Source organism: Gorilla gorilla, chromosome 10 (assembly GCF_029281585.2).
Source record: "Gorilla gorilla gorilla isolate KB3781 chromosome 10, NHGRI_mGorGor1-v2.1_pri, whole genome shotgun sequence".
Taxonomy (NCBI): Eukaryota; Metazoa; Chordata; class Mammalia; order Primates; family Hominidae; genus Gorilla; species Gorilla gorilla.
The window spans coordinates 16,080,299-16,314,613 of NC_073234.2; the positions used below are offsets into that span (position 1 = coordinate 16,080,299).

Below are 234,315 nucleotides of genomic sequence, written 5' to 3' on the forward strand. Positions count from 1 at the left end.
ATGTCCTGGCCTCTTTTCTCTTCGACTCCTGGCACCTCTCACCGTAAGCTGGAAAAGTAATGATCTGCTCAAGTTATAAAAACAAAGTAGAAATAAGAGGAGGACAAAAAATCAAGAGGTACAGGGTGATCTCCTTCCTCTTCTGAATTTCTTTGGGATTCATGTTTGGACCATAAATTTGGCCTTTAAACTGTCAGATTTCTTTTCCTGTGGACTATCTTTTTTCCTCAACTAAACAGCATGCTTCTTGTTTTAGATCTCTCCCAGTTCCTACATAATAGATGCTTCAAGCATTTGGTTGACCAAAGTGATTGCATGAGCTTTCTCAGTCTTGGGGAGAGAATTGTGGCAAGGCTGCCACCTGTTTCCATGACAAAGTGTTAAAAGTGACTCAACCTAAAATCCAGTTGGGTTGCCCTTAATAAGAGAGGGACTCTATTTACAGGGCCCGGTCACTTCCCACTTGACTCAGCCGAGCTTGCACAGGCTGTGCACACACTGGCTGCTCCTATCTTGGACTTGTGGAAAGAAAGAATAACATGAGAAGTACAGGAATCTGTGGCTTTGGAACTTCACAGAGACCTTTCCCAGGGGCTGCAATTAGAGAACTGTCCTTTGGATTCACCCTTTGCTAAAGAACTACAGTGAAAGTTCTGGAAGATGTTTGCTCAAAGTGCTACCCCCATCCTCAAACCTTCCTAAGTGCTAAGTGGACATTGTACCACCCACTGGAAATGCAGCTCCCATTTTTGAAGCCTTACAGTGAGGTTGGGAAAACAAGACTCACACACTCCAAGTAAGTTCCAACATATCAGATGGTGAGACAGATGGCAAGTTCTACTAAAGCTCCAAAAAGGAAGGAGTTGCTTAGGACTTGGCTGGTCCAAGAAAGCTTTATAGAATCTGAAATGGACCTTGGATAAAGGGTACAAGTTGACCAACTAGAAAAGAAAATGTGTTGGAGGGTAGTGAATAAACGCGTTTTAGCTGGAGCAGGTTTCACATGGTCACATAAAGTTGGAAAAGGTTCTGGAAGGCCCTGAATTCTGGATTTACAGTGTGCATCTTAATCAATAAGCATTGGAAGCCATTAAATATTTTTGAGCAGGTGTGTGAGTACATACGGGATTTTTTTTTTTTTTTTTTTGAGACAAGGTCTTGCTCTGTCACCCAGGCTGGAGTGCAGTGGCATGATTGTGGCTCACTACAACCTTACACTCCTCCCACCTCAGCCTCCCGAGTAAGTTAGGACTCCAGGTGCCTGTCATCATGCCTGGCTTTTTATGAAGACCATCTGGTGGTAGTGGACAGGATGCGATGGGAAGCTTGGAGTTGGGGAGGCTAATTAGGAAAAGTCCTGTAGAAACTATTGAATATCCAACTGAGGTGAGAACAGAGAGAAGGGAAACATAGTTCTCAATTCTGTGAGAACCTCTGTCTTGGAACAGTACTTGTGTGATATTCATTTGATTTTAAAATGTCCAGGAACACTTTGATCCTTCACTTTTCCCATAATCTCCTGACCATTTTTCCCAGGAGAGATAATGGAAAAGAAAACTGCAGTATAACTTGCTGAATGACCTGGGGCAGTTATTCTGCCCCTTGATAATTTATCTAATTTAAATCAGATAATAATGCTTTACCTGCCTGAAGGCAGAGGACTGGAATACTGATTTTTTTTTTTTTGAGACAGGGTCTTGCTGTGTTGCCCAGGCTGGAGTGCACTGACGCAATCACGGCTCACTGCAGCCTTGACCTCCAGAGATCAAGAGATCCTCTCGCCTCAGCCTCTCAGAGTGCTGGGACTACAGCCGTGAGCCACTGTGCCTGGCTTATCTTGCTGATCTTTTCAACTCTAAGAGTGAATACCTTTCTTTTCTTTTTAAAATTCTTTTTCGGAACCCTCAAACACCTACTCTCTTCAAACAGCCATTCCAGCCCAGTCTGGGGAAAACTGCTTGCTGGGGTTCACCGTGGGGGCTGTATGACTTCCCCAGCGCCTCTCGGAGATGTGGTTCAGGCTGGGAAGAAAGGTCTTCAAATCTCAACTGGAAAACGAAGCTATGTCTGAGCTAAGCGTCCAGTGGCTCCCGTGATATTTCACGCCTACTGGTTTCGTCAAGCAGGGAGTCGGGTCGCTGCTGTTGGCGACCAAAGGCTCTGAGGCTAAAGCCTTGGGCGTCGCCCAAACCAGCCTCTACTTCGCTTCTGCTCAAAACCACACCGTTAGGCGCCTGGGTGGTGACTCGGTTTCCCTCGGTCACCCAGAGTCCGGATCATCAGTCGCCCCCTCCTCATCCCACCCGTTCCCAGTCGGGGGAGGCACCAGGCACCAGTTCTCTGGCCCCACCTCTCGCTCCCCTAGGGAAGCCAGAATGGCCTCTTCGTGTCCCTGGCTTCTCGGGGGCGGAGCCCACCTGTGCCCGGGGCGGGGCCGGGGCCGGGCGGGGGCGGGCCAGGTGCCGCGAGCAGGAGAGCCCAGAGCCGGGAGCCCGGTCCGGGGCTGGCGGAGGCGCGGGCGGAGGCAGGCGGGCGGGCGCCGGGGAAGCCTCCTTCTGGGCAGCGAGTGAGGGCGGGCGCGCAGGGAGGGAGGGCGGCAGCGAGCCTGCGACGGGAGAGGCGCGGGGAGGAGAGCCCGGCGCGGAACACACGCGCGGAGGAGGAGCCGGGCTCGGCTCCCGGAGAGACCTGCTGGGCGCCCGCGCAGCCCGGAGACCCCTCGCGCCCGGAGCATGAGCCCGAGCCCCGCCGGAGAGCGGCCGGGGGAGACGGCCTCGGCGCAGCCCTGAGACGCTGGGCCGGGACGCGGGGCGCCCTGGGCGCGGGGCCCGGCCAGGGGGCGGCGGCTCGGGGGGTTGGAGCCCGCGCTGGCGGCGGCCGCCTCGGCGCAGCGCCATGGGAAGCCCCCGGGCCGCGCGGCTCCCGCTGCTCCTGCGCCCGGTGAAGCTGCTGCGGAGGCGCTTCCGGCTGCTGCTGGCGCTCGCCGTGGTGTCTGTGGGGCTCTGGACTCTGTATCTGGAACTGGTGGCGTCGGCCCAGGTCGGCGGGAACCCCTTGAACCGGAGTAAGTAGCACCCAGGGGAGGCGAAGGGCGCGGAGGTGGGCGGCGGCGGCTCCTGCGTTGGGGGGACCCGCCTCTCATCCCATCCTCAGACCGGATTTCCCACCCATTTCTCCCTCAGGTGCCCGGCGTCGCCCCGCGCGTACTCGGGGAGAGCTGCGGGCGGGGGAAGCCGCGGGGCCGAGCGCAGAATTCCCGAGCCCGGGCCTGCCCGCCGGCCATGTGGGTCCGGGGCATCCTCGGGGCTCCTCGCGTCTCCCCTCGGAGAGCGACCCGGAGAGAGGCTCCCCGCCCGCCCCGCCGAGACGCTGGCGGAGACCGGGCCCCTCCAGCCGCTCCGGGCTCGCGGTTCCCGGGGAGGAGGTCCGTGGGGTCCACGCGCGAGCTAGGGATTCGGGTGCGGGATGCCCTCGGCCGTCCACACCCGGGCGCGCGCTCCAGTCCGCGCAGCCCAAACTTTGCCCACCGCCTTCTGTTTGGCTCACTCCGTTTCCTCTCCTGCTGCATCTTCTAGGGGGGTTCTTTTTTACCATACCTCGGAGAGTCCCCTCTCTTCCCCGCTTCCCATACGTCGCTCCTCTCCCAGCCTCCGTCCTCGGTTCTTTGAATCTCCCACCTCCTCGCTGCGCCCTCTCTCCCCTGTTCGGGCCGCCCCTTCTGCCACTTTTCTGAACCCTGAGCAATCTACCAAACTCCCCAGTTTAAGGAGATGATGGACAGCACAGTGGACCGGGCAGCAGGTAGATTCCTACTTCTGTTTTTAACTTAGCCAAAGCCACTTAATATTTCCGTGCCTCAGTTTCCTCCTAGGAAAACAGGAGAGCATGGTCTCTTTGCCTTTTTACATCAATAGGTATGGCTGTCGAGGTGGTTTTCAACGTACTGTGGATGGGCCTAACAAAGTAGAACTGACAGTGACAGGGGCCGTAAAAGATCCTGTAATAGTTGGGAAAAGAAATGGAGAAACTCCCGTTACTAGCAGGTGCCCAACCCAAGCCCGGGGAGCCGAGGTTCAAAGTTCTGGCACGGGGCCTCCCATGCCTTCACTTTCCTCCCGCTTTGGGGAGACTCGGACAGAGTGGCTGAGCAAGTTGCTGAGAAGATACTCTGACTCTGACCTATCGTCGTGTCAGCTTCTCTACCCAGAGTCGGGTGTGGTGCTGTGCCTTCTCTTGTGGCCAAAGAGAGAGAATTACTAGGGACAGTCGCTGAGCTGGTTCAGGTTGGAAATGTGTATTTATGGCCTAACCTTTCTGTGGTGATGGAAATCATTCCGGCTGTGAGTTAGAGGAGACTGGCTCTGCCACTAACTAGCGGGGGAATCAAGGGAAAAACGACAGCTTCTCGGGTGAAAATGAGGACTTTGGTCTAAATGATCTCCAAGGTGTCTTTCAGTCTGGATACGAAGACTGATCTGCACGCAAGCGTTTCCAGGGCCAGAGAGCTCAGCACATCACCAAGAAGCCGTAGCTTCCACCCCGGGGCCACGGCTCCATGCAGCAGAGCCCTTTCCTCTGATGACCAAAATCTGCCGCCCATAGTGAATTCTTCCCTCCTCTGGGCCTTGTTCTTCCTTCTGAAAGACAGAGAGTGAATCTGTTCTCCCCCGCCATGGCCACTCAGGCCCAAATGGATGAGCTCCTTTGGAGTGTGTGTGGGTGGGGGCCTGGGAGGCCACACCGCTTCCCAGTGTAGCCATCATTTTGTTTAACCAGTGGGATCTCGCGCACAAATTAAAAACAGAGAGAAAGGCAGTTGCTTTGTGACCTTGGAATCAGTAACCTCCCTTTCTCCCTCTCCTCACTTTTCTTTTACCTCCGGTGTGTTTTCTCCTCAAACCTGGATCTAGTTTGCCACAGTCATAATCTGACACTCTGGCCCTCGACCTCTTCCTGTGTCTCCCATGGGCCGCCTCATTCCGACCCATCAATTCTTGAGTCTGTTGGGTTCCCCCCCCAGATGAATCTTAACTCTCTGACTGGGTTTCCTTATTTTTTATTTTCTTTTCCAAACCAATTATCCAGAAAACTCTTCCCAGCCTCTATTCCAGAATTGACTTTGTTTCCTTACTCATGGTTTTTAACAGGAGGCTAAGCTCACACACTGATGCACCTTGTTTCCTCTCTCCTCTTAGAACCCTGAAATTCATCTATTATGCAGGGTGTCTTTGTGTCCTGGGCTGTCCCGTTATATTCTACTCTCGATTTCCCTGTGGAATGAGATTTAGACAGGAGCTGTGGTTTCTGCCTCCTTGTCTCCCATCCTTTTTTGTTGTTAAGAAGCCCAGACATCTTGTATCAAAGTTCCCTCTTTTCCTATAGGTTTCATTCTCAGCTCAGAGCTATTCCTCTGGAGGGAGAGCCAGGGAGGAGGCATTAGGAAAGGAGAGGTGGGAAGGGGGTTGCTAGCATTCCCACCTCCACACTCTTGGATACCAACAGGAACCAGGGTAGTAAAACTGCACCTCCCAGGCCTGTACCTCTGGCCTCAACCACAGCAACCAGAACCAGCTTGTTGGCTCTGCTTTCCAGCAAGCCACCCTGCCTCCCCTCTCTAGCAGTCCCTGCCAACTCACTCCACCACCCACCAGCTCCCTGTCATCTGGAAGGCCAGCCCCCATTACCAGGAACCTTTCATTTGCCTGTCCCTGTGTTGGATCTGGTGCTGGAAGAAGAGTATGGAGAGATGGCAGTCACAAACTCCAGGGTTACCAGTAATGACAGGGGAGCATATTTCCTTCTTTATCTTCGTGAAATAACCCAGTAGTTTAAAATGTGGATGATGTGCAATTTGGTTCCATATGCAGAAGGAGATACAACCACAACTGGAGTGGCTTCAGAGAAAAACAACCAAAATCCTTAACAAATAGAAAATGGACAAAAGAATTAGGACTGTTCACGCATTCATTTACACAAATATTTACTTAGCACATACCTCGAGCCAGGCATCATGCCAGGCCATGTAGGTGTGATGACCAGGATGTGGTTTCTAGCATCTACAGCTTTATTTAGGAGGAAAGCTAAGGTGCCTATATGAAAATAGTTGTAATATGAAGCAGTCATTAAGTTTTGCAAACATACGACCCATATGTTTCTGTGACGCCTCTCGAAATGGGGGCACAGCTCTCCCAACTAATATTTCATGGAAATGGTGACATTTTGGGACATTTTGAAGAGTTGGTAAGATTTTGGTGGATACAGAAAGGCTATTCGAGACAGAAAGAGTTACGTCAACAAAGACCAAGAGTCGGGGAAAGTTTATGTTTGGGAATACTGAGCAGCTGAGTTTGGTGAAACAGAGGGTATAAGAAGAATAGAGAATGATGCTGTATGTGGAAGGCTGAATAAAGACCTTAAAGAGTGGCATTTATTCAGTAGCTAGCAGAAAGCAGTTGAAAGTTTTAGAATACGGCAGCATTATAGAATGGGACGGGTAAGGGTAACAATACTTTTGGTGTGGCATGGTGGTTCTGGAACAGGGTCCTGACGAGTCCCCTTGTTGAGCCCAACATTAACTCTTTAGCTGCTGGGTTGTGAAGCTGTCCTGGGGAGGGGTCCGGGTGGCAGTGGGACACTCAGAGGGCCTGGGGCAGCCACTGTACTAACACATGCATAAGGATTTCAGTGTTTTAATAAGTGGTACGGCTATCCTGGTGTGTACTGGCTGAAAAGCAGCCCTGGGAACAAATTGTTATTGGAAGTTAAAGATTCTCCAATTAGGCAGGTTTTCACAAGTTATATACCCATTTGTTCATATTGGATCAGCAAAGATTCTATCTGAAGGCAGAGTTCTGGACTAGAGGCCGGGGGTGGTGGCTCACACCTGTAATCCCAGCACTTTGGGAGGCCGAGGTGGGCGGATCATTTGAGGTCAGGAGTTCGAGACCAGCCTGGCCAACATGGCAAAACCCCATCTCTACTAAAAAAGATAAAAAAAATACCCAGGCATGGTGGCGCACACCTGTAATCCCAGCTACTGGGGGGGCTGAGGCAGGAGAATTGCTTAACCCAGGAGGCAGAGGTTGCAGTGAGCTGAGATTGCACCACTGCACTCCAGCCTGAGTGACAGAGCGAGGCTCTACTTAAAAAAAAAAAAAAATGGTTTCTAGAGATGAAATATCTCAGAGCCAAGGGATGACATTTGGGCGCAAATCCAAGACGGAAGGATGGCATGCGCTGCCTCCTTTTAGATCTCCCGTTTAAGTGCCAGGATTACTTGCTGGATCCCAAAGTATTCTGAAGCTCAGGAAGCCGTTGGCTTTCGCTGCCTTACCTCTATCTGTACCACATCTCTCTGGTTGGCCTTTGTGACTTCTGGCTGACTCGAGTGGGCTGAGGGAGGCACACCCGCGGTGTGAGGCAGTGACTGCAGCTCCGGCCACCACAGCCATTCTGATTTGGAAACGATACAAACCCTCCAGTGACAGAGGTAATGCAGGGCACAGCAGTAATCTGAGACGCAGGCAGGGAGAGAGGGAGAAGCAAATGAGACAGATGTGTGGGCAGAGGAGGAATAGTGTGGCATGGAGTTGAAACCCAGTGAAGCAGCAAGCACAACCGCCTCGTGTGCTCCTGTGGGCAGGGACTGTGTCTCATGCAGCTCTGGCGGGTGTGCCTCTCTGTCCCAGGGAACCTCCTTTTCACATGTCCGGTTTACCTCTCGTGTAGCTCCTTTTCACGTGTCCAGTTTACCGCTCTTTATGCTGATATTCCAGTCACCAGGCTACTATGTGTGTCTTCTAATCAACATTCAATTCTGGGCACATACTAGGCGCTCAGATAAGTACCTTCTGGTTATGAATGTGTCAGCTCTGAATTTCCAAGCACCTGATATTTTCCACTGGCAGATACTGTGTTTATCAGGGACTGATCCAAGAATAGAACTTAGGAATTTTTGTTCCCTGTACCATAATACATATACACAACAATAGCCTTTGAATACAAATACAGAAGATAAGCGATAAGACATCAATGGTTTGTTTTTTTTTTTTTATCATAAGCGTATTTTCTTTGGGCATTGCCTATACGAGGAATGCAGTTTTTGACAATAGGTGACCTTACCCATATTTAGAGTCTCTCCTTTCCCTGGTCTCTCAGTCCCTGTGCTGATGTGGCCGGCAGAACCTCAGCAACGCATCTGCCATCTTTACCCTGACTGCTACCCAGGGACCCTCAAGTTGAGGTCCCATTCCCCTGCTTGATGGTGCTGGGGCTGCCTGCCACTCCCTGTCCTGGGAGTTGAGGTCCCATTCCCCTGCTTGATGGTGCTGGGGCTGCCTGCCACTCCCTGTCCTGGGAGTTGTTCAGACACTGTGCATGGTTATAACTGCTTTGTAGCACAAGGTCTTCTGAAAGTGCTTCCGTGCTGGCTTCTGGAGAGGCTGGTACGTACGCTGCAGTAATTTTCCAGGCCATGGAGCCTGGGCTTGCCCTCTAGTGCTAAGCTTTGTGGAGCAGAGCAGCCGACATAGCAGAGTTTGCTTTGGAAGGGGTCCTAGAGGCTGTTCTTGGAGTTGGCCGCTCGCTGTCTAGTTCTCCTCTGCAGCGTTCCACCAGTCTCAAAAACTACACTTTTATTTTCCACAAGCACTTTTCGTTATATGTAAAGATTATGTGGTGTTAACTAGGCCAACCAGACATTTGGAGTTTTCAGACAATTCTTTGACCTTGTGATTCACATAATTAATAGATTTATATGTTAACCACTATACAAAAATGCGAGTGGAAGAGGTGAGAATAGTCGGATAGTGGCTCTAAAGGGCACTGGGCTGCATGTGTTGTATATTCTGAGCAAAGTGTGACAGATCTTTAAATTTTTGCAGACTCAAGTTAACAAGTGCTACTTTGAATTTAGAAGTATCCATTGGATAAGCAAAAATGAATATTCTTTGTATTCTTGTAATATTTTAGTATATAATTTATTTTTATGTTCAATATGTTCTTTATTTCATAACTACAAAAGGCCTGATACTGACCAACTTTTAAGAAAATAAACATGCAAATCGTCCCTGTGGTTCCTCTTTTTTTTCAAGTATATGTACGGAAAGCTTGATGAGCAGTTTTCACAAACTGAAAATACCTGTGTTGTGAGCACCACGATGAAGACACAGAGTATTACCAGTACGCCAGTACCCCGGGGGGGCGGTGCTAGGAATCACTACCATCAGCATAGATTAGTTTAGCATATTTTAATATTTTATATAAATGGAATAATACAGATTGTGGTGCTTTTTTATTAGCAATTTTTTAAATTAAATGAATGAAAGTATTTTTTGAGACTGAGTCTTACTCTGTCTCTCAAGCCAGAGTGCAGTGGTGTGATCTTAGCTTATGCAGCCTTGAACTCCTGGGCTCAGTGACAGGAGTGAGCCACTGTGCTCGGCCTCATTTTAAAATGATATTCTTTATGATTATAAAAATAATGCAGCCAGGCGTGGTGGCTCACACCTGTAATCCCAGCACTTTGGGAGGCCAAGGTGGGCAGATCACTTGAGGTCAGGAGTTCGAGACCAGCCCGGCCAACATGATGAAAGCCCATCTCTACTACAACTACAAAAATTGGCTGGGTGTGGTGGTGCGTGCCTGTAGTCCCAGCTACTCGGGAGGCTGAGGCACAAGAATCGCTTGAACCTGGGAAGCAGAGGCTGCAGTGAGCCAAGATGGCGCCACTGCACTCCAGCCTGGGTGACAGCAAGACTGTGTCTTAAATAAATAAATAAACAAAATAAAATAGGGATAAAAATAATCCATGCTTATTATACTAGACAACAGCTGTGTATCTGGACCACATTAACCCTGCGAAAGCACTTTTTTGCCTTTAGGCACCATAGCATCACTAATAAAATAACCTAAGGCCAAGGAAGACCAGGGGCCTCAAGACTACAGGATACATAGTAGCCTCTGAAATTCCCCAGTAGCACTCTGCCAGGGTGGAATTGAGAACTTTTGCTCATTCATGTATGAGAACCCTCTAAACATGTTTCTTCTGGTCTTGATCTTAGAAATAGCTGTGCTTCTCTTGAGCGGTTTGTTTTAATTTCTGTTGGTCATGTAAGTTGCATAATCACTCTGATTTCTCCCGTCGTGTTGGTTACTAGGAAGCTTTAGGATTCAGTTTTTTCTTCACCTGGAGAAAAGTGTAAAGGATTTTATGATCTGTATTTTTCTACTAATTTTATGACTGTACCTTTATCTCCCCACTCCCACAACTAACTACTTCCAGTTTATGTCATCTTATATTATATGGTCATTGTAAACTACTTTAGTTTTTCCTGGACCAAATCAAGGCATAAAATAAATCAACAAAAGAGCTATGGTATACATACAAATATGAAGAAGAAATGAACAATCACCTGAAATGTCACCACTCTGACCTAGACATTGTTGAAAAAATGAAGTGTAATAAGCAGTGATAAGCAGATGTTGGATTCCAGGATGCCTTAGACAAAAAGTCTGGATTTAAAAACTTAAAAAGCCAAAAAAGTATTGCCCTGACCTTTTTGGGGGTCTTTATTTGGGTACTGAAAAGTTGAATCACATCCACAAATAAATTATTACGTCTTTCCATATAAGAAGACTACCAAAAGCTTAGAATTTACTGACAGATATTGGGGACTGAGCCACTTTTGTTGAAAACAGTGACACCATACAAGGCAAATTCAATAAAATTGGAGGCATCCTTGACACTACCGAGAGAACAGCTAAGAGACTGGCCAGGAAGTCCAGAAACCTGGTGTGTCATGTGGGCACCCATCCCTGCAAAGGTCTCACACCAGCTCCTCACACCAGCAAGGACACCTCAACGTGAAGATCTATGGCTGCTGCCAGCCTGTGGCTTTTGGATGCATAAAGTCACAAACTCATTTAGAGACCTAGCCCCTGTATTTAGCAGCTGAGAATCCCTGCCCAGGGAATAGACTTTGTGTGTCTCTTCCACCCATTTCTTCTTTGAAATTGTGTTCTCGTGGTGCCTTGCAGAGGCTATGTGTGTGTCTCACTCTGCACAGCTCACATTCTGCTTTGTGGCCACACGACCCAGGAAGAGGGCCCACAATGGACGAGAATAGAGCGAGGTGGGAGTGGAAATAGAGAAATCACATTCCAGGCCGACCAAAGACTTTATGTATAAATGCTCGGGAAATTGAACGTTGTGTATTCTGCAATTTTTATTTATTTTGCAAACCGTGGGTGGCTGCAGAAGTGATTTATTCTAAACTTAAAGCAGAATGTTTATGGAGCATTTACTTTTTGTGGCAGACTCTGAGTGGACTGAAAAGCATTGATAATTCCTGGAAAAACTGTGGAGTCTGAAGGCAGGGCAAGGTTCAAGTTCAAGCGCCATGACTCACCGATCGTGAGACCTTGTAGAAGGTACTTATTCCTTTGTAAGTCTCGGGAGCCTTGTCTGGGTAGTGGAGCTATAATGCTGTTCCCGTAGAGCTTTCCTTATGACTAAATGAGATTTAGTGAGCCTAGCACATATTAGGAGCTCAATGAATATTGGTTCCCATCTCTTCCCTCTCAGTCTGATAGGAATTAGAGAATGGCTGTGCAGGAGGGGCAAATAGACACATTCCTCAACTGGCCCTTTTTCCAGTGCTTCTTAAACTTCTCAGCCCATGACACAGCTGTGTCCAGTACCCCAGCATTACTATGCCATCCATATCCAGCACTTGCCACCAAATACACATTCTTCAATCACTTTTTTCCTCCGTGATGTTCAGCAATGCCTGCATCTTTCCGTCCCAGGCAAAGATTTATATTAGGGGTGGGGGCCAGGTTAGGAGTCAAGGATTTTGCTGAGAATGAGAGCTGTCTGGGGGGCTGTACCAGGACACAGAAGCACAGCAACTGGGAAGCGATAGCCTCTCACTCTGCTGCATACCCCTGTGTGCACACTGGGATTTCTGGGGCTAAAAGGCAGGGACACCTGGCAGTTATCTCATTATTTATTTATTTACAAAAATTTTGTTTTTAGAGATGGGGTCTCACTATGTTGCTCAGGCTGGTCCTGAACTCTTAGGCTCAAGGGATCCTCCCACCTCAGTCTTCCAAAGTGCTGAGATTACAGGCATGAGCCACCGCATGTGGCCAGTTAATGTACACCGTGCATGGCCAGTGTACATCCTAGCTTTGTAACTAATTTGCCTGGTTTCCTGTCTACAGGAAATCAGTTTACCTGTAACTAATTTCCTGTCCTTTTGAGGGCTTCAGTTCCATAATCTTTGGAGAGAGATGCTTCCTTGCAGGAGTAGCTTTGGAAGTTGCCCACGTCACTAAGGGGTGAAAGGGACAGTCAGAAGGGAATATCTTTGACATTCTGGCCCTGGTCTTTCAAGGCTCAGTCGCCTGAACCAAGAGGTGGCAGCTCTCCCAATATTTCTGACTGCTTTCGCCTCCAAGGTCATCTCTGACAACATGGTCTCCGTACAAGCAGTTGCCTAAAAGATTAAAGGCCTCCCTGCTGAGATCTTCTTACAAATCCTCTGATCCACTGCTTTCCACCCTGCCTGCCAAGCCCAGGTTCAAACGAATGTGTGCAGCGTGTGCTCACGCACACCTCCCTCACCAGCCAGCTGGTCCCGACTGCTCACCAGCACCTCTTAGCAAAGGTGGGCAGGAGGATGAGGACGTGGAAGATTCCCTCATGGACCAGGCACACACCGCAATATGTACTCTCTGTCCCGGGTCTCCTTTCTTTCCATTTCAGCTGAGTAGGGGGCCTGGGAAAGGGCAGTGGAGATGGGCAGCACGTCCCAGGTGAATGACTTCCGGTAGCAGAAGGCAGGGGACGTTGCACAGGCACAGAAAATGGGTAGAGAAATGAGGGAACGAAATGGAGGGAGAGACCTCTACCCCATTTTTTCATTTTAGTGACTGTTTTGTTTTGTTTTGAGATGGAGTCTCGCTCTGTCACCCAGGCTGAAGTGCAGTGGCACGATCTCGGCTCACTCTAACCTACGTCCCCCAGGTTCAAGACATTCTCCTGCCTCAATCTCCCGAGTAGCCGGGATTACAGGCATGTGTCACCACGCCCAGCTAATTTTTGTATTTTTAGGTTTCGCCATGTTGGTCAGGCTGGTCTCGAACTCCTGACCTCAGGTGATGTGCCCGCCTCAGCCTCCCAAAGTGCTGGGATTACAGGCGTGAGCCACCGTGCCCAGTGTAGTGACTGTATTTTTCATATCTGTAAGTTTTATTTTGTTCTATTTCAAATTTGTTGGGTTTTTAAACACTACATTGTGGCTGGGCATGGTGGGTCACACCTGTAATCACAGCACTTTGGGAGGCCGAGGCAGGCAGAGTTCGAGGTCAGGAGTTTGAGATCAGCCTGGCCAACATGGCAAAACCCTGTCTACTAAAAATACAAAAATTAGCTGGACGTGGTGGCGCATGCCTGTAATCCAAGCTACTCGGGAGGCTGAGGCTGGAGAATGGCTTGAACCCAGGAGGCGGAGGTTTCAGTGAGCTGATTTTGTGCCACTGCACTCCAACACGGGTGACAGAGTGAGACTCTGTCTCAATAAATAAATAAATAAATAGGCTGGGCGTGGTGGCTCATGCCTGAAATCCTGGCACTTTGGGAGGCCGAGGCGGGTGGATCACCTGAGGTCATGAGTTCAAGACCAGCCTGGCCAACATGGTGAAACCCCGTCTCTACTAAAAATACAAAAATTAGCTGGGCATGAGATTACATGCCTGTAGTCTCAGCTACTTGGGAGGCTGAGGCAGGAGAATTGCTTGAACCTGGGAGGCAGAGGTTGCAGTGAGCCAAGATTATGCCATTGCACTACTGCCTGGGCAACAGAGCAAGACTCTGTCTCAAAATAATAATAATAAATAAATAAATAAATAAAAATAAAGAAACTACATCATTCTTCTGCATTTAAAAATTTAAAACAAATGTATTTAATTATCTAAAATTGTTGGTTGCAAGAGGCTGCCAATATGTTAGCATCTGCTTACTGCTCTGATTTTTACATCTTCAAATTTGGCTGCTGGAGATTCTCTTACCTTGTGGAGGGCTTTACTATGTAAATAAAATGGCAGTTTGTCATACTTCATCTAGCATTTTTAATATTTTGCTGCGGGCATTTTCCAAAAGGAAGTCCTCTGGCTTGAATTTCTAATACCTCCTCCAGAGACAGCAGGCTGTTGTTATTCGGGCATGTGTGTCTAAGCAAAGGTGAATATTTCCATTTGAGGAATATAGCATAAGCTGAGTGGAAAGTCTGGGGAGTACAAACTTTTGTAGGGAACACAAGTTCTGTAGTGCAGAGGCTTGAAGGAGATGAAGATGAAATGGTAGTTGCAACCTCATTGTGGACTCTCCTGAGGGCCAGGTTGCTGAGTTTGGACTTGGTAGGGAGCAACATACATTTATTTTATTGATTAACTGATGTTTTTTATTTTTAGAGACAGTGTCTCAGTCTGTTGCCCAGCCTGGAGTTTGGTGGCATGATCGTGGCTCACTGCAGTCTCAAACTCTTGAACTCAAACAATCACCCCACCTCAGCCTCCCAAGTAGGCAAGACTGCAGGTGCATGCCACCATGCCTGCTTATTTTATTTTATTTTATTTTTTGAGACGGAGTCTTGCTCTTTCCCCCAGGCTGGTGCATCTTGGCTCACTGCAAGCTCCGCCTCCCGGGTTCACGCCATTCTCCTGCCTCAGCCTCCCGAGTAGCTGGAACTACAGGCACCTGCCACCATGCCTGGCTAATTTTTTGTATTTTTAGTAGAGGCGGGGTTTCACAGTGTTAGCCAGGATGGTCTTGATCTCCTGACCTCATGATTCGCTGGCCTCGGCCTCCCAAAGTGCTGGGATTACAGGCTTGAGCCGCCGCGCCCGACCTATGCCTGCTAATTTTAAAATTTTCTTTGTAGAGATAGAGTCTCACTATGTTGCCTAGGCTGGTTCAAGCTCCTGGACTCAAGCAATATTTTTGCGTCTATCTCCAAAACTGCTGGGATTACAGGCACAAGCCACTGTTACTGTGTCTAGCCAACATAAATTGTTTAAAGCAGGAGTTTGATATGGAGGGAGTGTTTTCTTTTTTTCATCCACTGATTTGTACTTTAATTGTTCAAACACTTTTTTTTTTTTTTGGATACAGGATCTTGCCTTTTCACCCAGGCTGGAGTCTAGTGGTTCACTGCAGCCTCGACTTCTTCAGCTGAAGCAATCCTCCTGCCTTGGCCTCCCTAGTAGCTAGGACCACAGGCATACACCACCATGCCTAGCTAATTTTTAAACTTTTTGTAAAGATGGGCCTCAGTATGTTGCCCAGACTGGTCTTGAACACCCGGGCTCAAGCAATCCTCTTTCCTCAGCCTCCCAAAGTGCTGAGATTACAGGCGTGAGCCACCCCACTGCCTTTAAATACTTACCAACCCTTTCTACATCCCAGGAACTTGTGACTGTGGGTTGATTAGGCTGTTGGAAGCTTGCAGGATGGCTAGGACGTAGTGAGGTGGTTACTGCAGTGACCGAGAGGGTGGGTGGTGAGTGCCTAGCCGGAAGGAGTGGCAGATGAAAGCTGAGACGTGTCAAGGCAGGAAGTGACAGAGTTTGGCAGTAGGGTTAATGGAGAAAGTGATGGAATGCCAGAGTTGTGGGTTTCATACGTGGGTCTCTGGCTGTACTCTGCCACAGTCGTTTAAATAAGGGTTGTCTTGTGCATCCAGCATCTCAGAAATGGTCTCCTGAGAAAAAAATGCCTTCATTTGTCCTTGTACTTTCCTCTCTGGAGCTTGAGTACCATGGTGGTCCTACAGAAGAATGCAAAGGGTGGGGAGGCAGACATTCATTCAGCAGGTGTTTACTGAGCACTTGTTATATGCCAGGCTATGCTCTGGGTGTTAGGGAGATCATGGGGAATAAGAAGTTGGAAGAGTTTGCCATCACAGAGCATACATTTATGGTGAGGAAGAGACAGAGGATAATTGCGTAAACAAACAGATCGGGATTTGAGATGGTGATGCTATTTGGGAAGAAAAAGAAGCAATAATCGCACAAAGGGACTAGCTTGGAGGGTGAGGGGGCTCTCCCAGAAGTGACAGTCCTAAGACAGATAACTCAGGGCTGGAGGACATGACACCAAAAAGGGTGTCAGGATTACAAAGACCTCAGGAATTTGGAGAATGGGAGCTGGGTAGAAGAGGAAAAAAATGTAGAACAGAGTCATTGCTGGTTTTCAGGATAAGCGTCTCCTTCCTAATCCATTGTCCTGAAAACAACGTCCTCCTTCACCTCACTGGCAGGAATAGAGTCAGCCTCAGACTTGGAGTTTTCTACCAGGAGTGCTTGAGAAAGAGGTACTGGCTAAAGACTGTCTGGGATGGGCAGAAATGATCGTGGCTGTTTCTTCTTCATCACAAACCCAGATCCCAAAACTAGTATGGGGGGATGGGGGATGTCCTATTGAAAGCCAGACTGGAACTAACCCCGTCACCTCCCTCACAACACTTTTTCCGCACGTCCATTAGTGCACTTATCAACCTTAGCATTGGATCAGAGTTATTTTTGTCTGTTTGTCTTCCCCCATGAGATTGTGAATTTCTAGATACTGGACCTGGGCATTTCCCCCTCTTCGTGGAGAGATTTTTAACCTTTTGTGGATCACATACATCCGTAAGAATCTGATGAAGAGGCCAGGCACGGTGGCTCACGCCTGTAATCCAGCACTTTGGGAGACTAAGGTAGGAGGATGGCTTGAGCCCAGGAGTTTGAGACCAGCATGGGCAACATAGCGAGACCCTGTCTCTACATAAAATTTAAAAATTAGCCCAGGCCAAGCATGGTGGCACACACCTGTAATCCTAGCATTTTGGGAGGCTGAGATGGGTGGATCACTTGAGTCCAGGAGTGCAAGATCAGCTTGGGCAACATCATGAAACCCTGTCTACAAAAAATACAAGAATTAGCTGGAAGTGGTGGCACTACTATAGTCCCAGCTACTCTGGAGGCTCAAGATCACTTGAGCCTGGGAGGCAGAGGTTGCAGTGAGCCAAGATTGCACCACTGCACTCCAGCCTGGGTGACAGAGGGAGACCTTGTCTCAAAAAAAAAAAAAAAAAAAGCCAAGTGTGGTGGTGCATGCCTGTGGTCCCAGCTACTCAGGAGGCTGAGGTGGGAGGATCACTTGAGCCCAGGAGTTTAAGGCTGCAATGAGCTATGATCTCACCGCTGTACTCCAGCCTGGGTGACAGAGTGAGATCCTATCTAAAAAGAAAGAAAAGAAGAGAAGAGAGAAAAGAAAAAAGGAATCTGATGAAGAAATAGTTACACTTTCCCCAGAAGTTTGCCCATCTCCTGTATATTTTGCATACTATTTTGGGAGGAGGTACACAGTCCCCTGACCCCTATCCATGGATCCCTAGTTAAGAACTCTGCCTGAAGCTTTACCCAGTGCCTGGTATGTTCTTGGAGTCTGATGACTTGGGAATATTCTCCTTATTAAATCTCCTTGCTCTAGTTGCAGGGGACAGATGTTAAGTGGGAGAAAGAGAGCCAGGAAGAGCCCTGCTGCTGGGAGATGCAGAAGAGTGTTTAAATCATCCATCTGGAAGCAGCCATCCAGAGAGCAGTAGCTTCACCCTCACTTGCTGTCCTGGGAGAACCGGAGGTCTCCTCCCTGGGCTTGGTCTTCCCTTGAGTTCTGCCGTGCCTCCTCTTCACCCTGTGCCTGCTGTTTTCCAGTCTCATGACATCCCTCTGCTTGCCTTTCAAAACTCCGCTTATCCTTCTCTCTCATCTCTTCCTTGAAGCCTTCCTCAATTATTTTAGAACCAGCTGACTTCGTTCTTTCTGGAACTTCTGTTGCACCTAAGTTTTCTGAAACTTACAATTGAGCACTGACTTTCTTTCATTCCTGCTTCATCTGGGTTGGTCTTGCGTGTCCCAGCTAGGTTGCTAGAGAAGCCAGAGATGGCTCCAGAGTATCTGGTTAGGACAGTTTGCTTCACTCTCCCCACAGCATTGATGGAATGCTTGGAAGAGGCAGGCAGTTCACTTAGAATCGGGTCGGCGCAGGCTTCACTGTGCCCATGTTTCCTCCGTAGGGACATGGCCATCCTTGCTGCCTTAACTTCTGGCATTGCTGTTGTGCCCTCCAGGCCATCTGCTGCTGTCTTTGGTCCTCCATTTCTTCCTTCCTTTACCATGGCATAGTGGTGAGAAGCTTTGAAGTCAGACTACCTGACTTTGATCCCCGGCTCCTGTCCTTAGTAAGCTGCGCCTCAGTGAGCATATTATTGAGCCTCAATATGCCCCAGTTTCTTCTCTGTAAAATGGGACTATTAATGGTACCTGTCTCATTGTGTTTTTCTTGTGACAATTAAGTGAAATAATACAGATAAAGTACTTAGAACAGTTTCTAATACATAGTGTTTGATAAATGTCAGCTGATGGCTGGACACAGTGGCTCACATCTGTAATCGCAGTGCTTTTAGAGGCTGAGGTAAGAGAATCCCTTGAGGCCGGAAGTTTAAGACCAGCCTGGGCAACATAGCAAGACCCCCATCTCTACCAAACAATAAAATAAAATAGAGAAAAATTAGCTGGGCATGGTGGTGTGCACCTGTAATGCTAGTTATTAATACTTGGGAGGCTGAGGCAGGTGGATCGCTTGAGCATAGGAGTTGGAGGCTGTAGTGAGCTGTGATCACGCCACTGCACCCCAGCCTGGGTGACAGAGCAAGGCCCTGCCTCATAAATAAATAAATGCTTATCTGAGCGCCTAGTATGTGCCCAGAATTGAATGTTGATTTGAAGATACATGCAGTAGATGTCAGGCGCTATTGTTTATTATAACTTAATCAGCTTTTCAATACCCTCTGTCCCTGTTTTGATTGGTTTTAGCATGCTGACTTTCACATATCAAAGAATCCTAGGACGGGGTGGACCCCAGGGGTGCAGACATGGAAGAAAACCAAAAGCAAAGTAGAAGTCCAGAGATTTTAAATTCTGAAATGGATTATACCTGCATTTCTTCCTCTAGGCCCATGGCAGACATCTCCAATAGAACATGAAATTCTTTTACCGAGCTCAGATGCAGTCTCAGAATTTTCTCAACATTTCTCACCAGGCAGTCACTACAAATTGACTTGAGCTGCCCCTTAAAAAGGTTATCTATTTACCCAGCCTCCTGATTTTACCAGTGAAGAATTTAAAGCCTGGAGAGCTTTAATCAGCCTGCCCATATAGCAGTTTATAGGACTCCTGGTGCCTAGACTATTGTTTACAACACACCATGCCACTCACCCTCTGCCTTCGCTCATTCCCTTTTGGTTTGCTGAGGATGCCTGCTTTTAACATCTGAGTTTCACGAGGTCAGGGAAGGTCCTTTCTTTTTCTAATTGCCCTAGCAGTCTGGTAGTATATTGTGCCTGCATATAGACCAACCTCAAGTCTATTGATCTATTTTTTTCTTACCAGTGAACTAGCTGAAGTTCTTGCCACTCAGTTGGGGGTGGATCATGCGTGTTCCCAACTCAGCTGCCTTTAGGGGTGATCCATGCACTGACACCCTGCATTGACATTGATATTGGAGAGTAACCTGCAAAGAAGTTATTGTTGAGGTTGAATTGAATTTTCGCATTGCAAGAGAAAGGCCAGGGCTCGACATTCTTCATCCAACAGGCTCGTTTGTTGCACACTCCCGTCCTGAGAAACGGAACCCATTCCAGTGTACAGCTTCTTAAATAAAAGGCAAATGGAGTCATGATTTCCTCTCTCACCTTCTTGAACTGAGAAGGGATGGGAAATAATGAATAGATGAAGTTGATTTTAAATCAAAAGAATCCTGGAACACATGAATGATGAAGCCCTTTGGTAGACAGATTCATGATGTATTTAAAACATTGCTGTCTTATCCATTATTCTTCTCTCTGTGTAGAAATATACAAGTTGATAAGGGCAGATATTTTCATAGTCCTAGTTCTGCTTAGCAGATGGAAGTCCATTACTGGCAGTGTGAGGGTAAAAAGTGAAATGGGTGACAGATTAAAGAAAAGTGGCAGAGAGGTAGCAACAAATAGGTTCAGAACATGTTTGGAAGATTATAGAGGGGGCACAGTGGTTCAGAACGCCTGCAATCCCGGCACTTTCAGAGGCTGCTGCGGGCATATTGCTTGCACCTAGGAGTTTTAGAGCAGCCTGGGCAACATGGCAAGACCCCATCTCTACAAAAAATGTAAAAGTTAGCCAGGCATGGTGGCCCAACCCTGTAGTCCCAGCTACTTGGGAGGCTGAGGTGGGAGGATCGCATGAGCCCAGGAGATCAAGGCTGCAGTGAGCTGTGTTCGCACCACTGCACTCCAGCCTGGGTGGCAGAGTGACACTCTGTCTTTAAAAAAAAAAAAAAAAAAAAATTAGAGGAGGTAAAAAAAAATATCCAAGCCTGATTTAGCTTTGTTGAATGAGAATTCAATTTTGCTTTGATGCATGAAAATTGAAAAAATATTTGCATAGAGAAAATTCTGCAGTAGTAAAGCTTTAATTAGGTTGCTCAGGAAATACCACCTGTCTGTTTTAGGGAAGTATTTATTGATTGAAGCAAGAGCTATCAAATTGGAAGTCAACATTTACCATTTTGAGAAAAAGAAATGGGCAAAAACTACCCAAGGTACTTGTTAATACAAAAAAGAATAGGGAAGTTCAGTTTCTGGGATATAGAAATTTGTTGTGATATTTTCAGTGATGATTCTTCTAGCAGCTTTTTCAACAGGAAAAAAAATCCTTAAGAAAGGGTTTTTCTATCTTTTTCTGATCCTTTGTATCTCTAAGAAGGTTGGGAAAGTTCCAGGGTGGTGAACACTTTCTCCAGCCGGCAGGGTTTTCACGAACCAATCTTGGGAAGGAAGGGGTGGAAGGGCAGGCAAACAACAGTACCCTGTTTTTACATAGAACCTTTCTCCTGGGAAGTCACAGCTGTGGTTACCTTCAGGATCAGAGGTTGCTACTGCTGTTCTCCCTGAAGGAAGTTTGGTCCTTTTCCACCCATCTGGGAAGGTGTCCTTATGGACAATGGAAGTGGAAAATGACACCCACCTAGCGTGATGAATCCTGGAGTTCGCTGGGAAGACAGAGGTTACAGCCTCCTTTATAGAGAGGGGAAACTAAGGCCAGAGGAAGCTGGCACAGACAAACCTATTAAGTCCTGAAGGAATCAAGGCTTCTGACTCAGCTCCAGGTAGGGGATGTAGCAGAGTTCAGAAGCTCAGCAGGCCACAGGAGACAGCCTAGAGTCTCTCTGCAGTGACCTGACTCTTGGTGAAGGTATTTTGTTTCATGGCTGTGGCTTTTTTTTTTATTATTTAAATGAAGCAGGGTCTCGCCATGTTGCCCAGGTTGGTGTCAAACTCCTGGGCTCAAGCCATCATCCGACCTCAGCCGCCAGAGTAGCTGGGTTACAAGCACGTGCCACCGTGTTCAGTGATGGCTGTGGCTTTGATGGTGTCACTGTCCCACTCTGCCCAGATCCCTTCCCTGAGCTGTTGTTCTTGGACTGCCAAACTGGGTAGGGGCAGTGGGACTTTGAATCTGGTCATCAGCAGTAAAAGGGGATATACTTAGGGGACCTTTGGTCACCTAACAGCCAAGAAGAGAAACAAAGTGAAGTCAGGGAAATATGGGGGACAGGATCTTACTTCTAACGACTCTTGATAAGGGGGAAGTTGAGCAACTGTGTCAGGTACAGATAAAAAGTCCAGAAGAATGATACCTGGGAAGAAACCAGCACGTTTGGCCAAGGAACAGGGAGAGTTACTGGTGAATTGTGTTCACTGAGACCTGCCGCAGCAGGAGGACGGCAGAGGCCACGTTGTAGAATCATAGAGTATTTAGGCTGGAGGGGAACACCGTGTCCAACTGAGGCCTTTTGTGGTCGGGTGATTTGTCTCTCGTTTTTGCTCATGTGAGTGCAGTGGATCCTGGAGTTTGTCACCAGGATGGGGAGTTCTATTCAGAACTGACCAATTAAAAAAAAAAACCAGGATGGGGAGTTCTTTTTTTTCTTTTTTCTTTTTTTTTTTTTTGAGATGGAGTCTTGCTCTGTCGCCCAGGCTAGAGTGCAGTGGCGCCATCTCGGCTCACTGCAAGCTCCACCTCCCGGGTTCACGCCATTCTCCTGCCTCAGCCTCCGGAGTAGCTGGGACTACAGGCGCCTGCCACCATCCCCTGGATAATTTTTTTGTATTTTTAGTAGAGACGGGGTTTCACTGCGTTAGCCAGGATGGTCTCAATCTCCTGACCTCATGATCCACCCGCCTCGGCCTCCCAAAGTGCTGAGATTACAGGCGTGAGCCACCGCGCCCGGCCCAGGATGGGGAGTTCTATTCAGAACTGACCAATTAAAAAGGAAAAAACATAAGTCCTTTTTCTCTTAAGCATATGGTTAGGGTAAGAATACTCTTGTGGGATTCAGGCTGTGTGGGGTCCAGTCTTGGTTCTGTGGGAACTGGCTCTGTGACTTTGAGCAGGTCAGCTCTGCCCCCGGACGTCAGTTTCCTTTTCCGTAAACACGGAAGGCTTGACGGCGTGGTTCCTGAGGTCCCCCTGACTGACATTATTCCCAAAGAAAATGCATTGGCCTCAGCACTGGGGATTCTGAGTTGGCTGTGGCTGGAGAAAGACTATGATAAGGAGCCCTGGGGAGATGCCTGGGTTCCTATTGGTGACCTCGCCTTTTCGTTCAAGCAGGACGGGGAGTGGGACCCAGGCCCAGCCTTATCTCCGGGACCGCGGCTGTCCTCACCCCTCCTCCTCTCACCTGAGAATAAAAGGGTAGCCTCCATAGGTGGGGCTGTGAGGAGGGGTGCAGTTGCGTGGGTTGTGGACGATGGTCCTTTGACCGCGGCTGTCCTCAGCCCTCCTCTCACCTGAGAATAAAAGGGTGGGCTCCTAGGCGGGGGCTGTGAGGAGGGGTGCAATTGCATGGGTCATGGACGATGGTCCTTGGACATCTCTGGGGAGCCTTTGGCGGGAGAGGCGCAGGGACTTGGGGGCACTTCCCCAGGCCCTGGTGACCGTGGTCATCTTTGTCACAGCCTCCTCCTCTGCCCTTCCAGGCCAAGGACTGGACCAGTCCCTCTCAGCCTTGCCTCTATCTCTCCCTGCCTGCTCGGCAGCCAACACAGAAACACTGCTGTGTGCTTAGCCCAGGGGTGGGAGGGATTTCTGCCCAGGGATTGGCCATGGAATTGGCTGCTTATTTTGGCAGCTCCCACCACAAAGACCATCAGACGCTGAGGGAAGGCGAGGTGGGAGTTAGTGAGTCATGGCCATGCCTCAGGGAGGGAGGGAGCTTTCACTAGAGGTGCCCCTCGAGGAAGCAGACTTCCCCTCCAAAGAAGAGGGGTGGGACTCTGGATGCTTCCTCCCAGGGCCACTGGCTTAGGTCAACTAAGGGGACGAGCATCCCCGTGGCGTTCTGTGTAATGGGAATCATGGCCCTGACCTCACAGTGCCATGGCAGCAAGTTGGAAAGCTAGCACATCAAGCTCTCAGTGAAGGGTTGCTTTCCTTTCCTTGGTGTGCCTTAGGATATGACGGGGTAGACACCATGGGTGCAGACATGGAGGAAAACCAGAAGCAAATCAGGAGTCCGGCTGCCCACACCCAGTCACTCTTGCTTCTCGTGGTTTCTCCAGTGCCCAGCTGAGGCTGGCCACGGTGGGAAAGTGGGACTTTGCTCTGTGCTGCCTTCTCCTAACCCTGTGTTGTCCTGAGGCCAGGCAGACAGGCCCCAGTCATTACCTCACCGCAGGGCCCCTGTCTGCCAGAGTGCATGGTGGAGCTGCTGGGTGGAGAGCAGAGCTAATTTTAGACCTGGACACTCTTTGCCAACAGCTGTGGCTGGGCCCAGGCAGCTGGGCTGGATGGCTGGGGGGAGTCTAGCCGCCCTGCAGGGAGCCCTGGACACAGCGCTCCAGGTCTGCTCTTGGGGGCATATTCCTGCCTCAGCCTCAGCTGTGGGGAAGCCTGGATGAGGGTTCCTCTGCACAGAGGGTGCTTTCTTCCTCCCTCTTGCATCAGGATATTTCTGTCCTCCATCTCCTCTTTCTAGGTGGCTTTGTAGACCAGAAAACGTTGATACGGCATCTTAGATGGTAGGTCAGTGGGCCTCTGAAATGGGGCAGGTAGGGGCAACAGGAAGAAAAGGGTGTCCCCAAATCCTTCTGGGTTTATAGGCTAAATCCAGCCTCCCACTCAACCCCGAGCCAATAATCTAATTGAGTGCTTCTCAACCTCCTTCCTGTTAGTACACAGAGAAAATGACAGGAAAAGATACTTGTAACACACATAGGGGTATAAAGAGGTTTGTGGTTGGATGTTGCCAGCCCTCAGATTCTGCTGCTCCAAGCACTGAGGGCTGATACTTGGGACACATTACCATTTGGAGCCTACCAGCAGCCACAGCACACCAGTGGGGAAGCTCTGATATCGTCCGTCAGTGGCTTGCTACAGTCCATGTATGCCAAGTCCAAGCTTCAGGAAACATCTCCTTGGCTAATCATAGACCTGTGCTGGAAGGGAACCCAGAGAGCATTGAATCTGTGCTCTCTTTTTACAGATGAGGAAACTGAGGCTGAAAGAGGCTTGTCCAAGGTTAAAAAGCTAGTAAGTCAAAACCCCAGTTTTAAGTTCTGTTAGGACAGTCATCCCTTCATTTATCCAACATTTATTGAGTTCCAATAAAGATCAATATTTGGAGGATACAATGATGAAAAAAGTTGTGGGGATTCGTCTGTATTTGGTAAAGAGAAAACCAAGGAAGCCATTCAGGAAGGTAGTTATTTCCGGTGGGAGAGATGGGGATGTGATTGGAGAGAGGCACAGAGGGCTTCAAAACGTGTCTGTTTCTTAAGCATATGCAGCCAGGCACCGTGGCACACACCTATAGTTCCAGCTACTCAGGAGGCTAAGGCGAGAGGTGGTTCACTTGAGCCCAGGGGTTTGAGGCTGAAGTGATGTATGATAGAGCCTGTGAACTGCAACCACATTCCAGCCTGGGCAACATAGTGAGACCCCATTTCAGAAGGAAAGAAAGTGTACACAGGTGTTATTCTTCTTTTCCCTCTTTTTTTCTGGAGACAGGATCTCACTCTGTCATCCAGGCTGGAGTGCAGTGGCATGATCATGGCTCACTGCAGCCTTAACCCCCTGGGTTCAAGTGATTCTTCCACTTCAGCTTCCTGAGTAGCTGGCACTACAGGTGGATGTCACCTCATCCAGCTAATTTTTTTTTCCCCTTTGGAGAGACAGGGTCTTACCGTGTTGCCCAGGCTGGTCTTGAACTCCTGGGTTCAAGCACTCCTACCACCTCAGTCTCCCAAAGTGCTGGGATTATTTACATAAACCAGGATGCACGGTTGTAGGTGTTATTCTTTAAACCATCCTATATATTCCTTTAGATGCATATTTCTTTTAAATAGCAATTGATAAATATAGAAAGAAAAGTGAGACAGCTAGAGAAAAGTGGCCTGTGGAGTTAGGTAAGGAGAAAGACAAGTAGCTTTGCTGTTACAAGGCAGGGTGATAAGAACCATGGCAAAACTATTATAGTAACAGCCCAGCTTGGCTGGACACAGTGGCTCATACCTGTAATCCCATAACTTTGGGAGGCCGAGGCAGATGAATCATTTGAGCTCAGGAGTTTGACACCAGCCTGAGCAACATGGTGAAACCCCCTCTGTACCAAAAATACAAAAAATTCACTGGGTGTAGTGGTGTGTGCCTGTGGTCCCAGCTACTCAGGAGGCTGAGGTAGGAGGATCGTTTGAGCCTGGGAGGCAGAGGTTGCAGAGAGCTGAGATCATGCCACTGCACTCCAGCCTGGGCAACATAGTGAGACCCTGTCCCCCACAATAAATAGTAGCCCAGTTATGTGCACTTGGCACATGTGATCTCATTTAATCCTCACAACGGACACTTTCTATTGTTTCCATTTTACAGGTGAGAAAATTAAAGTTCAGAGGTACTTACCTTGTTCAGAGTTTCATGGTGAATCTTCTTTGCAGTCAGATTCAAGTGCTCACATCTTAGCCATGACACTGCAATGGTGGAGGGGCGAGTTGACTTGCACAGTGAGCTGGCCTTGGGGTGGGATAGGGGAGAAAAAGGCAGGAAAGTTACTAAATCTCTCTAATTTGTTTCCCAGTTCATAAAGTGGAACTAACTTTACTTGCTGCTCCTTCTTGTCCAAATAATTTGACTATGAAAGCACTATATCAGCATAAAAGCTGACATTTATGAGGAACTAATCCTGTACCAGCTACTTTTCAGGTGTCACCTTCTCTAATCGTTCCTTGACCCCATCAGGAGCACATGATCCCTGTTTCACAGGCAGACTGCCTCCCTGCTCTTAGCATCCTCTAGTTACACATCTCTTTCCGCCCTGCCTTCCCCGAGGTGCTGGCTTTCACTTGTCAGTGACGGTCATTCTGAGGCTGAGATGTAAGAGATACGAAGTACCTGTCCTTACCCCACCCCTAATGCAAGCAATGCCATCCTGTTGGCACGTGCCACGGTTATCTCTGGGGCCATCACCCTTTGCTGAGAAGGCTGAGGCTTTGAAATCCTTGAGCTTTCACAGTGGTTCTCGGCCTGGCTGCACACTGGAGTACCCGAGGAGCTTTAAGGACTCTAGCTTTAAGAACTATTCATGTTAGACCTCACCCCAAGTCAATCAGTTAGATTTGAGAGGAGGAGTAGCCCAGCATCATTCTCCAGGTGACTCTGAAGGGCAGTCAAGGTAGAGAGCCTCAGGTGTACACTTTCTCTCCAGATGAGCTGAGCTGAGAAATAAAGGGTCATGAAGAGATGAGAGAACACAGCTAAGCAATGACCTGGATGCCCCCTGGCCCCAGGCTGGCCCGAGGATTGGGCAGGACAAGTCAGGAAATGAGAAAAGAAACAGAGAAGGAAGGAGACAATGAAGTTGACAGGAAAGAGGAGAAAAATTTTAAAAAAAAAAAAACACTCGTTTTGGTTTGGAGGATGCTCAATTCCTCCCAATAATGGTCCCAGGCCTTTCCAGTGGTATGTATGGTGTGAATTCCGGTGTGTTCTGAACTCAGGTCCATCCTGTGGTGTATGAGGGCTTCAGGAGATACAAAGAAGTGTGAACGCTGTCCAACTGGTATTCCAAGAGCTATGGTGTCCTCGCATAGACAAAATATACACGTCACACATAACACATCCCTTTGGCATGTTCTCCCCAGCACCCAGAAGCCCCCTCATGAGAAGTGAATTCTGGCCTAGAGGAGGAAGACGTGGTGTTGGAGATGGGATTTGAACTGGGGTGTATGATGCAGAGAACTTAGATGATGAGGCAGGATGAAGACAGAGGAAACAAGCACGGATGTGCCAGGGACAGGACAAGCCTGGCCTGATGTGAGAGGAGGCTGCTGCATCCCCAGCAAGCATGGGCACTGAGAAGAAAGATGTACTTACAGTCCAAGGGCAGCAAAGTTGAGAGAAAAGGAGGGAGAAACCAGCTATGGGAAATGGGTCAGGCTCAATAGAGATGTGAATGATAGATTAATCACTTGACCACACAAATACATTTTCTATCCCTACTTGGAGTCTGATTCTATGACATTAGGAACCAGCAAACTGGGACCCCCATGGTGGGGTGGTGTTTACAGGTGTTCCACTAGGAACAAGAGATGTGAAGAAACCAAGACCCAGAAATATGTGAATGACCTCAGGGTCGATAGACCCAAGGCTTCGGCTGGCGACTGAGAATGACAGCAATGATTCTCAACCTCGGCTACGAATGGGATTGCCTAGGAAGCTTAAAAAATAACTGAGGCAATACAAGCATATGATTTATTGATACCTAGCCAGACCATATTCAAACTAAGGAAAATCAAAGATTTAAAAAAAATCTTGCCGTGTGTGGTAGCTTACACCTGTAATCTTAGCACTTTGGGAGGCTGAGGCGAGTAGATCACTTGAGGCCAGGAGTTTGAGACCAGCCTGGCCAATATGGTGAAACCTGGTTTCTACTAAAAATACAAAAACTAGCCCGGTGTAGTGGCGCATGCCTGTAGTCCCAGCTACTTGGGAGGCTGAGGCAGGAGAATCACTTGAACCTAGGAGGCAGAGGTTGCAGTAAGCCAAGATCGTGCCACCACACTCCAGCCTGGGCAACAGAGCGAGACTCTATCTTGGAAAAAAAAAAAAGAAAGAAAAGAAGAAGACCAAGAAGAACAGCCTGGGAAACATAGTAAAACCTTGTCTCTACCAAAAAAAAATTTTAAAATTAGCCAGGCATGGTGGCATACGCCCAGCTACTTTGGGAGGCTGAGGTGGGAGGATCACTAGAGCCCAGGAGGCTGAGGCTGCAATGAGCTGTGGTTACACCATTGCACTCCAGCTTGGGCGACAGAGCAAGGCCCTGTCTCCAAAACAAACAAACAAAAAACCCAAAACTTGTAAGTAGCCAGATAGGGGGAAAACACCTATCAAGAAGCAAAGATAAGAATTAACATCTGCAGCTCCCCGCCCGGCCAGCCGCCCTGTCCGGGAGGGAGGTGGGGGGTCAGCCCCCCGCCCGGCCAGCCACCACGTCCGGGAGGTGAGGGGCGCCTCTGCCCGGCCGCCCCTACTGGGAAGTGAGGAGCCCCTCTGCCCGGCCACCACCCCGTCTGGGAGGTGCACCCAACAGCTCATTGAGAACGGGCCATGATGACAATGGCGGTTTTGTGGAATAGAAAAGGGGGAAAGGTGGGAAAAAGATTGAGAAATCGGATGGTTGCTGTGTCTGTGTAGAAAGAAGTAGACATGGGAGACTTTTCATTTTGTTCTGTACTAAGAAAAATTCTTCTGCCTTGGGATCCTGTTGATCTATGACCTTACCCCCAACCCTGTGCTCTCTGAAACATGTGCTGTGTCCACTCAGGGTTAAATGGATTAAGGGCGGTGCAAGATGTGCTTTGTTAAACTGATGCTTGAAGGCAACATGCTCGTTAACAGTCATCACCACTCCCTAATCTCAAGTACCCAGGGACACAAACACTGCGGAAGGCCGCAGGGTCCTCTGCCTAGGAAAACCAGAGACCTTTGTTCACTTGTTTATCTGCTGACCTTCCCTCCGCTATTGTCCTATGACCCTGCCAAATCCCCCTCTGCGAGAAACACCCAAGAATGATCAATAAAAAAATAAAAAATAAAAAAATAAAAAAATTAACATCTGACTTCTCAGAAACCGGGTATGGGCCAGTATGGTGACTCACATATGTAATCCTAGCACTTTGAGATGCAAACAACAAGTGAGTCGAGTGAAATATTTAAACAGCTGAGAAGAAAAAAACAAACAAAACCCCATCAACCTAGAATTCTGAACCCTGTGAAATGATTCTTCAAAAGTGAAGCAGAAATACTTTCTCAGACAAACAAAAATTGAGGGAATTTGTTGCCAGTAGACCTGCCTTGCAAGAAATGTTAAAAGTAGTTGTTTAAAGAGAAAGAAAATGATAGGTCAGAAACTTGGATCTACATAAAGAAAAGAAGAATGTTGGAGAATGAATAACTGAAGGTAAAATAAAAATTGTAATTCTGCATTGATCTAACAGATAGGTTTATTCAAAATTATAAAAATGTATTCAATTATGTATGCTCATATATACTGATGTATGCTTATATATAAGTGAAATGAATTGCAGCATTAATGCAAGAGATGAATAGGCAGAATTAGGAATATTCTGTTATTGTAAAGTACTTGCACTACCTGTGGAGTGGTATAGTGTTGTTTGAAAGTGGATGTCCCAGCCTGGGCAACATAGCAAGACCCCATCTCTACAAAAAAATTTAAAAATTAAATTTTTAAAAATTTTTAAATAATGGCACATGCATGTAACTCCAGCTACCTGGGAGGCAGAGGTGGGAGGACTACTTGAGCCCAGGAGCCCAAGGTTGCAGTGAGCTATGATTGCACCTCTTCACTCCTGCCTAGGGAACAGAGTGAAACCCTGTGAAAAAGAAAAGAAAAGAAAAAAGAAAAAAGGAAGCAGATGTGGATTACTTGTATGTTGTAAACTCTAGGGCTCCACTGGAAAAAAAAAAAGTATAACTGATATGCTAACAAAGGAGAGAAATAATGGAATCATTAAAATGCTTGCTTAAAACCACAGAAGACTGCAGCTGTAAAAAAGAATGAGTTCATGTCCTTTGCAGGGACATGGATGTAGCTGGAAACGGTCATTTTCAGCAAACTAACACACGAACAGAAAACCAAATACCACATGTTCTCACTCATAAGTGGGAGTTGAACAATGAGAACACATGGACACAGGGAGGGGAACATCATACACTGGGGCCTGTCAGGGGTTGGTGCGGGAGGGCAAGGAGAGGGAGAGCATAAGGACAAATACCTAATGTATGCAGGGCTTAAAATCTAGATGATGTGTTGATAAGGGAAGCAAACCACCATGGCACATGTATACCTGTGGAACAAATCTGCATGTTCTGCACATGTATCCCAGAACTTAAAAAAAAAAACCCACAAAATACAGAAAAAGAAAGGAAGACAAAAATAGAAAGAGAGCATAAGGGCAATACATAGACAATAGTAATAAATATGATAGATATTATTAACCCAGGTATTTTAATAATCATTTTAACTGTGAATGGTCGAAATAAACCAATTAAAAGATGGAGATTGTCAGAGTGCATCTAAAAACAAAACCCAACTGTATATTTTCCACAAGATAACCACTTTAAATAGAAAGACTCACATAGATTAAATGTAAAGGAATGGAGGAAAATATACCATGCTAACACTAATAAAAAGAAAGCGGAAGAATAGATGAATCCACTGTTAGAGTTGAAGACTTCAACATCTCTCTGGAAATTGACAGATGCAGCAGCCAGAAAATTGGTAAAGACATAATTGAACTTAACAGCACCATCCGTCAACTGGATATAATTGACATCTATGAACTGCTTCATCCGGCAATAGCAGACTACTAATTCTTGTCAAGCTCACATGGAACATTTACCAAGATTGACCATATTCGGGGTGGTAAAACACACCTTAACAAATACAAAAGAATAGAGTTATACAATGTCTGATCTCAGACCACAATGGAATTAAACTAAAAATCAATAACAGAAAGGTAACTGGAAAGTCCTCAAATATATGGATATTTAAAAATGTGCTTTCGAATAACACTTATGTCAAAAAAGAAATCTCAAGAGAAATGTAAAAATCTTGAACTAAATGAAAATATTACCTAAAATTTGTGGGATGCAGTGATAGCAGTGCTTAGAGGGAAATTTATAACACTGAATGCTTATATTAGAAGAGAAGAAAGATCTAACATCAATGACCTAAGCTTCTACCTTAGAAAACTAGGAAAAAAGAGCGAATTAAATTTCAAAAACAGAAGAAAACAAATAATGAAAATTGGAACAGAAATAAATGAAATTGAAAATAGGAAATCAATACAGAAAGTTAATAAGACCAAAAGCTGTTTCTTTAAAAAGATCAATAAAATTGATAAGCCTCTAAGCCATGCTAACTAAGAAAAAAAACATTACTAATGTCACAAGTGAAAGAGGAGACATCACTACAGATCTCATGGACATTAAAAGTATAATAAAAGAAAATTATGGGCTGGGTATGGTGACTCACGTATGTAATCCTAGCACTTTGGGAGGCAGAAGTGGGCAGATCACTTTAAGCTCAGTAGTTCAAGACCAGCCTGGGCAAAACCCCATCTCTGCAAAAAATACAAAAATTATCTGGGCATAGTGGCTTGTGCCTATAGTCCCAGCTACTCAGGAGGCTGAAGCTGGAGGATCATTTGAGCTGGGAAGCAGTGGTTGCAGTGAGCTGAGATCATGCCCTGCACTCCAGCCTGGGCGACAGAGCGAGACACTGTCTCAAAAAAAAAAAAAAAATTACAGACAACTCTACACCCCAAAATTTGACAACCTAGATGAAATGGACCAATTCTTTGAAAGACACAATCTGCCAAAACTCACACAAGAAGAAATAAACCATCTGAATAGTCATATCTACTAAGGAATTTGAAGAAGTAATTAATAACCTTTCAAAACAGAAAGCCCCAGGCCCAGATGGGTCTGCAGATGATTTCTACTAAACATGTAAGGAGGAAATTATGCCATTTCTCTACAATCTCTTCTAGAAGATAGAAGCAGAGGGAATACTACCTAACTAATTCTATGAGGCCAGCATTACCCAACCAGACCCAGACAAAGACATTACAAGAAAGAAAATTACAGATTAATATCTCTTATGAACATAGATGCAAAAATCCTCAACAAAATATTGGCAAATTGAATCCAACATGTGTAAAAAGATTATACATCATGGCCATTTTTTCTAGGTATGCAAGGGTGGTTCAACACTTAAAAATCAATTAATGTAATTAATCACATAGGCAAAAGAAGAAAAATTACATGATCATATCAATAGATGCAGAAAAGATATTTCACAAAACCTGACACCTATTCATGATACAAATTCTTTTTTTTTTTTTTTTTTTAAGACAGTCTTGCTTTGTTGCCCAGGCTGGAGTGCAGTGGTGTAATCTTGGCTCACTGCAGCCTCGACCTTCTGGGCTCAAACAATCCTTGCTCTTTAGCCTTCTGAGTAGCTGAGATTACAGGCATGCACCACCATGCCCAGCTAATTTTTGTATTTTTGTAGAGATGGGGTTTTGCCATGTTGCCCAGGCTAGTCTTGAACTTCTGAGCTCAAGCAATCTGCCTGCCTCGGCCTCCTAAAGTGCTGGGATTATAGGCATGAACCACCACACCCAGCCTGATTCGTGATACAAATTCTTAATAAACTAGGAATAGAGGGGAACTTCCTCAACTTGATAAGCAATATCTACAACCTACAACTAACATTATACTTAATAGTAAGAAACTCAAACTTTCCCATTGAAATCAGGAACAAGGCAATAGGCCGGGCACGGTGGCTCACGCCTATAATCCCAGCACTTTGGGAGGACGAGGTGGGCAGATCACGAGGTCAGGAGTTCAAGACCAGTCTGGCCAACATAGTGAAATCTCATCTCTACTAAAAATACAAAAAAAATTAGCCAGGTGTGGTGGTGGGTGCTTGTAGTTCCAGCTACTCGGGAGGCTGAGGCAGGAAAATTGTGTGAACCCGGGAGGCGGAGGTTGCAGTGAACGGAGATCATGGCACTGCACTCCAGTTTGGGCACCAGAACGAGACTGTCTCAAAAAAAAAAAAAAAAAGGAACAAGGCAAGAAAGCCATCTCTCACCACTCCTTTTCAACATTATACTGGAAGTCCTATCTAATGCAATAAGACAAGAAAAGGAAAAAAAGGTATACAGGTTGAGAAGGAAGAAATAAAACTGTTCACAGATGTCATGATATTCTATATAAAAAATCTGAAAGAACTGACAAGAAAACTGGAACTAATAAGCAAGTATAGAAAGGTTGCAGGATACAGGGATACAGATGCCAATTGCTTTCTGATATACCAGCAATGAACAAGTGGAATTTGAAATTAAAAACTCATTAATATTCACATTAGCATCCCCCCAAAATGGAATATTTAGGTATAAGTCTAACAAAATATTTACAAGATCTAGATGAGGAAAACTACAAAACTCTCATGAAAGAAATCAAAGAACTAATTAAGTAAAGAGATATTCTATGTTCATGAACAGGAAGAATCGATATTGTCAAAACATTTGTTCTTCCCAACTTGATCTACAGACTCAATGCAATCCCAGTCAAAACTCCAGCAAGTTATTTTGTGAATATTGGCAAACTGATTCTAAAATTTATATGGAGAGGCAAAAGACCCAGAAAGTCAAGTCAGTGTTGGAGGTAAAGAACAAAGTCGGAAGACTGACACTATCTGAATTCAAGAGAGTATAGAGCTACAGTAATGAAGACACTGTTATACTGGCAAAAGAATGGATAAGTAGATCAATGGAATGGAATTGAGAGTCCAGAAATAGACCCATATAAATTATATTCAACTGGTCTTTGATAGAAAAGCAAAGACATGCAATGTGGTAAAGATAGTCTTGTCAACAAGTGGTGCACACATGCAAAAAAAAAATATCTAGACATAGTTCTCACACCCTTTACAAAAATCAACTCAAAGACCTATATGTAAAATTTGAAACTGTAAAACTTCTAGACAACCACATAGGAGAAAACCTAGGTGATCTTGGGTATGCCAGTGACTTTAGATTTTTAGACAACACCAAAGTCAGAATCCATGAGAAACAATTGATAAGCTAGACTTCCTTAAATGTAAAATCTGTTCTGCAAAAGACAATGTCAAAAAGAACAAGAAGACAGTCTACACAATGGGAGAAAACATTTGCAAAAGACATATTTGATAAAGGATTGTAATCCAAAACATACAAAGACAATAAGAAAACAACCCCATTAATGGGCAAAACACCTGAACAGACAATACCAAAGAAGATATAAACATGGCAAGTAAACACATGGAAAGCTGTTTAAGATCATATGTCATTAGGGAAATGAAAATTAAAACAACAATAAGATATCACTACACACCTATTAGAATGGCCAAAAATCCAAAATATTGACAACCTCAAATGTTGACAAGGACATGGAGCAACAGGAACTCTCATTCATTGCTGGTGGGAATGCAAAATGGTACAGCCACTTTGGAATTCAGTTTGGCAGTTTCTTTCAAAACTCAACATACTCTTACCTATTCCTTATTGTAAGGAACTAAGACCTTCTGTACAGTGTTGAAATATAATGGTTTTTTTTTTTTTTGGTTTTTCACAAGAAGGATATAATTCACCATTCTATCTAGCAAGATTTTGAAAACAATGAGAGCATCTCATCTCAGCCACTTTCCTTAGCAGTTCCTGCTTTTATTCATTTGCTTTTTATGTTGCCTCAGACACAGTTTTTATTTCATTAAAACATGAATTGTGCAGATTTGGAGGCAGTTTAAAAAAAATGAAAAGTAACAATAGATAGAGGTGGGGGGTGAGTTTTATTAATATCCTGGAAATTGATCACCCAATCAGCAGTAGAGTCCGTGTTGGAAAGGCGGTCCACGCTTCTCCATAGTTCACTCAGCATGAGGTTCCCTCAATGAAGTTCTCATTTTTAATGACATAGGTCGTCATTAGAAAAAGGCCTGTTTGGCCAGGCACAGTGGCTCATGCTTGTAATCCTAGCACTTTGGGAGGTCGAGGCAGGAGGATCCCTTGAGCCCAGGAGTTTGAGACCAGCCTGGGCAACATGGTGAAACCCCATCTCTACAAAAAATACAAAAATTAGCTGGGTGTGGTGGTGTGCGCCTGTTGTCCCAGCTACTCGGGAGGCTGAGGTGGGGAGGTAGGAGGATTGCTTGAGCCCGGAAGGTCAAGGCTGCCGTGAGCCATGATCGTGCTACTGTACTCCAGCCTGGGCAACAGACAGAGTGAGACCTTGTATAATACCTTGAAAGAAAAAGAAAAAAAAAAAAAGCAAGAAACAAAGGAAAAGGTCTCATTGTCCGTTCTTAAATGTAAAGACTCTTAGCTTCATCAGTCAGCGTTCACATTGCATCTGGGGTCCCAAACAGCCAACCCCTTACATTAAACTGAATTCTGCTTAACCAGCCCTCACACTGAACTTAGAAGCCAAGAGTTCAGGAGTATGAGCGCTGGAGTCTCCCTCCCTCTTCCTCCATTTTCTACCATCCCATAGTAGTCATGCAGGATTGGGTGGGACCATAGCTTAAGGTGTTGAGGCCAGCACCCAGGTATAACTTGTATAGCTTCGGAGAATTTCCTGAGCATATGGTTTTCCCCATCTCAGAGACCCGTGTAGTACTGGACGCTGGGACATTGGAACAGGAGTGTAGGAGAAGACCCACAGATTGTCCCCTTGTCACAAGCCCTATCAGTCAATGCACACCAAAAACTGGAGCACCAGGCTCCTGAGGCAGTGATGGGGGAGTAAACTGGAAAGGCTGACTGGGGCCTAATGTGTGCAGGGGGGAGTCTTTATTCTTATGTATTCTTTGATAACAGAATCATTAATGAGAGCATTGTCCGGATTTAGTCTCAGGTTTCACTCGTTAAGTTGAAAATGTGAAAAGCCTCTACCCCTTTAGCTACAAGTGAGGAAACCTGGGTATAAAAAGGAGGCCTGGAGTTCTTGTTCTGGCTCTGCATAGCATAAGCACAGTGCCGGCATTTTACTACTAAATAATAAGAATGTGTGGACCACTTTCTGTGTTCCTGGCACAATGGATGCACTTTGTATGTGGCAGCTCATTTCAATCTTCAGAGCTTCCTTCTCTTTTACAGATTAAATAAACAGAAGCTCAGAAAGGTTAAATAACTTGTCTCAAGTTACACAGTCACACTGTAACAGCCAGGATTTGAAACCAGGTCTATCTGACTTCAAAACCCACGCTCCTAGTCACCTCAGGTCTGCCCCCTAAAAGGGTTTGCTTTAGGGGTTCAGTTTCCTGGGGAGGGCTTTCCAGTTGCTCTCTCTGAGGTTTCTCATTTCCTCCTGAATTCTTGGGTCCTTCTTTTTCCTCTTAGTCCCCCTAACTTTGTTTGTAAACCTTAGTTCAGCTGATCAATGTACCCTCCGCCAAACGTACCGTAAGAAACAAAAGGGTCATCTAGACCTCAGGCATGCAATAGGTGAGGTAAAATTACCTCTAAGGTTGCCTCCTATTTTCAGCACTTGGAAGCACCTGCTGTGTTTCTAGGCCTATGCTTGGGGCTGTTGTGTACAGCTACACAGGTTGTTCACTGCAAAGATGCTCCCTTCTTAGGGGGTGAATGCGGACCAGAATCTAGCATGAGCTTCACTTGCCAAACTGCGTGCCTGAGGGGAAGGCACAAAGACACTGGATGGGTTAATGGTAGCCCTGACTCTGCTGGGCTCAGGGGTAAGTCTGGCCCTTGGGTAGCTTTCTTATCTTTATTTAGAAAAGTATCCCCATGAAATAATGGAAGCTGGGTCTGCAGCTCTGCTGTGTTGCAGGTAGTGTGAGGAGTGCAGCAGGTGCTCAGCTACCAAGAATTACAAGAAGATCAATGTTCATGAATGATAGACATTTGAAAAGTTTACATTTATTAAACTTTATTGACAGTATATATTTGTGTTTATATATGCACATCTATAAATATAAAAGCAGATTCACATCATTCTCCTCCCTTGTATTCCAATACACTTTCTTGAGGGGTACATAAAAGGTTGGAATTTGTTAGCTCCTTGAGAGTTGCAGAGAACCCTAAATATGCCCATATATGTGTCATGCCATGTCCCCTGTCCAGGATCATGGCAGAAAAAAGATCCAGAGCTGTGGAATTCGCGAACAAATGGTAGCAATGTAGTCCCTTGTCCATCTCTAGCTCTCGCTTTTCTCTTCTGGTATCCAGCAGCCTTGGTCCCTGGGCTCCCTGGATGTCTTCATTTACTCTTAAAAAAAAAAATTGAGCTGGATTTCATGTAACGTTAACTTTTAAAGGGTACAATTCAGCGGTGGCTCATGCATGTAGTCCCAGCACTTTGGGAGGCCGAGGCGGGCAGATCGCTTGAGGTCAGGAGTTCAAGACCAGCCTGGCCAACATAGTGAAACACTGTATCTACTAAAAATACAAAAATTGTCCAGGCATGGTGGCACACACCTGTGATCCCAGCTACCTGGCAGGCTGAGGCAGGAGAATTGCTTGAACCTGGGAGGCGGAGGTTGCAGTGAGCCAATATTGTACTCTGCACTCCAGCCTGGGTAACAGAACAAGACTCCATCTCAAAAAAAATAAAAAAATAAAGTGTACAATTCAGCGGCATTTAGTACATATACAATGTTGTACCACCGTCACCTCTGTCTAGTTCCCAAATATTTCCGTCACCCCCAAAGGAGACTCTGCCCATGCGCGTTAAGCAGTCACTCCTTCCCCCTTCCTCAGACCCTGGCAGCCTCTATTCTGCCTTCTGTGTCTGTGGATTTACCCAGTCTTGTGTGTGGCTTCTTTCACTTAGCATGACGTTTTCAAAATTCATGCATGTGTAGCATGTTAGTACTTCATTCGTTTATTCATTCTATTTATTTAGAGACAGGGTCTTGCTCTGCCGCCCAGGCTGGAGTGCAGTACAGATCACGGCTCACTGCAGCCTCCAATTCCTGGGCTCAAGGGATCCTCCCAACTCAGCCTCCCTCACTTTAAATTTTTTGTACAGATGAGTTCTTGCTGTGTTTCTCAGGCTGGTCTCAAACGCCTGGCCTCAAGTGATCCTTCCACCTCAGCCACTGAGAGTACTGGGATTACAGGCGTGGGCCACCACTCCTGGCTTTCATTTATTATTATTATTTTTTAAATTTTTTTTTTTGAGATGGAGTTTCACTCTTGTTGCCCAGGCTGGAGTGCAATGCCGCGATCTCGGCTCACTGCAACCTCCGCCTCCCAGGTTCAAGCGATTCTCCTGCCTCAGCCTCCTGAGTAGCTGGGATTACAGGCATGCGCCACCATGCCTGGTTAATTTTGTATTTTTAGTAGAGACAGGGTTTCTCCATGTTGGTCAGGCTGTTCTCACTCAGGTGAACCGCCCGCCTCGGCCTCCCAAAGTGCTGGGATCACAGGCGTGAGCCACCGCGCCTGGCCCCTTCATTTATTTTTAAGGCTGAATCATATTCCATTGTATGGATATACCACGTTTTGTTCATCCATTCATCTGTCAGTGGACATTTGGGTTGCTTTCACCTTTGGCAATTGTGAATAATGCTGCTATAAACACTGGTGTACAAATATTTGTTTGAATGTCTGTTTTCATTTCTTTTGGGTATAGACCCAGGAGCGGAATTCCTGGGTCCCGTGGTAACTCTGTTTAACTTTCTGGAGAACCAGCTTTGTTCATTGTTGTTGAGCACCGAGCCAGGTGGTCACTTCTCCTCATGCTTGGCCTCCCGCTCTTTGTGTCTAAGGCAGGAGGTAGTCATTTTGTTTGTCTTGTTTTCAGCACCAGCATTCCCAGGCCCTGCGTCCCTGGGCTGTTTCTGTTGCTCTCCTGTTCAGTAGCACAGCCACTCTAGAAAGTGTTTTGATTCTTTACCCTAACCACTTCCTAGCCTGTTTACAGCCACTGGATTCCTAAAGTCTCCTCCTGGGTGTGACACACACTGGATTTCTCAGTCTCTTCTGATGCCTCCCCACCCGCAACTTCCAAACCCACCCGATTTCCCATTCAGTGACTAAACAATAAACAAACCTTCCTCTACTCCTCCAGTTTTATACACACACACCCCTTCACTGCCCTGTGGGTTGCGAAGTTCTTCATGCTGTCTCCTGGGCTTACTAGTACCTTGGCAGTGCCCCACAGTTGCCCCTAAAGAGAGATTGTTTTTCTGTCTTTCCATTTGATGCTGTTTCTGATTGCGTATCATGAAGCCAGCCTTGTCACTGGCTCTTCCTGCCACTGAGAGGTGATTTTGAATGAGATGCTATCCCTCCCCAGCTACCTCTCCACGATGTCCACCCAAGTCCAGTTGTCACCCAGAGCCCAGACACTTCAGAAGCAGCTCACTGAGAGGCCACTGTGTGCTGGCTTTGGATGCTCCAGACCCTCTACCATGCACTAGAATGATGCCCTCTGGACCACGGTTAATTTAAATAACTCCATCTGTGGCCCCATCTCTAGTTGACGTCCTGCTTTTATTTTGTTCTGATTCCTGTGTGTTTGTCCACACCCACATTGCTAGTTTTTTATTAGCTTTAGGAGACAAGAATCCCTGTGTGTATAAGATAATTGTCTTGGGGCAGGAGGAACAGGCACCATAGAAGGAAGAAAAGTTCCAGACTGGAATGACAAGCTGAGAAAAAGCAGTATGTGGGGCGACGCTAGCTGGTGGAAGACCTGGAAGATGAAGGTGGAGGAATTTACCTTGATAAAGCAGCGTTTATAACTTTGTCTTTTTGGATGTTCCCGCGTCTGTCTTTAAGAGGTTCCTTCCAGCACACTGGACAGCCAGGGGTTTTCACCGTGGGTCAGAGAGCACCATTCTCGTGCATGGTACAGGGCTGGGAGCGTCCAAAGCCAGCAGACTGTGGCCTCACAGTTTCCATTGCCCTACCCTGGAAAGAATCTCCATGATGGTGTCAGCTGGACAGTAGAATTGGGAAATCCAATGATGAATGGCAAGTTGGTGGATCTGGGGACAGGATAGTGGAGCTTTGGCTTACAGAGAGGACACAAAATCTGGTGGGGTATTCTAGAGCAGGGCCCAGAGCCCTTCATAATTTGAGATGAGAGTTTTGGGGGAGGATAGAGGGGCGTTTAGGGATTGGTGCTGTCCCTTCAGGAAGTTTGAGCTGATGAGCAGGTGGAATCATGGAAATTGCCTACCTGGCTGTGGTCACTCTTACCTTTGTGTATTTAATTTAGGGCAGTCAAAAACTTAAGATCCATGCAGGTAGCTTCAGTCAAAGAAGCAGATATAAGTGTGAACACATACTCTGTGTGAGGTATGAGGACTGTGGTGCAAGGGGAGAGCCCGTGCTCTCACTATCTAGAACAGTCCTAGCCCGTGGTGCCCGTGCTCTCACTATCTAGAACAGTCCTAGCCCGTGGAGCCCGTGCTCTCACTATCTAGAACAGTCCTAGCCCGTGGAGCCCGTGCTCTCACTATCTACTAGGCCGTGGAGCCCGTGCTCTCACTATCTAGAACAGTCCTAACCCGTGGAGCCTGTGCTCTCACTATCTAGAACAGTCCTAGCCCGTGGTGCCTGTGCTCTCACTATCTACTAGGCCGTGGAGCCTGTGCTCTCACTATCTAGAACAGTCCTAACCCATGGAGCCCGTGCTCTCACTATCTAGAACAGTCGTAGCCCGTGGAGCCCGTGCTCTCACTATCTAGAACAGTCCTAGCCCGTGGTGCCCGTGCTCTCACTATCTAGAACAGTCCTAGCCCGTGGAGCCCGTGCTCTCACTATCTAGAACAGTCCTAGCCCGTGGAGCCCGTGCTCTCACTATCTAGAGCAGTCCGAGCCCGTGCTCTCACTATCTAGAGCAGTCCTAGCCCGTGGAGCCCGTGCTCTCACTATCTAGAGCAGTCCTAGCCCGTGGAGCCCGTGCTCTCACTATCTACTAGGCCATGGAGCAACAGTCCTAGCCCGTGGAGCCCGTGCTCTCACTATCTACTAGGCCGTGGAGCCCGTGCTCTCACTATCTAGAACAGTCCTAGCCTGTGGAGCCCGTGCTCTCACTATCTACTAGGCCGTGGAGCCCGTGCTCTCGCTATCTAGAACAGTCCTAGCCTGTGGAGCCCGTGCTCTCACTATCTACTAGGCCGTGGAGCCCGTGCTCTCACTATCTAGAACAGTACTAGCCCGTGGTAGGCACTCAAAAAAAATAATATTTGTTAAGTGAATGAATAAAGGAGTGGTCACTTTATTGGCTCCAGCCCTTACTTTCCATTTGGTTGTAGGCCCTGTTTTGCCCATTTGCCCTACTTTTCAAGAGAAACAAGAAATTGAGAGTTTTATGTGAAATTTCCCAAGTTTTAAATGTTGGCTCAAATTTTTCTAAAATACAGTGAGCTAAAGTCAGGAGGCAGCTGTTTTATTTTTCTTGTTTTCAGCACCAGCATTTCCCAGCCCTGCCTCCCTGGGCTGCTCTTGCCGAGGCTTGCTGGCCATTCTCTTGTTGCTCTCTTGTTCGATAGCACAGCATCCTCTAACGTTGGGATTTTGCAGCCTCTAACTTAAGGCTTTCATCTCCAGCAGATGCACAGACTTTTAGGAGAAGCAGCTTTTATTTTTTTATGTTTAATTTTTTTAAGAGTTGGGGTCTTGCTCTGTCACCCAGGCTGGAGTACAGTGGAGCAATCATAGCTCACTGCAGCCTCAAACTCCTGGGCTCAAGCGATCCTCCCGCCTTGGCCTCCCAAAGTGTTGAGATTACAGGCGTGAGCCACACCCAGCCAGAAGCAACGCTTTAAAATGTTATCTTTCACTTATCAACCTGGATAAAGGTTCTGAAAGCAAGTTTCAATAGGAGGTTCATGGGAGGATCAAATCTAAGGTTCTGATGCCTTAAATTGTGGTTGTGGCTTGGTTTCTCTAATGGCTTTCTGCTGAATCTAGTCCTGCATGTAACAAGGCTCCAGTGGCAGGTGGTGGGAGCCAGGATAACTGAGCTGGGCAGAAGGATGTAGTGGGCAGAACCTTGGCTTTCTAGTATGGACATTTGGCTGGCACACACCTTCCGGTCATTCCACTTGTGCTGAAATATTGAAATATTTCTGTATTGGGAGGTAAATAGCTACTGCCCTGAATCCCGTGGGTGCCCCAACCCGGGACTCACCAGGCCTTCATACTATCCAGCAATGAATGGGGCCATGCCTGGCTATAGTGTGTCTCTAGGACCGTGCTTGAAGGCCAGGGCTGGCATCCATTCTCAGTGGTCAATGCCCATATTATGGTGCTGTAAGCATTTTGAACTCACCCCTGGATAAATCTGAATTTGAATCCTGGCTCCACTGCTTTTTTTTTTTTTTTTTTTTTGACACAGCGTCTCGCTTTGTCACCCAGGCTGGAGTGCAGTGGCAAGATCTTGGCTCACTACAACCTCCACCTCCCAGGTTCAAGCGATTCTCCTGCCTCAGCCTCCTGCGTAGCTAGGATTACAGGCTCACCCAGCCACTCCTGGCTAATTTTTGTACTTTTGGTAGAGATAGCGTTTCACCATATAGGCCAGGCTGGTCTTGAACTCCTGACCTCAGGTGATCCACCCCCCTCAGCCTCCCAAAGTGCTGGGATTATAGGTGTGAGCCACTGCGCTGGCCCCACTTTTTACTTGGCTAAGTATTTACTGACAAATTACTTAATCAATGTCTCTCAGCTTATTTCCTTCTTCCATAAAAGAGGGTCTTTCCTCCATAAAAAGGAATACTACTACTAAAACTAATCTATTTGCAGGGTTGTTGTGAAATGTAAGTGTGTAACTGAGATAAGGCTACTGTTATTATTCTACGCTCTAAACAGGAAAACAGCATCCTTTGTACCTTATCTTTATACAAAGGCTTGGAGAAATAGGGATCAGATTAGCCAGGCGTGGTGGCACACACCTGTTGTCCCAGCTACTCGGGAGGCTGAGGAGGGAAGATCACTTGAGCCCAGGAGTTCGAGGCTGCAGTGAACTATGTTTGCGCCACTGCACTCCAGCCTGGGCAATAGAGTGAGACTGTCTCAAAATAAGAAAAAGGAAAAAGAAATAGGGGTCAGAGAACTAGAGGCTGAGGATTGCACAGTGACGTGACCCACTGGGTCCCAAAAGTCGGTGGTGCCCAGTTGGCCACTCAACTAGGGAGGTTGTTAAATACAGATGCCTCTACATTTAGAATGAGAAATTCTAATTCGGGAGGTCTGGGTAGAGTCCAGGAATCATTGTTTTTACCAAGTGCCCTGCGATGATCCTGATTAAGAGCTGAATCTGGGAACCATGCTGTTCTCTTGTCGGTCATCTCTGCCTGTGTTTCTTCACACAGAACCGGTGCAGGCGGTACTGTACTTACGGCAGGTGCTCAGTCCACCGGGGTGACTTGATGGATTCACGTGAATCCATGAGTGGGCCTGGGCCATCTGAGGCAGGGCCTTCCCCTCGCCCTTTATTGCTGCCTCTGTCACAGACCTCATTCTGTCTCCTAGGTGGGATCTAGGCCTCTCCTAAGGCTGAGAGCACAGGACAGGGGAGAACAAGCCTGAGCCTCTTGCTGGGCTTCAGGATAAACCAGACACACAGAATGAGGATTGGGTTGCCTTCCCAGGAGGTGGAGATCTGAGCTAGGCAGATTAACTTGTTTATGAGGGTGTTCTCCATTGCATCCCCCCAGGGCATGGACCCAGTTGGCTGACCTTGTGTGGACCACCTGTTGACAGGGCTTCCTGTGTCCCAGCGTCCTGCAGCCCTCGGTATCAGGTGCTCTGACTTGGAGCAACTGTCGTAGTTAAGCGCCTCTTCTGCCTGGCAGCTGCGCTCATTGCCTCCTAATTATACGCTCTGGGGCCTCCCTTGAAGGTAAAATATTATATCACAGCCTTAGGGGTCTGCTTCCAGTGTTGCATTGGTTCCAAATGATGAGGACAGGCAAGAGGTGTAGGGACACAGGGCTGAGAGACATGTTAAGAGACGGATACAAAGGGATTGGAAAGAGAAAGGAGAAATAGGCAGGGGTGAAAGATGAAATGTTAAGAGAAAGACTGAGGAAGAGGGAGGCCAAGAAAGACATGAAGCAAGGGAAGTTAAAATCTGGAAGGCAGTGAGTGGTGTTCTTAGCACAGATTTGCAGAGGGTAGTGACCCTTGCTATTATTTCAGGAGGAGTGACACACGTGAGCACTTTTTCCTTTTTGTTTAAACAAGTTCTTTTATTTTATTTTGTCTTTTTGAGAGGGTGTCTTGCTCTGCCACCCAAGCTGGAGTGCAGTAGTGTGATCATAGCTCACTGCAGCCTTAATTCCTGGGCTCGAGCAATCCTACCACCTCAGCCTCCAGAGTAGCTGGGACTACAGGCGTGAGCCACTACCCTGGCTAATTTTTTTATTTTTATTTTTTGTAGAGATAGGTTCTTGTTGTGTTGTCCAGGCTGGTCTCGAACTCCAAGGCTTAAACTATTCTCCTGTCTTGGCTTCCCGAAGTGCTGGAATTACAGGTGTGAGCCACCGTGCCCTCCTAAACAAGTTCTTGAGTAGGAACTAGCAGCTAGACAAGATGCAGTGACTCAACAGAGGCAATAATAGGAAGTTTTGGGTTTGCAGCTGCTGGCTGATGTTTTCTACCCTGTTTCCCAGCAAGGAAATCCTGGGGACTGTGAGCGTGTGTGCAGTGACTCACATGACCACAGCCTCCCTGGTTTACAGTCCCAGCCCTGCATACCTGTTCTCTCACCGACACACCTATCCGCTCAGTGACCACACCTCACGATCTCAACTCTGCCCCAGCCACCAAGCCATGGCTGCCACTCACACAGCCTCTTTTTCACTCTGTTGACAGCCACCTCCCTCCTCAAAGCCCATGTTTCCTGGGAGCTGTGACTTCTCTGCCATCAGCTGTCAAATCCTCCGCAGGCTCTTGCATAAAGCATTTTTCCTGTCTGCATCTCAGATTTCTGACCTGTAAAATGAACCTCAGGCTCACTGCTCACGCCTCCCTGCTGTGTGGAGCAGTGAATTAATGTCTTTAAGGAACTTGTTGCTTGTTGGATGAAAGATGCCAAAGTCAGCTTTGCTCCTCCACCCCCACCTGCACTCCTAACAGCCAAGCCCTCCTTTCTTACTGTTTACCATACAGATAAGCTCGTGATGACCAGAGCAAGTCATTTAAGGTCTGGGAACCTGGGTGGACCTCAGTTCCCCAATCCACTGATCTCTGAACTGCTGCCTCCCATTCACCTGGCAGCATTTGACACTGTTGACCACCTACTGCCTTCTTCTTAAAAGTGTAAAAGTGGCCGGGCATGGTGGCTCACGCCTGTAATCCCAGCATTTTGGGTGGCTGAGGTGGGTGGATTACCTGAGGTCAGGAGTTCGAGACCAGCCTGACCAACATGGTGAAACCCCGTCTCTACCAAAAATACAAGAATTAGCCGGGTGTGGTGGCACGCGCCTGCAGTCCCAGCTACTTGGGAAGCTGAGGCAGGAGAATCACTTGAACCTCGGAGACAGAGGTTACAGTGAGCCGAGATCATGCCAAGGCACTCCAGCCTGGGAGACAGAGTGAGACTCTGTCTCAATTAAAAAAAAAAAAAAAGTGTAAAAGTAACACATGCTCATTGCTTAAAAAGAAAGAAAAGTGAAGGCTGAGGCAGGAGGATCACTTCAGCCTGGGAAGTCGAGGCTGCAGTGAGCTGAGATTGCATTACTGCACTCCAGCCTGGGCAACAGCGAGACCCTGTCTATAAAAAAAAAACAAAAACAAAAACACAATTTTTCAAAAAAAAAAAAAAAAAAAGAAAATGAAATCCAATACTATACACCAGAATTTAAGTAAAATATAAAGACCACTAGTCCTCTCACCTCTATACAATCATGAAATGCGTCTCAAATCCAGCCTCCTCTCTCCACCCCACAGCCGCACCCCGCCCCCGAACTCTGTTTTTCTGAGATGGCATCTCACTCTGTTGCCCAGGCTGGCGTGCAGTGGCGTGATCTCAGCTCACTGCAACCTCCGCCTCCCGGGCCCAAGCCATCCTTCCGCTTCAGCCCCCAAATAGCTGGGACTGTAAGCACGGGCTACCATGGCTGGCTAATTTTTAGCCCGGGAATTTGAGTCTGCAGTGAGCTTTAAATTGCACCCCTGCGCTCCAGCCTGAGCAACAGAGTGAGATTCTGCCAAAAAAACAAACAAAAAAACCCCACATACTGTTATTAATTATCATCACCATGTTATCAAATCTTCTCTTTCTTAACCCTTCTGCCCTCCCCCACAAAAACCCTTATATGAATATGTAGTCTTAAAAAGAATTCATCACAGGTTTTTTTTTTTTGAGATGGAGTTTCGCTCTTGTTGCCCAGGGTGGAGTGCAGTGGCGCGATCTCGGCTCACTGCAACCTCCGCCTCTTGGGTTCAAGCGATCCTCCTGCCTCAGCCTCTGGAGTAGCTGGGATTACAGGTGCACGCCACCATGCCTGGCTAATGTTTTTTGTATTTTTAGTAGAGACAGGGTTTCACCATGTTGGCCAACGTGGTCTCAATCTCCTGACCTTGTGATCTGCCCGCCTTGGCCTCCCAAAGTGCTGGGAGTACAGGCGTGAGCCACCGCGCCCGACCTCACCACAGGTTTTAACAGATGTTCTATACTATGTAATGAGTGAATTAATTAGTTATTTGGTAGCTCTGTTTTGAGACAACTTGGGGCTTCACTCTCCTCCTAGAATTAACTAACAGCTGGTGAAAGAGCAGAGGGACAGTGACCACCAGGCCAACCTCGCCCAGAGAACTGACAGCAGCATCAGCGACTCTTACAGCAGCCCCCTTTCCTCTGTTCCCACTGCAGCCTCCAACCCTGGACTGCCTAAGCCCAGAGGGGAAAGGAAGGGCCGTCTGCCCAGCCATTTGAACCCTGATCCATCTTGAATTGGAGAATTGCTTTGGAGAAACCTGAAATCAAGAATTGGTGCTTGCTGAGATTTGCCTGGGGGAACATTTGCCCCATCCTTGAGTTTGGCTTTTGCATTTTCTGGCCTTTCTCATGCTTTCCTGTCCATTTTCAGAATGTTCCCACTGCATGAAGTATTGTCTCCCTGCCACACTTCATTGTCATGGGGGAGAGTGTCCTGAAGACCGTTGTTTCATGTTACTGGGGCCCAGGATTGCTGTCTGCAGAGAGATAGGGGTCTGAATAGGTCTGCCTCTCAAATTATCCTGCTTCTGGGGTTGATAGGAGTTGGGGGAGGAGACTGAGGAGCTGGAGACAAAGCTCTGTGGAACCCACCGAGGATTTTAAACCCTCTCCCATGAAGAGCCCTAGATCAGTGACAAGTGGGAGAGTTGCCATTTGCAACTCCATCCATCTATTTTTGTCTTCTTTCATTTGCATAGATCTGAGCCAGGTAAGCATCAGCTGATACTCTTCTTATAAATCAGATTGTAACCCGATTTGTCTGTCTCATTTTTTTACCCTCTAATACAGCACGGGTACAGTATGCCTATAGGTATGTCCCTGAAACATTCTATGCAGTTCAGATTTTTTTTTAGGAATTATTTTAAATTCATTAGGCAGGCTTTATTATTTCAGGCATCCATGATGGATCTGCTAGCAGTAGGAAAATCGTTCTTCATTTGTGTGTGTTTATTATCAAATCATAGAGTGTAACACTTACAATGGTCCCTAAATATCATCACTTTATAACTAAGAAAACCAAGGATCAGGAGGTCACTGGGATCACAAAGCCAGTGAAAGAACAAGGACCAAAACCTTGGTCTCCTGACTTCTAGCCCACTGCTCTTGCAATCACAGGGACAATGAAATACGGAGAAGTTTACAACTGTTATCTTCCTATATTTTCATTTCCATCTCTTGTTTCTACTTTAAAAAATTTATTTCTATTTTTTAAAATTCAAAGGTATATAATATTAAAAGGTGCTTTCACAGAAGTGAGCACCATAAAAAATTCAATATATGCCTTCGAAGTGTTTTCTGTGCCTCTGTGATGCCTATACACATACACACAGAGGCTCCTGTACTTACAAGTGCATTTTTATTTATTTTTTATTTTTATTTTTTTTTTTGAGACAGAGTCTCACTCTGTCGCCCAGGCTGGAATGCAGTGACGCGATCTCCGCTCACTGCAAGCTCCACCTCCCCGGTTCCTGCCATTCTCCTGCCGCAGCCTCCCGAGTAGCTGGGACTACAGGCGCCCACCACCACGCCTGGCTAATTTTTTTTGTATCTTTAGTAGAGACGGGGTTTCACCGTGTTAGCCAGGATGGTCTCGATCTCCTGACCTCGTGATCCGCCCACCTCGGCCTCCCCAAGTGCTGGGATTACAGGCGTGAGCCACTGTGCCCAGCCAAGTGCATTTTTAAATGAATTTTTCATTTTAGAATAGTTTTTCATTTACCCAACATTGCAAAGGTAGTCTGGAGAGCTCTCACTTAGCTCACACCCAGTTTCCTCTATTTTTAGCATCTGGCATTAAGCCCCGGTACATTTGTCATGATTAATGAACCAATATCGGATGTTATTATTAACTCAAGTTCATACTGTATCCTGAATTCCTTTCAGATATCCCTTTTCTGTTCCAGGACCTCTGTAGTCATCAGATCTCCCTAAGTTCCTACTGGCCGTGACAGTGTTAGGCGTTTTTTTGATAGCGTCACTTTTGTAATATATATGGCAACCTTTTTTCACATAACTATATGTTTTGAACACCTTTCTGGGTTCATGTGTGTGGCCTTCCACACCGTTTTAACTCACCACAGTGTTCTGTTGAATGGCTCTACCCCATCATTTTACACTGCCCTTGGCACAGAGCCCCCGTCTGGAAGTGTCACTGGGCCTGGGTGCTGTCTGGTGGATTAGACAGACGCTTCCGCTGTCTTGGAATTTGGACACTGTGAGAACAGAGAACATGGATGTAAATGACCTGACAGAGCTCAGAGAAAAGGAGCCACGTGGCCTGGGGCACTGCTGTTGTGGCGACCCTTCACCCCACGCCCTTCACCCTACATCCCTAACCCCACACCCTACACCCTGCAAGTGGCTCTGTGTTTACATACAAGAGTTTACATCTGTGGTGGAAGCACTTTCTCACAAAAGGGTAGGGCTTATTCTAGGAGGCCCTACCAAAGAAAAGCACTAGGTAGCAGCATGAATCATCCAGCTGTAGGGCCCGTGACTGTGGCATGCGGAACATTCCTGCCCCTGGAAATCCAGTAGTAGCTTGGTGGACACCTGCCCGTGGAAATCCCGTAGTAGCTTGGTGGACACCTGCCCCTGGAAATCCAGTAGTAGCTTGGTGGACACCTGTCAGGAGTGCTTGAGTAGAGCGTTGATCCTAACCTGTGAAAGAAATTTCTCTGATCATCCATTGTAACTGGAAGAGATCTGAAAAATGACTCGGCCCAAGGTCCCACAGCCAGTGGAGACAGAATGTCTTCTCTTACTGTCTTTTCCGCTGGCCCCGCCAGCCCAGACCTGTCCCTAGGGGGACATCCAATTCATATTTGTTAATGAAGAGAAAGCTTCCAGATCCTTCAAGGTGTCTCTGTTACCTCAGAAGGGCCACTGCATATTTTGAAACAACTTACTTTTGTTTTTTTTAGACAGGGTCTTGCTCCATCACCCAGGCCACCCAAGCTGGAGTTCAGTGATGCAATCATGGCTTACTGCAGCTTCGAACTCCCAGGCTTAAGCAATCTTCCCACCTCAGCCTCTTGAGTGCCTGGGACTACAGGTGTGTGCCACCATGCCTGGCTAATTTTTAAAAATTTGTTATAGAGATAGGGTCTTACTACGTTGCCCAGGCTGGTCTCAAACTCATGGTCTCAAGCAATAAAACAGCTTTTTAATGTTTAAATTACACCCGAGGTTTGGTTCTCTGCAGATGTCCCCCAGAATTGGGCACAGCCTCCGATTGGCCTTATTCCTCTCACTTAATATTTGCCACTGTTCCAAGCCCCATGTTCAACACTTCACCCGTTACCTTTTCCCTCTGACCTCTGATTTGCACAGGCCCTTCCAGCAGAGCTCCAGGCTGTTCTTGCCCAAGCAGAGATTACAAACATACTACTTTGAGGACAGACCCTCCCAGACTTAGGACTTCAGCCGAAGTAAGGGAGAACTAGACAACTCTCTTTGTCTCATGCTACAAAGTGCCCCAGGAGGCCTTTCATACACAATTATTTTTCAGTAAGGAGCCAGGGAACCAGGGTCTTTTCCTCTCATGCACCTTGTGAGATTGGCAGGACAGCGTGTGACTCATGCCTGCCTGGACAGAGGCGCATGCCTTTAACAGCCTTGCTGGGGAGGTGCCTCACTTAGGAGAGGTGGAGATGCACTCTACTGGTTTTTCCTACCCAGCAGGTGTCTAAGACAGACACACTCAGACAACACTGCTTTCCCCATCACTGCCTGTCATCCAACACTTCAAAGATGATGGACAACGTGTCTGAGGCTGATGGGGCGGAGGACCCCTGCACACCTGCACCTACTAACCTACTGCTGTACCTTTGCCCCACCCCCAGCCCCCTTTGAGAACTCAGATCCCGCCTAGGAGGGGATGGATGGGCTTGTTAACAGCTGACAAGTGTTTTGCAAAATGCAACTGCTTAATCATAAATGAACATTAGAAGGTGGCCTGGGGCCACTGTGCTTAAGGAAACTCATGCGCGTGGAGAGGACAGGAGGAAAGGAGATTTCCAGGGCAGGAGAAACTTGGGAAGCAACACTGAATGGGAAGAGAGGGAGGCTTTCTAGGGGATTTAAATGATACCGAAACCCGGATACGGAATAGGAGAAAAAATACCAACTTGCTCTCAGCGTGTCTTTACTCTCCCCAGGGCAGATTTCATTGACCTAAATCAGGTCTCTGCTCCTATTTGCCGGTACCTAGTTCAGGAGAGTCTTATAAATACACAAAGCCGGAAATGCCTGGGTAGGGGGGTGGCAAGAGGATGCGGTTCCACTCCAGGACAGGATCTGACTCAAATCACACTTCCCTCCTGGATTCCAGACTGTCAGGAGGGATGCCTCTGAGGTGGTGTTTGGAAGGAGGTGCTGAGAGCGGAGCTGGGTTATTCTAAGCGTGGCCCAGGGAAGATCTTGCCAGACTTGTTAATGTGTGACCCCACCCAGTGCCATGCTCAGCAAGGCAGAGAAGTGTGCTGTGGGTGGTGGGAGCAAGAAAGAGAAGAGGCCAGGACATCTCTATTCCACACATACCCTGTTTCATCCCTTGCTGCATTTCACTAAAATTATCCACTCGCCCCTACGAGACCTACTGTGTCCTCCTTGAGTCCTTGTTTGGCATACCTTTGTTCCCTTCCATGGCCGAGTGAGTTCAGTCCACATTCATTGAACTGAAAGCTCACAGGTCTTAGAGCCTGGAGAAATAATCGGAACCATTCCCTTTCGTCTTCAGGCAAGATGAGCGATGGACCCAGGTTGCCTAACCTGGTTAGCTGCATGACACTCCAGAGCATCCAGCTCAAAGCAGGCATTGACAGGGATGGGGCACCCAGAGAAATGGCGCTGGAGCTGCTGTAGGGGTAAGATGTAGCAGCAAGGGGCGGGCAAGAGGGCCCCAGATGATTTCCGCCATGCTGAGCTCGCTGCCTGCTGGCTTTGTAAGCTGTGGAATAAGAAGGCTATTGTGTCAACTCTGAGGGGGTGTGGCCTTCCTTGGGGTGAGAAAGCACAATGCGAAGGGCTAGCAGCTCCCCCTGATCCTCTTCCTACTGTGACCTGAGAAACACTCCGTGGGGGGGGGGTTGGACGCTGGGGGGCTGGTCAGGGGAGTTGGCTGGGCTGGGAGGGAAACAGGCCCTTTCAAGAGCAAGTCAGACTCTGGTGAGCTGTTTACCCGCCTCATGCCCAAGGGTGCAATGTGAGTCATTTGATTTAATTGGTTTAATAAGTAAACGGTCTGGGTACAAAGAGGAGGGGGTTGGGTATGAGAGGGAGGGGCGGGGCAAACCCTGCAGAGCTGCTTTGGAAAGAAACCTGTTGCCAGCCCTCTAGGGATGGTCACAATTAAACAGGGAGTGGAGATGCTTTGAGAAGTAGGGAGAAGGGAGAGCCCCAGATGTTGAAGTGGAAAGAGGAGTAGAGGCTGTAAGTCGGCCAGCCTCAGATTCTCAGTGCCCATCTGAGTATTCGATTCACTGGTGCTGGTATATCCACAGGGCTGTGCAACCATCGCCACTACCTAATTCCAGAGCATTTTCCTCACCCTAGAAAGGAACCTCAGCCATTATCAGTCACTCCCAATTCTCCCCACCTCCAGCACTGGAACCACGACTCTCCTTTTGGTCTCTATGGATTTGCCTATTCTTTCTTTTTTTTTTTTTTTTTTTTTTTTGAGACAGGGTCTTACTCTGGTGCCCAGGCTGGAGTGCAGTGGCAATTTCTGCCTGCCAAGCTCAAGGTATTCTCCCACCTCTGCCTCCTGAGCAGCGGAACTACAGGCGTGCGCCACCACACTCGGCTAATTTTTGGTTTTTTTTTTTTTTTTTGGTACCTTCCACCATCCACCTTCCACCTTCGACCTTCTTCCACCTTCGACCTTCCACCTTCCACCTTCGACCTTCTTCCACCTTCGACCTTCCACCTTCCACCTTCGACCTTCTTCCACCTTCGACCTTCGACCTTCTTCCACCTTCGACCTTCCACCTTCCACCTTCTTCCACCTTCGAGCTTCCACCTTCCGCCTTCCGCCTTCCGCCTTCCGCCTTCCGCCTTCCACCTTCCACCTTCCGCCTTCCACCTTCCGCCTTCCACCTTCCACCTTCCTTCCACCTTCCACCTTCGACCTTCCGCCTTCCGCCTTCCACCTTCTGCCTTCCACCTTCCTTCCACCTTCCGCCTTCCTTCCACCTTCCACCTTCCACCTTCGACCTTCTTCCACCTTCGACCTTCCACCTTCCACCTTCTTCCACCTTCGAGCTTCCACCTCCCACCTTCGACCTTCTTCCACCTTCGACCTTCGACCTTCTTCCACCTTCGACCTTCCACCTTCCACCTTCTTCCACCTTCGAGCTTCCACCTTCCGCCTTCCGCCTTCCGCCTTCCACCTTCCGCCTTCCACCTTCCACCTTCCGCCTTCCACCTTCCACCTTCCTTCCACCTTCCACCTTCGACCTTCCGCCTTCCGCCTTCCACCTTCTGCCTTCCACCTTCCTTCCACCTTCCGCCTTCCTTCCACCTTCCACCTTCGACCTTCTTCCACCTTCCACCTTCGACCTTCTTCCACCTTCCACCTTCCACCTTCTTCCACCTTCGACCTTCCACCTTCCACCTTCTTCCACCTTCGAGCTTCCACCTTCCGCCTTCCGCCTTCTGCCTTCCGCCTTCCACCTTCCACCTTCCACCTTCGACCTTCCACCTTCCGCCTTCCACCTTCTGCCTTCCACCTTCCTTCCACCTTCCTTCCACCTTCCACCTTCCACCTTCTCCACCTTCGACCTTCCACCTTCCACCTTCTTCCACCTTCCACCTTCCACCTTCTTCCACCTTTGACCTTCCACCTTCTGCCTTCTGCCTTCCGCCTTCCATCTTCCTTCCACCTTCCACCTTCCACCCACCTTCCACCTTCCACCTTCCGCCTTCCACCTTCTGCCTTCCACCTTCAACCTTCTTCCACCTTCAGCCTTCCACCTTCCGCCTTCCACCTTCCACCTTCCACCTTCTTCCACCTTTGACCTTCCACCTTCCACCTTCGACCTTCTTCCACCTTCGACCTTCCACCTTCCACCTTCCGCCTTCCACCTTCCACCTTCGATCTTCCTTCCATCTTCCACCTTCCACCTTCTTCCACCTTCCACCTTCCACCTTCCACCTTCCACCTTCCACCTTCTTCCACCTTTGACCTTCCACCTTCCGCCTTCCGCCTTCCGCCTTCCGCCTTCCACCTTCCGCCTTCCACCTTCTTCCACCTTCCACCTTCGACCTTCCACCTTCGACCTTCTTCCACCTTCCACCAGAGTTCTTGGATTTTGCCAACAAAGAACAAAGAATTGAGGGCAAATCTGTAGAGTAAAGTGAAAGCAAATTTATTAAAAAAGTAAAGGAGTAAAAGAATGACTATTCCACAGCAGAGCAGCCCTGAAGGCTGCTGGTTGCCCATTTTATGCTTATTTCTTGATTAGATGCTAAACGGTGTGGATTACTCGTGCCTCTCATTTTTAGGCCACATAGGGTTAACTTCCTGATGTCGCTGTGATGTTTGTAAACTGTCATGGTGCTGGCGGGAGCGTAGAAGCGAGGACAACCAGAGGTCACTTTTGTCACCATCTTGGTTTTGGTGGGTTTTAGCCGGCTTCTTTCCTGCAGTCTGTTTTATCAGCAAGGTCTTTATGACCTGTATCTTATACCTCCTATCTCATTCTGTGATTAAGAATGGCTTAACTTACTGGGAATGCAGTCCAGCAGGTCTTAGCCTAATTTTAGCCAGCCCCTATTCAAGGTGGAGTTGCTCCAGCACCTCTGACAATAGCTCACTACGGCCTTGGCCTCGAACATTTTTGTATAGACACGGTCTCCCTATGTTGCCCAGGCTGATCCCTAACTCCTGGCCTCAAGCAGTCCTCTGACCTCAGTTTCCCAAAGCATGGGGATTACAGGCATGAGCCACTGTGCCCAGCCCATTTCTTTTTATTGCTAAGTTATATTCTGTTGTGTGGATAGACCACATTTTGCTTCTCCATTCATAGTTGATGATGGACATTTGCATTGTTTCCGCTTTTTGGCTATTAGGAATAATGCTGCTCTGAGGCTTTCATTTCTGTTGGGTGTATACCTGGGAATAGAACTGCTGGGTCAAATAGTAACTCCATGTTTTGAGGGACTGTCAGATTTTTCCAAATTGGCTACACCATTTTACATTCTCACCAGCCATGTATGAGGGTTCCGATTTCTCTATGTTCTTGCCAACACTTGTTATTGTCTGGTTTTTTTGTTTGTTTTTTTGTTTTGTTTTGTTTTTTTTGAGATGGAGTCTCGCTCTGTCGCCCAGGCTGGAGTGCAGTGGCGCAATCTCGGCTCACTGCAAGCTCCACCTCCCGGGTTCACGCCATTCTCCTGCCTCAGCCTCCCAAGTAGCTGGGACTACAGGTGCCCGCCACTACGCCCGGCTAATTTTTTGTATTTTTAGTAGAGACGGGGTTTCACCGTGTTAGCCAGGATGGTCTCGATCTCCTGACCTCGTGATCTGCCTGCCTCAGCCTCCCAAAGTGCTGGGATTACAGGCATGAGCCACCGCGCCCAGCCTATTTTTTTTTAAATAAAAGACTAATAAATTCTATTAGTATGAGAGCAAGGAGGAAGGCATGGAAGGTTGTTGCACTGTCAACATTAGTTAGGGTGGGGAGGCAGAGAAGGAGAAGAGATGCTTTTTTTTCTTATTTATGTCTGATCACTGGTTGTGGTGAATACTTGGGATTTCTAGGAAACAAAAAAGGGTCCATGTATAAGAAGAGTTTAGAATTGAATCAGAATAGTGGTTAAGAACACAAATTCTGGGCTGGGCGTGGTGGCTTACACCTGTAATCCCAGCACTTTGGAAGGCCAAGGTGGGCAGATCACCTGAAGTCAGGAGCTCGAGACCAGCCTGGCCAACATGGTGAAACCTTGTCTCCACTAAAAATACAAAAATTAGCCAGGCTTGGTGGTGGGAGCCTATAATCCCAGCTACTCGAGAGGCTGAGGCAAGAGAATCGCTTGAACCTGGGAGGTGGAGTCGAGATCGCACCACTGCACTTGAGCCTGGGTGACAGAGCAAGGCTCTGTCTCAAAAAGAAAAGAAAGAAAGAACACAAATTCTGGAACCAAAGACCTTGAGTTCCTGGCTCCACAACTTACTAGCCATGTGGCAAGTTACTTAACCTCTCTGAAGTTCAATTTCCTCATCTGTGAAAGGAAGGCAATAATAGTACCTACCTCAAAGGGTTTTTTGTTGTTGTTGTCGTTGTTGTTTTTTGAGACAGTCTCACTCTGTTGCCAGGCTGGAGTGCAGTGGCGCAATCTTGGCTCACTGCAACCTCCGCCTCCCTGGGTTCAAGCGGTTCTCCTGCCTCAGCCTCCCGAGTACTGAGTAGCTGGGTCTACAGGTGGGCACCACCACACCCGGCTAATTTTTTTTTTGTATTTTAGTAGAGACAGGGTTTCACCATGTTAGCCAGGGTGGTCTCAGTCTCCTGACCTCGTGATCCGTCTGCCTCGGCCTCCCAAAGTGCTGGGATTTTAGGCGTGAGCCACCGCGCCCAGCCTCAAAGGGTTTTTATGACAATTAAAAGGGATAAATTTGTAAGATGTTTAAGACACTGCCTGGCATATTGTAAATGCTAAATGTGTTAGCTCTTATTGTTTTTATCATCTCGTATTTATCGAACATTTACCGTATGCCACTCTCATTTGATCCTCATAACCCCATTTGGGAAATACTACTAATATAGCTGTTTTACAGAGATGAAAACCAAGGCTTAGAGATTAAGCTAGATGTCTTAGCGCCTGACTCTAAAGTTCTTCCCCTACTGCCTAGAGGGATACTATTATCAGTAACATTGTTTGTTGAACAAGTACCTATGTGCTAGGCATAATGAAAAAAGTAGACAAAAATCCTGCTTTCAGCCGGGCACAGTGGCTCACGCCTATAATCCCAGCACTTTGGGAGGCTGAGACTGGTGGATCACGAGGTCAGGAGATCGAGACCATCCTGGCAAACACGGTGAAACCCCGTCTCTACTAAAAACACACGCACAAAAAAAATTAGCCAGGCGTGGTGGCGAGTGCCTGTAGTCCCAGCTACTCGGGAGGCTAAGGCAGGAGAATGGCATGAACCCGGGAGGCAGAGCTTGCAGTGAGCCGAGATAGTGCCACTGCACTCCAGCCTGGGGGACAGAGCGAGACTCCGTCTCAAAAAAAAAAAAAAAAATCCTGCTTTCATGGAACATACAGTCAAAGTATATGTGTGGGGAGAAGATAGATTTTATACACCTGCACACATAATATGTCAAGTGGTAATAAATGCTATTGAGAAAAATAATACAGAGTTAGAAAGATAGAGAGTGATAGCCTGGAGGTAGAGTGTTATTATAGATAGGATGATCAGGAAAGGCTTCTGATATTTGAGCAGAGATTTGAGTAAAAAGGGCAAGAAACCTTCTCAGGGAAGTGTGTTTTAGGTAGAGGACATGCAAAGGCCCGGGGTACAGCATGCCTGGCATATTGGAAGGACAGCAAGGAGATCAGGGTAGCTGGAATGAAATGGTGGTAAAGAGATAGGAGACAAGGTCGGAGATTTAATCTGCAAGGCCTTACTAGTTGAGCAACCATATAATTGATTGTTTAAATTGGAATATTTTTGAGAATGAAAGCAGGTACCATTAATAATTGTCAGGGTAACCAGTGTAAACTGGGTCTTTCCCCAATAAACGTTACTCATTGGCCATCAGAAGGATCTTGGATTGTATTTGAGTGATTTGGGAAGACACTGGAAGGTTCCAAGCAAGGATTGGCGTGGCCTGACTTACATTTTGGTGAAGTTCGTCTGGCTACTAAACCATAGGTGCAGGGGTGGATACAAGGCGACTGGAAGAGCGATGATGTCTAGGACTGGAGTGGTGGAGACGGAGGAGGGAGAAGTCATCAGATTTTGGATGGCTTTTGAAAGTATGGCTGATGAGACTTGCTGAGGGATTGGATATGGGGAGAGGAATCAATGAGGGATTGGATATGGGGAGAGGAATCAAGTAGTTTGAAGATTTTTGACCTGGGTGTTTGGAAGGCTGGAGTTGTCATTTACAGGACGGAGAGGTGCAGGTTTGGGAGGAAAAATCAAGAGTTAGGTTAAGTTTCAGATGCCTTTGGTATCCAAGTGAGAGAGTGAGTAAGAAAATTCACTGTATAAGCGGGGAGTTCAGGGAGTGGTCAGGCTAAGGCTAGGGAAGTCATCAATGTACAGATGGTTTCCCAAAAAACCTGCTGAGATCAGCAAGGCAGCAGTGTTGATGGCAAAGACAAATATCGGGGACTGACCCTAAGGTAAGCAATCCAGTGTTTAAAGGTTAAAGGAAAAATGAGGAGCATTTAGCAAAAGGATGAGGAGTAGCCCATGGGAGAAGATCAGAGATTACAGGGGAATCATAACCTTCTGCTTGACACACTTCTGTACTCTGTGATTTAGGGGGAGGGAGGTAAACATATGTTACCTGTATTTTAGAAACAAAGCTTCTGGGTTCCAGTCAGGCACCCAAGACAGGTGTCTTGTGGGAGGCAAGGGGGTTGGAGGTAGCCCTGTGAAATCTAGGTCTCTTTAGGGACAGTGATTTTATTTCCATTTTATTTTATTTCAGTGATTTATTTACATTCCCAGACCCAGCAATTCCACCTTCCCCAAAATGCCTATTCATGACCTACTTCACCATGATGTCCTCCCTGACCACCAGGATCCTCCTCTCTGGATTCCAGGAGACTTTGCTCAGTGCTCAGTTATGTACTTGTCATGTTATCAAACCCATCCTTCCTGCATGAAGCAGGGCTGTGCAATGGGGAAAGCATAGGAGAGGCAAGCTGGGTGTGAACTCCAGCCCTGCCATGTATTAGCGGCCGTGGCAGGACCGTCAGCCATGACGTATCAATTCCTCACCAGTGGGGCTCCACGATACTGGCTTCACAGGATTGGAATGAGTATTAACCAGGCAGTAGTGGGAAGAGTGTGGTCTTTGAAGCCAAACAGAATTAGTTTGAATCCCAGTTTAGCTACTTTTAAGATCTGGGGCAAATCATGTAAACTCTTTAAACCTCAGTTTTATCGTTAGGAAAATGGGGAGAATAGTGCCTTACAGGGCTGTTGTGCATTGGAAATTAATTCATTCTGTACCTAATTCATCTTTCCAGCTGAATTATGGGGGTAGAGGGGTGAAACAACTGGGCTTTAAGATATTAAGGAACTTGCCAAAGGTCACAAGCTAAAAAGTGGCAGGGCGGGAATTCAATTCCAGATCTTTCTGCTCCGAAAGTGGTTCTTACCCATCTTCAGTCATCCACTCAGAGCCAGACAAGGCAGCTATGCGCAGTTGTCTCTTGGTATCCACGAGGGATTGATTCCAGGATTCCCCATGGATACCAAAATCCGAGGATACTCAGGTCCCTTATATAAAATATGGTGCAGTATTTGCATATAACCGACATACATCCTTCCATATGATTTTTTTAAGACTCTGGGTGTCACTCTGTTCCCCAGGCTGGAGTGCAGTGGTGATCATAGCTCACTGCAGCCTCCAACTCAGGGACTCAAGCAATCCTCCCTCCTCAGCCTCTAGGACCACAGGCGTGTGCCACCATGCCCGGCTAATTGTTGTTGTTGTAAAGATGGGGTCTGTTATGTTGCTCAGCCTAGTCTCCAACTCCTGGGCTCTAAGCTATCCTCCCACCTCAGCCTCTCAGAGTACTAGAATTACAGGCATGAGGCACCATGCCCAGCCCCTCCCATATACTTTAAATCATCTCTAGATTACTTCTAATACTTAATACAATGCAATAGCATTTGCAGTTAATAGCATTGTAAATAGTTGTCATGCTGTGTATTTTTAACTTGTATTTTCTATTATCGTATTGTTTTTTATTTTTATTTTTCTGAATATTTTCAATCACTATTGGTTGAATCCACGGATATGAAACCTGCGGGACCTGTGTATATCAAGGACTGACGATATACATAATAGATGCTCAGAAAATCTAGCTTGTTGTCTGCCCACGTGGCTTCTTCTTTAAGGTCTCTTTTAAAGCTTCCTTCCCACTGTAAGCCATTTCGTGCAACCATCAGAATTCTAATAAACTGATCCAAGAAGCCAATTCAAAATAAATATCAGACTGTGCAGTCTTTGTGAGAAGCCTGTATCTGTTTTTACATGGTGGTGAACTCCAGGGAAACCTAGCTCAGTGCCTCAGCCCACTCAAGGGAATATTTGCATCTTACCCTACAAATTGCCTACAACAGGCTCTTTGAAAGATGGAAAACATATTCCCCTAAGACCTGGGAAGGCTAAACAGTTAATAGCTTCTCAAGGGTTTTATGTATTACTAGGATACCGGCAGCTATCACAGGTCATTAAATATCAAAGTTTATGCTCAAGAAGCCAAAAGAAAAACAATCCAGCTTCTCTGTGCCTCAGTTGTCTTCACAAATACCCCAACTAGGAGAATGTTTCAGAAACCATTTAAGCATCATGCAGGTAAAATGAGAGTCGCACAGATCTGAAGGGTTCAAATGTTCACCGCTGGCAGAACGCGGCTCAGTGGCAATAAGGCTCCCTCCCCTTTCATCCTGGAGCTTTCTCCTAGCATTGGCTCCTTCCCCAAAGCGTCTCTCTTTTCCTTTCTGCTTTTTTTTTTTTTTTTTTTTTTCGGTAAGGATCAGAGTCATCCATCCCATCCCAAGCAGTTTTTATCAGCTCATCTTCTGAGATATCCTTGATTTTCTCTTTGATTCCCACCAGACCTTGTTGATGTGTTGGTTCACTGAGGCTCTTTCAGCCGAATCAGGGACACAAATTTAGGTTGAGCGACTGCTGTTTCTTAGAAACTTAGCAACTGCAGTCTCATCAGCCAAAGGTGAGTAGAGGTGAGCTCCTCACTCAGCCCTCAACAGCGCTCACCATAATCCTCGGGTTGTTTCCACGGAAAGTACTCTCTCACTGGCCAGGTTAGTCCCTTTCATATTCTCAGCTTTCTACCCTCTCGTTGTGTCCTCTGTGTAGGGGAATTTCAACATATATTTGACCTAGCATTGGTTCTATTGCTGTCTCCACTTCATACTCCACTGTTTATGGTTCGGGCCAGCTGTCATGTCCCTCCAGCATGGAGTTAGACCTGGATCGACGCGCTGGCTCAGGGAAAAGGGAGTGGTGGGAGAAATCGCTGGGGGTTAGGGGCAAGACAGGACATGGGATAGAGGTTTTGGAGTAAACTTTTATCCTCTAAAGCTATCCATGCATCTTAGCAACATCTCTGTTGACCCAGCTATACATGGGTTAGATAGAGTTGTATAGAGCAGTTCCGTCTGGTCCTTTGACCCGTGATTTTAGCAAATGTGTGAGGCTAAGGACAATAGAGATCTTTGAAACTGATAACAGTGTCAAACAATGTAACTGGCCTGGTTTTCCAGGAGAGATGAACTATTTCAGACATTCTATTGCCATAGCCAGACCACATATCCTGATTTTGAGTTCAGAAAATATGGTCATTAACACATCAAATAACCAGTTGATTTAGTAAGGTTCTCACTTTTCTATTATTATACTTTTCCCTGTAGACATAGAGCTGTATGGGATGTAAAAACCCTGCTCAGTGGTTTAATCGGCCATCATAACGGTCGATGTCTCATTGCATTGCTGAAAGGTAAGAGTAGATCAGTAGAAATTATCTTATGGGATTGTGACTAATAGTATCTGAACTAAAGTAGGTATTCTGACAATTTTCCTGAGGCAGGAGAATCTCTTGAACCTGGGAGGCAGAGGTTGCACTGAGCCGAGATCGTGCCACTGCGCTCCAGCCTGGGTGACAGAGCGAGACTCCGTCTCAACTATATATATATATATGAATTGGAGTGTTGCTTTCAAAGGCTCTGACTGTTTTATCTCAACTTTCCAAGAAATACTTGCACATTGTCTGCCTGCATGGGAACTCACTTTTCCCTGGGAACTCACTTTTCCAGGGGATATTCTGAACAGTCAGCTCTTCCATCCTGTAAAGTTTCTTAAGTATTGTAAAACTAACTCCATATGTTTGTATCTTTGATACCTTCAGCTGCATTTTATGTGCCTTTGCATTAAAAACGTAATGACTCTCGGAGAAGTCACACCCCTGGTTTAGGAAGAACAATCAGTTATTCAGAGTTAAGCTGTTTTCACAGGGAAGATTCAGAACATTGCCCTCTCCCCACCCCGAGTCTAATGGCGTTAGAAGGATGTGCGGTCCTTCTACCAGCAGGACTCTCATCATCACCCCTCCTGATGTAGCCCACCCCTCCACCACCATGGGACACCTGGGGATTTGAATCCTGGGGTCACTTAGACCCTCTTTCCCAGGAATTTAAGTCCTAAGTCACTTAGACTGTCCTGGGAATTTGAATCCTAAGCAGAGACACACTGAGGTGTCTGGAGCCGGGTCATTGGGTGGCTGTTGAGATCTAATCACTGCCGTGGTTCCTGGCCTTTCCGGGGCCCAGTCGTGTGGTTCTGTCTTTGATTCTGTGAGCTACTCTGTGGTCTTTCCCAGAATTACTCTTGGCCTGAATTAGGAAGGAAGAGAGGGTGGGGAGGCAGGCCATGATGGTAACTGGAAGAAACTACAGTGAAGGACCGTTCTTACCCGCCTCTGTTTTTAGTTCCTGGGCTGTCACTGAGTGACATGGTCCTGCTACACAATCCCGGTATGCGGCTTGCTCGCCACGGGGTTCAAAACATCCAAAATGCCACGTTCAGTGGGATGATTCCACTGACACGTCGATGTTGCCGCAACGTCAGATTGCACTAATTCTGTTTGCTCGCTCTAAGTTCCCGTACCGGCCTCACTGAGGACAGGCAACCAACAGTTCGCAGACCTCTATCGGCACTGAGCTGGAGCTTCCATGGGAGCAGGTAACTTAGCCTCTCTCTGAAGCTGGGATGTGTTGGAACTGCTGATTTCCACACAGGCTAGTGGACTAGGACCTCCCTGTCCCTGGGGAGAGCCCTACTCCAGGCCCGCTCAGAAGTTCTTTTTTTTTTTTTTAACTTATTGGCTGGGATTGCCCCAACCTGACTCTACTCACCTGCCACCCCTCCTCTTTCCACCCAAGGCTTCCCAGACTTTCTGCTTTCTCCATCAAACATGAGCTTTGCCACCAAAGAAGAGAGCAGCCTGGCCTCCCTTGGCCTGCAGCACCTGCTCCTTGTGTGCAGTTAAAAAAAATGTGCCTTCCAAGAGCATGGCAAGCAAGGGCTCTGAGAGATGTTTGCACACTCTTGTTCACAGCAGCATTTTCTACAGTAGCAAGAGGTGGAAACAGCTCAAGTGTCTAAGACAGATGAATGGATAACCAAAATGTGGTCTGTCCATACAATGGGATATTCAGCCTTAAAAAAGGAAGGAAATTCTGACACATGCCACAACATGGGTGAACCTTGAGAACACGTGAAGTGAGAAAAGCCAGACACAAAAGGAAAAATATTGTATGATTCCACTTCTGTGAGGTCAAATTCTGTGAGTAGTCAAATTCATAGAGACAGAAAGTAGAGTGGCGGTTGCCAGGCCCTGGGGGGAAGGGAAAGTGGCAGTTCGTGGTTAATGGTGCACAGTTTCAGTTCGGCATGATGGGGAGGTTCCAGAGGTGGATGACACTTTAAAATGTTTGACATGGGCCAGGCGTGGTGGCTCACGTCTGTCATCTCAGCAGTTTGAGAGGCCACGAAGGGAGGATCACTTGAGCCTAGGAGTTCAAGACCAGCCTGAGCAACAGAGAGACTCCTGTCTGTACCAAAAAAGAAAAAAAAAAATTAGCCAGGCATGGTGGCACACGCCTGTGGTCCCAGCTACCTGGGAGCTGAGGTGGGATGATCGCTTGAACCTGGGAGGTCAAGGCTGCAGCAAGCCGAGATTGCACCACTGTACTCTGCACTCCAGCTGGGTGACAGAGGGAGACTGTTAAAAAAAAAAAAAAAGAAAAAAAAAGGTGAAAATGGTAACTTTTATGTTATAGGTATTTTACTAAATACACACTCCCCCTGAAAATTAAATTTAAAAAAGAGAGAAAGCATTCCCTAAAGAAAGCACTTCCTTCGAGGCACCTTTGGACTGTGCCTTTGACATCTGTGCCATTGTGAGTGTCCACAGGGTGCTGAGGCAGTCTTCAGCTGGTTGTTAATTTATCCATGTCAGGGCCAGCGTCTGTCACTTCATTCAGTCCCTAGCCCAGAATCGTGACCAGCAGATGCCTAATCCGTTCTAGCATGATAAATATGCCAGGCCTCTCACTAAACCCTCCTTGTCCTTCCTTCATTCATTCATTCACTCCACATGCATCAAATGCCTGATTTCTATAGTGAGAATATAAAATCAGGCCCAGGCAATTTAATCCTTTTCTGAAGCGGGGATGTGTTGAAACTACTAACTTTAACTCATTTATACAGTGAGAATCTAATAACAAACAAGACCTGGTTTCTGCCTGCATTGTGCTCATTTTCAGCCCTTTCCTAGATTAGGCTCAGCCGGTGTCCTCCCCGGAATACTCTACCTGCAGCTCACTTAACTCCAGCAGCCATGGCTAAGTACTGAGCTGTGGTGCATGAAGTCTTGGGCCGAGAATCACAGGCCTAGGCTCTAGTACGGTCCTTAGCACAGGCTTCCCTTTGACATTGAACAAATCAATTAACTTTTCTGCAGGTCTCTACGTCTCCATCGGCAAAATGGAAATGATTTTTGGCATTGGGATAAAAATAAGAATAAACTAAGAATATGAATCAGCTCCGATAGAAAACATCAGATATAGGCCGGGTGCAGTGGCTCACGCCTGTAATCCCAGCACTTTGGGAGGCTGAGACAGGCGGCTCACGAGGTCAGGAGTTCGAGACCAGCCTGGCCAAATAGTGAAACCCCGTCTCTACTAAAAACACAAAAAATTAGCTGAGTGTGGTGACAGGCGCCTGTAATCGCAGCTACTTGGGAGACTGAGGCAGGAGAATTGCTTGAATCCAGGAGGTGGAGGTTGCAGTGAGCCAAGATCATGCCATTGCACTCTAGCCCAGGCGACAGTGAGAGACTCCATCTCAAAAACAAAACAAAAACAAACACACATCGGATAGACTGATCCGTGGTGGAATGGTTGACTAAACCATACAACCCATTCCTCCACCCTGCTGTGGTCTAACCTGAAGTTCCATTAAAATGATGTTTCATGGGGAGCAGGAAAGCAGATCCCCATATTCCTTTCTTGAAGAACAAAGTTACTGTCATACATGCCTTCTCCGTCCTATTTATCACTACCAAGGACAGGTTACAACAACCTCAGTTTGACTTTGGCAAGTTATAATCATCAGACCTCGCAGATCTAGCAGCTGGCAGCCCTCCAGATCAGATAATGTACCTTATTTGTTTTCAAGCCTGATGCAGAAAGGAGAAAGGGCTTAATAAGATCCTTAAAAGAGTGTGTTTTTCCAGAAGGAGCCATCGGGTGGGGAGAGGGCAGGGTGGCCGTGGCTCCTGGCTGCTGGTCCCAAACCCAGTCCCTGTGTGGGCCTGGAAAACTTTTTTGGCCTCAGGGCCATACCTCTTTCTGCTTTCCTTGGATTCCATTGCTTTTGCATTCAACAAACAAAAGGGTCTGTGTGAGATACTTGTTAAGACATGTAAAAAAAAAAAAAGAAAAAAGAAAAGAAAACAAACGAGTTAAATCTCAGTTCTACTATCTAGATGTTGTAGTTCTTGGGCAGATATGCACTCTCCTTACCAGTCAGGACCTCAGTTTTCTCATCTGTAAAATGGGAATAATAATACCTACCGTAAGGACTGTTAGGAAGATTAAATGAGACCATTTACGTCAAGTGCTTAGCGTGGTGACTGGCCTGCGCAAACGCACATTCGTTAGCTGTTGTGTTTGTCCTCTGTTAAATGCATGTGGTGGGTTAATGTATGGAGGAGGGCTTTGTAAACAGTGTTGTTTCCCACCCAGGTCCCTTTTGACATCTTACTGTAGTCAGCCTACAAGTCTAGCCTCTTCATAAATAACACAATTTTATTTATTTATTTATTTATTATTTATTTATTTATTTATTTATTTACTTGTTGTTGTTGAGACGGAGTCTCACTCTGTCGCCCAGGCTGGAGTGCAGTGGCATGATCTCGGCTCACTGCAATCTCCACCTCCTGGGTTCAAGCAGTTCTCCTGCCTCAGCCTCCCGAGTAGCTGGGATTACAGGTATGCGCCACCACACCCCACTAATTTTTGTATTTTTAGCAGAGATGGGGTTTCACCATGTTGGTCAGGCTGGTCTCGAACTCCTGACCTCAGGTCATCCGCCCCCCTCGACCTCCCAAAGTGCTGGGATGACAGGCGTGAGCCACTGCGCTCGGCCAGTAACACAATTGTCATCGAGTATTTCCCATGTCTCTCCTCCTGTCTCCGTTGCTGGCGAGGTGATGCTCTCTTTTCTCCTTTCCAAAGCCACACTCCTGACTGTATTCTTCTCCTCTCCCAGTCTTTTTCCAATCTTCAGTTTTTTCATTCTGGTTCCTTCTCTTTGTTTCTGTAAGGCGTGTGTCCCTGAAGGCCCTCCAACTATGGAAACCGCCTCCCTCCTCAAGTCAGGGCGGAGTCACTTCCGCCAAGCTGGGAAGAGTTCCTGCTCCCTCCTTCCACCTGGAAAGGAATAGGAGGAAGAGCACAGGCTTTTGAGCAGCTATGGGGCTACTGTCCCACTGTGGCCCTAAACCGTTCAGAGCGTCCGTGGGCAATGGTAAACATTGAGGTGAGTTCTGGAGATGTTTCTGTGAAACGACTCCATTGCCATCTTACAGAGTCAGGATTTTCCTGTAGCTCTGTTGCTTTTCCTGGACTCTTTAGGACACTGAAGACCAGTTTTCCAATCCCAGTAAACGTTTGCAGAACATTCTGCCTGAGGTTCCTGCAGGCCTGAGAAATGGAAACTTATTGAGCAATGTCATGTCATTAGCATCCGGTTAGCCCTGATGTCTAATGAGTGTCTGCTCGTTTGCATAATGCAGAACTGGCTTGTGTGTGCCCTGCATGTGGGCATGAGTATGTGTGCCAGAGCGCATCCTCAAGTCCATGGACGCCCGTCCTAACTGCACTTAGGGAAGGGTGGAGCTGAATGTCTCCATTGGTGCTTTTCTATGTATCACAGCGGGTAGCAGAGGACTAAGTACAGCACACAACAGGTGCTCAGTAAATGCCTGCTGATGGTTGGTTCACTGACTCATTTGCTCATTCTTTCTCAGCCTGCCAATCGCTTACTCCTGACCACCACTAAACTTCCTCTTTGAAAGACTCCAGGGAGGAAAAGGATTGCCCCACATCTTCCCTCTGCATGCAGAAACTTACCCTGTCCCAGGCCAGAAAGGAGATAGGAAAAGACAAGCCTAGCGGGTTCAGAAAAGTCAGTACTGACCTGAGGGATCCTGGAAGCACCTCTGTGGCCCTTCGCTAGGTCCATGGGCTCCGGCCAGTCTTAGAGGTCCCGGACCCTATTACGTCTAGATTTTCCTAAATCACCCCATTGTATCAAGGGTCTTAAGTCAAAATTCCCCTTCACAGGACTGTGTTTGTCGCTGTAATTGTCACAACACTTACTACTAAATGGGCCCTTAAATGTTGTAGGTGTGTGTTTGTTTTGTAGCGATGATGATGATAATGGTGGTATCTTAGAAGGACCCCATGGCCTGGCTAAACCTTCTGTGGCCTCTGCTGATCAAATTCATGGCTTGGAAAATGGATATTTACCGAGCTGGGCTGGGTCCAGACAGACTGCACATTCCCAGAGCAGCGACAGCAGAATAGAAAGGGCGTCTGCCCCCTCTTCCTACCTCCTCTCCTTATCTGCCCCCTTGGTTTTAGACTTTGTGTTTTTGTTTTTTGTTTGTTTGTTTTTGTGATAGAGTCTCCCTCTGTCACCCAGGCTGGAGTGCAGTTGTACACTTGTGGCTCATTGCAGCCTCTACCTCCTAGGTTCAATCCTCCCGAGTAGCTGGGAACACAGGTGCGCACCACCACGCCCAGCTAGTTTTTTTTTTTTGTTTTTTTTTTTTTAAAGAAACGAGGTTTCACCATGTTGTCCAGGCTGGTCTCGAACTCTTGAACTCGAGCAATCCTTCACCCTCCACCTGCTAAAGTGCTGGGATTACCGACGTGAGCCACCACACCCGGCTGGTTTTATACTTTAATGTGGATGTTTGGGCCAAGCAGGGATGTTTGGGTGAGCAGGAAGCACTCTCAGCAGGGCAGAAATGCCCAGGCAAACACCTGGCATGGGCTCAGATGCCCTCTCTCGGGCCCCCTTAGGTGGCACCCAGTGGGGCAGTAGGTACAGTCCCTTGTGCCTGTAGCTCGCAAACCTCAGCCTGCCTGCAGCCACAGCCGTTTCAGTAGCTCAGATGCTACCTTGGCAGGAAGCTGGGGGAAAGGACAGCTGGTTGTTCTTCAGGTGCCTGCCCTGGCCGTGAGCATCAGCAGGCTCAGGGTATCGTCGGGGAAGAGACTTATCATGGCCCCACCCATATCCATCTGCTCATCTAGAGGAACGGGGAGGCCTTAGGATTCCACCTTTCTGCGGCTCCTCACTTGCTCCCCACCATGCACACCTGTGCTGGGAGGGAGCATGAGATGGGGCCAGGGGCAGTGTCTGCTTGCAGACACACAGCTGGGTGGCTTACGTTGAGAAGGAAGAGCTTGGGAGCCAGGAAGAGGGGAGCAGGCTCACACTCAAATGCTCTCATGTCCAATTCTCCAGCTGTTTGGGACCGTGGGACAATAGAGTTGGGTCTCCACACTCTCCCTTGCATTTTGGGGGCTTATATGGAGAGATGTTAGTCAAATGAGAGAGAATAAGGAAATGGTCTGGGGGTGTGTGTGTGTGTGAAGTGTGGGTGGGTGGGTGAGTAGGAGGTCATTGGAGAGGGGATAGAGGAACAGGGGTAGCTGGTGACTCAGTGGGTACCTGACACCGGGTGATAAGACGGCAATAGTGGAGGCAGACACAAAATCTCAAGCACGTTCAATGTAGAGTAGTGGAATTTGGTACACAGGTTTTTGTCCTGGGTTTAAATACTGGCTCGGTCACCTACTGCCTATGTGACTTTTGGCAAGAATTTTAACCTCTAAGCCTTCTTTTCGGGTTTATTCTATTAATTTTTAATTTTTGAATGTTTTTTAGAGACGGGGTCTCATCATATGGCCCAGGCTGGAGTTCAGTGGTAATTCACATGTGCAGTCATGACACACTACAGCCCGAACCTCTGGGCTCAAGCCATCCTCCCACCTCAGCCTCCTGAGTAGCTGAGATTACAGGTGTGAGCCACTGCACCCAGCTGGTTTATTATATTAAACACCCGATGTTTCATTTAATATACATATAACAGGCATATGTATGTGTATATAAATGCCTAACACGTAAGTGTTAACCGTTACTGTTGCATTACTAATAATTTCTCACATCATGTTCCCTGGCGCATCGTGTACTAGAAAGGATAGGTTTAGCCACACAGCCTGGCTCTGCCATTGGAGCATTGGGTTTGCCTTAGGGACTCCCTCCCAGGTGGCAGGCCCCTGGCTTCACCCCTGACTCTCTGTGCCACTTCAGGTTTCTGGCGGGGCTCAGGCCCTGCTGGCTTCTAGCCTTAGCAGCTTTGTCCTGCTGAGGACGTGTGACTGGTCCCACATGCTCTCCAAGGACAGAGCCACAGCCCCTGCTTTTCCATCCCAGGACTCAGTGCTGGTTCCTGGCATTTGCGGAACTGTGCCCTGGATGTCATGGCCTCGTGTTCATTCCCTTGACAACCTCCTGCTCTCTAGTGGGAGAAGGGCTCTGTTTCTGTTCAGCTCCTCTGGATTTCATCACCTTTTCTCATTCCAGTTTGAGTGTCTGGTGACAGTTCTGTCTACAGACCCCGGGGCTTCTTAGCCAATCATCTACGTTCACCCTGGATCCTCAGGTCCTTTGCATGTGGTGGTGTACATGGAACCAGCCCTCCCAGGCCTCTCCTCTCTTGCTTTCCTAGGGCCCTGGTAGGGCCCGTCCTTCCCCTCTTGCATACCCTTGCCCAGGGACAAGCCCTTTCTAATGGAGGCCTGCCCCAAAAGAGCTTCAGAAAGACCTTTCTACATCTCCGCCTGCAGGTGTCACCCCCACACCCACTGCTTCCCCTTCCTTCTCGGGCTTACTCTCAGCCCCACCTCTCCTGTTGGCATTCACGAGTTGCCTCCAGGCTCCCTACTGATAGAGGGAGCTTGCTTTTGGTTGGGGTTGGGGTTAACCCTTTAGCTCCCTGTCTACCCCCTTGTGATGGACTTGCGCCATCTGCTGGGTTGAGCAGTCTCCACCCAGTTACATCTGTAGGCGGGCAACGTTCGTTTCCACACGAGCAAGCAGTAAGATGTGGAGTGATGGGTGAGGTGAATCTAACTCATTTGGGGCCGATGATACTACTCCCAGCGTAGATCAGCAGATGATTGGAACAGATTCTGGAGATATATATTGGGCTCCCTTGCCATTTACCATGAAGTGATGTGTGTGCACATGGCACATTATCTGCACTTTCACTCAGTGAAATAAAACTCTTAGCATAGTGCCTTGCATATAATGAGCGCTCGGTAAAGGTGAGCTGCTATGAATATTGCCATTATTACAACTACTTACGAGCAAAAGCAATACATCCTGCCGTGTACCTTGTAAAATGCCCTGTTGGGCATTGGCAGAAGTTTGAGCATTGCTATGTCTTAGGCTGATTTAGGGAAGATTTTCCTGTCGTGAGCCATGGCTCTGGCGTGTGATGGGTCAGCTAGTTAGTCCTGGGTCTTTATTAACAGGGTTTAGGATTTATACTTACATGAGAACTTAGTCTGAATTTTTTGCCTGCTAAGTTGAAAGTGCTTTAAAGGGTTTTAGCCCTGGAGTGGAGTTGGGAGGCTCAGGCTTGCAGTCCCAGCACAGAATCTGTAACACCAATGCCAGCCTGGGTAGCGAGAGACTTCCTTTCTCTTGGGTATGAATCACACCAGGCGTCAGGAGAAATAATTGTGAGTTCCAGATCTGCAGCATCATGACTAATAATGCAAATAACAAGCTGCCATGTGTTAAGGGCTTATTATGTTCTGGGTAATAAATCCTTGACATGGATTATCCTGTTCACTGTGTGGCCTTGAGCGGATGACTTTGCCTTTCTGTTTCTGTTTCTTCATCTCTAAAATGGAGAAGACAACACCTAACAGGGAGGTTGAGAAGAGCTAATGAAATAACATATGCGAGAGTCTTAGAGAAAAGCACAAGGGAATATATACATGCCTTATTTTTACCAATGAGGAAGATGGTAATCTTCGGGCCTCTGAAGAGTCTGCATTGCACAGAGGAGGGATGTTGGCAAAGCTCCGGCTGATGGTGAATTTGATAGCCCAGCTTTATGAGGGCAGAATATGAGGCCCACGGTGGTGCTTTCTCTGTCACCTGAGATTGGGGTGTCTGTCTCCTGGCACAAATGTGACACCTGTTGTAGCAGAAACAGGCCCTGGCAGCTGGTGCTCTGGGAGAAGAGGTCTGGCTAGGAGCAGGAGGAGTTCGCTTACCAGAGGGTAAGTGACAAATGTCAGTAGTTAAATCAGCACATTTTTCAGCTCCACATTCCCCCAGGGGGGCTAAGCAATGCCTGGTTATCCACTGGCAGGATTAACACAGAGGCAAGGATACAGGCAGAGGAAATATCCCAATGCACGGCACAGCGCCTGACACCTGAGACGCACTTGGTGAATATTTATGGGGGATGCGGGAGGGTGGGGGGCAAAGAGCAACACTGTGAAACAAAGAGGGGGTGTTACCTATTGCCATGCTGCCGCTGCTGGCCCACTGCTTACTACTCTGGTCAATAACATGGAGAAGGCTGAGCACGGTGGCTCACATCTGTAATCCCAGCACTTTGGGAGGCTGAAGTGGGAGAATCACTTGATCCCAGGAGTTCAAGACCAACCTGGACAACATAGAAAGACCCCATCTCTAAAATTTTTTTTTTAGTTAACCAACTATGGTGGCATGCACCTGTAGTCCTAGCTACTCAGGAGGCTAAGGTGGGAGGATTTCTTGAGCTTAGGAGGTCAAGGCTTCAGTAAGCTATGATTGTACCACTGCATTCCAGCCTGGGGGATCCTGTCTCTTAAAAAAAGAAAAATAAGAAAAAAAGAAGCATAGAGGGGAAAGAGTCAGAGAGATACTGAGTATTTTTTAAAGGAGTTGAAACTCATATCTTCCGACTCCCAAATCCAAAACCTCAAACTTCGAAATTTTTAGGAAGAAAACATTTATTGGGTACTAAGACCCCACGCTAGGTCTGGCCCACATAATTTAATCTTCACAGCAGTCCCTGTGGGGCAGGTGTTTTTATTTCCACCATTCAGATGAAGAAACCAAGGCCAAAGAAGTTAAATTGTTCAAGCAGTCACAGTTTATAAGTGGTAGATATACAATTAGATCTTTATTTTTTATTATTTTTCTTTAAAAAAAAGGGTAGGGGGGGGGTCTTGTTATGTTGCCCATATGTTGCTAGTCTCAAACTCCTGGGCTCAAGTGATCCTGCTGCCTTGGCCTCCCCAAGTGCTGGGATTCCAGACATGAGCCACCACGCCAGGCCACAATTAGATCTTTCTGACTCAGAAGGCTTGCTTGTCTTCCTGCTCTATCATGAGGACTGCAAAGGAATTTTCCTACTCCTTAAATCCATGAGGGTTGGGCTGTTGACTAGCCCAAGTTTTAGGTATCTCACAGCCACCTAGACTCACCTGTTACCCAGGGGCAAGACCTGACTGGGTTTAACTTCACTGAATTTCCTACCTGTAATCCACTCGCCTCCCTAAATGGATTTGTCTTTTGTCACCGAGAGAGCTGCCTCTTACCTTCCGTTAAAGAGAAATAGAACTGCACACTAGTTACAGGTCGTGAAGATGGATTTTATCGAGTACTGCTGCAACACGGGAGAGAGGCTTCAGGACAGGACTGAGCTCAACTCTGAATACAGCAGCAATGACTGCTGATTTATAGCCAGGCAGCAGAGTTGAGGGGTCAGTGGTTGGAAAACGACTGAGACATCAAGAATGGAGGGATTCTTGCTGAACTGGCCTAATGGGACTCTTGCTAAAGGCGAGGGTGGGAGATGAGAAGCTTGGTCGGATGTCAGGGGGCGGGGGGTTCTGCTAAACTGACCTAGAAGAATTCTAGCTGAAAACCGGACTAGGTAGGCCCAGGACAGGGCCCAAGGATGAGGTCTCGTAAAAAAGAGTGTTCAGAGGAGCATCTAAGGTTTGGTCAAGGAGAGAGTCCTTGTCACTTCCCAGCAGATGCCAGGACAAGGGCAGCTGAAGACCCACAATGCTAGTTCATTGTGAGGGTTAGTCATCTCCCCTTGGTGTGACTCCCAACAGTCAAGGACTTTGGCTGAGCTGAAGCCCGTCTTGGAGAAGGAATGTGCACCTGAGACGCACTGTAACTCCCACTGATGGGGCAGGCAGCGTTTCGTGGGTATTTCCCCACAAGCTTCTCTTGAGTAAGAAGTTTTTAGTCATAAGAATGAAGATGACCCAGTCATTCAGATGCAGGAGCAAGGCAGGGCCCATCCTCCTCCTCCCCACAGTGTAATTCATGTGTCACCCAGGCACGCCTGAACCCACAACTGCTAGCCAGCAGATCCTCGGGGCTGGGAAGGGATGAGCTCTTGCTTTAGATCATGTGTTTGGGTTGGGATTAGCAGATGAACAAGCAGTTTTCCCCTGAGCTCATCCAGAAATGGAGGGTATAGTCTGGGAGCATTCTTTCTCTTTCTCCCTCACTCCTCATATTTTCACATCACTTCAGTGGCCCCAGCATCCTGCTTCCCCAGAACAAACCCCTGCCCTGAACTCACCAGACCTCTTCCTGCCAGCTGGGCCAGCCTGGAAGCAGGAGAGACCTTGATGGCAGAGGGATAAAGCTGCAGAAGTCCCTGCAACCATAACACGAGTGGAGGGTGAACATCTGCAGAAACCCAGAGACAGATCCCCTGCTGAGGCCTCTGCGCCGGCACTCCTCAAAGTCTATGCCAGAAAGTGACTACAGGAGAAATGTGGGCAGAATGAGAAAACCTGGGCCTGTGAGACAGGGGAGCTCTCTGTTCTAATCCTGCCTGCAGAACAACCAGCTCTGTGACTTTAGACTCGGAGCGCTCTTTCCCTATCTGTGAAATGGGGTCATGGAGCTGGCCTCTCACGAGATTCTTAGAAGGTTCGGATGAAATCACACCTGTGGGACACTCAGTAAGCATGAAAGGGCCCACACAAAGCATAATCATGTAAGAAAAGCACTCTCACCCCACACCTGCATTTCAGCGTGCAGCCCCTGATCCCACCCCCTCCCCAGGCCTGTTACAGAAACACTCGTGCATAGCGTGGGTGGCCACCTTCGGTGAAGCCCATATTCGTGGGTGGTGCTCTGTGTTCTGTGTCTGCGTGGCTGTCTGTGTCTCTGCTGGTGCTCACATAGGGGTTCCTCTGTGACACTTCTGCCTACTGTCGACTCTTGGCTCCCAGGGGTCAGGGACTGTCAGGCTAATTCCTTCTAAGCAGTGCCCAGCGCGGCATCCTGGGGACATCGTGGTGAAGCTGTTGAGGCAAAGGGGAGCTCAGTGGAAATCCATGGCACACTGGGGTCCTAGTCTTAGCCTTGCCACTACTTGCTAAGTGAGCCTTGATCAGCCATTTGACCAGTGTGGGTCCCATTTTCCTCACTTGAAGGGAGGACGAGGTGATCTCAGAAGCCTCTTTCGCTTCCAATGGTCTACAGTTCTGGTTTGTGACTAACAGTGGTTTGGTTCCACTTATCCAAAGCCCTGCAATCTCCTCTGAGATGGGAGTCCCAGCCCTCGGGAGTGTCAGCAGTGGCCGGCCGCCGGACTGATTCTCCCCGGCCCTCACCCTGGTGCAGCCCGTTGCCTCCTGACTTGTTGTGAATGTGCGTGCACCCCCCAGTTTGCTGTTCCCTCCCTCCCTCTCGCCATGGTTTGGCTTTTTGCCTTCCCAGGTGCGTGTAAGCCAACCTGGTCCAGAGCCTTCAGGGTACAGACAGCATCAGCCACACGCAGCCTCCCGATGACTCCAGTAATAGCAGGGCCTCTGATCTTGTATCTCCAGTGGTTTATACCTTTGTTTGACAGACATCACATCCCAGGCCCACTCTTTCCTGCCTCTCTCAGCTCTGGCTCTATCCAGCAACCCAGTGATCAATGGTAGGGGGTCCCCACCCGTTAGTAAGCCCCTGCTGTTCCCCGGGCTCAGGGCACAGAAACTGAGCAGGAAGGGAAGAGTGCCTGTCACGACCATCTCTCCACAGCAGCTCTCGGGATAAATTGGCCTCCAGAGGCAGCCGGGGGAGAACGAGCTGGTAGTGGGAGGCCCGTGGTCCAGGCTCACCTGGACTGGCTCCTTCTCTGGTTTCTGGAAGGCAGTGACTGCTGATGGGATGTAAGCTCATCTCCTCTCTCTGCCCTGTGGGCCTTGGCCAGTCTGCAGCTATCTCCTGCCCCCAGCCCAGCCCTCTTCCCACCCACCCTCTGAAGAGAGGTGAGAAGGGAAGACGGTTCCCTCCATTAACCTCCCAAATCTTTTAGGTGTATGAGGTTTCCAGGTTACGCTGACCTGAGGGCTCCTCTCTTCCCCTTCCACAGGGTACGGCAGCTGGAGAGAACTGGCCAAGGCTCTGGCCAGCAGGAACATTCCAGCTGTGGATCCACACCTCCAGTTCTACCATCCCCAGAGGCTGAGCCTCAAGGTAGGTGACCAGCCAGTCCATTGTCCCTGCTGATGCCTTAACAAAGGTCCGCAGGTGCTCTGCCCAGTTGCCTTAAGGGTAACCTCTGCTACTCTGGGAGGAGAGGCAGAGGATAAACAGCCCCCAGAGTCCTAGTCTGGCCTCAGGACCTCCTAGCTGACCCTTAGAGATGTCCATCCAGCCTCCTCAAAGCCAGTAAAAGGAAACTTTTACTGGGGCTGCCACTGGGCCTGGTTTTCTGGTGTCTGCCCTTGTCCCCTAGTTCAGTTTGCCCATGCCAGAACCACTCCGGGCCTGTGACCTCCATCACCCATGGCATGTGGTGCGTCTCACTAGGGTGAGGGCTGGGCTGTGCTGTGCTTGCTGCTGAGATCAGAGGTGACTAGGTGGATGGACACCCCTCCCTGCCCGTAGCTGGGAGTACAGACTTGTGGAGCATTTCCCTGTAGTGCTTCTTGAACCAGTGGTCCCTAAGGAGGCAGATTAGAGAACTGGGGACTAATTCATTCAGGAGCCCCAAGGCTGAGCCTAGAACAGACATGGATCCTAGAGCTGGACCAGCGCCAAACTGAACCTGTGGACCTGCACGCTAGGGAGGGTTTGGGGGTGTCCCTGAGGGGCTCCCACTTGTTGGAACCCAAATCTAGAGAGCTGGGGGATAAGGAGGAAGAGGGAGCCGAGGTCCTTGCCCTCAAGAGGTCCTGACCTAAAGAGGGTAAACTGCTTTCCCATATGGGGAGGACAGAAAATTCAGAAAAGTGAAGGAACCCGAGGAGTAGGCACTGATGAAACTACGGAGATGTATTCCCAGGACATGGTGTGAATGACAGACGGCAGCGTGCTCCGAGCCGACACCTCCTGGGAGCAGGCACTGTGCCTCCTGTCCTGCCCGTAGCTTCTCATCCTAATATTCCTACCAACTTCGTTCTTCATTCTTCCCCTAGGACCATGACATTGACCAAGGGGTGAGCAGTAACAGCAGCTACTTGAAGTGGAACAAGCCTGTCCCCTGGCTCTCAGAGGTGAGGGACTTTCTACTGTACCTGCCCTTTGAGAGAGCTAAAAAATAATGTTTACAGATAATTCCAGAGATCACAGAAAACTTTCTACTAGGGACTTTCTACCGTACCTGCTCTTTGAGAGAGCTAAAAAATAATGTTTACGGATAATTCCAGAGATCACAGAAAAGTTTCTACTAGTGAATTAAAAATTTTTTTAAATTATTTATTCAGTTAGTTTTTTGTTGTTGTTGTTTTTAGAGAAGGGGTCTCACTATGTCGGCCAGGCTAGTCTCAAACTTCTGGGCTCAAGCGATCCTCCAGCTTCAGCCTCCTGACTAGCTGGGATTACAGGTGGGCATTACTACACCCAGTTTAGTGATTTCATGAAAATTTTTCACTCCAAGCATTCCAGGTTGATTCAATTTCTCTCTTTAGAGAAGGAACAATCACATTTGCCAAAGGCCTCCTGTGTGGCAGGCTTTGTGGATCATGTCATCTCAGCTTTGCGACCCTGTGGAATAGTATCATTATCCTCATTTTATAGGCGGAAAAACAAGGCTCAGGAAAGCTACAAGACTTTCATGGCCATGCCAATCCCCAGTCTTAAAGATAAGCATCCCAAACTGTCTTTCTTGGGCCACTATCTTAAATCCCATAAGATATTCCAGGAAGAAAAGAGTCCATTGTTAAATAAGCTTTTAAAACTTTAATATACTACCTTGCCTTCCTGGAAATGTACATTAGCATATGAAGGAGTATGAGAAGTTCTGCAGCCATCTGTTTAACTTGGTTTAGCTCAGCATGTCTCAAACTGAATTGCTTTTTTCCATGAAATGCCTATTTACTCTCTGAAACTAGTGCTCCAGGATCCATAGAGATGCTCTAAAGAACATGCACTGGGAAACTCTGCTTTAGAAAACTTACAGGAAGCAGTTAAATGTGAATAAAAGTTATCAGAACCATCATAGTATCTTTCATTTTTACAGGCTTTGATAGATTGTGTTTCATCTTTTGGTTTTTTATTTTTTAGAGACAGGGTCTTGCTTTGTTTCCCAGGCCGGAGTGCAGTGACACAATCATAGTTCACTGCATCTTTAACTTCTGAGTAGCTAGGACTACGGGGGTGTACCACCGTTGCCTGGCTAATTTTTAAAATAAATTTTTGTAGAGACAGGGTCTCACTATATTGCCCAGGCTGACCTCAAACTCCTGGCCTCAAGCAATCCTCCTGCCTTGGCCTCCCAAAGTGCTGAGATTACAGGCGTGAACCACCATACTTGGCCCCAGATTCTTTTTCCTTTGGTGAAGAAACTGAGGCTCAAGGAAGTTAATTAACATACACAAGATTACCTTGAGTAAATAAATCGTTATGTCAAGATATCCGAGTAGCACGGTGCTTTGGGGATGAAAATTTTAAATTTGAGTTTCCTATTTTACAACTTGTTTAGAACCCAGCGTCTTTAGTCTCAAGACCCTGCGAACACAGATTACTTTTCTTGGCTGGGTAGTACTGGCTAGCTCATTGTCTTCATCCATACCTATCATAGATGGAGCTCTTCAGCCTGGGTGGTTTTATTTGCAATCCACCCACTTGCTCTGGGGCAGGAGTGAAGGAGGCAGTATTGTACTGAATGTGACGTTAGTTATCCACACTGTGAAACTACCTCCTTTTAAAGCCCTGGGAGAGGATGGATTACAATGCCGGCACACCTGCACTGGATGACATCACCAGGTAATTATGCCCCGCCCTACCTGGAGATGGTACTTTGAAAAGATCTTGCTTTACAGATCATTTGGTCTGGTGATCCAGCCTTCTCTCCTTTAAGGATAGCATGGATCCTTTTTCTTAATAAACCAATTATTTTGAAAGCTTATGGCACCATAACATTCTGCATTTATTAATAATTAATTTATCCACTTGTTTTTGCCAATCAAGGCCATATGTATAAACATATAATGAAACAAAAACAGTGAACAAATAGTAAATAGTGATCAAAATTGGGCTGGGCTTGGTGGCTCAAGCCTGGAATCCTAGAACTTCGGGAAGCCAAGGTGGGAGGATTGCTTGAGCCCAGGAGTTCCAGACCAGCCTGGGCAACATGGCGAGACCTTGTCTCTACAAATAATAAAAAAAAATAGCTAGCCGTGGTGAGGCACGCCTGTGGTCCCAGCTACTTGGGGGGCTGAGGTGGGAGGATTGCTTGAGTGTAGGCAGTTAAGGCTTCAGTGAGCCGAGATTGTGCCACTGCCCTCCAGCCTGAGTGACAGAGTTGAGAACCCCATCTCAAAAAAAAAAAAAAAGAAAAGAAATATTGGCTATTTTAGTAAGTGTGTATGGCCTTTTGGTGGTAAATGACTGATTTCCATTTTTAAATATTAAAAATAGCTTACAAAATCTTCATTACAGTCTTCATGGATGTTCAGGGGTTCACTGATCCAATCCTCTTATTTTATCAATGAGGAGAATAAGGAAGGAAGGTCCTGGAGAGGCCAAACCACACAGCAGTCACACAGCTGCATCATGGTGCCAGCTGGCTTCCAGCCCAGCCTTGCGGTCTCGCCACATTCTGGGGACTTCTGTTCCCATCCCCTTGCCTGTCCTTGGCCAGCAGGAAGTTCCCAGGTTAATAATACACGTCATTTATTGAGCATCTACTACTGTCCAGGAGCTGTCAGGTTGTTCTGTTATCCCTCTTCCAGATAATGGCTCAGAGAGGTCAGCTCAGGGTCACAGAGTTAGTGCAGGGCCCTGCTAAAGGTGAGCAAGGGCAGGAGATGAGAAAGATGACGATGGCCTCCTCTTTCACTGTTTCCCTGCCCCGGGCTTTGGCTGGCAGCCCAGGGTCTCTGAGGCCAGAAGTCACTCTGGAGACTCAGCAGCCTCAGACGTTTTACTTGGTGCACCAGAGGCTGACTGATCAGATTGGATGGCTAGGGGCCTGGGTTTCATGGAGTGACTGTTTCAAAACTTGTTCACACCAACACTGATCACAAGACACTCATTAACAAACCCCAGTGCCAATCTGTTCACGTATTGGTAAATACACTGCTCCATTCACCAAAATGCTATGTCTGCTAGCCAGGCCACTCCCCAAACCCAAAATAGTTACAAGAAAGAAATTTGGTGAGTACAAAGTCAGATCAAAGCAAGTGAGATCAGAGTTCTCGTGGGTTGTTCACACAGGCTTTGAGAAGGCAGTGTCTCTCTTTTGTGGACAGAGCTGTGACACAGACTCCTTCCTGTTCTCAGCCTTTCCTTTTTAAAAAAAATAAAAGAAAGAAACAGCTTTATTGAACTGTAATTCACACACCATACACTTCACCCATACACTTCGTTTAAAGTGTACAATTCAAGGCTGGGTGTGGTGGCTCACACCTGTAATGCTAGCACTTTGGGAGGCCAAGACGAGAGGATCACTTGAGGCCAGAAGTTTGAGACCACCCTGGACAGCACAGGGAGACCCCATTTCCACTAAATAGAAAAATGAGCCAGGTGTAGTGCCATGTACCTGTAGTTACAGCTACTTGGGCAGCTAAGGAAAAAGGATTGCTTGAGGCCAGGAGTTTGAGGCTGCAGAGAACCATGATTGTGCCACTGCACTCCAGCCTGGGCGACGGAGTGAGACCCTGACCTTAAAAATAAAATAAAATAAAATAGATCGAGTACCTCGAAACTCTGAACAGGACAGAGGAGTTCCTGGTGTGTAGGAACCGGTGACCTGATCACCCTGCTGTGTTCCTCCGGGGGAGGCCCCACTGCCGCATGAGTTAGAACTGAACCACTAGCCAGGTACCCTTGGTCTTGCGAGTTTGGTTGAGTAGCAGAGGGTACAGCGGAAGCAGAGGACCAGTCAGCACTCACGTCCTGCGATGGGCTTCCGCGTGCTCCTGGAGGAGGAGGCTGACGGTGCCTGCCTTCGTGCCCCTCTGAACCTCGTACCTCTGCCAGAGCCCCTGGCGCAGGTGACACCCTTTTGTTTACATGTCTGCCTCCTTTGAGGACCGGCCTCTCTTTCCTCTTTAAGGGGTACAGTGCAGACACTCAGTGCTTATGGAATGGAGGAAGATACTGTTCTGGGCTTAGCTCCTCCAAGCGTTTGTTCATTTAAATAATTAGGATGTGCAGGGAACACAGGGGAGGGAGCTGTTCCCTCTGCCTGGGGACGTCATAGAAGGCCTCGGAGAGAACTATTTGAGAAGAGCTTTGAAGGATGAACAGGAGTTTGCCACATAAGGAAGAAATGAGTGGGCCTTCTAATCAGGAAATCGCATTTGTGAAAGCGTGGAGAAGGGAAACAGCATGACGATTTTGGCAAAGACGGGTTTGGTGTGGGTGGAGCAAAGGTATATGGCAGGGAGTGGTGTGAGGTGAGGCTGGAAAAGGTAGGTCAGACTCCGTGTGTTGGGTGAGGCTCTGTTCTGAAGCCTTCTGGGAAGCTTCAGAGGTTTTTTTTTTTCTTTTTTTCTTTTCTTTTTTTTTGAGACAGAGTCTCGCTCTGTCGCCCAGGATGGAGTGCAGTGGTCGGATCTCGGCTCACTGCAACCTCCGCCTTCCGGGTTCACACCATTCTCCTGCCTCAGCCTCCTGAGTAGCTGGGACTACAGGCACCCACCACTGCGCCCGGCTAATTTTTTGTATTTTTAGTAGAGGCGGGGTTTCACCGTGTTAGCCAGGATGGTCTCGATCTCCTGACCTCGTGATCCACCCGCCTTGGCCTCCCAAAGTGCTGGGATTACAGGCGTGAGCCACCGCGCCCGGCAGCTTCGGAGGTTTTAAGCAGCAGAGTGACTTGGTCAGATCCGAGCTTTAGAACGAGAGTTCTGGAAGCGGTGAGGACTCCGTGTGGGGGAGAAGCTGAGATCCAGTTGGAGGCTCTGCTGCGGCCCAGTGAGGGCCCGGCAGGGCCAGTGGATATTCCTGTGTGACCCACACCCCTGCACGATGCCCTCCCCTCTCCCAAGGGTTACTTGCTGTGTGTCCTTGGGGAGTCATTTTACCTCTCTGAGCTTCAATGTCCTCACCCTTAAAATGAGAGGGTTCCAACAGATATCTTCTCCAGCACTTCTGACTTTGGAAGTTTCAAAACCACCATTGGCCAAAGACATGCTCTGGCGCTTGGAGTGACCAGTGCCCCTCCCTGGGCCTTAGTCACTGCTGGACAATGGAGCGAGTGGGCAGAGGGCAGGGCTGGTGTGCTGGAGTCCCACGTCCCTGCCAGATACAAAGTCTCCAAGACTCAGAGGGACACAAATCCTTGGGGGACGGGGTGGTTCTCATCCCAGGCCCAGGGAGGAAGAGGGTGCCCTCTGGCCCCTCAGAGACCCCCACCTACAGCCTGAGAGTGGGGGGAAGCATGGTTTGAGGGCTAGCCTAGTGCTGCATAAGGGCCTGGGCTTAGTGCAGGTAGCTCCTCTTCCCACACTCCCAGCCTCTCTGCCTGGGGCTGCCTGCATCATCTGATGATCCCTTTGCTCAGGCAAGAAAGGCCCTGAGGGTGAGGCAGGAGCGGCCAGCCAATGCCTCCCTCGCCCCTCCTCTCCCTGCCCAGTCCCCCCGTGGCCTCTGGCCTCCAGGCTGAACACAACAGGCTACTCTGGTGGCATGCCCTCCCCCACTGCCCTCCCTCCTGGGATCTGTATCTCCTAGGGAGGGGGCAGAAAGAAGCCTTTGGAGGAGACAGCTGAGTCTTATAAACTGAACTTGAGGATTTTCCCCCAAAGTGGCACAATGTCCCCATTCTTTCCTTCCTTGAAGCCTTAACCCGTCACCCACCTACCCAGCCCACATTCCCTCTCCCATCCGTTCCAGTCTCCCACTTCTGTTTCTGTGAGTAACGGCTGCTTCCCAAGGCCCACATTCCTGGCATTGACCAGGCCAGCATGCCCCATTAGCACCACACTGCTGCAGGGCAGGGAGAGACAGGTTCTCCTGTGTCTTTCTGGATCCGGCGTTGAGGCAGTGTTCCCCAGAGGCTGCGCCCACCCCACCAGCCACACCAGGGACCTCGGGCACTCCTGTTGAGGAGTTATTCCCTGCCCCCTCCTCTCCCCGCCTGCCCATCCTCCCTCCTACAGATCTCTTGCAGAACTTGTGCCACTTCTTATCTGGGTGTCCCCTCAGAGCTCCTAAGGGCAGCCCAGATTTTGCTATGTGGTGGGCATGGCGGGGAGGCCAGGGCAGGCTGCTGGTAGGGAGTCATCAGGCCCCACCTCCCACAACCTGAACAGAAGCCCTGGGGGAGGGGAGGACATGGGGTGATCCGAGGCCCACTGTCAGGATGATTGGCACAAAGTCCCCACGCTTCCCCTCTCCTTTCAAATTTCCAGCCCTGCCACCCACTCAGAGTGCTGGCTCTTGCCTTCCCCCTTTCTGGGGAAGGGAGCCCTCTGCTCGGGGCCTCCAAGCCCAGTCCTGCAGAGGAGAAAGGGGTTCCGACCCAACTGGCACTGCCCCGAGGCTGTCCCAGGAGCAGCTTGCTCAGAATGAGTCTAGGAGGCCTCAGAGAGCTGTGGGAGACCAAGACGCTGGGAAGCCCAGATGGGCCCCAGCTTACTCCTGCAGTGCCTCCCAGCTGCTTCCCAAGGGGAGCCAGAAGCATGGAGACCACTGGGTAGATAAGGTTTCACCGGCAGACAGCTGTGGCGCTTTCCTCTCCTCAGGATCAGGGACGGGGAGGGGAGGAGAGCAAGTCTTTCCTGAAACTCCAGCCGGCTCCTCCTAGTTCCCTGTCCTCTCGGCTGTTCTGTCACGACCGTTGCCCCCCTTGCCTGGGGAATGAACACCAGCCCCCTTCCTGCATGGGAGGTCCAGGGAGAGTATGTGTGTGTGTGTGCATGGCCAGAGCAGACCTTGTCCCCAAGGCCAGGCCATGGGGTGAACATCAGCACCAGGTTCCTGAAAGAAAAGAAGTGCCGGGTGCTGGGCTGGGAATGGGATAGAGTGGGCCGGACCCGCACAGTGAGAGGAGCACCGGCCCCTTTCTGCCCAGCCTCCCGGAGCTGAGGAGCTGGGACGGGCATGGGGTGCTTACGCTCCTGGAGCTGAGGAGCTGGGGCGGGCATGGGGTGCTTACGCTCCTGGAGCTGAGGAGCTGGGACGGACATGGGGTGCTCACGCTCCCGGAGCTGAGGAGCTGGGACGGGCATGGGGTGCTCACGCTCCTGGAGCTGAGGAGCTGGGGTGGGCATGGGGTGCTCACGCTCCTGGAGCTGAGGAGCTGGGGTGGGCATGGGGTGCTCACGCTCCTGGAGCTGAGGAGCTGGGGTGGGCATGGGGTGCTCACGCTCCTGGAGCTGAGCTGGGGCGGGCATGGGGTGCTCACGCTCCTGGAGCTGAGCTGGGGCGGGCATGGGGTGCTCACGCTCCTGGAGCTGAGGAGCTGGGGCGGTCATGGGGTGTTCACGCTCCTGGAGCTGAGGAGCTGGGGCGGGCATGGGGTGCTCACGCTCCTGGAGCTGAGGAGCTGGGGTGGGCATGGGGTGCTCACGCTCCTGGAGCTGAGGAGCTGGGGTGGGCATGGGGTGCTCACGCTCCTGGAGCTGAGCTGGGGTGGGCATGGGGTGCTCATGCTCCTGGAGCTGAGGATCTGGGGCGGGCATGGGGTGCTCACGCTCCTGGAGCTGAGGAGCTGGGGCGGTCATGGGGTGCTCACGCTCCTGGAGCTGAGCTGGGGCGGGCATGGGGTGCTCATGCTCCTGGAGTTGAGGATCTGGGGCGGGCATGGGGTGCTCACGCTCCTGGAGCTGAGGAGCTGGGGCGGTCATGGGGTGTTCACGCTCCTGGAGCTGAGGAGCTGGGGCGGGCATGGGGTGCTCACGCTCCTGGAGCTGAGCTGGGGCGGGCATGGGGTGCTCACGCTCCTGGAGCTGAGCTGGGGCGGGCATGGGGTGCTCATGCTCACTCACCACTGGCGTCTCCGCCCTGCAGTTCCGGGGCCGTGCCAACCTGCATGTGTTTGAAGACTGGTGTGGCAGCTCTATCCAGCAGCTCAGGAGGAACCTGCATTTCCCACTGTACCCCCATGTGAGTGCCTGAGGGCTGCCTTGCCCACCTCCCTCCACACCTGCCTTCTCTGCCCACTTCTGTCTCTCATCTTTCCTTGCATCTTTTCTGGTCCATATTTTCTCCTTTATCTCTTGAGCTCTCTTTTTGTCTGCCCATAATAGTTCCCTTGTTTCCTTCCTAGGGATTCTTTCAATTTCATCCCCTGCATCATTTCAGTTTCAGGCTCTCTGGCTCACAATATAGTGTACCCAGGGCCACCATGTACAGTTGTGCTGGTTGTGCACTGTACAAGGTCTCCTGGACAAAGAGGCAAATGGGAGCTGAAATTGAGCATGCACTCTACTCACAAAGCCACAGCCCTGGTCCCTCCTGTCATAGTCCCCTCCTGGTCTTCCCGCCAACCCTGGCGGGAAGTTTCCTTTTCCCTCTTCTGGGTAACTGTTTCCTTCCCCTTTCTTGGCATAGATTCGCACAACCCTGAGGAAGCTTGCTGTGTCCCCCAAATGGACCAACTATGGCCTCCGCATCTTTGGCTACCTGCACCCCTTTACTGATGGTGAGGCCAGCCCCAAAACCCCATCCTTCTTCCTGCTCTAGAGTTCTGCATGGGACCCAAAGAACATAAGATAAGGTTATAGGTAGACTGGACTAACTTCCTGTTAGTCCACCCTCAGGAAGAGAGGGGAAATTGAGTCACATTGCGGTCTTGTCCAACTCCCACAGGCTGCTGCTTTGCTCCCTGGTTTGCAGCCTGGAACCAGCTCATCTCTCTATATAAGTCTTTTCCATCTTCACACTGTCTCCCAGGATGTAGAAACCCCCACTTTACAGAGAGGGAAGCCACAGCATCAAGCCCTGAAGGGAATTTAATCGCTAAGACACTCACAAAAGCCTCCAGCTTTTATGCTGATGCCCTCCTTGCCCTCATCTGGAAACTCTCCCCGCTGCCCAGGGAAAATCCAGTTTGCCATTGCTGCAGATGACAACGCGGAGTTCTGGCTGAGCCTCGATGACCAGGTCTCAGGCCTCCAGCTGCTGGCCAGTGTGGGCAAGGTAGGGCCAGCTCAACCCCGGTCCCTCCCATCTGCTCCTGGAGCCTGTTCATTGAGTCCTCCAGCAGCTGCTCATTACTGTTAGCATCTCTGGTGTGACAGCGGGGAAGAAGGGGTGGAAAAGAGGTCTCCTCCCTCACCCCTACCCCTCTAAAAAGGGATAAACTGAGGATGGGGAGGAGTGAGGAGTGGGGAGGAGCGAGGTGTGGGGAGGAGCGAGGTGTGGGGAGGAGCGAGGAGTGGGGAGGAGTGAGGAGTGGGGAGGTGAGAGGAGTGGGGAGGTGAGAGGAATGGGGAGGAGCGAGGAGTGGGGAGGTGAGAGGAGTGGGGAGGTGAGAGGAGTGGGGAGGAGCGAGGAGTGGGGAGGAGCGAGGAGTGGGGAGGTGAGAGGAGTGGGGAGGTGAGAGGAGTGGGGAGGTGAGAGGAATGGGGAGGAGCGAGGAGTGGGGAGGTGAGAGGAGTGGGGAGGTGAGAGGAGTGGGGAGGAGCGAGGAGTGGGGAGGAGCGAGGAGTGGGGAGGAGCGAGGAGTGGGGAGGTGAGAGGAGTGGGGAGGTGAGAGGAGTGGGGAGGAGCGAGGAGTGGGGAGGTGAGAGGAGTGGGGAGGAGCGAGGAGTGGGGAGGAGCGAGGTGTGGGGAGGAGTGAGGAGTGGGGAGGTGAGAGGAGTGGGGAGGAGCGAGGTGTGGGGAGGAGCGAGGTGTGGGGAGGAGTGAGGAGTGGGGAGTGGGGAGGAGCAAGGAGTGGGGAGGTGAGAGGAGTGGGGAGGAGCGAGGAATGGGGAGGAGTGAGGAGTAGGGAGGAGTGAAGAGTGGGGAGGTGAGAGGAGTGGGGAGGTGAGAGGAGTGAGGAGGAGCGAGGAGTGGGGAGGAGCGAGGAGTGGGGAGGTGAGAGGAGTGGGGAGGTGAGAGGAGTGGGGAGGAGCGAGGAGTGGGGAGGAGCAAGGAGTGGGGAAGTGAGAGGAGTGGGGAAGAGCGAGGAATGGGGAGGAGTGAGGAGTAGGGAGGAGTGAGGAGTGGGGAGGTGAGAGGAGTGGGGAGGAGCGAGGAGTGGGGAGGAGCGAGGAGTGGGGAGGAGCAAGGAGTGGGGAGGTGAGAGGAGTGGGGAGGTGAGAAGTGTAGGGAGGAACGAGGAGTGGGGAGGTGAGAGGAGTGGGGAGGAGCAAGGAGTGGGGAGGTGAGAGGAGTGGGGAGGTGAGAGGAGTGGGGAGGTGAGAGGAGTGGGGAGGAGCGAGGAGTGGGGAGGAGCAAGGAGTGGGGAGGTGAGAGGAGTGGGGAGGTGAGAGGAGTGGGGAAGAGCAAGGAATGGGGAGGAGTGAGGAGTAGGGAGGAGTGAAGAGTGGGGAGGTGAGAGGAGTGGGGAGGAGTTGGGAGTTAGGGTGGGGAGTTGTGGGAACGTGGGGAGTGAGAAGGAGGGAAAAGTGGGAAGGAGTCGGGAAGAGGGAAGAGGAGCGGGGAGTGAGAAAGGGAGGAGTGAGAAGTGGGCAGGGGGTGTGGGAGGAGGGAGGAGGAGAGGGGTGTAGGGAGGAGGGGGAGTGGGGAGATGGGAGGAGTGGGGCAGAGAGTGCGGACAGGGAGGAGTGGGGAGCGAGTCTGAGGCTGGGGAGGGAGCACAGCGATTCGGCTTGGGACACGCAGCGCAGCATCCTTGGGTCCCTCTGGCCTTGGCCGGGTGCTGACTCGCACTGCAGGTCATCCGGCTGCTCCGGGCTCCTGGCAAGGCGCGCTGCCTCCTGCGTGGGCCACGCTCACTCTCCTTCACTCCCTTCTGTTTTCTCTCCCGCCTCTCTCACCTTCATTCCTCCTGTCTTCCTCCCTTTTTCTCTCACTTCTCCCCTTCGTTCTCATTCCTGGTCTCTGCACTCACCGCCTCGCGTGCTTCCTGTCTTCTCTGTTCCTGCCTCCTCTTCTCTCTTCCACACCTCTAGACTGGAAAGGAGTGGACCGCCCCGGGAGAGTTTGGGAAATTTCGGAGCCAAATTTCCAGGCCAGTGAGGTGAGTAAGGGTCAGGACAGACGCTGTGAGCCCCTCGGTGCCGAGGCCGGGTCTCCGTGGAGCCGGGCTGTGCCCCGCTGCCGACTCCAGAGCTTCCGTGTGTCCGGCACCCACACATTCCAGGCAACCGGGTCTTTGGCTCAGAAGCCGCGAGCCCATCCGTCCTCATTTCACAGATGGGGAAACTGAGGCCCAGAAGGCTGTGACTTATTGCAGGTCACGCAGCTATTTAGTGACACGCGGGACTGGAAAACAGGTCTCCTTCCTCCCAGTCCTTGCCCTCCCCCGTTTCTCCACACCCACAGCAGCCTGGACCCCGGACCCGGGCCGCAGGGAGCTCCTCGCCGAGGTCCCCCTGGGTCGTCTGGGGACACGAGTCCCTCTCCCTTGCGGGCAGGGAGCGTAGCGCGGCCTCAGAGCGCCCCCTGGCGGCCCACGCGCGCTCACGCAGGCGGGAAGGGCGGGCGCTGCTGGACGCTGCTAACGCTGGGAGGGACGGGTGTGGGGTGAGCAGAGGCGGGGTGCAGACACAGCTAGATGGAAGGGGTACGTTCTGATGCTCGACAGCACAGTAGGGTGACTACAGTAGCAACAATGGATTGTGTATTTTCAAACAACTAGAGAAAAAGATTTGGAATATTCCCAAAACATAGAATGCCAAGTGCTCCAGGTGGGTGAAGGGATCCTAAATCCCCTAGCTTGATCCTTACTCATCCTACGCATGCAACAGAAGACCGTGTGCACCCCATAAATATGCACAAGGGTTACGTATCAGTAAAAATAAATTTTAAAATTTTAAGGAGACAATCTTGCTTGCAAAGAGCACTCGCGTGCCAGCTGCCGTGGTGGGTGCTCCGTGTGCAGCTCCGCAGAGCAGCTAGTGCGTGGTCCCTGGGGCAAGACGGCCGGCGGAATCCCACCTCCACCCCTCATCGCTCTGGCAGACTACCCAAGCCTTCTGTGCCTCTGTGTTCTCCTCTACGAACAAGGATTACATGAGGTCACGTATAGAAAGCATTTAGAACTGTCTGCCACAGTCTCTGAGCTCTAACGGCTTCTGTTACTGTTCTTTGGGTTCTTCCGATCATCCTGTGCAGTAGGTACTCTGATTATGCCCATCTCACCAAGAGAAAACAGCTCACACTGTTAGCAAGTGATAGAGTGGGGGCTTGAACCTAGGCAGTTAACTCCTGGCGTTCTAAGAGCAAGGAGAAGGGATGAGGGAGTGTAAGGTGCTGGAAGGGGGTGGGACAGAGCCGCGACCCCAGGGCCCATGGAGATGGCGCTCCGCTTCCCTGCCCTCTCTCCCGCCAGCCTGTCAGCCTCCCACAGGTACTACTTCGAGGTGCTGCACAAGCAGAATGAGGAGGGCACCGACCACGTGGAAGTTGCGGTGAGTTTCCTGCTGCTCCCGCCTCTCCCAGCTCAGTTCCTGGCACTCATCTCCCCTTGTTCCTTGACCCCTGTTGGAAATCCAGCTGCCTCCCACCTTCTGCATCTACCCTCTCTCTCCTCTTCCAGTGGCGACGGAATGACCCCGGAGCCAAGTTCACCATCATTGACTCCCTCTCCCTGTCCCTCTTCACAAGTGAGTAGGCTCTGGCCCTGCCCTGGAGATGGAGGCCAGGTGGGGACAGCCTACCCCAGGGGATTTGGCAGGGGACGAGGGGAGGAAGGAAGCTCGAGATGCTTGGGACACGGGTATGAAGGGGTCCAGAACAAGAGTGGGACCTTATGACCAGGAGTCCTTAACTCCCCAGGGTCAGTGACCCCTTTGAGAACCTGCTAGAAGCTCTCTGAGCCCTTGCCTCAGAAAAATGCTCTTGTCTACCCACCCACACACAACATTTTGAATACAACTTCAAGGGAGTCCAGAGACTGTGAGCTCACACCAGATCTAAAAACTCTGAGTCTGGGTGCGGTGGCTCATACCTGTAATCCCAGCACTTTGGGAGGCCGAGGTAGGAGGATTACTTGAGCCCAGGAGTTCGAGACCAGCCCAGGCCACATAGTGACACCTCATCTCTACAAAAAATTGAAAAATTAACTGGTGTGGTGGCGCATGCCTGTAGTCACAGCTACTGGGAAGGGTCGCTTGAGCCCAGGAGTTCGAAGCTGAAGCTACAGTGAGCTGTGATTGGATCACTGTGCTCCAGCCTGGGCAACAGAGCAAGACGCTGCCTCAAAAGCAAAACAAAACAACACAAAAAAACCCTCTGAGCGAGTCCAATCCCCTATTTTCCAGATAAGGTAACCATGATTCTTGCAAAGCCATGGCCAGGGCAGAGGAAACCTGTTCACCTGCCTTTGGTGTACATGAAGTGACCTCTTTCTTCAATGGCGTTTTCCATTTCATATCATTTCCTCAGTGAGACTCCCATCCACAGGCCCCATTGAAAAACATGCCATCCATAGGCCTCCGTGGCAGGTGTAGACAGATGCATGAACCCGGGAGACAGAGAGCAAAGCAGCAGCCAGCCCCCCACCCGCCTTCTCTGTGGCTGCTTTAACCTGGATGCTGAAACTAACACCTGGCTTCAAACTCAGCTTGGCCACCCATCTGTTTGTATGATGTTGGGCAAATGACTTAGATTCTCTATGCCAAAGTTCCTCATCTGTAACCTGGGAATGATCGTAGTACAGAAGGCATGTGGTGCTTTTGGAGATTAGAAGGGTTAATATTTGGGATATTCTTAGAGCAGGGCCTGGCTTATTATTAAGTGCTCTGTAAGCGTTCAATAAATTAGGCGTACTTAATGCCAAATTTCTAGCAGTCCGCAGTAACACATTTTGAGAAAGAGGTGTCTTTTTCCAAGTACACAACACAGTCGTGTGGGTCAGCCGTGGGGCTGGCAGAGGGGGCCGAAGGCAGATGAATCGTGAAGCCACAGCTGTGGCGGGGGCCAGAGGGAGTGTGGCTGCGCACATCCTACACCGTCGCCGCTGGAGTCAGGAGCCCCTTCTGCATCTCTTCCCTCCCCTTCAAGGGCAGTGGGCTGCTGCGCTCCAGGCCACACAGCCTCCTGCTTTCTTTCCTCCCTGCGCCCAGATGAGACGTTCCTACAGATGGATGAGGTGGGCCACATCCCACAGACAGCAGCCAGCCACGTGGACTCCTCCAACACTCTTCCCAGGGATGAGCAGCCGCCCGCTGACATGCTTCGGCCTGACCCCCGGGACACCCTCTATCGAGGTAAGGCCTCGGCCAGCGCTTGGTGTCCTTTCTGGGGACACTGCACTGCCAGGTCCACTGCTGATGGTGGAGAAGGCTTGAGAGACCTGTCAAGTATCCCAAACACCGTAGAACTTTTTATCTTCCTTATAACATAGAACATGCATACAGAAAAGAGAGCATGTAAATAAGTATAGAATATTTACGTGTAATTTTACAATTCTGCATATCATTACAGAGCGAACGTTTGTGGAACCACCACCCACGACAAGAAATAGAGTTAGAACCCGGAAGTCCTCCACACATCCCTTCCCAATCTCACACGTCCCCGCCTCTTACTGCATTCCAACTGCATTCCAAGGAGAGAAATATGTTGACACCACAGTGTTAGAGTCTTAATGTGTGATTCCTCTTGGGAGTGTTTACATTTTAAAAGATGGCAAAGATGGCCAGGCATGGTGGCTCATTCCTGTCATCCTGGCACTTTGGGATGCTGAGGTGGGAGGATCGCTTGAGCCCAGGAGGTTGAGGCTGCAGTGAGCTGTGATTGAACCACTGCACTCCGGCCTGGGCGACAGAGTGAGATCCTGTCAAAAAAAAAAACAAAAACAAAAACAAAGTTTCTTTACTCCTCACCCCTCTCAAAAAAATGACAACTGACGCTAAGGGGATGTTCAGCCCATGGTAGGAAATCCAGTTATCGGTACTGCACGAGGGAGGAGACCTTCTGGCCTCTTAGAAGTTTCTAGACCTTATTGAGGCTATCCCTGCACAGTGACTCTAAGATCAAACGGTGCCTTGTACCTGGGGCTGTGTGCTGAGTCCTCTGCTGCCAGGGTGCTCCTCAAATGGCCCTGCTCCAGGTGTGTGGGGCAGCCTCCAGCTGGCAGCCTCAGCCGCAGACGTTGGCAGAACACAGCTGCCGCTTGCGAATACAGAAAGGGCCCTGCTCAGGGCAGAGGACTTCAGCCCCAGTTTCAGTGCTCACCCTCACCCTCACTCCTCCTCCACTGTCCTCAGTGCCTCTGATCCCCAAGTCGCATCTCCGCCACGTCCTGCCTGACTGTCCCTACAAACCCAGCTACCTGGTGGATGGGCTTCCTCTGCAGCGCTACCAGGGACTCCGGTTTGTAAGTCTTGGGCCTGGGTCGTGGAGAGCAGGGCTGGCAGAGGGATTGCTGCCTGTGACTGGGATGGGAGGTGGTGAGGCTGACTTTCCCATCTTCCCAACATCCCATCCCAGCAGACAGGACGGCCTCACAGGTCCCTGGGCTGGGAAGAACTTGCACTCCCAGATGGACCGCCCTGAATAGACTGTCCAGCAGAGCCTGCACGTGGGTGCTCTGCCTCAGGGCCCCCCCACACACACCAACTCAGCCCAGCCCCGTGATGATATCAGGTGGCCTGGCTGAGGCTTCTTAAGCTCCCTGCTCCAAGGGCCACACAACCCTACCCTGCCTGGTCAGTCCCGCCAGCTAGTGAGCCCCAGAGACCAGGCACTGGGGGAAAAAGAACTATGGAGGGGAAGTTAGCTTTAAAGAACCCAGAACCCATGCGGAAGCCAGACAGGCAGGGTGGCCACTCTCCTGTGCATCCAGATCTAGAGATGATTATAAGGAAGAGCTGGAGGGCAGAAGAAAGAGGTCAGGAGGCATCACCAGGTCAGAGAATGACGGGGGTGTAACTGAGAAGTTCTTTGGTGGTGGTGACCACGAGCTATGTTTGAGGGAGGCAAAGGAAGCAGTGAAGTAAATAGGAAGAGGGGTTGTTCTAGGGCTGTGGGAGGTTGCAGGTAAAGGTTCAGAGGTTTCAGGAGAGGATCAGGTGGCAGAGGGAGGAAGGAGTGGTTTTGGCTGAAGCTGAGGGACGGGAGCTGGTTCAGGAGGGGAGATGTGGACCAGGGGCTTGACTCAGGGTTGCATTTGGTCCATAGGGCCTGGGATCACTGGCATAACAAGGAGAATGAGAGCCCCATCTGCATCACCACGTTTCATTCAGCGCTCAGAGCAACCCTTCTCTCCCTGCCAAGGGCGGGTCCCTAGCAGCCCTGTGTGATCCCAGCCAGGGGCAGGCTTAACCCTGGCTGGCTGATTTCTTACCAAGATCTCACTCTCTTACTCCTGCTGCTGATTTTTCCACTTCCAGGTTCATCTGTCTTTTGTTTACCCCAATGACTATACCCGCCTGAGCCACATGGAGACCCACAATAAATGTTTCTACCAGGAAAACGCCTACTACCAAGACCGGTGAGAGACACTGAGTGGGGCAGGAAGGTGACCTTGCAGAGGGCTCTGCGGGAGCCAGGAGAGCTGCCTGGACCAGGGTGATGGTGGCACCCCAGCCCAAAGTCTTTGCTCTTGCTCTTCCTGAGTACTACACACACACACACACACACACACACACACACACACACACACACACACACACACACACACACACCCCCGCTCACCAGCCTCCTTCCTCCACTCTAGTCTGGGGCAAAACGTCAGACTCCTGCTGAGACTTCCAGCAGAGCCAGGGCTGAGCCCGCCATGCACCGGGTGCCAATGCACACCTCCCTTCCTCCTGCAGGTTCAGCTTTCAGGAGTACATCAAGATTGACCAGCCTGAGAAGCAGGGGCTGGAGCAGCCAGGTACAGAGTGACAGCTGAGGCTTCCAGGTCAGGCTGAGAGGGGCGACTATGGTCTGTTTCCAGGGGAAGTTCAGACCATGCCAGCCCCGCCCCTGAGGAGCTCAAGATCCAAATCACGTGACCTCTCCCTTCATACCCAAGGGAGTGGAGAGTATGACTCCTGCCTTTTCCATATCCAGGCACATGTGGAAAATGACACTATTTTTAGCAGAATGCTGGGGTCAGCTGGAGGAGAGTGAGAGCCCGGGGGAGGTTACTTGGACTGCTGGAGGGGCTTGCTGTCCCTGGTGCACCATCTGGGAAGTTCTGGTTTAGAGAAGCACTGTCTTCTGAGGCCTTTCTTGGGGGATTAGGGCGTGGCTGGGACCATCTGCTGGGTCCCTCAGGTGCTATGCACCTGCCGGGCATGTGATGCCATTTATCTCACTCAGTCTTCACAAACCCATGAGAGATGCAGTATTATTCCCTTTACGCAGATGAAGAAACTGGGGTTAATTGAGGTTGAGTACCTTGCCCAGGGTCACACAGTAAGCGATAGAACCTGGATTCAACCCCAGTCTGGAGCCCCATGGTGCGTCACACATATGATCATCCTCTGTCTTGTATGTCTTGTTTGGAAAGGGTTGGAAACTCCTGACATGAGGAATGGTTGTTATTAATAGCAGGTTTTGAGGAAAACCTTCTAGAAGAGTCCCAGTATGGGGAAGTGGCAGAGGAGACCCCTGCCTCCAACAACCAGAATGCCAGGATGCTTGAGGGAAGACAGACACCTGCCTCCACCCTGGAGCAAGATGCCACTGACTACCGCCTCCGAAGCCTGCGGAAACTCCTGGCTCAGCCCCGGGAGGGCCTGCTGGCCCCCTTCTCCAAGCGGAACTCCACAGCGTCCTTCCCAGGGAGGACCAGCCACATTCCAGTGCAGCAGCCAGAGAAGAGGAAGCAAAAACCCAGCCCTGAGCCCAGCCAAGATTCACCTCATTCTGACAAGTGGCCTCCTGGGCACCCTGTGAAGAACCTGCCTCAGATGAGGGGGCCCAGGCCCAGGCCCGCTGGTGACAGCCCCAGGAAGACTCAGTGGCTGAACCAGGTGGAGTCGTACATCGCAGAGCAGAGACGGGGTGACAGGATGCGGCCTCAGGCCCCCGGAAGGGGCTGGCATGGGGAGGAGGAAGTGGTGGCGGCCGCAGGCGAGGAAGGACAAGTGGAGGGAGAGGAAGAGGGGGAAGAAGAGGATGAGGAAGAGGATATGAGTGAGGTGTTTGAGTACGTACCTGTGTTTGACCCGGTAGTAAACTGGGACCAGACCTTCAGTGCCCGGGATCTCGACTTCCAAGCCCTGAGGACTGACTGGATCGATCTGAGCTGCAACACATCTGGCAACCTGCTGCTTCCAGAGCAGGAAGCTCTTGAGGTCACGCGGGTCTTCTTGAAGAAGCTCAACCAGAGGAGCCGGGGGTAAGGTAAAGGGCTCTCCTGGGGCCAGGGACTGGGGCACGTGGCAGCCAGCTGGCCTGGAAGGCAGGGGCCTAGGGGCTGGTAGCAGGTTCCCCCAGCTGCGGAAATAGCTGGAACTTTGCCCCCAACTCAGGCTCCTGGGAAGGACAAGTGCCCGGGGCCCGTGTCCCTGGAGAGGATCTTGACCAGGCAGGTGTTTGTCCCGCCATTAGGCAAGGTTCTGAAATCCCTGGGTGCCTGGCCCAGGACGTGTGTTGAGGACTGGAAGGACTCAGTAGATGAGGTCCCCTCCTCCGAGGAAAGAGCTAGTAAATAGACAAACGGGCAAAACAGAGGCTAGAAAAATACAAATTAAGACCCTGCATGTGGGCTGGAAGGGCTAGGGCGTGATGCATGACTGGAGTTCTTTGTTTTTTCATTCATTCATCCATTCATTCAACCAGTCAACATTTTTTACGATAAAATTTATATAACATTAAAATCACCATTTTAGGGTGTACCTTTCAGTGGTTTTAAAAGTATATTTACAGGCTGGGCACAGTGGCTCACACCTGTAATCTCAGCACTTTGGGAGGCCGAGGTGGGCGGATCACAAAGTCAGGAGATTGAGACCATCCTGGCTAACACGGTGAAACCCCGTCTCTACTAAAAATACAAAAAATTAGCTGGGCATAGTGGCGGGCGCCTGTAGTCCCAGCTACTCGGGAGGCTGAGGCAGGAGAATGGCGTGAACCTGGGAGGTGGAGCTTGCAGTGAGCCGAGATCGCGCCACTGCACTCCAGCCTGGGCGACAGAGCCAGACTCCGTCTCAAAAAAAAAAAAGTATATTTACAGTGTTGTGCAAGCATCACCATTGTCAAATTCCAGAACGTTTTCATCATCTTTGAAACAAATTATACTGGCCAGACGCAGTGGCTCACGCCTCTAATCCCAACACTTTGGGAGACCGGGGTAGGTGGATCACTTGAGGTCAGGAGTTTGAGACCAGCTTGACCAACACAGTGAAACCCCATCTCTACTAAAAATACAAAAATTAGCAGGGCTTGATGGCACGCACCTGTATCCCCAGCTACTTGGGAGGCTGAAACAGGAGAATCACTTGAACCCGGGAGGTGGAGGTTGTAGTGAGCAGAGGTCGCACCATTGCACTCCAGCCTGGGCGACAGAGTGAGACTCTGTCTCAAAAAAAAAGAAAAAGAAAGAAAAAAAAGAAACCATATGTGTTAGTGGTTACTTCCCATTCCTCCTCCTACCCCCAGTAGTGTCTGGCAATAACTACTTTCCTTTCTAGCTCTGTGGATTTTCCTATTCCGGACATCTTATACAAATGGAACCATGTAATGTGTGGCCTTTATATTGGGCTTTTTGCAGAATATTCACTTAGCACAAGTTTCATTTGTGTTGTAGAATCTATTAAACACTTCATTCCTCGATATTGCTGAGTAATATTCTATTGTGTGGATATACCACATTTTTCCATTCATCCGTTGAAGGACATGTGGGTTGTTTCTACTTTTTGACTATTACAAATAAAATGCTGCAATGAACATTCATGCACAAGCTTTTATGTGAACATACTTTCAGTTGTCTTGGGTATATATCTAGGAGCAGAACTTCCGGGTCATATGATAACTCTGTTTAGCATGTTGAGGAGCTGCCACTCTGCTTTTTGAATCAACTGCATCATTTCACATTCCCATCAGCAGGGTATGAAGATTCCAATTTTTCTACGTCCTTATCAACACTTGTTACTTTTCATTTCATTGTGTTTTGTTTCATTTATTTTTATTTTTGTTTTTATTTTTATTTTTTGAGACGGAGTCTCGCTCTGTCGCCCAGGCTGGAGTGCAGTGGCGCGATCCCGGCTCATGCAAGCTCTGCCTCCCGGGTTCACGCCATTCTCCTGCCTCAGCCTCCTGAGTAGCTGGAACTACAGGTGCCCACCACCACACCTGGCTAATTTTTTATATTTTTAGTAGAGACAGGGTTTCACCATATTAGCCAGGCTGGTCTTGATCTCCTGACCTTGTGATCCACCCGCCCTGGCCTCCCAAAATGCTGGGATTACAGGCGTGAGCCACTGCGCCTGGCGTTGTGTTTTGTTTTAAATAGCCATCCTGGTGAGTGTGAAATGGTATCACATTGTGGTTTTGATTTTTATTTCTCTAGTGACTAATGATTTTGAGCCAACCAGTTGACATCTATCTTATAACTCATTTTGTCTTATGGAATGTTGATTCGACCGTTTTTATTGAGGGTCAGTTTCTCAGGGAACCTCTTCAGTGTGACCCCTCTTATTCAGCTCATGTACTTAGAATCTTGGAGCTGTAAAAGACCTTCAGGATCATCACAGCTCAATAGGTACATTTTCAAAGAGGGAGGCAGCGAACCCTAGAGAGATTGCGAATCTTGCCTGAGGCCCTACAGCCAGCCAGTGGCAAAGCTAGGACAAAAACCAGGGTCTCCCAACAACTAGCCTTGCAGGCTTCTCACACACTGTGCTACCCTCCCAGTGTGGAAAGGAACTACTCAACCTCCCCACACTTTCTGCCATAGGAGGTACCAGCTACAGCGCATTGTGAACGTGGAAAAGCGTCAGGACCAGCTACGTGGGGGTCGCTACCTCCTGGAGCTTGAACTGTTGGAACAAGGCCAGCGCGTGGTGCGGCTCTCGGAGTATGTGTCTACACGAGGCTGGCAGGGCATCGATCCAGCTGGTGGGGAGGAGGCCGAGGCCCGGAACCTGCAAAGCCTGGTCTGGGACCCACACAACCGTAGGAGACAGGTCCTGAATACCCGGGCCCAAGAGCCCAAGCTGTGCTGGCCTCAGGGTTTCTCCTGGAGTCACCGAGCCGTGGTCCACTTCGTCGTGCCTGGTGAGCCTCAAGCCGAGCCTCGGCATTCTCAGGGGCAGGGTCCTAACACTGTCAGGAGCACCCACGTCTGCTTGCACTGATTTGATCCCATAAGCACTTCTGAGAAAGACCACCTTATAGTTGAGGAAACCGAGGCTCGCAAAAGGAAAGTCACTGGTTTAAGGTTATGTGGCTAGTAAATGTTGCTGCTGAAAACAAACACTGCCTCATAGGCCAGTGCTCTTTCTTTCACACTAGGTTTCAGGATTGGGTGTGATAACTGGGGTTGCTAACACTGGGGATGATCATTGGTCTGGGGAAGTAAGACAGGGAGGGTACTTAAGTGATGAGCAGGGTTTTATATGAGAAGGAGGAACACACAACAGGCAGAAGTGTAACAGCAGAGGTAGGATGATGGGGATAGGACGACGATACTAAGAGGGACAGATAACAGGGTTTCACTAGTAGAGCGTGGCAGGGCTACTGACAATGAGCCCCAGCCAAGGCCTTCTCGTGGGTCCCCTGCCTGGGAGGAGGGAACATGGGGAGCAGGATGTAGAGGCCCCCTTAACTGGTGAGCACTCCCTCTGCCTCATGTCTCTGTGCTGTACTGCTAATGGTTTTGCAGAGTTGCACTGTCCCCTCAGCCGAGGTCCGACAGGCACTCCTGACTCACATGGGAGCTGGGAGTGGAGGCGCTCATCCACTCATCTTTGCCTTGTCTGTGTTTCTTCCTCCTGCCTGACCCCCTGGGGTAGTGAAGAACCAGGCACGCTGGGTACAGCAATTCATCAAAGACATGGAAAACCTGTTCCAGGTCACCGGTGACCCACACTTCAACATCGTCATCACTGACTATAGCAGTGAGGACATGGATGTTGAGATGGCGCTGAAGAGGTCCAAGCTGCGGAGGTGAGGGGGACCACCAGCCAGGGGGTGGCATGGGCCACGTCCATCCTAAAGTCCTAGGGCTGCTGGGTCCAGGGTAGAGCCAGGAGTCCTGCCCAGCCTTCCTGATTCCTAGTCTCCAACTTTTCCCAGAGGGCTCACCTGCCCATAATCCCATCCCAGGAGCACACATCATCTCTCTTTTATGCCTGCCAACTTCCTCCAGGGGACCACCGCAGCTGAGTCCTGATACTCAGCCCTCTCTCCCCTTCCTGCAGCTACCAGTACGTGAAGCTAAGTGGAAACTTTGAACGCTCAGCTGGACTTCAGGCTGGCATAGACCTCGTGAAGGTAAAGGGCCTGGATGGGGCTTGCGAGATGGAATTCAAGGCTGGTTAAGAGGTAGAGAGACATTTGGGGTAAATGAGGTGGTAAGCCCCTCAGGGAGGACGGGAATGAGGACACAGGAGGTCCTCTCTGCTGTGCTGCAGGCCAGTGCTAGGGTGGGACCAGCAAATCACAGTGGAGCATTTGCCCAGTTGTCCAGGGTCCTTGGAGCCCATAAAGAGTGGGGAGGAGTCAGAATTCACTCTGATGGTTAAGACCTGTGCTCCAATGTTCAGCACTGTGGAACTCTGCCCAGCAGCTGGTTTTGTGGGAGTTTGTGAATCACTCCAATAGGGAAGACTCCGAGGCTTCTCCTAGACAGTGACCTGACCTCCTAGCTCTGGTCTGCAGGGTCTGCTGACCCTGCCCACATCTGTCCCCAGGACCCGCACAGCATCATCTTCCTCTGTGACCTCCACATCCACTTCCCAGCTGGAGTCATCGATACCATTCGGAAGCACTGTGTGGAGGGAAAGATGGCCTTTGCCCCCATGGTGATGAGGCTGCATTGTGGGGCCACCCCCCAATGGCCTGAGGGTGAGCCCTGCTCAGACTGGGGAGGGAGGAAAGACTTCTCTGATCTTGGCTCTTAACTCCAGAGCTGGGAACAGTCATATCTGTGATTGTCAGCATCGTCCTCCCCTGCCCCACCCTGCCCTCCTGTGGCCTTCACTCCCCTGGAAAACTCACCAGACAAGGTCCCCTTGGGCTGAGCTGACAGCCACAGCAGCAGGTGCAGCAGTGCACACCTCCTGCCCCGTGTTCTCCTTGATTCATTCCTCACACACTTACTAAGCACTGCTGTGTGCCAGATGCTCTGCCCTGTGGGGATTCAAAGATGGGAAAGGTAGCCTCCCTGCCTGTGGAAAGGGAAACGGACATGTAAACTGACACACAGCTGTGTCTTCTGTGGCTGCCGCTGTCCGATCCATTTGTAGGGTTGTCATCAGCCCGTGGGCACAGCCTGGTAGCACTGCTGAGCCCTGAACCTTAGTTAGGGGGCTTTCCTCCAAAACAGGCAAAGTACTTGTTCAGCTAAGACAGTTTTCAGCCTCCCTCACCCCCAGCCTCTGACTTTCAGAAGAGCCTCTAGGCACACAGCCTGGAAGCCTCCTTCCTTCCTCCTCCTGGCCTCTGGCTCATCTCACCCGAAGCTCCTGTCTGTCCACAGGCTACTGGGAGGTGAATGGGTTCGGGCTGCTTGGCATCTACAAGTCTGACCTGGACAGGATTGGGGGCATGAACACCAAGGAGTTCCGAGACCGCTGGGGCGGGGAAGACTGGGAGCTGCTGGACAGGTGACTGGGAAGAGGAGGGCATCCACGAGGCCTGGGAATTCCATGGCGCTCCAGGCAGGGAGCCAGGCTACAGCAGCCTAGCTGTCCCCCTCGGCCGCAGAGTCCCAAAGCACGGTAAAGAGCACTGGACTCGGAGGACGCCCTCAAATCACCGGCCTCGCTGGGACTCAGTTTCTCTATTAGAGGGGTGTGACTCGCCCTCTGTCTGTGTCACAGGGTTGGTGTGAAAATTAACATGCCTGGCACACCGTGTACCAGGTACACAAAGCTGTGTAGACATAAACCATGATGTTCTCAGCACCAAGCAGGGCACCGTGGGAGAGACTGCATCCTCCCCAGCCCAAGGGTAGTGCGCCTCCCCTCAGCTGCCGAGCAGGGAGCCCAGAGTTGTGGGAATGGATAAGTAGACCTGGCAAAGGTCGGGAAAGACTTTGGGGCCAGCAGAAGAGACAGTGTAGACCACTGAAGGGCAAGAGGACATCCAGGAGGTGCCGGGTCATGAGACACCAAGGGACCCAGGGGTTTGGAGCAGGAGGAAAGGGTCAATGAGATGAAAAGCCTCAGAGAAGAACACAGTACAAGCTGCTGCCTTGGCAGGTGGACAAGGAGAGCAAGATTGGGCAGGGACACCAGGCCGTGGGTGGTGAGGAGGCGGAGGCTGTTCCGTGTGAGGTTCGTCTTTCAAGAAATGTGCTGCCAAGAGAAGGGGCAGAGAGAGGATGGTGCCTTGAGATCTGAGCCTATGGTGAGGTAGCAAAGGAGAGGGGAGGGTACCCTTCAGAAGGGCATAAGTGCTGTAACAGCATCCACAGGAGGTGGACAGGGCAAGGTCGGGAGCACTGGGGGCGGGACCTCGACATGAAGAAACGCTCACTTCTTCCCGAGAGGCAGGACAAAATGCATCCACCAGTCACTGGGTCCCTATACATGGCCGGCCATCCACATCCATTACCTCGTTTATTTCTCCCCAGACCTCAGTGAGGTCGGCATCATGATCTCCATTTTCCAGATGAGAAGACTGAGTCTTGAAGAGAAGTTAATAACTTGCCCCAAATCTCACTCACTTAAGCGTTAGAGGCTTGAAAACTAGGTCTATTGGTGTTTTTTCCCGTTGAGGGAAGAAGGAAAAGGAAGGTGACACACTAAGAGAATTCGAGTGAAAAGGGGGAAGGTAAAGGAACTTAGATAACTGGGAGCTCATAAAAAGGGTCTGAGATCAAAGGAGCCCCCAAGGCAGCTGGAAGCCTTGATTTGGGAAGCCGGGTCCAGCAGTCACCTCCACCTTGATCTCTGTGCTGGGCTTTTGCTGCCATGCACGGCTCCTGTACAGCCCTGAACCTCCTGCCTCCTCGGAGGCTCAGGCATCCAGTTCGGCCACTCTCAGCCCTGCCAGAAGTGCAGCCTCCCTGTGAGAGGAACACCCTGCAGGCTGTGCATGCAGAAAAGGCCTGGGGAGGGCCTGGGCGCCAGGTGTCTCAGTGCAGCAGCCCTGCCTTCCTCCGTCTATGACGTGTGCCCTGGAGGCTGGGCGCCAGTTATGGGGCACTCAGAGTGTGCCAGGAGCTGTGCTGAGCCCTCAGCATCCATCCTTCTCGTCTTCCCCACCTCTGATGTGTATATAGTATGTCTACTCTAATATTAGATAGATAGAATTCTATATCACACATTATCCTCTCATTACACGTATGTGATAATCATCCTCCTAGAGATGAGCAGACAGGCTCTGAAAGAAGGCGTGACGTACCCAGTCATGCAGCTGGGATCCAAACCCAGGCTGCCTGGCTTCAAAGCCCACAGCCGTCCACTGCACCTGCCTTCCCTGCCCCGTAGGGAGCGAGCAGAGGGTCTGTGGTCCATGCGGAGGGGCCCCCAGCTGCCTTCTGTGCTTCTCCTCCAGGATACTCCAAGCGGGCCTGGAAGTGGAGCGTCTCTCCCTCAGGAATTTCTTCCATCATTTCCATTCCAAGCGAGGCATGTGGAGCCGTCGCCAGATGAAGACGCTGTAGCCAGAGGGTGTCCGCTGGGCCCAGCACTCCCCGCTCTGGACTAGCAGCGGCTCCCCAGGGCCCTGCTACTGTTCAGGGATGGGGAGTGGGGTGACGGCTGGACCCCAAGAGGCCTCGAAGCTGACGGCCCACTCCACCTGGAGCTGTCCCCTCACAGAGGCAAGTTGCGGGGCTCCTGTCTCTGCCTTCTGGGCCTTCAGAAGGGAGGACTTTGAGAGAGAGGCCAGGAGGGGCCACTTGCTCAGTTGAGAACGGGAACAGCTCCTGAGAAGGACGGGTCAGGAAGGAGAGATCTGACTGAGCGACACCATCCTCATCCATGAAGGTGCACGCCCACATCCCCCAAGCGCTCCTCACGCCAAGCGCTGACCACCAGACCCTCTTCTAGCGGACATATTTTATTGGGGGGTGGGGATTTTAAAAACAGAAAACAGAAACTGCTGTCCAGAGCGGGGGTGAGGTTGTGCACTGAGGGACTGTCCCCACGTGCAGGCCTCCCGCCCACTCCTATGTCCCTTGGGCGTTGTCCCTGGCCGCGGGGCTGGTCCCACATGGGGTAGGTCTCTGCTCCACCCCAGGCTCGTGCCTTCCAGAGACACACATCTCCCAGTAGCCACCAAACAGCTGGCCACTGATTAGGGCATTAACTTCCTCTGGATGGCTCACGTCAGACCAGAAGCACAGAACGGGCTGTTTCTGGTGCTTGGGCATTGGGAGGTGGGGAGCTGGCGGGCAGGGGGCTTGCCACTCCCTGGCACTGGACATTGAGGCCTGCAGAACAGGCAGGGTGATGAAGGCAGGGGAGAGAAGCCCTTTCCCTTCCCGGCGTGCCTGTGGGTAAGGCCTCCCGAGAGGACATGGAGAAGAGGCAAAGAGGATGTGGACATATCTGTCAATTTCCTTAGACGAGAAGCGGGTGGGGGCTGGACAGAAAGGGACGAAAAGGGAAGTGGAAGCCGTGAGCCTCACAGTCCAGCTCCGCTGCAGACCTGCCCTTCTGCAGGGAGAGCCCTGGCCACCTGGCCTTGAGTGGAAGAAGAGGAAGGTATATGGGGGCAAAACCCTGGACAGGGAGCAGGATAAGGGGCGGGACGAGAGGTTTGGGGAGGTGAGGACATTGCCCTGAGATATCCCCTGGAAGCAGGGAGAGGAGTGGGGGCAGGAGGAACTGAAGAGTGGGGCAGTTTCAGGGAAAATAGCCCTTAGCCTTTTTAGTCGACGCCACCCTTTCTGTCACCTGGTGACCTTGTACTTCTCTTGCACTAATGACCCCCGGTGCTTTTGTGGCTGGGGGTTTTTCTATTGCTGCTGCTGCCTCCGCCGCTGCTGTGAATTCACCCATGGTGCATTGGACACTGGATCTTGAACTCCAGAGTCTGTTTAGGGAGGTGAGCACAGGGCTGGGGGAGGTGCGGCGGGGCCCAGAAGACCAGGCCACTGAGCGCGCGCTCCAGGCTGTGACGGTCCAAACCACAGCACTGGAGCTGCAGGGTCTGCCTAGTGGGCTCTGCATTCCCCGAGAGCACGAGTTTGGCACATGGGAGAATGGAGCCCGTGGAGAACCTTCTGGGGGGTCGGGGAGAATCCCTGCCTCCCTTTAAGGAATCATGAAGGACAGAGACTTTTGAGATTGTGGCTTAGGAAGGCCATACCTGCTCCCTGGGCTGTGGCTTTTTCTGGTCCCTGCTGAGGCCGACTGGCCCCTGGAGAAGGATGGCGGGGCACAGGCTAGGGCTGCAGTTGGCCAGTGGGGCTGCCAGTTTCTTTCTGGGACCACTCTCGTCCTCGGGCATTGCACTGGAAGGCTGGAACCAGCCCAAACTGCCCACCTGCTTCACTTCCAGTGGCTAGGAGCCAGCCCAGCCTCGTGCCCTGCCCACACCCCTGCGCCCTGGGCCAGTGCCTTGCGTTTGATGTTACCTCCACACCATCTGCCTTAAGAGGAAGGGCCGGGCGAGGCCCCTACTCCCTAGAGAAATGTCTTGGGTAGGGGAGGGTGTGGGATGGTGGGAGGGGAAGCATTAAATACAGCAACTTCTTAGAAAAAAGGTGCCTGTCTTTTCCTGTTGCTCTTCACGGATGTAAAGGATTGGGCTGAGGGGCCCAGGTGGGCATGCCAAGGACCCTCCCACACCACCCTGCACCCTTACCACAAGTGTGATGCCTGCTGTGTGTGCGATGGCCTTCTCTGCACTGCGGTTTACTCAGGAAGAAGACAACATTGTTCCTGTCTGAGCAGCTCACCGTGTAATAGACTAGGCATTTTCTGTTCAGCAGATTAATGGAGGTTGGTGGTTTTAGCCGAGGAAAGCTATGGATACCCTGGGTGGAGAAGGCTAGATAAAGGGCCAGAATGGTTTGGTGATCAGTGGAGAGAAGCCAACGAGTGGCTGCTTCTAAACTGGCAGACCTTATAAAAATCATTTCTGTTTGAGTTGGCAATGCTTTGCTAATGCTTTACAGATTTACCTTCCTCGTTATATTTGGCCCAGGCAAAGATCAAAATGAGTTTGCAGTCCTTAAACACATGCCTAAGGGAAGCTGAGACTGAAAGCTAGAATAGCTTACAGCAGGTTCGTGGAGAAGATTGTGCATATGTGCATCCACCTGCAATGGACTAATCTACAGTTCATGGGGCAGATGACGATAAGCACAAGGCATCTGGGCCAGGAACATTGGCTCCGAGCAGAACCCACAGAGGAGGAAGTAAGTTAAAAGCCTGCCGCCCTCCAGGTCTGGGGTTTGCTCTCTTGAGCCCTCCCCAAGGCACAGATGGAGACCAGCCTGGATGCCTGAGCCTGCAGGACTAGACAAGTAAGTGGACTCAAGAGTGGATTTGAAGAAACCTTTATAGATATAGATTCCATTTTACAAGAAGGGAAAACTGAGGCCTGGAGCAGAAGGAAGCAGTGGGGTAGAGTCAGAACCAGCATCCTTAAGCTGGGCAGACTTGGCCTTAGACAGACATGCCTTACTTAGGTCCAGCAGATGCTACCGGGAAGGTATGGCTGGCAGTACCTGCGTCTGAGCTCAGGACTCCAAGATGGAAGTCCCTTAGACCAATAACAAGAAAATCACTTTTTAACTCAGGTGCTGTGGGTAGGGAGCAAGGGCAGCTATACTGCCCTTTCAGAAGCTCTCCTGGGCTGTGGAAAGTGCCCACAAGCCTGGCAGATCATGGAGGAAGGAGGCAGAAGTTCCAGGCCCAGAACCTGTTGGGGAAGCAGAGAAGAGGCAATGAGGATGGCAGGCCAGATCAATGCCCCTCAACCTTCAGCATGCCCAGGATGCACCTGGCCACGTTACTCATGCACGTGCCTGTAGCACGTGCTCGAGCAGAGCCTGAGATTTTGCATTTCCAGCAAGTTCCTGGGTGGTTTGTGGATGCTGCTGACCCATGGACCACAGTCAGTAGCAAGAGCTGCTAGACAATGGCAGGGAGAAATTCCCCATCTCCACCTTTCCTCTTGCCGGAGGGGCAGAGTCAACCACTAATGGCATCGCCTCCACCCTGTCCCAGACCGTGGGAAAACCTGAGCCTGAGAGCAGAGAGCCATTAACACAGCAGTGGGGCTTTGTGCAAGCCTCGCTGAGGCCAGGCTCTTGCAGATCCTCTCCTTGCTCTCGGAGCTACAGGCCTTCCCCCTTTGTTTGGCAACGGATCTGTTTCTTGCCCCAAAGCCCCAGAGGAGAGAGAAGGGCCACCTGGGGAGTCCCTGGAGCTGGGGTTCCTCCATCCTCCCTCACCTGGGTCCCAGGCTGCATTCAGAGAGGATTCCTTGAGGCCCTGGCAGCCAGGAACCCTGTCTTATGTGCCCCGAAGGCTGTAATGAAAACATTGATGACCACAGTGAAGAAGACCAAGATGGTGGCTGCGTTGTTGAGCTGGTTGAGTCGCCACTGCTTTTCTACCTCATTCAGGTTCAGCCGTGCTGCAGGGAAGTGGAGTGGGGGGAAAGGGTCAGAGACGGGGCCACAGCACGGAGCTGCCCCCACAACACCCACCAGAGTTTGGAGAGAGGGGCCCTTCAGAAACCCATGTGGCAGAAATCAAGGGAGGTGGTCGTCATCAGGCTGAGATGCCTCTGCCCTCGCTAACCAGTACATGGGGCACCCTAGTGTGCTTCATCCCACCAGGATTTGGGAACTTAAGCTGGGTCCTGTAAGCGTGGGGACGAGTGCTCATGGAAGAAGCGGTGAGCGAGTGAGTGAGTCAGCAGTTAGCGAGGTGCTGACGCAGTCATTCAGCAGGTACTGCGGAGGGTCTGCTCCATGGGATACCAGGAGACAGGACAGGGCGGCTGCCCTCACGGGGTGCAAGTTGGTCTTTGGGCCTCTGTTAGCGGAGGGCTGACTGCAGGTCAGCGTGTGGTTGCGAAGCTGCATACGCCAATGCAGGTGGCCCAGGGGACACGTGGGGCCTTTCTGCCAGCCACAGGTGCCGAGGCAGAAGGCCTGACTGCAGGCTGGGCTCCTCACCAATGACCACGAGCAGGACACCGATGACCACCTGCAGGAGCAGAGAGAGGCTGATGAGGGTGACCAGGGTGGTGTAGTAGTGAGAGGATGGTCCCTGCTCCAGCACTGCCTTCAGCCGCATGGCGTTGGACATGAACAGGGCCACGTCCAGCATGCTCTCCGCCACGCTCTTCTTGGTGGCGTAATGGTTCAGGTTGATGGGCTGGCTTCTCCTGGGGTCGGAGCTTCCAGGCTGTAGGGGAGAAAGCACAGACTTACCAAGGGGAGCTCTGGAAGGGAAGCAGTTGAGAGGTGGGAGAGAGGAGAGAGGTTTTAAAGCTCTTTCCAAACCAGATGGGAAGCTCAGGGCAAATGACACCCTTAGTTTCATGGCCTGATAAAATGAAGGGTTGGACGAGAAAACCCATAAGGACCTCTGCACTCTGAAATGACATTCCGTTGCAGTTGATACTTCCTGGAGAGTCACCCCTTCCCTCACACCTTCACACATCTGGCTGGAGAAAGCCGGGAGGGTTCTCTGCTGCTGGTAAAATGCACCTTCCTCACCCTATTCACTATTTTACCTGGGCCAGGCCTCAGCTTTGGGCTGTGTTCTTTTCCTCTGAGAGGAAAGCACGTGAGAAGACAATAAAAAGAGCTTGGAGGCTTGGATGAAATAGAGAAAGGCACCTCCTCTCGCATAATGCCGTGGCCCCCAAGGCAGGGTGCACAGCTCAGCAGCTGATCATCGGCTGGATTTCCAACCCTCAGGAGCACCGGAGCTGCCGCCCTGCTCAGGCACACACGCTGTCAGACACAGGCTCTCAGCATACACATGCATGCATGCATGAGTGTATACACACAGTAATGCATACTAGTTAAACACTCACGTCATTTTAATTATTACTTTTGGCTAGGATTTATTGAAGCATAATTTACTAAAGCTTCTCCAGAAGCCACTAACTCCAAAAGACAGAATCACCATACAGGGCATATGCTGTGGGCCTCTGGGTTGGGCCAAGAAATTCAGACTGGGCGCCATGACCAAGGGCAATCTGCAGTCACTCAAGAGTATTTGAAAGATTGATTTAGCAGTGGTGCTTGGAACAGATTGGGCCAGGAAGGGCTAGAAGCAGGGAGAGTTATTTAAAAGTTATAGTATTGATTTAGGATCAGGGTGAAAAGGAACTGAAGTGGAGCAAGGTGAGACAGGAAGGAATGGAGGACTCTGAAGGATGCTACGGCCTGGAGGTAGGGAAGATGACCCAACAGATCACGATGACAGGACAGATACCTGCCGAGTGGGGACAGACGGATGGATTGAAGGATGCTACGGCCTGAAGGTAGGGAAGATGACCCAGCAGATCACCACGACAGGACAGATACCTGCTGAGTGGGGACAGATGGATGGATAGATGGATACATGCCTATATATGCACAGTGATGCATACTAGTTAAACAATCTTAATTTGCTTTTAATTTTTTTGGCTAGGATTTATTGAAGCATAATTTACATTTGATTTTGTTTTGAAGTATAAAATAAAGCTTCATGGATGAAGGGATGGATGGATGGATGGAGAGATTGGTGGGTGGATGGATGGATGGATGGATGCGTGGATGATTGGATGGGCAGGTCTCAGAGGGTCTGGAATGTTCCTTGTACTTCGTGCAGCCCCAGCAAGTCACTTCACTTCTCTGTACCTCAGGGATTTACACAGAGGACAGTTGATTTACACATAGGCTAACTGATTTACCTATCTATCAGAACCTTTGGATTCTATGAGCCCTTAGGCTACCCTGAAATGAGGCTGGGTGCGGTGGCTCATGCCTGTAACTCCAGCACTTTGAGAGGCCAAGGCAGGGGGATCACTTGAGGTCAGGAGTTTGAGACTAGCCTGGCCAACATGGCAAAATCCCGTCTCTACTAAAAATACAAAAAAATCAGCTGGGTATGGTGTCACACGCCTGTAATCCCAGCTACTCGGGAGGCTGAGGCAGGAGAATCACTTGAACCAGGAGGCAGAGGTTGCAGTGAGCAGAGATCGCACCATTGCACTCCAGCCTGGGTGGCAGAGTAAGACTCTTATCTCAAAACAAAAACAAAAACAAAACTCTGAAATGCAGTGGTCTCCAGACTTTCTTGATAGTGTAATCTCAGCATTAAAAACTGTTTTGGCCATGCATCCTCAATATATGTACATTCTTCCATTATCAACTATACATATTTTTATTGGACCAATTATATATATAGTAAAATATGCAAAAGTAGAAACATTTGAAAGGATTACATAAAATTCAATATAAAATAGAAGTTTAATTTTCTTATCCTAAAATATGGTCTTGGGCACTCGTCTTTGGAGACCCAGCTGTAATCCACATGCCTGACTACAGATTGGACCAATCCTCTCCTAGGCCAACAGAAGGGAGCCTCTCTTCCCCAGTCCTTCTCCTAACGTTTGCCTTCAAAGCTCAGCCCTATGTCTCCACCCTGTTCTTCCCGCTTCCTTTCCAAGCTCCTGGCCCTTTGCTCTGTTTGCCAGGAGGGTGCGCACGCACAGACACATTCAAGAGGCACAGGGTGGTCATGGGTGCTAACAGCACCTGCTCTGATGGAATCCACCCTGGCAGACTGTGCCCCGCAGGCTGCCCCTCTCTGACTCTGTGGACCAGTCACTGGAGGATCAAACATACAGGAGTGGCTCTTTCACTCTGACCACACTCCAGGCCATCAGCTTTCTACACGGGGCAGCTCCCTGCACTTGGGTTGTTCATTATTGAGATTCTGAGTGTCCTCAACTTCTGGTCGGGGCAGGACTCACAGAGGGTAATCAGGAGTGTGCACTTTGGCCAGTGGAGCAATTTAAACACTTTCTCTGGGAGAGTAGAATGGAGACCAGCGGGTAGCATTCATTCAATAGATTGAGTGTACATGCCAGGCGGTGCTTGGGGCTGTGAGGACCCCAATGCCAAACAAGGCATAGTTGCTGTCCCTCCTTGGGATCCCGGGTAAGCACTGGGCCACAGGCTGCTCACAACAGGCCCTGGCAAACTCCTTTTGACAGCCACCAAAATCAGGCTGGGGCCCAGGGCCCACAGAAATAAGAAAAAAGGCCATAGGCACGAAAGGAATGGAGTGCTCACTATCTCTCCCGTCTTCCTTCGTGTTTGATTTTGCTGGGGCCGGGGTTTCAGCTGGTGCTGGGGGCAGCCAGTGAGGTTGGAGGAGGTAGGGACGGAGGGTGAATGAGGACCTGCATGGACTTGGGAGGCCACACACGGCGTTCAGGGCCTTTGGAAATCCAGTTCAAGCAAGGCTGGCTTGTCTAGGGCCAGCTGGCCTGGTTGGTTAGGGCCAGGGATCCCAGGGCCAACACTTCACAAAGGCCCATGGTCGCTGTCAGCCCCAAGGCTGCAACCTGTGGTCTTAGCCCATTTGGTGAAGGTTTGTCCTCGGTCTCCAAGAGCACTCATTAGGCAAGAGAGTCTCACCCCCTGCCCCCAAATTCAAAGTGTCTCTGCCCAGGCTCAACTGTGCCCCCTGGCCTCCCTGCCCCATGGCTGTGCCACCCCTCCTCTCTCTTCCCCATCCTCCAGTTTGTCCAGTAGCAGCAAGCTTTGCCCTTTCTCCTTCCTGGTCTAGCTCGGAGGCAGACAGACCCCCTTCCCCCCAAATGTATTGTTAACAGTGGACAAAACCTTAAACCCAAACCTCTAGTGGTATGTGTTGAGCACTGACCAAATAGTGGGGGAAGGGGTGGCAGGGGGTGGCAGGGGTGAGTACTCGGGCAGCACGGAGGTCTTCCCAACCTCTATGGAAGGTATTGCTATTTGTAAGTTTTAACAGAGCTGGTTGGCTTTTGTTAAATTAATCTAAGAGCCATTGCTTCACAGAGGACGTGAGGCTCGCAGTGTGCTTAGGGGGTGCGCCTCATCCTTTCCTCTCTAAATGCGGGGCCGACTCAGGCCTGCCGTTCCCTGCGGGTGCTGGGCGGGATCAGGGTGTCCCCTCCTGCTCCGCAGGCGCCGGTTCTCCAGAGTGTCCACACGGTGGCGCGCGCGGTCCAGAGAAGTGACTTGGGCACCGCGGCTGCCGGATGGTGTTTCCACCCGAGGAACCCACGCGCAGGACGGGATTAATGGGAAACCTGGACCCCTCCGAGGCCCAGGACGGGAGCCTCGCCCACAAGTCTGGATGGGCCGAACTAAAACCCACCAAACGCGTGCGTCAAGCCAAAGTTCAAGAATCCACCGAAGCTGAAATGGGGCCAGCGTGGGGTGGGGAGACCCAGAAGGGAGGGGCCTCCAGCACAACCTGCAGCCCAGGGGACGGCGGGCAGAAGGGCCGGCAGTGAGGCCCTGGGCGAAGGTGCCTGGAAAGGGGTCCTCTCATTGCAGCATCTTTAAAAGCAGGGAACGGGTTTTACTAATCCTTGTGGGCCAGTTTAGCTGCAGCCCTGCTCAGAGGCAGAGGGATGGATGGAATGACCTGAGGGCCCTCCCTTCTAGTGGGAGGTGTGGATCAGATAAAGCCCTAAATCCTGCAGGGGGTCATCCTTTTCGCCCACAGCCCAGGGACTGGGAGCAACTCCACAGGGGTCAGGATGACAGAGGAGTGGGGAGCGCAGCAGGGTGGCCCCCGCTCCTGCTCAGAGGAGCTGGCCCTTTAAGGCCAGGCCCAGGCGGGTCGGGAACAGAGACCCGGGAATGTGGGCTGGACTGAGGAGCAGAGCCACCCAGCATGAGTCATTCCTGTTTCACCGGACCCTTCACCGCTGGCTCTCGCTTGCCGCCCTCCCCTTACCCTGGCCCTGGCCCTGGCCTCTGCGCCCTCCCTGCAGAGCTGGTCCGGGTGGGCTGGCGGCCTCCACCCGCCACAAGCGCACAGGGCTCTGCCCACTCCCCGCCCCTTTTCTGCTGATCCTGGAGGAGCAGGGGACCGGTGGGCTAGGACTGATGGTTTCTGGGCCCAGCTCTGCCTCTGGGCTTGGAACTTTGGTGCTGAGTTTCCACAGCTATAAAACTGGAGGAAAATCCCATCTCTGGAGGGCAGAGGCCATGGACAGCAGAACGACACTTTGCTGCTTCACAGAAGGAAGGACAGAATCCAAGCGGTTCCCATTTTCCCAGGCTGAGATCCCTCTCTCAATGAGGCTGGCTCTCGGTATCTTCCTCAGGTCTCATTCTGCCCCACCCCACTTGCCCCTCCCCTGCCACTCAAGGGCAGCAGGACACTGACCCAAGACTCATTGCTTTCGGCTCCCAGAGTCCCTGTTCAAGGCGCGGTTGCCTGTGGGAAAGGCTGCCCATCAAAATCTGGCCAACCAATGACACCTGGACAGACGGGGAGTTTGGGGCGGCATGAAGCTGGAGCGCGGCCAGTGCAGGGAAGGTGGGAGTAGATCCAGAGTTTGATCTGGACGCCCCTGGGCATCTGGGCAACAAGAGGACGTGGGTTTGGTGATTGGCATGGGATGAGGCGGGGGGTGGGGGACACCAGAGACCCAGCGGTTTGCCCCATTCCTGGGCCTGCCTGGCAGACGTGGGTTTGGTGATTGGCATGGGATGAGGCAGGGGGGTGGGGTGGTGATTGGCATGGGATGAGGCAGGGGGGTGGGGGACACCACAGACCCAGCGGTTTGCCCCATTCCTGGGCCTGCCCGGCAGACGTGGGTTTGGTGATTGGCATGGGATGAGGCAGGGGGGTGGGGTGGTGATTGGCATGGGATGAGGCAGGGGGGTGGGGGACACCACAGACCCAGCGGTTTGCCCCATTCCTGGGCCTGCCCGGCACAGTCATTACCCTCCCTCTTCCGCGCCCTCCTCTCTCGTTCCAGCTCAGACTTCCCTGTCACCTAGGCCTCTTGCCAAGTCCCAGCTCCTAACGCTGGTGCGATTCCATCCCTTGAAGTCAAGGATTGCTTCATTGTTCTGCCAGACAGCCCTTTATCCCTTAATCCTTGTTGGCCTATATTTTTGTTTATTTACAGAACTTAGGTTGGATAGGAAAGGAATGCCTTTTTTAACAGAAAAGTAAACATGTTTTTCATTGTTTATCGACTTTATGGTCAGTGGGGACCATAAGCACTAACAGATCATTCTGCTCTTTCTTGGAAACAAGATTACAGGGCTGTTCTCCCAGAGGGCCGTGGAGGTTGGGTAAACCCCAGAGTGGTAAGTAACTGCCCTACCAAAAAGCCATGGAGCCCGCAGATCAGTGTGTTTAGGCCCTGGGGCCTGTGGCAGGCAGTGTGTGTCCCATGGGAAGTGTAGGCCTGGTGAGGGGAGTTGTAGCAGCCCGGAGGGTGTCACCAAAGGCACCTTGACCACATTCCAGCCCTGCGTTAATGAGTGAGCAAGCTGGGGCTGGGAGCACTGGACGCCTTTTCTTATCTGCGAGGTCGAAGGGACTGGAACACAGGCTTCCTTGGGTCCTTCCTAGCATGGAGTAATCTAGGGATGGGAAAGCCAGCTCTGAGCGGAGAATCCCGGGGGCTGAGGACATCGCTGAGAGGCCGCTGCAGGGCATGGGTGACCCTCCCATGAGTCGTTCCTGCCAGCCCTGAGAACACCCACGTGAGAGCTTCCTGTGTGCCAGCGCACAGTCAGGGCTACACACTAGCAGGCCCAGAGGAACAGGGGCCTGTCACCCTGCTGGTGGCCTCAAAATGACCGACTGCCCGGGAAAGCCAGGCCTCCCTTGAGAAGGGGACAGTGGCGACCTAGGCTTTTGGAAAGCTGATTTCTCACAAAGGGAAAGGGTGGGTCCCAGCCTGGGAAGAGTGATTCGTTCAAAGGAAGGGGCTTAGGTGAGCTTTTAATTTGGTGTCAGTCCCCTTGTCAGAATTCAGTTGGGAAGGGTGCCTGGGCCTGTCCCACTGTGTGCACACACAGTGGGCTCTCAGCACACTGGAACGATGGTGGTTCCCACTTACAGAGGACATACCTTGTGCCTGGCACAGGGTTAAACACAGGACATGAGTCACCTTATGTAGTCCTCACAACAGTTCTGTGAAGTAGATGAGGGCATCATCATCACAGTTGAGAAAATGGAGGCTCAGAGAGACTAAGTAACTTGCCCAAGATCACACAGCACAGAGTTTTAAATCCCGATCCTCTACGTGCCAGAGCCTGTAATTTTTTTTTTTTTTTGAGATGGAGTTTCACTTTTGTCGCCCAGGCTGGAGTGCAGTGGCACAATCTCAGCTCACTGCAACCTCCCACTCCAGGGTTCAAGCGATTCTCCTGCCTCAGCCTCCCGAGTAGCTGGGATTACAGGTGTGTGCCACCACAGCCAGCTAATTTTTTTTTTTTTTTTTTTGAGACAGAGTCTCGCTCTGTCGCCCAGGCTGGAGTGCAGTGGCGCAATCTCAGCTCACTGCAAGCTCTGCCTCCGGGGTTCATGCCATTCTCCTGCCTCAGCCTCCCGAGTAGCTGGGACTACAGGCGCCTGCCACCACGCCCAGCTAATTTTTCTTATTTTTAGTAGAGACGGGGTTTCACCATGTTGCCCAGGCTCGTCTCGAACTCATGACCTCAGGTGATTCACCTGCCTCAGCCTCCCAAAGTACTGGGATTATAGGCGTGAGCCACCACACCAGGCCCAGAGCCTATAATTTTCACCCTTACTCTACTGCCCCCAAGAAGTGGAAGACATACTCCCTACTCCAAGGAGTTTAAGATCGAAAGATAAACACATGCAGTCTGGCTGGGTGTGGTGGTGCATGCCTATTGCCATCCCAGCTATTTAGGAGGCTGAGACAGGAGAATTGCTTGAACCTCAGAGGCGGAGGTTGCAGTGGGACAAGATTGCACCACTGCACTCCAGCCTGGGCAACAGAGCAAGAGTCCGTCTAAAAGGAAAAAAACAGAAAAACAAAAAGCAAACAAACAAAAAAACAGATAAAAAACAAAAACATATGCAGCCTAAGATGAAAGAAGACTAGTCCCATAGGGTGCACATGCACACTTACTAAGAGGAGGCATAACCTCTACCTGAGTGAAAATTGTCTGAGGCTTTCCTGAATCTGCAGTGGGGCTGTGTCCCTGAGCCCCTGCACTGCTGCCTCAGAAGGGGCACTAGACCCAAAGACCCAAAGGCAAAAGGGTTCAAACTGGTAAGAAGGGACCTGGGTGACTGGAAGAATAGGGTTGAGAGAAGGAATTTTATCTGTACCTTTTGAATTTTAAAACATGTGAATGAACTATCTTAAAAAATAAATTTGGCCGGGCAAGGTGGCTCATGCCTGTAATCCCAGCAGTTTGGGAGGCGGATCATGAGGTCAAGAGTTCGAGACCAGCCTGGCCAACATGATGAAACCCCGTCTCTACTAAAAATACAAAATTAGCTGGGTGTGGTGGTGCATGCTTATAATCCCAGCAACTTGGGAAGCTGAGGCAGGAGAATCGCTTGAACCTGGGAAGGCAGAGGTTGCAGTGAGCCGAGATGGTGCCACTGCACTCCAGCCTGGGCAACAAGAGCAAAACTCTGTCTCTAAAATAAATAAATAAATAGGCCAGGCATGGAGGGAGGTTGCAGTGAGCTGATATTGTGCCACTGTACTCCAGCCTGGGTGACAGAGCAAGACTCCATCTCAAAAAAAAAAATAATAATAATGATAAATTTGTAACAAAAGCAAATATGCACTCTGCTATGGTCTGAATGTGCCCCCTAAAGTTTATGGGTTGGAAACTTAATCCCTGCTGTAACAGTGTTGAGAAGTGGGAACTTTAAGAGGCAACTGGGTCATGAGGGCTCTGCCCTCATTTATGCCATTATCATGGCAGTGGGTCAGGTTATCTCAGGATTAAAAAAAAAAAAGATGAGCTTGGCTCCCTTCCTCTCTCGTGCTTGCAAGCTCTCTGGCCCTGCCACCTTCTACCAGGAAAGGATGTGGCATGAAGGCCCTCACCAGATGCCAGTGCAATGTTCTTGGACTTGCCAGTCTCCAGAACCATGAGCCAAATACACTTCTATTGTTTATAAATCACCCAGTCTCAGTTATTCTGTTACAGCAACACAAAACAGACCAAGACATACCCCCAAAAGGCCAGTGGTTAAAATAAACATGTTAAAACAAAAGTGAATTTATGACTTCATCTCACCCAGACCCTAGCTGGTCCTCCTCTGAAGTGGGAATAATATCTGCCCTGTCTAGCACAAAGGGCTGTTAGAAAGATCAATAGGATCATGTGGGTGAATGTGCTTTGAAAACTGTGAAGTATTAAACAAATATGAGATGAGAGGGAAATCTATCCCACACAGGATTATACTCCCACGTGTGGGCCTAGAGGCATTTCAAATACTGTGTTGTGACTCAGGGCCCGTCCCAGCCCCAGTTTTGAAGTAGGCACCATTTACGGTCCTAACAACTTCCATGGTGTTTGAAATGCCTCCTGTACCCATTGGGCAGCCTCTCTCCTCGCTCCTGCTGGCTCTCGCCTTCGAGCCGCCTGCAGGAAGGGAAACACTCACACAAGCCCACCTGCATTGGGTCTCCAGGGTCATTGCTACTCAAGTGTAGTCCTCTCTCCTGGGGGCCCCACCCACCTCTCTAGCCTGGTCCCCAGCTCCTCCTCCCACCCCTGAAGAGCGAACCCTGTGCCAGGCTCTGTGATGCTCAGACGTGCGGGCCACACCAGATTACTCACTGTTCCCTGAACACACCCCACCCTTCCCAGCTGCTCCTGCTCTGCTCCAGGACTAAAGGCCTTTCTTTCTTCACCATGCTCCCCCCGGGGAAAGCCTCCCCTCCTTTCTAGACCTTGTCCCCAAGTGCTCTCCACCAAGGCCCTGTTTGAAAGAAGGTCGCCTGCTCCCTGGCCTGTGCTGGCCTTGGGCGTTGTTGAGTCCTCCTGAGACGGCTCCTTCTGCTGCCCACTTTAGCACCCGGACCCCATCTTCCACAGGCCTGAGTCTCCATGGAGCCTAGCTCAGCACCTTGCCCACATGAGGTACACAATGAATGATGATCGCATTGAATTTTTATGAGACAGCTTTTTCATAAAAGGCAAAAGTAAGGCTCTTTAAGGGTGGGGTTTCAGGCACAGTGGCTTCTGGGTGGGGGAGAGGAGTTTGGGGAGTGAATCTTTGCTCTTAAACACCCCCACTGCAGGGAGAGCCCTTTTTTCCCTAGATCCTGCCTTTGCTCAGCAGTCCTGAGGGAGCCTCAGGGAATGAATGACTGGGGCTGGAAGCTGCAGCTGGTCTTCAGGCCAAAAGCTGTAAAAGCCCAGACCCCTGAGGCCTTCTGTCTGGGGCAGGCCGCATGCAGGCTCCTGACTGCAGCCAAGAGCAGTGATCTCGCCCTTAAAAATCAACAGTCTCTAATCCACGTCGGGGTGGGGTTTCTTTTGCGTGTTATTCCAGCAATAATACGTAACTGGTCCAGAAACCTCCTCTGAGCCCTGGGCACAGTCTCACTGAGAGTTCCAGCCCTTGCCCCGAGCTGCAAACTGGGGCCTAAAGCTGCAGCACCGAGCGGCCACGTGGGGCGAGGCCTCCCCGGAGGGCCTGCGGCGCCGCCGTTGTCCACCAGGGGGCGCCAGGAAACAGCGCGGCGAGGTCCCTGCTCCACCCGCCGGCGCGGGCACACCCGGGCTTTGACCCCTTTGTGATCGAGGAGACGGACGGGTTTCTCTCCAACAAAAGGGGGCCATAAATTACAAACGGAAGCGGAGTGTGTAGGGAAGAACAGGAAAGCACGTGCGTTGAAACCGGAACTCGGGCCTGCTTGCTTGCTTATTTATTTTAGTTATCACTGTTTTCTTGGGGCAGGCCCTTGCTCTGTCGCCCAGGCTGCGGGGTGGTGGCCCCGTTAGAGCTCACTGCAGCCTCGACCTCGGGGCTCAAGCGATCCTCCTGCTTCAGTCTCCCAAAGTGCCGGGACTGCAGGCGCGAGCCGCCACCCCGGCCTCCGTGCTCGCTCTTAGGGAGCATTTTCCACCTCCCCTGCAAGAGGCCGTTTTGTCAGTGGCTTTCAGAAAAGACTGTTGTCATCTCGGGGTTCAGAGTTAATCGTGGATTTACCTACCACACAGAAATTTCCAAATAATCGATCTGCTCCCTCTCGATATCCACCCTAAACAAGAGCACTTTCCCAATCAGCACCTTGTTCTGGGGCTTCCAGTCCCATCTGGCCTTTTGCTCTTTGCTCTGTGCCCACTTTAGCTGTGAGGTTCTCAGAGACATTCCCCAAAGCCCTCCCAGCCGATCTCTGCTGACTTCAATCCTACTCATCCCTCAGGGGCTAACAAAATTGCTAAAATTTAAACAGTAATAATTAAACAATGATATTGCTGTATGTCAGGCACGACCCCACAAAGCAGGTATTAATACAGATGGTCCCCAGCTTTCGCACCATCGTAAGTGATACACTTTACAAACTGTCCTTCGAGTAGCCATACAACCACTCTCTTTTTCACTTTCAGTACATTATTCAATAAATTACACAAGATATTCAATACTCTCTTATAAAGTAGGCTTTGTGTTAGATGATGTTGCCCGGGAGTAGGCTGGTGTAAGTGGACTGAGCACGCTGAAGTTAAGCTAGGCTAAACTATGAAGTTCAGTAGGCTAAGTGTATTAAATGCATTTTGACTTACGATATTTTCAACTTACTATGGGTTTATCAGAATGTAGCTCTATCATAAGTTGAGAAGCAACACTAGTCTCATATATATATACACACATATATGTGTATATATACACACATATATATATATACACATATATGTGTGTATATACATATATATGTTGGCACGATCTTGGCTCACTGCAACCTCCACCTCCTGGATTCAAGCAATTCTCCTGCCTCAGCCTCCCAAGTAACTGGGATGTAGTCCCATTCTACAAGTGAAGAAGTTGAGGCTCAAAGAGGTCAAATGCCCAAAGTCACCGGATACTAAGGGATGGCCCCAGTGTCTAAATCCTAAGCCTGCGTTTTTCTCCGATATGCCAGTGGTTCTCCACGTGTGCTCCTTGAAGTAGCAGCAGCATCATCACCTGAAAACTCACTAGAAATGAAAAATTTTTAAATTTTTGTAGAGATGGGGTCTCACCATGTTGGCCAGGCTAGTCTCGAACTCGTGAGTTCAAGCGATTCTCCCACCTCAGCCTCCCAAAGTGTTGGGATTACAGGCGTGAGCCACTGCACCAGGCCCCGAGATCACCCTTTTATTTTTATTATTTTTTTTAAGACAGGGTCTCCCTCTGTCACCCTAAGGGAGGAGACCATCCCTCACATTGTCTTATGCCCAATTTCTGCCTCCAAAGAAAGAAGAAGTAAAAACTAAAAGGCAGAAATGAAATCCACAAGCAGACAACCCGGCCCCACACCCTGGGCCTGGTAGTTAAAGATCGACCCCTGATGTAATCAGTTATTTGTATAAGAAAAGCACTGTGAAGATCCCTGTCCTGTTCTGTTCCGTTCTAATTACCGGTGCATGCAGCCCCCAGTCACGTACCTCCTGCTTACTCAATCGATCATGACCCTCTCACGCAGACCCCCTTAAAGTTGTGAGCCCTTAAAAGGGACAGGAATTGCTCACTCGGGGAGCTCAGTTGTTGGAGACGTGAATCTTGCCGAAGCTCCTGGCCGAATAAAGCCCTTCTTTCTTTAACTCGGTGTCTGAGGGGTGTTGTCTGCGGCTTGCCCTGCTACAACCCAGGCTGGAGTGCAGTGGTGCAATCATGGCTCACTGTAGCTTCAAACTCCTGGGCTCAAGGGATCCTCTTGCCATAGCCTCCTGGGTAACTGGGACAACAAGTGCACACCACTACACTACATTTTTAAAACGTTTTTTGTAGGAATATGGTCTCGCTATGTTGCCCAGGCTGGTTTTGAACTCCTGGCCTCAAGGGATCCTCTCATCTTGCACCCTCAAAGTGCTGGGATTACAAGCATGAACCACTACACCCGGCCGAGGGCACCCATTTTTTAAGTATTAGAGCTGGCCTCTGAACCCAGCCAGGCTCTGGATTCTGTGTCCTTCACTGCTACAGCCCTGGAAGCATAGGCTGTGTAAGTCCCTCAACAATGGGGACCAGTCTAAAATATTTATAGGTAGCATATCTAGATCATTCCAGAGAGGAATGAATGGATCCAAACCGTCTTTTGAACCAGCAGCCAGAGGCCCCAGCAGCTCCCGTCTTCCCAGCCCAGTGCTGCCGGCTGCTGCTCCTCATGAGTCTGTAAGGGTCTAGTGCTTTTATTCCCAGATCCTTTTCATGTCCTCACTCAGAAGCACTTAGAGCCTCTTGTTTTTGCTGAACCTTAAATTTTGTGGTGGAGCCTAAATCCAGACAGGAAACCTAAACACGGGTAAGTGGAAAGGACTTTCAGAACAATTAATCATGAAGCAAAATGTCAACATTCCACATAAGGGTGTATATGAGTTTTGTATGTCCCCACTAGATTATACATTTCCAAAAGGTAAGAGTTATTTCCTCGGGATTTCAGGCAATTAGAATAAGAAGCAATGAGAGCTGAGCCTACAGTCTCTGGCTATCGTCCAGGTGAGACCTCATGAAGTAGATCAGATCTGACAGTGAGATGGGAAAAAGGGAAGGTGGTGAATCTCCCACCCCACCCAGCCCTGCAGACAGCCTGCCAAGATTCCTACTGAGTTCAGTGCAACAAACCTGTTTCCAGCTCCTAGCACGAGCTAGGCATCTAGGATACAACGAAGATCCCTGCGTTCCCGAAGCCCCTGCGAAAGAAAACTAGAATCTTGAGACCCCCAAATTCACCATGCCGAAGAGAAAGTTAAGCTTGGACATGGAGTCATACAAAACAAAACAAAAACAAACAAACAAAACGAAACAAAACAACTGCCTTCCTTGTGTTCCCAAACGGCAGTCATTTCACATGCTTACTTCATCTTACATAAAATGCGGATTCACTGAGCCCAGGACAAATACATAATTGATCTGCCCCCACTCCCTCCTGTCACATGTAAAATGTAGATTCATCGAGCACTATCAGAGCCTCACAAGAATGTGCCCCAAGCCTCACTGCCTACCCAACCTCCTTTTAAAAAACCTTCCCCTCTTGCTTTGCTCTTTCCCTTTAAATACTGAAATTCCCAAAATCCTCTTTGGAAAAAGCATAGGTCACAGATCCTACGGTGTTTCTTTTCTCTGAGTTCACCCTCAACCTTGGCAAAACAAATCTCTCCTCAATGGAGATCTGCCTCAGTCACGTTTCGGTTTACATCCTATTCTAATCCCCTAAAATGACAAAGCTTAGCAGAGAATAAGAGAATAAGCACTGGGCTGGGAAGACAGGAGCTGCTGGGGCCTCTGGCTGCTGGTTCAAAAGACGGTTTGGATCCATTCACTCCCCTCTGGAATGATCTAGATATGCTACCTATAAATATTTTAGACTGGTCCCCATTGTTGAGGGACTTACACAGCCTATGCTTCCAGGGCTGTAGCAGTTAAGGACACAGAATCCAGAGCCTGTATAAAGTGTATAAAGGGGGAAGCCAGGAGATAGAGAGCTTATCCATCCCTCCCCAATGGGAAAGCTTCATGGGAACAAGGGGGCGCCTTACCTGGAGTGCTGAATGAATGAAGGAGTGAATGAATGATGCATTTGTCAGCAGTGTGTGGTGGCTCATACCTGTAATCCCAGCACTTTGGGAGGCCGAGGCAGGTGGATCACTTGAGGTCAGGAGTTTGAGATGAGCCTGGGCAAAATGGTGAAACCCCATCTCTACTAAAAATACAAAAATTAGCCAGATGTGGTGGTGCACGCCTATAATTCCAGCTACTCGGGAGGCTGAGGCAGGAGAATCACTTGAACCTGGGAGGCAAAGGTTGCAGGGAGACAAGATCACGCCACTGCACTCCAGCCTGCATGACAGAGAGAGACCCTGTCTCAAAAAAAAAATATATATATATAGCCATTTGTCATTCACTGCATTCAGAAGAGACTTCAAAGGCAGGACCAGGGTGAGCTGAACTCCATGAACCTCTTCTGTGGCACCTTCTGGGGGTGCCTGCCAATGGCTATAGTATACAAACACCTCGACTGCACTGCTGACTCCCCTCCATATGCCACGGTAGACACAATGTGTTTTCTGTGTGTGTGTGTCTGTGTGTATGCATGTGTGTCTGTGTGTATGCATGTGTGTCTGTGTGTGCATGAGTGTCTGTGTGAATGTGTGTATGCATGTGTCTGTGTGTCTGTGTGTGTGTCTGTATGTTTGTGTGTGCATGCCTGTGTGTCTGTGTGTATCCATGTGTGTTTGTGTGTATGTGTGTGTCCATGTCTCTGTGCGTGTGTCTGTGTGAATGTGTGTGTTCATGTCTTGTGTATGTGTGTGTCTGTGTCTGTGTGTGCGTGTCTCTGTGCCTCTGTGTGTGTGTGCATGTGTCTCTGTGTGTGTATGTGTGTCTGTGTGTGTGTCTGTCTCTGTGTGCATGTGTGTGTCTATTGTCCCTGAGCTCAGCAGTATCCTGGGTCCTGGCCATAGACCCATAGATGAGACAGGCTACAGACAAGGCAGGGATACTGGTGCATTATCCGGAGGGAGCTCGGGGGGCCCAGGAGGTCAAGATAGAGAAGTCCCTGAGCACTGAGTCCGGGGATCAAAGCCCCTCCTGACTGGTGGGCCAGCCTGAATCTGCTGCGCCTGCCAGCTTCAGCCAATCCAAGGAGGCCTGGGCCTGGAACCAGCCTGCCTGGATTGCCCTGGCCCTAGGACTCATGCCTTTTCCCTGCCAGCAAAGCAGGTCCAGCCTGGGTCCTCATACCGGGGCTCTCCTGTCCTCCCTCAGGATTCGAAATGTGGCCAGTCACACATTCTCCCAGCCCTGACACCTGCACCTGAGCAGCAGCTCTGTGAAGGGGGCCAGGGTCTGCTCTGGGGAGAAGGTAAGCAGGGGAGGGCCGGCAAGTGGGTGCAAGGATCTGATCCCGCTGCTGACCAACTCACGCAGCTTCGGTGCTTGCCAGCTCACTCGTCTGTAGAAAGAGGAGACACCCCTTCCTCCTCATGGTGAGAAGCCAGTATCTGGTGAAATAGGTGAGCTGCTGCCAAACTCAGCAAAACCCTCAGCAAAAGTCAACGTAAGTCCCAGGCGATGTCTAACTCAGCCCCAAGGTGTCCTGAGAACCAGATTCTCCGTGGACGCTGAACACGCAAAAAGCCCAGCCCTGGAGGGATTCCAATCCACAGCCTCTCCCTGGCTCCCTGCACTGACCCCATGTGCGGCCAGGTTCCCTCTGCATCCCCCTTCACTTCTCACAGAGGCCCTGTGAGGGGAAACAGGCTCCAGAGAGGACGGAACTTACCCAAAGTCACACGGCTAGGAGATCAGAGGCAAGATTTGAACCCGGGTCTGTCCTCACCACTGTGTTCCTCCTCCCGCAGCTCTTAGGCCAGAGCCCTGGGGAATCCTTTCCTCCAGTGCCTAACACAGAATCTGGCTGGGAGCCTGTGCTCAGGAGTGAATGAATGAATGGACGCAGGCAGGCAGGCATGCTAGAGTGAATGAATGAATGGACGCAGGCAGGCAGGCATGCTAGTGTGAATGAATGAATGGACACAGGCAGGCATGCTAGTGTGAATGAATGAATGGACGCAGGCAGGCAGGCATGCTAGTGTGAATGAATGAATGGACGCAGGCAGGCAGGCATGCTAGAGTGAATGAATGAATGGACGCAGGCAGGCAGGCATGCTAGAGTGAATGAATGAATGGACGCAGGCAGGCAGGCATGCTAGTGTGAATGAATGAATGGACACAGGCAGGCATGCTAGTGTGAATGAATGAATGGACGCAGGCAGGCAGGCATGCTAGTGTGAATGAATGAATGGGCGCAGGCAGGCAGGCATGCTAGAGTGAATGAATGAATGGATGCAGGCAGGCAGGATGCTAGTCCTGCCCTTAGCGCTGGCCCAGATTCAGGCTAGAACCGCCCTTTCCACAGCTCAGGGCGATGCCCCAGGGCAGCCAGGCAAGTGTCAGGTCCCTGCTGTGCCCTCACCCTCTTTCTAAAAATACTAACGAACGAGAGACCTCCAAGGCCACCAAACAGATATCCAGTTGTTCTCTGGGGTCAGTCCTTCACAGCCTGAGGCTGCCACCTGGCACCTGCCGCCTCTGGGCCTCCCGCCTGACAGCTGACCCCTGTCATCACTGTGACTGTTCACTGTAAGGCAAAGTCCAGTTTGGCAGAGGTGGGGACTCCTGAGCAGCCAGGTCCAGCTTGGCCCAGCCTTGCCCATGCTGAATTGTGGGATACCAGGACAGCTTGGGGTCTCCAACCCTGAGCCCAATCAAAGCAAACCCTTCTTTTTTGCTGGGGCTCTATTTCCACAGCCATGAAATGGAGGCGGTCAACCCCTGCAAAGCCTCGAAGTGTGAGTGGCAGCCTGGCTTGAGGACGTGGACATTTAGAACCAGGACAGCGGAGTGGAGACCTGGCCCTGCCCCTTCATAGCTGCATGGCTTGGGAGCTCTCTCAGTCACCTACTAAAAATGGGGATCGTAAGATTACAGAACAGTGATAGCATTAACCTATTTTTAAAGATCTATATTTATATACTTAGATCAATCTGATAGGGTGCAGACTAAAATATTAAGCATCGTCTTGAGGCGATAAGATATCAGATATTATTTTCTTTTTTTGCTTTACCTGTATTTTCTAATTTTTCTTCAGTGAACATTTGGAGTAAAAAAAAACCCAAAATGTTAAAGCAACAACCAGATAATTAGTACTTAAGTATTTGTCCTGACTTACAGGACAGTTTGAGAATGATGTTTATGAAAGTGGTTTACAAACTGTAAAGTTCTTTGCAAATGTAAATGGTCCTTATCATTTTCTCCAAGGGCATTTTGGAACTACAGGGATGGGGACAGAATCGTTTCCTGGCCAGGTGCGGTGGCTCACACCTTTAATCCCAGCACTTAGGGAGGCTGAGGTGGGCAAATCACTTGAGCCCAGAAGTTCCAGCCAGCCTGGGAAACACAACGAGACCCTGCCTCCATGAAAAACTTTTTTTTGGCTGGACACGGTGGCTCACGCCTGTAATCCCAGCACTATGGGAGGCTGAGCTGGGTTGATCACCTGAGGTCAGGAGTTTGAGACCAGCCTGGCCAACATAGTGAAACCCCATCTCTACTAAAAATTAAAAAATTAGCTGAGCATGGTGGCACCCGCCTGTAATCCCAGCACTTTGGGAGGCGGAGGCAGGTGGATCATGAGATGAGGAGTTTGAGATCAGCCTGGCCAACATAGTGAAACCCCATATCTACTAAAAATACAAAATTAGCCGGGTGTGGTGGCGGGTGCCTGTAATCCCAGCTGCTCAGGAGGCTGAGGCAGGAGAATCACTTGAACCCGGGAGGCGGAGGTTGCAATGAGCCGAGATTGCACCACTGCACTTCAGACTGGGGGATGGAGTGAGACGTCTCTCAAAACAAAAACAAAAACAAAAATTTAATTAAAAATAAAAGCAGGCTAGGGGTGCGCTCACACCCGTAATCCTAGCACTTTGGGAGGTGGAGGCGGGTGGATCAGGAGTTCGAGACCAGCCTGGCCAGTATGGTGAAACCCCGTCTCTACTAAAAATAAAAGAAAATTAGCTGGGCGTGGTGGAGGGCCCCTGTAGTCCCACCTACTTGGGAGGCTGAGGCAGGAGAATCACTTGAACCTGGGAGGCGGAGGTTGAAGTGAGCTGAGATGGCGCCACTGCGCTCCAGCCTGGGAGACAGAGCGAGACTCCGTCTCAATAAACACATAAATAAAAGCAAATCCTTCTTTTCGCTAAGGCTGCATTTCCACCGCCATGAAATGGAGGCTGTCTCTGCAGTGACCTTCACCTGCCACCAGCGGTTCTCTCCTCGCCATTCACTGGGCTCTGGGGCTCTGGGCTTCCCTGCTGCAAGCTCTTAACCCTTAGCGTGAGCAGATGGTAGAACTGTCCATGCCTAGAGGGGTCCATACCAACTTCCGGAATAAACGAGGCCAAAGGGAAAGAGTAGGTTCGCCGGGGGCAATCCCACACCAGGAAGCCCCACGATTCAACAGCGCCACCCAGGATTTCAGTGTCAGTCCTATCCTCATCAGGCAGGCAACAGTTGGAGGAAGGGAATGGTTGGAGGGAAGGGAAGGGAACGGTTGGAGGGAAGGGAAGGGAACGGTTGGAGGGAAGGGAAGGGAACGGTTGGAGGGAAGGGAAGGGAATGGTTGGAGACGTGAAGCCTGGGCTGAGCACAGGCACGGCCACACTGTGTTGCACCCTGGCCTGCTCTGCGGATGAGTCAGCAGCATTGATTAAGCACCCACTGTGTGCAATGTCCTGAACTCTGTGCTGAGATGATAGCTCTGTTTGCTTTCCAGCCAATCAGCAAATATTTATTGAGCATCTGTCTATTTGGTGCAAGTCAGAGTACAGAGGGCATGGCTCAGAAAGGAATAGCTCAGACGGAGTTTGTGATTAATTATGGGAATGGGTGCCAAGTGAGAGACACAAAGGGTGGAAGAACAGGAGCGCCTCCATCTAGGGGCGTGGAGGAGGCTCTTGGATCTCAGGGCCATCTCAGCTGGCTCCAGACAGACAAGAAGACTCCTTCAGTGTTCTTCTGGTAATCACAGAAGCTCTGCGTTGGGAACCAGTACCCTAACAGAGGAGACTGGAAAAGGTTTCCAGATGAGCATTAATGTAACCCATAGTAATTTGCATGGCCCAGTAAAAAGGAACATATGGGGCCCCTCGTTCAAATTGATTAAGAGTGAGCCTCAGGAATGAAGTCTAAAACAGGAAAAAAGAAAAAAAAAGATTCAGAATTTCAAGATGGCAAAAGCAGAGAATGAGACCAAATGCAGGACCCTTCTCAGCACAGGGCCCTCCTGAGCAGGCCCTGGGAAGCTAGCCCAGCCTACCTGGAAGAGCAGCAGATAAGAACTTGGGATTTCTGGTTACCAGGAGGATCACAGGCCTTGGGAAAGCCAGTGGCTGCTTCATTATTTCCATCCCGGGTCAAGTTCGGCCTCCAGAAGGTGAGATGGCCCAGCCAGATCTGGCTCTGTCCTTAGCCCTTCCCTCTGGTGGCCTGCCACTCTCAGATGATGGTGTCAACAAGACCAGAGGCTGCTGGCTCTTTTCTCAAAAGCCTGGACCAGGGAACAGCGCAAAATGCAAAGGCCAACGCCTTCACTGGAGGAAGGGGTGGGAGCTGCTTCTCCCTGGGCAGCGCACGCCCACTCAAAGGCATCCAACCTCAAAGTGCATAAGCTCCCATCCGCCCACAGGGCATGCGTTTCGGCCCTATGTCCAACCTTCCCGTCTTACAAATCAGGACACAGAACCATCGGGGCAAGGGACCTCTCCAAGGCAACAGAACTGGGCAGTGCTGAAACTGGGACAAAGGCTTCTGTGACTCCCACCAGGGTCCTTTTCCCAACAGCCAGGTGCCTTTCTGTGCCCTCTGACTGGATCGTAGGAATCCAGGTGTGGGGATCCCTCTGCAGTGACCTTCACCTTCGGGGCCATGCTGGCATGAGAATCACTGTTGCCCATGGGGGACGCCATTCATTGGGCTCTGGTGTTGTGGAACGGAGTTGAAGTTTGGATGGAAGAGCTCACTGTCCCCTCTGCAGGCCTTTAACCCTTAGTGTGAGCAGATGGTAGAACCCCTGCCAGTGCCAAGAGGGGTTCATACCAACATCTGGGATAAACAAGGCCAAAGGGAAAGCGTAGGCTCCCCAAGCGCAGTTTCTTTTCTTGCTACTAAACACCTGTGGGAGGAGGAGGCTCAGCCCTTCCTGTGGAGAATCTCTGCCAGGGTTCAATAGTATTGGACTAGAGTCCTGATCTGGGTCAACAAAAAGACTAGGGGACCAGGAGGCAAGAGTCAGCTCACCAGGACGGGCTGCAAATGGGGAGGTCTGCATCCAGGGTGAAGCTGCCCCTCCACAGGAAGCAGGCCCAGGAACCCCTGGCAATGCAGACAGGCTGAACCCACAGCACAGCCCCCATGGCGGGAGCAACTCCCGGTCAAGCGGCGGCAGGAAGTACCCCAAAGGTGTCCACTTTTATTGTGCAGGACAGAATGTCTGCACATGCACCATCTTACAGAATTTGCACAGCTGCCTAAGGACAGAAGCTGAGGCTGCATTGTAAGGACATGCAAAGGGAGCCCCAGAGGACTGAAGTCCCTTTCTTAGGGCTCTTCAGGCTCTCTGACCAGTGAAGTTCTAGAGCTGGGAGGGGAGCTGGGCTTTCCTAGTCTTGGCCCGATGCTTGTGGTCTGGCCTCTGACCACTGTCCATCTCACCCTGCCCAGCGCTGAGCCATTCTTCCCTGCCCTGGGGCCTCTGTGCAGGTGGGGGATGGGGGTGGCCAGGGACCCCGCGCCTCACAGGCAGGTCACCAGGATTTGTAGAACAGATTGAACACCCCATCCCCCGTGTTTGAAATGCCCTCTGGGCCCTTCCTCGCCGTCCACCCAGGAAGCTCTTCCTTCCATTAAGCTGGTTATTTCCACCACAGGGCCTTGGTGACACCTCCCACCTGATCACTATCCGTTCTCTCACTGGATGGTGAACTCCTTCAGGGTAGGAGCCGTAGTATGAGGCTGGCACTTACTGACAACTAGTAGTTGTTTTATCCATGAAGGGAGGGGACGACCTACACAGGCCTACACTTTAGACATGAAACGACAGCCAACATAGTCCCCAGACCAGTGTGTCATCCTTCCACTATGTAAACACAGATAGGTTTCCCCTTGAAAAAAATTCCCACTATGTGAAAAGCCAAATCAATTTACAAGACAGAAAAATGGCGGAAGGAAGGGAAGGGAGGGAAGGGACGGAAGGGAGGGAAGGGACGGAAGGGAGGGAAGGGAGGGAAGGGAGGGAAGGGAGGGAAGGGACGGAAGGGAGGGAAGGGACGGAAGGGACGGAAGGGAGGGAAGGGAGGGAAGGGACGGAAGGGACAGAAGGGAGGGAAGGGACGGAAGGGACGGAAGGGAGGGAAGGGAGGGAAGGGAGGGAAGGGAGGGAAGGGACGGACGGAAGGGACGGAAGGGAGGGAAGGGAGGGAAGGGAGGGAAGGGAGGGAAGGGACGGAAGGGAGGGAAGGGAGGGAAGGGAGGGAAGGGACGGACGGAAGGGACGGAAGGGAGGGAAGGGAGGGAAGGGACAGAAGGGACGGAAGGGAGGGAAGGGAGGGAAGGGACAGAAGGGACGGAAGGGAGGGAAGGGAGGGAAGGGAGGGAAGGGACGGACGGAAGGGAGGGAAGGGAGGGAAGGGAGGGAAGGGAGGGAAGGGAGGGAAGGGACGGACGGAAGGGACGGAAGGGAGGGAAGGGAGGGAAGGGAGGGAAGGGACGGAAGGGACGGAAGGGAGGGAAGGGAGGGAAGGGACGGAAGGGACGGAAGGGAGGGAAGGGAGGGAAGGGAGGGAAGGGACGGAAGGGAGGGAAGGGAGGGAAGGGAGGGAAGGGACGGAAGGGAGGGAAGGGAGGGAAGGGAGGGAAGGGAGGGAAGGAAGGGAAGGAAGGGAAGGGACGGAAGGGACGGAAGGGAGGGAAGGGAGGGAAGGAAGGGAGGAGCCATCTTCCAAATGGACTCCCCACAGACTCCTTCAAATAGTCCTCTTTGTGAATCTCTTTCTAACCTTAGAATGAGGAAAACCTTTATAACTATGACATCAAATCCAGAAGCCATAAAGGATTAATACATTTGACTGCATAAAATTAAAATTATTTGAATGCAAAATAATAATAGCATATACTCTTATAGCGCTCATTTCATGTCAAACCGTGCACAGAACACTTTATATATCTGAAGTTGTGTCATTCTCATAACAATCCCTGGGATAAGTACTGTCCTTATCTAAGGGACTCTGAGGTTAAGTAACTAAACTGTGGTCATTCAGCTAGTAAGTTACAGACAAAACCAAGTAGCCTGCCCTCAGAGTGTGTGCTCCAGCCATTTCCTCGACCACCACACACCACACAAAATTAGGAGACAAAGAGAAACAGGGGGAACACTGCTGCACAGAGCACAAAGGACTGATTATCCTGAAGTCTGTGGAGGCCTTAAAAATGAGCCAACAGAAAAATTGAGTACAAACAAGCAAGCCCCTGAAGAAACATCACAAATGTGTGTAATAGATATGATAGCCTACATGATTGGTGAAGACTTAAGAGACTGATAATACTCAGTGTTGGTGAAGACATGGCTAAGCAAGCACTTTCACATCCTTGGTAGAAATGTAAATTACTACCAAACGTACCAGAATTGTTACAATCATTTTTCTGGAGGACAATCTGACAATTATCTATTAAAATTTAAAATAGTCTTACCTAGTAAGTCCACTTCTAGGAGTCTCCCACAGAATAAGTCTCCCACAGAAAATGCTCCCCAAAGCTCAAAAAGACAAGCTATTCAATGCATCATTATTGATAATGTCAAAAACTGGGAATGAGCCAAACTGTAATCAAGGGAGTGTGGGCTACATAAGCTTGCCTACAACCACACAATTAAACACTACATATGTCTTTGAAAAGAGAGAGGTGTTCTTGTTCAATCAGTAAAAAACAATGGAGAAAATTAAACAAAACAAAGAGAATGAGGTAGATCCCTATGATTAGATACAGAAGATATCTAAAATGTATTTAGTGGGGAGCAAGTCAGTAAGAACATGATATGATTCTATACTGGTAAAAATGAAACAAAGTATTCAGAGGATCTACTTTATATTTCTATGCATTAGAATAAGCATAGGAAACAGATATGGGAGGAATTTATATCACAGTAAGGACTTTCCCTTTCTTTCTAAGTTATGTATTTTCCCAATTGTAGGTTGTTTTCTCATGGGAGTTTGGTTTCAGTAAAAACCAGGAAACCTGCTAGACAAATTCTAGAAGAGCTGTAACACTTCCACTTCTAATTTTTCACACCTAAGACATCATCCTGTTATAATCAGGAAAAATATAATAAAGATGAAATTAAATATGCGATAAATAGCAAAAAACACCTTCCCTGTTTCTTTCTTTCTTCTACAAGCATGTGCTGGGTAGGCCTCCTGAGTCCTAGGCACTGATGTCTCAGGCTGGGCATGCAGAGATGAATCCATATGGCTCCTGCTCTCAAGAAACTTCTGGAAGGGGGGAAACAGATGGTACATTTAGGGGACGATTGTCTCCTGGACTCAGTTTTCCTCCGTGGGGTGAGGCAGATGGGCTGCTGTGGCAGCCGTCTCAGAGAGGGCGGGGTCTCCCTGGCAGGACCCAAGGGGTCCTAGGGTACGGGTGGAAAGCAGAGGTGGAGCAGTGTGGGGCAGCGGATCAGGGAGGGGCTGATGAGGCACTTTTAGGCTTTGTCCTGAGGGCAGCAGGGAGCGGTAAGTAGGAAGGTTATCCGCAGCTAGTGGCATCCTTAGAGCAGCATTTTATTTTTTATTTTCGTTATTTTCTGTAGAGACGGTGTCTTGCTATATTGCACAGGCTGGTCTGGAATCCTGGTCTCAAACAAGTGGTCCTCCTGCCTCAGCCTTGTGCTGTAGCAGCATTTTAGCAGGACCATGATGGAAGCGGCTCGAAGGATGGGCTGGAGCGGAGAGCCACGCTTGGGAGCCCTGCTGGAGGTCTGCAGCACAGCATTGGCAGTGGGTATAAAAATGGGACTGCCCCAAGAGAGGGTGAGGAAACAGAACTGGCAGGACTGGGTGAGCTATTGGATGCTGAGGGTGGGGAAAGGGAGGGGTGGAGGACGACACCCTGTGCCTCTGGCTGGGTGGCAACTTTGTGCCTTCATAGTCTAAAAACGCACCCTCAGCGTTGCAGCCCCAATAGGACTCAGTTGATGAACAACTTTCCAGGAACGTGGCTCTTGTGTGAAAGGGGCACCTGCGGGAACCTGCACAGACGCAGCTGCCTGGTGGGATTACAGCAGTCCGCCCAGCCACTGCCCAGGGCGCCTGGAAGCCTGTCAAGGGCATAGTCCTTTGTGGCTGATGCTTACAGCTGATCAGAACCCAGGACACTAGCAGTTACTATCAAGGTTATAGGGAGGCTGATGCTTACAGCTGATCAGAACCCAGGACACTAGCACTTACTATCAAGGTTATAGGGAGGTGGCAGAGAAAAGAAGTTCAGCGAGAGTGGTGCCTCTTTTCAAAATGGTATGACAGTCCCTAGGTTCTCTGGCTCCTGTTTCTGGATTCAGTGCTGTGAGGGCCTCTCACCGTCATGTGGTTTGTGTGAACCAACCATCAGGGCAGTTTAGGTACTGCAGGGTGTTGGGGCCCCAGTCCTTAGCAGGGTTCAAGCAGCGGGTGCCATGCCTAGATCTTACAATTCCCGGCAGCATCTCCCTTCACCTCCTGCTTGCTGAGAGCACTTAGGTGGGCAGAAATAGCCCTGTCACTCATGCCCAGCTGCACACACGTCAACAACCTGGGGCTGTGCGCTCTCCTGATGCAAGGCCCTTTCTGCTAGTCATGACTACTAAGACCTGCTGCCCAGGACTGAGTGCTGACTCACCTACTACGTTGGTCAGAGGGTTGGGGGCAACTCTGATTGCAGAAGCTCTCGGGATGGGCAGTGCTAGCGGAGTTCCACAGAGCTGGTCTTAAAAGCTGGGGCCTTTTGGCTGAGCTCCGAGTCCCTGGAGGGACAGTGTCTGCTGTGAACAGATGTCACGGAGGGAGCAGTGTGGTGTCACCAGTCTGGCTTCTCTCCCCAGGTCCCTTGGGCACGTCTTATCTTATCGTGCAGCTGGGCTGGGGGTGCTGCCAGACTTTGTGGGAGCTGGCTGCAAGGGCCAAGGGTGTTTCTTCAGAGATATTTCTCAGGTTCTGGGCCTCATTGGAACAGGAAAGCCTTCTGAAAGAGTGACGTGGCCGGCGGCAGGTATGGTGTGTGACTTAACTAGTCAATTTTGAGCAAACAGAGGCCCCCAGGCGTTTTTCCCAGGTCACCCCCTTTGCCCCTCCTGCTCTGCTCATCCTTCCAACTGTTCCTTTAGCCTGAAGGCCTGGAGCCCCAGCTGCCAGGCTGTAGCCAAACGCATATCTTGTTTGCATTCTCGGTGAACTTACCATTAATCTGTGACAGATGAAAAATAGGAACTTTGAAGCCAGAATGGGGTCAAGTCTGGCTTTACAGCCTGCTGCTAGGTGACCTTGGACAAGCTAAGTTGTCTGAGCCATAGTGTCCCCAAGGGCAAAATGGGGTAAAAGATAGTCCCTACCTCACTGGGCTGCTGCGACAACAGTAGGGCACACATAAAACAGTTCGGTGTCTGCTAGATAACATGAGGGAGTCATCGTCATTGCCGGAGGGATTCAGAGTGGACCCGTCACGGTACATTCTTGTGAATATCCAACAAAAAGGTGTTGAACAAATGGAGAAAGATATTAGACACAGATTACGAAGAAACAGAATAACTAGCTTCTCTGGCCAGGCGCGGTGGCTCACTCCTGTAATCCCAGCACTTTGGGAAGTCGAGGCTGGTGGATCACTTGAGGTTAGGAGTTCAAGACCAGCCTGGCCAACGTGGTGAAACCCCGTCTCTACTGAAAATACAAAATTAGCCGGGCAAGGTGGCGCATACCTGTAATCCCAGCTACTTGGGAGGCTGAGGCAGGAGAATTGCTTGAACCCAGGAGGTGGAGGTTGCAGTGAACCAAGATTGTGCCATTGCCCTCCAGCCTGGGCACCAAGAGCAAAACTCCATCTCAAAAAAAAAAAAAATTCAATGACAGATTATTTGGTTAGTTGTAAGAAGCAGAACATATTAAGGAATGTAGTCCAAGTCCAAGCTCTGTTCAGGGATAAATACTGTCATTATAAAAATTAGTGAAAATAAGCCAACTGAAATTCATCTCAGAAAAGTTATGAAAAGACAATGAAACACACCTTAGGAAAACAGCAAGGAAGAACAAAATTAAGATAATTACAGAAATTTGTGAGTTACAAGGATATCAGTAGATTGAGTAAATGAAACTACGGAATGGATTTTTTTAAAGAAAAATGAAATAAATCCTTTCCCTAAAAATGCAATCAAGAAAAAAACAGGGAAAAAAAATGAATAGACAAAAGTAGAGTGGATACAGATGTTATAAATATAGTAGGAAAGAAGATTTTTTAATGGAAAAAATCCAGAAATCTATGTTAAATATAGGAACCATTCTCAATTTATTAGGTTCACTGCAATACTACCTGGGTGTAATGACTACATTGTTCATTTGGTAAAGTATTAAGGCACAATTACTAAGAACTCTTAGGGGAAGAAAAGAATGAGAAGGCAAGAATTTCCCTGCAATACATCAACATTTACTACTCAGTCAACTTTGAAACAGATCTTAAAACCTAGCGAGTGTTAAAGAAGCATCACAGGCAGGGCGCAGTGGCTCATGCCTGTGATGAAGCTCCCAGCTTCATCAGAAATTTGTGAGTTACAAGGATATCAGTAGATGAAGCTCCCATCTTCATCACAGTTTCCCAGCACTGTGAGACGCTGAGGTAGGAGGATCACTTAAGCCCAGGAGGTTGAGACTAGCCTGGGCAACAGGGCAAAACCCTGTCTCTACAAAAAATAAAATTAGCCAGGCGTGGTGGTGCAGGCCTGTAGTTCCAGCTACTCAAGAGGTGGGAGGAGCGCTTGAGCCCAGGAGGTTGAGGCTGCAGTGAACCGTGAGTGTGCCACTGCCTCCAGCCTGGATGACAGAGTGAGACCCTGTCTCAAAAAGGAGGAGGAGGAGCAGAAGGAGGAGGAGGAAGAGGATGAGGAGAAGGAGGAAGAGGAGGAGGAAGTGGAAGAATAAGAGGAAGAAAGAAAAGAAGAAGAAGCAGCAGCAGCAGCAACAGCAGCAGCATCACAAACTTATCAGGGAAGGGGGCAAATTATTTATCAAATAAATTACAAATAGCTTAAATAAAAGTAAAAAAGAAATGATAGAGGGAAACTTCCTCAACTTGATAAAGAATATCTACAAAAAACCTGTGGCTAACATCACACTTAATGGTAAAAAACTAAGAGCTTTTCCACGAAGACAGGGAACAAGGCAAGACATCCCCTCTCACCACTCCCTTTCAACATCATACTGGAACTCCAGGCTAACGCAACAAGATGAGAAAAAAATGTATACAGATTGGGAAGAAAGAAACAAGATTGTCTTTGTTCACAGATGACAAGATTGTCTATGTAGAAAATTGAAAATAATAAAGAAAATCGAAAATAATAAAGAAAATCCCTGGAACTAATAAGCAATTATTACAAGGTTGCAGGATACAAGGTTAATATACAAAAGTCCATTGTTTTCCTATAGATCATCAATGAATAAGTGGAATCTGAAATGAAATACACAATGCCATTACATTAGTCCTCAAAAAATCAACTACTCATGTACTCCATAAATATGTACAGATATTATGTATCAATAAAAATGAACTACTTACGTATAAATCTAACAAAATAATTACAAGATCTATGTGAGGAAAACTACAAAACTCTGATGAAAGAAACCAAAGAACTGGGCCAGGTGCTGTGGCTCATGACTGTAATTCCAACACTTTGGGAGGCGAAGGTGGGTGAATCACTTGAGTCCGGGAGTTCACGACCACCCTGGGCAACATAGCAAGATCCCATCTCAATTTTTTTTAGAAAAATAAAAACAAAAAAAAGGAAGAAAAAGAAGAAAGAAAGCAACTGAATAAATAGAGAGCTATTCCATGTTCATGAATAGAAAAACTCAATATTGTCAAGACATCGGTTCTTCCTAACTTGATCTATAGATTCAATGCAATCCCAATCAAAATCCCAGCAAGTTATTTTGTAGATATCAACAAACCGATTCTAAAGTTTACATAGAGAGGCAAAAGATGCAGAATAGCCAACTCAATATTAAAGGAAAAAAATAAAGTCAGAGGACTGACACCACCCGACTTCAAGACTTATTTAATACAAAGCTGCAGTAATCAACACAGTGTGATATTATCAAAAGGACAGACAAGTAGATCAAGGGAACAGAATATAGAGTCCAGAAATAGACCCCCATAAATAGAGTCAACTGATCTTTGACAAAGGAGCACAGATAATACAATGTAGCAAAGATACTCTTTTCAACTAATTGTGCTGTAATAACTGGACATCCACATGCAAAAAGAAAAAAAAAAGAATCTAGACACAGACCTACACGCTTTGCAAAAGTTAACTCAAAATGGATCATAGACCTGCATGTAAAACACAAAACTATAAAACTCCTGGACAGTAGCATAGGAGAAAATCTAGATGATGTAACGTAACATAGGATAGGATGACACAGGATTTCCATCCTAGGTTATTGTTATGTCATAACAATATGACTTTTTATATACAACACTAAATGCAAAATTCATGAAAGAAATAATTGATAAACTGGACTTTATTAAATTAAACGCCTCTGCTCTGTAAAAGACAATGTGAAGAGAATCAGAAGATAAGCCACAGACTGGGAGTAAATATTTGCAAAAAATACTGGCCAGGCGTGGTGGCTCACGACTGTAATCCCAGCACTTTGGGAGGCCAAGGTGGGTGGATCACCTGAGGTTGGAAGTTCGAGACCAGTCTGGCCAACTAAAAATACAAAATTAGCCGGGCGTGTTGGTGCATGCCTGTAATCCCAGTTACTCGGGAGGCTGAGGCAGGAGAATGGCTTGAACCCGGGAGGCGGAGGTTGCGGTGAGCCAAGATCATGCCATTGCACTCCAGCCTGGGCAACAAGAGTTAAACTCCATCTTAGGGGAAAAAAAAAAAAACACTTTTGATAAAGGACAGTTATCTAAAATATGTAAATTCTTAGACTTTTAAAATTCAACAATCAGAATATGAACCTGATTTGAAAAAATAGGCCAAAGACGTCTTCACAGACACCTCATCAATGAAGACATAAAATGGCAAGTAAGTATATAAAAAGATGTCCACATGATACGTCATCAGGAAAGTGCATATTAAAACAACAATTTGATGAGAATGGCCAAAATCCAGAACACTGACAATACCAAATGCTGACAAGGATGTGGAACAACATCCTTGTTCATTGCTGGTGGGAATGCAAAATGGTACAGCCACTTTGGAACACAGTTTGGCAATTTCTTTCAAAATTCAACATACTCTTCCATACGATCCAGCAACCACGCTCCTTGGGATTTTCCCAAATGAACTGAAAACTTACGTTCACACAAAAATCTGCACATGGATGTTTACAGAAGCTTTATATATAACTGCCAAAACTTGGAAGCTACCAAAATGAAAATACTCTGTATGAGAGTATGATGGTGGAAATATGTCATTATGCATTTGTCCAAAATTGTAGAACATACAACAGTAGGAGCAAACTCTATGTAAACAATAGATGTTGCATGATAATGATGTGTCAACGCAGCTTCATTAGCTGCAACAAATGAACCCCTCTGCTGGGGGATGTTGATAATGGGGGCGGCTGTGCGTATGTAGGGACAGGAGGCATATGGGGAGTCTCTGTACCTTCCTCCCAATTTCGCTGTGAATTTCGCTGTGAATTTTACTCTAAAAAAATAAAGTTTAAAAAGAAAGAAACAAACAAACAATAAAACCAAAGACAAGATAGTGACTCAATGGAGAAGAATTTTCCAAATATAAAAAAGTGGCAAGCTGAGTGCGGTGGCTCACACCTATAATCCCAGCACTTTGGGAGGTTGAAGCAGGGGCATCCCTGGAGGCCAGGAGTTGGAGACCAGCCTGGGGAACATGGCAAAATCCCGTCTCTACCAAAAATACAAAAAATTAGCCGGGCGTAGCGGCATGTGCCTGTAGTCCCAGCTACAGGAGGCTGAGGTGGGAGGATCACTTGAGCCCAGGAAGTCGAGGTTGCAGTGAGCCATTATTGCATCATCCCACTCCAGCCTGGACGATGAGAGTGAGACCCTGTCTCAAAAAAAAAAAAAAAAAAAGGCAGAATTCACAGTGGAAAAGATTAATAAACATAAAAAAGTTAAGCTTCTGTCACATGAAAAACTTTTTAAAATTAAAAGTCACATCATAACTATTACAAATTTATACCCTAAACCAAATAACACACCTATTAAGTACAATTATGATCCGAGTTTTCTAAAATAAAACAAAATGCCTTAATCTACAAAGGGGAAAAATGGAAGGCGAAACACTACGTGGTTGGCAGTTGAAGGTTGTGGGTTTCTGGTTCCACCATCTGTGTGACCTTGTGCAAGTCAGTTCCCCCTTCTGTGCCTCAGTCTCCCCATGTGTAGCACGAAAATGATAATGGCACCTTCCTGACAGGGTTGCTATGAGCACTACATGGGTTAATGCGTGTAAAGTACTTATAAGAGTGTGCAGCACTCAATAAATCTTAGTGTTGCTATTATTATATGTTTTCTTACAGATGGGCTTTTGAGATTTCCGCTGTTTACCCAGGATACTGAGGGTTGTACTAAGAACATGGTGACACAGGAGAACATAGTCTGACATGGACAGACTTAAAGATTATAAGGAACAAACAAGTGAAAATAGGTCAGACAAATCAAAGAGTAAGGGCAGCACATATTATTCATGTTACATAAAACTAAGGAGCTGTTCCTTGTATATGATGAATTGAAGAAGTCTCGAAGACATTGCGCCTTGAGGCAAAGTAGGGCCAAGTGAAATTTCCACTTCTCTTGCCATTGGCCAAGAACATTTCATGGAGGAGATAGAATCTTAGAAGCTGAAGAAGAGGCGAATGTATTAGTGGGAGTTACCATTAACAATGAACACCAAGAAGTGTCGCAGGAGCCTGCACCCCGGCAGTGCAGCCAACTCTGCACTGAAGGTGTGGAAGGTCTGGGGCATTGTTGCTTTTGGGGAATGCTGGGCTATTACAGGCCAGAGGGCCCAGAGGCCTTTGCCTTGTTGAAGCCCTCTAGTATAATGCTGGACCCTTCTGGTTTAAAGGAACATTTATTATCACTAGTAGGATTTTTCTTTGTAGCTCTGGGCTAATTTATGTAGGTAGGAGGTCCCCTGCGGAGAAAGCCTGGTCTCTCATATATAAACACAAGCATCTGCAGATAAGTTTCCTGTAAGGAAATGAGCTTGTTAACGGGTGGGAAAGGGAAGAACTGCTCACTCACACAATCGTGTATAATGTGTGTGTATGCGTGTGTGTCTGTGTATAGATATGTACAGACAGCACTTTGCCAACACCCTGTTTCTGGTATGCGCAAGGATGTTTCCATACTTGGCTGCTTCACAGGTGTTTTCACTGACATCCCCCTGGGCACCGAGGGGTAAGTGCGGATCTACGTTTAGCAGGTAGCTGTGTCCACAGCTCCATTCCGCCTCCACCCTCCTCCTTGCCCTCCCTCCGCCCAGAGGGAGGAAACTGGCAGTGGATTCCAGGGAGGACTGGAGAGGGCTGCCCGAGCTTGCCCATCTTACCAGACAGGGCTATGTCTAAGGTGTGAGTGCTGTGGACCTGGCCACAGGCCACTTTCGAAGGAGCTCACCCGTGACTCAGCTTGGGCTGTGAGAAATGAGGAGAAAGGGGGGGAGACATTTAAAACATGGTCATCAATTCAATCTAATTAGAGTCATTTGAGGTCCACCTAATAGACACCAAACTGTTAATAGCAATTATCTTTGGCCGATAGAATTAAGGAAAATTTTAATCCTGTTTAATATTATTTTCTACAATATTTTAATTTTAACTTTTTTTTGAGACAGGATCTTTCTTTGTCACCCAGGCTGCAGTTCAGTGGCACAATCACGGCTCACTGGAGCCCCGACTTCCTGGGCTCTAGCGATCCTCCCACCTCAGCTTCCCAAGTACCTGGGACCACAGATGTGCACCACCACACCCTGCTAGTTTTCATATTTTTGGTAAAGACGGGGTTTCACCATGTTGGCCAGGATGGTCTCGAACTCCTGGGCTCAAGTGATCTGCCTGCCTCGGCCTCCCAAAGTGCTGGGATTACAGGCGTGAGTCACTGCGCCCAGCCTACAATGCTAGTATTTTTGTTACAAGGATGTATTTCTTGTACCAGCCGAAAAAGAGAGAAATATTGAAATAAATAAAGCACAAATTTAGAAAGTATTCCAGGCCGGGTGAGGTGGATCATGGCTGTAATCCCAGCACTTTGGGAGGCCGAGGCGGGTGGATCACCTGAGGTCAGGAGTTCGAGACCAGCTTGGCCAACATGGAGAAACCCCGTCTCTACTAAAAATACCAAAAAACTAGCCAGGTGTGGTGGCAGGCGCCTGTAATCCCAGCTACTTGGGGAGGCTGAGGCAGGAGAATTTCTTGAACGCGGGAGGCGGAGGTTGCAGTGAGCCGAGATTGCACCATCGCACTACAAGAGAGAGACTTCATCTCAAAAAAAGTATTCCTCCCCCCGCCCCAGTTAATTTGTCAGTGATAAGAAATGAGAACAACGAAGCTAAATCTTAGACATTTGAGGGGGTCATAGCCCCCAGGAAAAGGGTGAGTGTCCTAGCTACAGCACAAGCCATCACACGTTGAGCAGTGTGTAAGACCTCACAACATGATCTCTAAAACATCCTACAAGGGGGTATTATCCCCCCATTTACTGGTGAGAAAACAACTCAGAGAGGTTAAGAGACTTATCAGGATGCCCCGCATGTTTGTGGCTTCCTTGGGATTTGAACCCTGACTTGCCTCAGTAGAGTTGGGGGATTAGAACCACTCAGTCCCAGCAAGTCTGGAAGTGTGGAGGCCCTCCCAGCCCCACGACTGCGCTTGGCCTACTGCCTCTCCTCCTCAGCTTGGTCAAACCTGCACCCCAGCACACCCGGGGGGCTCACATTCCTCCCCAAGATGCCACCACGGATTCACCATGGTGCCAGTGTCCCACTGCCCGTCTCGGGCACAGGAGTAGCCGTGCACTCAGGATACCTCTGATGCCAAGGTTTGCGCAGCTCTGGCCCAGCCCGCCTCCTTCTGCCCAGCTGCCAGGGCCCCGATACTCAGTCCTCCCCTGCCTGGTTTCTGAGTCTGAGGAATGTGCCCAGAAGCAAATTGGCGCTGAGATTCACATTTACTCCTTTACTCCTTCCGAATGCCTGAGCCACTGGGGGGTCTTGGCTACCTCCAAGCTTCAATTCCTTGGGGCTGAATTTCTCAGTAATCTTGGGAGGTCCTTGCAGCTGAGTCCTTCTGGGAGACATGCAATGAAGGTGGTCAAGGCTATGAGGGGAAAAGGTGGTCAAGATAACGAGGGAAATGGAGCTAGAGGCTTTACAAAATGGGTGGGGGCCAGGTGCAGTGGCTTAGGCCTGTAATCCTAGCACTTTGGGAGGCCAAGGTGGGCAGAATGCCTGGGCTCAGGAGTTCGAGACCAGCCTGGGCAACATGGTGAAACCCCATCTCTACTAAAATACAAAAAAGTTAGCCGGGCATGGGTGATGCACACCTGTAGTCCCAGCTACTCAGGAGGCTGAGGCGGGAGAATCACTTGAACCCATGAGGCGGAGGTTGCAGTGAGCTGAGATCGCGCCACTGCACTCCAGCCTGGGCAACAGAGGGAGACTCCATCTCAAAAAATAAATAAATAATAAAATTAAATTAAAAAGGGTGGAGTGGAGAAACGGTTTGAAATTAGACGGATGGCAAGGCGGGTGGCAGAATTTTTTTGGGGTGTGTGTGTGCGTGTGTGTGTGTGTGTGTGTGTGTGTCTTGAGACAGTCTCCCTCTGCTGCCCAGGCTGGAGTGCATGGTGTCATCATAGCTCACAGCAACCTTGACCTCCCGAGCTCAGGCAATCCTTCCACCTCGGCCTCCAAAAGTGCTGGGATTACAAGCATGAGTCACCATGCCTGGCCCAGAATTGTTGCAAGTTTCTTTTTTTCTATTTGTTAGGGTTGTTCTAGTGTTTATGTAATTAAAAAAAATCAATCTTGAGTTTCCAAAGGGTGAAAACAAGATATGTAGAAATCTATCTGAACTCTCAATAGTTAAAACACTCCCAATTCCTTTGGTAGGGAGATCTCTGTCCTTTGAAAACAGGTCCACCTTGACCAGAAGGCTTACTATTTAGTTCTCTCCTCCCTGTGATTTGCTCTCTCCTGCATTTGCAGAACTGGCAGAGCATTGTGAATGCTCAGAATTTGTGGAATAAATGCGTGAACTGGGTTTGCATCCTCATTTAGAACGCATGTTTGCATCCTCATTTAGAACACATGTAACTAGGTAGGTGCTTTTTGTACTATTTACTATGAATTTAAAAATATATCTTTTTAAAAATTAACTTTAAAAAAATAAAACAGGCCGGGTGCAGTGGCTCACGCCTGTAATCCCAGCACTTTGGGAGGCTGAGGCGGGCGGATCACGAGGTCAGGAGATCGAGACCATCCTGGCTAACACGGTGAAACCCCGTCTCTACTAAAAATACAAAAAAAATTAGCCAGGCATGGTGGCGGGCGCCTGTAGTCCCAGCTCCGCGGGAGGCTGAGGCAGGAGAATGGCGTGAACCCAGGAGGCGGTGCTTGCAGTGAGTGGAGATCAGGCCACTGCACTCCAGCCTGGGCAACAGAGCAAGACTCCATCTCAAAAATAAATAAATAAATAAATAAAACAAATAGCCAGGTGCAGTGGCTCACACCTGTAATCCCAGCACTTTGGGAGGCCAAGGCAGGTGGTTCACCTCAGGTCAGGAGTTTGAGACCAGCCTGGCCAACATGGCAAAACCCCATCTCTACTAAAAATACAAAAAAATTATCTGGGTGTGGCAGTGGGTGCCTGTAATCCCAGCTACTCGGGAGGCTGAGGCAGGAGAATCACTTGAACCTGGGAGGCGGAGGTTGCAGTGAACCAAGATCACGCCAAGGTGGCAGTGAGCCAAGATCAGCCTGGGCAATAGAGTGCGACTCTGTGTCAAAAAAATAAATAAATAAAATGATTTCCATGGAAATAAGAGAGTAGAGTCTGACCCATTTTATTTATCTGTCTGACTTGATACACACCATTTTAAGATACTGACATCCCCAGATGAAGCCAGTAGCAATCCCTTAATTAAATAACCATTCAATTAAGAACAGCTGTGTCACTTCAGACGCAATGTCCTGTGTGGTGATGACTGAGGAACCCCATGCATAAGGTACGCTGGAGGCTTCCACACTCAATGGGGATGGCACTGGAGAACTGCAGACTGAGCCATAATCCACACACCACACAATTCACCTATTTAAAGTGTACGGTTCAGTGGCTTTTAGTATTTACAGAGTTGTGCAAACATCATCACAATCCATTCTAGAACATTTTCATCATCCCCAAAAGAAACCCAGTGCCCATCCCTTCCTTATCCCCAGCCCCAGCCTAGGCAACCACTAATCTACTTTCTATCTGTATCGATTTTGGATCATTCCTGTCAGTGGGATCACATACTCTGTGGTCCTTTGTGATGTTCATTTAGCATAATGTTTTCAAAGTTCATTCATGCTGTAGCATGTTTCAGTACTTCGTTTCTTTTTATCATTGAATAGATATTTCACTGGATATACATTTTGCTTATACATTCCTCAGCTGATAGGAATTTGAGTTGTTTCCACCTTTTCACTATTATAAATAATGCTGTTGTGCACATTGGTTCATTGTGTGAATGTATATACCTAGGAGTGGAGTTAATTGCTGGGTCATACCATACCTCTGTGATTAGCTTTTTGAGGAACTGCCAGACTGCTTTCCAAAGTGGCTGCACCATTTTGCATTCCAGCCAGTAATGTAGGAGATTCCAGTTTCTCCTCATCCTTACCAATACTTGCTATTACCTGCTTTTTGAAAATAACAGTCCCCTAATGAGTGTAAAGTGCTGTCTCATTGTGGGTTTTCTTTTGCTTTATTTTTTGAGACAGGGTCTCACTCTGTTGCCCAGGCTGGAGTGCAGTGGTGCAATCATGGCTCACTGAAGCCTGGACCTCCTGGGCTCAAGTGATCCTCCCACCTCAACCTCTTGACTAGTTAGAGCTACAGGCACATGGCCACCATGCAAGCTAATTTTTAATTTTTTTTTGTAGAGATGAGATCTCACTATGTTGCCCAGGCTGGTCTTGAACTACTGGGCTCAAGCAATCCTTCTGTTTCCACCTCCAAAAGTGCTAGGATTTCAAGCCACCACACTGGGCCTGTTTGCGGTTTTGAGTTTATATTTTCTTGCTGGCTAATGATGTTAAACATCTTTTCATGTGCTTATTGGCCATTTGTATATTTTCTTTGGAAAAATGTTTATTCAGCTCATTTGCCCTAAAATTTGATTATTTGTCTTTTTATTATAAAGTTGTAAGAGTAATTTATATATTCTGTATACAAGTCCCTTATAAGATATATGATTTGTAAATATTTCTCCCATTATCTGGATTCTCTTTTCACTTCCTTGATGGTGCCATTTGAAATGCAACATTTTTTAATATTCATGAAGCCCAATTTATTTTTCCTCTGTTACTGTGCTTTTGGTCTCATATCTAAGAAGGCTTTCCTGCATGACGGTTTACTTATATTTTGTTCTAAGAATTTTAGATTTTAGCTTTTACATTTAAGTCTATGATCCATTTTGAATTAATTTTTGCACATGGTATGAGGTAAGAGTCCAACTTTATTCTTTTCCATGTGGACATCCAGTTATCCCAGCACCATTTGTTGAAAAGACTATTCTTTTTCTTTTTTTTTTTTTTGAGATGGAGTCTCAGTCTGTCACCCAGGCTGGAGTGTAGTGGTGCGTTCTTGGCTCACTGCAACCTCTGCCTCCCAGGTTCAAGCGATCCTCCTGCCTCAACCCCCTGAGTAGCTGGGACTACAGGCACGCACCACCACACCTGGCTAATTTTTGTATTTTTAATAGAGACGGGGTTTTGCCATCTTGGCCGGTCTGGTTTCGAACTCCTGACCTCAAGTGATCTGCCTGCCTCAGCCTCCCAAAGTGCTGGGACTACAGGCATGAGTCACTGCGCCTGGCCAAAAAGACCATTCTTTCCCCCGCTGAATCGTCATAGAATTGGTGTATATGTCTGTCCTCACGCCAGCATCACACTGACTTGATTACTGTAGCTTTGTAGTAAGTTTTCCTGTTGGGACTTGTGAGTCCTCCAGCCTTCTTTTTCAAGATCATTTGAGCCATTCTGGGTTCCTTGAAATTCCGTACAGTTGTAGGATCAGCTCTGCAGTCTGCTGGGGTTTTGATGGGAACCGCGTTAAATCTGCAGACCAATTTGGGGAGTATCGCTATCTTAACAACAGTAAAGGGATTTTTTAAAGTATAAGCTGCGAGGACAAAATAGACTGGGAGAGGAAATAAGTAGAACGAGGAGTAGTAAATGAATGTCTTGGCCGAGCAATAGAGGCCACAGCCTGGCCAGGTGCGGTGGCTCACGCCTGTAATCCCAGCACTTTGGGAGGCTGAGGCGGGCAGATCACTTGAAGTCAGGAGTTCGAGACCAGCCTGGTCAACATGGTGAAACCCTGTCTCTACTAAAAATACAAAAATTAGCCGGGCGTGGTAGTGGGCACCTGTAATCCCAGCTACTGGGGAGGCTGAGGCACAAGAATCGCTTGAACCTGGGAGGCGGAGGTTGCAGTGAGCTGAGATGGCGCCATTGCTCTCCAGCCTGGGCGACAGAGCAAGACTCAGTCCCAACAACAACAACAATAGCAAAAAAAGCCACAGCCTGACGCTTGCAGGAAGGAACCAACAGGATACGAGGAATCCAGGAAGGCACTGGGTGTGGCTGGGTGTGGAGACACAGGTGCAAGGGAGGTAGGAACGAGGTACAGACCTGAGATGGAGGATGGGCTGAAAGTCTATTTACAGAGCAGTTCAACCCTCCGACTCCTTCACCACCCCCTCAAAGCCTGTTGACAGATCCTCCCCAAGGCAAGTGACCAGAGGTTTGTTATTTTCCAGAGCAGTGCTCTTGTGGTGTGGTCCAGGAACTGGTTTAGGTCCACAAACTGTTACTAGCCCCAGTAAGATAAGTACAGGAAGCAAGAATATGTGTTTAGGATTTTCACGGAAATTTGACGTTGCCTCAGCACCCAGTGTGTGATCAGTGGGTTCTCCTGGCTGAAGGACAGAGGCCAGTTTGGATGTCCGAACTCCCAGAGTGAGGCATGTGCCGTGTGAGATGCGGCCTACTCATGCCCAGCAGGACCATGTACATGTCCCTGACAGAATGGGAGTTTCAAAACTCCGCCTTCCCCACAGATAGTCTGCAAAGTGCTGCTCTAGAGGCTGGCAGGCTCGGCTGTGCGTCATGGGGAGAGGGTTGAGGCACCTGCTGAAAATCTGCATTCAGAACACTGGGACACCCAGCTGTCCTCCCACTTTCATTCCTGAAAACTGGCAGCTAGGCTTATACCCTCCCCCAACACCTATCCCCAGACAGAAGTCCAGATGATTCCTATCGGAAAAGACTACCTTGGGGCTGGGAATAGCGCATGTGCCTGTAGTCCCAGCTATTTGGGAGGCTGAGGCCGGAGGATCGCTTGAGCCCAGGAGTTCGAAGGTGCAGTGAGCTGTGATTGCACCACTGCGCTCCAGCCAGAGAGACAGAGCAAGACAAAAATAAAAAATAAAAGAGATGACATAACCTAGAGAGACGACATTAAGACACTGACATCTGGAGTCCACTCAGCAAAGAAGCTAACACCCACCCTACATTTCTGCAGTGAAGCTCCCCAGCAAACAAGCCCTACCCATGCAGATAAAGCTTCACATAACCTGGAAGATGAGGGGTTTTGGGGTTTGTTTTTTGAATGGGTTCTATATTAATATGCTTCAGAACTCAAAAGATTCAAAAGGTACAATGAAAAGGTCCACTTTGTCCTTCACAACTTAGCTCTCTTTCCAGTAAACTTTTTGGTGCCTCACTGTTTAATATACACAGAAAGCCTACATGAAAGATGGAGACCAAAATAAAGAAATAAGAGAGGAGACAGAGAGAATGTAGGGAGCAGAAGAAAAGTGCAAAAAAGGAAAAGAATAATAACATCTGCAGAGAAAAAAGAGAAGCTATTCCATCAATGTAATAAGAACTGTGTCTTATTTTAGTTTATTTATTATTTTTAAAAATTATTAATAGAGATGTTGCCCAGGCTTGTCTAGAACTCCTGGCCTCAAGCCATCTGCCTGCCTCAGCCTCCCAAAGTGCTGGGATTACAGGCATGAGCCACCTTGCCCAGCCAATATTCTATTTCAAAAAGGAATATTCGGAGACCAAAGAAAAGAGAACTCTTGGAAACTAAAAATTTGAAATTGAAAATATAAAAGTTAAAAATTCAACTTAAGATAGAGAAACGTTTATAAAATCTCATAGAAAGTAGAACAAAAAGATAGAGATAAAAAATTAGATACAAAAGACAAAACTAAAGGATCACATCAGAAGATCCAACATCCTAACACTGACAGTTCAAGATGGGCTGAACAAAGAAAAGAGAAAGGCAAAAATTATTAAATAAACAATTCAGGGTTTTTTTCTAGAGCAGAAAGCATCAATTCTGGGGTCAAAAGGCTTACCAAGTGCCCCATATAATGAATGAGGAACAACTCACCCCAAGCCACATCATTGTCAGCTTTTGGAACTGGAGGTCAGAAGGAATCTAACAACTTCCAGACATGAGCTCCAGAGGACAGAGGAGTGAAATGGCACTGGATGTCACAGCAGCCACACCAGAAGCTACAATTCTATACTCAACCCACTAGCAATTGCGGGAAGATGGTTTAGGTAAGTTAGTCCACAAAAATTGTCCTTCCTTTGCTCACTTTCTTAGGGAGTTACTGGAAGGTGTGCGCCACCAAAATCAAGGAAGAAGACAAGGAACCCACAAGACTGTGGGCCGAGTTGCTTTGGCACTAAGCAGAACAGAGGGGAAAGGAAGAAAGAGTGGAGCAAAGGAAGGGAGGGAGAGAGGACGACACTTTGAACTGGGTGCATGGAGAAAGCAGTCGGGAGACCAAGACGTTCCTCCTGGCATTTGAATCCCCGGCCCCAACTCTCCCGGAGGCCCAGCTGCAATCCTGTCCTTTGGCTTTGTGAGACACCAGATACCCTTGTAATAAATTCTACTTCTTGTTTAACTAGTTCACATTGCATTTCAGTCACTTGCAACCAAAAAATTTCTCCTGATATATTGCTACTCAAGTTATTAGAACCTGGGAGCTTGCTGGAAATGCAGAACCTCAGGCCTCCCCCAGATCTACTCAACCAGAATCTGCATTTTAGCAGGATTCCCAGGTGACTTACAGCCACATCAGAGTCTGAGAAGCACTGTCCTGATACATCCACCTTGCAAGGTAGGGTGGCGAGCATATTAGGGATAATAGGTAAAATATTTGACTACATAGTAGGTACTCTGTAAGGCATGATGATGATGATGATGATGACTGGAGTAGAAATACTTTGGAATTACAATCTCAGAAAGAGTTCCTGGGACCATGGCAAATGGTGGCTTTGCACCAAATTACAAAAGCAAGCACACAACCAAAAAGACAGAAAGCGCAATATCCCAAGAAACAGGTTCAGCTCTACTCCAGGAGCCTGTTGGGTTACTCAGCCCAGGTGTTGACATAGGAAAGCCATTAAGAAAACCCTTCTCAGGTGTGGCCATTGGCTGTGAGTGAGTGATTGACAGTCAGATCCGGTATGATGCTTGGCTGGGGGAATGCTGAGCTAATGCCACCTTTCTCAGTAGAGCAAGCATTCTGCCCCAGCACTCAGGAAGTAGGTCAGGAGGAGATATCCTGTGTGAGCAGCTCCAAATTGCTTTTTCAGGCAGAAACCTGTGGCCCACAGGACTGGGGGTGGAAGGGGAATGGGGATGAGAGGAGGCTGGGGGCCTGCTGCGGGGTGGAGATAGGAAATCACATCCTCATTCTTGGCAGGAGCAAAGTTGCCTGTCACATAGTTTTCCTGGCTCCAGTCCTTTGGCCATCAGCCACCGTCTTTGTGCTGGGGGTTCCGTTGACTTTCCAATGCAAGCCAATTTGAATGGAAGCTGGGGCTTAAAAGGAAATGTGCGCTTGTAGGAGCTGGTGTTCCATCTGGGCCCTCGGTGTGCTGTGGATGGATGGAGGATGAGTATCCAAGGTCTGGATCTTCCCTAGGAGCTAGCGGTCATTGTTTTCGAATTGTCCACCAGTTACGTGGCACTGTACTCAACCCTTAAGAGTCTTTACCAAGCACACCAGCCCTCCAAGAATTTATATGCTAGACTCCCCAGTCCTTTAGACTATCTTTAGGAATCTTATCCTATTCAGCAACAACAAACTCTACCATCATCCAACGGCCGTCCTTGTGAAGGCTGACCATAGTCGTCAACTCTGCAGCCACCACTACAGCAATAAAAGCCAAATGTTACCCTTGAATAACAGCAAACACTTAATAATGTGCTTATTACCGGCCTGGCACTTTTCTAAGTACATATTTTAATTCATCTAATTCTCACAGCAACTTCATGAGGTCAAATACAATTGCAGTCCTCATTTTACAGATGAGAAAGCTGAGACGTAAATGAGACATTAAACGAGATTACACAACTAGCAAATGGCAGAACTGGGAGTCAAACCCAGGCAATCTGGCTACAGAGCTCCTGCCCTTTAGCCACTGTACCCAAGCCGTGGCACAGGGACAGCTTGGTGGGCAAGGGTCAGCCACAGTTCTCCTGCTAGCTAATCCCATCTCAGCCCTCACTAGCTAGCTGGCTTCAGCTAAATATGAATAACTCAGCAATGTGGTGAGGTGCAAGAGCTGAGGCGTCAGAGGAAAAGATCTGGATTCTACGTCCTGATGCTGCCACCTGGAAAAGAAGGACACTGATGCTGACTGAGTGCAGAGCACGTACCAGGTCCACGTTTAATCTTCCCAGCTAGCCTGTGTGACCTGAGGCAAGTCACTGTCCCTCTCTGGGTCTCTGTTTTCTAATGTGGAAAGTGGACCAGGTGCTTTCTGGGTTGTTGTTGTTTAATTCAATCTAGGCAACACTCGCTCACAGAAGAATTAATGCACACACACGGCGCCACGCTAGGGGCTGAACGCACGCACGGCGCCACGCTAGGGGCTGAAGGGGCCGCAAAGGTGAGTAAAATGCAGAGCGGGCCTTTGCAAGGCTCACAGCCCAATTCTCTTTTCCATTTTGTAGTCCTTGTGAGCTGAGCAAGGCATTCTCATCCTTTTATTTAAAACAATAGGGGAAACACCGGGCGCGGTGGCTCACACCTGTAATCCCAGCACTTTGGGAGGCTGAGGCGGGTGGATCATCGAGACCATCCTGGTTAACATGGTGAAACCCCGTCTCTACTAAAAATACAAAAAAAATTAGCCGGGCGTGGTGGCGGGTGACTGTAGTCCCAGCTACTCAGGAGGCTGAGGCAGGAGAATGGCGTGAACCCGGGAGGCGGAACTTGCAGTGAGCCGAGATTGCACCACTGCACTCCAGCCTGGGCAACAGAGTGAGACTCTGCCTCAAAAAAAAAAAAAAAAAAAAAAAAAAAATAGGGGAAAATAAGAACAACAACAGCAATAGGGGACTTGTCCCAGCTACTGAGGAGACTCAGGCAGGAGGATTGTTTGAGCCTAGGAGGTCTAGGCTGCAGTGAGTCGTGATGGCACCACTGCACTCCAGCCTGGGCGACAGAGTGGCAAGACCCTGTCTTAAAAAAAAAAAAAAAAAAAAAAAAGACGAAGGAGAGAAATAATGTTTGACCATGGAAGGTCACACATTTTTGTTGTAGCTAGAGCATGATCCCAAGTCGACTCCGAGTCTGGGCCTCTTTCCGCTCCCAGCTGTCCTACTAGCCTACTTCATCTTGGCATCACTGGGGCCAAAAACTACAAAGTCCATTTTGAGCTCTAACTTTGCAGAGTCATTTCCACCCTTCTGCCTTCCCCATCCTGACAAGTGCACATGCACACACACATTGCCGGACACCCAGCAGACACAGAATCAATGCTTTTGCGTGAGTGAAACAGGCCCTCTGGCAGCCTTCTTCACCTGCCCAGTCCCCAGTGCCCAGCACCCAGTGCTGAGCTGGTGAAGATCCCGTGGCCAGAGGCACACTTACCATATACATCATGACTCAGATCCCATTTGCTGACTTGGAACTGAAGCCTCTTGCCCCACCAAGCAATTACTGGAGAACAGGAAGTCTCAACGGAAAATGAGGTCAGCCTGGTGGCTGAGAGGAAAAGGGTCAGCGAGCACAGCCTTCTGCCCCCGTGGGTCCCCACAGCAGCCAGCCCAGGGCCCTGCATGCAGCAGATACCCACCACAGCTTCACTGGTGGGTTAGCTGCTCTGAGCGACTCTGTTCAGCCCAGCCGCAGGAGGGGGTTACCAGGCAGGGACTTAATATGTGGCTCTAGAGTCTGAAGGAGACAACTTCAACTCAACCTTGTTTAGCAGAACTGGGCTATGACAAGGACAACCACAGCACTGGAAATCTATTCTTTTTTTTTTTTTTTTTTTTTTTGAGACGGAGTTTCACTCTTGTTGCCCAGGCTGGAGTGCAATGGTGCAATCTCGGCTCACTGCAACCTCTGCCCTCCAGGTTCCAGTGATTCTCCTGCCTCAGCCTCCCAAGTAGCTGGGATTACAGGCACCCGCCGCCATACCTGGCTAATTTTTTGTCTTTTTAGTAGAGACGGGGTTTCACCATGTTGGCCAGGCTGGTCTCAAACTCCTGACCTCAGGTGATCCACTTGCCTCAACCTCCCAAAATGCTGGGATTACAGGCATAAGCCACGGCACCTAGGCTGGACATCTGTTCTTTAAAGAACTCTGTGTTACCAAATTCAGTTCTGCAATCTGTCCCAAGAACTTCCTTTTCTGTGCCCTAAGTTACGATAGAGGAAGAGGCACATCATCCCCAGGCCTGCCTGCCTTTCTTTCTTTCCTCCTTTTCTTTCTTTTTCTTTCCCTCTTTCTTTCTTTCTCTTTCTTCCTTCCTTCCTTTCTTTTTCTCTCTCTTTCTTTCTTTCTTTTTCTTTCTTTCCTTCTTTCTTTCTTCCTTCTTTCTTTTTGTCTTGCTCTGTGACCCAGGCTGGAGTGCAGTGGCACGATCTTGGCTCATTACAACCTTCACCTCCTGGGTTTACGCAATTCTCCTGCTTCAGCCTCCTGCATAGCTCAGATTGCAAGGGCACACCACCACACCCAGCTAATTTTTGTATTTTTAGTAGAGACGGGGTTTCACCATGTTGGCCAGGCTGGTCTTGAACTCCTGACCTCAAGTGATCTGCCTGCCTCAGCCTCCCAAAGTGCTGGGATTATAGGCATGAGCCACTGTGTCCGGCTCCCAGGCCTTTCTTGAAGTGGCATAAAAGTAAGAAAGGATTTTAGAAATCATTTAGTCTAAACTCCTCCTGGTCACACCTTTGGAAGCATTTCCCTGTAGATATTCTTCCCATGCCCACCATACCTCTTTCTTGGCAATAAATAACCTGCTAGAAGTCAGAAGAGAGAAAAACTTCCATGAGTTTCCAGGAAGCGAGGCCATTATTACTTGTTGTAGGAGGTTGCCCCCCAATATCTATTTGACCTTCTTGCAGGATAGTAGAATATTTGACGGGATGCATGACCACTTAGCTAAAGTCAGCATTTCCCAATCCGTCTTGCAGCAGCAGGGCTGTATGACCAAGGTCTGGCTAATGAGAACTTAGCAAGAAGAATTGTGGCCCTAAAAGGAAGTCACCTGTCTTCTCTATCCCCTCCCTCCCTTTTTCCCAGGCTGGAATGTGGAGGTTGTGGCGAGCATCTTCAATCATGTGTTGAAGGTACATATCCCAAGAGCAGAGCAACAAGCTAGAAGGAACCTGGGTCCCAAACACCGTGGAGCTACTGTATTATCCCTGGACTGTCTGCATGCAGACTATTACACACAGGCAAGAAATAAACTTCCATTTTGGTCTAAGCTGTTATTATTTGGCGTCTTGCGTCAGTGAAACCTGCATCTTAACACAACACTCTGTGGGGTGTCTGGGCAGTCACAACCTCCCGTTCTCTGAGAAACCCCCAATTCCACACACCTAGGAGGTAGCCTGGTGACATTATATCCGGTCCAGGAATATTTGGCTCAGGCTGGGTAGAGTAGGGGCAGGAGTCCTGTCCAAGCAGGGCCAATCAGATTTTCCCTTCCATTAATCTGGAACTGAGATTCACTGTTGCTATTCAACCTCCACGGACTACATGAACCAAGATGCACCAGGAGAAGCAAAAATGAGAGCCCAGGCAGCCCCAGAGAAGCAGAGGGAAGGAGCTGTCTGGGTTGGTGGGGCTCGAGGTTCTGGCCCAGGCACTTGGATGACCTCCCTGATCTCCCTGTTGTGTGGTTCTTGGGAGAGATCCTGACACTTTATGATAAACTCCCTCTTTTGGTCTCAGATGCTTTAGGTTCCTTTCTGTCACCTGTAACCCAAAGTGCCTGAGTCTCTTCTGATCCTTGTAAAGATCTGTGTATCCTCAAAACCAGGGGACCCATGTGTCTGCAGCACACCCTTGGCACACCGGGTCCCTTCCGTCACTGCAATCATAGAAGGTCCTGAGGTGAACTAGGTGGATTGACAGATTGATCGCCTGATCGGCTGATTGGTGAATCAATCCATGGGTCTTCCAAGGGATGCTAAACAGGCCTCATGGAATCACAGAATCGGGGTGAAAGGGACAAAAGGCATCAGGCAAGGTGTGATCAGAAAGGCTTAGTGACATGTCCAAAGCGTGCAATTCAGTGGCAGAGTTTCAACTGGACCCCAGCCCAGCACTCCCAGGTTCACTCCTCCTCCCCTGCCATCCCTGGCTGGCCCAATCTGGGGGTGCTCTGACACACCAGGAATAGTTTCCCCATGCTAATGAGCAAAATCCCTGTGACAGCTATGTCAAATCAAGCATATCTGCGGCTCCTAAGAAAAATGAAAATGTATCCTTTTCTTCTTTTTCTGGGTCTTTCTCTATAATTCTAAATCTCATCATGCATTTTAAATAATAAATGGGCTGGGCGCGGTGGCTCATGCCTATAATCCCAGCAGTTTTGTAGGCTGAGGCAGGTGGATCACCTGAGGTCAGGAGTTCAAGACTAGCCTAGCCAATATGGTGAAACCCCATCTCTACTAAAAGTACAAAAAATTAGCTGGGCATGGTGGCAGGCACCTGTAATCCCAGCTACTTGGGAGGCTGAGGCAGGAGAATTGCTTGAACTTAGGAGGCAGAGGTTGCAGTGAGCCAAGATTGCGCCATTACACTCCAGCCTAGGAGACAGAACGAGACTCTGTCTCAAAAATAAATAAATAAGCCGGGCACAGTGGCCCACGCCTGTAATCCCAGCACTTTGGGAGGCTGAGGCGGGCAGATCACGAGGTCAGGAGATCGAGACCATCCTGGCTAATACGGTGAAACCCCATCTCTACTAAAAATTCAAAAAAGTAGCCGGGTGTGGTGGCGGGCGCCTGTAGTCCCAGCTACTCAGGAGGCTGAGGCAGGAGAATGGCGTGAACCCAGGAGATGGAGCTTGCAGTGAGCCGAGATCGCGCCACTGCACTCCAGCCCGGGTGACAGAGTGAGACTTTGTCTCAAAAATAATAATAATAAATTAAATAAATAAATAAATTAATTAATTAAAAATGACCTTTCTTCTCTGGAAGGAGCAATGATGGTACCTCCACCATGTGCCAGGCCCCACACTGGCATTTTCTTTCCAGGTGCTATTCATTTAAGCCCTTCCAGAAGCCACAGGCATGTGGGGTGGAGAAAGGCCAAGCAGCTTGTCCATAGCACGTGGCTAGTAAGAACGGTGTCTTACACGATGTCCTACTGCCTCCTAAAGAAGACCATCCTTAGCGATGGTTGCTGCCTTGACTTTCCAGCCTTCTCCACAGGCACCTGCTCAGCTTGGTTTGGGTCCAAGGGTATTGGGAAGTTACTAATCCCACTGTGGTTTATACCTCATGACTTCTTGCATTCTGCTGAATATTCTAGACTGCATGAGGGAGAGGACTGTGTGTAGGTCCAGGGACTTGGTCTTGGGAGAACATAAGTCTGGGTCGTTGGGTGGTGGCAGAACAAAATGTTTGGAGATGGAATCTAGATGATCATCTGTGGGTGAGCTTCATGCCCAGAGGACATGATGGGGTGGGGGTGGCGGTGTGCCTGTGTGCCCACGGGGGGCTCAGCAGATGGCACTCTTCCCTCACAGTCCTGCCGGGCCTGGCTCCCTCCCTCTGTCTTCTTCCCTTGCATTCCCTACTTGCCTCTGTACACGTCTTCCTCCTCCATGCCTACATGTTCTTTAGTACCTGTGCTCTAAGAGGATTCCTGCTTCCCTCTTATCCAGAGAAGTCACTTAGTTAGCTCATTTTTTTTTCCTCCAAAGAAGGGAACAAAGGCTTGACACCTCAGGGCTCAGCCTGCCTGTTTTTTGAGCTGTGTTTGCACCCAGAGCTGAGTGTCTGTCTAGCTCAGGTTCCCAGAGGCCTAGGGGCAGGACCATGTCTTCACAAGTCGGGCAGCGTGCATTGTCAGCGCTCTATGAAAAACAAATAGCAGTTATGCAAAGACAAGGAAGCTGCTGGCTCATGGAGGCTGTGGTCCCGAGCTCAAAAGATGCAGGCTTGAGGTCTTAACTGCTTCCATTTAGCGCACAAGCCCACGTCCCTGACACCAGCCACAGGAGGATTCTGCACTCCCGTGGTCTCTCTGAAGAGTCGGGAGAGCGGTTTGTGTGAATGTGTGAGGTAGGGGAGGACTCTCTGATTTCATTATGGATTATTATAGAAATAATAACCTACAGTCATCTTTCAGCTCTGATAAATGAGTGACTCTCAAAGGAGATACGCACGCCCCATTAGGAAGCTACATCCAAATCTCAGCAATCAGGGTGCTAAATGAGAACACCTTATATTTACCAAGAGGAGCATGATTTTTTTAAATGACCGACAGCTTTTCCAAAGGCTAGATCTGCTTCTCATTCTTTTCTCTACTAAGAAACTCTGGCTCATGCCTGTAATCCCAGCACTTTGGGAGGCCGAGGCAGGTGGATCACCTGAGGTCAGGAGTTCAAGACCAGCCTGACCAACACAGAGAAATCCCGTCTCTACCAAAAATACAAAATTAGCCGGGCGTAGTGGCGCATGCCTGTAATCCCAACTACTTGGGAGGCTGAGGCAGGAGAATTGCTTGAACCTGGGAGCCGGAGGTTGCAGTGAGCCGAGATCACACCATTGCACTCTAGCCCCGGGCGACAAGAGTGAAACTCCATCTTAAAAAAAAAGAAACTCTGCTCACCCTTCAAAGCCCAGCTCCACTGCCACAGCCCTTGGGAAGCCTTCCTCAGCTCCTATCGGCTAAATGTATCCCTCTTTCTCAGTTCTCCCAGAGCATTTGCTTCACTCCACTAGTACAGCACATACCATGGGCTATTAGAGAGCTATGTGTGGGACTGTCATCCTGTGGGCTGCATGCATCCCAAGCACAGGAAATGTGCCTCACACAACTTCACATGCCCTTTTCAGGGTCATCTGACAAGCAAGGGAAAATCCTACAATTGGCAGAGCAGTTGTGTTGATGTAGGAAGTGTCTGAGAGGAAAGGGCTGAAAGGAAAAGTGAGGCACAATCTCGGAGAGCTAGAATATCATTCCAGGGGGTTTTAGCTAGGGTGAGGGGCTGCAGAAAGCAGTACTTGTAATGGGCCAGAGGTATAGTAGTTAGAGAAAGCTGATAAGAATTTGTTGCGGTAAAGGAAGTTCTCAGGAAGATAAAGGACCGGTTCAAGGAAACTTCTGAGTATAAAAAAACCAGGACTGCATTGCCATTTCAACGGGTTGCCTGGACTAGATTTTGAAGCAAAGTCCTATAGTCAGGAAAACTCCAGGAGCTGACTTGGACTTCTCCAGGAACAGAGGCTGGAGGAGGAAAGAAGGAAGCAAAGGCCATGGTAATGACCTTACCATTGGGATAAACTGTGTCAAGCTGCACTGAGTAACCAGGTTGTGTCCTGTAAGTTACTAATCCCACCATGGTTTATACCTCATGACTTCTTGCATTCTGCTGAATATTCTAGACTGCCTGAGAGAGAGGACTGTGTGTAGGTCCAGGGGTTTGGTCTTGGGAGAACATAAGACTGGGTCATTGGGTGGTGGCAGAACAAAATGTTTGGAGATGGAATCTAGACGATCATCTGTGCGTGAGCTTCATTACAGTGAACAGTGGGACTGCTCTGGTCCCAGGGTAATGACGGTGACAGTGCTGCAGGTTGCAGGAAACCCACCCCATTCCCTCTCCAAATAGGAAAGAGTCCACGATGCCAAGAAAAGGGACTTCTTGGCTACAAAATGGGCCCAGCTACCAACTTATAAATTAGAAGCAAGACTTCTGAGTGGCGTCAGGAAACTGCTAGTGTTCTCCTCTCTTGTACCTTTAAGATTTATCCAAAATGAGACACCTTTCTACACAGTAGCATCTGATGTGACCTAAGTGTGGAGGCAAGAATCCCTAGTTGAACCAATGAAGGATCAAAAGGCCCTAAAAGGTTACCTTGGCATCTCAGGCACTTGGAAAGCTAGCATTGCCTCCAGCTATTTAAAAAAAGTGTGCTCAGCCGGGCGCAGTGGCTCGTGCCTGTAATCCCAGCACTTTGGGAGGCCAAGGTAGGCGGATCACCTGAGGTCAAGAGTTCAAGACCAGCCTGGCCAACATGGCGAAACCCCGTCTCTACTAAAAATACAAAAATTAGCCAGACGTGGTGGCACTCACCTGTAATCCCTGCTACTCGGGAGGCTGAGGCAGGAGAATCGCTTGAACGAGGGAGGCGGAGGTTGCAGTGAGCTGATCCCTCCATTGCACTCCAGCCTGGGCAACAAAGCAAGACTCCGTCTCAAAAACAAAAAAAGTGTGTTCACCCCCTGTTCTTGCCCTAGGTCCCTAATCTAAGCGAAGTTGTTGTAGTAAAGTCTGGGATGCACTAAGAGGACAACAGAGGAAAGACACTGGGGGAAGAGCCCACAGCAGTCAGAGCACGTCCTCCCCTCACGAAGCCTTCCCTAAAGCCCTGGCCGCGTGCTGAGAATCCTTCTTTCTAATCCTGCCCCTGCATATCCATGGCCCAAGCATTCCTTCTGCCTCCAGACCTGCCTCCACAACAGCTGATGAGGCAAGTGTCCTGGCCGAAGCGCAGCAGTTCACATCCCCTTTCTTCCCGGCCTCGACATTAGAGGATGCCTGTGCAGCTCTGAAGCTCCTGGGGATAAAAGGCTCAGGCTGCTGTGCTTCTTCTCACAGGTCCCTGAGCTCCCCCAGGGCTTTCCTACGCAGAAGGCCGGCTGGCTGAGCACTCCCAGCTGCAGCCCCGCTGGCGTCGTAGTGTTTTCTGTGCTCTGTGCTCACTCCCCAGGCCGTTCTGGTTTCCTCATCTCAGCTCTCTTTGTTTAGCCACAGAGATTGGGCAACTTCTGTTGGGCAGCGAGGTCGGGGCCCTGCCTCCTAAGAAGGGGCCTCTCCCTCACAGGTCAGTCTGAAGTCACTTGTTCTCCAAGCCCTTGCTCACCCCAGGGCCCTGACACTCAAGTCCATCCAACACCAGGTGCCTCTTTCTCCCAGGTAAAATTTTCAGATATTATTGCTGTTTTTAACATTATTCAGTGAATAACGTACTCTGGTGGTCTGAAAGGGATAAGGGGGGATTCTGATTTATGGATTTAATGTCAGACTGCATAAAAGCCTCCTCTCTCTCCTTCGGAAGTTTTCTAGGGTGCTAGGTGGCAGCAACCCTGTTCTGTCAATAGGACCATCTGAACCCGTAGGAGCTCCTGGCTGGACAATGGCAAGGTGCGGCTGCAGTGTGTGGTTAAAAGTCCCGTGGAGAGTTGGTAATGAGGAGGTGGGGGTGAGGAGTTGGTAATGAGGAGGTGGGGGTGAGGAGTTGGTAATGAGGTGGGGGTGAGGAGTTGGTAATGAGGTGGGGGTGAGGGGGGAGTGTTGAGAAGGCAGTATGCCACTCTGGAACCCCAGAACAGCATTTTTTAGGACTCAGGGCCCAGAGGCGTTTTAGGACTCTGGAAACTTATCACAGGAAGGGCTTTAGTAATCAGTTGTGCCTGATCTGTCTATTTTACAGAGGAAGAAACTGAGGCTCAGAGAGGCATATAACCTACCAGCAGGCTTTGGTTAGTGATCTGGGTTGACCCAGTGAAGGTCAGTCTGACAGCACTGTGGCCCGGGGCCCTCTCAGTCACAGCGCCAGAGCCTCGGGCTCCAAGGAGACTGCAGTTTTGGATCAGGAGCCGAATTGCCTCTTATCGCAGAAGTTCTGTCTCCATCTGCAGGGAAAAGGAGGCTCTTGGCCTCCCAGGGTAGCAAAAGGCAAACACACTTGGTTACCAGGAGCCCTTGAGAAGGTGGCAAGAGTGGAGAAGAGCAAACACCTGACTCCCTCCATCTCTGGCTTTGGCTCTAGACTCAGATGGTTTAGAGCCAAGGCCTCCAACGGCCTCTCAGAGCTCTCAGAGAGCCCTGTTCAGGTGCAGAAAAACTGGTCTCGTGTCTTCTCCATGGGTCCCCACAAACAACAGATTATCAGAAAGGTCAGGCTTCTTTCTGACAGGGGCAGCAAAACTAAATCCCAGAACTTCAAAAGGTCACGTGCCTTGTGGAGAAGTAGTTGGGGAGTGAGGTGCCCGCAATTTCTTTTGAGGAGAGCAGTGGCTAGAAGGAATGGTCCAGGAGGGGGGCAGTTTATTGTCAGGACCATTGGATGGAGTCCAGCAAGTATTATCAGGAGTTGATGGTGTGTCCAGCCCCAAGCTGGGCACTTGGGGTAGGGGATACAGAGTATGTTTAGGACTTGGCCCCTGCTTACAAGGTGCTTGCTGGCGATATAAGACTCTCATATGTGATTCAAAAAAGAGAAAAGACAGAAGCTATGTTAATGGCCAAAGAGAACATGCTTTAGAAGGAATGAGAAAAATCAGCGTGGGCTCATCTAGTTCTGAAGAGCTTCATGGAGTGGGGCAATCTTTATACAGCCCCACACCCTGCAGTCAGTGTGTGAACTGAGGAGAGAGGTGGGAATGAGCATAGGAACTCACCCTTTCTAACCTCCTTTGTACACAGGCTGTGAGCTAGAATTAGAATGTAAAGAACGCTGTGTCCTCCAAGGGTGGCATATTGCCTGCGGAGTCCTCCTGGGCCCTTGCAGGATGTGGCCAAGATGCTTGGTGCTGCAGATAGTCTCCCGGAAGAGAGGGGCTTACACATTCTTGGTAAGCTGTGGCTGGGTTTAGAATGATTCCTTGGGAAAAGGTGTAGCAAAGTAACTTTGTCCTAAAGAAGCCCCAAGTATCCTGAGCCCAGCAGCCTTACATAAAGTAGTATTGCATAGTGACTCCATTTCAGGGTCTGGATTTAGACTTGGCTTTGAGTCCTATCTCTGCAGCTTTTAGTAACTGTGTGACATTGTCATTGACCTCTCTAAGCTTCAGTTTCCTCATCTATAAAGTGAAGATAATATTCCTTAATGGTCAGGGTTATAGTGAGGACTAAGTGAGGGAGGGCTCAGCTGCCAGCTTGGCATCCTCAGCCCATGGCAGCCGTGTCATGGCTTTGTGCTCCAGTTTGTTGCCAGGGCCTGGTGTTTCATGGTTCACTCTCTTGTCTGACTGTTTCCCAGATCAGGCAAGCCCTGAAGCGTCCTTTCATCCCTTTGGACACCTCCTAGTGAGGGGAGAGCACAGGCAGTGTGGGAGTGGGAAACTGGATGTCATAGCTGGGTATCCATTCTATAGCTCGTGGGCATCCTGCCATGGGCATCTCTTGACATAGTCAAGAGACCTGGATGGAAATGGGCCCCAAACTACTTCACTAGGAGCTTTGCTTTCCTAGACTACAGTTTCTTCATCTATAAAACAAACAGCTTAAATTAGACCAGCGATCCCCGCTTTGCGGGAAGGGGAGAGGGTCTCAGACAGTATGGGGTCCCTGAATGCAGATGCACAGCAAACATTGCCTAGAGAACAAATAGATGATGCGCCTCACACATAAAGCCTGTGCTGTTTGTCAAATGCACAGAGGTGCTGCTATAATTTTTAAGATACATGTAAAAAGTATTATTGAATGCATGGTAGCTTTTTCTCAGCATGCAGTTCTTCATTTGTAGATACTAAAAGTACAATTATGATTACTTGGAAGGATCCAAAAGTGGTTTTGAAGTTTGTTTGTTTGTTTTTGAGACAGAGTCTTACTCTGTCACCCAGGCTGGAGTGCAGTGGCGCAATCTTGGCTCACTGCAACCTCTGCCTCCTGGGTTGGAGAAATTCTCCTGCCTCAGCCTCCGGAGTAGCTGGGATTACAGGTGTGCGCCACGATGCCTGGCTAATTTTTGTATTTTTAGTAGAGACGGGGTTTTGCCATGTTGGCCAGGCTGGTCTTAAACTCCTGACCTCAGGTGATCCACCCACCTCGGCCTCCCAGAGTGCTGGGATTACAGGCATGAACCACTGCTCCCGGCCAAGGTTTTGAAGTCTTAAAGAGGTACTCAGGCTTGAAAAGTTTGTCTACCACTGGATGAGATGAAGGACTTACTCAACCTCTCCTGGACGTGGCTCCTAATTCCAACCTAACAAACAAGCACTCCTGAGTCTCTAGCCTCACGTCCTTCTTGAAGAAATAGCAGCTACTAGAAGAGGTTCCCCTGTGGCAGTGAAGACAAACTAGAAGGAGAGACAAGTAAGAAAGAGTAGTGTACAACCAGGCATGGTGATTCACACCTGTAATCCCCACACTTTAGGAGGCTGAGGCAGGAGGATTGCTTGAGCCCAGAAGTTCAAGACCAGCCTGGGCAACATAGAGAGATGTATCTCTATAAAATATTTAAAAAAAAATTAGCCAGGCATGATGGCACACACTTGTAGTCCCAGCTACTTGGGAGGCTGAAATGGGACAATTGCTTGATCCTGGGAGTCTGAGGCTGTAGTGAGCTGTGATTGCACCACTGCACTCCACCCCAGGTGACAGGGTAAGACCCTGTCAAAAAGAAAAGAAAGAAAGAAAAGAAAAAAAGAAAACAGAAAAGAAAAGAGAGAGAGCCTGGGCACAGTGGTTCACAACTGTAATCCCAGCACTTTGGGAGGCCGAGATGGGAGATGGGAGATCAAGAGATCAAGACCATCCTGGCCAACATGGTGAAACCCCATCTCTACTAAAAAGACAAAAATTAGCTGGGCATAGTGGCGTGTGCCTGTAGTCCCAGCTACTCGGGAGGCTGAGGCAGGAGAATCACTTGAACCCGGGAGGCAGAGGTTGCAGTGAGCCAAGATTGCGCCACTGCACTCCAGCCTGGTGACAGAGTGAGACTCCGTCTCAGAAAAAAAAAAGGAAAAAAAGAGAGAGAAAGAATAGTGTGGCCAGGCACTGTGGCTCACACCTGTAATCCCAGCACTTTGGGAGGCCGAGGTGGGTGGATCACAAGGTCAGGAGTTCGTGACCAGCCTGGCCAAGATGGCGAAACACTGTCTCTACTAAAATTAGCCAGGCATGGTGGCAGGTGCCTGTAATCCCAGCTGCTCGGGAGGCTGAGGTAGAGAACTGCTTGAACCTGGGAGGCGGAGGCTGCAGTGAGCTGAGATCATGCCACTGTACTCCATCCTGGGCGACAGAGCAAGACTGTGTTGGGAAAAAAAAAAAAAAAAAGGCCAGGCACGGTGGCTCATGCCTGTAATCCCAGCACTCTGGGAGGCCGAGGCGGGTGGATCACGAGGTCAGGAGATAGAGACCACGGTGAAACCCCATCTCTACTAAAAAATACAAAAAATTAGCCGGGTGCGGTGGTGGGCACCTGTAGTCCCAGCTACTCAGGAGGCTGAAGCAGGAGAATGGCATGAACCCAGGAAGCGGAGCTTGCCGTGAGCTGAGATCAAGCCACTGCACTCCAGCCTGGGTGACAGAGTGAGACTCCCTCTCAAAAAAAAAAGGAAAGAAAGAAAGAAAGGGGCTACCTAAAGAGAGGAAGACAACTTTTATAAGAAACTCTGGGAAATGCTCAGGATTCTATTTGTTTAAAGGCCCTTTTTAAGAAATGCTTGCCACTTCCTAGTATTTGTCATTGTTTCCTACTGCACACGTTTGCAGCATATGGGAAGTGGGAGGAGTTAGAATGTCCTCCAAATTCCCCTGACACCCAGTTCCCACCTTCATCCTCTAGAAAAATGTGTTGCTTTGTTTTGTTTAACTTTTCGGGTCACAGACCCTTTCAGAATCTGATAAAGGTGATGGACCCCCTACCTCACCCTAAATGCAGTCGCACACGGATAACTTTTCTTTTTTTTTTAATTTTTATTTTTTTCATGAATAACTTTCCACATAATTTCAGCAGGTTCATCGCCTCCTGAGTTCACATGGACCCCCTTGGGAATTTATGGACACCCCCGCCCAGGTTAGGAAAACCTGCTCTTGTGTGGGTTGCTTCAAACAAGTTTAAATTTGCCTTCTCTTAGTTGTCCATAGATCTAAGCTTTTTCTAAAAGTCCCATGGAACTTGTAATGAGACCTCTAAATGTCCCATATCCCAAAATGCTGTTGTAGGCTTCTTAGATTTTGGAAGACCAGGTCAGCAAAAGACAGCATGCCCTCAGGTGGAATACTGCAAAGGTAGACATCAGCTCAAGGCTAGCTTCTCTGGGCAGCTGGTGCAAGGTGAATGGAAGCAAGATAGGGGCTCAGGAACAGAGTCCATCTGAGAGCCAGCGCTCCCTCCTGACAGTGACAGTTTTGTAAGTTTCTGTCCTAGGAGCTGTGGGCCTGCAGACCTGTGGTCCTTGGAGTGGAAAGCTGCTCCCATCTCTAGGAAGGATCTCCCAGCCTCTGTCCCCCTCCCCCACTGCTACCCGAGCAGCTCTCCCTTCACCTCAGGCCCTGTGTGAACACACCTTACCTCAGGGTTCCTGCCCCGGCAGCCCGCCCTGTCTGTTAGTGCTGTGAGTCTCTGAATGTACCAGCCAAAATCAGGGAAGGTTTCTTCCCACCCACTCAGAACTTCACTTTTCTCATCATCCATACTCCGAATCTAAAAGCCCAGTTGTTATTTACCAACTTGCATCCAAATCCACTCTTGGGCTTAGTTTCCAACCAGCATGTACCCTGGGATGAGTGAGAGGCGACAGGCTAGGAAGGGATCTGGGGTTCACTAGTGACAGGCCAGGCTGCTAGGTTTGGCTGAGGTGCCACAATTTGCACCAGGCAAGGGAGGTGAATTCAAATACCAGGATGTTGGGCAATATTTCAAAGAGTGAGGCTGGGCATGGTGGCTCATGCCTGTAATCCCAGTACTCTGGGAGGCTGAGGCAGAAGGATCGCTTGAGCCCAGGAGTTCAAGACCAGACTGGGCAACATAGTGAGACCCTGTCTCTACAAAAAATTGTAAAAGTAGCTAGGTGTGGTTGTGCACACGCCTGTAGTCCCAGCTGCTCAGAAGGCAGAGGTAGGAGGATCACTTGAGCCCAGGAGGTCAAGGCTGCAGTGAGCCGTGATCACACCACTGCACTCCAGCCTTGGTGACAGAGGGAGACTCTGTCTCAAAAACAAAAAAACAAAAAACAAAGAATGAAATTCATTGCTATTACAGCCCTTCCTCTACCCTCACCCTGAACTCTACGTCCCATCCTCTTACTCTACAACGTACTATGCAAATGACTCATTGTTCTCTACAATGTTACCCTGCTGGGTTCAATTCCATCTGAGCTTTGTAGGACTCCAAACCTATGTGTAAAGGCATGAGCACTTCAAAGGAAGATTGGCAGGGAAGGCCAATCCTTCTGCTTATGTATTTTATTCTTTGATTTTAAAAATCAATTTATCCAATAGATATTTATGGAGCTCTAACTGGGTTAGGATACTAGCGTATGGGGATACAGAAAAATACAAAGATATACCAGGATACTGGAATATGGGAAAATGTATGAATGAATGAGATCTGGATTCACTTTCAAGGAGCTTGCCGTCTAGTAGAGGAAATGACATACAAATAAGCCACAACACATGGTATAAAAAATATATATGGCCGAGCACAGTGGCTCACACTTGTAATCCCAGCACTTTGGGAGGCAGAGGCAGGTAGATGACCTGAGGTCAGCAGTTCAAGACCAGCCTGGCCAACATGGTGAAACCCTGTCTCTACTAAAAATACAATTAGCCAGGTGTGGTGGCATGTGCCTGTAATCTCAGCAACTTGGGAGGCTGAGGCAGGAGAATTGCTTGAACCCAGGAGATGGAGGTTGCAGTGAGCCGAGATTGCGCCACTGCACTCCAACCTGGGAGACAGAGCGAGACTCTGTCTCAAAAAAAAAAAAGATATATATTTGCCCTAGCTTAGTAACTATCATTAGCAAGTGATATTTAAGCTGGACACTGAAGAATGGGTAAGAGTTGGAGAGACGAAGATGAGGAAAAGGCATCTAGGTGGTAGGAATGGTATGCCAAGAGCCTTGGAAGCAGCAGGTGGACCTACATGCAGACTAGCAAATAGTTCTATTTGGCAAGAACATAGGGAGACGGAGTAGACAGAGAGAAGGTCAGAAAGCCAAGGTGAAGTCGAGACCTTGCATTTCAGGCTGAAGAGTAGTTTGGGAATTTCAGGGGAATCACTGAAGATTTTTGAGCAGAGTTCATGGTGATCATAGCTGTATCCTAGAAAAATTAATTTGGGAGTTCTCTGGAGGCTACGTTGAAGAAAAAGAAAGCATTGGGTAGGGGTATTAGAAGAGGGAACATCTACAGGAGCCTTTTCCATCAAGCTACTTCTGGTCAACTAAGCCAAAAGGGACCTTGGCCTCTGTTCTCTATGGTCCTCACTGTCTGGACCTCTCATGGACGGTACAGAAAGACAGTATAGTTGTTAGGAGCAGACTCTACTATAAAGTTCCTTCTCAGACCTTGGTTTACCATGTGGAATAATTATATCCAGATTTCTTTTAAAGATTAAATGAGATAGAGTCTATCAAAACACTTATTAGCACAGAGGGAATGGATAAGCAATTTTTAATAAATGGTTGATAGGATAATCATTATCCTATGACTCATCTTGTAGATATGTGTGCCTAAAACTGGAATCACCTCCTTTATGGGTAGGAAGCCACAGCTTCTTGTACCAAGTAGATGATCAATGAATATGAAATAAATAGATATCATAATCGGTGAGGGATTAGGCTGTAAGAGTTTCATTAAATTTAGGAGAATCATTCCCTTTGAACGAGGACTGACATTTTTCTTGCCTGAAGTGTTCCCTGTTCTCAGAAGTACAATCACTATAACTTGGCAGATAGGATGGGATGAGTTTGTCCTTGAGACAGGACATCAAGCCCCAGTTCTGGGTAATGTTTTGACCTCACTGGTCTTGGCAAGCATTAGTCTGAAGTCACTAGGCCCCTGGGCCTGTTCTTAATGGGCCTGTGTCCACCCAGTGAAGAGGTATTCATAAGAAGCCCTCCTACTATCTACTGGCTACATTCATGGGAACCTTGGTGTAGGCCTGAAAAAAGAGCTGCGTTAGCGAGGAGGTAGTGGGAGCTAAGAGTCAGTATACAGCAATATTTAGGCGCTGGACTCCTGGTTGCTTTTCCCAATTCTATTGCCCAGAACTAAGAAACTTTGGACATTCTCTTCTTCTCTCTGCCACAGGGCCTGATTATCAAGGCATCCCTGAATACTGACTGCCTCCTACCAGTGCCTGCTACCTACAAAGGCAGTGATGCACTAAGTGCCATAGGGCCCTCCAGGACTTAAAAGAGTTTCACTCTAGCTGAACATAAAAGGTGAAACACAGAAGAAATATGGCACTGTGGTTAAGGGTATAAACAATGGAGTCAGGGTGCCTGGTTCAAATCCTGGCTTTCTCACTAGCTGACACGAGGCAGTCAACCTTTCTGCCCCTTAGTTTCCTTATCTCTAAAGTAGGAATAATAATAATAATAGTATCTACCAAATGGGGTACTATTAAGAGTTAAATAAAATAATTTAGCTTGGTGCCGTAGCTTGCGCCTATAATCCCAGCACTTTGAGAGGTTGAGGCGGGAGGATTGCTTGAGCCCAGGAGTTCAAGACCAGCCTGGGCAGCATAGTGAGACCCTGTCTCTACAAAAATTAAAAGATTACGCAGGCGTGGTAAGACATGCCTGCAGTTACAGCTACTCAAAAGGCTGAGACGGAAAGGTTGTCTGAGCCTAGGAGTTCAAGGTTGCAGTGAGCTATGATTGTACCACTGTACACCAGCCTGGGTGACAGAGCCAGACCCCATCTCAAAAAAATAACTCAATAAAATAATTTGTGTAAAGTGCTAAATACAGTAATGGCCCATAGCAAGCACCTAATAACTGTTAACTATTATTTTTGAATTAAATCATAGCATCCAACCTGAAAAGCAATATATGGCAATAAGGAATTTTCTAGGCCATGCCTTTAGAATTTTTATCATCCTTTTAGAATTGAAGCTTCTTGTTAGAAGATCCTGTCCTGTATTTTCATGGATGCCCCAACACCCACCCTCGCTGCCTTGCAATCAAACAGGTGCTCAAATATTTTTTGAGAATATAATTAAGTACATTTCTACTTTCTAATTTCTAAATGAATGAAATAGAGAACTAGGAAACTTAGGACAGTGAGACTGATGTCAGCTGGGCAATCAGAGAAGGCTTCATGGAGGAGGTGAGACTGACGTAGCCCTTGACAAGTTTGATAGGATTTAGATGGATAAAGTGAGGCAAGGAAAATTCTAATTATTGGAGCCTCAAATGGGTTGGGTGTTCATGAGAGGCAGGGGCAGACTTCGTGAGCACAGCTGCAGCATATGGCACACACACTAAGGGTGGCACCGCTGTGCCCAGACCTGGGCTCTGAGTGTGGGGCCGGAAGACAGGGCTTAAGTGGAACCAGACTTGCCTGGGATAGACTTTGGGCGCAGTGACAGGAGCCCATCAGCTGCTCAAGAGACCCTTGCCAAAATCTCAACTGGAGCTGGGCACAGTGGTGCATGCCTGTAATCCCTGGGCACAGTGGCGCATGCCTGTAATCCCAGCTACTTGCGTGCCTGAGGCAGGAGAACCCAGGAGGTGGAGGTTGCAGTGAGCCAAAATTGGGCCACTGCACTCCAGCCTGAGCGACAGAGCGAGACTCCGTCTCAAAAAGAAAAAAAAAAAAAATCTCAATCAGCTAGGCCAAGTCCTTCCTGTCCTGTCCCTGTCCCTGCCGCATCCTCCCCGGCCTGCCCCCGGCTCCTCTTTCACATCCTATGCCAGACAGAAGGCCTGGGAGTGAAAAGACTGGCCATGGGGACAGAGAGCTGGATCCAAAGGTCAAGGCTGAGTTTGCCAGAGCCTGCAGGATCCCTGCACCGCTTTACTGGATCCCCAGGTTGAGCTGAGATGCTGCTCTGGGTGGAGAAGGGGCCATGAGCCTCTGGCAGGCCTCTGTGTCACACCTTTCCACCAGGGAAAACTGGGTGTGGATGTTTCCCCTTCGTATGTACTCTGAGATCTCTATGAGGAGTCTTCCTAGAGGGGAAGGGGGAAGCCTCCTCATAGAGATCTCAGAGTACGTAGGAAGGAGCCAGGCCTTTCCTTTCTTCTGCATCTCCTCACAGCGTCACCTACAAGGGTCTGGCACACAGTGGACACTCTTCCTGGCTCTTCTGGTACAGAGTGACCAACATAACAGTTAATAGCATTTCCTCATGTTACAGACAGGGAAAGCAAAAAACATAAGCATGGTAATGCATATATAATACGAGTCTATGGCAGAGGCATTCGAACCAGAATGACTCCATCTTGAATAGGGGCTGGTAAAATGAGGCTGAGACCTGCTAGGTGGCATTCCCAGGAGGTTAGGCGTTCTTAGTCACAGGATGAGATAGGAGGTCAGCACAAGACACAGGTCACAAAGGCCCTGCTGATAAAGCAGGATGCAGTAAGGAAGCCGGCCAAAACCCACCAAAACCAAGATGGTGATGAAAGTGACCACTGGTTGTCCTCACTGCTCAGTATATGCCAATTATACATTAGCATGCTAAGAGACACTCCCACCAGCACCATGGCAGTTTACAAATGCCATGGCAACACCTGGAAATTATCCTATATGGTCTAAAAGAAGGAGGAGTCCTCAACTGGGGGAGGGGAAAATCTCCATCTCCTTCCCAAAAAGCTCATGAATAATCCACCCCTTGTTTAGCATATATCAAGAAATAACCATAAAAATAGCCAACCAGCAGCCCTCAGGGTTGCTTTGCCTATAGAGTAGCCATTCTTGTGTTTCTTTACTTGTCTAGCAAACTCGCTTTCACTTTACTTCATGGACTAGCCCAGAGTTCTTGTACAAGATCCGAAAAACCCTCTCTTGGGGTCTGGATTGGGACCCCTTTCCGGCAATGATACCCTTTCCATGTGGTAATTCATTCAATCCTCACAATGATCCTCTGAGGTAGGTCCCATTATTATCTTCATTTTACATGTGGGAAAACTGAAGCCTGAAGGATGAAGAGCTTCCCAAGTTCACCCAAGGAGTAAGCGGTCCACAGGACTAGGAGCCTGGGATTTGCACCGAGGCAGTCTGGCTCTGTTCTCCATTGGCCACTGCGATGCCACCTGGGTGGAGGGAGCACAGGTCCAATGGCGGGGAGAGTACAATACAACCCAGGATCCTGTCTTCCAGGTCTCTCCACACAATTAACCTACTCAAAACTTCATGACAGTCCAGCAAGCTTGTCCAACCCACAGCCTGTGGGCCCCGTGCAGCCCAGGACGGCTTTGAACGCGGCCCAAAACAAATTGGTAAATTGTCTTAAAACATTATGAGTTCTTGGTTGGGCGTGGTGACTCACGCCTGTAATCCCAGCACTTTGGGAGGCGGAGGCAGGTGGATCACCTGAGGTCAGGAGTTTGAGACCAGCCTGACCAACATGGAGAAACCTCATCTCTACTAAAAATGCAAAATTAACCAGGCCTGGTGGCGCATGCCTGTAATCCCAGCTACTCAGGAGACTGAGGCAGGAGAATCGCTTGAACCTGGGAGGCAGAGGTTGTGGTGAGCCGAGATCGTGCCATTGCACTCCAGCCTGGGCGACAAGAGCAAAACTCAAAAAAAAAAAAAAAAAAAAAAAAAAAAAAAAAATATATATATATATATATATATATGAAGTTTTTTTGCGACTTTTTAAAAGTTTATCAGCCATTGTTAGTGTTGCTGTATTTTATGTGTGGGGCAAGACAATTCTTCCAATGTGGCCCAGGGAAACAAAACAATTGGACACCCTGGATGATGAAAAAGAGCACTCTTCAGCCCCTGCTGTCACCAAAGCCCCACCTCAGTTCTTGCCCTTAGGTAACGCCAAGATAGCAAAATGGAATTTTACCAAACCGCTCTTAGGTTCCTTCCCCAGGAGACCAGAAATGCCCTGGGGACTGCCTGCCTTTGAGGCAAATTTTTTTTCCTTTTTAAAGAAAGTGGTAAACATCTGAAAATAGAGTTTTTGAAAGAAAGTGACTCTTCAGTTGTAATTATAGCAGAGTGGGTCATTGCTTTCTATCAGCAAGAAAGCTGCTTCTATTTTTTTTATTCTCTTTTTCTTGGTTTTTTGTTTTGTTTTGTTTTTTGAGACGGAGTCTCGCTCAGTTGCCCAGGCTGGAGTGCAGTGGTGTGATCTCGGCTCACTGCAACCTCCACCTCCCGGGTTCAAGCGATTCTCCTGCCTCAGCCTCCCGAGTAGCTGGGACTGCAGGCTCCGGCCACCACGCCTGGCTAATTTTTTTGTATTTTTAGCACAGACGGAGTTTCACCATGTTGACAGGCTGGTCTCGAACTCCTGGCCTCAGGTGATCTGCCCGCCTCGGCCCCCCAAACTGCTGGGATTACAGGCGTGAGCCACCGCTCCCCACCGCTGCTTCTAAATATAGCCTGCATAATGCAAATCCCCAAAGAGGGCCAGCCTCTGGCCCCATTCAGCTTCCTCCCTCAGAGGCTGGGGGCGTGCGCCCTGGGCGGGGCGGCGGGCTCCCTCCGGAGAGGTCCCAGCCCGGCCTCGTGCCCCTCCCCAGCAGGCTTCGGGCCCTGCGCACAGACCCAAATGGCGCGGGAGGAGGAAGAAGGGGTCACCTACGTGCCTGACGTTCTAGGGGGGAGCCGCTTCTTAAGTACGTGCTAGGATCAAGGGTGCATTTGCAAACTTTTCAAAATGCCTTAGAAGACGTAGGAGTCAAGCCCTTGGGATCTGGAGGGGAAGGAGGAGAGTCAGTTAAACCGCAGAAAGGTTGGTGGGGAATGGGCTCAGTAATGAATGGCCCCTGTCACAGCCTCGGGCCGGGACTCGCCAGCTCATTTTCTATTTCTAACTCAATGCCAGGCACTGAGCACTGTGCTCAACCTAGTAATTTGGAGACGGAGGTGGATATGCATATAACAGAACAGGATGCTCTCCGGACAAACGTTCTGAAAGAAAACCAAACGGAAGATCCTCCCGCCTCTGCTGGGCAGTCTCTAATGACCCCTGGGGTATGTTCCAGACATGCGTGGGCATCTGCGAATTTACTCACCTGAGAGCTGCCTCTACCTTTTTTTTTTTTTTAATTTTTATTTATTTATTTATTTATTTTGAGACGGAGTCTCCCTCTGTCACCAGGCGGGAGTGCAGTGGCGTGATCTCTGCTCAATGCAACCTCTGCCTCCCGGGCTCAAGCCATTCTCCTGCCTCAGCCTCCCGAGTAGCTGGGAGTACAGGCGCTAGTAGCTGGGAGTACAGGCGCGCGCCACCACGCCCAGCTAATTTTTATATTTTTACTACAGACGGGGTTTCACCATGTCGGCCAGGATGGTTTCTATCTCTTGACCTCGTGATCCCCCTGCCTCGGCCTCCAAAGTGCTGGGATTACAGGCGTGAGCCACCGCGCCTGGCCTGCCTCTACCTCTGATCCCTGGGATCAGAAATGATAAATGCAAAGATTGTCCCTGTGTTATGTGTGTACTGTTTGTAATTGTAATTCACAATCCCCTTTCTTGCTCCTCACCCCATTTTCAATTAAGAGAGAAAGGTGAAAAACACAAAGCACAAAATGTTTCCAGGAAACTATCTGAAACTCCTGGAAGGCTAGATTTAGGCATAAACAGAGTAGAACTCCAGATTTCTGCAATGCTCCTTAGGGGCTGAACTTCCTGCATGCCCTTGACAATTAGAGGAGTTTTTTTTAATACTTCAAAATTATTCCAGAGAGGCATGCAGATGAGAAGATAACCAGGTTATGAGGAAGCCCAAGGTATTTGGTAAGGATGCTCAAGTTTTGGGGAAGTTCAGCTGAAATAGCAATTTGTGGGTGGACTATTAGCAGGGAGTTGACTGGAGAATTAATCAGACGTTGAAGGGACATGGGGGACCGGGAGGATGAAGTCTGAACTCGGGCTCAGGATATGGAAAAAAATTCAGTAAAGCTGAGATTCCTGTGTGCTTAAAGTCCTAACCAGCCCCAGGGTGTCTGAGGCACGCTGGTAAGTAGAATCAGAGATTCCATTCAGCAAAAGCAGACAGGAAAACAAATCTCTTTTCTTTGTTTGTCCTGGTTGAAAACCAAACACGGTAGCCATTTGATGAAATTCCAATGTCAGGAGTGTTTGGGCAGGGAAGGGAGGGTAAAATTGCAGCTAGCCTCTGACCACAGGGAAATCAGCCTAACGGCTCCGTTCAGGCCATTCTTCAGCCCTGCACTCTGGAATGTTCACAGGGTGTCTGTGCATCTCCCCTGATTCCAGCCCACAGGACACTTGCTCTCTCTTTCTTGTGACCCCAACATGTCAGCTGGCAAGACTCAACATTCCTGTCTGGGACTGAGCAGCTTGAACCACTTGTATGAGTCACAGGTAATTTTCAGCAGTGTGAGAAAACACTGAATGAAGAGAAGTACTAGGTCCTGAGGAGGCTTAGCTCTGGGGTAATGGAGATGGGGGTGGGGGTGGAGAGAGGGTTCTAAAGGTCAACGGCAATGTCCCCCAGTTTTCATGTATCTTCATCAACATAGACAAATCCCAGCGGATCTAAGCTTTTGAAAACTTGACCTTTTGTAAAAATAAGGAAACTGAAGTTATAGCCCTTTCTGGAGTGTGGAAGCTTTGGAAACATCGCACCACAGTGAAGCAAGCCGGGGAGGGTGCCAGCCCAAACCAGAACCAAGTGTGGGCATTTCATGCCATGAGCACGAAAGGTTAGTGGGCCGGGTTGAGCCTGGGCAAGATCTCACAAGATCTTAGATCCAGTGTATTTTCTGTCAGTAGATTTCAATCAGAAAGGTCGTGAAATATACCTCAGCCTGGCATTGGGCTTGGGGCAAAGATCTAGGACTTTCTTTTCCAGGGAAGTTCTCTGAGAACTGAATCAATTCCTGCCCTCTAATCTATCTTGCATCCCTTCCTGAACCAACCTCCCTAAAACTGTGCCCCACTCCTCCATTAAAAAAAAAACAAGGCCGGGCGCAGTGGCTCACACCTGTAATCCTAGCTCTTTGGGAGGCCGAGGTGGATGGATCACCTGAGGTCAGCAGTTCAAGACCAACTTGGCCAACATGGTGAAACCCTGTCTCTACTAAAAATACAAAAATTAGCCAGACATGGTGGCACGTGACTGTAATCCCAGCTATCCGGGTGGCTGAGGCAGGAGAATCACTGGAACCCAGGAGGTGGACGCTGCAGTGAGCCGAGATGGTGCCACTGCATTCCAGCCTGGGCAACAGAAAGAGACTGTCTCCAAAAAAAAAAATCATGTCATTTAAAAACTTCTGAGGCTGGGCCCAGTGGCCCATGCCCGTAATCCCAGCACTTTGGGAGGCTGAGGCGGGCAGATCACTTGAGGCCAGGAGTTCAAGACCAGCCTGGCCAACACGGCAAAATCTCGTCTCTACTAAAATACAAAAATTAGCTGAGCGTGGTGCCACATGCCTGTAGTCCCAGCTACTCAGGAGGCTGAGGCAGGAGAATCATTTGAACCCAGGAGGTGGAGGTTGCAGTGAGCCAAGACTGCCCCACTGCACTCTATCCTGGGCAACAGAGTGAGACTGTGTAAAAAAAACAAACCACTTTAGCGTTTTCTACTGTCTGCTAAATCGAGTACACATTCCTTTGCCTGGTTATTTAAAAATCCCCCATAATTCGGCCCCACCCCACCTATCCAGTTGTGCTTTCCCACACACACACCGTCTGATCTGGTCAGAAAGGCCTTTGCACTGTCCCAGATAGCTTACTCTTTCCTGCCTGTTTCATTCCCAGTTTTCTCCACATTCATTCCTGAATCTGAATTTATTCTTCTTTAACAAAACCAAAAGACCCCACCTTAGGATATTTGGCCAACTACTTCAGTTTGCATTTCTCCATCTCCAAGTAATTACCAAGTCACACCTTGATACATATACCTCCCCCAATAGACTATAAGCCACCATGAGTTCAGCACAACTTATGTAAGTTATAGTGACTCACATAAATTGTGCTCACTAAATAAATGTTGATTAGTTGCAGTTCTTTTTTTTTTTTTTTTTTTTTTTTGCACTGTCTCCCGGGCTGGAGTACAATGGCACGATCTCAGCTCACTGCAACCTCCGCCTCCCAGGTTCACACGATTCTCCTGCCTCAGCCTGCCTAGTAGCTGGGATTACTGGCGCACACCACCACAGCCGGCTAATTTTTTGTATTTTTAGTAGAGACGGAATTTCACCATGTTGGCCAGAATGGTCTTGAACTTCTGACCTCGTGATCCACCTGCTTCAGCCTCCTAAAGTGCTGGGATTACAGGCATGAGCCACCGCGCCCGGCCTAGTTGCAGTTCTTTTTCTTCTACAGTAAAGGCCAAACACACACAAAATCAGTCTCCTCCCAATCCTGACTTGGGTCCTCTACGTTTAGTAGCACAGAGAGAAAATGTAGAGAACGGTCGTACCTAAGATATTAAGGGGGGATGAGTTCAAGACAAAATAAAATGTTTGCCCAACCCTGACATTTTAAATGCTCATCTGAAAATTGGCACCTCCAGAGTGTTGCCCTTTTCAGAGCATTCAGACCCAGGGCACCATAACATTAAATTCCTTTGTGTTTAAGACATTTCCTCTTAATTCTCTTTCTCTTTGAGGGAATGGTATAAGTACAAGAGGTTGGAAGAAACCATACACTTCTTTTTTAAAAAATAGAGACAGGAGCTGGTCATGTTGCCCAGGCCAGCCTAGAATTCTTGGTCTCAGGCTAATCCTTCCCCATCGGCCTGCCAAAGTGCTGGGATTATAGGTGTCAATCACTGCACCCAGTCCCCATATACTTTTTTTTTTTTTTTTTTGAGACGGAGTTTTGCTCTTGTTGCCTAGGCTGGAGTGCAATGGCATGATCTTGGCTTACTGCAACCTCCACCTCCCCGGTTCAAGTGATCCTCCTGCCTCAGCCTCCTGAGTAGCTGGGATTACTGGCACGTGCCACCACATCCTAAATTTTGTATTTTTAGTAGAGACAGGGTTTCACCATGTTGGCCAGGCTGGTCTTGAACTCCTGACCTCAGGTGATCTGCCTGCCTCGGCCTCCCAAAGTGCTAGGATTACAGGCATGAGCCACCAGGCCTGGCCCCTGTATACTTCTTTAAATGCAATAGAGCAGACATATAGACCAGTGGGATAGAATAGAGCCCCAAAATAAACCCTTGCATATATGGTAAACTGATTTTCAGCAAGGCTTCCAAGACCACTCAATGGGGAAAGGATAATCTTTTCAGTAAATGGTGCTGGAAAAACTGGATAGTCCCACATACAAAAGAACGAAACTGGACCCTTACCTTATGCCATATACAGAAACTAACTCAAAATGAACCAAAGACCTAAACTTGAGAGTTAACACTGTAAAACTCCTAAAAGAAAACACAGGGAAAAATCTTCATGACATTGGACTTCACAATGATTTCTAGAATATGACAGCAAAATCGCAGGCAACAAAAGAAAAAAACAGATAAATTAGATTTCATCAAAATACGGAACTTGCGCACCAAAGGACACTATTAAAAGAGTGAAAAGGGGCCGGGTGCGGCTGTTCACGCCTGTAATCCCAGCACTTTGGGAGGCCGAGGCGGGCAGATCATCTGAGGTCAGGAGTTCGAGACCAGCCTGGCCAACATGGTGAAATGCTGTCTCTAATAAAAACAAAAAAAATTAGCCAAGCATGGTGGCAGGTGCCTGTAATCCCAGCTACTCAGGAGGCTGAGGCAGGAGAATCACTTGAGCCTGGGACGCAGAGGTTGCAGTGAGCCAAGAGTGTGCCACTGCACGCCAGCCCGGGCAACAGAGCGAGACTCTGTATAAAAATAAATAAATAAATAGGCCAGGCGTGGTGGCTTACGCCTGTAATCCTAGCACTTTGGGAGGCCGAGGCGGGTGGATTACCTTAGGTCGGGAGTTCGAGGCCAGCCTGACCAACATGGAGAAACCCCGTCTCTACTAAAAACACAAAATTAGCCAGGTGTGGTGGCACGTGCCTGTAATCCAAGCTACTCGGGAGGCTGAGGCAGAAGAATCACTTGAACCTGGGAGGCAGAGGTTGTGGTGAGCTGAGATCATGCCATTGCACTCCAGCCTGGGCAACAAGAGCAAAACTCCATCTCAAATAAATAAATAAATAGATAAATAAATAAATAAAAATTAAAAAATAAAAGAGTGAAAAGACAACCTACAGAATGGGAGAAAATATTTGTAAACCATATTTCTGTTAAGGAATTAATATCCAGAATAGATAAAGAACTCCTACAACTTAACAGCGAGAAAACCAAACAACTCAATTCAAAAAAGGAGAAGGAACTAGGGTAGACATTTCTCCAAAGAAGACACACAAATGGCCAACAAGCTTCATGAAAAAAGGCTCAATGTCACCAGTCATTAGACAAATACAAATCAAAACAAAATGAGATACAACTTCTTACCTGTTAGGGTGACTATTTGAAAAAAATGAAAGAAGAAAGAAAAAAAAGCAAGTTTTGGTAAGGATAAAGAGAAACTGAAATTCTCATGCATGACTGGTGAGAATGTAAATGATGCAGCCAGGAGCCACTGTGGAAAACAGCTTGGCAGTTCCTCAAAAAGTTAGAGAATTACCATATGACTTAGCAATTTCATTCCTAGGTGTGTACCCCAAAAAACTGAAAGAAAGGACTCAGATACCTATACACCAATGTTAATGGCAGCATATTCACAACAGCGAAAACAAACAAGCCAGTGTCCATCAGCAGATGAATGGATAACCAAATGCGATATATTCATACAATGGAATATTATTCAGGCTAGAAAGGAAGGAAATTCTGGCCAGGCACAGTGGCTCACACCTGTAATCCCAGCACTTTGGGAGGCCCAGGCTGGCAGATCACAAGGTCAGGAGTTCAAGACCAGCCTGGCCAACATGGTAAAACCCCGTCTCTACTAAAAATACAAAAATTAGCCAGGCGTGGTGGTGCACTCCTGTAATCCTAGCTGCTCAGGAGGCTGAGGCAGGAGAATTGCTTGAACCTGGGAGGTGGGGGTTGCAGTGAGCCAAGATTGTGCCACTGCACTCCAGCCTGGGCGACAGAGCGAGACTTCATCTCAAAAAAAAAGAAGAAGGCTGGGCATGGTGGCTCAAGGTTGTAATCCCAGCACTTTGGGAGGCCGAGGCAGGCGGATCACGAGGTCAGGAGTTCGCGACCAGCCTGGCGAACACGGTGAAACCCCCGTCTCTACTAAAAATACAAAAATTAGCTGGGCGTGGTGGCAGGCGCCTGAAATCCCAGCTACTCGGGAGGCTGAGGCAGGAGAATCGCTTGAACCCTAGAGGCAGAGGTTGCAGTGAGCCAAGATTGTACCACTGCACTCCAGCCTGGGCGACAGAGTGAGACTCCATCTCAAAAAAAGAAAAAGAAAAAGAAAAAGAAAAACGTTTACCCCAATTAATGTACCCCAAATGCCATTGGGTAGGGCCTTGCAGAAGGAATGCTAAGTGTGGGCTTTGACACAACCCAATTCCCTGTGGCAACCAGGTGTTGCTGGTTTAGGTTAGTGATTAGTGCTTACGGGTGGGGTAAAAGAAATACAGCCTTGGCTTATGAATACCTAGGCACAGAATGTCCCCACCTTGGCCCTATGGGGCAACTGTTCTCACAACCCTGTGAGCTCTTCCCAAGGAATCAGGGCCAAACAAAGGATTAAGGACCTCAAAAAAAGGGAGTTCTCATTCCAGCTCCTTCAGCAGAGTCACTGTACCTTGAAGGACCGGCACCATTTGTGCTTCAGGGAAAACAACACTGGAAAACAACAAAGGCCTCTACCAGAAGGTGGGAGTGGGAACTCTCCCCCGCACCCCTATGCTTTAGGAGGAAGGTGCTGCCCACATGCTGAGCCAGTTGCAGGAGAGCACCTAGGCCTGCTGCATTCCACCTCCTGCAGAGACACCTGTGTGCTCCTGTGTTGTAGCTTGTTAAGGGAGTGTAGACTTGTCCTTCTTGTGTTGAGTAATTTTTCAGGGAGGCTGGAAGAACTAGAAGGTAAATTTCCTCTCTACTCCAGCCAGGGTTCCAGGAGCCAGGCCCATCGCTCCGATATATGCATACGTTGTGTTGTTATTTCCTATTAAATCCGATCTTTTCACCCACCACTCAGTATTACACTAGCACTGACAGTTTTTTGTTTGTTTGTTTGTTTTGAGACAGAGTCTCACTCTGTCGCCCAGGCTGGAGTGCAGTGGCGCGATCTCGGCTCACTGCAAGCTCCGCCTCCCAGGTTCACGCCATTCTCCTGCCTCAGCCTCCCAAATAGCTGGGACTACAGGTGCCCGCCACCACGCCTGGCTAATTTTTTGTATTTTTAGTAGAGACGGGGTTTCACCATGTTAGCCATGATGGTCTTGATCTCCTGACCTTGTGATCCACCCGCCTCGGCCTCCCAAAGTGCTGGGATTACAGGCGTGAGCCACCGCGCCCGGCCAACACTTAGTTTTAAATCCAGTTTAATATTTTATACACAGGTTCTTATACTGGTTTCCACTTATTTTATGTAAGTCTTGAATTCCCCCACAAAATTACAAACCTCTCGGGAACCATGCTCCACCCTGCTTTAGCACCTATGTTCCCTCCCACATCCAGTACACAGTGAACATTACATCAGTATCAATCGGTATATGGGAGTATGTAAACAACCTAGTGTATATCCATAGTAAGTAATACTCTGCAACAGTTAAAAATAATAAGGTGGATCTATATATTCTGACATGGAGAGATTTCCAATTCATATTATTTTGCCCCGAAAATTAAAGCAATCAGGCACAGTACAAAACCCTCTATGTAGAAGGAAGTAAAAGAAACAAGGGCCTGGTCCATCCGTTTATTTCCTTCCTCCTACGTACCCCTAGTCGCAGACATTTGTTACAATCTCGTGTGGCAGAACTCAGTAATTTCCTGTATTTTCCCTTTCAAAAAGAACTGTAGTTAATGTTAAATAAATGTCTAAGTCAGTTGCCATAGGACTTGCCACAATAATAGTCACACTTATATGGGGCTGTCATTGCTCATAGTGCTTTACATGAATTAACTCGTTTAACCCTCACAATAGTCTTATAAGACACTGAGGCACAGAGAGGTGAAGTAACTTGCCCTAGGTCAGACAGCACAGCAAGGAGGTGGCAGACCCAGGATTCAAGCCTGGACAGTCTAACTCAGGAGCCTGTGTCCTTAACCTCTATGTTGAAGGTGCTCTTCTTTTTTTCTACTTTTTGTGTATGCCTCAGTGATGGCACTCAGAATGCTGTGTAAGAATGAACGGAAAAGAAAAAAAAGTCCCTATTGCCACCCTAACCTATGGCTCCGTTTATGGACTTGTAGGTTTGAGGTACCTATAAGGAGCTACTGATGCCTTCTGGAAACTATGTGTGGGCTGCTACTGAGAGAACATGACCATTTGCTGTGACTGTGTTAGTCAAGTGATATACATAGATCTCCCCAGCAAGTGCCTCCTGAGGACGGGTTCCAGCCCCAACCCTAGATCATATCAAGTACAGCTCCAGCTATTAAGCTGGCTAATGATGGTCCAGGTGTAACAAATCCCACCTGATTGAAACCGGCAGGGGTAGACCCACTAACTTTTACAGAAACATAGGTACAAAGTATAAGGTTCCTAGGATTCTGATTCTTCGCTCTTCAAAGGCCTAAGGAATGAAGATTGATGCCATCTAAAAGCAAATTAGGAGGCCTTGCCCAGGCCCAGGCCCCCGAATAGTTAGTGTATTGGAGATGACACAGTGTTTAGTGCTGTTTCAGGTTAAGTCAGCGTCTCTCCAATGTGCCAGACCTACTGTCACAGCAATATGTATCCCCAGTTCACACACGGAATGTTTGCTCTCTGGCAGCCAAATGCACTGGAACTGGCAGTAATGATCTCACAAAAGCAGGAAAGCTGAGCAGTCAGTCACATGATTACCAAGGTATTGAGATGGAAGAACTGGGCATCACTTAATGAAAATATCTTGGCATCTTAGAATCAGAAGTTTCCAAACTTGGAGGCAGTTTAAGAACCATCATATCCAAAGTCCTTGTTTTACAAATGTGGCAACTGAAGCTTTAAAAAAAAGGTAGGCCTCCGGGCTCCTTGCCTGAGCAAAGTTAAAGTGTAGTTCTTTCAATACAATTCATTCAGACCTCTCTTTCAATGACAGCAGGGCCTTTAGTCCCAACTACAGTCATTAATTCATCCCTGGTACTTGACTTCTATTCCTCCTTTCTTCTTAATGGTCCTGTTTTTATTTTATTTTGTTTTATTTTTGAGACTGAGTCTTGCCCTGTCACCCAGGCTGGAGTGTAGTGGTGTGATATGGGCTCACTGCAACCTCAGCCTCTAGGGTTCAAGTGATTCTCGTGCCTCAGCATCCCAAGTAGGGCTAATATCTGTATTTTTAGTAGAGACCCCTGTCTCTTCACTATGTCGTCCAGGCTGGTCTTGTACTTCTGGCCTCAAGTGATCTACCCACCTCGGCCTCCCAAAGTGCTGGGATTACAGGTGTGAATCATTGTGCTAGGCCACATTTTTATTTTTAATTGTTCTGTTTGTGTTGTGTTTACTCATACAGAAAAGGAGAATCATACCCCCATTCCACCACCCCACTCCAACCCCTCCACTGTGGCTCCAATGCTACAGACCACTCCCAACTTCAGTCCCGGAAGAATGGAAGGAAGCCTGCAACTTAAGAGACTGGGGTTAGAAGTGATCTTCATAAATTGTTTGCCTTGCCTGTGTCTAGAGTCCTTAAGGTATGGGTCCTCCAGGCGGTTTTCAGGCTGTTCTCTTATGTAACCATGTTTATGAGGTGAAATTATTTGACAATGTGCTTGTACTATTTTCAAATAATGAAAACCAGCCATTGCCCTATTAATGTCTCATCAGAACAAAAATTCTGCCTTCCATGTGCAGACTGCTCACTGGTTTTCAAAACTACCGCTTCTCCCTTCTGGAACAGCCCTACCTTCCCACTTGGGAGGGGGCATGGGAAAGTGGCTGCACTGAGTTGCCCTCCTGTCTCCCTTCCCTCCCCCCACCCAACCCCCTCCACCTCCTGCTTTGCAGATTCTCTAGGTTGATGTCTACCTTGATCTGCAGGTGGGTTCCAGTTGGAGAGTCTCTGGACAAAAGCAAAGCCTACTTTTCTCCCCAGGGTGAAAGGAGTGGGGAGAGGCCATGAGGATGGGAGGAGTGTGCTCCAAATCAAAATGCTTCTCCTGGAAGTCAGGAAAGAATTCCAGATCACCAGCTCTGATCAGACTCTTGTGCTAAAGAAACAGGCTAGAGCCGGGCGCGGTGGCTCACACTTGTAATCCCAGCCAGCGCTCTGGGAGGCCGAGGCGGGCGGATCACAAGGTCAGGAGATCGAGACCATCCTGGCTAACAGGGTGAAACCCCGTCTCTACTAAAAAATACAAAAAATGAGCCGGGCGTGGTGGCGAGCGCCCGTAGTCCCATCTACTCGGGAGGCTGAGGGAGGAGAATTGCTTGAACCCGGGAGGTGGAGGTTGCAGTGAGCCGAGATCGCACCACTGCACTCCAGCCTGGGCGACAGAGCGAGACTCCGTCTCAAAAAAAAAAAAAAAAACAGGCTGGAAGGGAAGTCTCTTCTAACACTGCCCTGGAGCTAGGTCATTTCCTAGACTGGCTCAGAAAAGATCTGTCTTTGAGGACAATGCCGCTTTAGGGTAGAATCTAGCGGAACACCACCTTTCGACATGGTCCTGGCATGGCCTCCCCTTGGGGCGTGGAAGGCGGGAAAGGGCACGTATTTCGGTTTGACAGCCTGAGATGTGAATCCCGGTTGAGCCATTGACTAGCTGTGACCTTGAGCACATTAACTTTCCTGAACTTCAAGTTTTCTCATCTGTAAGTCGCGGTTAATAATACTTACACAGTGGCCCTAAAAAATCAGAGAGGGAAAAAAAAGTCTATGCAAAATGCCTGCTTCATACAAAGGCCCAGAAGTGGTAGTTTTGCTTGTTTGTTTGTTTGTCTTTGTTTTTGAGGCTGGAGAGCAATGGTGCGATCTCGGCTCACTGCACCCTCCGCCTCCCGAGTTCAACCGATCCTCCTGCCTCAGCCTCCAGGGTAGCTGGGACTACAGGCACCCGCCACCACGCCCGGCTAATTTTGGTATTTTTAGTAGAGACGGGGTTTCGCCATGCTGGCCAGGCTGGTCTTGAACTCCTGACCTCAAGTCCCCCCGCCTCGGCCTGCCAAAGTGCTGGGATTACCGGCGTGACCCACCGCGCCCGGCGCTATTATTATTAATAACTAAGGGAAGCCCAGGGAAAACTCAGCAGAAATCAAGGACTCTTGTGAGAAAAAAGGAACCGAAATAGCCCAGACTGGCGCTCCCCGGACTCTGCAGCTGGCGGCGCTGCCCACGGAGGGGGCGGGCTGGGAGTGTGGGATCCGGGGGAGACGAAGGTGAAGGAGCTGCGGGGCTAGTTCTGCGCCGGGAAAAGGTGAGGGCGGCCCTGGGCCTCCCGCGGGGGAAGGAAGAGATGAAGCCACGTGACAAGGCTCAAAGCCGGGCCCCGAGCGCGCCGCAGAGCGGATGCGGGAAGTGGGCTCGGGGCCCCGCTCCCCTGCCCGGCTCGCCCGCCCGCGTCAGCTGACCTGGCTTCCGCGGGTCCTGCGCCCTCGCGCTCCCGGGCCCCGGCCGCCCCCCACGCCCCACGCCGCGCCCGCCGGCCCGGCCCTCCCTCCCCAGCTGGCCCGGCCGCCGCGGCCTCTTCCGCCCGGCGCCCGCGCATTCCTGCCATTCCCCCGAGTCGGCCCGCGGGCTACGGCCGCCTGCGGAGCACAGGAACCTTCACCTCCCTAGGACAGGCGCCTTCCCCTCGGGACCCGGCTGCCCTGCTGCCCGCGCCGCTCGGTCCCCCTGCAGCTGCCCAAGCCTCCAGCAGGGGCCACCGAGGGCTCCAGGAGCACCCCAGGCCCGTCCTTCTGGCCCACAGCGCCCCTCCTGTGACCCCCAGCGACCCTCCTGTCCTGCCCTCGGGCGGCGCGGCTGTCTGGAGACTCTGCACCATCGCCGCCTCGCAGCTTCGCAGCCCCGCGCCGGGTGGGGACGGGAGGGTGGCGTTCCCGAGTCCGCGGAGGAAAGGGTCGCAGCTGCAGTCGCGCCAGCCCTCGGGCCTACATCCGCTCCGCTGCGACGCGGCTCACAAACTAGGGAGGGGAGAAGGGAAGAAAGACCCGATTCGGGAACACGACTTTGTCCCTGGAACGGTACCTCATGTCCCCTCACTTAATCCTCACAAGACCTGTGGGGCGTGTCGTCATTTTAGGGCTGGGGATGAGGAAACCGAGGCTCCGAGAGATGAAGCATTGTACGGCCACCGAGCGGCTGCTTTGCAACGAAGCCAAAGCCAACCTTTGTTCTTAGCGGCAGTAGTTTGAGCCACGCCTTACCGCAACGACTCTGCCGTCAGCCAGGAGGCCACATCTTTTCTGGAACTTGCTCCCCCCTCACATCATGGGAGCAGTCAGTCTAGTCTTCCAGTAGAAACTGTTTTGCCACCTTTGGGGGGAATCTTGAGTTACCAACTCATCTCTCAGGTCTTAGATTACACTCTCCTTGACCCCACCAGGTGCTCCAGCGCCTCTGCTTCCGGTTTTGATAGCCCGTATGATATCACCTATTGCAATTGCCCATTTCCTTGTCTGTCTCCCTCTGCAGATGGAGTGAAGGCACCTGAGCGCAGGAACCATGGTCTTCATTGCTGCCTCAGCGTTAGCGGAAGGGCCACGGGCCGGCTCCCAGGGGACCAGAGTTTCCCAGGAACACCACTGAGTACCACTGAACTAGAGTCTGCAAGTTAAAGTAAGGCAAGAAGGAAAACCAGAAACAACTGTAAAAACCTGACCTTTCGTCACCGTAATACTGGCCATCATTTATCGAGTGCTTATTATATAACAGACATTGTTCTCAGTGTGTGAGTGCAGTGTTCCTCAAACATAAATATGGGTCTGAATCGCAGCGGATCTTGGTAAAATGCAGTTTCTCATTCAGTACCTCTGAGGGGGGGCCTGAGATTCTGCATTTCCAACAAGCTCCCAGGATACTTTGTATAGAAAGGCTTTGGTGTATTAACTTACTCGATCTTCTTAATAATCCTATGAAATACTACTGCTATTCCCATTTTACAGATGAGGAAACAGAGGTTAAGCATATATGAACTTACATCAAAATAAATAGACTGCAGGGCAAGGAGGGAGGGGAGAATAGTGTGGGCAGTGTACAGTGCAGAAACGAAGTTCTAGGCAGAGGAAAAAGGATTTACAGAAAGCCTGGCATACAGGGCAGGGGGACGCGGCCTGCGCATGGGGCTGTTTCACCGTTAGACGTTATATGCACAGTACTTGGGGCTATGGGCTTCCTGAAGGTCCCAAGTATTTGAGACCTGAAAAAAATTTATTGACACCTACATAGGAAAAGTGAACATTTAAATTAATAATTCCAAAATTCAAATCACGAATTGCTTCAAAAATTTTACATGATAGAATTCATATTTAGTAAGTGATATGGGTATATTTTAATGCATTTGATTTTAAAAACGGGGTAGGGCCTACTAAGAACAGGCCTACTAAGAACAGGCCAAGCCCTGGCCCCAGTGGGTTTGGATATAATCCTGAGGGCAGCTGGGAACCACTGAGAGAAGCAGGAGAATGTTCTTTGTGGCTACAGTGAGGAGAATGGATTGGAGGGAGGCCAGACTGGAGGCCCAGTGGCTAGAGACCAGATAGGCAGTTACAGTCTTCCAGACTGCGAGACAATCTCTCTTTAGTGCCAAGATTAGCATAAAATCATAGCATTATATAACCCAATTATTCTTTGATTCCTGCGGCCCCAATCTGACTCAGCATTCTAAATTTACTTAAGATCTGGGGACAAGGGTTTTTGGCAAATCCTTGAAGGCAAATGATGTTACAGTCAATCGGTATATGCCTTGAGCCAGACAGACGGGCCTCAGTTCTGCTGCTTGCTAGCTATGTGACTTTGCACAAGTGATTTAACTTCTCTGGGCCTTGGATTCCTTACTGGTAACACGAGCATAATCGATTCCTCACAGAATTAAGTGAGAAAACTATGTATGTAGGACTTCTTATGGAGTGGGTACTTAGAAATAAATGGTAGCCATTATCATTTATGTGCCTTTGTTCTGAAATCTGCTTAAGTTTAAGTTTTCTCTAGGAAGTAACAGAGGGTAGAATAAATTATTTAGTATTTTCATCAATCTTCTGAGATAAAAATTATTATCCTCATTTTGCAGATAAGGAAAAGGGCTCAGAGATTAGATCACAGCTCTGTGAAGTAGGGGCACAAAGTGGTCAACCTGGAAGAGCTGGACTTCATTTTGCTTGCACTTCTGTCCATGCACTCTCTCCAGCAGTTGACATTTGCCCTCTTTGATGGCTCCACGACCAATTTCCCTTAGTCATGGCATGAGTCAGCCGTGAGGGCTGATGGCACACCACCGAATACTCTGCTGTGGCGCCACTAGCCTCCATTTACCTTCTTCTCCAATGTTTTCCAGCCTCCCTCATACCTTGCCCCCCAGTTTTATAGCTTCTGGATTTTCCTTATTAAAGAGCTTGTTTCTGAGACTCAGAACCGCCCCAGACTGGGATGTCTTCCAGAGTACCTCCCTTTCAAGGGAGCAGATAAGTAGGTCACATCGGGATGGCGAGGGAGGAAGCTGACTTCTTATGGGAGGAGGAAAAATACTGCAGGTCACATGGAGAATGGAAAACAAAATAACAGGGTTTCTCTCTTTTCCTAATTCTCTCACACAATCTCACAGGGACAGCCCGCTGCCGGCCACTACTACTGTGACTAGCATTCTGGAAACAGCGCAGGCAGTACTGATTTCTTGGACCTTGAGGACACTAGTGGCAACTTGAGGATAAGCCTTGTCTACCCTGTGCTCCCCTCCATCCTACCTGCCTCCTCTTCAGGCTACTCCATAGCCCCTAGGATATTTTTTTCTCCTACGTGGTGAAGCGAAACCTCAGCTTTTACAGGAGCGTCCACCTCGTGGACTGCCCTTGAGGGCCTGAAAGCACAGAGCTCTGCAGGGAAGCTCTGTGGGGCAGGAGGGCACTGCCCGTGAGTGCCTGGAGCAGCCCAGGATCCCATTTACAGAGACTCCTTTGCAGCAACCGGGTTAGGTCATGGGCTTTGCAAGATTCCTGCTCCCCTTCCCAACCCTAGTGAAGGCAGTTCACAACAAGGAGTATGGGTGAGCATTAAATTACGTAGATCACCGTGAAAACCAGAGAAAAAGAGGGACAGAGGAAGGGTGCGGCATTAAAGATCCAATGCTACCAACCCCACCCTGCCCCACTATCCCTTGGGACGGAGCCCTGTTTGAATCATAACACTGGGCGGTCACATTTCTAGGAAACTGCAGCTGAAGAGGAAAGGTCCTGGTTGTGTGAGTGAGGCTGTGTACAGATTAGGACTGAAAATGTGTATCCGGGCAGACAATCGGTCTCTGGACTCCACACCCGAGGCACAAGACAAGCACACAAAACAAAATGACCAAAGCCTGACCCCTCAGACCTGAGGGTAAACAAACCTGCTTCCCTGGACGAGGGTTGTGGAAACAGGGAGTTCACCTCTGGAGAGGCGCAGGGGTTTTCCATTCTCCTGGCGTGGAGCCTGGTCAACTTCTAGCTCAGAGGCTCCCTGTTCCAGGATACTGGGAGCTCTTTCACAGAAGCTTGGAGGTGATGCTGCAGACTTTGGGCTGGCACTCTCTCCCACCTGACTTCCACATTGCCCCCTGCCCTCCCTACCCCTGTTCCCAAGGCCCTCAAACTGTTCAGGGGTGCCAGGCCCCTCTGTTCCTTCTCTTCCACCCCTGTAGAAGGCATATTCCCCCATCCCTCAGGTGTCTGTGCCCAGGTGCCCCGTGGGAAAGCCCACTCTTGCCTTCAGTAGCTCTCTTCCCTCTCCTGAGACACAAGGCTGGGTGACAGGAGACAGACATTCATCTTCACCCGAGCCCTTCATTATGCTTAATCTTTCTAGTGGGGGTTGGCCTGTCAAACACGTCTCTTTCCTAGGTTGGAGTAATCCCAAAGCACCTCTCATCATAGTGGCTGTAAATCCCACAAGTATGTGGCATGCACATAGTAGCAGTGACAGTGTGGTGGTGCCCCCACACTGAAACAAGAAGTTTGGACTTGAGAGGCTTAGAACCTTTGTCTTCTTAGAAAGTGACTGGCAGCTCCTCCTCCCTGGCACCTGCTCCAACCTGGGCCCCTTGATCTGCTGACATCTCTGCGTGACTCTGGGTGCGTTGCTTACTCCAGGTCTAGTGCAGGTGCTACAGGACTACCTGGGAGAAAGGAGCCAGTCTTGAAGTCTCCATTTCCCCCATACATCAGTCACTTATGGATTTAAGTAAGACCTTAGTATGCATCGGGATCACCAGGGGGCTTGTGAAAATACAGATTGCAGAAACCCTCACCTCCAGGGTTTCTGATTTGGTGGGTCTAAGGATTTGCATTTCTAACAAGTGATGGGGTGCTGCTGTTCCAGGGACCACATTGGAAAACCACTGAGTTCGAGTATAGCGAAAAGAAAACGTAGGTTTCAGTCCTGCCCTGCCGCTTCCAGGCTCTGTGGTCTTGTCTTTGACCTTCCTGAGCTTCACTTCTGCATCCATTAATGGTGTAGTAATGACCACTGGGTAGTTGGGAGGATTCATTTGCATCATGTGTTTGAAAGACCCTTTCACTGTGCATGGCAAATTGGATACATCAATTAGTCAACAAATACATTTTTTTTTGGATGGAATTTCACTCTTGTCACCCAGGCTGGAGTGCAATGGTGTGATCCTCGGCTCACTGCAACCTCTGCCTCCTGAGTTCAAGCGATTCTCCAGCCTCAGCCTCCCAAGTAGCTGGGACTATAGGCACCCGCCACCATACCTGGCTAATTTTTTTTTGTATTTTTAGTAGAGACAGGGTTTCACCATGTTGGCCAAGCTGGTCACAAACTCCTGACCTCAGATGATCCGCCTGCCTTGGCCTCCCAAAGTGTGGGGATTACAGGCGTGAGCCACTGCGCCCGGCCTAACAAATACATATTTATTGAGTAGTCTGTCTGTTGTTCATTAGATACCCTGCCCAATGCCATGAAGATTCTAAGGCCCAGTTAAACATCACACGTCTCTGGACCTTGATTTTTTCCTCTTTAAAACAAGGGCTAGACCCGTTCATCGGGGATGAACTGACTGAATGAATGGTCGTGTTCATGAGTGTTCTTTGCTCTGCAGAGGCACCTGGGCTCTCAGATGGAGGTCCAGGAAAGGCCTGGACAAGGAATAAAACATTTGGCTGTCACCTGCAAATCTAACCACCCCATACCCCCATCGGAGTTGGACTTCTGCAGAGGACCTGGAAGGCCTATTAGTCTAATAAACCAAATTTGGCCTTCAGGGTCCATCATGATCTGATTCCAACCTACCATTACAATCCTATTTCTCACTTTTCTCTTCCTTTCACCTTAGAGTCTAAACAAATCTATCTACTCATCCTTCCCCAGATATGCCCTGTGTTTTCCTGCCTCCAGCTTTACGTTCACACTGTTTTCGGCACTAGAATACTCTTGCACTAGTCGAAGTCCTATTCATCCTTCGCAGCTCATTCAATGACTATATTTTCAAAGAAGTCATCCATCTATCTATCTATCTATCTATCTATCTATCTATCTCAAGTGATTTTATCTTTTTCTTTTCTTTTTCTTTTTTTTTTTTCGAGACGGAGTCTCTGTCGCCCAGGCTGGACTGCAGTGGCGCGATCTCGGCTCACTGCAACCTCCGCCTCCCGGGTTCAAGTGATTCTCCTGCCTCAGCCTCCAGAGTAGCTGGGATTACAGGCATGTGCCACCACACTCGGCTAATTTTTGTATTTTTAGTAGAGACAGGGTTTTGCCATGTTGGCCAGACTGGTCTCAAACTCCTGACCTCAGGTGATCCGCCCACCTTGGCCTCCCGAAGTGTTGGGATTACAGGTATGAGCCACCGCGCCCAGCTGGGATGTCACATTTCTAGTCTTGGAGCATATTCAGATACAAAAAATAAGAGTTGTCCTATGTAAAACTATTAAAAAGTGGAACAGCCACTTAAAAGGAGATGCCTACTTATACACAATAGTCATGTATAAACTGTTTATTTTTTATGGTAATCAGAAACAGTGAATAAATGTGTGCGTGTGTGTGTGTATATGTATGTGTGTGTATATATATATATATATATAGTAGCCCATGAAATCTACTCATTTGCATATAGGCACACCTGCTTCTCTAATTTTCTTTTTTAAACTACAAGTTTTTTTCTATTCTAAATATAATATATGGGTTAGTAGAAAATGTGCAAAGGAAATAAAAAGTGAAAAGAAAAGTAACAGATGAAAATAAATCATTCATAAACCCATAATCCAGAAATAAATAGTATTAACCTTTTGGTTTATTTTTTCCAATAGTTTTCCTACACGTTTATTCTATATGATTTTTAAAGGAAATTGAGATGAAGTGTTTATGAGGTTGTGTATCTTACTTCTTTAACCTAACATATGATTAGCATTTTGATATTCCCTTAAGTATTCTTCCAAAACATAAAAAATTGTTCCATATTTATTTACAGATGTATCAAACTTTAACCATTTCTTCATTATTGGACTCCCCATTTTTTGTTATGAATAATATTTCAATGAACATCTTTGCATATCTAAACACAACTTTGATCATTTTCTTAGGCTGATTCTAGAAGTGAGATTAGTAGTTTTTTTTTTTTTTTGGAGGCGAGGGATAGAGTCTCACTTTGTTGCCCAGGCTGGAGTGCAGTGGTGTGATCTCAGCTCACTGCAACCTCTGCCTCCCAGGTTCAAGCGATTCTCATGCCTCAGCCTCCTGAGTAGCTGGGATTACAGGCGCTCACCACCACACCTGGCTAATTTTTATATTTTTAGTAGAGACGGGATTTCACTATGTTTCCCAGGCTGGCCTCAACCTGAGCTCAGGTGATGTACCAAAGTGCTAGGATTATAGGTGTAAGCCACTGCTCCTGGCAAGTCATTTTAGAATCTCTTGGCCAGGCGCGGTGGCTCACGCCTGTAATCCCATCACTTTGGGAAGCCAAGGCTAGCGGATCACGAGGTCAGGAGTCTGAGACCAGCCTGGCCAACATAGTGAAACCCTGTCTCTTCCAAAAATTACAAAAATTAGCCGGGCGTGGTGGCGGGTGCCTGTAGTCCCAGCTAATCAGGAGGCTGGGGCAGGAGAATTGCTTGAACCCGGGAGGCGGAGGTTGCAGTGAGCCGAGTTCGTGCCACTGCACTCCAGCCTGGGCAACACAGTGAGACTCAGTCTATATGTGGATATCTTGACACATATTATACTGTCAAATTGTTTTCTGGAACTTCCATTTGAAAATACTTCTGGAGACTTCTGGTTTCTGATTCTGCATGTAAGGCACTTGGAATTAGCCACTCTATCCTAATGAGTAGAAAGCTGAAGAAATGGAAAAATCAACAACTCTTCTTGGATCCAAAAGATTGGGAAAGACACAGGGCAAACCACTGCCCCTAACATCAGTGAGACAGACAGGTGCATACAGGGAGTCATGGCTTACTGGGGCAGACTCACAAGGGCAATTCTCCTCGGGAGTTAGTGCCAGCTAGGAAAACCTGAACTGTAGTCGACAAACTGCTTGGAGGCTCAAAATGGACAAGTCTGAGAGTTAAAAACTCCAGGGTGACCCAGTCATGGGGGTGGGCATTGGAGGAAATGATTTTGTGAGTTTTACCTCTAGGAGCTGCCCAAGTTCTATAGTAAATGTCAGAGAAAAATCTCCTCATGCTTCTGGCAGGGGGAAGGGAGAAGGAAACATTTCAAAATAGGCCAGAGCATTCTGTTGGTTCTTCTTAACAAGGCCTGACCTCAGGAGAACTATTTAACCAGAGCCAAACTTTGCTGGGGTTTTATTAGAGCCCAAGTGACCTGGGGGAAGGGGAAGATCCGATTGCAGCGCACTCTAGCTGTCCTGACCCACCTAAGGTGTGGGTACTAGAAGCATTTGTGATGTTCAGTCCAGAGGCATGGGCTCACTGAAAGACTGACACCCAATCATAGAGCTGTGGAACACTTCCCCTCCCCTCACATTTTACCACCACATACTAAGGCCTATTTATAGCAGTTCCTTTTGCCTTATACATACCTACCAAGAAAAAATTACAAGGCATACTAAAAGGCAAAAAACACAATTGGAAGAGAAGAGCAAGCATTAGAACTAGACATGGCAGGGATATTGGACTTTATCAGACCAAGGATTTAAAACAACTATGATGAATATGCTAAGGGTGCTAACGAATAAAGCAGATGGCACGCAAGACGAGATGGGCAACGTAAGTGGAGAGATGGACACCCTAAGAGAGAACCAAAAAGAAACACCAGAGGTCAAAACACTGACAGAAATGAAGAATGCCATTGATGGGCTCATTAGTAGACGGGACATGGCTAAGGAAAGAATCTCTGAGCTTATGCATATCTCACAGAAGGCCCCTACATGGAAAAGCAAAGAGACAAAGGCTGAGAAAAATAGAACAGACTATTCAAGAGCTGTGGGACAACTACAACAGGTATCATATATGTGTAATGGAAATAAATGAAGGAGGAGGCAGAAAGGAACAGAAAAAATATTTGAAACAATAATGACTGAGCATTTCTCTCAAATTAATGCTAGATGCCAAATTACAGATACAGGAAACTCAGGAAAAAATAAAGCAAGATAAATACCTAAAGAGCTACAAAAAAATCGAAGACAAAAAATCCTGAAAGAATACACAAGAAAAAAAAATCTTACCTATTGAAGAACAAAGATAAGAATTACATCTGATTTCTCCTCAGACACATGCGGAGAAGAAAGCGGAGTGAAATCTTCAAAGCACTGAAGGAAAAAAATCCACTAACCTGGAATTCTCTATCTTGCAAAATTATCCCTCTAAAGGGAAGGAGAAATAAAGACTTTCTCAGACAAACAAAACTAAGAGGATTTGTTGCTAGTAGCTCTGTCTTGCAAGAAATATTGAAAGAAGTTCTTTAGAAAGAAGGAAAATGAAGCTGGGCATGGTGGCTCATGTCTGTAATCCCAGCTCTTGGGGAGGCCAAGGCAGGCAGATCACTTGAGGCCAGGACTTCCAGAAAGAAGGAAAATGAAATAGGTCAGAAACTCAGATCTATGTAAAGAAAAGGGAACTATCAAAGAAAGAATCAATGAAGGTAAAAGAAAAACTTTTTTTCTTATTCTTTTTTAAAATTAACAAATGAAAAAATTCAGCCAGGCGTGGTGACTCATGCCTGTAATCCCAGCACTTTGGGAGGCTGAGGTGGGCGGATCACTTGAAGTCACAAGTTCAAGACCAGCCTGGCCAATATAGTGAAACCCCACGTCTACTAAAAATACAAAAATTAGCCGGGCGTGGTGGCAGGCGCCTGTAACCCAGCTACTTGGGAGGCTGAGGCAGGAGAATCGCTTGAACCCGGGAAGCGAAGGTTGCAGTGAGCCGAGATCATGCCATTGCACTGCAGCCTGGGCAACAAGAGCAAAACTCTGTCTCAAAAAACAAAAAAAGAAAAAGAAAAAAATTCATATATTTGTGATATACAAAGTAATATTTTGTTTCTTTTTTTTTTTTGAGATGGAGTCTTGCTCTGTCACCCAGGCTGGAGTGCAGTGGTGCGATCTTGGCTCACTGCAAGCTCCACATCCCAGGTTCACACCATTCTCCTGCCTCAGCCTCCCGAGTAGCTGGGACTACAGGCGCCCGCCACCATGCCTGGCTAATGTTTTGTATTTTTAGTAGAGACGAGGTTTCACCTTGTTAGCCAGGATGGTCTCGATCTCTTGACCCGTGATCTGCCCGCCTCTGCCTCCCAAAGTGCTGGGATTATAGGCGTGAGCCATATTTTGTTTCTTATACTTAATTGATCTAACAGTTTGTTCAAAATGAACAAATCAAAATATCAACAATATATTTGATTAGGTATACTTATGTATATGTTTTATGATGTATACACATATATATGTATACATATAGGTGCGTAAAATGAATGCCAGCAATGATACGTGGAACAGGACGGAAGAATTAGGATTGTTTTGTTATCATAAGGTACTCACACGATCCATGAAATGGTATAGTGTTATTTGAAAGTGCACTTGGATTTGTTGTACTTGTAAACTGCAAACTCTAGGGCAATAACTAAAAAAAGTTTAAAAAAAGTACAACTGATACATTATGAATGGAGATAAAACAGGAACATATAAAATGCTCAGTTAAAACCACCAAAGGCAAAAAAAAAAGTGGAAGACAAAAATAGGAGCAAAGAATGAGGGCAACAAATAGAAAAACAGTAACAAATGTGGTAGATCCAACTATATCAGTAATCACTTTGAATGTCAATGGTCTAAGTGCATAATTGAAAGGCAGAAATTGTCAGGATGGACACAAAAAGAAGACCCAACTGTATGTTGTCTACAAGAAACTCACGTTAACCATAAAGATACATATAGATCAGCTGAGTGTGGTATCTCACCCCTGTAACCCAGCACTTTGGGAGGCTGAAATGGGAGAATCACTTGAAGCCAGGAGTAAGACTAGCCTGGGCAATATAGTGAGACCCCATCTCTACAAAGAATAAGAAAATAGCTGGGTGTGGTGGTGTGTGCCTGTAGTCCTAGCTGCTTGGGAGGCTGAAGTGGGAGGATTGCTTGTGCCAAGGCATTTCAGGCTGCAGTGAGCCAAGATGGTGCCACTGCACTCCAGCCTGGGTGATGGGTGATAGAGTAAGACCTTGTATCAAAAAAAAAAAGACACATACGGATTAAAAGGAAATGGATGGGGCCGGGCATGGTGGCTCACGCCTGTAATCCCACACTTTGGGAGGCCGAGGTGGGCAGATCACCTGTCAGGAGTTTGAGACCAGCCTGACCAACATGGAGAAACCCCGTCTCTACTAAAAATATAAAAATTAGCCGGGCATGGTGGCACATGCATATAATCCCAGCTACTCGGGACCCTGAGGCAGGATAATTGCTTGAACCTGGGAGGCAGAGGTTGCGGTGAGCCCAGATCATGCCATTACACTCCAGCTTAGGCAACAAGAGTGAAACTCCGTCTCAAAAAAAAAAAAGAATTATACACCACACCAACTGGGGTTTAGTCCAGGTATGCAGGACTGGTTCAACATTTGAAAATCAATTAATGCTAGGTGCAGTGGCTCACGTCTTTAACCCTAGCACTTTGGGAGGCTGAGGTGGGCGGATCATCTGAGGTTGGGAGTTCAAGACAAGCCTGACCAACATGGAGAAACCTGTCTCTACTAAAAATACAAAATTAGCCGGGCGTGGTGACACCCGCCTGTAATCTCAGCTGCTTGGGAGGCTGAGGCAGGGGAATCACTTGAACCTGGGAGGTGGAGTTTGCAGTGAACCGAGATCAACTATTGCACTCCAGCCTGGGCAACAAGATCCAAACTCCATTTCAAAAAAAAAAAAAAAGATAAAAGAAAATAAAATAAAAACAAAAGAAAATCAATTAATGTAATTAATCACATCAACTGACTAAAAAAGAAAAATCACATGATCATATTAATAGATGTAGAAAAAGTATTTGGCAAAATTCAACACCCATTCATGATAAAAAGTCTCAGTACACTAGAGAATTTCCTCAATTTGATAAAGAATATCTACAAAAAGCCTATAACTAACATCATACTTAATGATAAGAAACTAGAAGCACTCCCACTAAGATTAGAAACAGGCAAGAATGTCTCCTGTCACCACTGCTTCATACATTGAATTTGCATTCAGTATGAACAAGTCTTAGCAGTTTCCCAGTCTTTGCTAGGAAGTGCTAGTAAATGCAATGTAGTTCCTTCAAAAAAAAGGAAATGAAGGGACTACACATTGGGAGTGAAGAAATAAAACTGTCTCTGTTTGCAGATGACATGATTGTCTATGTAGAAAATCTAAATGAACTGACCAAAAATCTGCTGGAACTAATAAGCAATTATAGCAAGGTTGCAGGATACAAGGTTAATACATAAAATGCAATCACTTTCCTATGAAACAGCACTGAACAAGTAGAATCTGAAACTTAAAACACTACCATTTACATTAGCACCTAAAAAAGTGAAATGCCTACGTATAAATCTAACAAAATATGTACAATATCTATTATAAGGAAAATTACAAAACTCTGATGAAATAAATCAAAGAACTAAATAAATGAAGAGGACAAGCGTGGTGGCTCACGTCTGTAATCTCAGCACTTTGGGAGGCTGAGGTGGGTGGATCACTTGAGGTCAGGGGTTCGAGACCAGCCTGGTCAACATGGTGAAACCCTGTCACTACTAAAAATACAAAAATTAGCTGGGCATGGTGGCACGTGCCTGTAATCCCAGCTACTCAGGAGGCTGAGGCAGGAGAATTGCTTCAACCTGGGAAGCGGAGTTTGTAGTGAGCTGAGATTGTGCCACTGTACTCCAGCCTGGGTGACAGAGCAAGACTCCATCTTAATAAATAAATAAATAAATTTATAAATAAATATAAAATAGATAGATAGATATTCCATGTTTATGGATAAGAGGACTCACTATAGATTCAAACAATCACAATCAAAATCAGTTGTGAATATCAACAAACTAATTGTATAGTTAGTTTATATAGAGAAGCAAAAGACCCACAGGGCATGGTGGCTCGCGCCTATAATCCCAGCACTTTGGGAGGCTGAGGTGGGCGGATCACGAGGTCAAGAGATCGAGACCATCCCGGCCAACATGGTGAAACCCCATCTCTACTAAAAATACAAAAAATTAGCTGGGCGTGGTGGTGGGCACCTGTAGTCCCAGCTACTTGGGAAGCTGAGGCAGGAGAATCACTTGAACCCAGGATGCGGAGGTTGCAGTGAGCCAAGATTACGTCACTGCACTCCAGCCTGGAGACAGAGTGAGACTGTCTAAAAATAAAATAAAATAAAATAAACCCAAAATAGGTGACAAAATACTGAAGGAAAAGAACAAAGTCAGAGGACTGACACTACCCGACTTGAAGAATTACTGTAAAGCGGCCAGGCATGGTGGCTCACACCTGTAATCCCAGCACTTTGGGAGGTAGGGTCTGGTGGATCACAAGTTCAGGAGTTCGAGACCAGCCTGGCCGAGATGGTGAAACCCCATCTCTACTAAAAATACAAAAATTAGCCGGATGTGGTGGCGGGCCCCTGTAATCCCAGCTACTCGGGAGGCTGAGGCAGGAGAATCACTTGAACTTGGGAGGTGGAGGTTGCAGTGAGCCGAGATTGCGCCACTGCACTCTAGCCTGGGTGACAGAGCAAGACTCTGTCTCAAAAAAAAAAAAAAATTACTGTAAAGCTACAATAATTAAGACAATGTGTTTTGGACAAAGAATAGACAAATAGATCAGTGGAACAGAATAGTGAACCCAGAAATAGACCCAACTGATCTTTGATAAAGGAACAAAGACAATACAATGTAGCAGAGATAGTCTTTTCAACGAATGGTGCCAGAATAACCAGGCATCCACGTGTAAAAATATGAATCTAAGCACAGACCTTCCACCCTCTACAAGAATTAATTCAAAGTGGACTATAAACCTAAATGTAAAATGTGAAACTATAAAACTCATAAATGATAATATAGGATAAAATCTAGATGACCTTGAATATGCTTACGACTTTTTGTATACAATACCAAAGGGTACAATCCATGAAAGAAATAATAAACTGGATTTTATTAACATTGAAAACTTCTACTCTGTGAAAGGCAATGTCAACAGAATAAGACAAGCCACAGACTGGGAGAAAATATCTGCAAAAGATGCGTCTAATAAAGAGTTGTTATCCCAAACAGACAAAGAATCTTAAAATTCAACAACAAGAAAATAAGGCCGGGCGCAGTGGCTCACACCTGTAATCCCAGCACTTTGGGAGGCTGAGGCGGGTGGATCACAAGGTCAGGAGTTTGAGACCAGCCTGGCCAACATAGTGAAACCCCGCCTCTATTAAAAATACAAAAATTAGCCGGGCATGGTGGCGCATGCCTGTAGCCCCAGCTACTCAGGAGGCTGAGGCAGGAGGATCGCTTGAACCCGGGAAGCGGAGGTTGCGGTGAGCCAAGATCGGGCCACTGCACTCCAGCCTGGAAGACAGAGCGAGACTCCTTCTCAAAAAATAAATAAATAAATAAATAACCCCACTAAATATGGGCAAAAAACCTGAACAGCCACCTCACTAAAGATGCAAAGGTAGCAGATAAGCATATGAGAAGATTCTCCACATCTTATGTCACTAGGGAAATGCAAATTAAAACAAAAATGGGATATCACTGCACAGCTACCAGAATGGCCAACATCCAGAACACTGACAATACCAAATGCTGATGAGAATGTGGAACACCCATTCATTGCTGGTGGACATGCAAAACAGTATAGCCATTTTGGAAGACAGTTTGGCAGTTCCTTCCAAAACTCAACACACTCTTACCATATGATCCAGCAATTGCAATCCTTGGTATCTTCCCAAATGAATTCAGAATTTGTGTTTACACAAAAACCTACACAGGCTTTTTTTTTTATTATTATTTTGAGGCAGAGTCTCACTCTGTCACTCAGGCTGGAGTGCAGTGGTGTGATCTCAGCTGGCTGCAACCTCCGCCTCCCGGGTTCAAACGATTCTCCTGCCTTAGCCTCCCGAGTAGCTGGGATTACAAGCACCTGCCACCATGCCCGGCTAATTTTTGTATTTTTAGTAGAAGTGGGGTTTCACCATGTTAGCGATAGCCAGGCTGGTCTCGAACTCCTGACCTCAAGTGATCCACTCACCTCGGCCTCCCAAAGTGCTGGGATTACAGGTGTGAGCCACTGCGCCCAGCCAGAGTGGCTTTATACAGAACGATACGTAATACCAAAACTCGGAAGCAACCAAGATGTCCTTTGGTAGGTGAATAAAATAAACAGTAGTACATCCAGACACTGGAATATTATTCAGTACTAAGAAGAAATGAGCTATCAAGCCATAAAAAGAGATGGAGGAAACTTCAATGCCATTACTGAGTGAGAGAAGCCAATCTGAAAAGGCTACATATTGTATGATTCCAACTATGTGACACTCTGGAAAAGGCAAAACAAAAAGTCAGTCATTGCTAGGGTTTCAGAGGGGAAGGAGCAATGAAGAGGCAGAATGCAGAGGATTTTTAGGGCAGTGAAACTTCTCTATTATGCTATGCTATGCTATGCTATGCTATGCTATGCTATGCTATGCTATGCTATGCTATGCTATGCTATACTATACTATACTATAATATACTATAATGTACTATAATATACTATGCTATAGCAGTGGAAACATGTTATTACGCATAGAATGTTTAACACCAAGAGTGAACCCTCATGTAAACTGTAGACTTTGGGTCATAATGATGTGTCAATGTAAGGCTCATCAGTTGTAAAAAAACAATGTACCATTTTGGTGGAGGAAGCTGATAATGGGGAGTCTATGCATGTGGGGCGAGGGGCTGTATGGGAGATCTCTGGACTTCCTTCTCCATTTTGCCATGAACCTAAAACTGCTATTATATATACAGTTGCTATTCTCTCTATATATAACTGCTATTATATATTATATATAATATATTATATATAATATATAACTGCTTATATATATATGTCTTTAAAAGCAATAAAACAAACAAACAAACAAAAATACTCCCAGAGTACTTTGTCTATAGAGCTTCTTCTATTCATAAGTATTTTTACCTCCACTCCCATCTCATTCTATCTGTATCTTGCTCTACTTAACCTGAGCTATACTGAATTTGCATTCGGTTTGGACAAGTCTTAGTTCCTCTTTTGGCAGATCATCTTCACATTTCCATCAACATGCAGCACAGGTGGAAAAAAAGGGGCCAATAACTGGATCTGCCTGGGGAATCTGGAAGCCCAAGAGGAGCTGCATTTTGGGAAGGAGCCAAGCTAGGGGCTTAAACTCTGTACTTGGGGGTAGGGTTGCAACACTGGCTCGAAGGGAAATAAAGGGATTATCCTCAACCTTTCATACATGCAGACTCTGGGAGATGTGCAGGCTTAGCTCCCTGGCAGGGCTACCAGTGAAGGCAGGGAGAGGGGCAGAGGCTTGGAGGCCACAGACACAGGCTGTAGAAGAGAAGGAGCAGCTCCAGGCATCCAGCTGGTGGAGGCCACCTGCCCTGAGTGCTGTGCGCCACTCTTCACAGCCAGCTGTGCTGCTGCTACCCATCCCAGTCTCTCACAGGTCTTGACCTGGAGACACATTTGCAACATTGATTATAGAGGCTCAAGTTAATGTTATTTTAGGTTAGAGTTTCCCAAACTTCAGTTGTGCCATGTTCAGGGTTTCAGTGTCTCAGTGCAGTAGTAGGTGCGGGCACACACACCTGTGATCCATGTCACCCAGGGCTGCCGTACTTCTGAACAGGTCAGACAGAAACGGTTACTGAGACATTGAGGGTATGCCCAGGTCATGTGCAAGGACTGTATAAAGGTGTCAAAAAACTTTCTGCCACTTACTTGAGGCTCATCCTAAGCAATAAAAATGTTGGAATTGCCTGGACATGTGGCTCATGCCTGTAATCCCAACACTTTGGGAGGCCAAGACAGGAAGATCATTTGAGACCAGCAGTTAGAGACCAGCCTGGGCAATACAGTGAGACCTCAATCACTAAAAAAAGAAAAAAAAATTAGCTGGGCATGGTAGTGCACATGTGTGGTCCCAGCTATTTAGGAGGCTGAGGCAGGAGGATGACTTGGGCCCAGGAGGTTAAGGCTGCAGTGAGCCAAGATTGCACCACTGCACTCCTGCCTGTGTGACACAGCAAGATCCTGTCTGTTAAAAAAAAAAAAAAAAAGGAATCACAGGTCTGATAAGTTGTTATGCTTTCTTTCTTTTTTCTTTTCTTTTTCTTTTTTTTTGGGGGGGAGGGAGAGTCTTGCTCTGTTACCCAGCTTGGAGTGCAGTGGCACGATCTCAGCTTACCACAACCTCTGCCTCCCAGGTTCAAGCAACTCTCCTGCCTCAGCCTCCTGAGTAGCTGGGACTACAGGCATACACCACCACGCCTAGCTAATTTTTGTATTTTTAGTAGAGACAGGGTTTCACTACGTTGGCCAGGATGGTCTGCAACCCCTGACTTCGTGATCTGCCCGCCTCAGACTCCCAAAGTGCTGGGGTTACAGGCGTGAGCCACCTAGCCCAGCCCTGTTATGCTCTTTCTAATGAATACTGAAACTATAAAGATGGCCAGCTATGGTGGCTCACACCTGTAATCCCAGCACTTTGGGAGGCCGAGGCTTGTGGATCATTTGAGTTCAGGAGTGCAAGACTAGCCTGGCCAATATGATGAAACCCTGTCTCTACTAAAAATACGAAAATTAGCCAAGTGTGGTGGTACATGCCTATAATCCCAGCTACTTGGGAAGCTGAGGCAGGAGAATCACTTGAACCCAGGAGGCGGAGGTTGCAGTGAGCTGAGATTTTGCCACTACACTCCACCCTAGGCGACAGAGTGAGACTCCGTCTCAAAAAAAACTGTAAAAATAAACATTCTAATAAAAAGTTGTCAGCCATTGATGTACCTTTACCACCCATTGGTGATAATTGTACCACATTTTGGGGAAACATTGTTTTAACTAAAGAGTGTTACTGTTTTGTTTTTAGAGATAGAGTCTGGCTCTGCCGCCCAGGCTGGAGTGCAATGGCATGATTGTAGCTCACTGCAGCCTTGAACTCCTGGCTTCAAACAATTCTCCCACCTCACCCTCCCGAGTAGTGGGGACTACAGGGGCACGCCACCATGCCTAGCTAATTACTTTTAAATTTTTAATAGAGATAGGGTCTTGCTATGTTGCCCAGGCTGGTCTCTAGCTCTTGAGCTCAAGTGATCCTCCTGCCTCAGCCTCCAAAATGCTAGGATTACAGGCGTAGGCCACTGTGCCCAGCCAAAGGTGGACAATAAATTGTAGAAAATAATGGATAACCTTCTGAGCAAAGGAAAATGTAAGATACAAGAATTAAATAGCATATTAGAAGAGAGTGAATGACAAATGAAGAGAAAGGTACACTAACACCTCAGTTACCTGCTAGAGAGAGACATTCATCAAGCCTAGCCAGTCATTTCCTTCTCCTTCCTCCCACCACCTCTTTCCTTCTGAACCTCTGGTTCAGATGCAGAGTCCTTAGCCTGTAACTCTGGATTGTTCAACCCATCAGCACATAAGAAACTTGCTCTTCAGAGAATGAAAATAAGCAGCAACACAATTTCCTTAACAACCAAGGATCTTATAGAGGCAAGAACTAGAAGTAAGAAGAAAACACACACTAGGGACAGAAGACATGGACTGGAGGTCTTGGGCCAATTAGGTGACCTTATTCCTATCTCAGAGCCTCTCCAACTCATGGCTTCCTCAACTCATTCATTTAACAAATGTTTTCTAAAGCACTGACTGTGTACCAAGAGTTGCCTCATGCACTCGGGCTGCAGCAGTGAATAAAACAGGGGAGGCCCTGCCCTCAGAGATCTTGTGTCCTAGTGAGAGTGACAGGCAATACACACCTAAATAAATAAGCAGTGTAACTTTAGGTGGTGAGCAGCGCTATGAAAGAAATTAAACAAATGATAAAGACGAATTGGGGAGGAGGCATCCTGTGAAGAGGTTGGTCAGGGGAGGGTTCCTGGGGGAAGTAACATTTGAGCTGAGACCTGAATGTACTAGGAAGGGCCAGCCAGGAGATAAGCCAGGGAAAGAAGGTTCCAGACAGAGGGACAAGCAAGCCTTGCGGTGGGACCCCTCTCGGGGCTGGCTGCCAATCCAGGAAAACAGCACTGGGTATGCAGTTGTACTAGGTGAATGGTTTTGACACAGCACACCAAGCAGTCCTACAGTTCCCTGGTGGTGTCTCAAGGGCGGAGGGGCCAAGGACAGAGACTCTGCCAGACTCACGCCACCCTGCCCAAAACACACACAGAGAATGAGAGAGAGAGGGAGAGAGAGAAAGAGAGAGAGAGAGGGAGACGCGTGCACATAGTCTGCTTCAACAAAACAGCTCTTCTTTAATCCGAAGTGTATATTGGGTGGCTGCTTAAGATTTTGTTCGAGGACCAGGTTCAGGGATCAGAAATTCTTGATCTCAAGAGTCCTTTTCCACACTTTGTTTGATTCTCTGCAATGTTACACAACCTCAGCAGTGGTCATAGAAGGGTTCATTCTATTCTATCCATTGGCAAGGAGTCAGAGAGTGCAGCTCCCAGCAATCTGGCCCTCCTCTCACCGTAACATCCCACCCTTTCCCCTCCAGCAGTGGACTGGAACCTCTGATGCCTTCCAAGCCCATCCCAGCTACAGAGGGACACACATCTCTGCCTCTTCCTAGGAGATTAGACTGATTTCCTTTCCTTGCACTGTCCAAATGAGACGCTTTCTGTCCTACACAGTAGAGCTTTGTGAAGATAGCCGAGAAACGGCTCAAGTTTTTTCCAACCTGTAAAATGCAAAGTTGGCCAGCTGCCTCTCTTCCTAGCCTCAAAACTCATATATTTCCTGTCTCCAAAGAACTGCCCGGCAGCTCTAAGAGAAGTCTCTACTGTCCTGGGGTTTGGGGAAAGCACTGCTCAGAATGTGAAATCATTTTCTGGTAATACGGATCTAATTAGCTCTTTGACTGACAAGAGGAAGCAGAGGCCAAAAGGGATTTAACCAATCTGTTTTTCAGATATTTCAAAACAAGTGAAGAACCAGATAGAGAAACAGAGAGAAAGAGAAAATAAAGAGACAAAGCCTAGGGAGCATTTGGAGAAGGGAGTGAGTAAGAAAGAGAACGGGGAGGGAGAATATCAAGTGACTAAAGTATCAATCCTCTGTTCTTCCAGCTTCACCTCTACTCCCAGTCTCCCCTCTGCCCTCTTCCAGAGAGAACTTACTTGAAGGTCGATGTTTTCTCTTGCTGATTCCATCTCGCTGCCCTCAAGTCCCTTCACACGCACCGGGTGCCGGGAACAGACTGCGTGGGCTCCTCCAGGCTCCGCCGTCTGAGTCTCTGCTGCTTTCTTCGGGTGGGAGAGAGCACACAGCTGGCGGGACAGACCTGCCATTCATCCCTCTGATGTGGGATGCCCGTCTTGGCTGCAGCCCCTGGGGGAGGTGTGCACATGCACACACGTGTGAGTGTATGTGTGTGCACATGTGTGTGCTCCAGGAGGGGGCACATGGCACACTGATAGGTGACCTTTTGAGTTGGTAGTGACAGCATCATTTTCACCAGTGGCTCCAGTGACCTTCCAGTCCCAGCGGAGCCATCTGAGGTCACCCAGCCTGCTTTGAGCTAGTAGCTTTATGACTGGCAAAGAAATCCTGCGTGTTTATCAAGCAAATTGAAAAACAGCCTGAGGACAACGCTATCTGACTTCACCGCTGAGTCCAGTCCCCAGTCGCCACGGGTGGAGTGACCTCCAGCACAGTCTCAATACTGAGGCAGAGGGATTTCCGTTGTTCTTTGCTTTGTTCCCTATATCCCTAAAAGTTTTTAAAAAAATTGTAGTTTACCTAATAGGCTCCAAAGCATAGGCTTTGTTCTGCAAAGTGAGTGAACAATACGTTTTTATTGACGGATTGTTTGATTCCTTCAACTCTTCCCTTGATTAGCCACAGAGGGAGCAGGGAGTAGTTGTACCTTCGAAGCTTGTTTATGCAAACAGTGGTATTCTCCCTACTTTTAAAATAAAATTACCAGGAGGGAGTCTTTTTTTAGAAAGTTTGTTTTTTTCCTCTCCTGTTTACCTTAGAACCCAAAACTCTTCTGGCTTGTTCCTGAAGCAAGGTTTAGACACAAGCTTGTGCACGTGTGGGTGTGGGGATGTCTGTAGACGTGCATGGCAGGGTGTTAACCTGTAATCCAATTCAGGGCTTGAAGAGGTGCGGGCGGGAGGAAGACAGGCAGAGTCACACGTTTACCCTCACCACATTCAAATGTAAAAAAAAAAAAGGTGATTTCTTCAGTTCTATGAAATGCCTTTATAAGTTCCCATCCCTCTGGACAGTGGTGCGAGGGAGGGTTGGATGATTGGATGGGGGCCATATTTTAGTCTAATCTATGAAGCATAGTTGGATTTAATCATTTAAATGGTAAACAGTCCACTTTAGACACAATGCTCAGTCTTTCGGATTTGCAGAAGATGGCACCTAGGTGCACAGGAGGGTGGGGTGGGGACAGTTCTTGCATCTATCCTGTGGCCTCTCCATCTTGGCTCCTTTCTGTTCTGGAGCTGCTGGGCCCACGGGCCCGCCCGAATTGCTGACTGCGGAGGAGACACAGGTCCTGCTCCTGGGTCTTCTGCTGGCCTTGGTGGCTGATGTCTGATATTGGGCCAGAGTCACTCATGGGTGATTCTCTTTCTGCCTTTGAGATCCAGTGTTCTCCCTTGCTGTCTGTGCTACCTTGGCTCGTGGCAATGTGGACCGTCCTGAGACCTGGCTTTGACTTGTATGTGCCCCCATCCCACTGTATCCGCTCAGTGGCCCACATCTGTAAGATAAGCCCCTCGAAATTTTCCTGTGAGATGCTTGACCAGCGCTCCTGAGCCCCCTTGGGCACATGGGGACTGAGAGCTGCTGACGAAGGGCAGGGGAAAGGCAAGCTCAGCCCCACTTCCAGCAGAGTTTGCTCTGATGTGGCTGCTCCAACTGACACAGGGCAGCCTGCAAGGTGATCTCCTTCCACATTCCTGAATGGAAATGAGACCTGGAACCCACTCTTCTCAGCACTCCTTAAAAAGTCTACCAGTAATATCTATCACCCCACCCCTCATAATAATACCACTATGTATCGAGCACTATTCTAAACACTTTTTTTTTTTTGAGATGGAGTCTCGCTCTGTTGCCCAAGCTGGAGTGCAGTGGCACCATCTTGGCTCACTGCAACCTCTGCCTCCTTGGTTCAAGCGATTCTCCTGCCTCAGCCTCCCGAGTAGCTGAGATTACTTCTTCCCATAGTCCCCTTAATCTAGAATCAGAAAATGTATGCTTTGTCTTCTTCTTTTTTTTTTTTTTTCCTGTTTGGCTGGGATGTATCTGATGTAGAACTCTATGACAACAATTCAAAGGGAAATGAAGAAATTTAGAAAATCCTCTCTCTCAAGAAAACCTGGTTGTCAAAAATATTGTCTTGGCTGGGCAGTGTGGCTCATACCTGTGATCCCAGCACTTCGGGAGGCCAAAGCAGGAGGATCTCTTGAGCCCAGGAGTTCAAGACCAGCTTGTGCAACATAGTGAGATCCCATCTGTAGAAGAACTTTTTGGCTGGGCATGGTGGCTCACACCTGTAATCCCAGCATTGTGGGAAGTAGAGGCAGGAGGTCACTTGAGCCCAGGGGTTCAAGACCAGCCTGGGAAACACAGTGAGATCCTGTCTCTACAAAAAAAAAATTTTTTTTTAATTTAGCTAGATGTGGCAGCTTGCAGCACCTGTAGTCCCAGGTACTTGGGAGGCTGAGGTGGGAGGATTGCTTGAGCCTGGGAGCTGAAGGCTGCAGTGAGCTATGATCATGACACTGTACTCCAGCCTGAGTTGACAAAGCAAGACCATGTCTTAAAAAAAAAAAAAAAAAAAAAAAAAAAACTTTCTGGAAAACCTTATTTTGGATGCCAGAAGCAAAATATTAACTATTTATTTCTCTTTGCACTCCTGTTGTGAAAATCCTCATTATCTTTTACATAATATGGATACATCTGGCTGAATAGAGGGAAACAGGAACAAAAAAATGCAAAAGAGAAAAGTACTTGAATATATTTCAAAAAATTTCCTATTAATAAGCACATTGGTTTGAAAAGGAAACAGCTGTAATTGGTTATAATAATGGTTTTGGTTTGGCAAGATCTTTCTGGATTTGGACCTTTCCCCATCTCATAAGCATCATTTGGAAGTAAACAGAAAAAAGGCTTTGGAAAATGGTTTATCTACCATGTCACGCTGTAACCCTGGACCAGGGGTCAGCAAAGTTTTTCTTTTTCATTTTTCCCTTTTATAAAATTCAAATTGCTATATGAAGCTTTTTTAATTTTAATTTTAATTTTTTGAGATGGGGTCTCACTCTGTCACCCAGGCTGGTGTGCAGTGGCACAATCTCTGCTCACTGCAACCTCTGCCTCCTGGGCTCAAGTGATCCTCCCACCTCAGGCCCCAACCCCCAGCCCGGTAGCTGGGATTACAGGCGCGTGCCACCATGCCTGGCTAATTTCTGTATTTTTTGTAGAGACGGGGGTTTCGCCATGTTGCCCAGGCTGGCCTCGAACTCCTGAGCTCAAGCGATCCGCTCACCTCGATCTCTCAAAGTGCTGGAATTACAGGCGTGAGTCACCATGCCCAGCCAGCAAACTTTTTCTGTAAGGGGCCAGAGAGCCAATATTCTTTAGCCTTTGTGTGTCATATGGTTTCTGCTGCGATGACTCACTTCTATAATAATGTGAAAGCAGTCACAGACAACATGTAAATGAACGAGTGTGGGAGTGTTCCAATAAAACTTTATTTACAAAGAGAGTCAGATATTCACAAAAACAGACCGGAGTTGGCTCCACAGGCTGTAGTCTGCTGACCCCTGCTCCAGGATTTAATCAGAGTCTTTGAAGTCTAATTCCCACTTGAGAGGCAACTACTGAGTCTCTACCACGTGGATATTGGGTTAAACACTGCGGGGACATAAAAGCACCACATGCACGCCCTGGTGAGACACCTGATGGCAAGGGAAGCTGTAGTGAAGAGTGTTGCTGCCGTTTGGCTGGTGCTGAAACTGCACCCACGTGGAGGTTATCACTGTGGATGGAAATGGTTTCTATTTTTCTTTACTGCTAGGGTGATTTTTGTGGTGTAAAGCCAGAGGGACATTTTTAGGGAGACTGTCTCTTGGAAAGTATATTTTAGAATATCCTTGAACTTACAGATAAGTAGACACTCAGAGTGACTCAGAAACTACTCTGAGTCTAGTTTTGTGGAATGAGGGGTCTACAATGAGACCCTAGGTATCTTGCTATGTAAGAAGGAGCAAAGCATTGTTGTAGGGTACTGAAGAAGGCAGCAGCAAGAAGATCCTTTAATTTTGAATTGTGGGAAAAGCTCTAGGGTGAAAGCCAGGTGGCCTGGATTCCTCTCTGTGTGCTGAGTCACTGTGTTTTTAGGCAAGTCACTTAACTTCTCTGGGGCTTACATTCTTGTTTGTGAATGTGAAGCTATCAAAAGAGTTGATTCCTAAGATCCCTCTAGCTCTTACATTCTGTTTCTAATGTGTGTTTTGGCCAGGTGTCGTGGCTCACACCTGTAATCCAGCACCGAGGTAGGCAGATCACCTGAGTTCAGGAGTTTGAGACCAGCCTGGCCAACATGGTGTAACCCCTCTCTACTAAAAATACAAAAATTAGCTGGGTGTGGTGGTGCATGCCGGTAATCCCAGCTATTTGGGAGGCTGAGGCACACAAGAATGGCGTGAACCCAGGAGGTGGAGGTTGCAATGAGCCGAGACCACACCACTGCGCTCCAGCCTGGGTGACAGAGTGAGACTCTGTCTCAAAAAAAAAAAAAAAAAAAAAAGAAAAAAAGTTTATATTAAATACTTCCTGTGTAACAATATAAAATCTCAGATACAGGTCTGAATTTCAGTGTGTAAAAGTTGAGGGCTAGAAATTATTGGCTTTTTAAAAAATTGAAACAGAGCAAGAAGAATCTAATGCTTTTAGTTTAATTTTACCAATAAGACCTTCCCTGATGGAAAATTTATGTAATTAGAAAAATTTTAGGGAAAATTACCACTGTCTGTTGCCTCTGCTCATGGAGACTGAGTAGGGCATACCCACGTCAAACAAGATACAGAAGTGAGAATAAAAGCTGACTTCAAAACATTCTTACAAACTCACTTATGCCCATTTACACATGAACTCAGCTGCTTTCAAATTCACTTCTCCAGGAATCCCGGGGCCAACAGGGATGGCAAAGGGAAGCTTTCTGAGGGCCTATGGAGGGAGCTGGTAGTGCAGTAAATGTTATTGAACATTTCCATCTTCACTCTTCAATATAGTAGCCATTAGCCACATTAGCCAATTGAGCACATGAAATTTGGTTGGCTGAGTAGGAATTTGAATTTTAAATCTGATTTAGTTTCAATAAATTCACATATTTTGATTTTATTTATTTTTAAATTTATTTTAGAGACAGGGTCTTACTCTGTCACCCAGGCTGGAGTACAGTGGCACAATCATAGCTCACTGCAGCCTCGAACTCCTGGGCTTAAGTAATCCACAACCTTAGCCTCCCCAAGTGCTGGGATTACAAGCATGAGCCACTGCGCCTGGCCTAAAATCACCCTTTTTTTTTTTTCTTTTTTTTTTTTGAGACAGAGTCTTACTCTGTCCCGCAGGCTGGAGCGTGCTGGCGTGATCTCAGCTCACTGCAACCTCCACCTCCCAGGTTCATGCAATTCTCATGCCTCAGCCTCCTGAGTAGCCAGAATTACAGGCGTGTACCACCATGCCCAGCTAATTTTTCTGTGTATTTTCAGTAGAGACGTGGCTTCACCGTGTTGACCAGGCTGGTCTCGAACTCCTGACCTCAGGTGATCCGCCCACCTCGACCTCCCAAAGTGCTAGAATTACAGGCGTGAGCCACTGCGCCCGGCCTCTAAGTTCACATTTACGTGGTTACATTTAAGTAGCTAGTAGCTACCTTCTCGGCCAGTGGAGCTATCAACCAAAATTCTACATTTAGAATCCTGTCATTGTGTATGTGTCACTTCTGTTTGGCTACTCACGCCTTGATAGATGCTCACGGGGCCTGACTTCACACAAATAGGAAGTCAGGGCACACAGCTCTCGTGGGAATGCCCCACGAGGCCTGGGGATGCTCTTGGTGGTGGTGAGTAAAATTTCCCTTCGCTCTTTCTCATTCAGAGGAGGGGGATTTTAACTGTGACTCACTGTTCAATGAATGATTAAAAACAGATCCTCCGGTTGGGCGCGGTAGCTCACGCCTGTCATCCCAGCACTTTGGGAGGCTGAGGCGGGTGGATCACGAGGTCAGGAGTTCAAGACCAGCCTGGCCAAGATGGTGAGACCCCGTCTCTATTAAAAATACAAAAAAAGTAGCTGGGCGTGATGGCGCGCGCCTGTAGTCCCAACTACTTGGGAGGCTGAGGCAGGAGAATCACTTGAACCCGGGAGGGGGAGGTTGCAGTGAGCTGAGATCACACCACTGCACTCCAGCCTGGCAACAGAGCAAGACTCCGTCTCAGAAAAAAAAAAAAGGTGCCTGGCACTCTCTTGGTGGCTTAAGGGAGAGGAATAGATGATCTTTTCTTAGTGATAGGAGAGAGACAAAGATCAGTGGTTTGCAAACTTTTTAAAGATAAGAAATCCTTTTCTTAAATGTAATCTTATGTGGAAGTTAACATAAAGCAGATTAAAGTGAAGCTGTTTGAATTCTAGAGTCACATCCACTTCTGCCCTATCTGTCCCGCCACCCACCCCCCGCAACTGCCCCGTTCCATTTCTCAAGCTGCCCCTTAAGGCACCTCTTGGGAACCAATGGACTTCTGCTCAGGAGGCATGGGTGATAAGCCCTTAAGGGCTGGTGTGTGTGTGGGCTGGGCAACCCAAGTCACACAAAATTGTGTGGAGGTTTCAAGTCCTGAAGTGATATTTAAAAAAGGAAAAAAAGGCCACGAGCAGTGGCTCACACCTGTAATCCCAGCACTTTGGGAGGCCAAGGCGGTTGGATCACCTGAGGTTGGGAGTTCAAGACAAACCTGGCCAACGTGGTGAAACCCCGCTCTACTAAAAAAAAAAAAAAATTAGCCAGGCGTGGTGGCAGGCGCCTGTAATCCCAGCTACTTGGGAGGCTGAGGCAGGAGAATCTCTTGAACCCGGAAGGTGGAGGTTGCAGTGAGCCAAGATTGTGCCACTGCACTCCAGCCTTGGTGACAAGCGTGAAACTCCGTCAAAATAAAAGAAAGAAAGAAAGAAAGAAAGAAAGAAAGGAAAGAAAGAGAAAAGGAAAGAAAAGAAAAGAAAAAAGAAAAGAAAAGGGAAAAGAAGGTTTACAAAGCACAGTAAAAATTATAGCCACTTATCCAGGCAGCAGACAGGATGCTGGCCCACAGGACCTTTTTAACTGACAAAGTGTTCCTCAGACACCCCACCTATGAAGCATTCTTGCCAAAAATATTGAAACTGAATATGCTCTAGATCTAATTTCCAGTTTATAGGAAACACAGGGAAGACAGGAACATATTACAGACACTCAGGGATGGATTAAACCTGGGAAATTCTATAGTGCAAACAACCTGACCTGGTTTCTTCAACAAATAAATTAGAGGAAAAAAGAAAAGAAGGAACTCATAGATGAAAACTTAAGAGACAGGCCCGGGTGCAGCCGCTCACATCTATAATCCCAGCACTTCGGTAGGCTGAGGCGGGTGGATCACTTAAGTCCAGGAGTTCGAGACTAGCCCGGGCAGCATAAGGAGATTCTCTCTCTACAAATGACTTTTTTAAAAAGTTAGCCTGGGCTGGGCATGGTGGCTCAAGCCTGTAATCCCAGCACTTCGCGAGGCTGAGGCGGATGGATCATCTGAGGTCAGGAGTTTGAGACCAGCCTGGCCAATGTGGTGAAACCCCATCTCCACTAAAAATACAAAAATTAGCCAGGCATATGGTGCATGCCTGTAATCCCAGCTATCCGGGATGCTGAGGCAGGAGAATTGCTTGAACCCAGGAGGTGGAGGTTGCAGTAAGCCAAGATCGTGCCATTGCACTCTGGCCTGGGTGACAAGAGCGAAACTCTGTCTTGAAAAATAAATTAGCCTGGTGTGGTGGCAAGCAGCTGTATGTAGTTCCAGCTACTCAGGAGGCTGAGTTGGGAGGACTGCTTGAGCCCAGGAATTCAAGGCTGCAGTAATCTGTGATCACACCACTGCACTCCAGCCTGGGTGACAGAGGGAGACTCATCTAAAAAAAAAAAAAAAGATCTAAGAGACATATCAACCAAATACAGCATATAGACTTTGGATTATGTTGCAAACAAACCAACTGAATAATAAAACCTATATCGGATAACCAGGGACATTTGAATACTGATTAGATATCTGATATTATTAAGGATATTTTGTTAACTTTAGGTGATATATGGTATTTTGGTTATTTTTATTTTTATTTTTTTTGAGATGGAGTCTCGCTCTGTCACCCAGGCTGGAGTGCAGGGCGCGATCTTGGCTCACTGCAAGCTCCACCTCCCAGGTTCCAGTGATTCTCCTGCCTCAACCTCCCGAGCAGCTGGGACTACAGGCGCCCGCCACCATGCCCGGCTAATTTTTTGTATTTTTAGTAGAGACGGGGTTTCACCGTGTTAGCCAGGATGGTCTCGATCTCCTGACGTCATGATCTGCCCGTCTTGGTCTCCCAAAGTGCTGGGATTACAGGCGTGAGCCACCGTGCCTGGTCAGCATTTTGGTCATGTTAATAAAAAGAGTCATTGTTTTTAAAGATTATTTTAGATGGAACAATATGATGTATAGTATTTGCTTCAAAATAATCCACTGGTAGGGTGGTGAGTGGGAATACAGATGAAACTAGATTGCTTGTGTGTTGATAATTGTTGAAAATGGGTTTTGGGCACATGAAGATATATTACTCTCTCTGTTTTTGTGTATGTTGGAAAATTTCTACAGCTAAAAGCTTTTCTAAATGGCAGGGAAACCACAAAGCGTTCTTCAGACAGAGATGTCTGAATGTCACTGATGCACTGTGTCTTGAATTGCACAGGGGACTCCGGTCGGGGTGTGGGAAGGATGCAAGCTCGAAGGTGGCAGTGGAGAGTGGACAGGAGAGACAGCAGCCAAGTCTTTAAGACTGGATGGGGACATAGGAAAGGAGTTCTGAGTAGAGGATGGAAGTCAGAGTTTAGAGTCTCAAGAAAACCACAACAAACCCTCCAATGGAGGTACCAGTTCAACTACCACTTCATTTTACAAATGAGAGAAGTAGTTCAGTGTCAAGGTGGGACTAGAGACTTACGAGACGAGTTTCCTGGCTATCCCTTTAATCACACAGATGTATACATTTGAGAGTGTGTGTGTGTGTGAGAGAGAGAGAGAGAAACTAATACAGGAATAGTTGCTTTCAGAGTACTTTGTACATATTTTATTTTATTGGATCTTCACAATGACCCAGTAGCAATTTACAGATGAGGAAACTAAAACCAAAGTGTCCTGTCCAGGATCACACAGCTGGTGATGCAGCCAGGACTCAATCTGAGATTTCTTCCTTCCAATTCTTTCTTTTTTAACACAGACCCCTTCAATCCTCAATACATGCACAGCACATGTGCACACACGCACGCACGCACACACACATCATTATTGCTACCTGTACGGCGGAGTTCAACATGTTGTTGATAATAACTCACCATCACCTAAGGAGACAGACCTAGTCTTAACTCCTGGTCCTACTATTTACTAGGGGTGTGTGTGTGTGTGTGTGTGTGGTTACATAGACTTTGTTTTTTAGAGCTGTTTTAGGTTCTCAGCAAAATCAATCAGAAAGTACAGAGAGTTCTCCTCTATCACCCCAACTCATGGCCTCCCCCACTGTCAACATCCCACACCAGAGTGGTACATTTGTTGCAATCATTGAACTTACATTGACACATCATTATCACCCAAAGTCCACAGTTTACATTAGAGTTCACTCTTGGCATGGTACATTCTGGGGGTGTTGACTAGCTGTGTTTTTGAGCAACTTAGTTTGCTTCCTTTCTCCCTGAGAAGATGGGATCGTAGTGCCTACTTTAGAAAGATCACTAGGAGAACTAAATTAAATCAGATCATGCATATCAAGCAAATTACCTGCCTGGCACAGGGTAAAAGAACCCAGTAAATGGAGCTGATGTTAATATTCATGCAAATCCCCTCAGTATGAGCCCAGCTGTGTAACTGCTGAATCTTCCCCTTGTTCTCTTTGATCTCAGCCCAGAACCTCTCGTTCGCACCTGGATGACTCGGCCAGAGATGATTTCTAGAAGTTCCTTAAAGATATTAGTCTGTGGGCTGGGCATGGTGGCTCACACCTGTAATCCCAGCACTTTGGGAGGCCGAGGTGGGTGGATCACCTGAGATCAGGAGTTTGAGACCAGCCTGACCAACATGGTGAAACCCCGTGTCTACTAAAAATACAAAAATTAGCTGGGCATGGTGGCGGGCGCCTGTCATCCCAGCTACTCAGGAGGCTGAGGTGAGAGAATCGCTTGAACCCAGGAGGCAGAGGTTGCAGTGAACCGAGATTGTGCCATTGCACTCCAGCCTGGGCAACAAGAGCGAAACTCCGTCTCAAGAAAAAGAAAAAAAAAACAGGTATTAGCCTCTGAAGATTTACTGTGCTGCTGAGAGGAACTTAAAGTTTGGTTCTTGGGGAAAGAGCTGTTAGGTAAGCTGGGATGCAATAGACGTAGGTTCACAGAATGAACCCTTACGGTGGGCTGTGGGACAAAAAAGTTTCCAATTTGGACCCTTCACCAAGAGAAACAGAAGGGGAAGAGAAAGCACAGGAGGGAAAAATCAAAGTGTGGGGCCGAGCTGCTGCTTTTAGCCATGGTGAAGGTGAAATCAAGAAACTTCAGTGGGGTTTGTCAAAGAAGACCTTCAATACTATGAACTATGGAATATGCAAAACGAGAACTATCTTGTGCATTTCTATCCCCTTCTCCTTCATACTGTTTACCTTCAGGTGCCTACACAGGGTAGCTGGGGAAAATTAAAAGGAGCAGAGCTTCCAGCATTTTTTCTTTTGTGAACAACCCTGGTAAAAAGATTTTGTGCCAACGGTTCTTGGTTTCTCCTCTGACAACCAGTTCCTTCCCCTGCTATTCTTACAGCATACAGAGTCTGCACAACAGCACTGACATCACTGCTTCATGTGCAACTGTGAGCACCCATCTGTAAGCCTTTTGAGAACAGGGACTGTGGCTTCTACTTCTGAAACTCCCACAGCAGCAAGCCTCTGCAGATAAGCACATACTAACTGACACTGGGCTTCTGAGGGGGGGCCCCCTTCTGCACAGTGTAGTGCCAGGTCCCCAGATCAAGTCAGATGCCAACGAGATCCTTGCTAGAAAAGCTGTGGGTAACACAGACCCAAGAGAGTGGGGCGCAAAAATGGAAATGCAGTTTCCTGAACATTGTCATAATGTGACATCGATTGCTGTGTGATCTTACGTGAGTCATTTCCTTCCCATCTGTTACCTTGGTTTCACTCATCTGCAGAATGAGAACAGTTTTGTAAAGGCACATGCATATATTCATTTATTTCCTGATTAGAAAAGTAATATATATTTCTTGTAGAAAATATAGAATATACAGAAGAATGTGTGAGAAATAAAAGTCCCCACTTAAAACCACCCGGAGGCCAGACACAGTGGTTCGCGCCTGTAATCCCAGCACTTTAGGAGGTCGAGATGGGTGGATCACTTGAGTCCAGGAGTTCCAGACCAGCCTGGGCAACATGGCACAATCCTGTCTCTACAAAAAATATAAAAATTAGCCAGACGTGGTGGCACATGCCTAGTCCCAGCTACTTGGGAGGCAGAGAGCTGCAGTGAGCCAAGCTTGTGCCACTGCACTACAGCCTGGGCAACAGAATGAACCCCCCACCCCCGCCCCAGAAAAACAAAAAAGGAAAAAGAAAACCATCCAGAGATTAAACATTGTTTACATTTTGGTTTACTGCTTTTTGTTTTTATTTATTTCTATTAAACATTTGATGTAGGCCGGGCGTGGTGGCTCACACCTATAATCCCAGCAATTTGGGAGGCTGAGGTGGGTGGATCATTTGAGGTCAGGAATTCGAGACCAGCCTGGCCAACATGGTGAAACCCTGCCTGTACTAAAAATACAAAAATTAGCCGGGCGTGATGGCAGGCGCCTGTAGTCCCAGCCACTCGGGAGGCTGAGACGGGAGAATCACTCGAACCCAGGAAGTGGAGGTTGCAGTGAACCAAGATCACGCCACTGCACTCCAGCCACAGTGACAGAGCAAGACTCTCTAAAAATAAAAATAAAAAATAGAAAATAGAAAAAATTGATGTAATTGGTTTATTGCTTTTTAATCTTTTCTCTGTGTGTGTGCCGTGTGTGTGTAATTTGCGGAGTCCAATGCAAAATGAAAACCTAGGCCCCTTGTTCCCAAATTATGAGGAACTTCAAGAAGGCCACAGCAGAGCATTGAACCCACTCTGAGTCCTGTTTGACTGCGTGGTCACGTGCTCATGAAGTGGGCTCTTTGTATTCCCTACTCAGAATAATAAGATCATTTATTGAGGGTTCTCTGTGTGTCAAGTATTTCATTTAATTAGTTATAATTTAATTCAGCTTCTTTGATATAAATACAATTCTTCCCCCTCCTCATTTTTGCAGATAAAACAACTGGGGATCAGAAAGTTTAAGTAGCTTGCCCAAGTTCATACAGCTAGTCAGGGCAGAGACAATATTCATACCTGAGTCTTTCTGGCTTCAGGTCTGTGCTTTTAACATTGCAGCACATTCCCTCTCATATTAACTTTTTTTTTTTTTTTTTGAAACGGAGTCTCGCTCTGTTGCCCAGGCTGGAGTGCAGTGGCGTGATCTCGACTCACTGCAAGCTCCGCCTCCCGGGTTCACGCCATTCTCCTGCCTCAGCCTCCCGAGTAGCTGGGGCTACAGGCGCCCGCCACGACGCTCAGCTAATTTTTTGTATTTTTAGTAGAGATGGGGTTTCACCGTGTTAGCCAGGATGGTCTCGATCTCCTGACCTCATGATCTGCCCACCTTGGCCTCCCAAAGTGCTGGGATTACAGGCATGAGCCACTGCGCCCAGCCCTCATATTAACTTTTATAAATTCATTTAAAATTATTAATAAAGTTGAGATTATACTATACATAAAATCTTATATTGCATTTTTTTCATTTTATATCACGATTGTTTTCTCTTCCTCTGTTATTAAACAGAGGAGAAAAACTGTGGCTATTTATGAGAAAGAGTGAAGTCTAAATGACAAAGCTCTGAGAAGAATTTCATTGCAAGATTAGATTAAATACAAAACATCAATGATCCAAAGCAGGAGCACGTGGTCAGTGGAGACTTGGCAAAGACTAGGCTGCTGTATTTAACCCACAGCCCCCGACTGATAAACAGAATATAAACATCTCACTCTCCCTGCTCTGAACATCCTCCACATTAAAGAGGATACCTTTGCAGATCCCCGACAGTCAAGAAGATTTCTGTCCAATTTACTTTTCACAAAAGTAAAAGTTTCATTGTAAAATGAAAGCAATGGGTTCTTTTTCAAGCATAAATAATATTATATGGAATATCAGTATCAACCTCCTCCTTACACACACACACACACACACACACACTCGAATACCCTTATGGGGGTGTGCAGCCCCGTCTTCCTTGGCAATCACTGAGTTACATGTAAAACAGAGCCAGTACTGAAGGTAATATTCAAAATGTTACTATGCACCACTGCAGACTTTGGGAAACTGACTTACTCTGTCTAAGTCTGAGGAGCCACGTGTGTAAAATAGAGCTCATAAGAGCTACCTCAACAGAATGAGGAAAGAACCTAACGGGTAGGCTTTTCCTGAAGCTGGGACTTCTAAGCCAAGAGTCAAGCTTAGGTTACTGCGAATCAGATTTTCTTTGTAGGCCTTAATTCCTCAACGAAAACTGCAACCATGGTTAGGGTCCCTGGGATCTAGGGCTGAGGAACTGGGGGAGAAGAGGAGTAAGGCCTATTCCTGTACCCATCTCCTTTTGTTTGTCACAGTTCTTATTTTCTAGGGAACTGTGGTTAAAAGGAAGACAGAGTACAGCTACCTTTTAGGGAGAGAAAAAAACCAAAACACAATCCTCAGCTTTCAAGGTGTACGAGGGAGAGAGCACCAAGGTAGTGATTTAACCCTGAAGTCAGCTGAGTCTTGGGGAATTTAAGCAGCTAAGGGACACAAGCTTCAGGCCACAGAAAGTGAGGGCCACTGGGGCAGGAAAAAAAAAATCCCTCTTCATTTGGTGTTAAGTTTCCACCTATCAAAATGCATCTTTCTAGATGACTTGCTGCCCTTTGCTGGCAAGCTCTCCCAACGTTGTGCAAAGAGATTTAATAAAAAATAACAGGCTGGGCATGGTGGCTCAGGCCTGTCATCCCAGCATTTTGGGAGAGCAAGGCAAAAGGATCACTTGAGCCCAGGAGTTTGAAACCAGCCTGGGCAACATAGCAAGACCCTGTCACTACAAAAAACAAATAAAAATAATTAGCTGAGCATGGTGGTAAATTATAGTGAGCTATGATTATGCCACTGCACTCCAACCTGGGTGACAGAGCCAGACCTTGTCTCTAAAAAAAAAAAAAAAAAGGCCGGGAACGGTGGCTCACACCTTTAATCCCAGCACTTTGGGAGGCCGAGGCGGGCAGATCACCTGAGGTCGGGAGTTTAAGACCAGCCTGGCCAACACGGAGAAACCCTGTCTCTACTAAAAATACAAAAATTAGCCAGGCGTGGTGGCGCATGCCTGTAGTTCCAGCTACTCAGAAGGTTGAGATGGGAGAATCACTGGAACCCGGGAGGCGGAGGTTGTGGTGAGCTGAGATCAGGCCATTGCACTCCATCCAGCCTGGGCAACAAAAGTGAAACTCTGTTTCAAAAAAAAAAGAGAAAGAAAAAGAGGGCCGGGTGCGGTGGCTCATGCCTGTAATCCCAGTACTTTGGGAGGCCGAGGCAGGCGGATCACAAGGTCAAGAGTTCGAGACCAGCCTGGCCAACATGGTGAAAGCCTGCCTCTACTGAGAATACAAAAATTAGCCAGATGTGGTGGTGCATGCTGTAATCCCAGCTACTGGAGAGGCTGAGGCAGGAGAATAGCATGAACCTGGGAGGCGGAGGTTGCAGTGAGCTGAGATCGCGCTATTGCACTCCAGCCTGGGCAACAGAGCAAGACTCCATCTCAAAAAAAAAAAAAAAAAGAAAGAAAGAAAAAGAAAAAGAAATTAAAAAAAAAACATGATTAGACTTTAGATACATACAGTGCCTGTCTGATGTTCCCCCCAAATCTGTCTCCTGAGGCCAGCAGGCACGTAACCCCAGGTCACTCACAGTGAATGAGGAAGGGATGGCGATGGGTGGGCCCCTGTGTTTGGAGGCTCTGACGCTGTTCTCTCATGCACTCTTCCCACTGTGCCCCAGCTGGGAGTTTTTTTCTCTTTCTGCTCTTTACTAGCACTCCTCTGGTGCCCTTTTCTCTCTCTCTTTTTGTACCTTCTTCAAGAGGCTGAGGTCAAGCCCTTTTCTCGTTAAGACTAAGTAACCTGCGGACAGAACCTCTGTGTTCTCCAAATGTTTTCCTATAATGTCGTCACACATGGGTCACAGGACGACCCTGCGTACCCCTTTATTTCACAGACCAGACTGCGCCAAGAGCCCATGGCCAAACACTAGCAAAGGACAGAGCCACGGCTTCCACGTGAGTCGTGGACATCAACTCTCCCTGTATTCTTTCCTCTGTTCCTTGCTGCCTTGCTCCCCCAGGCATACACACCTCCTATTCCAGGATACCCTTGAACTTGTCCAAGCCTCCCTCTTCCCTCCTCGTCCATTCTGTTCCTCTCCTTCCATCAGCAGTTCTTCCTCTTTATGCTTTTCCATCACAGCATCTGGCCACGTCCTCCCCCGTTTTCCACGTAAAGCTTCAGTTTTCTAACACTTTCGACTTGACTTTGAAAAGCTTGCAAGTGGGAAAGACCCTTATGCTTTTCTGCCTTGGATTTTTCCCCGCCCCCTTTACTGCTTGAGATGAACATCTACTTGAGAAACTGAGAATCCTTATCATCACAGTGGGTTACATTTTGGTTTTACTTCTCATTATGATTTTTGAATTATTAGTATAGTGTAAGTTCATTGTAGAATATTTGGAGAACAGAGAAGGGAAAAAATACCATAAACAACGTCATAATCCCAACACCCCTGCACTTAGTCTATTTTAATAACGATGATGTTTTAAGAAGAAATTGACTCTCCACTTACTCCTATAATTACCACACTATTTTTGCACTTACGAATGTCTTTTCAGCTCATGGTCCCTTTGCAAGACACTACTGTCCATTCATGGGCACAGGGCACCGTTGACTGCTCAGCCTTGGTCTGTTAGAGAGTAACATAAATTCAGTTTCATTTAAGGAACTGGTCAGCTTATTTTAAACACTTCCATTGCCTTCTAGGTCAAAGAAGCCCTCTATGAGAAGGGCATTTGGACCGGCTGATCTTTGGATAACAATAACTGTTACTTAGGGATAGAAGGAATATAGAAAATGAGTCTATATATATAGACTCTTGAACCCAGGATTTTGTCACCAGCCTGGGCAACATAGCAAGACCCTGTCTCTACAAAAAAATAAAACAAAAAAACAAAACCAAAAAAAACTTTTTTAAATTAAAAAAATTTGAAATAAAAAAATATGTAGACTCATTTTATATATTCCTTCTATCCATAAGTATCCCCCTCCATGAACAGAGGATGTATTCTGTACTTGCCTAAATTGCAAGAAATGTTTGAATGGCTAGATCTGGACAATGTTGTGTTGGGTTAAGCACAGTCCTGAGCTCAGGAGTCTAAGGCCAACCTGGGCAACATGGCAAAACCTCGCCTCTACAAAAATACAAAAATTAGCCAGGTGTGATAGTCCCAGCTACTTGGGAGGCTGAGGCAGGAGAATCACTTGAACCCAGGAGGCAGAGGTTGCAGTGAGCCAAGATCGTGCCATTGCACTCCAGCCTGAGCAACAGGGTGAGACTCCATCTCAAAAAAAAAAAAAAATTGTAAATAGTTTGTTCATTTGTAGGAGAATAGATAAATAAATCACAGTATATTTCTAATGTGGAATTCTATATAACAGTTTAAATCAATGAACTAGATCTATATGATTCAGCATTGATAAATCCTGAAAATTATTGACTAAAAATTGTACATTATAAAAGGATGATCCCATTAACAAATATTTTCTAAAATATGCAAATGAATACCATCTATATTACAGTGTATTTGTAGTGAAAATATAAAATAGGGTCTAGATACACATCACATTCATGTGGCTGCTTCTAGTGGGAGAGGGAAGCAGTTCTGGGACTGTGATAGTCATTAGGCCTCTTTAAGAGCCTTTCTGGCTAGGCGTGGTGGCTCACACCTGTAATCCCAGCACTTTGGGAGGCCGAGGCGGGTGGATCACAAGGTCAGGAGATAGAGACCATCCTGGCCAACATGGTGAAATCCTGTCTCTACTAAAATACAAAAAAAAATTAGCCAGACGTGGCGGTGTGTGCCTGTAATCCCAGCGAGTCGGGAGGCTGAGGCAGGGGAATCACTTGAACCCCGGAGGTGGAGGTTGCAGTGAGCCGAGGTCGCACCACTGCACTCCACCCTGGAGACAGAGCAAGGCTCCATCTCAAAAAAAAAAAAAAAAAAAAAAGGAATCTTCTGGATTTCCTTCCAGTACATGGTAGGATTGTATGTCCTAACATTCTTTGAAGTTAGGCACAACCACATGACTTACCGTGGCCAATACATGTAAGTGGAAGTGTTACTTTTGGGTGGAAGATCTAAGAATGATATGCACAACTTACCGAGCTCTTCCCTTTGCTGTAGTGATCATCAATGTTTCAGATTCAGTGTTTCAGTCCACTTCATCCACTGGGTCCTGGAGTGAAGACAGTGTATGACAGTTTCCAAATGACCCACAGTGAACACGAGGCATGACTGAGAAATGGATCTCTGCTTCCTTAAGCCACTAAAACTGTGGGAGTATATGTTTGTTACTGTAGCATAGCTAGCCCATCACATTGATACAGGGACTTCAACTTTATCTGTAATGTTTCATTCCTTCTTTTTGTTTTTAAGGTCTAGAGAACATATGACTAAGTGTTAACATTTGTTCATTTTGAATGGAGAGTGTTGAGTCTTATATTACCCTCATTCTTTGCCGTTTTTTGTGAACATTTTTTTAAAGTCCCCTGGAATTGGCCGGGCATGGTGGCTCATGCCTGTAATCCCAGCACTTTGAGAGGCTGAGGTAAGTGGATTGCCTGAGGTCAGGAGTTCGAGACCAGTCTGGCCAACATGGTGAAACCCTGTCTCTACTAAAAATACAAAAATCAGCCAGGTGTGGTGGCAGATGCCTGTAATCCCAGCTACTCGGGAGGCTGAGGCAGGAGAATTGCTTGAACCCGGGAGGCAGAGGTTGCAGTGAGCCCAGATGGCGCCACTGCACTCCAGCCTGGGCAACAGAGTGAGACTCTGTCTCAAACAAAAACAAAAACAAACAAAACAAACAACAACAAAACATCAATTCTGATATGCATGTTCTTCATGTTAAGCCATCTCAAACCTCTTCAGAAAACAAAAGTGATAAAGTGTGAATCCTCTGTCACATCATCTCCTTTTCAGGGCCTCCGCCCTGACTATGCTTCATTTCTCCTACAGCAAGGGGACCTCGGCTGCAGGGGAGACCTGCTCATCAGTCCTTAACGCGGCCACTGCGCTACGTAAAAGCCTAGTGTGAGCAGGGTGAGCCTGTAACGTGGGATTGGTCCTGACCTCTCACGTTGGTATAATAAAGGAGTGCTCTCTGTGGAAAGAGAGCTTTGTGTCTACTTCGTATTTGTAAAACAGATGCTTCCATGACTTCCTTTTCTTCCCACACAGTATTTTATATTAAATATCTAAATGAGAAACACAGAGTCAAGGTCGCTCAAATGGCTCAGCAAGACACCTCACCTATAAATCAAAGCAAAGGAACGCTTCAGCAGTGAAAAACAGTCTGTCCCAAGAGACAGGATACTTCTCTTCTATTTGTGGGTATGCTATTGTCCTGCCATGTGACCTGGCCTCTGTAGGACTTCACGTCCTTTCTGTATAATATGACATTTCTCCTAACACTAACTTTCTATCAACACTTTCATTTTAAAAATTAGAAATTATTTTCTTGTATTAAGTCCTCAAAATTAAAAAATAAAATAAAAATTATGAATTAAAAAAATAACTTGGCTGGGGGCAGTGGCTCATGTCTGTAATCCCAGCACTTTGGGAGGCCGAGGTGGGCTGAAAACCTGAGGTCAGGAGTTCAAGACCAGCCTGACCAACATGGAGAAAACCCGTCTCTACTAAAAATACAAAATTAGCTGGGTGTGGTGGTGTGTGCTTGTAATCCCAGCTACTTGGGAGGCTGAGGCAGGAGAATTGCTTGAACACGGGAGGTGGAGGTTGCGATGAGCCAAGATTGCACCACTGCACTCCAGCCTAGGCAACAAGAGCAAAACTCCATCTCACAAATAAAATAAAATGAAATAACTTAAGAACCAAATAGAGTTGAAATATTACACATTAGTAAGTATGTGATCAAAGGCAGGCAGTTCCCCAGGCGTGTAGCAACAAGTGATACAGGAATGAAATCCTAGTCCCCAGGGTGGGACTAGGGTGATATGGGGGTAGAATGATTTCAGACATGGGATTTGTTTTTGTTTTAGCATTCCAAAAGCAGCTTTCTTTTATAACATAAAGAAATTAGAAGAAGGCTTTCAAGACAGTATGATCAACTAAGACGCTATTTCCCAAACTAGTGCTCTGAGGGACACTATCGTTAGAGTTCCTAAGTAGGTATACTCAATGCTCACATGTGGAAAATTATGTATGCTCTATCTCCCTCGGAGAATCATCATGCATGTTATCTTATGAAAGACTGAGAAATCCTACAGAAAAAAAACCCCACCTATTTTAACTTTGTTTCATCCGGCGTTCACAAATGCATCTGTGCGTGGATCACTTTTTTGCTCACTGCCATCACCACCTTCCACGTCAACACGGGGAGTGCTGCGCCAACGCAACGTCTTGGCCTGTGAATCACAAGCCACGGACTCTTTTGTGTGTTTCTGCCACAGCATTGCTGAGTAACCGGGTCAGCCCTCTGTTGGGGTCTTGATTTCTCCACCTGAAAAACGAGGACGATAACACTTGTCCACACGTAAGAGAGATGAGCTAGATAATGTCCATGAGGGCTTTGACCCTTTAAAGCAGGTTCTATAGAAACAATGTTATTATCTCAACCACACAAGCACGATGGGATAACAAGTCACATCATTAGATTCTATTATACCCACCCGGACCCAGCAGAGGCGCCACACTTAGCTTTCTGTCCTGGTCCCTGAGGGCTTTACATACATTTTATATACTCCAGTAAGCAAACCCATTTCTTGCTGGTTCCTGCTGCAAACAGACCAAAAAGGAAAGAAAGGAAATACAGAGAAGCAGACAAAGTGAAGAAATAGAGAAAGCAGGAACAGCAATGAATAACAGTGACTGAGTACTTACTAGGTGTTACCCATGTGCGAGGCAGTTGAAACACAGTGTTTAAATCATCCCATCTAGGGCTGGGTGCAGTGGCTTACGTCTGTGATTCCAGCACTTGGAAGGCCGAGGCAGGAGGATCATTTGAGCCCAGGAGTTTGAGACCAGCCTGAGCAACACAGTGAGACCCACATCTACACACACAGACACGCAACACACACACAGACACACACACACAAACTGACCCATCTAGCCCTCACCAAAATCCTAAGGAAGACACACTTATTATGACAATATTGGAGGTTAGAGAGTGTGGCTTGCCCAAGGACATACAGGTATTACCTGAACAAGCCTGCCTGATTCCAAAGCCTACATGACATTGTTTCCTAAGGTAGTACACATAAAATAATCCTAGGTGGTAAAAAAAAAAATTATTTGAATAGTTTTGCATTTTAATGTATATTTGAAAAAACATGATATGTATTGCAAAGCCATGGTTTCATTCAAAAATATCATAGGTGAAGATAAGAAAATAAGAAAGTCTAATTAAGAAAATAATAGTACAACTGATATGTGGACACGTCAAAAATCATGAAGGTGGTGTGCTAGTGAATGAAGCTTGGGAATCATTGCAATACATCCTTCTACCTTCCAAAAACCTTCTACCTCCCAAAAAAGAGAAGGTAAGCCAAAGCCCAGTTAGATTCACCTTAGCCAGGCTTTTTGTTTGTTTTATTTTGTTTTGTTTTGACTCTCTGTCACCCAGGCTGGAGTGCAGTGGCGTGATCAAAGCTCATTGCAGCCTTGAACTCCTGGGCTCAAGAGATCCTCCTGCCTCAGCCTCCTGAGTAGCTGGGATTACAGGCGTGCACCACCATGCCTGGCAGATTCACATTAACAAGGCTTTGAGCTTGTTTCTGACTCCTCTAGGCTCAAGTGCAAGAGAGGAAATGAAGTTGAGTGAAGGCTGAAGGTTGGCAACGGTTGCTATGTTTATCTGCGGTGGGGAGGTGGGGGCAGAGAGGCATGCCTGTGATTGTGAGATCTGATTCACAGAAAATCACAGACTGACAAGCACCATCTCCTACAGAGAAGGAAACAATATCTTTAAATTCTTGGCAACCCTCTCCCTGACCTTTCAACTGTGCACAGCTGCCTGGTTCATCTTTCAGCTCTGTAGAGAAGGGGAGGGTCTTAGTTAAGACTTCTTGGTTGCAAAAGCAACCCACTCAACTAGTTCAAGTCAAGCAGAAAAGAGAAAGAAGGGCTTTTGTAGATACTGGGTTTTGTACAGACCACCAAAAGATGGGAGCTGGGGTGGGAGTCAGGACCCATGACTGCTCTTTGTTTTTTGGGGTCTCTCATCTCTGCTTCTCTGAGGTTCTCCTTCATTCTCTCTTTCTGAGCTTCACCAGGCATGACCATCTGGCCCTAGCCTTACATCACTTCTTCTTCTTTTTATTTTTATTTTTTTTGAGACAGAGTCTTTCTCTGTCACCCAGTCTGGAGTGCAGTGGTGCGATCTCGGCTCACTGCAAGCTCCTCCTCCCGGGTTCACGCCATTCTCCTGCCTCAGCCTCCTGAGTAGCTGGGACTACAGGCACCCACCACCACGCCCGGCTAATTTTTGTATTTTTAGTAGAGACGGGGTTTCACCGTGTTAGCCAGGATGGTCTCGATCTCCTGACCTCGTGATCCGCCCGCCTCGGCCTCCCAAAGTTCTGGGATTACAGGCGTGAGCCACCATGCCTGGCCATCACTTCACAATTCTAGCCCCTACCGGACAAGGCCCAGTGCTTCCAGGCCTCAATTCTAAGCTGCCATTAGCAAGTCAGATTGGCCCAGCTAGAGTCAGGAGTTCATTGCTGCACAGTGCATTATAGCTAGGGTAGGTCATGGTGTAAGCAATTAACAGGCCCTTCTGAAATCCAGCATCCTCACACTCAATGGTTCCTATGATTTCTAATAGGCAAGAGCTGGGTCAACTTCCCTGATACTGTGGCCACTATAGTCCCAGCTTTCCTGCTCTTTCAGTACAGAAGTTGTATTTTGACATTTGAAATAAAGCATTGGGTTTCTTGCATCAGTAACAATGCTTCTTTCATTCTACCAACTCTGGTCACCTTGAGTCTTGAAGACGATTGATACTTACAGGGCGATAAACATGTAATCATTTGGCATAGAGAAAAAGGGTTAAGAAGCTGTGCTATCAGGAATGGTTATAGAGTACCCACTGGTACCATGTGGGGAGGGCTCTGGGAACAGCTGAAGTGATGATGTTGATTATGATGCTAAAGATGACGGTAACAGCAATAAAAGAATTGAGAAGGATGGGTCTCCTGAAAAAACACAAGAATACAGATAGAGAAAAGGAGCACAAATAACAGATCTCCATGTAGCGAAAATAATCTTGAGCCAAGGACTCAAAGACTTGGGTTCTAGACTTGTCTTTGTCCCTTAACTACGTGAGTTAAGATCATTCAGGTAGTGATCTTAGACTAACCACTTGGCTAGTTGTGGTCCATATCTACAAAAATCGAAATGACTTTCTAAGCCAGAAATTTCTGGGATCCCACGGTCTATAATCCTATGCCTGGAGGATAAAGTGGCTCTTGGAATAAATGAGATGATTAAAGCCAGGTGAGGATTAGCAAGGTCTGGTTTCTTAGGAGATGAATCTTCAAGAGAGATTCAAAAGGCGTGAGGACAGCCTTTGGTGTGCAAACCCAAAAGTATCTGAGAAAATCTCATTCAAGCCAGTCGCAGTGGCTCAGGCCTGTAATCCCAGCACTTTGGGAGGCCGAGGTGGGTGGATCATGAGGTCAGGAGTTCGAGACCAGCCTGACCAACATGGTGAAACTATACTAAAAATACAAAAATTAGCCGGGCATGGTGGTGTGCACCTGTAATCCCAGCTACTCAGGAGGCTGAGGCAGGAAAACTGCTGGAACCCAGGAGGCGGAGGTTGCAGTGAGCCGAGATCGCACCACTGCACTCCAGCCTGGGCAACAGAGTGAGACTCAGTCTCAAAAAAAAAAAAAAAAAGAAAGAAAATCTCATTCAATTTAAAAAGTATATTTTGCCAAGGTTAAGAATGCACCCATGATACAGTCTCACCCCAGGTGGTTAGGATACAGCTTGCTTTTATACATTTTAGGGAGATATGAGACCTCAGTCAATACATGTATGATTTACATCGGTTTGATCTGGAAGGGTGGGACATCTCAAAACAGGGGGCTTCCAGGTTATAGGTAGATTTTAACATTTTCTGATCGGCAATTGGTTGAAGAGTTATTATCAATAGAAAGAAATGTCTAGGTTACAATAAGGGGTGGTGGAGACCAAGACTTTATCATCCAAGTAGCAGGCTTCAGAGAGAATAGATTACAAATGTTTCTTTTTAGACTAACAAGACTTAAGGTCTGTGTTAATGTTAATGCTGGTCAGCTTTTCCTGAATTCCAAAAGGGAAGAGCATATATGAGGAATGTCAGACCCCTGCTTCCCATCATGGCCTGAACTAGTTTTTCAGGTTAACTTTAGAATGCACTTGGCCAAGAGGAGGGATCCATTCAGATGGTTGGAGGGGCCTTAGAACTTTATTTTTGATTTACTGGTGGAAGGGAAAAGGCAAGGTCTGGGATAGAAGAGAGGGCCCAAGATAATGGCTTGGGAGTATGCTGACCTAAAGGGGAAACACTGAAAATGTAAGCAGAGAGTTAATTTGGGCCAAGTTTCAGCACTGCAACTTGGAAGCCTAGATTCAAGTTGCCCTGAATGTATGCTCTGATTAGCAGCAGTTACAAGAAAGTTTCTAAAGGAGAAGAATAGACGAGTTCCTAAGTTGTTTACCAAGAAATTACATTCAAATGACATAAAATATTCATTGGCTATACATTTTTCTTTGTATCAAAAATTCCAGGAACATGAAGACAATGGGTGAAGCAGCTAGTCTGAAAACTACAGGGAAGAAAAGAAAGAACAGGCCGGGCGCGGTGTTTCATGCCTGTAATCCCAGCACTCTGGGAGGCCGAGGCTGGCGGATCACGAGGTCAGGAGATAGAGACCATCCTGGCTAACACGGTGAAACCCCGTCTCTACTAAAAAATAGAAAAAATTAGCCAAATGTGGTGGCGGGCGCCTGTAGTCCCAGCTACTCGGGAGGCTGAGGCAGGAGAATGGTGTGAATCTGGGAGGTGGAGCTTGCAGTGAGCCAGGATCCGGCCACTGCACTCCAGCCTGGGCGACAGAGCCAGGCTCCATCTCAAAAAAAAAAAGAAAGAAAGAAAAGAAAGAACAAAATGTCTTCAAATAATTGCCCCTGGGTATGGGTGGGGGCATGCATGTGATTGAAGCCCCATACTCATTTCTCTCTGGGCCAGATAAATCTTGCATACCTCACAAAGCTCTGACTGCTCTCAGCTATTTTTATTTTTCATTTCTCCCTTTCGATCAGAAATTTTCTCTTCTAAAAGTATTGATGATCAGCCGGCACAGTGGCTCATGCCCTGTAATCCCAGCACTTTGGGAGGCGTAGGCGGGTGGGACACCTGAGTCGGGAGATCGAGACAATCCTGGCTAAGATGGCGAAACCCTGTCTCTACTAAAAATAGAAAAAAGTAGCCAGGTGTGGTGGTGCATGCCTGTAATCCCAGCTACTCGGGAGGCTGAGGCAGGAGAATCGCTTGAACCCGGGAGGCAGAAGTTGCGGTGAGCAGAGATGGTGCCATTGCTGTCCAGCCTGGGTAACAAGAGCAAAACTCCACCTCAAAAAAAAAAAAAAAGTATTGAGGATCAGCATTTTAGATGTCTGTCCCACATCACCATGAAGCACATCGAAGGGAAAGAAGAAACAGGTACTATGGCTCAAGAACATAGAGAAGTCTCAAGTCCAAACTGATTGGCAGCACAAAGGTGACGGAGGAGAACAGGGAATTAGGGTAGCCAAGGGTTGGGGCAGAAGCAAAGGAATAGCAGGTGCAGCTAGTTCTCATAAGCAAGAGAACAGCAGGTGCAGCCAGTTCTAGGCAAGAGAACAGCAGGTGCAGCCAGTTCTAGGCAAGACTGCGCAGAGTACAGGCCACATCTTCACTTCTGTGGTAACAAGACATAAGTTTCCACTTCAGCTTCTGATTGACTGCAGGCCAAGCCTCCACTTCAGCCTCTGATTGGTCTGAGGCCAATCCTTCATAGGGTGTAACCAATTGGAGGCCTCTAAAGGGCACCTGGGGTGTTGCCAAGTTCTTTCAGCTTAATAAAAACCCTAATTGAGGAGTCTCTAGCTGCTTGCTCACACCTGCTTTTACTCTGTGAGTTGTACTTTTGCTTCTTCAATAAATCTGTGCCTTTGTTACTCCGTTCTTTTGTTGTTTTGTTTGTGCGTTTTGTTTAATTCTTTGTTTGAAACCCCAAGAACCTGGACAACTCAGTCAAGACCTTCCGTCCGGTAACAAAGCAACAGACCTCAGTCATGTCATCTGCTTACAAAGGAGCCACGGTATGTTGAATTGCTGCTTTTTTCTTTTTCTTTTTATTTATTTATTTATTTATTTTTTTGAGACGGAGTTTCACTCTTGTTGCCCAGGCTGGAGTGCAATGGTGCGATCTCAGTTCACCGCAACCTCCACCTCTCGGATTCAATCAATTCTCCTGCCTCAGCCTCCCGAGTAGCTGGGATTACAGACAAGTGCCACCACACCTGGTGAGCTTTTTGTATTTTTAGTAGAGACGGGGTTTCACCGACCTCAGGTGATCCGCCCCCCTCGGCCTCCCAAAATGCTGGGATTACAGGTGTGAGCCACCGTGCCCAGCCCTGCTGAATCATTTCTAAGCATCTAGCTATCATGATTAGATTTTTTGTTGTTGGCTTTTGTGAAAGGAAAATAAACCTCAGGACCCCAAAGTCACTAGTCCAAAGGGAAGAATCAAGCTGCGAACTGCATCCGGCAAACATGACCCCCATTCTACTTCTAAATAAGATAGCTATAAAGAGAAAAAAAATCACATACATCCGTCACAATTTGCCCAAAGGGAAATTCCTTGTGGACAAAGGACAGCGGGAACTCAGTCATCCCTCTGCTCACGTGAGACAAAAGCAGGTATATCTAATTACTTCCTTTGTCCTATTGTCTCACTAAGCTAGACTAAGGCATAAGTGACTGTTCCTGTAAAATGTGTATTCAGTGAAAGGCTAATCAGAAACTCAAAAGAATGCAACCTGCTGGGTGCGGTGGCTCATGCCTGTGATCTCAACACTTTGGGAGGCCGAGGCGGGTGGGATGACCTGAGATTAGGAGTTCGAGACCAGCCTGGCCAACATGGTGAAACCTTGTCTCTACTAGAAATACAAAAATTAGCTGGGCGTGGTGGCACACACCTGTAATCCCAGCTACTCAGGAGGCTGAGGCAAAAGAATCGCTTGAGCTCAGGAGGCAGAGGTTGCAGTGAGCCGAGATCTCACCACTGCATTTCAGCCTGGGAGACAGAATGAGACTGTCTCAAAAAAATAAAAATAAAATAAAAGAAAGAATGCAACTGTTTGTCTCTTCTCTACCTATGACCTGGAAGCCTGCTTTGAGTTGTCCTGACTTTCAGACCAAACCAATGTACATCTTACATATATTGCTTGATGTCTCACATTTCCCTAAAATGTATAAAACCAGGCTATATCCCAAACACCTTGGGCACATGTGTCACAGGTGTGTCCTTAACCTTGGCAAAATAAACTTTCTAAATTGATTGAGACTTGCCTCAGGTACTTTTTGATTGACATTTTAGACACTTAGAAACATAAGACATAATCAATTTAAGAATTAAAAATATTACACAATCAGCCAGGCACGGTGGCTCACGCCTGGAATCCCAGCAGTTTGGGAGGCCGAGCGGGCGGATCACGAGGTCAGGAGATCGAGACCATCCTGGCTAACACGGTGAAATCCCGTCTCTACTAAAAATACAAAAAATTAGCCGGGCGTGGTGGCGGGCGCCTGTAGTCTCAGCTACTCGGGAGGCTGAGGCAGGAGAATGGTGTGAACCTGGGACGTGGAGCTTGCAGTGAGCCGAGATCGCGCCACTGCACTCCAGCCTGGATGACAGAGCAAGACTCAGTCTCAAAAAAAAAAAAAAAAAAACAGATTGCACAAATAAGGTCAATTATTATTCGAGACAGGATCTCACTCTGTTGCACTGGCTGAAGTACAGTGGTGCAATCATAGCTCACTGCAGCCTCACCCTCCCAGGCTCAAGCAATCCTCCCACCTCTACCTCCTTAGTAGCTGAGACCACAGGCACATGCCACCATGCCTGGCTAATTGTTTTTTTCTTTTTTAGAGATGGGTCTTGCTATGTTGCCCAGGCTGGTCTTGAACTCCTTGGCTCCCAAAGTGTTAAGATTACAGATGTAAATCATAGCAATTGGCCTTAACATAACATTATTTTAAGAGTTTAAATTCCTGAAAGCAATTTTGAAATTATTACACAAGTACCCTCCCTAATGTCTTCCTCAGTTGTCCTGGGTCCCAAGTACCCATATGGCACTCAGAATGGCTATAAAGGGCAGGGACCATCTGGGTCCTGAATTTACATACCAGGTATAGAGCTCAGGACAGAGGACCAAGATGTAAAGATGCCTAAAAAGGCCAACCCTTCCCAGCATGTCCCCAGGAGGCATGGCTGGGCCAGGGAGGACATATTGGGTTTGGCCCTGCCCTGCAGCTAGTGTCCTTGGTGCTATGCAAATGTCAATGTCTTCAGGCCTCACCAAGGCCACCTGTCTAGACCCCAGAACCTAAAGGCTCAAAACCAAAGATGTTAGCTCACTGTAAAATGTGTGCAAGGATTGGGGGAAGCCCAGCAGCCAGCCCTCACCACTTTAGGTCACAGACAAATTCAGCAGGTATCAAAAATATCACAGAAGCAACAGGGGTTTTTTTGTTGTTTTTTGGGGTTTCTTTTTGAGACAGAGTCTCACTCTGTTGCCCAGGCTGGAGCCTAGTGGCACGATCTTGGCTTACTGCAATCTCTGCCTCTTGAGTTCAAGTAATTCTAGTGTCTCAGCCTCCTGAGTAGCTGGGATCACAGGTGTGTGTGACCACACCACACCCAGCTAATCAAGTAATCCATCCACCTCTGCCTCCCAAAGTGCTGGGGTTATAGGTGTGAGCCACCGCACTCAGCTGAGGCAACAGTTTTATAATCTTAAAACATCTAGCAGAGACGGTATACATCTGTTTGACCAATAGACCACGTAAAAATGTCTGAACTATATTTAGTCTTCAAACTTTCTAATTTAATTTTAACAACAATTTAAAAACTAGTTTTATTTACCAAAGGTTACTAAAAATCGTGTGAACCTGAAAAGCATTTGGGCTTATTTACTTAGTTTATGAGTGCTCACTTATTTATAAGTCAACTTGGTATCCTGTAGACAATATAAAAACACAGCATGTACACAGATACACATAAAAAATAGACACTGCTGGACATGGTGGCTGATGCCTGTAATCCCAGCACTTTGGGAGGCCGAGACGGGCAGACCATCTGAGGTCGGGAGTTTGAGACCAGCCTGACCAACATAGAGAAACCCCATCTCTATTAAAAATATAAAATTAGCCGAGCATGGTGGCACAGGCCTGTAATCCCAGCTACTTGGGAGGCTGAAGCAGGAGAATCGCTTGAACCTGGGAGGTGGAGGTTGCGATGAGCCGAGGTCACACCACTGCACTCCAGCCTGGGCAACAAGAGCGAAACTCCATCTCAAAAAAAAAAAAAAGACACAGACACAAATTAAGATTTTTATAGCTTTGGCTGTGTGCAATGGCTCACGCCTATAATCCCAACACTTTGGGAGGCTAAGGCAGGTGGATCACTTGAGGTAAGGCGTTTGAGGCCAGCCTGGCCAACATGGCAAAAACCTGTCTCTTTTAAAAATACAAAAATTAGCCTGGCATGGTGGTGCACACCTGTAGTCCCAGGTACTCAGGAGGCTGAGGCAGAAGAATCACTTGAGCCCGGGAGGCAGAGGTTGCAGTGAGCCAAAATCATGCCATTGTACTCCAGCCTGGGTGACAGAGCAAGACTGTCTCAAAAAGAAAAAAAAAAAGATTTTTACAGCTTTGAGTTTAAAATTTGTCACCAGACAGGTAAAACTCACTAGTTTAAAAGGACAGTTGGATTAAATTCTGTCTCTGTAAATGGAACAGATTAAAGTTTTTGCAAGCCCTTATGGAGTTTCAGAGAAAACAGGGAAGCAAATTGCGTGTCAAAGGAGAGAGAATGTACGCATTTTCAAGAAGCAGTTTACATGTGTTAAAGGAAGACTAAAAGTGGATGTCAAGGTAATGCAAAATCAGGAATTCACTAGAAAGTTTTACAAGGAAATACATAGATGGGCCTAGAAAAAATTCAGAAACTGAGGTAGAAGGCAGGACTCCTCAACTCTGGAGGTGGGGCTTGGACACCAGACCAAACTGAAGACTAGCTCAAACAGGTCCGGGGAGGAAGCAGCTTTCCATAAGACACACCCACCAGTGTGCCATGTCAGTTTACCATCGCCATGGCAACACCCAGCCGTTACTGCCGCCTTTCATGGCAACAACTGGAGGACCCAGTAGTTACTCCCCTCATCTTAGAAAGTTCTACATAAACCACCCCTTAATTTGCATATAATTAAAAGTGGATATAAAGATGAGAGCAGAACCACCTCTGAGCTGCTACTCTGCTACTCTGGGCTACTCTGGGGCAGCCCTTCTCCTGCTGCTGTACACGGCCACTTCAATAAAAGTTGCTGAGTTCTTTCCTGGGCAAAGCTGGGAACCCTCCCGGGCTAAGCCCCAATTTTGGGGCTTGCCTGTCCCGAACCAAAACCTTTTCAAAGTAGCCAGCCAAATGCCAGAAAGTTGTATTTTGAAGACTAATCTAGTTGGATAGGTGGATTTTTAAATTTAGTTTTCCATTTCTTAACTGGATTACTGAGCTTAGGGTGGAGCCCATTAACAAATAGGGCCAATAAACTATTTGCGGTTCTCAGGGCCTAATAATTAAACACGTGAAAAGCAGGCACAGCTGGGAAGGTGATCTAGATCTTTAAAAATCAAGAATCCCACTTTTACTTTGAATCGCAGGTCCCCAAAAGAGGAAAGAATGCCATGGGTCCAGGGCCACACAGTGTTTCCACAGTGCTCCTTGCAACATCAGCCCATTCTGTGGTCAGCCCATCCCCCACAGGAGGTCTTATCCCTTGTTGGAGAATGTTTTCATAACCTCCAAGCATTCGAACTTCACCTTTGTTATCTAAACACATAACGA

General features: G+C 48.2%; 2 protein-coding genes, 1 long non-coding RNA gene and 1 other non-coding gene across 9 annotated transcripts; 1 reads left to right on the top strand and 3 right to left on the bottom strand.

Moving 5' to 3' along the window:
* The first annotated feature begins 2,457 nt into the window (after positions 1-2,457).
* Positions 2,458-105,365, top strand: B4GALNT3 (beta-1,4-N-acetyl-galactosaminyltransferase 3). 3 transcript variants are annotated; one of them, XM_055357480.2, is made up of 20 exons: positions 2,458-3,064; positions 75,682-75,785; positions 76,730-76,807; positions 84,714-84,809; positions 85,257-85,347; positions 85,744-85,844; positions 87,767-87,834; positions 89,149-89,227; positions 89,356-89,422; positions 90,884-91,027; positions 92,027-92,136; positions 93,152-93,252; positions 93,578-93,639; positions 94,305-95,094; positions 97,651-97,970; positions 98,708-98,861; positions 99,116-99,188; positions 99,608-99,761; positions 100,396-100,522; positions 102,420-105,365. In XM_055357480.2, the coding sequence occupies exons 1-20, from the start codon at positions 2,896-2,898 to the stop codon at positions 102,526-102,528; spliced, it is 2,997 nt and encodes a 998-aa protein (XP_055213455.1). In that variant the 5' UTR covers positions 2,458-2,895; the 3' UTR covers positions 102,529-105,365. The 3 variants fall into 3 exon arrangements, 2 of the variants coding, with proteins under 2 accessions (XP_055213455.1, XP_018894791.2); XM_019039246.4 differs by having other exon boundaries at positions 2,506-3,064; positions 94,302-95,094; XR_008670259.2 differs by lacking the exons at positions 99,608-99,761; positions 100,396-100,522; positions 102,420-105,365 and having other exon boundaries at positions 2,504-3,064; positions 94,302-95,094; positions 98,713-98,861.
* Positions 105,360-203,950, bottom strand: NINJ2 (ninjurin 2). Of its 4 annotated transcripts, XM_055357483.2 has the most exons (5): positions 203,539-203,554; positions 157,702-157,797; positions 107,008-107,239; positions 106,276-106,460; positions 105,392-105,740 (listed from the first exon to the last, which is right to left on the bottom strand). In XM_055357483.2, the coding sequence occupies exons 3-4, from the start codon at positions 107,159-107,161 to the stop codon at positions 106,294-106,296; spliced, it is 321 nt and encodes a 106-aa protein (XP_055213458.1). In that variant the 5' UTR covers positions 107,162-107,239; positions 157,702-157,797; positions 203,539-203,554; the 3' UTR covers positions 105,392-105,740; positions 106,276-106,293. The 4 variants fall into 4 exon arrangements, with proteins under 4 accessions (XP_004052534.1, XP_055213458.1, XP_063549816.1 ...); XM_004052486.4 differs by lacking the exon at positions 157,702-157,797 and having other exon boundaries at positions 105,360-105,740; positions 203,539-203,950; XM_063693746.1 differs by lacking the exons at positions 157,702-157,797; positions 203,539-203,554 and adding an exon at positions 183,912-184,149.
* On the bottom strand, positions 130,824-130,883 carry LOC115930305 (U7 small nuclear RNA). The gene has a single exon (XR_004066948.1). It is a non-coding gene; the product is annotated as a U7 small nuclear RNA (small nuclear RNA).
* A 15,695-nt stretch (positions 203,951-219,645) lies between the features above and the next one.
* Positions 219,646-223,655, bottom strand: LOC129525790 (uncharacterized). The gene is made up of 3 exons (XR_008670262.2): positions 223,437-223,655; positions 221,296-221,369; positions 219,646-219,819 (listed from the first exon to the last, which is right to left on the bottom strand). It is a non-coding gene; the product is annotated as an uncharacterized lncRNA (long non-coding RNA).
* Positions 223,656-234,315: the final 10,660 nt, after the last annotated feature.

Bases quoted from the DNA above. Each gene is read 5' to 3' on its own strand.
- B4GALNT3 (XM_019039246.4), top strand. From the start codon at position 2,896: ATGGGAAGCCCCCGGGCCGCGCGGCTCCCGCTGCTCCTGCGCCCGGTG. The intron at 76,808-84,713 runs GTGAGGGACTTT...TCCGCCCTGCAG, and splicing joins CTGTCCCCTGGCTCTCAGAG to TTCCGGGGCCGTGCCAACCT. The intron at 89,228-89,355 runs GTGAGTTTCCTG...CTCCTCTTCCAG, and splicing joins CCGACCACGTGGAAGTTGCG to TGGCGACGGAATGACCCCGG.
- NINJ2 (XM_004052486.4), bottom strand. From the start codon at position 203,709: ATGGCAGGTCTGTCCCGCCAGCTGTGTGCTCTCTCCCACCCGAAGAAA. The intron at 107,240-203,538 runs GTAAGTTCTCTC...TCTCCCCTACAG, and splicing joins GAGAAAACATCGACCTTCAA to CCTGGAAGCTCCGACCCCAG. The intron at 106,461-107,007 runs GTGAGGAGCCCA...ACTTCCCTGCAG, and splicing joins TGTCCTGCTCGTGGTCATTG to CACGGCTGAACCTGAATGAG.